The 277,511-nt window shown below is 33.0% G+C and overlaps 3 protein-coding genes across 6 annotated transcripts; 1 reads left to right on the top strand and 2 right to left on the bottom strand.

Annotated features, from left to right (window-relative positions):
- Positions 1 to 5,536: 5,536 nt before the first annotated feature.
- LOC140447056 (cytochrome P450 6k1-like) lies at positions 5,537 to 32,220 on the top strand. 2 transcript variants are annotated; one of them, XM_072539640.1, is made up of 7 exons: positions 5,542 to 5,774; positions 13,538 to 13,909; positions 17,081 to 17,276; positions 22,235 to 22,522; positions 28,241 to 28,450; positions 29,406 to 29,654; positions 31,488 to 32,220. In XM_072539640.1, the coding sequence occupies exons 2-7, from the start codon at positions 13,538 to 13,540 to the stop codon at positions 31,667 to 31,669; spliced, it is 1,497 nt and encodes a 498-aa protein (XP_072395741.1). In that variant the 5' UTR covers positions 5,542 to 5,774; the 3' UTR covers positions 31,670 to 32,220. The 2 variants fall into 2 exon arrangements, with proteins under 2 accessions (XP_072395743.1, XP_072395741.1); XM_072539642.1 differs by lacking the exon at positions 28,241 to 28,450 and having other exon boundaries at positions 5,537 to 5,774.
- A 2,903-nt stretch (positions 32,221 to 35,123) lies between these two features.
- On the bottom strand, positions 35,124 to 75,099 carry LOC140446082 (chitooligosaccharidolytic beta-N-acetylglucosaminidase-like). Of its 3 annotated transcripts, none has more exons than XM_072538607.1 (8): positions 74,949 to 75,099; positions 61,327 to 61,384; positions 50,732 to 51,014; positions 47,944 to 48,194; positions 42,208 to 42,650; positions 40,088 to 40,294; positions 38,807 to 39,088; positions 35,124 to 35,701 (listed from the first exon to the last, which is right to left on the bottom strand). In XM_072538607.1, the coding sequence occupies exons 2-8, from the start codon at positions 61,380 to 61,382 to the stop codon at positions 35,412 to 35,414; spliced, it is 1,812 nt and encodes a 603-aa protein (XP_072394708.1). In that variant the 5' UTR covers positions 61,383 to 61,384; positions 74,949 to 75,099; the 3' UTR covers positions 35,124 to 35,411. The 3 variants fall into 3 exon arrangements, with proteins under 3 accessions (XP_072394708.1, XP_072394709.1, XP_072394707.1); XM_072538608.1 differs by lacking the exon at positions 74,949 to 75,099 and adding an exon at positions 69,232 to 69,348; XM_072538606.1 differs by lacking the exon at positions 74,949 to 75,099 and adding an exon at positions 64,154 to 64,341.
- Positions 75,100 to 84,962: 9,863 nt separating this feature from the next.
- LOC140446083 (ATP-binding cassette subfamily G member 4-like) lies at positions 84,963 to 210,787 on the bottom strand. The gene is made up of 10 exons (XM_072538609.1): positions 210,493 to 210,787; positions 151,290 to 151,407; positions 136,270 to 136,459; positions 108,440 to 108,585; positions 106,191 to 106,429; positions 105,399 to 105,530; positions 100,804 to 101,166; positions 97,725 to 97,825; positions 96,094 to 96,249; positions 84,963 to 93,550 (listed from the first exon to the last, which is right to left on the bottom strand). Exons 1-10 carry the CDS (start codon positions 210,671 to 210,673, stop codon positions 93,197 to 93,199), a joined length of 1,980 nt encoding a protein of 659 aa, XP_072394710.1. The 5' UTR covers positions 210,674 to 210,787; the 3' UTR covers positions 84,963 to 93,196.
- Positions 210,788 to 277,511: the final 66,724 nt, after the last annotated feature.

A 277,511-nucleotide genomic window follows, 5' to 3' on the forward strand; every position in this document is an offset into this window, starting at 1 on the left:
GCGAAAAATCAATATTTTTACCGATAATCGCTATTTTTTAAGTTGTTCCACTTTAGAGTGGTAACTGTATAAAAAATAAACCACATTTAAACTTGAAACAGACTTATTTAACTATTTTGAGTTGTACTTATATTAGAACAAAAATAAAATAAGCACTCATTCAAACAGAACTATTCTAAATGAGAAATAAAACATAACTTAATAATGAAACATCAACATGAACCCTAAAATTAAACATCTTTTATAAGTATTTTTTAATTTTAATTTTTTAATAAGATTTTTATAAGAATTTTTTTAATGAACAAAAAAAAGAGACATTTGGCTTATATTATCAAAAATCGTTTAAATCATAGTAAATAGAAGATAAAACTTTAATGCAATGTGAGTCTAATAATAAATCAAACGATTTCTATCTAGCGAAACCGAATTCAAATTTTTACCACTGTGTTTCCTAAAATTTGCGAAACAAACAGCTGGATAAATTACTCGGCAAGGGAATCTAAAATTGCATTCCACATGCCGTTCATCCTGGTCAAAATTCGTAGTGAATTCAGTTTCTGGTACTCCAAACGAAGTAAGTAATAAAACATAATGACGGTATTAGATTTTTGTTTTGATACAGGGCAGCGACAACCGCTTATACGTATTTCGACCTCTTTAGGTCTCGTCAGAACGGTATAGCCACTGCTCTGAACCAAAACAAAAATCTCTCCCGTCCTAGACAATAGTTATCAAAATATCTATATACGGACGTAACTACGCCATCTAAAAACAAAAAGAGAAATCAAACGATTTCTACCTAGCGAAACCGAATTCAAATTTTTACCACTGTGTTTCCTAAAATTTGCAAAACAAACAGCTGGATAAATTACTAGGCAACGGAATCTAAAATTACATTCCACATGCCGTTCATCCTGGTCAAAATTCGTCAGTTTCTGATACTCCAAACGAAGTACTTCTTATGTAAATCATAAATTCTTGCGCAAACTTCTGACGGTACTTGTAGTCCTAATTTGGTATGGTAACTTTGAGATCAATAATTATTAAAAATGGGAGAATATCACTTTCCCACAAAAAAATATCCGTGTCTTATTATTAAACTAAACACCTGACAGGATATTAAAATATAAATAAACAAAAATTAAAATGTTACAAATTCGTGTAAAAGGCACATTAGTTTTTTAAATTATGTACAAACTTACCAAAGCTATCACATACTATTATTATCAAGTACATTTTTCTAATAAGAATCTATATAAAACTGTGGGATAGCGTGTTTTGTTACAAGCTCCTTAAGATCTTTTATCTTTGTCTCAGGGAGTGGTATTTTTTTGTTTAGGCTTGTGTAGGCCCCGTGAATACTATCTGATCATCTTTGGTCCGGCGTTTGAGTACAGACACAGTTTTATAATTTTCTTCTGAAAATGACGTTTTATAAAATAACACTCCTGGATTCTCCTTTTCCACTTTTAAGACTTTTATATCGTGCCATTTGACTTGGTTACGATCTTCATCTAATTTGAAGTTGGTTCCCGATTCCTCTTGCAAGAATTTAGTGTCCTAAAACTTTTCAAATGTCATCTTTTCCAGTTGGTAAAGATTGTCTGACTTTTTTGGCGTACGAATCAAAGTGCAATATTGTTACGGTGTGTATATCGGACCCGATTTAATGTGCCTTTTAATTTGTTTCTCAATTACGCTGTGAACATTGTCACCCTCATTTTGAGAATGACCACGTATAAGAAATAAGCATAAGTAAAAAGTAAATACTTCTTTTTCTATTGTCCACAGCAGTTGTCGAAAGAGAAAATAATATCGATATTATCTTTGTTTGGATGTTTTTGTAATAAAGTGTCAGTGTACTTCAGAACACATGAGCCTATTTCTACAGCGCCCCTTTTTCCTCGTCTCGTCCCAAAAATAACACATTACATCTTTTGCCTTCAGATCACTTATTGTAAAGTTAAAACAATTAATTCGAGATTTGTAAAAAAAAAACAGTGAAACTTGACCCTTTGGAACTTGCCTAAGTGCTTGTAAATCGTATACAGCTGTAATTACTCCCTCATTTCTGTTCTTATCTTTTTCTTTGTGATCCCTTGCTAATTTTTTTTCTAAAAGATGTTGTTCATAACTCTCTTGTATTTTCAATTTCTCTTCTTCATTGGAATTTTTAAAGCTTTCGCAAAGGTCGAAAAGATCTTTCTTTGGAATATAAAAAGAAATATTAAATTCCGTATTAAATATTCTGTTAAAGGTTGATTTCGTGGCGAAATGTAATTGTTTGTGTGCACGTGCTTCTTTGCAGTCTCGATATATATGTCGGCAAGAGATTTGTCACTGCAGATAAATTTATGTGATGTCTGTGCCCTCAGATAATGGGACTCAATCTTCGGGATATTATTAATAAATCATGAATGTGTTGCTTGTGTGAGTCCATTTCAAAAGGTAAAAGAAATAATAAATTAGACTTACTCACAATCAATTTAATTTAACTAACCAGACGACCGGTTTCGCTTTCTACAATATGCAAAGCATCTTCAGGTCACGATACAAAGTTAAATAAATGCTGAAAATAATAAACCCATATTAGGGTGTTGTCTAATAAAGATAAAACAAAGATAGATGATATAAATTATATAAATTACAGTAATTATGCCAATATTACATGTCTGTGGTTTTTCAAAATGAATAAGATGTTTAAGCAGACAAGGTAGGACCCACAAATTGGTAAAATAGTCTATTAAACTGTAATGAATTATTAAATAAACAAATAAATAAAACATTACTTACATGCCGGTACTCTATTAATTGATGGTTGAAAGAACATGGTTCAAACTATCTTGTATTGTTGATTGGAGAACTCAAGTCAACTATTGTAATTGTTGAACAGTAAACAGGGAAATTCTTGAGGAGACAGATTTTATCCAATGAAGTAGAGATAGGTGAAATGTAATTGTTTGTTTGATGAAAGTAATGTTCTATACCATTAAGTTCTTTAAAAGTTATTTATATTTATTCTGGAGATATATTTATGAAATGTGTGTTATTTATTGAGATTTTTATTTTTGTTTTGGAAGGTGACAGTTGTGAGACAATGAATAGGAATAGATGTACAAATTGTGTGGGTGTGTAATTATATTAGCTTGTAATTATCAAATTTCTTTGATAGAGTTATGTTGTAATATGTGGCAAATGGTTGTAAAGTTCACTATATAAAGTTAAAAATTAAAATTGAGACACTTTAAGACACACAGAAAACACACAGAAAACACTTAAAAAACGGGGGGACGAAACATACATTAAATTTAAAAAAAGGGGAGGATTTGGAAGAACTACATCTCTTACTTGGAGACAATGAGTTTTTTATGTTATATATCAGATTTTAGAGGTAAACTTGACAAATGTAGGTTAAAGTGTGACAGTTCTTCTTCTATTTTAAATGCTGTAAGTTAAGCTGTAAGTTAAGTTATCTAGTTTTTGAAATAAGCTGATATTAATAAATGACTAAAATTTTTTAATTTTAGATATCAAAGTTATTTGATATGTTAATATTGGCATACTTTAACAAACTTTAAATAATTAAATTTCAATGTAACAATATAAATAATTGTAATACATCTTCTATGATAACTAACTCAGCTTAGTCAGAGTTACAGAACAAACTTAAGTGATTATTTGGTAATAAATTAAATATAAATATAAATATGTACATTTGTAATCAAAATCTATAACAAAATTACAAACTTTCTTTGAAATAATTGTTGGTGTGAGTTATCTGTCATGGTGTGTATAAATATTTTCAAATATGCTTGGAGAGTGCAGTAGTTATGGCCGTATTACTTAAATCAAGTGTAGCCTTAAAAAAAGTCTTACATACCCTGCTGTTATTCCCAGCAACTTCAAAATAAAATGCCTAATTAAGAATTCTATAGTCTTGTGTGCTAGAATACCTGTATTTTGGGTTGATTTCGTTAGTATGCCTGACTACATACTCCCTCTGTCTCTGAAAATCGGCTAGGCCCCAATAAGCGTCATGTATATTTTGCCTTGTTTCTTCGTTAATTTTCATATTACAGCGTTATCTACATTTTTTGCCGCAAACTTGTTTTTCAAACTTTAAAAGCAAAAAATATATGAAAAATGATATTTTCAGGTCTCAAAGAAATAAATATAGGCGTAGTTTATATGAAAAACAAGATGTTGCAGTGTTATTCGTGGATTTTTACTGGCGTTGCTCAAAGAAGCTATAAACTTAAAACATGCAAAAAACTCGTTTTACGAATGTTTTTAGGGATTTTACTTAATGGAATATAGTCTCGTGTTATATGTAGAAAGGTAAAAACTGTTGGAAAATTCAACCCCCAAATAACCCTTGAAAACCTAGTTTTTTGCATAAACGATGGTTGTGTTTGCTTCTTTAAAGCCTAAAAGTTGTCATTTTCATATAGCCTTTGAATATAAATTGAATATGCACTAATTCAGGTTGTATCAATCTCAAAAAATATGATTAACCCCGCAAGAATTCGCAAAAATCTGTTAAAAGTTGTTTTGACCGATTTTTAAATGTCCTAAAGGATTCAGTGGCTTCAATTTATATAAGACCTATAAGAAAACCTTGATTTGACCTATTTAAAGTGTATAAAATGTAGAAAATACCTAAAAACCCATAAAAAACAGATTTTCGCGTTTTTGAAGGTGGCTTGAGAAAAAATCTAAACAAAATTAGAAATGCATTATTTGATAAAAAACAAAAAATGAAAAAATGCTATCTCCAAAAAAAGTTATAGGTTTTTTTAAAAATAAAATGTATCGATTTCAAAAAATATAATTGGTCTCGTAAAACCCCTCAAAAACCCTTAGAAACCCTGAAAAAATATGTTTTGTGGGGGTTTAAAGGTGGTTCGCTCAATTTTTGAATGTTCTGAAGACTCAGTTAATTTAAAATATAAATACCCAATAAAAAAACCTTAATTTAATCTATTTTGAAGTTTATAAAATGAAGAAAATCTCAAAAAAACCCAAAAAATCAGTTTTGAGGCGCACCTGACAAAAAATCTGGAAAAAATCAGAAATATCGTATTTTAATACATAAAAAAAATAAAAAAATAAAAAATACGGTTTAAAACGGTTTAATACGGTTTTACACTCAACATAAATAGAAAAGTCTTTATAAAAGAAGTTTTTAAATTTATGTGGGACGGGATAACGACTAAAATTATGTTGAGTCGTATTTTTTAATCACAAAGAATGTAAAAAAATGAAAAAAAAATCCGGAAGTGAGGGCATTTCGCCTATCTTAACGGTGGGTACCCCTTGTGATTATTAATTTGTCCAAATAATGTTTACTTACTTTATGTCTGTAATCTGATTGGTTTGTTTTTTTCGTATTTTAATTTTTTTTATTTTGAAGATTTGGTACTAATTGTTTAATCAATATTCTGACCAAATAGTGGTCGAGTCGATATTGGCTCTCAGACAAATAAAAAAAGATGAAGGTTAAAGTATAGGTTAAAATGTTTACATTTAAAAATTCGATTATTTTTAAGAGAATCAGTATTTAATATTTATGTTTACAAATAAGTATCCAGACATAGCGAACACATATATATTTCAAGTGCCTAAACAAAGTTATATAGTTAAATTTGTGATAGTTATTAAAGCAGTTATTGTAAATTAATAAAAATCCTTAAACCGGAAAAAAATCTATAATTCACCAAAGCAGAGATTTTTATTATTTATTATCATCAAAAGAAATTATCTTAAAAAAAAAGGTAAATATTTTAATATTATAAAATATAATAAATTAAAATATGCCACGATATTAACAGTTAAAAAAATGTATAGATTGGATTAAGTAGTTAGCTCGCCCAACATATTTTAGCTAATTTCGTTCTCTTCTTCTTCTTCTTAAAGTGCCCTCTCCTCAATGCAGGTTGGCTACTACAATTTTAAAATCTTCTCTATCTTCATCTGTTCTTATTAGCTGTTCAAAATTTAGCCCTGTCCATTGTCGGATGTTTCTGAGCCACGATAGTCTTTTCCTTCCTAGGCCTCTCTTTCCCTCAATTTTTCCTTTCACTATAAGTTGGGCATATTGGTACTTATTATTTCTCAGTATGTGGCCTAGGTATGATGTTTTTCTAAATTTTACTGTGTTAAAAAGTTCTGTTTCCTTGCCTATTCTATGCAGCACTTCTTCGTTTGAGGTATGCGATGTCCATGAAATTTTGAGCATTCTCCGATAGATCCACATTTCAAAGGCCTCCAATTTATTTACGGTTGATGTTTTTAGGGTCCACGTTTCAATTGCATATAGAAGAGTCGACCAGATGTAGCATTTTAATAAACGTAGTCGAATTTCGAGTTTTATTCGAGAATCACAAAGATTTTCTGGCCTGTTCTATTCTCGATCTTATTCCTAGATCAGGATTTAGGCTGCTATCGATCCAACATCCCAGGTACTTAAATCTATTGACCTGTTCTAAAATGTGCCCATTTATTGTGCAAGGTTGAGGTACGTTTTGGTTTTTTCGGATTGACATCACTTTGGTTTTTTTAATGTTTATTTTCATACCAAATTGCTCACAGGTCGAGTTAGTCTTGTCGATGAGTCGTTGTAGACCTACGTCGGAATCCGCAATTAACACTGTATCATCGGCGTATCTGATACTGTTGATATTTACGCCATTCACCTTGACTCCATCCTTGGAATCCTCCAATGCTTCTTTAAATAGAAACTCGGAGTAAAGATTAAACAGCAGAGGCGACAGAACACATTCTTATCTAACTCCCCTCCTAATTTCTACTTCTGCGGATGTGGAACCTTCGATCCTAACTCTGGCGTTTTGGTTCCAGTACAAGTTTTTTAAGAATTTGATGTCTTTTCCATCTAAACCGACTTCTTGCAAACGTTCTAATAGTAGGTCGTGTCTTACTCTATCAAATGCTTTTTCGAAGTCTATAAAGCATATAAATATATCTTTCTGTTGGTCGTAGCATTTTTGGGCGAGAACTAGTAAACTGAACAGGGCTTCTCTCGTTCCCATGCCGGCTCTGAATCCAAACTGATCGTCTTCGATGATTGTTTCGCACTTTCTATAGATACGATTATGTACGATTTTTAGTAGGACTTTTACTGCATGACTCATAAGACTTATCAGACGGAACTCATTGCAGTGTTGTGGGTTTGGCTTTTTTGGTAGTGGGATGAATATTGACTCCAGCCAATCTTGGGGTATTTTACCTGTATCATAAATGCGATTGAATAAAAGGACAAATATTTCGATATTTTCTTCGCTGATTAATTTTAACGTTTCTCGGTATATTCCGTCTGGACCTGGGCTTTTATTTGTTTTAAGATGATTAATTGCATTTATGATTTCAGATTTCAGAATTGTTGGTCCTTTGTTGTTATTTTCCAATCTTGGTTCTTCTCGTATGTCGTGAAAAAGAATTTTAATATTTTTTAATATTAAAATTTTATTAATTTTTAATAACTTTAATAATTTCGTTCTCAGTTTTCGTTTTATCTGGAAGCTAATAATTTACATTAGGTGCCAGAAGTAAAATATTACCTATAATCTAGATTTGTTTTTAAAATAAATATAACTGTATACATAGTTTATTAAATGCATTTTTTTAAATAAAAAATATACATTCCCACATAACTTTTATTGCTGAATCCGAACTGTCTTTAGTTTTTTGTCCACAAAAAACAAAACAATCAAAAAATGTTAATTATTTATTTTAATTTTGATTCTTTAATATCGAATGATAAATAAGTACCAAATTTAAAAAAAATTCAAAAATTTGTTTGCATTTTTTTATCGTTTTATTTTTTAATTTAACCTTGATCAACACATTTTTAAAAAGTATTTTATAGTATCATTTTCATTATCCTCTATAACAGTGTGGTTTTCAGCCATCTTTGCCCTAATTTCTTTCAGTATCGACACTGCATTGCTCTGCATCGCTCTGCATTTCTCTTAATGGACCGTGGAAGTGATGAAGTAGATTTTATTGACATCTGTCAGTTTTAATTTCCAAACAAACCTTGTTTAGTGTGGATAATTTGTATTTTTCGTTATTTTTTCATTTTTTTTACAGAATCTTTTAGCTTTTTGCGATATCTAAGTAATCTAATAGTTACTACAACAATTTTACAAGGTTTTGTAAATAATAAAGCATGTTGTTTTATAAAAATAGCAATAAAATGCATGTGTTAATAAAGTAAGGTTAGAATGTCTTTAATTTAAACTTTTAAACTATATTTCATAGAAATAGAGCACTGAATTATGATGGTATTATCGTAAAAACACTATACTTAAAAGAAAAAGCAGCAGAGGAAGCAAAATTATAACTTTATAGAAAATAAAAAGTCTTGAGATTGGGCATTTCAACTTTTGTTTGGAAAGTAATTGACAGTTGTGACGTCACACTCCCACTGTCCATTTATTCTCAAGGTCGTCAATATCTTTATCTACTTTTTCGGATCTTTTATCGAACTAGATAACCTGCAAATTTCTATTTCGTTTCTGCTTTATCTGTAAAGCCTCTCACTTTCTTCCCTCTTCTTAAACCATGTGTTACTTTTTCTATATTTTAATTTTATATGCAAACTTGTATCTTTATTGACGTTTTAATCATTTTTAATATATTTTTTTGTAAAGCTGACTTTTAAATCAAACTAGAGAGTGTATATATCAATTATTTTTCTACAATTCTAAATATACTTCATATTTTAAAAACATGTCTGTACTTTTAACTTAAACAACGACGTTTAATTTTGTTACGTAATGTACTACGTAGGGTCCTTTAGGAACTCCATCATTTTTTTATGGGAACGTATAATTTTTACTAAGTTACTGTATTTTTTTAAGAAGAAATAAATAAAAAACCTATTTACACATACCTGGGAACTTTATTAAAATAAAAAAAGTTTTTAATATAATTATATTTACTTACAGTCTACATCTACTTGTTTTGGACGTGAAAGAGAGACATCCAATGATGTCTCACCTTATTCTATTATGGTTTAGTTTTGAAGGTTTTGGGGCCAGGTTAGATCTAGTCTTCCTGTGGCTGGACCATTTTGAATAATTCCTTTATTAGCTTATTTTCATGGTGAATGGTAAGTTCATTTTGTAACTTCGTGCCTGGATGGATTTCTTCTCTGATGAAAGGAATCTTTAAGTTGTAGCAAAGTGTTCGATTACTTAGATACCATGGTGCATCTACTATCGATCTTAGCACTTTAGACTGGAATCTTTGAATGATATTCGGCGACGTGGCTTTGCATATCCCCATAGATATAGTCCGTCGAACCAGTATGTTTCTTCCAAATAAGACGTTGGTCAAGATTAAGGCCAAGGTATATAACGTCTGTTGCTGTTGGTATTCTTACATTTTCCGTTCTTATAGGTGGACATATGTTGTGGCAGTTGGTAGATGTTATTTAAGTTGATTTTGTTTTGTTTTTGTTGTTTACTTTTATTCTCCATTTTGTATACCAATTACTGAGTATGTTCAAATGATGTTGCAGGTTTTGTAAGGCTTGCATGAGATCTTTATTTACAGCTTGTATTGCTACGTCGTCATTAAAGGAAGCGGTTGTAGTAATATTAGTCTCTGATATATCGGCTGCGTAGAGTGAAAAAAAAAACAGCGGACCCTAAACACTATCCCACTGTACTCCGGAGTGAATAGGACAGAGGTTGTATTGTTGGTCATTGAATTTTACAGAAAAATATCTATTTGATATGTAGGATTTGAGTAGGAGGAAATAGTTACTGGACAGTGCTATTAGATCTATGTGCCAGACTTTGTCAAACGCTTTGGAGATATTTAGATTCTTTTCTTCAAGACTTTTTGATATTGCATTTATAATTCGATGGACTTGTTGGGTAGTGAAGTGATTTTTTCGAAAACCAAACTAATTTTTTTTTGGATAGTAATGTTAGGAATTTATGATCTGCGTATATCCTTTGTGGCAGGAATCTTTTAAAAACTCTGCTTACGGTTACGACTAGGCTGATGGGTCGATAAGATGTTTTTAAATTGTGCTCTTTTTCTGCCTAGAGGATCGTAATGATTTCAGCAAATTTCCATATTGTTAGAAAGTCTGATAAGCTTGGCGTGAGGTTAAATATAACTGTTAGCAAATTAATGGTTATGAGTTGAGTTTCTTTATTTCTTTCTTAACTACTATAGGAGTAAAACTTCTAATCGAAAGGGACATTTGACATGCTGCGCTAATTAGTTCTTCCACTTGTTTAGCTGGGTCTGCTGGCTTTGTTTTAAATATGTTTGTATTTCAAACAGAGATTGTAAGTTTGTACTTGCAGTTTGAAGAGTTTGTAAGATGTTCACCAAACACGTCCGCTTTTTTGCAGACGTGTTATTCTGCTTTCTTTGTTGAAACAGGCCCATTCGCTTTTTGGTTTACGGATGGGAGGGATAGTTGTGTATGGTTTCTTAAGCTTCTTATGCGGCTTCCATAACGTCTGGTCATTTGCTGTAAGGTTTGTAATGTAATGTTAGAAGGTTTCGTTGTTTGAAATGTGAAATGTGTCTATTGAATAAAAGTAGATCTATGTTGTTTCTAGATGTTTGCGGCCTGAGGTCTATTGAAAAGATACAGAAAACGTCCACTTTTTTGATTCCAAAAGCATTGATATTTAAATTTGAGGGCACATTCTTGGGATCGTTTTTGTTTGTTCTTTAGTAATTAAAAGTGAATCAAACAATATTTCCGCCACCAGAAGTACACTCGCTTTTCACCGCAGCGATCGTCTCTTTTATCGTCATTTCTCCAAGAAGAAGAAGTAGTAGTGTCGCTTTTTAGAGGTTCTTCGGCATTTACTCGAAAACGAGATGCTCTCCAAGGTTCATTTTTCGGTTCCTTAGCAGGTTTATCGTCCCTTCTCCAAGAAGAGGTATTCTGGGATCTTTCCTCCAAGAATCTTTTCCTTTATTGCCGCTTTCTTTTTCCATCGCTAATTGTTGTTTTTCTTCATTCCATATCCATTGTTTTCCATTCACGAATTAATTCTTATACCTTATGTTTGTCTGTTTTCCTTTAATTTTTTCTTCCTTTGCTATTTAAACTATTCCTTTCTGTATTTCTTTTTCTTTTGATGTCAGATTATTATTTATGTAAATGCGATCCATATAGTAGTTCAACTTACTTTTTGTATTTAGTATTTCTGTTTCTCCTATTGTTGTTGCGGTCCCCAGTTTTATTTGCGCCTGCAGTTCTTGTGATATAAATGTTTCCATGCTTTCTTTTAGTCTCTTATCATCATTTGTATCTATTTTTAAAAATCAGATATAATCAAACTTTTCTTTTTACTTGTTTTCTCCAGTTGTTCCACTCTCTCTTGTAAGTTTTTCACGTCGTTTTTAAATTTTCAGTAATCCTCTTTTATCTCTTGTAGTTGTATATTATTTTTCATTTGTTCTTTTCTTATTTGCTTTATTTCATTTATCATTTCTTCATTTTTTCACATTAGTTGTTGCATAATTTTATTCATGACATCCTCTTTCTCTTCCTTTCTTTTCGTGTCACTTTTAGAAGGTGTACGCTTTTTTATTTTACTTCTTCTGAAATATTCATTCTGATCTCTTCTCTTGCGTTTCGTTTCTTCATCTATATCTATTTCGCTTCCTGTTCCTTTGCCACTTCTATTCAATTTCCTATAATAATAAAACATTTTTATTACAACAATTATTATTTATTAAGAAATATTTTATATTATTATATATTAAGAAATAAATAGAAAGAAATAGAATGTACAGAAGCTGAGAGATGCAACTGTTGCAAAAGAGTACTGGGAAAAACCAATAGGTTAAGGAATCAAAGTCTAGGCGAAGAAGACTAGAGAGATATAGACTCATTCTGGAACAGGATAAGGGAAGATATTGAGTCAGCAGCACAAGATGAAATAGGAACAGAAACTTGTACCCGAAAAAATCACTGGTTTGACGATGAATGCAAAGACGCAACACAGAAAAAAAATTAAGCCTATGCAAAAATGCTTACCCGCCGAACTAGAACAAGTATAGAGAATTACCAGACAAAGAGAAGAGAAGAAAAGAAAATACACAGAATGAATAAACGAAACCACTTAAAAAAGGAACTTCAATATATAGAAAACCTCAACAGAGAGAAAGAATTCAGAACATTCTATAAGAAAGTTAACATCACCAGAAAAGAATTTAAGGCAAACACAAATCAATGTAGAAGTTTAAATGGCGATCTCTTAACAACAAGAACAGACGTACTAAACCGATGGACGGAATATTTTAACCAGATACTTAATATAGAGGAAGAAGAAAACCCGGAAGACGAAAGCTGCGAGGTAAGCAGAGCAGACGAGAGGGCGGAGGAACCACCAACGATCCTGGAAGTTAAAGACGCTGTAAACAAACTAGTCAGAAACAAATCCCCCGGAGTAGATAATCTCCCAGCGGAATTATATAAAGAAGGTGGCCACGATATCATAATAGCGCTACAGCAGCTTATAAAATAAATATGGATACAGAAGTCCCTTCCCAATGATTGGAATATTGGAATACTTTGCACCATACACAAAAAGGGAAATATCTTTGAATTCTCTAACCATCGAGGAATTACGCTCCTAAATGCAGCGTATAAAATATTCTCCAATATACTATGCCATCGTATGGCACCATATGCAGAGCGAATAATAGGACAATACCAGGCTGGTTTCAGAGGTGGTAAATCAACAATTCATCAGATTTCAACCCTAAGACAAATTCTAGAGAAAAAACTGGAATACGGTGTAGACACGCACCACATATTTATAGACTACAAGGCAGCCTACGACTCTGTAATAGATGCTATTTTGGGCTTAATCTCCTTTTTAAATCTACAGTTATATCAAGAAATTCAAAAGTAAAACAATAATACGCCCAGTCCTAACATATGGTTCAGAAACCTGGACTTTAACAAAAAGCAATGAAAACATGTTAGGATGTTTCGAAAGAAAAATACTAAGGCGCATCTATGGAGCGGTAAATGAAAATGGTGTCTGGAGAAGACGATACAACTTCGAACTCTATAGGATATACCAGGAACCAGATATCGTAAAACACATAAAGATAGGACGTTTGAGGTGGGTAGGCCATGTAATGCGGATGGAGCAAACCGACCCAGCTAGAAAAACGCTCCTTGATAGACCTATTGGTCAAAGAAGAAGAGGAAGACCCAGAACAAGATTCCTAGATAACATCGATGAAGACATGAGAAATATGGAAATACGTGCTTGGCGGAGGAAGGCGATGGATAGGGACGACTGGAGAAAAATTCTTGGGGAGGCTAGGACCCACACAGGGTTGTAAAGCCAAAATGATGATGATTATTATTTATTATTTTAATTTAATTCTAGTACATATACAATATATCAATGCTGCCAAAATTATAGCGAGTTTGAATGAAATGAAATATTTCTGGGAAACATATGTATACTACTTGACTATTACTGACTATTATTAATTTGTATTTTTCTTTTAGATGTGGGGTATTTTCCTTTTGGTTATCATAGGTTTGTTAGTACTAGGTGTATATCAAATAAAGATTTACCTCAGTCAAAAACAAAAGTATTGGCAAAAGCGAGGTGTTTTTTCTCCGGAAGTAACACCGATCATAGGCCATTTTCTAGACGTGTTTCTCTGCAGACAAAATATAGTGGAATGTATTAAGCAATACTACGACAAAATAGACAAACCATATTTTGGATTATATGTATTTGATGAACCGTTTTTTGTAGTGAAAGACGCAGTTTTGGCTAAACATATTTTGGTCAAGGACTTTAATCATTTTAGAGATAGAAATGTCGCATCACCAGATCATAATTTATTAATACAGAACTTTATGTTCAACCAAGTAAGTAAAACAATTTGTAAATTTACAATGATATATATATGATTTGCAATGGTTAGTAAATAGTCGATTTCTTGAGTAAAATATCCTGATATGCTTGCTATTAGAATAATAACCTAAAAAACTACTAACTTCCAATAGATAGACAATATAATATTATTATTTATTATTATTATATTTAAATTGCTATTATAAAATTTAAAAGTCATAATCGCCTCTCAATGTTATGATAATATAAAAACATTTAAAAATCGGTATTATACCAATAAGATATTTTGCAAATGACAGAAAACATATCAAGCTTATGCGACATTAAATCGTACAGGGCTACAGGGTATGTTACGTAGATTTTACATACTTATCTCTGAAAATAATCAGGACTTAACATGTAAAAACTTGTGGTTAGCTTATAAAAACATGTTAAAACTTGTAGCCTAGCAAAAGCTAGGCTACAACTAGCTTATTTTCAGCGAAACACCCTCTTAATATTACACTTTCCCTATATATGATAATATTGAGCTGAGTATGAGCCAATAAAAATCCCAATGTGTATCAATTTTATAGAATAACATTTTCGTAAATGTTTATTCACTTCTTCAGGGCTGTAAGAAAGAAAATATCAGTTAGCCATAATAAATATCCCATGTAAAATTTTGGTTCTATTATCAATACGTTAAATTGTATAGCTAAGGTCTTCTGTGAAAAAATTAAGAAAAAAGGGTAGGTATGCACAAAACCGAAGTGACCGAAGTATTCCAGCTTGCGTTTCTTTATTATATTGACCCAGCTTATTTTCAGTAGTCGTCTGTATACGCACATTAAAAGGCTGTCAAGCGTCTAAGGATAGCCTCAGTTAAAGTCCACTCTTCCACTCCATACAGCAGGACAGGAAAGATGTAGCAAGATGTCATTCGAACTCTAAGGTCAATGCTAAGATCGTGAATGCAAAGTACGTTTCTCATTTTTACAAAGGCAGCTCGGGCTTGTTCTATTCGGCTTTTAATTTCTGCGGTTGGATCCCAGCTCTCATTGATATTACTGACGAGATACACGAGTTTTACTCGTGTATTATAACTATCATATATTTAGTTTTCTTAACGTTGAGTTTTAATCCATACTGATCACAAGTCTGTTTTATGTTTTATTTTGTTCATTAGATTTTGAAGGTCTTCTCCGCAATTAGCAAGCACTAAGGTATCGTCGGCATATCTTATATTGTTGACGGTTACTCCATTCACAATAATACCTTCGGTTGTCTCCATTAAGGCTTCCTTAAATATTTCCTCCGAATATAAGTTAAAAAGTAAAGGCGACAATTACAGCCTTGTCTCACTCCTCTTTTTATATTTATTTCATCCGACAGTTCTTGATCAACCTTTATTCTTGCCACTTGATGCCAGTATAGATTTGTAATTATTCGTAGATCTTTATCGTCCAATCCAGCTGTTTCCAATTATTCTAGCATTTTGTTATGTCGGACTTTGTCAAAAGCCCTTTCAAAATCGATTGCACAAATGTACACATTTTGATTTACATATCTGCATCTCTGTACTAGCACCTGTATACTAAACAAGGCTTCTCTTGTACCCAAGCCACTCCTTAACCAAAATTGAGTATTGTTAATTCTGTCCTCTAACAGCGTGTAAATTCTGCTGTGTATTACTCGCAAGAAGATCTTCAAAACGTGACTCATCATACTTATTGTCCGATAATCACCGCATGTCTTTGGACGATGTGTCTTAGGTATTGTGACAAATGTCGACTTTAATAACCAATCAGTTGGTAATATCCCAGTGTCATAAATTCTGTTAAAGAAATTACACAGAGCTTTAATTTCATTTTCTCCCAAAAACTTTAGTATTTCAGCACCTACTTCATCGGGGCCAAGTGCTTTTCCATATTTTGCAAAATGGTTGAGAGACTTATAAAAGTCCGACTTTTGTCCTCTCTCGTTAAAAACAACATTTTATGACAAAGTCAGTTGGGCTTTTTATCTAATAAATGTCCCAGCGATGTTATGTTTTCTGTACTACGTGAGGTCTATCAAGCACTAAACAATAATCTTTATACTGCCACTACTTGTGACTATGTCAAAGCTTTTGATTGTGTAAATCAAGATATTTTGATAAAAAACCAAATTTCTACGGAATTCGAGGTATTTCTTTGAATTGGTTCCAACATTACGTTAGGAATAGCAAACAACTAGTTAGAGCAAATGATACTGACTCTAGTCATAAAAGCAATGTATGTGGAGTACCAAAAGGTTCAGTACTGGGTCCTCTTTTTTCCTTATCTTTATAAATGACATTACTAACTTAAAAATCGATGGAAAACTTTTTCTTCTGCTGATGATACCAGTATTACCGGGAGGAACTCTAATATTGCAACCCTTTACGCAATTATAACTTCTGATCTACTTAACATAAGAACCTGGTCTTAAGTTTACTCTCTTTTAACGTGGACAAGACAGTAGCATTATCCTATAAAGAAGCTCTTTAACCCCTGCTTCTTAATAACAACCAGATCAGTATCGTTGATTCTGTAAAATTTCTTAGTGTTTTTATGGACAGCTACCTTAAATGATCCCTTCATATCGAGTTTTTAGGTAAGAAATTAGCCTCAGCTTGCTATGCAATAAGATTTGTTTCGAAGGACATCAATTTAGCATCTTCCAAAATAACATATTTTTCTTTGTTTGAGTCTCATCTTCGATATGGCCTTCCTTTTTGGGGTTCTAGTACAGTTACTTACAGGTTACTTACTTACTGTAATCTACTTAAGCATGGAAGCGAACTTGTATAATTAAAAGGGTTTTGTGACCTCGGGAGCGAACTAGTGTACTCCGTTGCCGACACAGAGAATAAAAGGAAAGACTTTATGAAATTAAAGAAATTTAAATGAAAATGTTATTGGTCAAATATCAAAGTCCCTGATTCCAAATGTAAATTTTTATTTGTTTTAATTTCACCAAATTTCATTATAGTCAGATAAAATTTAATTTATAATCGGAAAAATACACATTTTCTGTTGTATTGGACCTTGCATATAAGCTTACCATATAAACATTCTATCCTATTTTATAAAAAATATTACCTTATAAATGCACCGATAATTTTGATAGATGGAAATTATTACAGATTTTTTTTTTGAATAAATGAATTTTTTATGTTTAAGAAAAATCCTACTTGGAAACGGGACAGATCTAACTTAACGCCAATTTTTTCACCGACAAAGTTAAAAGAAATGTTTCCGATTATTAAAACTTGTGGACTTAATTTTATGGATTATTTAAAAAGATACGAAGGAATTCTAGATGCCAAAGAGGCTGCTTCTAGATTCAGTACAGATGTAATTTCACAATGTGCATTCGGTAAGTAAAAGAATTTATCTAAAAATGATATTCAGTTTTATTAAATTATTAAATACTACACTAAATATATCTGTTTTTACTATTCTATTATTTTTTGTATAAAAAATAGCAATAATTCCTTAAAAATAGGTACATAGTTGTGTGGGCCATGATCTGGAATTATTTCTTCTTGAGGTTTGGTCCGCAACAGCGATATGATGATGCAACAGATAAGGTGGTGAAGCAACGGACGTACTTATCTATAGCTTACTGTTTTCTCAAATATTTGTATTACTCATAGCCTCAAAAATTTGTAGGTTGGGCCAAATCGGTACTGAAATTTAACGGCTGATCGGCGGATCTGTGTGACTCAAGGATACAAGGGAAAAGGAATCGATTCTAATTTATTTTTAGCCTCCTTAATAATAAAAAAATGTAATGTAACAGTGCGACTTTTTAACTTTACATTCAAATGTACCCTTCCTAAACATAAATTTAAATGTACAGGATGGTTCACATAAGTATAGCATAGTCCATAATATTTATTCTTAATAAAACACCCTGTATAGTTGTATGATTTTAAAAGCTCCTTTATTACCTAAACTTAATAAATTATATTACATAAAGTCTATTACGAATAATACACAAGTGCAATTTTCCCCTAGTTAAAGCAACGAAAAGTTTATGTCACTGCTCAGCAAACTCAACTAAAATCGTTGCGGCTAGAAAACTACTAGATCAGACAGCGTGTAACAGATCCAAATCATCAGAAGCATAAAACACCGATCCAGAATAACAAACGATGTCGAAAAACAAAATCCTAACCATATAGAAACCTACAAAAGCTTACCACTAGATAAACAAAATAAAACACATTAAAGTATAGTGTAAAAAGTAAAAACAAAGAGTTAATATTTAAAATAAACTACCTGACAATAGACCTGCCACAAAGAAAAATGCTCAGAAACCTGCTCAAACTAATACACAGCTAAAAACAATCGGCAAAAATAATAAACAGCCAACCAAAACTTTACAGTTACTATTTCCGACCAAAACGTAAAGAGGTCAACTTCTAACAAAATTCCAATAGATGCTATTTCTGACCAAAACAGAAATAAGGCAACTTCATCATCAAATCAAAATGCTGATCCCCTGAAAACATCCAGAATAATCTTAATAGCCAAATAAACTAAATAAACTTGTTTAAATTCGTAAACAAGCAAGAACTTCTAAAAGGCTGCACACTCGACTTCACTGTAATTCAAATAGCGAACTGGCAATCTTGAAGACCAGTTAGACCATTGGGATCGAATACATGACCAACAAGCTAAGGCAAATATCAGGGGACCAATTCATAAAAATAATCCTAAAGAATTTCAAAAAATCTAGCAAATTACCAACTACGTCTAAAGCTCCCTCCTCTCACCTTGTACTCACGAACATCGAGGTAAACATAGCAGTGGAAGAACTCACAGACAGACTAAAAGACCAAAATATACACGCCACCATTTAAAGAGCAATACACGCCTTATGCCTTGATCAATTGAAGTTTATGAACAAATCAAGCGTTGTGAATCTCCTCATTCCGCAAATTCGAAACCAGTCACCAAGGGTTGTAGCAGACGCTGCAAAAGTGGTCACGACATCTCAGAATGTCGGACCAGGCAAACAATATGTCCCAACTGTGGAAGTACAGAGCATAAATCCACAAACTTTTCAAGCAGAAAAAATCCAAAAGGTCCTCACTGTCAAGGTGAGCATCCGTCATGGTCATCAAGATTCCCCAGAAGACAGATATCTCTTTATAATCACCAGCAGGTGAAACCTATCTACCATGATAAAAACATACCACCAAAGGCACTTTCGAACTACCTAAAAACAATGATACAGTTCACAACTGTACTCCTTGCAAATATACTCCCTCATCTTCTTCTTCCTTTGCCCTATCCGTTTCGGACGTTGGCTATTAACAAGGCTATTTTGACTTTGTTTACGGCACCTCTGAACAGTTCGGTCGATGTTAGTCCGAACCATTGTCGCAGGTTATGCATCCATGAGTGTCGTCTTCTTCCCGGTCCACTCCTACTGTCGATTCTTCCTTGGACTATTAACTGTAGCAGCCGGTACTTAGTATGCCTCATGACATGTCCGAAGTACTCAAGCTTCCGTTTCTTTACGGTGAAGATTATTTCTTTGCTTTTGCCTATTCTCTGCATTACTTCCACGTTAGTGATGTGGTCTGTCCAGGATATCCGAAGAATACGGCGATATATCCACAGCTCAAAGGATTCTAGTATCTTCAGGGTGGCTTCCGTTGTGGTCCATGCCTCTGCTCAATAGAACAAGACCGGGAAGACATAACACTTGACCAGTCTTAATTTTAGTTCCATTGAGATTTTGTTCCCTGTTTAGTTCCCTCATCGCAGAGACCTAATCTGCAAATATGCTTCCAAACTGACATCACTAGCATGCTTCCACAATATCTCATAAGCATATAGGAACAATAAGATCGAATTGACCTTAAACCCATAATTCTAAACAAAACTGTCATGGATTCTATACTTGGGACTGTCAACTGCGGGGGTATTAGTAGGAAACGATAACTAATTAAACACCTATCAAAGATCTAAAAGCCAAGTTTTACACGAAAATGGCATCATTATTCACAAAGACATCAACCAACATTAGATAATCGCTCCACAATACCAAATCCCAGACATCGACTACCTGGCAGTAGACATACTCTTAAGAAACCATCACTGTAATCTCTTATTACAATATACTCATTTCGGTGAATCTTCTGCAATTGCAAGCGGCAGCTATAAGGCTAATCTTTACACAATTTAATTTCTTTGGTTTGTAACCAACTCATTGTCTCGTTGGTTTTACTTTTTTTCTGTTGGTGATTTGTTTTTCTAATTTTGCGGTACTCAAAAAACTTGTTATAATATTTACATTAATGGGTCGTAATTGTTTCCAAGTTTTCATTATATTGCTATATTCCCCAGGTGAAAATATATTGTTGCCTTTTAAGTACACATTCCACATCTCCAGAATAACTATCATTTGGAAGAAACGTATGACCTGGAACTAAAAATCTCAACCTGATAGTATTTAAATGCTGTGATTCCTCTAGAAGACATTTTAACAGAAGTATTATTTTAATGATCCTGTTTTAATCCCCGGCAAGAGTCTCTCCACAGAATAATGTGCTCAACTTTATCGCTAACATTACTGAAAATATATTTTCTTAGACAAGACCCCACTTCTTGAGCTTCACGGCCTGCCTGTCCCTCGAGCCATAAATGGAAAGTGGATTTATTTGGCTTACCTGCATAAATTCCGTAATTATATAGGCATAACTGTCGTTTTTAAAATGTAATATTTGATGATATGCGAGGTAAAGGCAGCGTTTTTTCTAAATCAAAGGTCAGAGTTTCTATTTGTTCATCTTCTATGGCTTTGGTTAAGTCAAAGTTCATTTGTTCTCTTCCTAATTCAGCTGGTTCCAAATGCAGTTCCTGCTCTCTAACAATATCCTCTTTTTCATCATCTTTAATACTCTGTATCTTAATTTTAAAGTATCACATTTATTGCAGGTGTCTTTTTTTGGCTTTTTTAGTCGCAAGTTAAAATCATTCAAAAAAACTTTTGAGTTGAGAAACTGGCAGGATTTTCACTGTTTGGTTTGTAAGGATTGTACATTATTGATAAAGTAGTTCCTTCTTGCAAAAATTCTTGGTCCATTTTACGTGCTCTGCAGTAATGAGATACATACCGTGGAAACTGGTTTATATGGTTAACTATAATATTTCTTTCATCTGCTGACATTTTGTTGTGCCCACCGCGGACTCCTCGCTTATCAAATGTAGTCAAAGTTCTTACTTTTTGAAGAGCAGTATTTATGCGTTTAGTTGACTTGCAATGTATTGGTACATATTTCTACAAACTACTACTTTATTTATAAAGTATTTTCTTGAGAATTGTCGTGCTGCAGGATTTGTGGCCTGCAAATTTTTTCTCTGTGCAGGATGTTCTTTAACGGATGTTGATATAAATGTAGTTTGTAGATTATAATCAGATAAGTGCCAATAGTGTTCGAAAAACTGTTGAAGGATTTGAACAGAAAATTTTTCATGGCATTTAGCGGCACATGAACACATGTATCTGATAAAATCTCTTGATTTTACTAGTTTTTACTAGAGTAATAATCCGTATTGCTGTTTGTTTTAATTTTTCTTTATTTTCTGTCTTGTTGTGCAAATTTTCTCTTTCTTCCTTTTCTTGGACGACCCGAGAAAGATATTTCTGCATTTAAAGTAGACTGTAGGTAGGTTCGAAATTTTTATCCTTAACAGAATCATCAGAATCTTCTTCATTACCCACATCGTTAGTAATCGATATATCATGTTCATTAAAATTACTGATTTCTAATTCTGCACATGAACTACTGCTATTACTTGGTCCCTGCTTTTCCTCGCTGTTAATTGGCTGGAACTAAAAAATAATTTTGCAATAAGAAACCAACTTACATATTACAAAAAAAAATCAAAGTGGAATTAAAAAAATGATGACATCAACGTTATATTTCTCATAATTTTTTTGGACTCTTCGCGATAGAAATTTATTTTGGTAAGGTAACATTTTCACAATATTATTGAGTGCCAATGTTAATCAGAAACCTAATGAAATAAATCTACAACATGGAACCAACTATCGGATGTTACAGATACCTGCAACAAGGAACCAAAGTTACTTGGTTCGAAATTGAAAACCTGTACCACCGAATTTATTATTCTGCAATATGGTTCTATCATCCACTAGACGGTGCTGACGTGCCAGAACATTTGGCTCGTTATTGCAGAACATGAATAATATTATTTACAGTCTATTCGAACCAAGAACTTCATTTTCGAAAAAATGTTAGTTGGTTCCTTGTTGCATAACGGGGACCAATTGATTTTTATTAATTTTTTTAGGTATTGACTCACACAACTATGAGAAAGATATATCTACTTTTCAAAAATATGGAAATAAGTGTTTTGATCTATCATTTCGCAATAGTTTTTGTCAAACAATATATGTTTTAAAACCGCAATGGGTGAATAAACTTAAGTTGGAGTTTTTACCAACTGATGCAAGTAACTATCTTTGTAATATAGTATTAAATACTATGAAGATTAGAAAAGACACCGAGAGACGTAATGATGTAATTGATGCTCTGAAAGACATGAAGGAAAATAATCAATTTGATGATAGAGATTCAGGTAACATACAGATTTACATATTTTGGCAGTTTATGCTAAAGTCAGTTCGCTATTCTCAGTCCGAACTGTCTAGAGAATTTAGTAATAATTTTTTAGCGAAGTTAGTTACTTTTTGACAGACTAAAAGTGGCTGGAAATTACTATACAACCAAGCACACGTACTCATAGCCAATATTAATAGTAAACAAACTAAATAGTAAATAAAATAGAACTTTATTTATCTGCACCATATAATAAATAGTTATATGTTAAATTATAACAACTGAAATATATTTTTTAAATATATACTACCCAAAATTTTATGGGTTTAGTATACACTTCCACTATTTATACCAATTCTTTTTTTTTAATGAAAGAAGTATGTAATAAAAGTTTATTTAAGCTGTTAATACTGTGAGCTAGGAACTTTTGTGTTGTAGATTTCCAGCTATGAATCTGTCAAAATATGCCCGATTTGAGCGAATAGACCTTAGTAGATATAATGCTGTCATTCTCGGTATTAGGGAATTTGCTTATTCGTGTTTTTTTATACAAATTTAAACTATAATGGTTGACATAACGGTTTGTATGAGTGTATTTCCGGTACACGGAATAGGAAAAACTGTGAGGAGTGTTTTTTTGAATGAGAATATCAAGGAATGGCAATGACGCGTTAGACTCAACTTCCATCGTAAATTGAATGCTGGGATATATTCCACTCAGGTGGGAGAGAAAGAGATCTAATGTGTCTTTACCAAGGGGCCAAATGACAAAGGTGCCATCAACGTATCGTAACTAGCAGGTAGGTTTGAGATTTGATGAGGACAGGGCTACTGTTTTGAAATGTTCCATGTAGATATCAGCTATTACGGGAGAGAGGGATTTCATTTGGGCACCTTTGATTGGACGATAGAAATGATTTTGGAAGTAAAAATATGTATTAGACATTTTCTTTTGCTTCTAATGGCGCTACAACCCTTTGTGAGTCTTGGCCTGTGCCAAGACTCACAAAAGGTTGTAGCGCCATAAGAAGGAGACACATCTTTTACGGAGCCTTCCTCCTGCTCTGTTTCCTTGGGGCTTCCATCTCTGGACTCCCTTTATAGCTCGATTATCTGGCATTCTTTTTAGGTGACCAAGCCAGTTTAGTCTTTGTGACTTTACAAATCTAACAATATCTGCGCTCTGCATTAGTTCATCCAGCTCGTGGTTCATTTTAATTCTCTACGAACCATAGCTTCATTGGGTTAGTCCAAATATCCTCATTAGTATTTTGCGCTCAAATATTCTCAGTTGATTTTCATCAGTGATTGAGAGGGTCCACGTTTTGTATTGCATTGTATTGTATTGTTTTATGTTTGATCTAATTTATTCATATATTTTTGGCTTAAGTACATCGCATCGTCCCTTTAAATTTTGAACATCAATTCTATAAGTTATGGTCGATGGCTGTGATTTATTTCTTATAATCTCCTTGCTTTAAATTTTTATAGAAAGCTGGTTTAACTTATTCAATCTGTAAAAATAATATAATTCAAAGTTTTTTCGAAAAATTCGTTTCGCATTAATAATTCTTTCTCTCGACATGTTCTTAATTTGCAAAAACTATAGCGATTAGTCCGATTAGACTTCATTTACATTTATAGATCTGACCTTTGTAGGTAAAATATAATATATTTTTAAATTCTTTTAATAATTGGAAAATTTAAGTATTAGATTTATGCCAAGGATTATTGCTTATGATGTCGTACACATGTAAAATTTTAATAGAGGTGTCTAAATGATTTAAAAAGTAACTGACCTTCTGCTCGCATTATAAAAACATACTAATAAATAACTAAAATAAAGTAAAAAATTTAAGACTTAAAATTAATGGGCAATATCAAATATACCGGATGCCCAATAAGTAAAAATACCGTAGACAAACAGATACACGTACATTGTACATTAACAAACAACATAATATGGAATTATCTCGAATTTACCTCATAAACGAATAAGCGGAATGAAAATTCTCACCATATCACCTTTGGTATTTTTTGTAGGAAACCTTATAATGCATTTTTGATATTATAACAGCCATATAAATAAACTAAATATCATTTGAATTTGGGCTAACACAAGTCTTCCTGATAAGACGTGAAACGTCGAAACACGTGTAGAAGAATCGTAGAGCTCGAATTGAAAGGAAATGCAATCGTCTGATTTCATATATACCGGTTGGAATAAGATACGGAACGAAGTAAATATCTTTGAAACGAGAAAGACCGTATTCATTAGACTTTTCATGAAAGTAAAATGATACATAGTACATGTGATGTCAAATTTTTTGTTACTATTCTAGTTCCGGTTTCTCAGAAAATACTTTTTTTTATTAAATGGGACAACCTGTATATTTTTTCAGATTTAAAAAAAAACTTCTTGTTTATAATTCATTTCAATAATCCTAACAACCTCTTATATATACCAGAAAATTGACCATAATATTAAAAAATGATTTTTTCCAAATTTTTTGAAGAGATACGGTGTTACGATTAACTTTTTTTATAATTTCTCAAACAGAATAATTAAAGAAATGAAACCCAGGTGAAAAATTCTCGGTGGCTTGGTGACCCTACCCAGGACCCGTGTATTCCCATTAGCATTAGTCTTAGTAAATAAATTTGCCCATACTTTAACTGTAAAGTGATTTTTTTGCGTTTTAACAATTTTTTTTTATCAAAGTTGTTTTAAAATATTTAGAAAATATACAGTGTGTCCCATTTAAATTTTGTAAGTTGATAGACGGACATAGACGAGGGAATACTTATAAATGGAGAATGATTGAACAACATAGGATACGCTGATGATACTGTTATTTTTGCAGACAGTCTTGAAGGTCTGCAGACACTTGTCTCCAGGGTGGCAGAAGTAAGTAGCACGTTTGGGCTTGATTTTAACATCAAAAATACCAAATACATCGTTATAAGCAAAAATAGGATACCACCTGGCCAATTACTAGTTAACCAACAACCTACAACACAAAACACCAACTAAAAAAAAAAAAACTTTAACAGCCACGATATAAAACATGAAATAAAAGTTCGTTTACTAAAATGCTACGTATTCCCCGTTCTTTTATATGGCGTAGAGTCATGGACCTTAACTGAAGCAGCACTAAAGAGACTTGAAGCATTTGAGATGTGATGCTATAGATGCATGTTGAGGATTTCCTGGATAGACATAGTTACCAACGAAGAAATACTACATAGAATGGGTAAAGAACGCGAACTAGTCGTAACCATAAAACGTCGCAAACTAGAATACCTGGGCCATATAATGCGCAATGAACAACGATATGACCTACTTCGGACCATACTTCAAGGTAAAGTGCATGGGAAAAGAGGTCCAGGACGAAAAAGAATATCCTGGCTGCAAAACCTGCGAAAATAGTTTAACTTAACCACTACCTGACTTTTCAGGGCAGCAGTCAACAAAGTCAGAATAGCTATTATGTTAGTGTCCAACATCCGTAACTGATAAGCACCAAAAGAAGAAGAAAGTTGATGAAACCACAAGAAGAGTATGAATAAAAAATATGACATCAGATGCGTTATGTGTCATTGTAACTGCATGCAAAGTTTCATGAATATCGTCTTTTCGTCTTTTCAGAGATAATTTACTTCCATACATTATCTATCTCTATATATATATATATATATATATATATATATATATATATATATATATATATATATATATATATATATTGTTGTGGTATTCAAAATTAAAGAGTAAAAATATTAAATGTACGATGAAATCAATATTTCAGAGATTATAGAAAGTAAAAATACTCCGAACTGCCTGGAATTAACCAAAGGTAATCTTAGTCATAAATAATCTTTTGTATAAATATAACAAGTGGATAGTACGGGTACAATGAATAGAAGTTACCGATGGTTTTTTCCCATAATCCCATAAGCCATAAAGTGTTCCGTAATCCGGGTTTGCGCCATAAACAGGAAAATAAAAATAGTTAATAAGTAAATGGTTTTTCGGAATCTGTAAATACTCAGTAGAAATTAAGTGGCCTTGTAGAAATAATATGAATTAGGAAAGTTTGTAGGTATTTCTGATTTTATGTGGGGAGTGGTATGCAAATTTCTGATTGGCCGAGAATTTGGACAGTGGTGAGATGGGTGTGTATAATGAGAGGCTGGATGGATAGATAGATGAGATGAGAGAGGTAGTTAGTTCCAGTTTCTTAAAGTGAATGGTTGGTTTTCGAGGTAGTCTCCAGGGGTAGTAAGTGATAAAGAATAAGTTGTGAGTTGGTGAAGTAAGTGTGTCCGACGGTAGTTGATCTGGTACAAATTTGTAAGTAAACTTTTCCTACTTATATTCTACTTATCGCTGTTTATTTCGGAACGAGAGATTAAGTTTGGCGAGAGGATAAGAGGCTGGCATCAATGAAAAGGTACGTGCATTCGAAAGAGAGCATTGAAGACACTAAATTGCAATATCTTGTTTAATATTGCCAATTACATAGGAGGCTGCTGAGAACTGATAGTTAATTTTGCATAGAACGAGGAATTGGACAACTCAAGGCAGAGGAAGCGTTTCAACGGGAGAAACATTCATAATATATTCAATTTGAGAAATTTGGGGTCAAATAATATTATATCATATTAGTAACGTGTGAATAAGTTGTCAATAGTCGAAGGAGATCAAATTTGTTCTGAGAGGGGACACGAAGCTGTGGAGAGAATTGGATAATTCATACAAATTTTTCTTGGTACAATCGATATACCAAAATTGCAATAGGAAGGACACTGAATATTACTCGATTTGTTTATGTAGAATAATAAGCTGGATTTTAGATTGTAATTGTATTATATTATCCATGCATTATCGAAGGTTCACGTACGTAGAACGAATTTTGTTTGATAAACATTGTATGCTAATAATTTTGGAGGTATTTTAATCAGTTTATTTTATTACATTATTTTCATATCATATTATGTTGTTTTATTCCGTTATTCTTTGGACCTAACTAATCAGCTGTAAAGTATAGATATTGAAGTACGAGTAAAACCTGAGATAACAAAATTGAAAGGTGTAATATAAATCATAAATCAAGAGTTTTTTGCTATAATTTGGATAAGTGTTTTATTATTTTTATGCTTAGTTTCCACCTGTTCATTGTTTGTTTTCTCGTTTGTTTGTAGTTTACTCTAATGATGTCAATAATCATTAACGAAAGCTTAGACTATTAATTAATTAATTAAAAAGCACATCTAACGAAGCACTCGAGTTTTATTTTGCTTCCCCAGGGATAAAAGGGTATCTCCCAGCATTATCTCCTTTTCACTGTATATATATATATATATATATATATATATATATATATATATATATATATATATATATATATATATATATATGTTAGTTTTGATATTTCCGCGGGAGCGTTATATCATTGATGTTATATCAATGGTATTCCGGGTTTGACTCCGCGTTAAATGTTGTTGGTGCACTTCCACTCGAACATCGACAAGAAGCAGACCATCCAGAGAGACTTGAAAATGGCAAGTGAGATCTTGCCGAAACGTCGTCAAAATGGTTTTTATCAAAACCAACAACATTTAACGCGGAGTCAAACCCGGAATACCATTGATATAATATATATATATATATATATATATATATATATATATATATATATATATATATATAAATAATTTAAAATACCTGTTTTAGATATTGTAATTTCTGGAATCGTATTTCAATTTTTCCTAGCTGGTTACGAATCAACGTCTACCACTATAGCATTTTTATTATATAATTTAGCCAAAAATATTTGCATCCAAGAAAAACTAAGGAACGAAATAAGATGTTCATTAAAAAAACATGGAAGTCTTACTTATGATGCCATCATGGATATACCATATTTAGATATGTGCGTTGATGGTAAGAAAATATTAATACAACATATACAATATATATATATATATATATATATATATATATATATATATATATATATATATATATATATTTACCTTTTAAGAAACTTTTTAACTCGCTATCCATCTTCTTTTATTTTGCCTTATCACTTTCTTGGCATTCTTTCTTAATGTTTAATATTCTTCTCTGTCTTTCTTTTTATCTGTGTTCGTAGCCATTTAACTCTGGCTTGCCCTTTTTTTCCTGTTATTTCTCTACATTTTTGGTTATACCATCCGTTTTTGGTTATATATATATATATATATATATATATATATATATATATATATATATATATATATATATTTATATATGAATGTATAAGCATATGTCAATGTATAAATGCATATACAATAACATATATGCATATAGATTTTCTAGTATGTAACGTATCAATTTATGACCAGTACAAAAGTAAATAAATCGCAAAAGATTTCATTTTAAACGAAAAAATTTAAATAGAAATAAGTACCAACCATTTTGGTACACCAAACTACAAAAGCTTTCTAATATATTTTATACCAAATATCTTTTTTGTTTTTATTTTTGTTTGAAATATACATTTTTTTAATATCTGCATAGGTCACACAAAAATTACTTCGCAATGAAGATTGTACCGAAAATGTATATAATCTTTATTTGTAATTTATAAGTTATATTCGTAACTTCTATATTAATTGATCAAACAATTAATTTCCTACATATTCAATAACAATAAATTTATAAATATTTATACTACTTTGCGTTGGTAAAAAATTAAAATTTCACAATACTTTAAATTGCAAAATTAATAAATTTATAAATTTACTTGTCATTTTTGCGTAAGTCGATTTTGCATTTACGATTTTTGTTTTCATTTTGATTCTAACAAACGCAGTATTTTTAAATACATATAAGTACAGACAATTCTTTATTTTAGAGAGTTTAAGAATGTACCCCGTGTTACCCTTTTATGAAAGAAAATGCAATGAAGATTATCATGTACCAAACTCTGAGGTGATTATTGAAAAAGGAAAAGCAGTCCTGATCTCTTCGTATGCATTCCATATGGATGAAAAGTATTTTCCAAATCCAAATATATTTGATCCCGAAAGGTTTCGTCATAAAATAGACCATACGAATGGAATTTTCTATATGCCGTTTGGAGAAGGCCCCAGGAAGTGTTTAGGTAATGTTATTAGGTTTTAAGCTTTTAAAGATTTGTTTTTTACTTGTCTGCATTTTTATGTTCAAAAAACGAATATTAATACATACTGTGACGGGTAACTATTTTAGACAGAAGACTCAGTAAAACACAGGTTTAAATTAAATAAAAATATATTCCAAATAAATAAATAACAAAATAAAATTAGATCTTAGGTAATAATACAATAAATAAAAATTAAATCGTCAATCCTGGCGACGATGGCATCCATGGCGGTATGACCCATTGTTTAATATCTGCGAAAAATAAAATACAATGGAGGGGTCCGGCAGTAAAAAATGGTAAAGGACAATAAAGAAGATTAAAGTTTTGAAGTATTGAAGTTTGAAAAAATCCGCATCTCTCGGGTAAAAGGGCATATCTATGCAAAATAAAATTGTTCAAAAGACGAAATTGAAAGTTCAACGTTTTTCTAAAATCAAATGTGTTATTTTAGCCATTGTTTGGCATATTATAATGAAAGAGAATCTAATAAACTAACTTTTGCTGCATATAAACAATTCATAACTTATTCTAATTTGAAGTTATTAGTAGTTTTCTTCATCAGGGTACTCAGATATATACTTTTACTCAAATGTAAATGCAATTATGTATAACATATACAATAGTTTATACTACCTTAATGCTGAAAGGCTGATATTAATAAAACGGCTTATTTACTATTAATGGTTTCTATTGTAATCAAGAATGGAAAAGAAGGTGAATATTGAAATTAAATTATTGTGCGCTGCAGAAAGGAGTCATTCATCACTTTCTTCTCCATCCAGAAAGACGTCTTCAACGTTTTCATCCGATGGAATAGACCTATAGTAGTCGTGGAAGATATCGGGTATAAGCGACAGCATGTCAATGAGGTGCTTCTTCTTATTCGCTGAGATTGCGAGAGGACCACCGTAGGACAGTTCAGGGTTCAGATGGCTGCAGAAACGGCCTCTACGGCGATAATTTATTGTCTTGAACGACGAATTAGGATCCAGTGTCTCCTTGTAGAGGACTTTTTCTGTCTCTTTGAAGCAACGGAGCCACTTTATGTTCCTCCATGTAACTTTTCCCCCATCTTCGTTTACTTTTTTTATGAATAGCAAAAAGTCTGACTGCTTCATTTCTGTCACAACACAAAATTTATCCAGGTACGCATATATCCTCCGATCACAACCCGGTTGTTTCACAACCCACAATGACGCTACGAATAATCTTTCGTAGGATTCGCGCCAATACTTACGCCAACCTCCATCCAAACTACGTCACTATCGACGGTATAAAGGATCCATCCGCTGTTCCTAGTAGCAGTAATGGATTGATTACTGATCAGTGTAGTAGTGCCTGGGATCTCGGTGACTGAGACCTTGGACGCCCTGAAGAAGATATCAGAGAGGATGTCGAAAGGTCGGCGCAGTAATAATCGAGGAAGCCTGTTGAGTTTAATAGTAATTCTTGTAATAGTAATAATCTTAGCTTTAAGTTTAATTGTATATATATATATATATATATATATATATACATATATATATATATATATATATATATATATATATATATATATATATATATATATATATATATATATATATATTATAAAAAAACAAAAAACAAAATAGATATATCGATGATTGGCAACTATAAACCGATCAATATAGTCATTTTGTGTTTTGTTTTTTTTTTCCTTTTTGCGAGATATGTCATTATATTTTACCTTTATTAATCAATATTATATATATGTATATATATATATATATATAAATATATATATATATATATATATATATATATATATATATATATAATTTATGTTTTTAGGTGGCAGACTTGGAAAACTAACGACCAAAATAGCAGTTCTACTTACTGTTATAAATTTTGAGATTACCCCCTGCGACAGAACGCCTGAACACATAGAATTTGAACCTAAAAGTTTAGTGTTGCAGTCAAAAGTTGGAGTTCCTCTAATGTTTAAACGTATAAATATAGAAGAATCCCTATAAATAAAAGTTCATTGATCTCTTTTTTTTTATTTTTTTTTGTAGATTTTTAGTAAATAATTTAAGCTAAATTTTTGTGTAGTTAATCTCCATATGCTACTGCTCGGACAAAGAGTGTTAAGTCGTCCTTTAAATATTATTATGACCAAGAACATGAAGAGTTCACACATATTAAGATTATATTTGAAATTTATTAATACTTTGCGTTATTTTGCGTTATTTATTAATAGTCTAGGCGGGATCTGTTTTGGATTGGACATTTTTCATAGGAAGCTATTTTTTTGCTGGAATCCCTTAAGGATGTGCCCAATATCGATAATCACGATATGCGCCTGTCGAAAACCCTGTGCTAAATTTTTTATATAACAAAATCTGAAAACAATTGAAAATTTCACATTTTTTTTTCCTATTTTCGTTTATAATTCGGAAAATATTTATCCTAGAGAAAAAATTATAAGTTATTCAATTATACACAATATTTCATTAGCTAGAAATTGAAAATTTAATGTCTATTGTTTTGCTTTAAATGTTTTCGACTTTCTAAACTTGACTTACAAGCTTCACATTCCGCCTAGAAAACCCTTTTAATATGTTTAAAACGTGTGCTAAATTTTGTTAAGATCGGTCAAATAGGTTTTGCATAATAATTTTGCAACCCAGCCTACTGGAAAAAAATCGCAAATTTTCAAATTTATAGTAGGCCCCAAATAAGGCCCTCAGATAGTTGCATATTTTTTTACATATAAAGGAAGGCTCAAACTTTCAAACGCTTTTTGTAAAATTCAAATCGGTTCACTAGGAGAGCCAAGAAAATTTTTTAAAGTTTTAAACATTTTTTATATATATTAGGCTTATAAACAAATTGAATAACTTTACGAGCTTTAAACATATCAATTTCAAAATTTATACACTTAAAGAACATTAAAAGACGCTTCTTTAAAAAAAAGATACATTCGGCTTACTGGTTGCCGAGATATTGAAGGTCAAAGTTGGCATACATTTGCCGTGTAACAATAAGTGATAGAGGGCTCGTTTTTAAACAAATACCTTCGTCTTGTCAAGAACTTTTTATATGAAAAGTTTTACGTAATGCGCTTCATGGTACATCCATAAAAAAGACAAATAAAAAACCGTTTTCCGATTAGTGAACCGATTTGAACTTTACAAAAAGCGTTTGAAAGTTTGAGCCTTCCTTTATATGTAAAAAAATATGCAACTAACTGAGAACCTTATTTAGGGCCTACTATAATTTTGAAAATTAGCGATTTTTTTCCAGTAAGCTGGATTGCAAAATTATTATGCAAAACCTATCCGACCGATCTTAACAAAATTTAGCACACGTTTTAAACATATTAAAAAGTTTTTCTAGGCGGAATATGGAGATTGTAAGTCAAGTTTAGAAAGTCGAAAACATTTAAAGGATTAACTTCATTTTTTTGTACTTTTTTTCCAATTATTGCTATTTTTTCAACAATAAACATTAAATTTTTAATTTCTAGCTAACGAAATATTGTGTAAAATTGAATAACGAAACTTTTAACTTCTTGTAATTTTTTCTCTAGGATCAATATTTTCCGAATTATAAACGAAAATAGGAGCAAAAAAATGAGAAATTTTCAATTGTTTTCAGATTTTGTTAAATAAAAAATTAATCACAGTGTTTGCGACTGGCGCATATCGTGATATGGGGCATATCCTAAAGGGATTCCAGCAAAAAAAAATAGCATCCTATGGAAAATGTCCATTATGGTCTGAATTTCTAGAGATCCCGCCTAGTCTATAAGTCTTAAACCCTTATGTGAGTAAATAATGTAGCGGTTATAATTGCCTTCCACATTGGGTATCACTTATAGGGGGTTGAAAACTGGGGACAAAAATTACTGAGCTGGAGATAGGGTAAGCAAATAAACCGGAACGTTTGCAAACGGCTACTCTTGGTTTGGTTGGAGAGCTGGGTCGTAAGTAAGTGAATAAAAAATATAATTTATAAAAAAAAAACTTAATATTTTAAAATTATTTTTATAATAAAATTTTAGATATTCACTCTCGCATATTGTTATATTTTAAAACTGTCTATAAACTCTTTAGTCTTATTACTTGATATTGGTAATCAAAAAGCTAAAGTTTTGGTCTATTAGCATAATATTACAGACTGGCTATGTGAACGCCAGCTATTCTTCAGATCTTATTCTTAATTATCGGAATATCTAAACCTCCATATCGTCGCCTCAAAGCGACAGTAGGATATGTCAAAAAATGTAGTTTCGAGAAAAACGCAATTGAAATTTTTACGAAACTTCATTACTTGAATAACTTTTTTATGTTTGAATGGATTTACATGAAATTTTGTTTGAGTTTATAACTTTACATGCCTTACATAAATATTTATAGTAATTCATAAAAAAGTGAAAAATAATTGGAAAAAAAGTTAGTTGTCCTACTGTTGCCCTCAAAGATAATCTGTTTTTTAACGTTATCCGTAAATTTCTGTTATATAAACTTATATTGCACTAAAGTTTTTTTTAAAATTGTACACATTTCAATACAAAAAACAAAACAATTTTGTTGTTCAAACATGTTATTACATAAATAATAACATGAACATACTTATTTTCCAAAATATAATAAACAAAATAAAATGAAAAAATCATCAAAATAAGTAATGGCAATAGCGGATACTGAAAGTTGTAAAAGTACAAATTTATTGCATTTTATTAAATCAGCCCAAAATTTTTAAAGGGGAATTTATCATGAATTTAACTTACCTTTTTCCTGTGCTTTATAAATTCCAGATAACAACTCAGAATCAGTGTTATTTTGTTCGTTAAATACACTAAATACTGACTTCTAGATACCCATAATTTGTACAATTTAAATTGGCAGAATTATTCATTTTTACTTTTTAACATACACCTTTTAACATCAATGTAATAGAACTATTGTTTAAGATTACTAAAGATAAAATTGTGACCACAAGCTGGATAGTATAAACAAAGACGTAATCGCAACTCAGCAATAAGTACATGGCAATAGTAGGATATGTGCGTAAGATAACTTAGTGTTGCATTAATATTGATGACCAAAATGGGTGAACGACAAAATATAATGGTATGATAGTATGTTGTCTTAGGGTTGCATTATAAAATTTGAGCTAAAAGGAATTAAGCTACACAAGGATATGTAATATTATGAAAAAAGTATATCACTTTTTATTTATCCTACTGTTCCACTCAACAGAAGGGTTTATTTCGAATCATTTGACATGAATATCACAAAAGTCATTTTTTTACATATCCTACTGTTGTTTTGAGGCGACGATATATATATCATCGTTACGGGGATATCACTTAACCATATTTTTTATGAAATCTTTAAATAACCTTAATATTTGAAGATTTAGTGCATCCCCGCAAGTAAACAGCACAAGTGAGATACCATAAAAAAACCATAAAAAAAATAATTTAAAAATCATGTCTTTATTTCACTTAATTTTTGTGATGTAATTAGAAATGAATTCTGATAGATGTCCTAATTATAACTAAATAGTTTTATTGTTAAAAGAAATTGATCAATTGGTTAACAAAAGGTATCCCTTCCAACAAACCACTTACTGACTGATCTCATATAATATTATTATAGCACTTTTTTGAGTAATCAAAAAAGTCTTTCTGAGATATGAGAAAGAAAATAATATTTAAGTAACAGTAATCTTTAACATATTTAAGTAATAATTCGTAACCACAAGTTAAAGTTCAACTTTTGGATTATTAAACGTGGCACCTATTCTACATTGTTCTTGGTTCTGAAGACACCATTCAGGTTCGATTGCATCAGAATTTATTCCAAGGGACACAAGTCTTTCTCTATGTACTAAAAATCGATGCTCAGCTTCTTTCCAACCGGTTGCAGGATTAGACCAGAGTACTTCAGCCATTGCTGCCGCTCTTGGCCATAACCTTGTATCTATCGATGCGGAGTCAGCTTGTTCTGTCCACAGAGCTGCTTCGGATCCAAGCACTTGAGTCACTTTATTACCTAAAACAAATTAATACACAAGTTAAGTTTAGGGTGTCTGAAATTTGCACTACAAAACGGGCAGAAATAATTAGAATAAATGGAAATGTATAGGAATCAAAATATACTTTTAATTTACATCAGTAAATGTTGTTGATTTCAAAGAGTATTGGTATTAAAGTGAGTAGTCATAAGTATAGGAAAATGTTCATTATAAGTTGGGACTCCACTTTTTTATATTAAGTGCTATTAAAGACACGCTTATTCTTCTTTATGTGCCGTCTTCTACCGAAGGTTGGCAACCATCAAACGATAGGTTTCTCTGTTTTGTGCCGCATATACTATGTTCGCAGCTTCTGGTATTTGAAACCATTCTCTCAAGTTTCTCAGCCAGGATTTCTTCTTTCTGTACAAACCTCTTCTACCTTCAATCTTGCCTTCCACGATAAGCTGTAGCAGACTGTACTTATCATTACGGAACACATGGCCCAGGTATGACGCTTTCCTCCTTTTAACAGTTGTTAACAATTCCACCTCTTTACCCATTCGTCTTAATACCTCTGTGTTGGTGACTCTGTCTGTCCAAGGTATTCTCAGTATGCGTCGATACAGCCACATTTCTAGAGCCGCTAACTTCTTTATAGTTGCTGCTGTTAACATCCACCCTTCAACTCGGTAAAGTAGCGTAGAGAGTACGTAGCATTTCGTGGCGCGCCATCGGAGGTTAACGCTTAGGTGGCGGTTACTGTCGATTTCCGATAGCAAATATTCAATTTTACCAAACGTGGATGTTTCTTTACCATCTTCTGGTTGAGCAGTGTTGAGAGTATTAATAGAATACTGAATATTGGAATGGGTATTTCTTCAGAATGCGGTACTTATATCTTTTGAACCTACAATATAAACATAACATTCATTTTGCGTGTTTTTTGGTTCCCTTCACATCATTGGTAGTCAAACGTTAGGTACTTTCTTTTTCCCATTGACCATTGCCGGAATTCTTCAACGCATGTTTTACATACCAATTGTGGCGCTGAAGAATTATCGTGATCTCCCATCTGGACGCCAAAATTGTGGGTCTATTTTGGTATTAATTTGCCTCATATAATAAGTCAGAAACAGGTTCTCTGTATTCTTTTCAAATTATGTTTACAACATCTATAACAAAACATGTCTGGTCGATTTAAGCCCCACATCTGCTTGTATATTTATGAGAATTGTAACGATGCTTTAATCGTTTAACAGTTCGAACCGTGGGAGTGTCAATATTTGCGCATCCACTTCTACAACCTGACGGTGAAGTGGGATTCAAACGGCTATTTAAGGCGTGTGAATAGCGGAATTAGACAGTCTTGCAGCTAGCGCTCTAGGCTCCCTGACTCGCCGGTGTACTGAACCAGCGAGACATTCTGGACAGAGATAGTTCCGTATTGAGGATCATACTCTGTCCCTAACCAAGCGGAACCCATCGGTATTGCGTATTGAGCATTACCGTGGATCTGCACAGAACCAACCGGGACAGAGATTTCCGTATTGAGGATCATACTCTGTCCTTAGCCAAGCGGAACCCGTCGGCATTGTGTATTGAACATTGCCGTGGGTCTGCACAGCTAAATATTTTGTTTGCGAGCATATACGGAGCTTTCTCTGAATTGAAGCGAAAGCGAGTATATTAGTAGTATTAATTAGTTTCTTTTCTTTTATAGACGTTTGCCGGGGAATATTCATTCATCGCGGGACCCAGACGGAAACGTAGAATTCATTTTATTTTTGTTTTATAAGTATACAACGTAGAATTCTTTTTTTTAGTTTTTATTTATTGTATATATATACTTAATAGATTTATTTTTATTTCAAACCTGTGTTTTACTGAGTCTGTCGCCCCGAAAGAGCTACCCATCACAAACTGGCGCCCGAGCAAAATTAATAACATGCCGACAGATAAAGACACAGACTCAGTAACAGGTACGTCGTGGATAAACCGACTTTGCAAAGAGGAATTGCAGAGCGAGGCCGAAAAATACGGCTTAGATCCCAAGGGAACCGTCGACGAATTGAGAACACGACTCAGAACCTATTTTAAAAATCGCGAGGAAGCGACAGGAACAATCCCAAAAAAAAAAATATCCAAGGGAACAGAATCCGACACACTGACCCAGGAAATTTTGGGCATTCGAAGACAATTACAGGAGTTAGCAATAACGAAACAAATGGGGCAACCAGAATTGCTAAATCAAGTACGAAAGTGGAACACACACTTCGACAAGAAACATTCTAATGCAATAGAATTCTTAGAGAGGATAGACGAATTAAGCTTGGCCTACGAGATCGATAAACAAGATCTGCTAAAAGCATTACCAGAATTATTAGGAGACCACGCTTTGTTATGGTACAGAAACAATAACAAAAATTGGAAGTCATGGACAGATTTCAGCGAAGATTTTAAAAAAGCTTTCTATCCCAGGGGATATTTGCTACAACTAGAAGAGCAAATCCGAAACAGAAAACAGAGACAAAACGAACCAGTAGATAGATATATCACGGAAATTCAAACATTAATCAGACGAGAAGGATCTTTTATATATTATATATATATATATATTATTATATATATTATTATTATTTTATTATTATTTTATTATTTATTTATTATTTTATTTATTATTTATTATATATATTATATATTATATTATATATATTATATTATATATTAATATATTAAAAGAATATAATATAGTATAGATACAGATCAACTATACAGACAAGGTAGTAAAAATCGGTCGTTTGGGTGTGACACGTAGAGAAAATTTGGGGTTTAAGACCATAGGGATTTTTAACTACCTAAAACCTTGTACCAGATTTTAATTTTACCTAAAAATTTTTATTTTTTCTTACAAAAATTTGTCGTTTTTTAGCTTTTTTAAAAACTATACAACCGATTTTAAAAATACTGGATTTAATGCGTTATTATTCCTTCAGTCCCAAAGTTTTTTTTTTTTTTTGGGCTGTGTAATAGTAATAGTAATTAGCACTGTGGTTACAGATTATTAATCATACATAACTCTCAAAGTTTGGATATCAAATAAATTATTAAAAAACTTTCCGCAACAATGAAATATTTATTACCTGCTATTATTTCTGGTTTATTTTCATATACTTTCTGCCAACCAATATAAGGAGAACACCAGTTTAGTCCATCTTGAACCCATCCAGCAAATCCACAATCGAAATACAAAGCATCGTAATTACTTAGAATTATATTGTAACCTTCGTCTAATAAATTTTTAATTTGGGTATCGTTGCCCAAAGTCCAAACTTGTATTATATATTTTTCTTTAGGTAGAAACCTTATTAAATTTTGAGGTTCTGTCAAATGACTCGTCCACATAATGGCTGGAATTTTTTTACCTAAAACGAAAACATTTATTTATATCAGCGAAATGAAAAAAATATAGGGAAGAAAAGTTCAACTTGGAATTTGGTAATAACTATTACAATTTCTTTTAAAATGAAGCGTAATAGTCTAAGATCCCACTGCAGGATCACTAAGTTCACAACGTAGTTAATGAAACTTACATTTTTACATACATTAGGCGAATACATTGATAATAATAGATTGCCAGTTAAAAAGTGGTCGCAAATATTTTTAATTCAATTAATAGTTCAATTCAATATTCAATAGTTCAAATCAATTCAATTGGTTTTTGAGCAAAAATTTTATTGAGATAGTTATTAAAAAGTAAATATTTATTAATTTCACTCTTACATGGGGTACCAACCATGTTCTCTTTTTTTTCAATAATATCTATTTTCTGTTTCTCTTTACCGACGTGAACCAGCGAAGAGCGCCTTTTCACGTTCTGTGAGATGCCGGCTTAAGCTAAATATTAAAACTGCCAGGAGCAAATGGAAAGTACCCTCCCAGATTAGCTGACTATATAAGCGGTCTAGGCCAATTGAGGTTGGAGGATGGTGTAGACAAGCATGTGGTAAGTATTTGTGCGGCAAATTGACAACAGTTAAAAATGAATAGGAACGACTGGCAAAATAGACTAAAAAAGGTTAAGACTTACCCTGTACTGTAGTTGTCATAATAATGCCATTGATCTGTTTTAATAACTATTATATATTTATATATAAAATCAATTCAAAAAAAGAAATATCCCGCAGTTTAAAAAAATTTGTTTAAGTAACATTTTTGCATTATTTTTTTAATATTGCTAAATAAACATACATTAAAAAACTTAATATTTATATCTGAAAAGGTATAAGAGAAACCAAGCCAATCAAGTACTGGTTTATTATTACTTTCCAGCTTAATTACAGAGGGTTTAAAATAAAAAAAAATTTGATTTAAAGGAAAAGTATTTTCTTTAAGTAAAATTTATAATATTTTTGGTAAATTACCTGCTTTTTTATAAAGTCTCTCCAATGCATTATTTTGAAAGTAGTCCCACAATTTTAAATAACCTTCATCCGTTGTGATGTCCCACCCTTTATTTTTAACAAAATCGACGATTTTTGGCGTATTTTTCCAACATTGAAAGGCAACCTCATCTCCGCCCATATGAAATAATTCTGGTTCAAATTGGGTGAGCATGTCACCGTAGAGATCTGAAATTTAAACTTATTTTAAGAAATTTAATCTTGTGTATATACCTACAAATATATATATATATATATATATATATATATATATATATATATATATATATATATATATATATATATATATATATATATATATATATATATATATATATGTTACACTTGAAATTTCCGCGGGACTTATATGAGCTTTCTGTAGTTTTCCGGGTTTGACTCCGCGTTGAATAAGTTTTTTTGGTTTTGATAACCAAAATTATTCAACGCGGCATTCTGATTGCTGCCCATGGATATGCATTCTATACGTAGGCGTTCCAATAAGTACTTAGCCTTACCGCCCGATGGCGCCATTGTCTCAAGAGAAATTTACTATCGTATAATACCTCCTCGTAGACGGCTAATGTCAAAACTTCAGCCGAATCGAAATGGGTGTGTCTGAGGATTTTAGATAAATTGAAAAGAAGCAATATCGCTTAGCAACCAAATTAAAGAGCGCTTAGATGCTGTGTACGGTGATTCTTCATCTTCGATGGCAACCGTCAAAAGTTGGTTTAACGAGTTTCAACGTGGTCGCACGTCGGTTTTTGATGAGCCGCGCCCAGGTGCCTCGAAATCGGTTACCACGAAGGATAACGTGACAAAAATCCACAATCTCATATTGACAGACCAGTGACTGAAGATATGCGACATAGCTGAGACAGCAGCCATCTCAAAAAACCGAGTATATCATATCCTGTGTGAAATTTTGTGCATGAGAAAGCTGTCGTTTGAAACTATTTAAGCGGAATTCGAAAAAGTTTCTACATCTTTTTGTAACCATTGACGAAACATGAATTCATTGCTACACACCAGGGATCAAGAAACAGTCGAGACAGTAGCGGCAACCGGCGAACGTGCTCTGAAGGAGGCGAAGACTGTCCTATCGGCCGGAAAGGTAATGGCCACCATTTTCTGGGATTCACAATGAGTGATCTACTTCGACTATATGGATAATGGCAAATCGGTCACAGGGCTCTACTATACCGAATTATTGGGTCGTAACTGTCCAGGCGTCAACTCCATATAAAAAGGCAGATAACACGTAGCATCTCAATGCGTTTGATTTCAAGACTGCGGTCCCATTGTTCACTTAGCTCAGATCCCAAGTAATTGTATCTTGGTACTTGCCCTAAAGCTTTTCTTTTAAGGAGGATTGTGTCGTCTTCAACCCTGTTTTTACTGACAATCATGATTTTTATTTTTTTTGTATTCATAGCCATTCCAAAGCTCTCGCAGCACTGCGTAGTGCATTCAAGCAAAATTTTCAGTCCTTCTCTGCTGTACGTAAGAATCAGGTGACCTAAACATGTAACATTAATAGGTTAATATCCGTGATTTTCTACTTCACGCCACATGTCGTAAAATTTGTTAGTTTTAACGATAAGTAACCTGCAAAAAACGCATAAGCAGGTCGTTATAAAAAAGTTTATCTTGGAAAAGTTGCGGAAAATTGGGAAAATTTAAATTTCAGAAAACGTATCTTGGTTTAACTCCAAATTGCCACTTTTTTCGCTTATCTTATATAACATTTTCAGTACACAACTTAGGGATAAAATCGTGGTTGTACTTAATATTGAAATCAGAATACTTCTTTTACAATAACTTAAAATTAAATTAAATCTTCACCCTTTGTCTCCACATCCCAGCACGTTTGACAATTGTTGCGTTAATATTTTTATTTCCTATTGTCTGTTATCAGGATGTGAACTTTCATGCAATTGATTTTATAAATTTATTTGATTTATTTTATAATTGTTTTAAATTCCTTGTGTGGGAATTAGTAAACTTCCAATATACATAAACATTTTATAGTAAATTGTATATTTTACCGGCAAAATTTAATTTAGCAAATATATTTTTTGATGTATTTTTTTACAGCTTACCTTCAATAACATCATACAATTTATCTTGTGTAGGATCGAATTGCCCACATGGTGGTTCTACGCAGTAATTTTGCCATGGCTGAGCATTTAGGCACACTACAAAACCACTGTCCTGCCATCCCTCCCCAACATGAGCTGGAGCATCAAATTCTGGAATGATTTTAACTCCCCTGATTTTTCCGTAGTCTACTATTTCTTTAATATTTTCAGCAGTGTATGTTTTTGAGGGACTATAAGCACCTAGCTGAGATAATTCTGGATGAGATCGTGATACATAGGGAAAGCTATGGGAATCAGTAATGTGCCAGTGGAATGTGTTCAGTTTTGAAGCTCCCATAGCTTTTATAGTTCTTTTAATTGTATCTACAGTAACAAAATTTCTGGAAGTATCTAGTAAAATTCCTCTATGCGGAAAATGTGGTTTGTCCGTTATAGTTGCACTCCTAGAATATAAAAAAATAATGTAAAATATACTACCAATAACATTCGTAATATTCATTTTCACTTTTTCATTGTTCAAAAAACTTATCCACCAAATATTTTAAATTTAAACAGATATATAAATACGAGGCGTGTTTTTTAAGTAAGTACCGTTTTGGAATTAAAAAAAGACGTGCAAAGATATGGCAATAATTTTATTTTTACATGAAAGCCTGTACCTAAATCTACTTTTCTACATAATTTCCGTGAATATTGAGGCACTTGTCATAACGTGGCACCAGTTTTTGAATACCCTCTTGATAAAATTCTGCCGCCTGACTTGTTAACCACTGCATCACAAATGTTTTGACTTCGTTATCGTCTTGAAGACGCTGACCGCCCAGGTGTTTCTTCAAGTGCTGGAACAAATGGTAGTCGCTGGGCGCCAGATCAGGGCTGTATGGAGGATGATCTAGAGTTTTCCATTTAAATGATTTGATGAGATCTTTGGTCTGATTAACCACATGTGGAAGGGCATTGTCATGCAGCAAAACGATACCCTTACTCAACTTGCCACGACTTTTGTTCTGGATTGCACGACGCATATTTTTCAATGTCTCACAATAAGACGCTGCATTGATTGTCTCATTACGAGGCAGAAACTCCACTAGCAATACTTCTTTTTTATCCCAAAAAACTGTGCACATGATTTTCCGGGCAGAAATTGTTTGCTTAAACTTTTGGGTGATGATGAATGTCGTCATTCCATGGATTGTTGTTTTGATTCTGGTGTGACGTAGGCCACCCACGTTTCGTCACCAGTAACAATTTGGTCTAAAAAAATCTTCACCTTCACTGTGGTATGCAGTCGGACAATGATGAAATTGTAAAGCGTCTGTTTTCTCTCAGCTTTTCGTCCACTTTCTGCACCAAATTTTCATTAACGACCGAAGGACGCCCACTCCGTTCTTCATCATGCACATTTGTGCGGCCATCTTTAAATGCTCTCACCCATTTCCTTACCATTCCATCACTCATAATGTTTTGTCCGTAAACTTCAACGATCTCACGATGAATATCGATCGGTTTTACGCCTTTAGCACTAAGAAATCGTATAACAGCCCGTACTTCACAATCAGCGTGACTCACGATTGTTGGAGGCATCTTAAACACTGGAGTAAACAAGTATACAATGAAGAATCAGACTGTAATGGCGTCAGTGCGTAGACAAGAGATGTACTTAAAAAACATGCCTTATATAGAGGTATAAAATTTGTTATAAATCATTTTTATAGTTAATATCTGAAAATGTTTCTTTTTTTGGCCAAATGAACGCATTATTTGTTTTTTATTTGGTATTTTAGTTCATAATAAATCTCAAGATTGTCTTTTAGATATTTCAATTATCGTTGTGGTGTTCCAAGCTATGCAATCTTAACGCGTGTTAAATTGAACTGTATGGTTGACCATCTTAAAAAGCCTCATGGGTACCAGTCTTGAATGTTAAAAGGATTAAGGCCTAAAAACGAAGATATTTTTTGGAGTAACAGCGTTATGTGATCGATTATTAAATATTGTTTTTCTAAATCCTGCTTCTTAATTTTAAATAAGTAAGAACATGCGTCATAATTACGTGGATCGTCAGTGGATAGAGAAAGAAGTCCAGTCTTTGCAGAAGACCCACATTAAAATAGTTACAGGTACATTGTTTACATTATCTAGAGTTTAATTTGTATTTTAATACCCATTTTTACACATAATACACATTTATATATAAACTATTGAATTTTAACAATAAGTCTAAAATTAACTGTACTTTAAATTACATTTATAATATTTCCAAGTGGAAACGGACCGGGATTTGACAACTATATAGTTAACCAACAAATACAAAATGTAAGCAGCTAGTCAATGCCAATTCAGTATCCACCAAACCAAATAAATTGTTACCAACTAATACAGATTCCAAACAACACACAGGATTAACCACAAATCAACAATATGAAGGGCTATCCACAAAACTTCTGATAAACACCAGGTATGTAAAATATGCAAATAAACCAACCCACAATATCTTTCACCAATATGATATTTCCCTCAAATCAAAAACAATTTATAAATCATAAATAAACAAAACGCGCAACACCAATATAAATAACATAAATAGCCAGCAATACTACAGACTATCGCCAACAACCAATGGCGAACCAGAAACTACGAATATGTCAACAAAAACTCATGGCAAGTAGTTAAAACTACTTGCCATGTACTACTGTAAAACTACTACTCATGTGGTAAGCAGAAAAATGCTGCTTCTGTTTTTTAATTTTTTATTTTCTTTGTTGAATCAATGAAATTAAAACTTTTCTCAGAATTATCCATACCCGAATTTACAAGAAGTGTGAATTCTAGATGAGTGACCCTCAATTTGGATTTCGAAACGGATTGAGAACACGAGAGGCTCTTTTTGCTTTAACTGTGTTAACGCAGAGACATGAATGTAGATGCAAATGCATGTTTTATTGACTATCGAAAAGCATTTGACTGCGTTAACTATCAAAAGATGATCGAAATTCTGAGAACAACTGGAGTTGATGAACAAGATTTGCGAATTATCTCAGAACTATACTGGCACCAAACGGCAACAATTGAAATAGAGCACACAACATCCAAAGATATACAAATTCGACGAGGAGTGAGACAGGGTTGCGTCTTATCACCACTACTGTTTAATTTGTATTTAGAGTCTATATTCAGAGAAGCATTAGACCAGGTCCAAGGCGGAATTAAGATTAACGGAATCAGCATACACATCAGATATGCTGATGATATGATGATATGATCGTCTTAATAGCAAGCAATGCACAAGAACTACAAAATATAATAAATGCGGTAGTTCACCACAGCGAAATGTTCGGTTTACATCTAAACGTTTCCATAACTAAAACTTTAGTCGTTTCAAAGACACCAATAAACGTACATGTGTATACCAAGGGTCAAATAATAGAACAGGTAAATTCCATAAAATATTTGGGAGCATATACCAATAGTCAGTGTAATCCAAAAAAAGAAATCCTATCAAGAATCGAACAAGCAAGGAAAGCATTCATGAGCATGAAACCATTTTTTACAAGATCAGACCTTAGTCTGCAGCTTAGAATCCGAATGAGTCTGGCATAAAGGTCTGATCTACAAAATGAGAAGATACGGCTACAGCGGAGCAATGACAAGACTAATCTCTTCGTACTTGAGCAATCGTAGTTTCAGAGTTCGAATAGAACAAGTCCTATTCGAATTCGAGAACCCGGAGGCTGGAGTGCCACAGGGAGCGGTACTGTCACCTCTACTGTACACGATATACACAACATTAATACCTAGAACACCAGGTACATTACTAAGCCTCTATGCCGACGACACAGCGATAGCGGCCAAACACAGAACTGTAGACATAGCAGTAAACAACTTGCAAACAGCGGTAGATGACATACACTATACTAACATGCACATAACAGCAGCCTAAGAGAAGCAGTCAACGTACCGAGATGCGTTGCAGAAAGGTTTCCTTCAGAGAATTACAACAAATTAGAGTGACTGATATAATGAAGGAAAAAGCAAGGACAAAGTTCGCGGTGATAGAGAACCATCCTAGTTACATATTGCGAGAGATCATGAGGTACAACGCTTTTCACAGATGAAAGCACAAGAGATCCAAACAACAAATAGTAAAATAAAACCAAACGTACTAGAGAGAAAATTAGTAAATACACCAGAGAGCAATACACTCAATACAGCGTGGACCCAGTTAATTTTAAGTAGATAATTATTATACTAATATGCACTAATTCTGATTTTATGTTTTAGGCATACTACAAAAAAAAATTTCAAAAACACACAAAAAACGGCTTCGTCCACAAAAAAAATCAAAAAACTACTAACAAAAACCAGCGCAAGCCACAAAAAAGATATAATAACAAAAACCATTAAAAACCCGGGCACATAGGTCCCAACCCCTTGAGCACCAAGTCGCCGAACTGAGCCTAGCTCAGAGCGGAGACTTGAAGCTTTAAGTAAGCAATTTTAGTTCGCGGATAAGCCACAGGAAGATAACAGGATTATAGCGACAATGCGCTGTCCTGAGTTTTGAATTCGGTTAGGAAACCATGTTGGAGTTCTATTACCCAGGACTCCCACATGAAGAGCATTTGGCTGATAGTTGTGCCACTATCGCGCATCAGAGTGCTATATGGGGGAAAGGGATGGTCTGGAGCATTGGAGCGCGGTGGAGTTACCCCTGTTTTTACTCGAGTTAATACACCTCGTTCCAATGAATTGTTACACCCGAACGTAATTCTTAGGGGTAAACATGTCTCACAGGCTGGGTTTAAATAAATTGCTTGCTTGCTTGTGTCATGGTTTACTTAATTCTTTGTGTACCGTGTCAAAAGAAAATGAGTATTCCAAAAAAGGACTGGTTGTATAGACTTTTTTAAGCTGTCCATTTAATTCGAGTTTAGTCGATCCTATTGACATGCAGTCACAAGCGGATGGTCACTAAAAAATAATTATTGTCTATTAAGACCATCTTAAAAAATTTGTCCATCTCAGAGCATTAAAAATCAAGCTTGCCAAAGACGTTGTGTAGGATTTGTTGGATGTGTTTACGATATTTGGAGCTGCATACATTTTACATAGTGATAATGTTCGAAAATTTGCAAAAAAGGTTATTGAAAAAGTCTGCAGTATGTAGGACGAACTGAAAATTTGCACGGAAAACCCAGACACAGCCAGTCACCCAACTAGTAGCTTCGTCTATTTTCAATAATTTTTTAACTGTTTGTCCTTGTGTCGTGTATCATTTAATGTTTATGACATTCTATTATATATATATATATATATATATATATATATATATATATATATATATATATATATATATATATATATAGTTGGATAGTCTAATCTGACGAAATGCCCCTGAGATGTTCTAGGAGCGAAAGTACTTGGGCAAGATTTTTCAAAAATAAGCATAGACTAAAAATGCGTTTTTATTACATTGTCAGTCAGGTACTAATATAACCGCTAGATCTAATTATAAAGGCATTATTAACCACATTGACCAACTGCTACGGTTACTATTAATATTTACTATAAAATATTATATTATAATATTAATACAGACCGGTCTTACCACATCAACCGTAACATATACATGCGAGTTCATACGTAAAGGCGTGTGTTTGTGGGAGTCTGATGGCGTGAGCATGTATTTGTGTGAGCATAAATTTTATTTTCTAGTAAAACAATATTTTTGCTTACGTTGGCATCTGCAACTCGTTTCTTAAGTCATCAAAGATGATTAATTGAGTTAAAGTTTGAAGACCATGACGCGCTCCAAAGAAATTGTTGGATATAATTAAAACCTCGATTAATCCATAGTTAGTTTCCGAAATATACAAAGAATAGCTTTCGTCCGTTTGTAGAGTCAGCTGATTAATAGATGAATTAGTTACACGGATAGATACCATTACAGATTTTCCTCCAGACTCTATAGGTGATTTAATGGATGCCTAAAATTAAAATTATTATTATAAATATTAAATTTATATACACTGAAGTTTCTTAAAATGAATACGTGATTTATAAAGACATTTTTTGACACAAAAATCATTCTGATATATGAGACTGTCCGCTTAAACCTCTCTTTAAGGGACACTATCAACAATGGATAGGCATAGTACGTATATAAAAAATAATCCTAACCTAACCTAACCTAAACTATATTTTATAAGAAACCAATGTTATTTTTGTACGCACATAAAATAAGCAGCAGATAGATAGGCAAATTATATGGATAGGTAATTTAAGTATTATAAAAGTACAAGACAAGAACTATCTTGGTATAACAGTGGCAAGAACAACAACTTATTGAGTGTAAGACTTCGAATACAAACATCTCTTCCTTGTCGGATCGGTACTCACTCGAGATGCAGCACTTATTGGGATAAAATAAGCGATTTTTTGTAAAGACCATAAAGCCAGTTTTACTTAGTAATAAGGCAATTACTAAAAAAGTAGACTTCAAATGAACACAAGTAGAATGACGCAAATTAGCTGGAATAAAATAACTCATAGGTTCAACCAATTGATCTCAAATAATCTCAAAAAACACACTCAATTTAGTCACAAATAAATGTGACCACAGTTTCCCAAGGCAATTTAAATATTTGAAGTGCCAGTTTCCGGCGTTAGTTTCGTCAGGATTTTGTAAGAGATAATCCAAAGGGAGAAAGTCTCTTAATGACTACTCAAGACATATTTAGGATACCAGCGGGGCAGTGCGTCTTTACCTCACTAAGGCAAAATATTTCTCGGAGTGCCTCACCACTGGCACGAATCATCTGACACCGTTTTCTGTCATCTGATTTAAACTTTATTTAATACAAAATTGCACTGCAAAATTGAGATATTCTTAAAAAAAATTCAGTATAACCTACTTTAGACAATATTTGGTTTTTTGAATAAAACCGTTCTCTTTTTCCATGAAAACTGTGTTTTGCGCTATTCTTTTTATTGATTTTTGTAATCGAGTGTCTCTTCGAGGTCCTGCAGTAATTAGTCATCATTCTTATATCCCATCTTCCTTGGTAACATCTCTTCATCTCCTTTATATCTCGATGGAACCTCTTTTCCTTTTCCTCTTTGACAGCTCCAATATTTTCAATAGTAATACCACTAGTGATTCAATTTTCGCGATAAATCTGTCGATTTACTTCTAAACGAAACTGAGTTGCTTGAAAACACCACGAGTCCGTAGGACGAGTGGTGTTTTCTTTAAGAAACTCAGTTGAGTTTAGAAATAAAAGACAGACTTATAAGCTAAATTAAATCACGAGTGGTATTTTATTAGACTATTTCATGAACAAAGTGATAGGTCAAAAATTCAGCAGAATGAGAGGAAGGAATTGAGTTAGTCTTTCGTTGTTATTTTCTGCATCTAATTTGTAGTTGCGATCCACACAGAACATCATAAATTGTCTCCATATATAAAATTTAGATTTTCTTGTGTTACTCGGTATATTTTCTTCAATGTTTTGGTTTATAACTTCGTTTGAAGTACCACCGAAACGACTCATTTTGACGGATATAGCTACAATAATTTTTTTGACAAACGTCAAACTTTGCTTTGCGATCGGTTACGTCGTTGAAAACACGAAGCTGAGAGACCAATCAGAATTGAAAGACAGTTGGTGTTTTCGCGATAACACAAGCTCTCTTTGGTTTGTGATTGGTCAGATTATGTGAAAATTTTAAGATGAGTGAAATAGTCGGGAAAATAGTCAACGTGAAAATCCAGAAAATGAAGTTTGACGCTTATATTGCTTCCCAGTTTTTTATAACCTTGTTGGCTACAATTTCTTTATAGTTTGAAGACTTTTTGTTTCCAAGAAAATCGTCTATGAATTCTACGAAAGAACACCATTCTTCAAATTCATCCTGGCCCATTGTATTTTGTAACAATCTGTCTGATTTTAAGGTTTAAAATTGAGGGTCTACAAAAATTCCTTCTTTAAGTTTAGCTTCAGAAAGCACCAAATTTGTCGCACAGATATTTAAAGCAGTCACCTTGTTTATCGATAGCTTTGACAAACGGCTTCATCAATCCTAACTTTATATGAAGAGAAGGCAAAAGTGTATCACGCTGAACATTTTTTTTTTGTCCCGGTACAAGTTTTTCTCTTACTCTTTCTTAATGTAATGTAAATTTCGTGCTCGACTGTCCCACTCGCACAAAAAACATGGATACTTTATGAATCCAGACTGCTGACCCAAAACAATGGATATTATTTTGAGATTTTCACAGAGTTGCCAAAAATATTTGCTATACCTTATTTTATTTAACAACAGCTCAAGATTCTCATATGTTTTTTTGAAATGCACGGAGTGAGCAACAGGCGCTAAGGCGTAAGTATTACCATTCTGCAACAAGACACCCTTCAGACTTCTCTAAGAAGAATCAATAAATAACATAAACAACAATCTAAACTAATATAATAATTTTTTGCGAAATATTTATATTTCTATATATAGTAATAAAAAAAATTACCTGAATATCAGACTTAAATTCTTTGATAGCGCCTTCTATTAAACTTGCACTGGCACTTCCAGAGGAATTTGAAATAACGTCTATGCTATAAGCATTGATTTTTGTTAGAAGACTAACCATGGAGAATTGTCCGGTAGGTTTTGGCCATATTCCTGCACTATCAGAGCAAAATAAACGACAAGCTGGAAGACTAAGTGCCGTTGAGTTTGTAGCGTCCGTGTTTCTCTTTTTTTGGCAGGAATTTTTTTCGCATTCCCATCTCCACGATGAGTTTAAGGCGGAGCTAAAAATAACAAAATTATTCTGTATATGTATTTGGCGATTAAATTAATTTGGATTCAAATGAAATTTGGTATTGTTTGATTGAAATTAAAAGATAGGATATTTTTTGTTACCTAAATAAGTTATCCTTTTTATTTTTTATTGTAAATTATTAGTTGTCATCTATTAAGATTTATAAGTTTTCAATGGATGGCGGTAATTGTTATAGAGTTTTACCTACTTACATTGAGATTTTAAAAGGAAAGTTAATGAGTTAATATATTCTCTTTCGATGGTAAATGTTATCGACTGTTTATCTTTTCTTTATCGTTTATACTATTTAGGAATGTGTCCAAAAACTAAGACTCATGCCACCATATAGAATACATCAACTACATATCTCCACAATTTTGTGAGTTTTAAATTTTATTTGGACAAAATATGTTTTTCGATATCTTCCATAAATATATTCGATATCTGATATCTTTTAAATCAATCGACACTATTGTTAATGAAGAAGATTATACCAGTGATACCACCACACAATCTTCAGTTGAAATTTGGTTCACCAATTATTCTGCTGTTAATCGTCTTGTTGCCACGTGTCCCAATGATACCCTCATATTAGAGGTGTGCTTATTATTTCTTTCAGACGAACTAGTTCAAGAGAACTATTTCACAAAACTGAACTAGTTTAGCGAACGAGTTCGCGAAAGAACTATTTGTAGGACCGAAATCGAAATCCAACCCTAACATAACTGGTTGCCAGATGTCTCGTCTCAATCATCACACAATCTCGGCGCCGGCCGTCCGTTTTCTTCGGTTTCGGTTTTTAGTTAGTCTTTCACTTTCACAAGTAGTTCGTGTTCGGAACCATTTCTTTCGATCGTATGTTTAGGTTTAAATGTTTTAAATTTTATGATTAGTTAGTTTTTCTTTATAATAATTTATTTTCTTAATCAATCCCAAAAGATGAGTAACAGACAAAATAGAAGCTTTTTATGGGATTATTTCGAGAAAAACGATAAAAATAAAAAATCTGCAAAATGTAATTACTGTTCATGTGATATTAGTATTGCAAGTGGTTCACTGGGCAATTTATCAAGACATTTAAGAATGAAACACTCTGCTATCAATCTTAAATATCTGAATGTTGAAAGATACATACAAAAAGGACCCGAAAAATCAGAAAATACATTTAAAGAACCTCAACCTTTAACGTCAAAATCAGTTTCGCTAGTTGGACAAGTAGGGGAAGATGAAGAGAAAGCAGTTATAATTCTTAAGAAAAAGCCTGCTCCTACCCCCCTTGCTTCTATCAGGGACTATGTAATTCGACCTGTTCCCAGTCAAAAAGCTACAAATTTGGATTTACAGTTAGTTAGGATGATTGTCAAAGAGTACCAGCCTATCTCTATAGTGGAGGATATTGAATTTAAAAAGTTTGTCAAAATGCTAAATCCTGGATATTCTTTGCCCACAAGGAAAACCATAGCAGAAAGTCTTATACCAAATCTATATCTTTCAGAACTAGAAAATTTAAAAAATCGTTTAAAAAGTGCCAGTGCTGTGAATTTAACAACAGACTTATGGACCTCTGTTAACAACGAGAGTTTTATTGCTGTTACCGTTCATTTTTTCAGTGAGGATTTTCAATTGTTTTCGGGTTTATTAGATTGTGTAAATTACAGTGAACGACATACTGCTGAAAATTTATCGAAATTTTTATTGGATGTAGTGAAAGAATTTGGTTTAGAAAATAAAATTACGGCTTGTACAACCGACAATGCGGCTAACATTGTAGCAGCAGTGCGGCGTTGCCAGTGGAGCCATTTATCGTGTTTTGCACATACCCTGAATTTAGCTGTTCAAGAGAGTATAAAAGAAATTGAGGAGACAATAAAAAAAAGTCAAATCAGTAGTCGAGTTTTTTAAAAGAAGCTCACAGGACCTTACCAAACTAAAGCAAACCCAAGAGCAGATGAATTTGCCAGCGTTAAAATTAAAACAAGATGTTGTTACTCGATGGAATTCCACATATGAAATGCTGTCACGTTTTTTGGAAATCAAAGAAGCCATAATTTCTACATTAGCCATTTTAGGAAATGATTTGGATGCGACTTTAGAAACTCATGACTGGAGAATTATTCAGTATGCTGATCTAATATTGAAATTGTTTCTAGATGTCACTAATGTCTAACTCTAGATGTTACATTAGCAAAAATCATTCCTTTGGTTAAAATCATAAGGAAAAAGATTTATTTGTCCGTCAATAAAATGGTGCAAAAATTAATCGAACAAATTGAAAAAAGATTTCAAATTTATGAAGCCAATGATTTAGCATGTCAAGCTACCATTTTAGATCCTCGATGCAAAAAGTATGGTTTTTTCGATGAAAATAAATTTAAAATAGCCTATGAACAATTAACAAGTGAAGTCGGTGCCATTAAGTTTAACTCAGATAATAGTCAAGAAGAAATATTCCTCCCTCAGGATGAACCCAAAAACAAGAAAATTAAGACAGATCTTTGGGATGACTTTGATCGGGAAGTAAAAGGCGTAAGTGCTTCTGATAATCTGCTTGCAGCCGGAATAATTGAACTGGACAAATATATGAATGAACCGCTATTAGCCAGGAATGAAAATCCGTTAAGTTGGTGGAAGGAACGATCAAAAGTCTATCCCAGGTTATTTGAATTAATTAAAAAACGTTTATGCTTAATAGCTACATCTGTCACCTCGGGGGAACAAATAAGGGTCTAACCACCTTCTGATATCCCCGGGTGCTCTGTAGAGGGCTTCGAATATACTGTCGAGAGCTCCTCTACCTAAGTCCATTTTCGGGTTATGGACTTGGAAAATATTTATCTTCGGTGTCTTGCCTTGAAAAAGGCAAGATATTTCTTACATGACAATTTCTTCGTCGAAATAAAAACACCAAGTTAAGTTGAAACAATTCTCAGCCACAGAGTATGGAAAATAAATACAGGAAGCAGAGCCCGGAGAGCACTAAGCTCTCGGAGAGCTCGTGAGGAACTGACCTGACTGACCTGAAAATCGCCAATATTTATATGCGCTGTTCGAGCGATAAATAGGGATTTCCAGGTCAAGAGACAATGGGAAAATTCGAGGCGGGGCGATGCGCATCGAAATGCGTACTAGTCCACAGACTATCGCATTCGATGACATCCCCCCTCCTCTGGAGACTCTGCGGCTGGGAAAAATATTTATTGAATAAAAAATACAATAAAAATACATGTGAAAATACACAAGAAAATATGCATAAAAATACAAGTAAAAATGTTCAAAATAATTCACACAACACTGCACTACTTACAGGGGGAGGTCGGTGGTGATGACGGCATCTCAAGCTCCTACAGGTCCAACCTCGGTCGGTGTGCCAACTCCTCCAACGGGTTCGTCTTCTTTTCGGTCGTCCGGATCCCATCTGCCATATCCAACGGGGTTTCGTAGGGTACCAGTGTGCCGAAGCCTACGTGGTCGTCCGACCACGTAGGTAGGGGGGCGATGACTGGGTCTACTCCGGGACTTCCATCGGCATCTGGGGCTTTTAACTTCGAAGAAGCATGGCTCGTCAAAGGTGTCTACACGTCGAAGGAATCAGGTCTGCAGAAGGCCTCGATGTCGGAGTGTTAGAGTATTGCTTTCTAACACTATGTGGTTCTCCCCATTATTCTCTTGACTTCAACCCATGTTGAAGTCAATGGTGTGTTGCCTTCTGTGAATTCGAGCTTGGTCGTGGGTTCGGATTTTAACCACGTTGTCGGGCGCCATGTCTCCTCGGGGGAACAAATAAGGGTCTAACCACCTTCTGATATCCCCGGGTGCTCTGTAGAGTGCTTCGAATATACTGTCGAGAGCTCCTCTACCTAAGTCCATTTTGGTTATGGACTTGGAAAATATTTATCTTCGGTGTCTTGCCTTGAAAAAGGCAAGATATTTCTTACATGACAATTTCTTCGTCGAAATAAAAACACCAAGTTAAGTTGAAACAATTCTCAGCCACAGAGTATGGAAAATAAATGCAAGAAGCAGAGCCCCGAGAGCACTAAGCTCTCGGAGAGCTCGTGAGGAACTGACCTGGCTGACCTGAAAATCGCCAATATTTATATGCGCTGTTCGAGCGATAAATAGGGATTTCCAGGTCAAGAGCCAAGGGGAAAATTCGAGGCGGGGCGATTCGCATCGAAATGCGTACTAGTCCACAGACTATCGCATTCGATGACACATCAGTACCGTATGAGCGTCATTTTTCCAAAGCTGGTCAAATCCTGACTGATAGAAGAAGTAGATTATAAACCGATAGAGTTCGAAAAATTATGTTTTTAAACGAAAATCTGTAGTTTTTTTAAGTATTTTAGATTGTTTTATGCTTCAGGTAGTTATGAAGTTTTAGTTTAGATGTATTTTTCAAATGGATCATCCAAAAATAACACTTTTTTTTATTTGCAAAAAATTATTAAGATTTGTTTTTTATTAACCATTTTAAATATAAATATGATTCACGTATGATTTATTTTTATATTTACGTATATTTAAACTCATAAGTATCTATAATTAGTGAATCTGTAATCTATAATCTATAATCAGTGAATTTTCTAGGAACATTAAATAACACATTTTCATTCTCACTCTTACATAAAATTATATGTATTTTATGTAAATGCATCAATCATTTTAACCACAACTAAAAATTTTTATTTCAAAATTACAATACAACAAACAACACAGCATGACAACGTTCAATCCAATACATGGGCATAAGATCCGAACCATTATGCCATTAAGATAAGACTGTTTATGTTATTGTCACATTCATAAGAAATATTATCTGTTATGTGAGGTTAATCGGCATTTGTTTTAAACTAGTCAGTCCATTCCATTAACAAAATAATAAATATAAGATCTCATTCATTCATTATTTTCTTCTTTAGAAGTTGAGACACAATTTATAATGCAAATCGTTCACAATGAACTAGTTCTATGAAAATTAATGAACTAGTTCAATTAGTTCAGTTGAAAGAATCGTTCATTTGAACTATTTCGATGGTGAGCTACACATCGCTACCTTATATACCACAATATACATAATTCAAAATGCTTCAAATCCTTGTTCTATTAGCATTCGCCCTGACCATTAACAAATTTCAAGGCCAAACAATGTTCGTTTGCGGTTTGGATTTAGAGAATTCGTGTTTCTCATAAGGTCCATAATATGTTGCATGCTCACGTCTTGGTAAAGAATTAAAGTTATTTATATTAGCAAAAAACAAATTAACGAAAAATATTAGGCGCTAATTAGCGGTTAATTGAATGTTAATAGATAAGTACAATTTAGATTAATATAATTATTTGGAGTAAAAATCAAACTTTTCATACCTCCTTTATGGAACTCAATTCATATAAAAGTTGGCAATAATAACTTTTATATAAAAACTTAAAAATCAAACTTATTTGGTGAATTATGTTTAATTGCTAATATCATAAATTTAATTTTTTGACGCTAACCTCTGACAGGTAACGAAACATAGACTCAACTGTATTATACATTTTAAAGTAGATAACTTCTAGTTCCTGAGACCTTCTCTACTTAAAGTACCTTCTCCTCAATGGCTGTTGCTTATTACAATTTCAAACTCGTCTTTGTCTTCAGCTGTTCTTATTAACTGTTCAAAATTTAACCCTGTGCATTGTCGGATGTTTCTTAACTACGATAGTCTTTTTCTTCCTAGGACCACTTTATTGTAAACTTAATAGTTCATTCGATTACATGAAATCAACTTTCACTTAAGAATACCCGTCAGATAAATTACATCATGATTTGTTTAAAAAAAAACCACATGCAATGTGACAGTAAAATTCTTCTGCTGTGAGCCAACAGTAAATAATAAGGAAAAAAAACGGAAAAAAAAACTAATGATGCTATCCCGATGTGGTAAGTTTTGGCCTTATATTTGTTTGCTCTCAATATTAATATCAAACTCTAATTCTATATGTATATTATTTTAAAACAAAAATGATATATCCTCGATATGTTCCTGACTTACTAATAGTGGTATTGTTCTTTCTATTAATTTCCTCTTTTAATTATGGTCACCACATCTTACTGCATGCTGCTGAGGAATTTGAGACGCGATATTATGAGCAGCTTCTTTGATTTTTATTTATTTTTTAACTACAGAAAAATATTTTTTTGGCATTGAAAATAGCTAATTTTAAAATTTTAACTAATAAATGCTTTAAAAAAATTGAAATATAAAAATAAACTTACAATTTAATCGAAAAATAATGTATAAGACTACTTAGATAAAAGAAAACTTTTATCAATAGCTCACTGAAGAACTATAAACAATTACCTCAATGCAGTTACTTAACCCTTTCAGTCCTGAATTTTTTTTTCAAAGGTAAAATTTTTCTGTTGATATTTTCTTTAATTGGACACTTAAATAATACTGAAAATATTTTTTATAAAATTTTTGACCTCCCACTTTTCATTTTACAAATTGGTGGCAACTGCCACCAAGAGGTTCATCATCATCATCATAAGTGGCTCGACAATCCGTTGTGGATCTTGGCCTGCTCACAAAGAAGTCACCACTCCTGTCGATTCCTGGCAACTTCCCTCCATCTTTTAACCCCTAGAATCTGTAGGTCTTCTTCCACATCATCAATCCATCTCATTCGTGGTCGTCCTATGCTTCTTGTGCCCTCTGGTTTTAAAAATGTTAATCTCTTCGTGTATTCGTGATTTGACATCCTAGCAATGTGTCCAGCCCATCTAAGTCTCTGCACTTTAACGAATTTCACCAAGAGGTTATTAAGGCATAAATAAACATAAAATTATACATAATATTTTATTGTTGACGTTTATATATGTTTATTGACGTCTTGTATGATAACTTTTGAAACAATTTCTGTCTTTTAACAAGCACAGAAAGATATTACACTTGTCACACATCGTGCGTGATCTTCAGCTGCATCCTTGAAAACCGCAACGCTGTTCGTGCCTTTTGTAGGAATTGGCCAGTGAGAAGTTTTATCATATCTCACTTCGCTGACAGGTTGTTGCTGTTTTATTCGTTTGGAAGGTTCATCTTTTACAACATAAAAGGAGAACTTCCAGGAGAATCTCTAGGAGAACTTCCAGGTGACTTATTTAAAGGACGTACCTCTTTTCGGTGTTTTTTAAGTGGAACTTTAGAGAAAGCTAAAGCTTTTGCAACGTAAAATGTGAATTCCAATAAATCTATTTTCTTATTTTTAGGTTTATTTTGATTGTCACAACGATACTCCAACCATGAGTTGCATACTGCACATTGAAATAGTGAAACATTATCCGAAGAGTCCACTTATTACTTCTAATAAACGTTCTATAAAGTGATAAAAGGAAATCATTTTTATCCACGCCGCCCATACTTTGATTGTAAAATTTAAATACTGCTGGATGTTCAACTTGTACATACGTTTTTGTTTTTTTTTATCGTAAGGTTTGATACTACCTGTAGGCTCTAAGCCTATACAGTTTGAGCCATATTTACCACCTTGTGATCGAACTATCTAACTGCAACAGTATTTTGATCGGAAGTAATTTTCGAGTATGAATAATAGTTTAATAGTTCCAGCAGCAAATATTCCTCTTGTGTAAAGTAATTTTAGTAATTCCATTGAATTGAAATAATTATCAAAGTAGAGCTTATATCCCGAATTCTCTGGCAATCTTTGTGACAAATACAGAACATGTGAAGTTGTAGCATTGTGGCTCATTTCTACAGAAATAGGTAAACATATGTAGTTGCGCCTTAATAAACTACCGATCGGTATATTATTCCTGATTGACCACAAAAATTAAAGACTTTAATGCTCCAAGGATTTGGTTTGCCTCTAACATACTGTTCTAGAGAAAATTGCCCCTTGAATGGTATAATTGTCTCATCTATGCAGTTATTTTCTACAAGTATTAATTCTCCTCAACGTTTTTCTAAAGTTTACCATTGGTATTCTTGTCGGTGTTGTCATCTGAAATATGTAAAAATGATCTGAAGGTAATCTTTCAAATCGGTTTCGGGACATAGCGATATCTTTAATCAAACGGAATTGTGTACGGGGAGCCCAATAAAGTCTTAGCCTCAGAAAATTAATAATTCCCATTACAATGTGCAGGGCAACTGGGTGGCGTATCTCAGTTTCGTCAGTACTGAGACTTTTACCATTCTTGTAAATAAAATAAGAATTTGTTTTTTCAGATGATTCCTTGAATAACGTATGGTCCTAAAGTTTTGGGAAAAATTTCACCTGGTCTGATTGAGAAGCAAAATGCATTTAACAAAGAAGGCCATGGAATTGAAATTTCATCAGTTATTAACATTTAATAAACAAAGCAGAATATTTTGGTTTGTGCTCTGCAAAATGTCTTATAAAATTGATATTCGTCGAGGTGTTTATAATATGGTTGGGCGAATGTCGAAACGAGATATTGTTAATATTTATCGAGATCAAAACATAAGCAAATCGACAATTTATCGCACAATCAGAGAATGTGGAGAAGGGATACCATGTGTTAACTTGCGTAAAAGTGGCCGACCGTGGATTTTGAACCATATAAGAGAGGCAAGACTGATTGAAGCAGCTAAGAACAAAATTGGGGTCTCACAGCGAAAACTGGCCAGAAGATTTCATGTTGGAAAGACTAAAGTATACAGGACCCTATCGAGTAACAATATTATCTACCGAAAAGGAAGGAAAGCTCCAAAATACACAGAGGATCAATTAGAGAGAATTCCGAGATGTTGCCGCGCGTTAAGGCGAGTGCATTTCGTCAACAAGTTGATCGTGATGGACGATGAAAAATATTTTACTTTGTCCAACTCTGAGATGAAGGCTCGTCCAATTGAAGAGTTCTGGGCAATATTAAGTCGGAAAGTCTATAATAACGGATGAAAAGCACAAAATCAGGAACAGTTAAGACGCCGCATATATACAAAAATTAGAGAAATTGACGCCGAGGTCGTCCAAAGGATGATGCAAGTGTCATGGGAAATATTAGGCAAATCGAAAATAATGGTCCCTTGTCCGTCATTTGAATTTTCATTTATAATAAGGATAGTTAAGTTAAATTGTTGAATAATTTAATAAAAATATAAGATTATTGTGGTCAGAGTTATTTATGCTTTTGAAATTTTTCCCAAAACTTTAGGACCGTACGTTATTTCGGGTGTAAAATAGCGCGAAAAATAATCAAATGGTAAATGGTCTTCTGAACTGTCACTTTCATTATAATTAAAATTACTTTCACTTGATCGATCGAAAATACCATTTGGAGGTACAACTTTTCCAGTCTTCAAGATACTTTTTTGTTTTACACTTTTTTAGTCTGTTGAGGAATTTCTTCTTTTTCTAATGCTACTTCATCCTCATCTGATCTTGACATATCAGCCTCTTCATAATCTGGATCTCCATCATCTTCTATATCAGAACAGTCATAATTCAGAGCAGCTAATGCTTCTTCTGCTTAGACAAGGGTCACATCAACTTCAGTTTTCCCTTTCCTGTAAAATACAATTGTAGGAACCTCATCTGAAAATAAACCATTGTTTAAAATTTTGTCATAAATTCTAATCTATTTAATCCATTTTTGTACCCGTTAACACCTACTGGTGGCATTTGGATACGCCTTTTATAGCAAATACCAAATATTAACAAATGCAGAAACAATTACAATTTATTCTTAAATGAACTTTTCATAATGTTAGTTAGTAAATGCCAACAGCTACATAAAGATTTGTTTAACACAATAGCAATATTAGAACAAAAAAACAAATACTTACCAAGTGAAAAAGAATCACATTCACCAGCCATTACTTCAAGTAGACCAATAAAACCTGTTTACATTCCAAATGACTGAAATACTTATAAATCATCTTATATAGGGACTCTAGCCGCCCTCTATTAGAATTATGTTGAAATAAAATAAGTCATATCACAGATATTTGTGCTGAATTATAGACTTCATAATTGCCACCGTCAGGGCCGAAAGGGTTAAAATTAAATTTTAGTGTTACAGAAAATATTTTGCGGCTATTGTTTCACTACTGCTAATATTTAATATGGATATAATTTACCATATCCTATTTAGAATTATCGTACAAAATGTGTACGATATACAAAAAACATGTACCTAGAGAATTAAATATAAAAATAATGAAAGAAAAGAAGAAATTGTTGATTTAAAAAAACATGAGTGTATACAATAAGTGGAGCATGACAAAAGGGGACAAACAATTAAATATTAGGTTTATGAACAATAGGAATCTTACCTAGAATAAATTAATAATCCAATCCAGATAAAATGTGCCAAATTCAAATATGCCATACCTATAAAATAACCAAAATATATAATTATATATATGATATACTATGTAAAATAAAAAAGTGTCAAAATAACTGTCAAAGTATAAATACACATTTCAAAAGTTATCCACAAATTTTTGTGATGGAAGTACAGTATATTTCATGAATTTGCGCCTATTTTGCGCCTATTTTGCGCCTACTTGTATTTTTATGCATATTTTCTTGTGTATTTTCACATGTACTTTTATTGTATTTTTTATTCAATAACTATTTTTCCCAGCCGCAGAGTCTCCAGAGGATGGGGGATGTCATCGAATGCGATACTACGCACTTCGATGCGCATCGCCCCGCCTCGAATTTTCCCATTGGCTCTTGACCTGGCTCTTCGACCTATATTTTTGTCATGTAAGAAATATCTTGTCTTTTTCAAGACAAGCCTTCAGAAGACCACGACCTGATGCTTTACTCGACTTGGTCATGTAAGTCACCTTTGTCATGTAAGAAATATCTTGTATTTTTCAAGACAAGCCATCAGAAGATAAATATTTACAAGTTCATACCCAGTAAATGGACTTGGGTAGAGGAGCTTCCGACTGCGATATTCGAAGCCCTCTACAGAGCACCCGGAGATAACAGAACGTGGTTAGACCCTTATTTGTTCCCCCGAGGTGACAGCGTAGCTGATGACAATTATTTAAAGACGTACTGTTAATTTTGCATTGTTTTTTTTATTCAACAATCGTAAAAAGTTACAAATAATATTTTTTGCCTAAAAGTGTTTCTTATACATCTTAGAGAAAAATGGATTGAGAATTTTAAAATTAAAATACATAAAGAATTAAGCGGGATAATTTCAAAAAACCCTTATTTTTAAAGTAATTTATACACGTTAATAACTTTATTTTTGGCGCAATGACATCTAATATAATTATTGAAAATTGTGGCATTCGATAAGTTATTAAAGTGTGCTAAGTTAATAAGTTATTGAATTTGTTCATCCCGAAAAGCGATTATTAAAGCAAGTATACTTGCCCAAACATTCACTCTGAAGCATGTTCTGTAAATTCTGTATATTGCAATTGATTCTTTGAGACTTTGGTTTTAAGATATATTAAAAAAAATTTCAAGATTTTATTAAATTTTTTATTAAAAAACAGTTTGAAAATAAATTACTGTTTAGCTTACAAACATTTGTAATATCTAACTTTGAAAGTTTTATTTACACACTTGTATTTAGCCTCAATAAGAAGCTGGTGAAAAAATACATCTTTAAAAAACCATAACCTTTTATGACCAATAGAAAACCATATAGTATTTTTTTTTTAATCATATTTCCATTGTTTATTAACATTAAGAACTGAAACTTGAAACAATTGTTAAAGCAGATCTAAATTGATCCAACTGAGAGATGGCATAAACAGGAAACAGATACATAAAGTTAAAGTTAAGTAAAAAGTTATAACTTATTAAAATGATGGTACTTGTCAAGTACCGAAACTGGAAAGTGGAGGGGCAAACTGCCCGAGGCAATATCTCAGCTTATTTCTTGTTATTGGTCGTAGAAGGTGCTGTTTTTGTTTTGGAAAATGTGCTTTTTCGCCAGCTTTTTATTGAGCGTACTTGCAACCGTGTGACATAAAAAAAATATCAAAGTTATTATAAATGTTTAGAAGCTAAAATGTCAGTCCTTTTTCAAACTGTTTTTTGTTATTATAAATGTTTAGAAGCTAAAAAGTCAGTCCTTTTTCAAACTGTTTTTTAATAACAAATTTATTTAAAGTTTTTTTAATAAACCTTATAAATAAAGCCTTAAAGAATCGATTGCGATTTATAAAATACCTCTATAGTGAATTTTTGGACAAGCACGGTTGTTTAAATAAAATCGCTCTCCGGTATAAACAAATTTAAAAATTATAAACTCTTTGGTCGATCTGTTTGACATTTGGGACACTTGAATAAATCATTAACTGCCATAATTTTAATAAGTTATATTACATGTCTTTATGCATAAAACAAAGTTATTAACATTTATAATTTAATACAAAAAGAAGTGTTTTTTATAATTATCTCCACCTATTGTTTATGTATTTTATTTTGGACACTCTTAAAATAAAAAACTTTTTATAATCTACAACTTTTATTTACAACATTCTTCTCTACAATTTATAATAGACAAAAACTATGTTTTTTACTTTTTAAGATTATTAAAAAAAAATAAAACAAAATCAGTTGTACGTATTCACGGATTTTTCATCAGCTACCCCTCATTTACCTTTAAGAACCTTCAAATATGAGAGAAAATAATAATTATTATATTATACGATTTTTTCAGCTTTTTCTTAATTGACTGGGGTAATTCATTGTAAATAAAATACGCAATAATCCAATATGCTAAAAACTAAGAAATGAAAGACGAGTAGCTATAGGTACAATACTAGACGAAAAAGCGATAATAGTGTGGTGTGTTGTGATTGATAATAAACTGCTGCTTCAAGTATCTAATGTAGTTAAGAAAATAGTGCAACTAGATTTAGAATAAACTGGTTACCTTTCGGAAAAATAAGAAAAACTTAATAATAATAAGATATATAATAAGATATTCTACTCAAAACCTAAAATGTGTTCTATAACCTACAAGATTTAGAATTGAAAAGCATAAAATAAAATACAAAAATATTTATGTTTAGTTTACTATTTTTAAATCGTATACAATTTGAATATGTACTTTACTATGTATTAACGATACACATTCAATTAGAAAACAAAGCATATATAAGCAATATGCATACTTACTGACTATTTTACCGTTGCACGACTAATAACTCTAAACACATTCAATCATTAAAAATCAGTGAAAGTCATATCGATATAAAGGTTGACCAAGACTGAATAAGTGAGTATTGTTTTCCGAGCAAGATTATTTATACTCTTGAAATTTATTTAACAATTGACATGCTTTCACGCATATATAAAAGAGTCTGTTGGTGTGAAAAATCAAGTAAAACCGGCTTTTGACTGGCGACAAACAAAAGGGGAATGACTTATTTAAAAATAATAACTGTTAATTGCTTTGAGAAAGACAAAATGGCGTAGGCGTACCTAACAGCATATTATTAATAAAACTTAATATAAAAATATTTTTTATTGGTTATAATTTTTATTTTTTGATTGGTAACCTAATAAAAATATTTCTTAAAATACTACTTGAAATAATGTCAACTTGAATAACCAATGACGCATTTCAATATCAACATCCAGTATCTAAGATATTTTATCTGTTTTATCTATAATGAAGACTTATAATATTTTGAATTGGTGCTAGCTTGGTAAACACATCTGTTTTAAAAATTAAAAAGACTATTGGAAAACATGAAAGCTCAGATATAATTTAACACCATTCGAAATTTTTATGAAGAGGTTAAAAAGAACAAGGTACTTAGTACGAAGAACGTACATTACGGCAAAACTAAAGAGAGAAAGTTGAATATATATATATATATATATATATATATATATATATATATATATATATATATATATATATATATATATATATATATATATATATATATATTGTTTTGGATAGGTTGGAGTCAATAAAAGGGCTATTGCTTAACTATTTTTTATCTCGAGCTTTCAATTGTGTTTACAATTATTATCAAGAGCTGCTAAAAAAGACAAAATATCTTACAAAGTTGAACTCGAAAGAAAAAACAATTTTTGTTAACTCACCAAATAAAATTAGTTTAGTAAATAAAAATTGCTGCTAATACATCTCAAAAATAATTAATATAAAAATGTCCTAATCTAATAAATGCTTCTCTGAAATTTTAGTATAATATTTTTATATAATCTTCTCTCTTAAAATATCAGAGAAGAATTTATTAGATTAGGACATTTTTATATTAATTATTTTTGAGATGTATTAGCAGCAATTTTTATTTACTAAACTAATTTTATTTGGTGAGTTAACAAAAATTGTTTTTTATTTCTAGTTCAACTTTGTAAGATATTTTGTCTTTTTTAGCAGCTCTTGATAATAATTCTAAACACAATTGAAAGCTCGAGATAAAAAATAGTTAACCAATAGCCCTCTATTTTCTATGCAAACACTCCTTCAACGATGTTGGGAGGTAAGAAAATCCGTATATATGTGCTTCATTGATTTTGAAAAGGCATTTGATCGCGTTCAGCATACCAGACTAATTACCGCCTTGCAGAGCATCCAACTAGATGAGAAAGACATCAAACTTATTGCCAAACTTTACTGATACCAAACAGCCATTATTAATACCAACAACAGAGAATCAAAGGCAATCAGTATTGAACGAGGCGTAAGACAAGGCTGTATACTATCTCCCACTCTCTTTAACGTGTATTCTGAGAATCTATTTAGGGAAGCTGAAAAAGATCAAAAAGGAATGATCATAGGAGGAGAAATAATTAACAATATACGGTACGCCGACGATACTGTGATTCTAGCTGAAAACATCGACGATCTGCAGGAGCTAATCAATAGAGTTAACATGGAATGCACAAATTGGGGACTGTCGATAAATATCGATAAAACTAAATACATGGTGACCAGTAAAGTGGATATCGGCGCAACCCAACTGATATTAAACCAACAACCGCTGCAGAGAGTTCAGAGATTCAAATACCTTGGATGTTGGATTACCCAAAATCTAGATCCATCCTTCGAAATTCGATGTAGAATTGAACAGGCAAGAAACTCATTTCAAAAATTCAAGCCTCTATTATCCAATAACTCATTAAATTTGGAAATCCGTGAAAAGTTTACAAGATATTACGTGTGGTCTGTACTTTTGTATGGATGTGAAACTTGGACTTTAAACGCCGATATCATGAATAAAATCAAGGCGTTTGAGATGTGGTTGTATTGAAGGATACTAAAAATTCCATGGACTAGCAGAACTAGAAACGAAGAAGTTCGTCGAAGAATGGGACATCAACGAACTCTATTAAATATTATTAAGAGGCGTAAACTAGAATATCTTGGACATATAATCAGAGGACCAAGATATGAGTTCCTTCGGCTAATTCTCAACGGTAAAATCGAAGGAAAGAAATGGATAGGATGGAAGAAACTCTCTTGGTTGAGGAATTTGCGGCAGTGGATAGGTTTGACAGCGGACCAATTGCTACACGTAGCGCAAGACCGAGATCAGTATAAAAATATTATAAGCATGGTAGTCGCCGACGTTTCGTAGGGATATGACACTCTAAGAAGAAGAATAGGAATGAATTATGTATTTGTAACCAAAGGGAAAGCCAGTTTTAAAGCAAAAATTTTAGTTTCTCTCTAAAACTCTAAACAGTAATGTGGTTTTTTCTTAATGATTGTAAACAAAATAAAGCTTTTTGATTGGACAGTTTTTTTTTAATGGGAGAATTGATAGTCGATGTATGAGAGAAAGTGGCAGTTGTCATTTTGGTCGCGTTTTGATAGAAAGTGTGTTCGTAAGTTTGAATACCGGCATTGTGAAAGGAAGTTAGCAGAATTGTGGAAGGAGATTACAAGTCGATGAAAAGATATCCTTGGATCTAAAGTGGGCAGTTTCTGGAATACGAAGTAAATAGTTTGGCGGCACAAAGTTTACAGAAAGAGGTCCTTGTATCATTGAGAAGTAGCTGAGTGTTTTGGAGAATTAAATTTCCAGTGTTAATTGTTGTAGAATTGAGTCAGGTGTTTCGTACAGTCGCTGCAGGACGATTGCAGCTACGAAAAGAAGAAAGCCGAGGCGAATAGTGGCAGATCACATTGCTGTGGAGCGTGGACGATTCTGGGTATGGTCCAAATACAATCTACGAAGGAAATGTCAGTGATTTTCTGTTCAGAATAGAACATTTTGTAACTGTGAATGAAGTTTGTTGACATCATTGTCGTTACCATTTTAACTCAAGAGTAGACTTCATTTGTAAAATGTTTTAAAGTTTGGTTTTTGCAATAAAGTAAATATTAGATTGTTGCTTAATTATTTTAGTAGATTTTTTAAAACATAATAGTACCTTTTGAAAAAATGTACAAAAAAACTTCACGTTATTCACGTTAGAATAGGATAATAAGAAAAATGCTTATTTTATCAGATTAAATTATTTAACGAATATACGTTTATGTTAAATTGTAAAATAGCTTCGCAAAGGTACTGTGATTTTAAGATTATTAATAATTAAAATAACTTAGACGTAATCTGTCAGATGTTAAGGTTTTTTATTCGCGATATTACCATTTTTTTTGTTAACGTTTTTCGGTCAGGTTAACGTTTATTTTAAATTGTTTAAACCAATTACTCGGTTAAATAGAGAGTTTACAAATTATCTAAATAAATATTTATAAACATCAAGGTTAGAACTGGAGATATTGCGACTTTTATAAATTTGAATTCATAAATTACTTACTCGAATTCTATTTTATTTTTTTTTAATTCCTGTGAAAATGCCAACATTTCCAATAAAAAAATTAACATCCTATGATGCGGCTGAGTTATTTACCTGTTATTAATGTTAATGAGTTATTAATGTTCATAATATTAAAATCACAGTAATTTTGTAAATCTATTTTACAATATTTAACAACAATTTTTTAATAGTTAAATTTAAAATTTAAATCGATTAAATTTAATAAAATGAGCTTTCTCTTCAATTTGATGCTTTCAGAATTCATGTAGACTAGTTTACGCATACTAATATTGTAGATAAAAGTTTTTTGGGAAAAAATCTCAATTTTGCAATAACTGTTAGTGAAACTTCTTAAAATTTTAATACCTCGATACATGTGATATTGTCCCTATTATCACGCGAAATTAAATTTTTTGTGCATTTAAGAAAAGTTATTAGTAATTTCTAAAAAATTGGCTTTTGAAGCTATTTTTGCAATAATTAAGCTACAAATAACTTTACAAACTCTTACTTTAAAGGACTTTCTATACTTTTATAGTAAAATTGTGTCACTTTTAGATTTAATTTACTGGTCTTCACCTTAAGTACTTAATATCGAAGAGCGATAATCCATTGTTTATATATTGTTTATAAGTAAAAAATGGCGTTTAATTGTTTGCATATTGTGTTTATGACATATTTTTTAATCACCAGATTCATAAAAATCAGTTATAATATAAATAATAAATAAATAAAATACTTGTATCAAAAAGTGTTACGAAAAAGGCTTTTTTATTTGTGATTGACTAAATCAGAAAACTGATAGAGAAAAACCTGGGGACCAAAAGATTTTCCCAAAAACAGTTCCCCAAAAGAAAAAACAAAACACAACAATTAAGATGGTTCTTAATTTGTTGTAAGTTGGTTTAAAAACTTGATTGTAATCAAATATTTAATTAAAATGAAATACGTCACATTTTGAGGTTATGTTGACTGATTTATTTTATTCAATTTTATTATTTTGCGTTTTAATTCAAAATAAACCATAAATAAACTCTTTCTGATATTAATTTCATGTTTTTATTTACAAATCAATAATATTAAATAATTTTTAATCATTTTGACAGCTGCTGTAACGTACTTGATTGTAATTAAATATTTGATTACAATCAAGTTTTGATTAGTGTTCGAACAATCGGCCCTTACTGTACTATTTATTTACACTCGCGGTAGGAGAGATTGCGGTTAATTAAGGAAGTTAAAGTTAAAAATAATACATTACGTTATTCTCTAGGATAAATAAGTAAACATTTTACCCATTCATATCAATATAATAGTATTTCATGCACGATTTTCTGTACCAGAAATACAACAAAATGAATAAATAATGTTACAAAAGTGGGACGGTCTATCCTTAAGGTAATCAAATTACATGCAATACGTGTTTTTATATGGTGTTCCAAAAAAATTACTTTTCTTAAATCGGAAATTTTATATTGTCAATTGATCACAATTACTCCAACGCACTTTAGCACTTATACACATGTAGATTAGGCTGATTTGCCACAAAGCTAATGCACATAAAAATACTAAATAAAATATTCACACCACATATATATCCACTATCTTGTAGCGATAGTGCACCGATATATAAACTCGATATAAGTAAACACTGAAACAATCGATAACTACATTAATACAGTATTGCACTTCACTCGTCGAAATATACCGAGAGTAATAATTAAACGCGATAATAACACACCTGGAAAGTATCTATGACCTAAATCTTCACGATTACAGGTCAAAATAATGACGATACAAAAGGAATTAAGTGAATGAAAATAATCGTAATATTGGTAATAAATGTGCAGTTCTTAAACATTACTTCAATTTGTATAAACATCATAACTTAAATCTGAAGGATTCACAAAGTTAGCATAGTTCAGAATCTTGATTTTTAGGGAAACACCCTGTACATTTCCATATTTTTTTAAGCACCATCACAAGCTGATCTATAAAACTTTTCCGCTGCTTCCGACATGGCTGTCTGTATAGTCTACCATTCTTCATAATATATATCCTGTTTGACTGGATTCTCTAGTTTTTTATCTACACTCGCGATCATAAAATCCGGATCACCTTGAAAATTTCAAGTTTCTTGAATATTTTTGCATCTGGTGCAGAATAACCTTTTTTTAAGCTAATATATTTTTTATTTGTCATCAATGTTTGTTTTGAAAGAAAAAAAACGGTTTTTTTATTGTTTTTATTGAAAAAGCAGAAAACAGACAAATTGTTCAAACAGACATACGAAAGAAAAAGTGAAAAATACAGAACTTGGTAAATTCCATCAGTGGAATTTCAATGACTAATATCGTGTATTGCCACCCCTTGCTCTAATAACCCCTTGCAGACGACGGGGCATATTCTCAATTTTTCTCCGGATTACATATTGTGGTATGTTTTTCCACTCTCTCACTAACAGATCCTTAAGCTCCTGTGCGTTGTTAGGAGGAGGTGTATGGGTTTGAATACGTTTTTCAAATCGTCCCAGAGATGTTTAATGGGATTCAGGTCCGGAGACCTAGCTGGCCAGGGTAACCTCGTAATTCTAACCTAGTCCAAGTATTGCATACTGAGCCTGGCAACGTGCGGTCGCACGTTGTCCTGCATAAAAACGGCGTCTTCTCCAAGCCCTGCCATGGTGGGCATAACATGTTCTTCCAAAATCTCCGTAATCTACCTTAGAGCAGTTAAGGACCCATTTTCGATGAAGGGTAATTCTGTGCGGAAGTCGGAAGATACACCTCCCCAAGCCATGACCGAGCCTCCACCAAATGGCATTATTGGAGCAATGCAAGCTTGTGAAAATCGTTCAACGGTTCTCCTCGAAACTCTTAAACGTCCATTGGATCCAGTTAGGCAGAAACGGGATTCATCTGAGAATAACTTTTTGCTCCAATCGTTAATTCTCAAATGCGCGTATTGTCGAGCAAAAGCTAGTCGTGCAACTCGATGCGCTCGGCCAAGTGGTGGTCCTGTAGCCATTACCCGAGAAGACAGTCCAGAAGAACGAAGTCTTCTCCTGACTGTTGCAACGCTAACATTGCAATTTCGTACTTCCTGTAGGCAATTTCGATGCATAACCGCAGTTGAGGTCCGGTTTCGTAAAGCTTGAACTACAAGAAAACGGTCATCTCGTGCCGTGGTCGTTCTTCTTCGTCCAGCCAGGTCGTCTGGTTAGCAAACTCGTCTTCCGAAAGCGTTGAAGCACTTGTTGAACCGTAGAAAGGCTTACGCCAACAGTTCTTGCGACTTGCCGTTGAGTGTGACCGTTTTCCACAAACGCAACAATGCGTGCGGTTTCAACAACAATCAAGGCATTTTTGCCAAAAAATAAACAATAATAAACACTAATAAAGGCACTAATAAGCACTAATGACGACAATAATAAACGTTTGTTTGTTGCGTTTGAACAGAAAGTCGAAGCACAAATGAGACATTTAAAACAAGCGGCAGTTACACGTACCGTTCATTTTGGGAAGTGTACAGTTTTCCGCGCAATCGGCATTATTGGAATTCTTTGTTACAAGGGAAACCGCTAAGCTGACAACAATTCTCAGAAACATGCATTAGTTTGTATTTGTGTTATTATTATTTACGATAAAGCTGGTTAAAAATGAAATAACGGCGATTTTCAAGGTGACCCGGATTTTATGATCGCGAGTGTATTTATTCCTCTAGTCTGTTTACAACCTGCTGCTCTCGAAGGCGCTCTAATTGGTAATTTAATGCTTTACTATATATATATATATATATATATATATATATATATATATATATATATATATATATATATATATATATACATAAATTTAAATACATTTGAACTCGTTCACTTCAATGTGATGATGATGACAAACACTACTTAAATAATAACAAAAAATAAAATACAAAATAATTACCGGATTTATTATTTACTGTTTGAATATTATTTATTTTCTGAACTAAAGCACACAAACATTGTTCAGGGCTCATTTTCTCAACAAGTTTTTTTTTATTCTATATATATAATTCTATGTTTATGAATTTACTAATGTTTGTATTTTGAGAACGATTTCCGAAGTGGAAATTGAAACGTCAATAAACGTATTTTAACCTTTAATTGTGGCTTATTCCCATTTAAATAGTAATTAATTTAAAATGCCACAAGAAAATAGCTTCAGAACAATAGTAAGAAACCGTTATGGGCCCAGCCGTATTATTTATCTTTCATCTAACCCAAGTTTATTAGTTATAATTTTTTAAAATGAGTACAGCAGACAGTAGCATAATCATCATCATTGGCTTTTACAACTCTTCGTGAGTTTTTGCCGCGTTTACTATTGCCTTCCATTGATTCCGATCCTGTGCTATTATTTCCCATGGCCTTACTTCCATCTTCTCCAGGTCTTCCCTGACTGCGTCTTTCCACCTTTTTCTAGGCCTTCCTGTCGATCTTCTACCATCTGGTCTTTCCCAAAATACATTGCTAATCAGTCTGTCGTCATCACTCCGTACCACGTAGCCTGCCCATCTTAATCTATTGGCTTTTATGTATCTTACGATGTTTCCTTTCCCGAAGAGAGTCTCTATTTCATTGTTGTATCTGCTCCTCCATTCATTTGTCACGCTGTCCCTGCAAGGACCATATATAATTCGCAGGATTTTGCGTTCCCATACTAATAGCTTATTGATTTCTTTCTTTCTCAATGTCCATGTTTCACTTTCATATGTCACTGCTGGTCGTATTATAGTTTTGTACATTTGGATTTTGGCACGCCTTGAGAGAAGCTTTGACCTCATTAGATGTTAAATGGCAAAGAATGATTTATTCCCCGCCAGTATTTGTATTTCAATCTCCCGTTCTCCTGTGTTTTCACTGGTAATTGTTGCTCCTAGGTATTTGAATTCTTTGACCACCTCAAAATTATGATCGTTTATGGTAATGTTTTGTCTTATTCGCTGTCGTTCCTTTTTTGATACGACCATGTATTTAGTTTTTTCTTCGTTTATTTTCAGGCCTACGCTTAGTGTTGCTTCTTCAAAGTTCGATACTATATCCTTAACTTCCAGTGTTGTCTGTGCTACTGCATCTACATCATCTGCAAATGCTAGAATAATCTTTGCTCATCTGGCAGTTATGTCTGGTTTGACTCTGGGATAGATTTTTCGCATTGCATATTCCAATGCTAGGTTAAATAGTAATGGGGACAGCGGGTCTCCCTGTTTGAGTCCGGTGCTTATGCCGAAAGCCTTTGAAGTTTTGCCTATTCTAATTTTTTGCAAAGGAATTGTTGACACACATTCGCGCAATCATGGTCAGCTTCTTTGGTACGCCTAACTCCATCATTGCACTCCACAGTTTTAAGCGATCTATGGAATCATATGCTTGTTTGAAATCTATGAAGATCTGGTGTACTTCTTTATTATATTCCCAATACTTTTCTTACAGTAGCATAATGCAACAATATAATTATTAATAATTTGAGATAATGATTGAGGTGACAAATTAAATAAAAGCTGAAGATCTTTAAGCCTGCTGGGATATGCGAGCCTTCTCATCACTCAAGTAATGTAGAATGCAAATGCATTTACCACTAACATAGTTTCTAGTATTGGTACGAATAAAATCTGTTAGGCGTAAAGCTCTTGCAAATGTAGGAATATCTTGTCTGCTAAACCTAAAATTTATTTTTACATCTGCTTGCAACATGTTTTCTAAATTAAATTCTTGATTTTGTGGATGTAATACATGTTCTCCCATAATGTTATTTAAAATGATGAACTCTACATCATCATTATGAGCATTTTCTAAAATAAGTGCTTCTAAATCATGATCCATTTTCAATATTTTGCGAAAAAAATGAAAAAAAAAACATAAACAACGTAAATAACGCAACAAAGTATGCATAAGCTCAAGCAATATCTCTATTTGTGATGTGTCAGCCGTATGTCAAAACTGTCGAAATAGCGCGGTGTAAATAGTGCAACGCAGGCACTGTTAACTTTGCAATAACTCTCTAATGACGTGCAACGCTAAGTAAATTAGATGGACTGTATGTGACACTCGGCTAAAGAGAAAGATGCGCACGAAGTGTACAGATTACTTGAAATGTCCGGTCCCGGTCGCCACGTCGCCATGTGTTTCAGTAGCAACTAAAATGTCGTGCAACGAGAACGCCAGGCCTTCGAGCAAAAGAATTAAAGTTAATAATAAGACTACAAATGATTATTCTTCGTATTGTGGATTAATTCAACAGGAAGTGGCTAATTTACTAAAAATAGTGGATACTCCTGAGTTTTCTGATAGTGAAGAGAAGCCATTTTCTGATAGTGGGAGAGAAAATTTTCCAACTGGAGAAAGTGATCAAGAAAGCAGTGCTGAAGAAGAAATTGATGAAGATGTAAGCTTAGAGAATTGTGACAACTTAGATCCAAACGATCAAAATAATATTGAAAAAGATTATATTGACATACAAATCCAGTGGGAAAAAAATTGATTCGTCCCCAAGTTACATAAATTTGATGAAGTTAGAGCGGAGTACAGAACATGATGAAATTTTTACCGAAGATATAGCCAAAAAATGATAAAAAATGGAAACATCTTTATTTAGATGAGTTCTTTACCTTTCTTGGATTGACTATGCTTTTGTCTAGCTTAAAGTAAAGGAGAATTGGTCAAAACATCCTCTTTTGTACTCCGCATTTTTTAGCAAACAAATATGTCAAGAAACAGATACTTGCAAATTAGGAAATATCTGCATTTCTCTAACATTGAACATGCAGAAGCTAAAGATCGCTTGTATAAAATAAAGGATGTTTTGACACAAAAAAAACAAAGATTTCTGTAACAATTATATCCCTTAGAAAACCTCGTTATTGATGAGAGTATGATATTATTTAAGCAAAGACTCCTTTTTAAACAATACCATAGTTGTCACTTCTTTAAACTTCTCTTATTACATGGTTTGACTAATGTTACAAACTAAAGTTGAACTATATTAATGAGATTATTAGTTAACCAAAAAATCGCCACTAAAAATTTTGATATTTCGGATTGAGTTAGATGTAATTATGTAATTTCCTTTTTATAATTTAGACATTCGCACACTTTGACAGGCTAATAAATTGTATATCTAATAAATACCTGGTCAGAAACTGGTGTTCCAATAAAAACTATAGTTACAGCGATTGCTCTAGGACTATGGAGTATTTCACAATAAATGTTTCACAGAAGTTATTAAACTAAATTATTTTGCAATAAACAAATATTTAAGTATGTTATAAACGGTTTTAATGTTTACGTTTAGTACTTATTTTTTTAGATTATCAATATAATTTGCTTATCTACATTTATTTTAAAACAGTTTGAACGGATTTAAAATTAGTTTGTTGTGGTTAGATATGTTGTGGTTAAATTAATGGAATGGTATGTTTATAATAGATTTCGAATTAGCTTAATTTAGCTGCACAAAAACTAAAGGTATCTTCAGTATCTAAAAACTCAGACCAAATTATTCAATCAATGTATACTTACTTACCGATGTCAAATATTGACATTCAAAAGAGCTAATTTAAACAGTTTACCGTGGATTATAGAGCAAAGAAAAGACAAATAATTAACATAATACTCTCAGATCGAAATATAAATATGAAAGAGAGAGAGGGAAAGAGAAAATTAAACAAGAATTACTTCAAGAACAAGATTTATATCAATAGATAGATACATAAAAAGGGTACCCTATTTAACAATTTAACATTAAAAAATTAGTCCACAGTCAAGATGAGGCTGCTAACCACAGGATGCTAAAACATATAAACCACTGTATACATAAACACGGTGTGGTACTTAAATTTTTTACCGTCCCTAAACGTTGACAAAATAAGTTTTTTGACAAAAATCTAAGTACCAGTCGATTTTTATATCGACGAGAACCAATTTTTATTCAAAAATAACAATATCGTTGCTCTGGTTTGCAGTCTATCACAAATTATTAAATAGGGTAAGGGATTAAGTAACTTATAGTTTCGAAGAGGTGTTTTTTACCTACAAGTCCGTATTTTATTTTTTTTAAAATCGATTGATTAGTTACCGAAAAATCGGCTTTTATAATTTTAAAGTTTATCAAAGTTTACTAAATGATCTCTGCTAACTATCGTTCAATAAGTTGATTCGAACCCAGATCTTACATTTCTTAAAACCTCCTAAAAATAAAAAAAAAGTCATTATCCGGCATTTAACAATAACTCTTTGTCGCAGTTTTTGCGTATTTTCGAATTGAGTGACTTAGACAGTTGCTTTCAGATGACCGTAAAGAAAAAAATCCGGGAAATTAAAACCTGGAAATCGACTTGGACACTCTATAGCACCTTTCCGACCAATTAACCATGCAAATATAGCTTATAGCAATTATAATAATAATAATAATAATAATAATAAGAATGTAATTATAAGAAATAATCTTATCCCAGAGGCTAGACGCGATACTATCAGAAGCGAAGTCGAACGGGAGATTCATAACCAAGAGCTAGTTGTGGATCAAGTCCATAATCAAATCCCTAATGAGCAGATTCCTGAGCCCATCATACAAGAAACTCAACCTGTTAATACGCAGCAGGACAACAACGAGTTGCACGATAGCCTGGTAAGAGAAATGGCACGTGCCGTACAAGAGTTTAATGGTACAAACCCACTTAGCAGACCACCGCTACCAAAAATAAACTCTTGTAAGAAACTAGGTGCGCTGTTACAAATTATGAACACTGAAGTCCTACCCAATTATATCGTGGAAGCCCATACATTAGAATATTTGCATATGCTGATTTATTGTGCAGCAACAGCAATTGCTAATGTTATGGGCATTAAGATCAGAACACGACGGGGAACTAATATCGGAAGGACTGAAAATAGAATTGCACCCTGGGAAAAAAGACTGCTGAGTAAAATTGAATTATTGCGCAGGGATATCGGACAAATTACAGAATACATCCGAGGAGTAAGAAGTCGAAAAGTAATTAAAAGAACTGAAGAAATAATTCTGAACACTCCAATGCACTCACAACATGATCCAGAAAACAACACAGCTCAACACTGCCTGGACACATTAAAACAAAAACTCTCCATTTATTCAGGTCGCCTAAGGAGATACAAAGTTAGTAACAACCGTAAATGCGACAATATACTTTTTGAGAATGCAGAGAAGGCTTTCTATAGAAAACTAAATTCCACCGTAGAAAATGTAAATAAGTCCTACCCAAGCCAAGAAGAAATTCATGAGTTTTGGGGAAACCAACTTTCGACGCCAGCTACTCATAACAACAATGCTGGATGGATTGAACAAACGACGAACAACTGTCAACACTACAGTAATATTCCTTATGAACCTTTCACCACTGAAGAAGTCTCAAACATTATCAAAGAGCTTCATAACTGGAAATCTCCTGGACCAGACGAAGTTCAAAACTTCTGGCTAAAGAAGTTTTGGAGTGTTCATGAGCTTTTAACAGCATTTATTAATAATATTATTTCTAATTCACAGGAAATACCATCATTTCTTACTCAGGGAACTACTTATCTAATACCGAAGGATCAAAGTAACACCCAAGATCCAGCAAAGTACCGCCCAATTACTTGTCTTCCAACTTTGTACAAATTGGTCACATCCTGTGTGGCCCGGCGTATCTACCAACATTGTGCTCTGAACAATATCATAGAGCCTCAACAGAAAGGATGCGCTAAGGGGTCCATGGGCTGCAAGGAACAACTTATTATCGACTCAGTCATTTCTAACCAGGCATACAACAAAAAAAGAAACCTTTTTACTGCCTTCATTGACTACAAGAAGGTTTTTGATTCAGTGCCGCATGAATGGCTTATAGATATATTGAAAATATATAAAGTCGATGATAATCTCGTGACCTTTTTGAAGCATATAATGGCAGAGTGGAAGACTAAAATTCACCTTCAAATACCGGGTGAAATTAATATCGAAACTGAAGATATCCCTATTAACCGGGGGCTTTTCCAGGGGGACTCGTTGAGTCCACTTTGGTTTTGCCTAGCAATGAACCCACTATCTCAGCTGCTGAACTCTACTGACTCAGGTTTTAGCATCAAAAATAACAACACTGTTGTAGCGAAGCTTAATCATCTGTTGTATATGGATAATTTAAAATTAATGGCTTCCACTCGAAACCACCTAGACGAGATGCTAAAAACTGTAGAAAATTTCTCAAATGATATCAGTATGAATTTTGGACTAGACAAGTGCCGTATACTAAACATAGTCAGAGGAAAGGTTCAGCCCGGAGGTTTCGATATGCAAGATGGCCAAAACATTGAGGCAATGGGTGAAAATGATATGTACAAATATCTCGGAGTAAAACAAGCGCGGAAAATTGACCATAAACAAATGAAAACTGAACTAACTTCAGAGTTCGTGCGAAGAGTAAGACAACTAAATCGGTCATATCTTAACAGTAAAAATTTGTTTAAGGCATTAAATACGTACGCCTGTTCCGCGCTGAGCTACTCATTTGGTATTATAAAGTGGTCAAAAACGGATATAGAGGGTCTTCAGCGGAAAGTAAGAACACTTCTCACAAAGGCGCAAAAACATCATCCACGTAGTGCAGTAGAGAGAACAACATTACCGCGGTATCAAGGGGGAAGAGGACTTATGGATATAGGTGAGCAATTGGATAAACAAATTGCTAATTTAAGAACTTATTTTCAGGTACAGGCTGAGACATCTACTTTACATCGAGCAATTTGCGCAGTAGATGATACGACGCCGCTTAAACTGAAGGAACAAGAAATGCGCATAAACCACCTGACTAAGCAAGACAAAATGCGCGCCTGGATGAGTAAACCTCTGCATGGGCGACATCTTAATGAGATCAGCCAAGAATGTGTCGACAATACAGCGTCGAACTATTGGTTGACATCAGGAAAGATGTTTCCCGAGACTGAGGGTTTCCTACTTGCCATTCAGGATCAGGTTATTCCAACTAAAAATTACCTGAAATATATTGTTAAAGATCCTCAAGTCCAAAATGACAAATGCCGATATGGATGCCAAGCCCAAGAAACCATCCAACATCTTACCGGTGGCTGCCAGGCATTTGTCGGTACTGATTATAAAGAACGTCATGACTCAGTAGGAAACATTATCCACCAAGAACTAGCTGACAAACTGGGACTTCTCCAAACCGACCATCTTCCTTATTATCAATACGTCCCTGATAGAATACTTGAAAATGACAACTACAAGCTATACTGGGACCGCACTGTGCTTACAGACCAACCAGTGGCCCATAATAGACCCGATCTCATACTAGTTAATAAAATTACTAGGCAAACAACACTTATTGATGTGGCGATACCCAACACCAATAATTTACGTGTTAAATACAACGAAAAGATCGCCAAGTACAGAGATCTAGAAATACAAATCAGGAGACAATGGAGAATGGAAAGTACCCAGACGATACCTATTATTCTTTCTACCACTGGAGTCATCCCGAAGAGCCTCCTAGAAAACATAAAAAAGCTGGGTCTAAATGGACATCTATATAAGATTATGCAGAAAGCTGTGTTACTTTCGACGTCTAGATGCGTACGAAAATTTTTGGGAGATACACCGACATACCAAGTCACCTAGGACTCGATAACATGGAAAGAGTCCCACCAGAGCTCAATCCTTTTGATACCGTAGGTATCTGGGATGAGTGAATTGTCCCCTTAGAGGGAGTGTGAGCCGTATGGCTAAATCTGGATAATAATAATACTTTATTTCCTTTTTGACAAATACAATTTGTATAGGATCAGTCACAGTTTAGAAAACAAAATAAGTAAATATAAATGTAAATCTAAAATTACGCTAAACCTAACATTACAACAAAATAATACACAGACAGTGCACAGAGGCAGCGCACTATCTTAATGAAACATGGTCTGATACTCTAACAGGTTATCGTCGTTTTCTAAAATGTTCGTACACATAAGATCAATCATATTCTCTAATAATGCCAGGTAACTTCATTAAATAATAAATAATTCCAGGTAATAAAATTGCTATCAATGAAAGGTAGTCCAAAATATGATCTCCCAAAATTAGGCCGATACATTGAGTTTTTGAGGTTTTTAAATGGAAACTCTTTTAATTATTTCTTCTTTGCTTTAAAACATTTTGGCAGTATTGGATACTTATCCAATTTAAAAAAATTTAGGGATTTGTAACTCCAGTATAGGACTAAAGTTGCAAGAACTTTTGTAAAAATTTGTCCTAGATATAAAAATCGGCTGGATTTTTTACTTTTGCAACAAAATTTATTGTGCCGAATTTTTGGAATTTGGTACAAATTATCGTTGAGATACTGTGTATATTATTTCTAATCTAGACTAATTATAAACAATACGTGTCCGTAGCACCTTAGTACTTAGTCAATGTTTTCGCATCTTGTCCATAATTGATGCAACTTCAATTATTTTCCTTATATCTTCAATACTGACATGGTCAAGGCGGGTATGCCTAACATCCATCGCTTCATCCTTATTTTCATGACATGTAGCTTGTTATTGTTTTGCTGTGGCTGGCCAACATTCTGTTCCATATAAGGCCACTGAAGAAACGGAAAAGACAGTGAAGAACGGTTTTGTATACTTTTGCCCTAAGTCAATCAGGAATTCGACGATCTCACAATACTCCAGTCTATTGGTGCCATTTGAACAATGTTGTGTTATTGCAAGATCATGTTCTTCCATGGCTACTGATTGCAGAACCCAGATACTTAAATTCAATGACATTCTTTAGGTCTTCTCCGTCGATGCTGATTGTGCTATTGGTTTGAGATTAACATTCCATGTACTCGGTCTTTTTGATATTTAGCTGTATGGCTTGACTTCTTTTATTGAGATAACTAAATAGCATATCAGATGCCCACTGAGATATACCAATATGTTTAAACATTGAAACCGATAGAGAATGGTTAAGCGTATCAAAAGCTTTAGAATAAACCAAAAGAATTAGCACTGTAATTAAGGCATGATTGCAGGCACCAAACATCTCATCAGTTATTTGTTAAAGAGCACTAGTACAGCTGTAATTTTTTTTGACACTAGACTGATTTTCTGGCAGAATTTTATGTTTATCTACGTGAATCAGTAGTTGCTAATTTAAAGTTTTTTATAGGATTTTTGAAAAAGTAGGGAGTCTACTAATTAATCGTATTTCAATAAATCCCGTCGGAATATTTGTTTTCGTAACGGTAAATTTAAGCAACTTTCCATATCAAAGGTAACTCTGCTCTTATAATACAACTATTGATAATATGTTATAGCACTTGTAAATTCTTTGAAGTATATATTGAAATGTATTGAAATCCTCTCGTATTTGCTAAAGCAATTGAAGAATATTTAATTTCCCATTCGTACGTATTAAAACAACGCATTCTTCCAATTCATCTTAGGGTAGCCGAGTAAAATAAACCATTTTTAGAGTTGTTTATATTTCCTTGGTATTTTCTTCTAGGAATAAATTTAAAAGATTATTAGATCACTCTCGCTGAGGCGTGGTCAAGAGCGGTTGAACGGTGGGCCTCAGCGTTATGTCCAAATTCTACGTCGAATTTGAAAGTTTTCTGTTTGGTTCCTTTTTATGGAAAATGTGTAGCAGTTTAATGGTTCAGTTGCAGTTTAAGTGAGGTTTCAGGTGAGGAACAAGAATCGTTGTTTCCATAAACGTTTTGTTTCTCCCTGGTTGTTATCTTAGGCTTTTTGACAGTTTGGAGATGAATTTGTTCGTGTTCAGAGATTTCCCATCCAGTTCTACCCCAAGAAATTTTAATAGATCCAGTTCCCGACCCCAGACATTATGCAGAGTGCAATTTAGTGAAATTTAAGGTAACTTTTTCTGTGTTTTAATTTTAAAGTAACGACAGACATTTTTTTAAATAGTAATTGCTTTCATGACAATATAAATTTTAATAATTATTATGTGGCTATGCTGTCATTTTAATTGTTCTCTGTTATAAAATTCAATGTTGACATATGACAGCTAGATTCATATTTTTGTGATATTAGCTTGTTTTAATATTAGAAAAGGTTATTCCTTATGAATAGTTTTATTAAAAAAGATAATTTTTTATTTGCCACAGTTCATAGCCCAGTAACATTTATAAGTTTTTGTAGCATCTCTCGACTTTGTAAAAGGATAATGACATGTAAGTTTTTTCGTTTTTTTGGTATAAATCTCTGTAACTATTCATATAGTATTTTTTTGGACCATCTGTATTTTTGTAACTGTTTGTGGTGAGACACAATAAATGTTTAATTTATTTGTCTGAACCATTTTGCCTTTTTATTTTAGAAAAATCTCCCAATCAATTTTGTATTTCTAATAATTATTTCAATAATTGCAACTAATTGTTGTAATCGTTATAATTTGACACCTCGAAGCGGCGGCCATTTTAAATTGCTAGAAGTCCTTCCTATTGTTTGTTTTGTTTGTCCATTTGTTCCATGAGATTCATGTCAATACCCCTTTGTTTCATTTTTTTGTAGTTGCCCCAATCCAACCCCCTTGCCATTCAACTTATCCACGACCCAGCTCTCCAAACAAACTCTTAGTGCCGTTCGCACAGTTTCGTTTATTTTGCTTGCCCTATCTCCACCCCCAGTTTTTAAACCCCTATAATTAAACCCTATGTGGTAGGCAAAATGTTCCGTTACAATGTGTCAAATAAGGTAATAAAAACGGAAGGCACATTTAATTGTTGCTATATTAATTTTCTCACATCCTGTAGCATTTCTATAAGGCCATGCAGAAAGCTGTACTCCTAGTGACGTCCAGATGTGTACGAAAATTTTTGGGAGATACTCCAGCATACCAAGTCACGTAGGACTCAATAACACGGAAAGAGTTCCACCAGAGCTCAATCCTTTTAACCCTGCTGTCCTGTTCGGGTCTATTTGACACAAAAAAAAATTATTTCTTATTTTACAAATTATTACGTGGCGTAACGTTTTGGTATTCCGTGACTTTATTACCTAATCTGAGGTCTTTCAATTGCATATGAGATAAAACTTCAACTTCCTAATTTTTTTGATAAAAATTAAATTGTTACCTATGATACGTTCGGGTCAATATGACCCACGTATTTAAACCGTTAAAAATTTCCTGTGTACGTATGTTTAGTTGGCAGTGTTTTATATTTTCTAACAGTATTTGACAGTCATGTAAGTTTATAAATAAAAACAAGTTTCTGCAAGCTAGAACTTGTAAAAAATTTGAAGTGTAGCTGGACGATGTCAGGTAGAAGGGCACGTCATGTATAAGGAAGTGGGGGTGATAGACAAGTGGTAGGACACTGATGATATGTCAAGCGCATTCATGCCATTCATATACATTTCAGTCTATTTTTGCATGTTGATAATGTCGCATCGAAGAACGCTAACCGAAAATGAGCTGCGCGAGCTCGCGAACGTGTCAGACAGTGATGAATACATATCAGAAACAGAAAACCACACAAGTAGTGAGAGTGAAGAAGAAAGTAGTGATGATTCTGTTATTCCATTCTACGTACCACATCCTGTAGAACCTTCTGTAACAGTTCCTTCGGAAGATGGTAATATTCAGTGGTCGCTTGATCCTCCTTATCAACGCGGTCGTTTTTCTACGGCACAGTTGCAAACCAAATTATTAATATGACAAACATGGAAGGCCAGCGTGTTTTTGGAACCAACTGGAAAGACTTGGATAAAATTGGTTTTCAAGCATACATTGGTCTTTTATTGTTAGCTGGAGTTTTTAAGCCCCATGGTGAATCAACTAAAAGTTTGTGGAATGAAGAAACTGGTCGTAGTATATTTCGAGCAACAATGTCCCTTGAAGTGTTTACAAAAATTTCGCAAGTGATACGTTTTAATAACAAGACTACTAGACAGGATAGGAGAAGATTAGATAAACTTGCTGCAATACGTGAAATTTGGGGAAAATGGGTGGAAAATCTACCAAAATTTTTTAACCCTGATGAAAATGTTACTATCGACGAGCAATTAGTAGCCTTTAGAGGTCGCTGTCCCTTCAAACAGTACATCCCAAGCAAGCCAGCGAAATATGGCATAAAAATGTGGGCTTTACGTGACACCAAAAGTTCTTATGCTCTAAAATTGCAGATCTATACAGGAAAAGAAGCAGGTGCCGCGCCAGAACGAAATCAGGGAATGCGTGTGGTGTGCGACTTGACTAATGATTTGAAAGGCCACAATATTACTTGCGATAACTTTTTTACATCGTACAATTTAGGCCAACTTCTTCTTAAAAGAAAAAAATACAATGCTGCAAGAAAAAATAAACCAGAGCTTCCAGCACAAATTGCGAATAAAGAAGTTCATAGTTCGTATTTTTACTTCACGCAAGATACCACTGTTGTTAACTATATTCCTAAAAATAATAAAAATGTTGTTCTTATGAGTACTTTGCATCATGAAAAGGTTATTAGTGACAGAAATGACAAAAAGCCTCAAATTATTTTAGATTATAATTCCAGTAAGGGAGCAGTGGATACTCTAGATCAGCTTGTTGGTACATATACATGTAAGAGAAAGACAAATCGCTGGCCCATGATTGTTTTTTATAATATGCTGGACATTTCTGCCTACAACGCGTTCGTTTTATGGACATCAATAAATCCCCAATGGAACACCAATAAACTTACAAAACGGCGAATTTTTCTTGAGGAATTGGGAAAAACACTGGTGAAACCACTTATCCTTTCCAGGAAAAATTTACCAAGAACCAAAAACCTTTTTGTTTTTGTTAATACGGTTTAATTTACGTTAACAACATCATTTTTGTTTAATTAACCATAATTTTTTGTTAGTAAAGTTTTGTTTAGCACTATTAGCTTATTTTATTTCGATTAAGGAGCGTAAGCCATAGTTGGGTCATATTGACCCGAACAGTACATTTGTGTAGTTGAGTCGAACGGGACAGCAGAGTTAATACCATAGGTATCTGGGAGGAATAAATGTTCCCCTTAGAGGTAGTGTGAGCCGCATGGCTAAGTCTGGATAATAAAAAATATGATTTTTATAAACATAACAACGGTATTTTCATGACAAAAACAAAAACCCAAGCCTTTCAAATAAAAACTAATATCGTTTTAACAAACTTATATTAAAATAAAATATAACTTCAAATATTCTAAACAAAATATTTTTATCAAAACCTAAGAAGAATGTATTTCTTGAGTCAGATGTTATTAGGCAATTGTAAATTTCTTGGAGTTAATTTTATTGAATTATTGTTCCCAAAACTGGAAAAGAATATAATAGACATCCTGTGTTGTTGTATACAATTGAATAAAACTGGACAAAATGAACTCAAGTTTATTAAAAAAATAGAATATAATCTTAAAATTAATAATAATTTTTATTAAGTAATTACCAAAACCCAATCAAAAAATAGGAAACATTAATACTCGGTATTTCCAGTTAATAATAAATAAAATAAATGTATAATATACTCAAAACTTATTCTAACTAAATTTTTAATTTTAATAATTAAACATAACCATTTCATAATTTTTACGGTTTCAAATTACCTAATATACATATGACCTTAGAAAATATTTATATTTCTTGAAACAGAAATTACTGATATGCCACATTTGAATACAAAATATACAAATATTCTAGTATAATTGTTAACAACATTGGAATATATAGGGCACACCAAAATTAAAGAATAATTTTAAAATTATTAAATTAAATTAGATTTTAGCCGATAAATCTTTATTATACACCGGCATATTGTAACAATTTATCGGTAGAACTTCAAAAAGGCCAGTTTTTATAATTTGTTTGCAAGTATTGAAAACATCATAGCATCATTCGTTTTAGTTCCAATTTATTTGGGTGTGAATACGTTTTTCTAAATCTTCAGAGGAGCTTTTCAAGTGTATTTCGTGTTTTTCCTTAAAGTCAACCACTCAAGTTAAACTGACTTAACTGGTTTAATGTCCCTCAGTCATCCATTGCAATCAGTTTAACACGTTTTGCTATCACTGCGAGTAACTCAAGAAGACCTGGCCCAGGCTGAAGAAGTATTACAACTCCTGATCAGGACCAATTATTGAGACTTCGTACACTGAGTCAAAGATTAGTTACCAGTACTTCTCTACAAAACGAAGTTTTGGATCGTTAACCCTTTGAGACCCTGTGTACATGTGTATGTACATAGCTTTTATTGTTTTGTTAAATACCAACTACTCGCTTATCTATACCGAAATAGCATTCAGTCACTCAAATATACATTTACGATCCACATTTTTAACTTCTGCTTCCATCTAGTGGTCAACAGGTAAAGTTGTCAGCGATTTTGTTGTAAAGTGTCAGCTGTTTAGTTGGTAACCGTTACTGCTAGTTTTATTTTACGAGAAACTGTTATCTTTTGTGAAACGAAATCGATCCAACTTTTTAAGTGTGATTTATAAGGTAAGTAGTTTTTTATAAAGTACAAAACATTGCCATAAAAACGATAGTTTTGAAATAAACAAACATTTTTTAGATGCACATGAGCATGTACAAGTGGTCTGAAAGCATATTTCTGATTGTACATCTGTATGTACATATGGTCTAAACTTGGGTTTTAACTTAGTATTGTTGATGGCAGATAACATGGATTACAAAAGAAAAAAATATGATTTCGACAGCCCAAAACATCTCCAAGAGTTAATTGACCTGATAGAGGACGGTAACGTATCAGAAATAGACAATTTGGAAGTTCCCGGAGGAGAAAGTTCTGACGAGGAGGATGGAATTCTGGATAACTGTGAGAATAAATCTATTATAAGACCAGGGGTTGATGCTTTGACCAGACGTGACACTGAGACACTGGAAGAAGGTGATGACAGCGAAAATGATAATGAGGAGTTAGGAAGAACTTATGATTCAGACGACAAATATATACCAGATGAAGTTGCAGGTTACTCGGGTACAAAAAAATTAGGAAGTAAAGTATGTTTCTCAGAAAAGTATTGTTCTAAAAAACCAAAACAAAGAGAAATTAAAACAAAAAAGAGAACCGTAGAGTGGACTAAGGCATCGATAGAGACTCCTACATTTACATGGCATCCTACTTCCCCAAATACAAGTCTTACAGAGCCACTGTACCCAATTCAGTATTTTTCGAAGTATATTTCAAATGATTTGTTTGAAAATATAGCAACATTTACAAATGTATATGCCTTACAGAACGGAAAAAATTTTAGACCAACTAATAAGAGAGAAATTAAAATTTTATTTGCACTTCATATAGTAGTAAATATATTTTTAGTGTTGAGTTTATATTTAAGACCATATGTACATACATATGTACAATAAAAATTTTTTTTAAAGCGTACATAAGTTTTTTTCGTTTTATCTTACTAACTGAAGACTTTTGAAATATAAAAACACATAAGATTTTTTTTTTTTTTAATAAAAAAGACAGGTCTCAAAGGGTTAATATTTTAGAATAAGCCAAAATACGTTTAGGGGAAGATTTGCCGAAAATGACTTGCACTCTGGAAGGACACCCACTGTCCCAGTACTAATCAGAGAGCATAGATGGCAAAGATAGCATTTTGCTCATGAAAATGTTACGAATAATGATGATTGGGGAAGAATATTATTTAACGATGAGTCCAGATCTTGTCTTTTTTCTGATAACAGGTGAAATAAAGTATACAGGAGATCTGGAGAACGCTACGCACAGTGTAACATTATAGGAACTGTACAGTATGGTGGCGACTCAGTAATGGTGTTGATGTGGTGTGGGATTAATTTGGAAGCTGTTACGATGATAATTTGAACGATGATAACGCCTTATAGCACAATGGTACATTTTAGAAGAAAATGTTTTGCCATTTATTGGGAAGAATTTCAGTGCTTATGCATGATAATGCCAGATCTTACATTTTAAGAATTAAGGAGCTATATCATCAGGAGGTTGAAATTTCTGCCATGGTTTGGCCTGCGAGAAATATTGATCTGAACCCATTAGAACATGTTTGCGATATCGTCGGAAGATGACTACGATAACTACATAACCCACCAAACACATTAAATTAACTGCTTTTGCGATTGGTTGACATTTATGATCAAATTGATCAATATAAAATAAGAACACGCCAAAGGATGCAATATTTAGTTTAATTTTTTGTATCTTTAACAATTTTCCATATCTTGGTCTTTTTGTTACGATGTCAGATTTCAATAAATTTCTCGTAAAAAATAATATATTTTATTTTGTTGTTCAAATAAAAATAAACTAAAAGAAAAATGCAAATTTATTTATTAGGTCTGAAATAAAAATTTTAAAATTATGTGTTAATTTTGGTGTGCAGTGTATTAATGCAGATATAAATTTAGTTATAGAGATCTCAAAATGTATTTAACGGTTCGCATACACCTCAAGAATAACAGTGCAAAACTGATAGGTCAAATTTATTGTACATTCAGTCAGGATTACCCGCTTATTACATTTTCATAGCATACTGGGGAATTAGTAAATTGTTTTAGTGACTGTAGTTGTGGCAGAATACATAGCATTATACATATACCTAATAACGCAAATTCAATATGAATATGAAATTTAAAAATTTGCACTTTGCACTATGATCATCATCCTGAAAATATTTACAGCTCTCTATTACTCCAGTTACACAGGAAGTTGGCGTCAATGTTGTCGTTTTTAATAAAACACAGTAAATACGATATTGAGATAAGTGGGCTTGGTGATATATTAAATTTGTATAGTCTTGACTAAACCCTAGTCTTCAAAAACCACGCTCTACATGAGATATCCATGATAATAATGAACATTGCGAATTTAGACCGGGAGGTTGGTAAACATTCCTGTAAAAGATAAACAACATTTCCAGTACGAAGTTGTGGCGTATAGAAATCGATCCTGGACCGGCGCAATATTGGATACTAAAAGGCAAAACTCAAGTAATTTGGTCTTATTCATTCCTGGCTTAGGGAAGCAGCTATCAGTAATCTTTAGAGACTCAAAAGATAGACTTTCGAATGACTTTAAAGTAAAAAACATCTCATTAAATATTTTTCCTAGTGCAAACTATTATAGCTGATACTAACATGACAGGTGTTAAATGACCAGAGGATGCCAGAATCAACAATCCGGCTCTAACAAAAAACAAATTCGCCTGATGAATCTCTAAATTAGTCAATGATCATTGTTGAAGATTTGACTCCATGGGAGAGTGTGTAGTTTGTAAGGGTCAAAAGTACATCAGTTTGCCGACTTTTTTTGGCTGTTTTAATCCTGATTATCTTTGTTCGTAGCTTGGGATTATGACATAGTTTCTAGCATAGCCCTTATTGATCCTTTAACATTCTTATGCCTTGCAAGTTATGAAGCTACCAATCCAAGATTAAATTTAGGACTGATGACATAGTTTTAAACAAAGCACTAGAAAGCTTTTTCACACCGCTGCCAATAAGAGTAACTGCAAATAATAGCGGCAACATTGATGGTTATGAAAATTCGATAACGACTTCGCAATAAAGGATGTTTTTAGTTTAAGAATTAATTATTTTTCGAATATTCTCTACTATACTACAAATCCCTTACTTAGTTGAATAAATGAAACTCATAGACCAGTTCTACATAATTTGAATCTGTCAGTAAGGGACACCACTGATGGAACTATTAGGGTGGTATATTCAAAACATAACAGAAGTTGTAGAAACTACCATTTTTCGTTTTTTTTTGTAAATTTTTAAATGATATAAATTTAAAAGAATTTTGTCCAAAATTTTTAATAAATAAATAAAAGAGGCGAAAGCATTGTCAAAGAAGAAAATGGTAATTAAATTAATTACATTAGAATTTTATATTTTTATAAAAGTAAATAAAAAAGCATATTATGTAACTGATCATTATCATTCTTTACAACACTGCTTGTGCTAGCCTCCTCAAGAATTTCTCTTCGGTCGTCCCTACCCATCTCCTTCCTCCGCCAAGCACGTATTGCAAGGCACCTTGCTCTGGGTTTTTCCCTTCTTCTTTGACCAATGGATCTATAAAGGAGCGCTTTCTAGTTGGGTAATTTTGTTCAATGCGCATTATATGCCCTAGCCACCTCAGAAGTTCTATCTTAACATGTTTTACGATATCTGGTTCCTCGTATATTATATAAAATTCGAAGTTGTATTGGCTTCTCTACATTTCATTGGCATTCACCGCTTCATAGATGTGCCTTAATACTTTCTTTCGAAACATCTTAAAATGTTTTCATTACTTTTTGTTAGAGTCCAGGTCTCTGAACCATGAATGTTAGGACTGGGCGTACTATTGTTTTGTAGAGTTTTACTTTTGTATTTCTCGGCATAATTAGGGATTTAAGAAGGAGATTAAGCCCAAAATCGCATCTGTTGGCCGTGCAAATTTTGCTGTTTTTCTCTGCGGTAGTATTATTTTTCGGTTCAAAGGAGTAGTGAGGCGCAATACAAGGTGTTGCTTCCAGATAACACCTCTAGCCTCTCCTACTCAATTCCTATCCTCACCTCCAAGAAGTGTGATCTTGATCACATGGGTGAACCCCGGTAAACCTGAGCAACCCTATTGGAGATTGGGTAACCAACCTTAATGGCAGGTAGGGTCAGGGCGGACGAGGAAGGGAGAAAGAATAGCAGCCCTGGCACTGAACTCGGGTGCAATAGGGCAGAAAAAAAAACAAAACAAAGATGAAGCAGTAATTCACCCCACAGCAGAACAACTAGTTGAGCAACCAACATTGAAAGAAACGATAAACGTCATAAAACATCTAAAAAATAACAAAGCACTTGGCACAGATGGAATAACTGCAGAACTGATAAAGAATGGTGGAAATGCGCTATGGAGGCGTATCCATAAACTAATCGACCGCATATGGACACTAGAAGCCATCTCAGAAGATTGTAATGTAGGAATCATACTTCCTATATACAAAGTGGGAGACAAACGACTCTGCAAACATTATAGGGGCATAACAGTTTTAAATGTCGTCTACAAGATATTATCAGGAATTATATACAGCCACCTGGAATCGTTTTCGGAGGAGATGACTGGTGAATACCAATGTGGCTTCAGACCAAAGAGGTCAACTATAGACCAAATACGTATGTTAAGAGGTATACATGAAAAATGTGTTGAATATAACATACCTATGTACAACTTGCATATCGATTTCAAACAGGTGTTTGATGGAGTAGATCGACAAAAGATGTTAAAGAAACTATCTATTATAGGGATATCCAATAAGTTGGTTAAACTTATACGAATAACTCTGGAGGGTTCCAAAGCGAAGGTGAGAATAGATGGAGATATAACGCAGGCCTTTGATATTGAAAATGGAGTTAGACAAGGTGATGCCTTATCAACACTTTTTGATCTAACTATATAAGCTGTTGTTAGAAAAGTGGATATAAACGGCTGTATTAATACAAGATCAATGTAAATATGCTCATATGTGGATTGCCATAATAAGCCGCAACAAAAGGGTATTAAGCGAAATAGTTATAGAACTGAAACGAGAAGCTGCTACGTTTGGTCTATATATAAATGAAAGCAAAACAAAATATATTGAGTGCGCAAAATCGAATCAACATGAGAATCTGAAGGTAGACAACCATACCTACAAATATGCCTCCACTTTTCCCTACCTAGGCTCAATAATAAATGACAACAACATCAGTCAAGAAATAAAAGCACGGATTTTTAGCAGTAATAAGACAAGTGCTTTTATGCATACAAAGACTTAATGAAAAGTAAGCTACTGAATCGTGAGTCTAAGCTTAGAATCTACATAACAGTAATTAGACCAGTGGTCACATATGAACGTGAAACGTGGACCGTCTCACCCACTGATGAAAATCAACTGAGCATATTTAATCGGAAAATACTAAGGAAGATATTTGGACCAACCCAATGCAGCGATGGTTCGTGTAAAATTAAAATAAACCACCAGCTGGATAAACTAATGCAGAGCGCAGATATTGTTAGATTGGTAAAGTCACAAAGACTAAACTGGCTTGGTGACCTAGAAAGAATGCCAGATAATTGAGCTGTAAGTCCCGAGATGGAAGCCCCAAAGAAACAGAACAAGAGGAATGCCCCGTAAAAGATGGATAGACGACGTAGAGAGGGATCTTAAAACCATGAACATCAGATAGTGGCGAAGGAAAGTATCCGATGGCGCAGAATGGAAGAACATGTTAAGCAGTCCAAGACTCACAAAAGGTTTTAGAGCCATTAGAAGAAGAAGAAGAAGTATTATTTTCAGTGCTAACGAGCGCTCTCAAATATACAAATTCGTTCACTGCTTCGATTAGGTCATTTTCTATTATATATGAGATTGACCAATATATTGACCAAAAGAACCACCAGAACAAATTGAAAGTATGTTGTTCAAGAAAAAGATCGATGGAAGGACTTGGGAGAGACCTATGTAAAGGCTAAAAAAAGAAAAAAGATTAGAGTGACCAAATTGCTTGCCTTTGTGTAAAGTATAATAATACCAGTTTCAGTTTAGGTAAGATATAATAGAAAATATCTTGGAAAATTTCATTACAAGCAGTTTATTATGCATATAAGAATTTAAATAAGCTTAATTATAAAATCTTTGGAAAAGGTAGGGCTCAATGAGCTACTTGTATTATAGGAAAATATGTTATTCTCTAATATGTTAAGCCATCTGATGAGAGGACAAAAGTACACATTCCTACAAAATATAATGCAAGGAAAAATCCAAGGACGCAGAAATCCAGGTCGTGGAAGGATGTCCTGGATAAGAAATTTAAGAGAGTGATTTGGCTGTACCACTAACGAATTATTCCAAACATCAGTAAATAAAATTAGAATCGCCCTAATGATATCCAATCTCCGATAGCAGCGGCACTCAAAGAAGAAGAAGAATATTATTCTGCTCGGTTGGAACTCTTTTATTTCATACACCGACACAAAAAATATAATTTGTTGAGCAAATATTCTGTAGGTAATAAACATTAGATTCAGTAAATATTTAATTCTAAGTTAGATATTAAAAATACCATCTTGTTTATGATACTATTAATTTATTTACACACTACTGATTTGTTTATTAACGCTTTTTACACTTTTGCACTGTTCACAAATTTATAACTTTTTGTCATCATTAAAAACTAAAAAAAAATTTACAAAAATATTTAATATATTTTTTAATTACAAAACTATAAAACCCACTTATAAATACAAATATCGAATGTTATTACCAATATTGGCATATGTCGACCATTACAATAATTATTGCTTTACAACGATCATCTTATGTACCTTTAAAAACCAATAAAATAACAATATTCTCTTACTACCGGCTTTGTCGGTGACTTTTCACCTTTAAATGCAGTGCAATAAATGCAGCTATCCTTAACGCAATAAATAAACTAATTAAAAATATCACAGCCAATGAATAGGTTGAGTTTTCCATATCCATATCTTTTAAGAAATGCTTTGGATACACATGATGACAATAATCTGCATCACATGGTAGCTTTCCTCTTTCATAGCCAAAAATTGATAGAACTAATCCCTCGAATCCGTATTTTAGAAATGATATGTGAAAGATCCATTGAAGCGCTGGGTGTGCCGCTGTCAGTTGAACGAAGAAGCCAGAAAATATTGTAAATGGTAGGAAGCAAAACGGACCAAAAATTACTCCATTCTGAAAAATTTACAAAAATTAAAAATTAAAACAAAATTATTAAGTATATAGTTCGAATGCACAATAAAAGCATGACATTTCGTCATTTTATTTTCCAATGTGTGCACTTTAAATAGCTTTTCAACTACAACGCTTTCATTCGTTTGTTGTATATGAAAAGACAAATAGCAAAATAGCTACATAGCATCTACCCACTTTTAAATACCATTGCTACTTAGGTACATAATATATATATAGATAACGACATTGTTTTGTTGACCATAGGAATTAAGATTTACTGCAATCCCATCTCTAGAGTATATTTATTATAATCATCATCATAATCATCAATGGCGCTATAACTCTTCGTGAGTCTTTGCCGCGTTTACTATTGCCTTCCATGTTTGTCGGTCCTGTGCCAGTAATTCCCATTGTCGCACTCCCATTTTCTCTAGATTTTCTTTGACTGCATCTTTCCACCTTTTTCTAGGCCGCCCTACAGACCTTCTTCCCTCTGACCTTTCCCAGAACACATTGTTAATAAGGCGATTGTCGTTACTGCGTATCACATGTCCTGCCCATCTATTGAGTCTATTGGCCTTTATATATTTGACCAGATTTTCTTTTCCGAATAGAGACTCTAGCTCGTTATTGTATCTGCCCCTCCATTCGTTTGCCACGCTGTCTCTGCAAGAGCCATATATCATTGGAAGAATTTTACGTATTTATTATAATGCTCTAAAACTAATTTTTTGATTATTTTTTAGCCTTAATAGCAATACAAATAAATAAGTAAGTAAATAAGTAATATGCTTTATTGTCACTGAAAATTGTACAAATTTTATGGACAAAGCTTATAACAATAAGACAAGAAAGAAAAATAAAAATCAGAATAAGAATCGTTTGTACTTTTAAATAAAAAAAAACAATAAAATTCTTCCAAACTTAAAAAACATAAAAAATACTACCTAATTAAGAACCTACAAACTTCGTAAAATATACCTAGCAAAAAATATAAATTAGGAAAGCAGATTAATGAATTAAGGGCTCAAATATTTTACCTCCTTGTGCCAAACAGTTAACCAAATCTATCATACAGATTTCTCAACATATTTCTAAGTAGGGCTGGTGTAATACTTGCAGAGAAATTAAGTATTTTTGCCCCTAATTCAACTAGGTTTGTGGCCCTTTCAAACTGATGCCTATAAATGTTTTCTTTGAGAATACTCCAAAAAAAGAAATTGTTAGGCGCTACGTCACAGGATCTAGCGGACCATTTAATTGTACCACGTGTACTTATCAATCCACCAGGACACGTTTGATTGAGGACGTCAATAGTTGCTCTAGAGTTGTGAGCCGAACATCCATCTTCTTGGAAATAAACCTCTACGTTTGCACTGCAACACTGAGGTGCTTATTTTTCCAAGAATCATACCTTGCAACGGATGGATTGTGCTTTTTATGTAATGAAAATTAAGATTCGTCAGAAAATAAAATATTTTTTAAAAAGTGTACATTTTCATTCTGTTTATCTAACATAAATTCACAAAACTCCATCCGCCTAAAGTTATCTTCCGGAAACAGTTGTGTTGGTTGTGTTAAAACAGTGATACCCATTTCTTTTGAGAACTCGCTAGACAGTTCGAGCATTCACGTTAACTTCCCTAGCAATTTGTACACTATTGCAGGATTCACTAGCTTCCACAAAATCTATCTTCCACTAATCGACAGGCCTAACACGTGGTTCAGTACCTTCATGGCACTCTTTACAACTGTAAATTTGTTTGGTTTTAATTTCAAACAAATTTGTAACAAAATATAAATATAAATTCCTAAATATAGTATGATAATTTTAGGAAGGAAACAGCAGGCTAAAAATGGATGAACACGGTCCAAACCGGAGACATAATATGTTGGAGATGGAAGAGGTGTATGTTTAAATATTTACTTAGGAAAATACTGAATAAAGAAGAATAATATAGCCTTTAATACTTATTAAACTATGTTAAAATCTGTATATATTCCGTTTGCTTAGATGGCAAACTTTTTGATAGATTTATTATCGGAAACATACAACACAAGCATTCCTAGCTCTCAGTATTAATTTCAAATTAAACTCAAATAAACTTACTGTAGCAGACTTCTTTCATTATAAAAATAAGGAGAATTATGAATAATGTGTGTGTGTATTTATTCATTTTTATAAAAAAAAACTGTCCATTTGTAATAGTCCAGTCGGGTAAGACAGAAAAAGGCCTAACCTTGCATGGCGAGCTACCCCAAATTGTATTAATCCAACCCTTAGGGTGGCGGGTCAATTGTAGTGTAAATTTAAAATAGAGACTGAATCTCACCGTTGTGGTAGCTACCATCTTGAATTTAAAGGAGAACCGTTTTTGCTCAATACCTCTTCCTTTCAATGGATTTATATCACTAATCCAGATAAACTAGTTGTTTAAATTACTACACTGAAACTACTATAGAAAGTAATAATTTACCTATAGTTTGTTTTTATTAAATTTGAGAATGCGATATTTTGGGCGATTTAACTAAAAGATACTTACATTTATACTCATGGTGGCGCTTATTAGGAGTCCAAAACTTTGTGATACAGCTGCTATAAGCAGACATATAAACAAAAATTGACCCACTCTAAATCCTTCTATGGGTTGTTGAGTCATGAAATAAGTAAGTAGTGCGTAGCAGGTAGATGCTGCCATCTAAAAAGTAATTACACGTTAATGTCTCCAGTTACTATAATAATTAATCACTAAGTTATTAGTTAACATTAAATCAAAACTAGTTTTCACAAGAATTGAGAGATTTTTTATGTATAAATTATCGTTAAGGATAAATTAGATCTGAAATATAATAATGATAGAATCTGAAATAGACTAGATTTGTATTTTATGTTTCCATTAAAGACATACTATTTAAGAGAAATCCAAAATTAATTAAAGAATATTCCTTCTCGAAATGTAGGAACCCTTTCAGATAAGTTCATTATTCTGCCCTGCTTATCAGAAATCTGCTACTGCTGAGATATCAGCCAATGGGTTTCGTAAAGCAGGAATTTTTCAATTCAATCGGAATACCTTTTCAGAAGCAGATTTTATTTTAGAAAAACAAAGAGAAAAAATTCTGCCTCGACAACATACGTCTGATAAGACTTTGCCATTGAAACCAAATCACACCAGTAGTTCAATTCAACTGTCTATTGAACCCCCCCCTCCCGAAACATAAAATGGGTAGCAGTGTGGAAATTAATCAGTTATCATCATCATCGTCAATGGCGCTACAACTCTTCTTGAGTCTTTGCCGCGTTTACTATTGCCTTCCATGTTTGTCGGTCCTGTGCCAGTAATTCTCAAGACTTTTCACCTTTACCATCCTGCAGTTCATCGACACCTACTTCAAATAGGGGATGTAAAACCGGTTCTGCGGCTTTAAATAAAAGTACGCCCTACAAAGTGATTAAGAAGCTAGCATTAAAGAAAAACAAAGAAAAGAATCACTTAAAAATAAAGAACATTTGCCAAAATTTAAGTTTTTAAAGTAAACTAAAAAGAAGACGATGGTCAAAAATAAAAAGATGAAGAAAGTAAAAGAAGAAAGTGAATCTTTAGATTCCTCAAATGTTCCTTATGATGATGATTCAGATATGGATACCGATCAAGAAACTGGCGCAGAGTGTGTTTTCTGCAATGAACATTATTCAAAGAACCAACATGGAGAATAGTGGGTACAGTGTTCAAGTTGTTTTAGATGGTCATATGAAGAGTGTACTGGTAGTGACAAAAAAAACAATTACGTGCGTGAATTTAGTATTTAAAAATAGGTTCCTAATTTTGGATAGGGTATCCAATTTTAGGAACCTTTTTTTTATTTGTAAAATGTGTGATTTTTACTTTTGCCTAATACTTTCATTGTTTAATGATGAAATAAATATTTTAGTATGCATAAATTGTTTTTATTGATGTTATGGGACATTTTAACTATAAAAAAATTATTCTAAAATTTTTTTTGGCCAAAAAAAATTCAATTAAAAAAAGTATTCAATATTAGGCGCCTTTCCTCTATAGTTCACATACAGTATCTATATTTTGCGCAGAATAGCTTATTTTGGGTAAACTTTCTATGTATAACATGCATGGCAGTTTTTCTCTTTTATTGGTAGTAAAAATGAGGGATTTACCTGAATTGGAATGTCTGCAATTGATATCGCCAAATAATATGACTTAAGTGAATACCATTTATTAAAATGTTCCCTGGTTAAAATCGGTAACTCGGACGGAACTAAAATTAAATAATTTAGTTAACAATTCATCTACCAATAGAGATTTTTAAGAGTTACTAAGCATTAGGTAAACATAAAAAGGTATAAAACACATAATAATGTCAATAAATTTCTTTTAACGTTCAATTGTGGCTTATTTCCATTAAAATAGTAATTACTTAGTTTAAAATGCCACAAGAAAATAAACTCAGAACAATACAAAAGTATTTAAAAATACTAAATACCAAATCAAAATTATATTTACATTTATATTTACAAAATTATATTTGTCTATTGCTGTGGTAATTGAAAGATTTTATTATCCATTATTTACGGTTGCAGTCAGAAAATTGGCCGGGATGTTAATGAAATACTCTTTTGACTTTTTATCTAGCTTTCGGAATGGTTTTATTCCTTTTTCAAGACACTGTAATACTACAGTAATATGATATAGCATATGGATGCTTTATAAGGGGAAGAAGAAAAACCCCAAGAAGACTGCACCAATAAAGTCTTATCTTGTGGACGCCATTCACAAGATTAAAAGAGGGAACAGCATGAGGCAGCTAGCAAACGCCCTGTGAAGAAATATGATAGAGCTCCTAACAAAAAATGCATTGTTTTTGTTTTAATTTGATATGTTGTATGGTATTATCAGAAGAAGAGAAAGTGGCTCTAGTAGAATAAATCCTGGCTGCAGGTAAAATGCGTCATGCTTTAACACTAGTTCAGGTCAGAATTCTAGCGTGGCAATATGCATATGCCCTTAAACGTAAAGTATGCAGTTCATGAAAAGTGATTCGAATAACAGAACAGACAAAGAACTTTCGCTAAGAAGGTCCTCAGAAGCTACAAGCCTGTTGAGGATTAAGCCTCAACAGGTTTAAGCTTTAACAAAACAAATGTTCATATGTATGATATGTTCCTAAATAACTTAAAAACAATATTTGAGAAGTATAATCTCACCCCAGATTTTATGTTTAATTATAACAAGAAAAAGTACAGTTAATAGTCCACCCAAGGTTTTGGTTAAGTGTGGTGAAAAGCAAGTAGAACAAGTGCCATCTTCTGAAAGGTATAAGCAAATCACTGGCCTTTTTATAGTGAGTGCAATAGGAAATTATTTGACACCTGTACTTGTGTTTCCCAGAATCAGATATAAAGAGTTTTTCTTGAACGATGAACCTCCAGGAAACATTACACTATCTACCAAGACAGGTTGTAGGTCAAATGATATTTTTAAACAGAGTCTAGAACACATAATTATTCACACAAAATACACTAAGGACCAACCAATATTGTTAATTCTACATAATGACGAGAGCCTTGTGGGCTTGGAAGTGAGAATGATAGTAAAAGAAAACTTAGTTACAATGTTAACGTTTCTACCACATTGTAGTCACACACTTTAGTTGTGACTACTTCAGTGTGATGTGACTATTTCTCACATAGTATATTGTAATGATTGGCTACCGAATCACCTACTCAAGACTATATCCATCTACTGCAAAGGTGATCTTGAGAGCCAAGCTTACTCTTTGGCTGTAACGCAGAAGAACATTATTTCTGGTTTTCTAGACTAGCATCTACCCTTTCAACAGTGAACCATTCATCGAAGCAGAATTCCCAATGTTCTCAGTAACTGACCAGCCTCCGCGATCTGCACAAGCTACTGGTACTTCATCAGTAGAACAACAATATCCTGAAATTGAGCTTTTCGCATTATTCCTCAAAATTCCGTTTACATCTTTTTAAAAACCATTAACTTCTTAAGAATCTAACGTCACTCAAGAACCTACAATGTCAATGAAAATCCTGAGCTTACACCTGAGCAAATCCTACCATTTTCTAACGATGCATAATGCAAAGACGCTCAAAGAGGAGGAAGAGAGGCACAAGCTGTATTTTAACTAGTAAAAGCAGAGAAATACAGAGAAAGCTAGAGAAAGCAGAGGCAGAAAGATTAGCTCTCGAGAGAGAAAGGAAAAAGTCTGGTAAATCAACTGAAATCTTCACAATCTTCAAAAATCTGTGAAGATTCTAAGTCTTTGTTCAAGGAAGTACAAATTCCATATCAAGATCCAGATGATGATCTAGAGATCTCCGAGTTCTGATCAGGATGAAATGGAAGACACATATCGGAATAACAGTTCTGTGAATCTTAAGACTAATGATTTTATGCTTCTTAAATTTTGTACTAAAAGCCTCGTATTTGTTATGTTGAGAAAAGGGTGAACTTTTTTGATTTGAAACAAGAATACCTTTTTTTGTCGAGAATTGAATGTTATTTCATGTTTTTTTCCTAGAATGTTTATATAGGGCGGACCAAAAAAATATGGCCACATTAATGAACCAATGTTATATTAGGTGGCGCCATCCAGTGTCAATGGTAAAATTAATATATCATTTTCATATATCCATTCTAGTTGTATCAATATATCAGTTTGTTGTACTACATATTTATAGAAATAAACGTCAATTTTGGGCTCAAAGTGTTGTTTTACCAAACATTTCGATGTTCATATACTTTTATAGTCTACACGGCATGTTTAAAATACGATGTTTAAGTTTTTCAACATTTTGCTACAACAATCAATACAAGATTAGTTTTTAAGTGATTGTCAAGTTACTACAAACGTACAAGGCAAACAAATCTTGTTAAACAAAATAATAAATGTAGAAAGTAGATACGTGAAGTGTGATTAGCAATAAATTTGATATTTTTCATTTGTACTAGTTCATTTTAAAACCTGTATCACTTTTTACCTATTTGCGAGTTATCTGACATAAATGTCCATTTTAATTGGCTTACATTCAGCTATTTATATACTTATTAATAGGAAATATAAATAATAATTGTTTACAAAAAAAATTATTTTTGATGTCCTTATCACTTTTTTGATCATCATATACCGCCGGACTTATTATTCTTAATTTTCGTCTGAAAAGTTTAACACAATGATTTAAATAAGATAATAAAAAGTTAATTCATACTTACAAGTTGTTAGAACTGAATTAAAGGCAGTCATCATAAGAAACATCTGAGAGAAGAAGATGTAATTAAAATTATTTAACATGTTTGACGCATCTATTCCTATTCCAAAATATAAAATTCCTATAAATAATCCTATAACTATATGTGTGAGAAACCTAGAAACTGTAAGGGTCTTGTTCCTCGTGATAACTAAAAAGGTTCTTCGTATGAGGACACTAAGTTGAGTAAAAAATGAGGCAGGATATGAACCTTTATATGAATGTAGATAGGAAATATCTATGTCTTTATCACAGCATATTGGAGATTTTGAAAAGTATATAGGTGGAGCATGAACGGGTGTCATCTTTCCAGATGTCATCATTCTTCCTAAAACATATTTAAAAATTACACACTATATAGCAGTTGATGGCAATTCAAAAATTAAAATTGACGTGTTGTAAGATTCTGTTCAACATATAACAAATCTGTGCAAATCCTAGCATATGCTTGTCGTCTCCGGTGTAATTAATAAACGTATGAAAATGTGTTAGCATCTTGGTGCAAGTTTCCATGTTTATTAATTGTTCTAACTATTGCGCAATATGGTGTAATATTGCGTAGTTAGCCGGTACGCTCTTATTGTAGCATTGTCTTGAAGAGACAATGCCTTTATGGTTTTATTGGTGGTGGAAATAAAATACAGTCTTTCTAAGAAGAAAAAAACTCAGCTTCAGAGTTTTAAAAAGTCTGCAGAGCCCTTCGAGCAAAGTGCTCTAGGGAGCTACCCTACACGGGTAAAACCATGCACTAGACACTACTGTACTATACTGGCTTGAGATCCGAAAATGTCCCATATTTAAAGATAAATTAACTTTTATATGAAACTTTTTCATTTCTCAACCAATTAAATCAATTTATAAGTTCCAGAAGGAAGGGCGATGCACGTCGAGGTGCGTGATTGGTGGCACCTGACGACATCCCCCCTGCTTTGGAGACTCTGAGGCTGATAAAAAAAGCTGATTTTATTAAAAAAACTTAAGAAAAACATTTTTTTTACAATTCACATATAGAAAAGGAAAAAATGCATAAAATATATTAAAAATGTATATGTCCATATTGTCAAATTAACTTACAGTTCTCTAACACACACTACACTCGTGTACACTCGCGTAGCACGCACTTGCACTGCACAAAAACACTCACAGGCAGTGGTCGGTGTTGTTGACAGCATCTGCAGGTCCATCCTCGGCGATGTGCTCGTTCTACGGCGGCTTCGTCCTCTCTAGCTGTACGTTTCCCATCTGCATGTCGCCGGTGAGTTTGCCTGAGCCTCCGTGGTGACTCTGGACCACATAATGGTAGGCAGGCAGTGACTGGCTACTGCGGAGACATCCATCGCATCAGGTACTTAGCATCAAGTAGGCTGGCTCGTCGGAGATATGGCACATCGACGGTTTCAGGGCTGCAGAAGGTGGATATCGGATGTTAGTTTCGTGTACTAACATCCGATGCTTCTCCCCGCTGTTTTATTGAGTGGTTTTGATGCAGGCGTCGTGTTGGACTTTTTGCGATTTTCGATCGCGGAGCATGAGAACTCTGACATCTCGGAGTCGTGGTAGAGTTCGTTGAAAGGTTGGGCGCCATGTCGTCTCCGGTGTAATTAATAAACGTATGAAAATGTGTTAGCATCTTGGTGCAAGTTTCCATGTTTATTAATTGTTCTAACTATTGCGCAATATGGTGTAATATTGCGTAGTTAGCAGGTACTCTCTTATTGTGGCATTGTCTTGAAGAGACAATGCCTTTATGGTTTTATTGGTGGTGGAAATAAAACACAGTCTTTCTAAGAAGAAAAAACTCAGCTTCAGAGTCTTAGAAAGTTTGCAGAGCCCTTCGAGCAAAGTGCTCTAGGGAGCTACCCTACACGGGTAAAACCATGCACTAGACACTACTGTACTATACTGACTTGAGTTCCGAAAATGTCCCATATTTAAAGATAAATTAACTTTTATATGAAACGTTTTCATTTCTCAACCAATTAAATTTAATTATAAGTTCCAGAAGGAAGGGCGATGCACGTCGAGGTGCGTGATTGGTGGCACCTGACGAGATGCTGATGATATCAATATTGTTGGAAGAATGGAAAACGCAGCACGAGAGGCGTAAGTAGCAATAAACGAAGCGGCTACAAAAATGGGTTTAATAATAAACACCAATAAAACGAAATACATAAAAATAGGCACGCAACCACAAATACTACGGCCACTTGTTATAGAAAACGACGTCATCGAAGCAGTTAACGAATTTGTATACCTGGGAACGCTCGTCAATACTGAAAATCACACTAACGCAGAGATAAATCGCAGAATTTGCACGGCTAATAGATGCTATTTTGGGCTTAATCTTCTTTTTAAATCTACAGTTATATCAAGAAAAACAAAAGTAAAACTCTACAAAACAATAATACGCCCAGTCCTAACATATGGTTCAGAAACCTGGACTTTAACAAAAAACAATGAAAACATGTTAGGATATTTGGAAAGAAAAATACTAAGGCGAATCTATGGAGCGGTAAATGAAAATGGTGTTTGGAGAAGACGATACAACTTCGAACTCTATAGAATATATCAGGAACCAGATATCGTAAAACACATTAAGATAGGTCGTCTGAGGTGGGTAGGCCATGTAATGCGGATGGAGCAAACCGACCCAGCTAGAAAAACGCTCCTTGACAGACCTATTGGTCAAAGAAGAAGAGGAAGACCCAGAACAAGGTTCCTAGATAACATAGATCAAGATATGAGAAATATGGAAATACGTGCTTAGCGGAGGAAGGCGATGGATAGGGACGACTGGAAAAAAATTCTTGGGAAGTCTAGGACCCAGACAGGGTTGTAAAGCCAAAATGATGAGATGATGTTTTAAGATTTTTTTAAAAGTTATCTGTTTCTGAAATAATGAATTTATTTCATACATTTGCATCATACTCTAAAGTAAATAATAAATAGTTATAAATAAAAATTGTTTTTTAATTATTGTTTACAGGTTAGATTCACGAATAAGTCACCAGAACATTTACATATATTTTTCTCTTTACTACCTACATTCACGGTTTTATCGATAACCACCCTTAAAACATTTTGGAGTAAAATTATCATGTTACATTATCAAAATTATTTAACAAAAATAAGAGAAATTTGCCGTAACAAAACTGTAGCTACTGTGTCAAAACAAATCTTATGCAAGTTTGTTATATCAACATTCTATATTATTTATAAAAACAAACCTTAAGCAAATCTGTCCCATTGTAACTAGATAGTATTATTTAAACTTGCTACAAGTGTGTATAGTTGACATGGCAAACTTGAAGCAAACCTTTTTTTTTTGGCATATCAAACTTCTTGCAAGTCTAAATAAAGTTTATATTGTTATCTGGGTAATTATAGAAAATATTTGGAAGATCTATATAAATCTAAGGTCCAACTCACTACAAAAAACTTAAACTTTTTTTCTAGGGATCCCGATTTTCATATCCAACCTTCAGATCAGAGTAGTTATCGATATTTTTTATCTCGATTACATAGTACCTACTTTAAAAACTGAAATAAAATTCGGTATAAAAAGTAAATAAGTGTAATGATTTACATAATATTGTGTTCGTGTTATAAGTATAAAATTATTATATTAACAGATATTCAATATATTAATCTCAGCTCGGTCAAAGTTCCAAGGCTGAAGCAGACAGCCGATATTATGAATTTTATTTAAAACCTTTTTGGCTCGCCGTTCTTTTTGTCTTTAATATTATATTAGTATATTAATAATAATAATATTATTATTAATATACAACTACAACTAGACTTTTTGTTTAAATCTTTTAAATATTAACGTTAAACTGCTTTTTTTAAATTAAATACAGAATAATAAATCTTCTTCAGTGCCTTATCCGGTCCGGATGTTGGCGATCATCAAGGCTATCATGGTTTTGTTGACTGCCCTGCGAAACAGCTCCGCTGAGGTCATCCCAAACCATTGTCGGAGATTTTTCAACCACGAGATACGACGGCGTCCCGGTCCTTTTCTGCCAAATACTTTACCCTGCATAAGGCTCAGTACTCAAGCTTACGTTGTTTAATTAAATTAAGCACTTCTTTTTCTTTCGTCATGCGCTGTAGGACCTCAACGTTGGTGACATGGTCCACATAAGATATTTTTAGCATCCTTCTGTATATCCACATCTCGAAGGCTTCGATTCGTTTTTCAGTGGTTTGCGTCAGTGTCCAGGCTTCAACTCCATATAGTAACACTGGAAGAACGTAGCACCTCACTATCCGCATCTTGGTTCACAAACTGAGATCACTGCAGCACAGCAAGGATCTCAACTTAATAAATGTAGACCGTGCCATTTCAATTCTGGATCTAATCTCTTGAGCGTAGTCCCATTGTACGTTGAGGGTGGTTCCGAGGTAAGTGAATCTGTCGACTATCTCGAATAATAAATACATAAATTATATATTATTAAATTAATTAATTACATTTTATTGAATTAATTTAACCAAGTTGTGTTTTGGACTTGTTCACCGAATAATTGTAGTTAAATAAATAATTGTTTTAGTTACCTATATGTTCTAACGATTCCAATTGTAGGGAATTTCTTTGTTGTTTTCTATATTCCATATTTAACCCATTTTCCGATTTTTCTGATAAGATTGTTGCATAATCACCGTATTCTCCACTTGCTACTTCTAGTACTAAAAACATTATTTGTATAATTAAAACACCCTTATAATATGCACAAATGGATAACTTGAGTATGCGCTTTCAACAGGAGGAAGGTTGACAGGTTGATAAATATACGAAAATCTTCGTATATTTATCGTCCTTACTCGACGTTATGAGTACAAGAATGATGGTAATTTATATGGGTAAATTGTTGATGCATAGTGGAATATAAATATTCCCAGCATCGCTCTTAATGACTTGATTAAGAGTGAGTATACAATTTTCTTTAATTGCTATCGACACATTTAATTTCATCATTGATATTTGTATTTTTATTTACATCATTTACATCTTTTATAGCCATCATTTTAATTAACGTATTTACATTTTTTAAATAAAATTAGGTTTCGCTTTGTGGGTATTTGTATTGCCCATAACGCGAAAAATAGTCGTGTGTGTCCGACAGTCTTCGTAGTTTCGCATTGTGGGTCTTCGCATTATATCCAAAACGCGTTTTGTGCACGGTAAAAATATCCGAAACGCGATGTGAGAAATAAACGAAATTCACAACGCGTTGCGGGTATAAATTTCGGTCAATGGCCAAATCTCGTATATCGGTGTATATGAAATATTTACTGTAATTATAAGTAGGTAATTAAAGAAGTTTTATTGTTATTAGGTATACTTACAAAAGTCGGCAGGATTATGATAAGTGGGGCATCTTAAATCTACTTCTTCCAAATATGGCAACAAACCTTTAACACTGCCTTGATATAAACATTTAGTGTCTGATATTACATATAGGTGATCGAATATTTCAAAAATTGGTGCAGCAGGTTGATGAATTGTGCAAATTACGGTCTTTCCCGATATTGCCATTTGTTTTAACAATAATACACATTGTTTAGAAGAAACACTATCTAAACCACTGCAAAAAAAACATGAAGTAAAAATAAGAGAGATACATTCCTATTTTATAACAAATAACAGACCAATACAAACGTAATTGATAATAATTGTTCTATAGTTTAATTTTTATTTAACTTCTTTTATCTGCAATATGTCAATATTAGCCATAAACGTTTTAGATGACAAAAATAGTACTTGTCCATTAAGCATTCTGATTTAAATATAGCTCCTGCTGACATAGTGCAATCATCTCGCCTATATAGATAAAATATGTACGTTGCCTTATTGCACGTGCAATTTCCTTTAACAAACATAATGTGAACAGAACTCTGTGACTAATCCAGGATTTGGAATATGGATGAAACAAAAACTGAAACTAACCAAGAACCTTCTCGTATTATTTCACAAAAAGGCCAAAAACAAGTAGCAGCTGCTGTAAGTGGTGAGAGAGGAACTCTGGTTACTACAGGTTTGTTTATAAATGCAGCTGGAAATACAATACTTCCTGCCTAGTATTTCCGAGAATGCACTTCAAAGTCACATGATAAATAGAGCACCAAACGGGACCTTGGGGTTGGCTCATTAGTCAGGTTGTATGACCACTTCCACTTTCGTTCATGTGATGCAGCACTTTATAAAATGTTCAGGTTTCTCTAAAAAGAGAATAATGCTTCTAATTTGCGACAATTATGAGAGCTACTTGTAAATTGAGGCAATAGAACTAGCAAGAGCTAATGGCGTGCACATGATGCAACCACTGGATGTGGGATTGATGAAACCTTTTAAATCATATTATAATAGTGCAATTGATTCATGGTTGAAGTCTAACCCAGACCAACGTTTTGGAATCTATCACGTGGCCGCATGTGTTGATACCACAGAGCAATATAAATTCTTTCAAAAAAACAGGAATATTTCCAGTTGACAGGCACATTTTCACCGACGATATGTTTGCTCCCAGATTGGTCAGTGAGAGACCTAATCCTCCTGATAAACCTCTAACATGCCAACTAGCTGCAAGTCTACCAACTTTAGAATCTGAAAAACCACCCCCATCTCCCCAAATTTCAAGCGAAAACTTTTAGCAATCAATAGACACTCCATCAACATCAAGATGCCAAAACTCTACGAGGATATCCAAAATCGAAACTCAATACTAGCTCCAAGAAACCAAGAGAAAAGGGAAAAAGCAGAATAATAACTGACATTTCAGAAAAGCTTCTTCTGGCAGAAAAACAGATCAATAAAAAAACAAAGAAAACCACCAACTCAAATGCTGAACGTACTAAATTTACGAAAAGAAAACTACTTTTTGAAAATGAGATGATACTCTGATGATAAAGTATTAGAAGAACCACAGCAAAATTTTGACAGGTGTAAATTGAAAATTAAAGATTTTGTGCTGGTTAAATTTGGGACTGTAAAACAAAAAGATGTGTACTATGTTGGGAGAATCATTGGTAAATGTGATGATGGGGATGTTGAAATTTCATTTTAGAGAATGTTATCTAAAGTAAATTATAAATTTTTCTACCCCATCGTACTAGATATCTCTAGTGCTTTTTTATCAGAAATTATAGCCCTTTTGCCAACTCCTTCTGAACAGGGTACAAAGACACAGAAATCATTATTGTCTTTTTCAGTTTCAATATGCATTAGGTGTTTGATTAAGTATCGTAATATAGTTTTAAATATTGTGATAAATAATTTCTAAAACATTTATGTGAGTTGTCATTTTTTCAATTGCGTCTGAAGCTGAGTGGGGCACCTTCAGATGTTTTTGAAAAAGTGGTTTGGATTTTTTTTACGTATAGGTATTTTTTTAAGTATAGGGTTTAATATTAAAAGCATATATACAGTGAAAGTTGGGTGAACAATGTATTTTATGAATATTTTCTTTTTTTATTTGGTGCGGTATTTAGAGTGATATGACAGTTCAAATTTTTATGTCTAAAGGCCACTCTCCCCAACTTTCATTAAAAAAAACAAGTTTTTCTGAATAAACTAACAATAATATTATAATAATTACCTTGTTGGTTCGTCGAAAAACATTACATCTGGATTTTTTAATAATTCTAAGGCTATGGAAAGTCTCTTTTTCTCTCCTCCTGACAAGGCACTTATACGAGTTTTTCCATGTTTGTAGAGGCCCATAGATTCTAAAATTTCTTTAATCTGTAACAATATATTACTTTATATTGTATTGTTTTAATTGATTTTAGAAATAAATGATATCTCAATTTATCTAATGAATTGTGAGTTTTCTTACACTCTATAAACATTATAGTTTTTCAAAAGATGGTTAAAAATTGTACAATAAGAGCAAAAATTAACAGATTAGAAGAAAATCCCAAAGTTACAACTTTAAACATTTAACGATAACCATATAACGAGTAGATTTGTAGCAATTTTGCAACTTAACATATCGGGTTATATATAATTACCTCAATAAATGCATAGTAGTTGCCACATTACGATTTAAATGCGAGAAGACCACCAATACGTTAAAGAAATAAGCAAGATTGGCCCTAGTAAAGCCTACTTTGATTGATGGTTGGTTTTTCTTGTCCAGATATGCGTATCTTTTATACCTCCATACACCTCCGTATATTCTTCTGAGTATCTTTTGCTCCCATCCATCTAGCGTCAGTTCTATTGTTTTGCTTAAGATCATGGTCTCGCCAGTATTAATCACCGTTGCGTTGGTCGGATAACTGTTGTATATATTCTTTTTGCTCCTCTAAATATTTTCCCAGCACTTTTACTACCTTCCTTGTTTCGATTGTCTAAGTCTCTTAGTTTCTATTTATTTAGGTTAATCCCAAAGAATCGAACTGTCGAACTATCTTAAAGTAATATTCCTTGTCTAGTGAAGATATTTACAACATTGTCCTAAATCTATGTTCAATATTTTTTTTTATCTCCATTACTTTGTTTTCTGTTCATTTACTTCCAGCCCATACTTCTTAGCTAGTCTTTCAAGTCTTTTAAAAATTTCTCTTATTTCTGGTCTTCTTGTTATATTATGCGTATGCTTCGTATTGATGTCTGTGGTGGTAGATTGAGTCGTAACTGCACACATTGCTTTTCCTTAAAATTCTTTTCAGTATTAGATTAAAAAATACAGTAGACAGGGGGTCACCTTGTCGTAGGCCTTTAGTGATTTTAAAGCTGCCCCTGAGACATGAAATTCTATCGTAACTTTAACTTTGGTTTCATTTAAGTTAAGTGTATTATTTTATCTAAAATATTTTATATGAAAAATCAAAATATTTTAATGTGTTGATTAGTTTATGTTGGTTTATTATGTCATATGCTCGTCCACAATCAATGTACCATATGTTTAGTGACATATTGAATTCATATGTACTAGATAGGATCTGTTTAATTGTAAAAGGCCCACTACTAGCCTAAAACCACCGGTTCTGGGAGGAACAGAGATTTCATTTGCCCAAGAAACAAAATACCTTGGGCTGTATATTGATCATAGGCTTACATGGAATACTCACATTTTGAAAACCACACAGAAAGCTACTATGTCCCTGGGCAGATGTAGAAGAATGTGCGGTAAGAATTGGGGACCCCAAAATGACCCTATGGTTATACACAAAAGTTATTATACCCATGATAACCTATGGCTCAGTGACGTGGTTAACAAAGACGTAGCAAGTGGTAGCACGAAGGCTGCTAGATAATACACAAAGGCTAGCATGCCATTATGGGGGCCATAGAAACAATTCCTACTGCATCGTTGTAAGTCCTGCTGAATCTACCACCACTTCATATCTTTATACAGGGTAAAGCCAGATCAGTAATGCACAGATTAATCCATAGTCAGCGACATATAAGCCAGATGCATGGTGCTGACAACAGAAAGATAATCGAGGAGCTAAAAGCCGATATTGTGATGGGTTAAACTGTCGATGCAACAGCTACGATATATAGCTTTAACAATAAGTTCACAATTAAGATATGGGCAGGAAAGACTGGAATAAAGATGTAAACATACAAGCTACCTGGTACACTGAGGGCTCAAAAACATCGGAGGGTGTGCATAGTAGGGACAAATCAAGGGATACATTTTCCGGTAAGTCTATGTAAGGATTTGACAGTTTTCCAGGCGGAACTAATGGCAATCCATCACTGCTTGGAAGAACCAGAAAGACAGGAAAGAACGTTCTGTTTAGTTGCCATCTTCACAGATAATCAGTGAGCGCTTAAGGCACTCAATTCTGTAGAGGTCAATTCTAAGCTAGTATGGGATTGTGTTTGCCGTAAATAAACCAGGAGACCGCAGCAAGGTTACGGTAGCCTGGGTACCGGCGCACGAGGATCATAAGGGCAATGAAAAAGCAGATGAAATTGCCAAACAAGCTCATCAATGTCATTTATTGGAGCGGAACCTTTCTGCGGCGTTGCAAAGTCAGTAACAAGAACGGCTACAAGGAAGTGGGTAGCTCACAAATCTCTCGAATGGTGGAGAAAGTCACCAGGACAAAGACAGGCAAAACAGTTCATTACAGAACATTCGCCAAAATTTACGGCAGACCTAATATGCAAAGACTGGAAAACAGTCAAAGCCATAGTAGGTCATCTAACAGGACACTGTAAGCTGAATAGGCACTTGAAGCTGATGGGATTATTAGATGATGACCTGTTTCTTCTGTCACCTCGAAGAAGAAACAACAGAGCACATTTTATGTCTGTCAAATGTGCGGTTCTTTGCATTAAGAGAAGAAAATCCACCGCCAAATAGCTACATGGAAGGTACAGTCTCGAAGCTATTAGACTTTATAAAAAGGGTCAGGATAGAGAATGTTATCTATGATTAGAGGACCACAATAAATCTAAACAGGTTGCAGTAAAATAGGCCAAAAGGCCACCTCTCTAAATCTATCTATCTATCTATCTATCTATCTATCTATCTAGCGTTAATCAATGATATGACACGAAGACTGGTCTGTGTATGCCTGTATGAATAAATGTAGAAATCCATCTCTATTGTATTTGAACCTTTTACAGGATAAGGTAGGCAAATAAATAAAGCTTTTGTCGAATTGGAATCTAAATGGTTATAAAAACTTCTATTAACATATTGTTCACGTTGTAAATGTTTTGAATACATAATTGGAGTATTATTTTCATTCAAACCAAATAAACAGTATACCTAAGTTAGAAATAATGTAGCTATGAAATTTATTATAGAGCAAAGGTAACAAAAATAGAAATAAAAAAATAAATAACATAGTAATCAGGAAAATGTTTTAAAAATGTTAATTTGTTCTATTAGTTGGTCAATACCAATAAATTTTTTATTAATTATGACAGATTTTCTGTATCACTAAAAGTAAATTATCACATTTTATTGGAAATAAAAACGTTATAATTGATCTATTAAATGAATAATTGGTCAGGTCATTTTCATCGAGAAAATAAATAATTAATTTTTAATAACCGCAGCACGCATACGCAGGGTTCCGAAAAATACTATCAGGCTAGCATGTGTATATAATATTTATAGTTATAATTCTGCACTAGGAATTTAATAAAAATAATAATACATACAATATGAACAAACACAACTTGTAAATTTTAGGATTGATTGAAACACGTTAGAACAGCAGAGGGAAAGTTTTAGTAGGAAACCAACAGCCAAAGCATATTATGAGAGATATACTCTGGCAACACCAACGAAAATGATAAAAATAAGGAAGGAGTTGCAATAAAAATGACTACTACTACTACTATCGGTTTACAGCGTTCTCCGACGCCTTTCGGCCTTCCCCTTTTCCTTCTCCCTTGTGGTGTCCACGTCAAAACCTGTTTTGCAATCCTGTCATCTGGCATTCTCTGTACATGGCCGTACCATATTAACTGTTTTGTTTTTGTGTCATCAACTATTGTATGCTTGACTCCCATCATTTCTTGTATTCTCTCATTTGGTATTCGATCTCTTCTTGATTTTCCTGCTGCTCTTCTCCAGAAGTCCATTTCTGTTGCTAGTAACAGTTTCTCTGTTCTTTGTTTCATTTGCCAAACTTCGCTGCCATATGTGATTACACTTTTAAGTATGGTGTTGTATATGAGTTGTTTGTTCGCTTTAGATATTGTTTGGTCCCACAGAATTCCGTTCATCATGGATATGGCTCTTCTACCCTGTATGTTTCTGTCTTTTATAGCAGCATCGAGTGTTCCATCTTCAGTTATCTTCATACTCAGGTACTTGTATTCATCACAGTTTCCAATTTCTACCCCATCGTCTAATATAATGGACTGTTTTGTCCCTCCAATACACATGGCTTCAGTTTTCTTAATGTTGACTTCGAGACCCCATTTGTTATATTCTTCTATTAGCTTCCGAGTCATGTAACTCAAGTCGTCATGATCCTGAGCAATCAGTATTTGGTCATCAGCGAAACATAAGGTGTACAGTGTAGTCTCGTCATTGAGAGGAATTCCCATGCCATTACATTTTCTTTTCCACAGCTTGAGTGCTTGTTCCAGATAAATTTTGAAAAGGGTAGGCAAAATACAGCAACCCTGCTTTAGTCCTTTCGTGACCTTAAATTCTTCAGATATCCTTGATCCAGTTTTAATTTTTGCAGTCATTCCATTATACAGACTTTAGACTGCTTTGATGAGACCATGCTTAATGTTGGTTTGCTGTAGGGTTGACCATAGTTTACTTAGGGGTACACTGTCATATGTTTTTTGTAAGTCTACGTACATCAGGTGAACTTCTTTATTGACGGCTGATTTTTTTTTTCAATAACTTGCGTAATAGAGTACAGGTGGTCTACTGTGGATCGCCCAGCTCTAAAACCAGCTTGTTCCTCTGCTTCGTAATCTCTATAGTCATTTTCTATTTTGTTCTTAATAAGTTTCCCATACATCCTACTTATTGTGCTGTTTACCGCAATTCCTCTGTAATTTTCACACTGATCCTTGCTGCCCTTTTTGTGGATAGTTGACATGATAGATAATTTCCACTCTTTTGGTAATTCGGCTCCATTCAAGCAGTCTTGAAAGAGTTTTCTTAACTGTTCCTGGAGTTTGTCTGTACCGGCTTTCACTAATTCTGCAGGGATGTCACCAGGACCAGGGGATTTTCCATTTTTCAGGGATTTGGTTATTTCTTCCATCTCTGATTTACTTATTTGTAATGGTGATGAATTTATACGTATACGTATCGTGTTGTCTTCCATGTTAGCAAATTCTGGTCTTTGTTCTGTTAGTAATTTTTTGAAATATTCTTCCCATTTTTCTGTTGTTATTGTTGATATAACGTCTTTTTTCTTATTATTTCTCATACTTTTAATCAATCTCCAACTCTCTGTGCTTCTTCTACCTCCTATGTAGGTGTTGATCTTTTGGCAGTTCTGTTCCCATGATTCGTTCTTTTTTTGAGTGATCTTTTTTCTTACTTTGGCTTGTGCTTCTTTGTAAATTGTTTTATCGTTTTCTGTTTTTGTTGTTAAGAATGTTTGGTATTTCCGACGTTTATCTTTAATTTCCTTCTCTATTTCTGCATCCCACCAGTATGGTTTTATTCCTTTATGATTTTCGTCACATTTCCCCAGTGCTTCTTCTGCTGCTAAATGAATCGCCCTTTTGATGTGTTCGTAGTGTTCTTCGGTATTTTAGAAATTACCCATTTCTAATTTCTGGTCTAATCGTTTTTTATACAGTAGCTTTACACTCTCATGGTTTAAACTGTCTAGGTTGTAGCGTACTTGTTTTATTAACTGATTTGACTTGATGTGCTCTTTTTCTTTTTCGCACCTGTTTGGAAGTATCGTTTTAACTTTTACCAAATGATGATCGGTGCCACATGATGGCCCTCTGGCTTCTCGAACATCTTGTATTTTAATTTTAGTTCTCTGTCTTACAATGCTATAATCTATTATAGATTTCAGATTTCTGGTCTGTTGTATCCACGTGTATTTGTGTATATCGCGATGTGGATAAAATCTATTTAATATTTTTAAGTTATTTTGGGTGCATGTTGTTATTAATCTGGTTCCATTATCATTTCTGGTATTTTCACCGTGTGTTCCTACCACTTTGTTGTTCAATTTCCATCCAACTCTGCTGTTGAAGTCTCCTAGAAGTATGATCTCCCTAGATGTTCCTACTTTTATAATTTCATCGTTCAGTTGTTCGAAAAATGTATCTTTACTGTTGACCAATGCGTCCTCATTAATTCCATATACACCTAGTATGGCTATTCTGCTTCCTTTTATCGTGATGTTCATTTTTATCAATCACTGATTTGCAATAAAAATGACAACAAAGAGAAATTCATTAATTTAAGATTTTACAAAAAGAAAGATTGAAAAGAAATAACAGCGAAATAAACTTTCCAAAATCAATGTATGAATTAGAAACAGTAATGAAAAACTGCAAGAACTCATGCCCTGGGCCAGATAATATACCCACTATTTTTCTAAAAAACCTCACTTAACCATCTAAAGAATACTTACTCAGCATGTACAACCTAATCTTTTCGAAAAATGTATTTCCAGTATCCTGGAGAAATTCAATAATAATTCCTATTCCTAAACAAAGTAAATCAAAATCAGATCCCGAAACACATATCTCTTACTTGTAGTATGGGCAAAATACTAGAGGAAATAATAAATAACAGACTCATGTGGTATCTGGAATTAAAGAAACTAATTAAACCAGAACAAAGTGGCTTCCGAAAGCGTCGTTTTACTGTAGACAACCTTGTTGATGAAGAATCGGAAATACATGAGGCTTTCCCAATTAAACAACTCTATATTGGAATATTTTTCGACATTAGTAAAGCCTACAATTCAGTATGGAAATATTCAATTTTAAAAACGCTCAGCGATGGGAAAATAAGAGATAATATACTCAAATACATATCAAACTTATTAAAAAATAGACAATTTCAAGTCAGAGTAGACAGCGTATATTCCTCAACAAAAATCAAGAAAATGTTATACCACACGGCTCGAACCTTAGCACTACTCTGTTTCCTGTAGCCATGAATTCTATTACCGCAAAAATTAAACATCCTGTAAAAGCTAGGCTATATGCAGATGATTTAGTTATACTTTGTAGAGAAAAGAACCTAATAACCATCCATAACAATGTCCAAAAAGCCATAAATCATATTGAAGAATGGTCATTCACAAGTGGTCTTCAGTTCAATACCCTTAAAACCAAAGCAATATGTTTTACGAAAAGTCACCAAATACAACCGAAGAACTTATATTTAAATGAAGGACAGCTTAAATATGTAGACGAAGTTAGATTCCTTGGTAGTGACTTTGACCAAAAACTAACTTGGAAGATACATTTAGAATATTCAAAAAGGACATGTCAGCCTAGAATAAATTGATTACGACCACTCGTAAACAAAAAATGGGGCGCCGACTCTTCTATATTAATATATATTTACAAGGCCCTAGTACGTTCCAAACTGGACTACGGCTCAATTGTTTACAATTTCTCCAAAAAAACGTAAAAAAAAAAACACTTTCTATGCTTATCAATTAGAAATCTATGCCGGTACACAACCACCAGGTCCATATTCTATCAGTTCTGCAGCTTACGATGTGGTTGAGCGGCTTGGCAAACCAATCTCCAAATCCAACCGGAATGTCACAATGGACAATTGGTTTACATCAATTGAAGTCGCACAAAATTTACTGACTAATCATAGTCTAAGAATTGTAGGCACCCTGCGGAAAAACAAAAGGCATATCCCAATCGAATTTTTATTGAACAATACATCGCCAAAATCAACTATGTTTGGATTTACCAAAGATATAACGCTATTGTCCTATATACCAAAAACATGTTGTTTTTTTATTAACCCTAGACGGTGATGACCAAATCGACCCGACAACGGGTGACGAAAGTAAACCTGAAGTAATAACGTTCTATAACCCTACGAAAAGTGGTGTGGACACGGTTGAAAAACTTCGAGGTTTCGGTACTGTCGCAAGAAATACAAAACGTTGGCCCATGGTCATCTTTTATGGATTGCTTGATGTTGCTGCAATAAATGCATTTGTGATACAGAGAACTAACAAACTGGATCTAAAAACAAGCAAAAGAAGATTTTTTTTAAAGAACTAGGTCTTTAGTTAGAAATGGACAATATAAAAGAAAGAGCTCAATCTCCTCATTTGGCACGAGATATAAGAGAGCTTGCTACTAAACTCAGTGGTGTTGGACCAGTACAAGCACCTGCGGAATTGCAAAATAAAAGGGAGAGTTGTGCTTTTTGTAGAGATCGTAAAACTCGATACATGTGTCACTATTGTAAAAAATTTATTTGATTGGAACATACCGTACCTGTTTGTCGCATATGCATTGATAAAATGACTGAATAAGTAATATACAAGGTGTTTTTTAAATATCGGCCATATTGTAGTACGTAATTTCTTTTATATTTTTAGTTTTAGTATTATAAGAGAAGTTCATTTTCTTTTAATGTATGTAAGTTGTCTTTAGTAGTAGTTCTAGTATATGCAGCGCAAACCTTCTTCTTCACGTGCCATCTCCGCGACGGAGGTTGGCAATCATCATGGCTATTCTGATCTTAGATGCTGCTGCTCTGAATAGTTCAATTGATGTGCATCCGTATCATTCCCTTAATTTACGCAACCATAAGATTCTTCTTCTTCCTACACTTCTCTTGCCCTGGACTTCCCTTGTATAATCAATTGAAGTAGTTTGTATCTCTCATTACGCATAACATGCCCCAGGTATTGCAGCTTTCGTGTCTTGATGGTTTCCAATACTTCCATTCTTTTGTTGATTCTTCTCAAGACTTCGTTGTTTGTTACATGCTCGGTCCATGATATCTTCAGGATTCTTCTATACACCCAAGCGCAAACCTGTTGTTACAAAATTAAACATAAAAAATTCCTAGTTTACTTTTTGGGCTTCTCAGACCCAACCCGTTCTTACTTGTATCAAAGTATCACCCGTGTACCGAAGTGTTATTGCAAGTATAACACAAACCAATGTAAAGACCTAATTATACACGTTATTTTCAGATCAAAATAAAGTCAGCCGACCCAGTAAATACTTTTATGTATTCATAAAAATTATCAGTATATCTTTATGACAGGTATTTGAAATGTATGCACTTTTGTTCCTAAATTGTAAATAAAATGTAAACAATGTTTGTCATAATAATGTTTTTCTGCGATTTAATAATGATAAGAAGTAATTGAACAACTGTTATAAGGCCAACCTGTCGGTTGATATGACTCAGGCTGGGGTTGTGCAAGTAGATGTGGTTAAACATTTTAATGCATCGCAAAGTTAGTCTCTCGCTAATTAATCGTAAAAACAACACCTAAAATATTTCGTCGAATAATTTCTAAGGTTAATTTGCAGTAAAGATAGTTCCGTTTAGAACAGATAATAAACGAAAAAAAAAAATGGTTTAGGCACTAGAACACCGGAATTGACAGGAAGGATGGAATTCTGTACACTTCAACTAACAGTTTACTTTTGGACCGTATTTTGATATTCCATTTGCACGTCTTAAAATGAATCAGTTGTTGTTTAGAAATTGTCAACCTATTCTAGAAATTTATCCATTTCGAGAGGGTTTTGTTATTTTGTGGAATTAGTTGTATTATATAAACTCACAAACTCTCTGAAAAGTGTTTATGCGATAATATTTGCCAGTGTGATGTTAATTACATCCTGTTGGGATGTATTAAAAATAAAGCACTCTCATCTACATTTTATGAAAACCTGGCTAAAAGTAATGTGCAACTTCCAGTAAACCTACTAGCACTGAATCAGAAATCAATATGACAATGAACTCATATGACAATGTAATCACTTATGCATCCGGATATATAATATAAATTTGGTACAATTAAGTTTTAATTCATAAACCTTACATAAATCATTCAAAATCTGTGGCTAAAGGACTAGTTTCCATGCCAAAAACACTATCATCATCATCACAAACTTACTGGTTTTGAAAAGATATAGAATCAATATTGTCTATACCTTCTTCTCCTCTACAAAAATGCAAGTCGATGTTCTTAAAGCTCAATAGTAAATATCTATTGCTTATTTGTCATTATCTTCGAGGTATTATAGCCACAATTGCATCAAGCATACATGATATCTAATACAAAGTATACTAGACATATATGTACACTAACCACATTCTGAAACTCTTTAATATTTAAGATAATAATATAATATATTTCAATATAAGTTGTTATCAGGCAACTCTTAAAGCTCATTGTGGACAAACTTTCTATTAAAAAATATTCAAGGAATTAATTTAGAGTGCACTAGTCTTTTACTAACTAAAATATTGTGTATTAACCACCAATATACGAATGGATACATTTATCATCTCGTCTAACTATCAAGCTATATCTGATGATGTTAAAACAATGAAATACGTATAGTACAGTGGCAGGTAGAGTATGTCTAAGGGAGCAAAGAAACTATCGCCTTTTGGTTATGGTGTAATCATAGTCAAATCGGATATGGTTCGACCATAATGGTGGACCTACATCGAGCAAGCTGTACGAGGAAAGACTAGGGTGGTATTTGAATTTCACTCGATGAGGGTCTAGCTGATTGATCACGACAAAACGATATCTACAGGATAAATTAAGTTGCAACAGGAATTTGCAATTATGATAATTTTTGTTATCAAATAAAGGCATAGTCTGGGATCCCAGGCCCATTTCCACCCTTTAGTTTTTATTAACAAGCTAATTTTTTGCGAGTAGTTCCATTTTGACAAAACGTCCAACTTTTGCCCTTACAACAATTTGCGTTTGTGGTAGCTAGAAGGGGTTGATTTGACGATTCCCTATAATTTATTTCTAACGCAAGGTTTTATCTAAGAGTCCTTCCTTTCAAATATGTATCATTAACGAGGTCATAAAAAATAATTACTAACCACCGGATTTTTTTTCTGTTGGTTAGTTAATATTTATATAATTTACCACCCACGTTCTCCTACATTTTTTTTGTTAACTTTTAAGGAATTATCTAAATTAACGGAAAACATTTTTGTTCTACAAAATGCAAGGTTTTATTAAAGCATGTATCTTTAACGAGGTCGTGACAAATAATTAATAACCAGCTGGTGGACGTGGTAGAACTGCCCTTTCTAAAGAAAATAAAGACATTTTGGCTTTTCAAATAAAAACTATGTGTAAATGGGGGTTTGGACTATCTCGCAAAGAAATAGTCAACACTGTACAGTTATATGTTCAGCAAAATAATCTGCAAACACCCTTTGGAAAGGGGAAGCCCGGTTAAGATTGGTTTCTGAATTTTTCAAAACGCAACCGACTTTCTATTAAGAAACCCAAGATAATTGAAGCATCACGTGTAAGACAACAAATTGACGCATTTGTTGTTTACGATTTTTGTGATCAACTGGAAACTATTATGAATAATTTACAACTTCATCAATACCCTGCTAGGATATGGAATGCAGATGAAACGGCTTTTAATTATGACCCCAGCCGTACTAAGGTTGTAACTGGAATCGGAGAAATAGCACAAAGGTAAACTGCAAGCTCAGGACGTAAAACAACAACAGTTCTGGCATGTGCTAATGCCGACGGATCCATATTGCCATCTATGATCCTCGTTGCCTATCATGCGTTGTCTATGACAGAATATGTGACTATTCTTAAATTATCACCACATACTTTTGCAAAATTGCAGCCTTTGGATGTGTCTTTCTTCAAGGGACTCAAGTCTTTATGAAATGCTTTGTTAACACGTTGGCAGCGCAAAAATTTAGCAAAACAGCTAACAAAATGCGAATTTTTCAACCTTTTGGAAAACGTTTAGTGCAGTATTCGAAAACCTGTTGTGGTGAATGGCTTTAAAAAAAACAGGTATTTTTTATCTAAATCGACATTCCATTTACAAAGAAAAGTTTAATTTCGAAAAGTTAAAACGATATTATGAACAGAAAAACGTTTCTGACACTATCACTGACGAGCAAAGTTCTACGGGTAAAAAAAATACGATCTCATGTACATTTGCTTGCAGCTCTACCACAGAAAGCCAGAATTGCATTCCATCAACTTCCATTGCATCCTGGGAGAACGTTCTACTAGTAGCAGTAAAACCTTCTCCGAAGCTAGAGCAAAGGAAGAGGAAAAGAATAGATGTTGCTAAGGTGATCACAACTAAAACCTATTTAAAACACCTACAGTTATCAAAAACTGAGACAAAAGCTTCGAAGAATACATTCAAGAAACTATTAAAATTAAGTAGTGACAATGACAATTATTCCGAAGAAGTCGTTCATGCAGAGAGTGATGACTCATATAAAGCTCCAAATGACAATATGGAAGAAGGTGCGGAACCTCGAGTTCAAAAACCCATTGACGATAATATAATACCAGGAAAATACATCGTGGTACAAATAAACAAACGAGCAGTTACTCATTCGGTTGGACTAATATGTCAAATTAAGGCAGTGAAATGAGTCGTAATAATCCAATGTTTGAAACGATGCGTGGGAAATACGTTAAATTTCGTGAGAAAACGAGCCTCTGTTGTTCGCTTATGATAAGATATTATGAATACTGAACGACCCAAAATCAGAAGATGAAAACATCGTTACGTGTTGTGAGGATTAAAGGAGATTCAAAAATATTGCCTAGCTGTTTGTTGTTTCATGATTTTTAATATAAATTTTCGTTTCTGCATTTTTAATGTTGCTTTAATTTTAAACCACAATAACAACTTTCATTATAATAACTACAAAGTGAACTTCACCAAGCAAACCACAGTCTCCCCGTCAGGGTCCACAGTTACCCTAAAGTAACGGGTAACTGTGGACCCTTACATGTGAAAGAAGAATGTCAATACTATTCTCTCTCAATTCATTTTTCAATTTCTATTGAAGAGAACATACTAAATAAAACTCTTTATATTCAAAAGCTCAAAATAAAACTTTTTATATTCCGTCCACAAATACCACACTTCACTCTCTCTCTCTCTCTCTCTCTCTCTCTCTCTCTCTCTCTCTCTCTCTCTCTCTCTCTCTCTCTCTCTCTCTCTCTCTCTCTATATATATATATATATATATATATATATATATATATATATATATATATATATATATATATATATATATATATATATATTACTCCAGTGACAAAAAATATCGTATTTAGCACAATTTTTCAATTAATCAATACTTTTCATTTAAATACTATACTTTGTTCTGTAACGATAAAAGTCATTATTTTTCAAAATACTTAATGTTAAACATAAAACTGCATAATTATTTTTCTAAAATATATTTATCATGTCGATCTCAAGTAATAGCATATACTCGTATTATAGGAAAATGTTATAATTATTTTTTTATAGTTTATATTTAAATGTAACACAAACAACACAAAACAGTTACATATTAATTTGGGGTAAAGGAAGAGGATATGGACCACCTTTTAGAAAACTGAAGCCTGTTTCTTTATTAAATAAACATCAGAATAGAAAAAAAAATATAACATAACTTAACGTTGGTATTTGTTTTGGTATAAGAAAAAACTAGAAATTATAATTGTTACACCTAAAAAAAAAAGGTGTGGCAGTCCAGTGGGACTGTCGGTGGAAGTTACACTTCTATACACGCATTCGCCGTTACAAATTTATTTGGGAGCCAATCTGCACAATCATTACATATGTAATTCTATAGGTAAGACATAGCAGAAAGAGAAACAAAATTAATTTTGGAACCTAATCCTATCCTAATCTTGGAACCCTGTGGCATATCATAATGCCACTCCTCGACCTAAGGTTAAACTTAATTTGGAATACGCGATTATTAACGTTGAATTTTATAGCGAGGTAGTAATTGTTAAAAATTTAAACGAACACGTACGAATGATTTTTATACGTCCGAAAATGCTGTACTGCAAACTTTATTGTCTTCTAAACTTTTTATTAGTTAACGATTTTATGACACTGTTTTATAGTAAAATGCTTGTGTTTTCAAAAAAATTAATGTTAATTTTACTTTCAAGTCTTTTTAAAAATAGATTTCAAAAATTTTGACAAATAGTGGTAAAATACCTTGGGAGTACTTACTTCTTTGTCATCCTATTTTATTTATAGATTGTATCATAGATATGTAGATTGTCAACTATTTTTCAAATTTCATTATAGCTCTAAATTGGAGCTGTATTTCATTTTCCTTGCTGTATTTATTTTTAAAGTTCAATGTCAGCTAAGACACCTAAGACAGACACGGTGCCCAGAAATCTGTTAAAATTGAAAATGTTTATCATTAGTATTTGTTATATTATTATGTTCTATGGGGCTGGATATTTCCTTCAGATAATCAGACGACAAATGACTTGGCTGCGCAACATCAAAGATTGGACAGGATTAGACTTTCAAAGTTTAATAAGGAAAGCCAAAATAGGGAAGACTTTGCAGAGGTCATCGCCAATCTTCGCTAAGAAGCCTAAAGAAGAAGAATCATCCAATGTCTGCTCCATTTTTTGATAAGATCTTGCCCAACTGTCGCTGTTGGTTTTAAGTGGAGATACATAATTTGTTGGTCTCTTTTAATTTTTTTCGTTGCCTTCCATATCAAGTGATCTTCTTTTGAAACGTTCGTTTTATAATTTTTTAATGTAGGATTTTTAAAGTCTTCTAATGTACTTTTAAGTTCTCTGGGTAATATATTGTATATATTTGTATCGTTAGGACATTGTGTTCTTTGTCACTTCCTGCTTGTTAGTCTTATTTAAAATCTGATCATATTTCTAATTTCTGCTATGACAAAATAAATATTTCTATTACTACTGAGATAAATTACTTGTAATAAGGCACTGTTTCTCAAAAATGGTAAAAATTTTAATAATCTTTATGTTGCTATCAATAGTCCCCTGCGTTAGTAGTTAGGAGACATTAGATTATATAAATTTACTGACTGTTATCTAAAAATATTAATAATTAAAAAAAAAGTGTTTACCGTTTTAAAATACCACATACAGTTGTACAATTATTTGAATAATTGAATTCAATTGGGGGAATATTAAACTTCGGTTGATACAAGAGCGTGTCGACCATGTCGTGATTAGGTAAACAAATATCTTAAAAACATGTATTATTTAGAAGGTCGAATTATGTATCTTTTTCTACACAATTATTAAGACTTACCAGGTTAACTAAACAAGTTGTAAATTAATAATTCACAAAATAGCTGTAGCTTACTTTTCTGTTCAACATTGCGTATTTGCGAATTAGTCCCAATTAGAGTTTATTTTTAAAAATAGTCGTAACCCAGGTTTTAGGTCCATATCTAAGAAAATTGCTATTTAATGAAAATTTTTTTTAAAGCCCTTCTCTCTATTCGAATTGCCGAATATGTCACCTCGGGGGAACAAATAAGGGTCTAACCACCTTCTGTTGTCTCCGGGTGCTCTGTAGAGGGTTTCGAATATACTGTCGAGAGCTCCTCTACTTAAGTCCATTTTCGGGTTATGGACTTGGAAAATATTTATCTTCGGTGTCTTGCCTTGAAAAAGGCAAGATATTTCTTACATGACAATTTCTTCGTCGAAATAAAACACCAAGTTAAGTTGAAACAATTCTCAGCCACAGAGTATGGAAAATAAATGCAGGAAGCAGAGCCCCGAGAGCACTAAGCTCTCGGAGAGCCCGTGAGGGACTGACGTGGCTGACCTAAGAATCGCCAATATTTATATGCGCTGTTCGAGCGATAAATAGGGATTTCCAGGTCAAGAGCCAATGGGAAAATTCGAGGCGGGGCGATGCGCATCGAAATGCGTACTCCACAGATTATGGCATTCGATGACATCCCCCTCCTCTGGAGACTCTGCGGCTGGGAAAAATATTTATTAATTAAAAAATACAAATGTGAAAATACACAAGAAAATAAGCATAAAAATACAAGTAAAATGTTCAAAAAGAAATTCACACAACACTGCACTACTTACAGGGGGAGATCAGTGGTGATGACGGCATCTCAAGCTCCTACAGGTCCATCCTCGGTCGGCGTGCCAACGCCTCCAACGGATTCGTCTTCTTCTCGGTCGTCCGGATCCCATCTGCCATATCCAACGGGGTTTCGTAGGGTACCAGTGTGCCGAAGCCTACGTGGTCGTCTAACCACGTAGGTAGGGGGCGATGACTGGGTCTACTCCGGGACTTCCATCGGCATCTGGGGCTTCTAACTTCGAATAAGCCTGGTTCGTAAAAGGTGTCTGCACGTCGAAGGCATCAGGTCTGCAGAAGGCCTCGATGTCGGAGTGTTAGAGTATTGCTTTCTAACACTACGTGGTTCTCCCCATTCTTCTCTTGACTTCAACTCATGTTGAAGTCAATGGCGTGTTGCCTTCTGTGAATTCGAGCTGGGTCGTGGGTTCGGATTTTAACCACGTTGTCGGGCGCCATGTCACCTCGGGGGAACAAATAAGGGTCTAACCACCTTCTGTTGTCTCCTGGTGCTCTGTAGAGGGCTTCGAATATACTGTCGAAAGCTCCTCTACTTAAGTCCATTTTCGGGTTATGGACTTGGAAAATATTTATCTTCGGTGTCTTGCCTTGAAAAAGGCAAGATATTTCTTACATGACAATTTCTTCGTCGAAATAAAACACCAAGTTAAGTTGAAACAATTCTCAGCCACAGAGTATGGAAAATAAATGCAGGAAGCAGAGCCCCGAAAGCACTAAGCTCTCGGAGAGCCCGTGAGGGACTGACTTGGCTGACCTGAGAATCGCCAATATTTATATGCGCTGTTCGAGCGATAAATAGGGATTTCCAGGTCAAGAGCCAATGGGAAAATTCGAGGCGGGGCGATGCGCATCGAAATGCGTACTCCACAGACTATGGCATTCGATGACAAATATAGGCCTCTCCTAATTCTCGTCATTCATTTCGGTTGTTTGTAAGACGCTTCCACGTTGTTCCTGCAGTTCTTTTAATATCGTCGCTCCAGCGCATTTATGGTCTTCCTCGTGGTCTTTTGCCTTCATATGGCAGCCAATTCCCGATTTCTTTATTCCATCGGCCATCCTTAAGACGTGCATTATGTCCAGCCCATTTCCATTTCAGTTTAGCTGCCTGTGCTACAGCAGCATAATACATCGTTGCAAAGGCGATAAGGGCACCTTTCAAATGAGGTGTTCCGTAATATCGGTTAGAATTTAAAAAAAACTTCGGCTACGTCTTTACACCAACACTGATGACGTAATGTATATATATATATATATATATATATATATATATATATATATATATATATATATATATATATATATAAGCGGGGATCTTACAGCTTCTGCCGCTTCCCGCATTTCGATCGCCATCTTTTTCTATCTCTCCAGGTGTCTTCATCAATGGCTCTATCTTTCATGGTTTCCATAACACCTTGTATCCAAGACTTGGCTGGTCTTCCTCGTTTCCTTCTATTACTTGGATGTATTCCATAGCTCTTTTTGGCCATCTGTTGTCGTCCATCCTCTGTACGTGTCCATACCATATTAACTGTCTAGTTTCTATTCTTTCAGAAGTTGTATGTACTCTATCTGTTTTTCTTCTAATTTCAGAATTAGGTATACGTTCTACTCTTGATATACGGCAAGCTCTTCTTAGGTAGTCCATTTCAACCGTGTCAACTTTTTTCTTTCCTTTTACTGTCATTTGCCAACATTCTGCTCCATATGTAAGAATGGGCTCTACAATTACTTTGTAGATAGTCATTTTAGTTCTCATAGTAGCTTTGTTGGACCAAAGTAACGAATTCAGAATTTGAACACTCTTCCTGCCTTGTTGCACTCTATAGTCTATATCTCGTTCCGTTGTTCCTTTACTGCAGATAATACTTCCCAAATATTTGTATTCGTAGCACCTTTTCATTTGTCTAATTTCCAAATCCAGGTCTTCGTCTTCATTGCCTATTCGCATATATTCTGTTTTAGACATATTCATACTCATCCCCCATTTTTCGTATTCATCTTTGAGCTTTCTAAGCATATAATCTGCATCTTCTTCACAGCTTGCAATTAGTACTTGCTCATCTGCAAAGAACAGCGTTGTCAGATAATGGTTGTTAAGCTTCAACCCCATTCCCGCACATTTTTGTCTCCACTGGTGCAGTGCTTCTTGGATATATATTTTGAATAGGGTGGGGGAAAGACAACATCCTTGTCTCAAGCCTTTCGTTACTGTAAATACCCTTGAGAAAGTATTTCCTGTTTTTACAGTGTTTTGAGGACATTTATAGATGTTCAATATTGCTTTTAGATATGTTTTACTAAGGTCCGTTTTCGTCAAGACACTAAATAAGAGTTTTAAAGGAACTGTATCATAAGCCTTCTCCAGATCTATAAATACCAGATGTGTAGGGACGTTTCGAGCTGTTCGTTTTTCAATTACTTGTTGAAGGGTAAATGTGTTGTCCACGCACGATCTTCCTGCTCTGAAGCCGCTTTGTTCTTCAATTTCTTTATACTCCTCTTCTATTCTTCTTTTCAATATACGACCATATAACCTTCCCAGCGAGCTAGTTACGCTAATGCCTCTATAATTTCCGCATTCTTTTCTGTCTCCCTTTTTATAAATGGGGCTAATGTGGGCCAAATTCCAATCGTCTGGAATCGTTTGGCCTTCAATTAAGCATTTATTAAAAATATTCACTATGCTTTCCAAAAGAGCATCCGGTCCATGTTTCACCAACTCGATGGGAATGTCTCCAGGCCCGGGTGCTTTTCCATTTTTCATTTGTTTCAATTATTTTTTCAGTTCTTCTTTGTTTATCTTATGCACCTCTGAGTTTTCTGTCATTGAGATATGGTGAGGTCTTTCCATAAATTCGTGCCTACTTTCTGTTAATAGCGTTTCGTAATATTTTTCCCACTTTTTATTTTGAATCAGGTTTATATTTCCCTCATCTTTTCTTTCTTTTCTAATACTTTTCATGAATTTCCAAGCTTGTGTCACTTTGGTTCCTCCTAAGCATCGGTCCATCTCTTCGCATTTCTCTTCCCACATTTCGTTTTTTCTTTTAGTGACTTCCTTCTTTGCTTCCCTGTTGAGTCTGCTGTAAATTCTGCGGTCTTCTGAGTCTTTCGTGGATAGCCATGTTTGATAAGCTTTTTTTTGTCTTTGATTAATTTTCCTACTTCTTCGTTCCACCACTCAGGATTTTTTCTTTTGTCAGCTTCTTCGTACCCCAATGCCTCTTTGGCCGCCTGATGAATGCAATTTTTTATATCTTGATATTCTTTTTCGGCTGTTTCTCTTCGAGTTAAGTGAGTTAGTTTTGAGGCTAGTCTAAGTTTGTAGAGGAATTGTACTGATTCTTGTTTGAGGCTATCAATATTATATCTTATCTTTGTGGAAGCTGCTACCTTCTCCTGTTCAATTTTGTTCTTGTTTACTTTCCTGTAGTGTATGGTTATTTTTGCGACCACCATATAGTGGTCAGATCCGCATTCGGCACCACGATACACCCTTACGTCATTTGTTTGACGTAATGTCTAACATATAATATAGCATTCAGAAATTGAAATTAATGTGTTGTAAGATTTTTAAGTTGTCCGTTTCTGAAATAATGAATTTGTTCCATACGTTTGCATCACACTGTATAATAACGCGTGACTTTATTCAGTTTTTAATATCATTTTGCTTAACAATAAAATGATAATTCAAATATATATGAAATATTTAAATCTATTGTAACACGTTTTAAAAATAAGGTAAAAAACAATCACAAAGTGCAAGGTTATTTGTTTACTTCAGACAATACAATTAAAAAAATTAAAACCAATTTTTCTACACGTTTTTCCATTTTTATTACCAACCTAAACTTTAAAAAATCACGTCTTAGTATAATAATTCTAAAACAAATAGCCAAAAATTAGCTATGGAAACTATTATAATGGTTAAAAAGCGACTTTAAATATATGATAACAACAAATAAGAAAAATTAGAAGCTAATTAAAAGTTAATTACTATTTAAATGAGAATAAGCCACAATTAAAGGTTAAAATACGTTTATTGACGTTTCAATTTCCACTTTGGAAATCGTTCTCAAAATACAAACATTAGTAAATTAAACAAATTTTGTTTTTTGTTACTTAGTGAAAAATTCTTCTAATAATTTAATTTTATCTGACTCATCTATATTGACAATTCAGACATACATTATACATTTTAAAGTAGACGACTTTAAAATGATATTGCCAATATTGTTGAGTTGCGTTCCTGGGACGACTTTACTTATAAGATAGTTCATTCGATTATATGAAATCAACTTTAACTTGAGAATATCCGTCAGAAAAGATCATAACATGTAATTCGTCTTTAAAAAGACAAATACATGCCATGATGACAGTAAAATTCTCCTGTTAGTGATTCCATAGTAAATTATGAGGGAAAACCAGGAAAAAAAACCTCATAATACGAGTACTATCACGACATGGTAAGTATTTGATCGTGCATTTAGTTTACCTTCAATAAACACCAAATTCCGATTTTATATGTTTGTTATTTAAAAAACATAAATAATGTATTCTCTATATGTTACTGACTTACCAATACTGATATTTTCCCTTTAATAACTTCCTCTTTCAATATGGGTACCCAGATCCTACTACATTCTGCCAAGGAATTCGCGACACAATTGGCCTCATTTAGCATAATTAGAGCTGCTTCTTTGATTTTGCTCTTTTTACCATCCGTTTCTTTTAGGACTATATATAAATTAAAGAACCAGATTTGTACAGATTCTAAGGGTCAGAAGATCAAGGGAAGTTGCCAGGAATCGATATGAGTGGCGACTTCTTTGTGAGCAGGACAAGATTCACAACGGATTGTTGAGTCACTTATGATGATGATTTACAAAATAGTCCATTTGTTTATTAGATAAGTAGAAAAAAAATGCGTTTATTGGATAGTCAAAATGAAAATATTATATTTTTCGTTAGACTTTTATTTACTAGAGGATAAATCAGTCTTAAGGTTTGGTGTTTTTTATAGGCGAGCGGTTTACCCCTCAAAAGACGCTTAGAAACAGAATATACCGACTAAAATTCTTTTTAAATTTCTAATACACCAAACCTTTTTTATTCGATTCTATATATTTTTCCAAGATGAAATGTATTTTTTTTTTATTTTTACAAGTGGGCCGGCAATTGTTATTAACAAATAACTTATACAAAAAAGCAATTTCACCGAATTACTTCGGAATCAGTTTTTTTAGGTGTATCTCATCAAAATAAACACTTTTTTTTTAATTTTTCGAAAAATGCTTCCTTTTCGAGTTATTTGCATTTTTTTTTTTGAAAAAATGCCTTAATTAGTGATTTTTGGGATTTTTTTTTCTAAAAAACTACTAAATGAATTGCAATTCTACAAATAGCTTAGTCGAGTACAAGTTAGAATATTTTGACAAGGATAATTTTTTTCTATCTTGCTAAAAACGTGGACCCAAATATTTCGAATATGCCTTTCGAGCAGTCTACCGCTAAGTGTGTACAGCGGTTGCGGCGATACAGGCGTGTAGACATATTTGTTTAAATTTAAAAAATTAATTCAATACAAATATTACGTACAATTTATTAAAAAAATAGATATTTCTAATTATTTTTATATAGACATATTATAATTAAAACAATTAAAATTAATTTTTTACAATGCTATAATAATATAATTTTTCTTTTAATATACGTGGTGACTATATTATTGAATGTTTTATTACAGTGAAATACATTAAGCAATATATAATTAATTTTCATTAAAAAATATAATAAAATTAAAATATAATATTAATTATACATTTTCATTGTCAATAATTTGAAAATTTTTGTCAACAGCAACAGGATTTCCATCTTATAAACTGATTTCATTGTCTTCAATAGAGTCGTCTTTAACATTTTTACAATTCTCTGGTGTACATGCACATACTGCGCAGAATTCTAAATTATAGGAAATACAATTTCAATTTTTCGTAGAACATTTTCCGGTACATGAGCAGAAATACTTTTGTAACATATCTAAACTAGTTTCGCCTTCAAAATAATTAAAATCAAAACAATTATTTTCCATTGTCCAACCATGGGTTAATGGATCAAGAGATGAAATAATATTGTTTTTTGCTTGAATCCATTCATTTATTTACCACTTTGCTCTTAAGTAATGTTGTAATAATGCTGGTTTCGAAGGTGGTAATTTTTCATTAGATGCATTTTTTTTAATGCAATATTATATCTTAATGTATTTATGGATTCATGATATTGTTTAAACTTATTTTGAGGCTCATACAGTTTAGATAAAAATAGAGTCAAAACTGTAAGTCCTTCATCTAAAGGTAAAGTAGGCAAATTTCTTAATTTTTCCAATTGACTATCAGTTAATTTCTGCAAAGCTTTATAAGCCTTCTTTTTTCCCATATCATAAAATGAACTTGTGGTATCACAACCTGTTATAGAATGAATTATTAGGATACTGTTGCATATTATTTTTCCAATTTCTTTTGCAATTTGATGTACAGGTACATATTGAGAACGATCCACATTTTTTACAATATTTCCTGTGTGAAACCATAAAAGTAGTTCACTTGTAAAATCATGATAATGAGATAAAAGTAAAATAAATATATCTGTGTCTGGAGATTTAATAATAATTAGAATTTTTTTATCCAAATGCTGCTGTTGTAATTTAAAAGCGTGAAAAATAACCCTAGTATCTGCTTCTAAGCGATTACATTCTAAATTTGAATCATAATACTGATTATTTTCTATCACATATGCTTTACTTCGAGGTTCGAAAGGACCAGAAATAATCAACTTTTTATTGCTTTCTATTGGTAAATGAATATTTTTTTTAATATAATTTCCAATGAATTCAACTAAATTCATATTCAAATCAATATTTGGGTCCACGTTTTTAGCGAGATAGAAACCATATCCTTGTCAAAATATTCTAACTTGTTCTCGACGGTTTAAAGATTATAAAGCTATCTGTAAAATTGCAATTCATTTAGTAGTTTTTTAGAAAAAAAAATCCCAAAAATCACTAATTAAGGCATTTTTTCAACAAAAAAATGCAAATAACTCGAAAAGGAAGCATTTTTTGAAAAATTATTAGGAGAGAAAAAGTGTTTATTTTGATGAGATACACCTAAAAAAATTGATTCCGAAACAATTCGGTGAAATTGCTTTTTTGTATAAGTTATTTGTTAATAACAATTGCCGGCCCACTTGTAAAAATTAAAAAAAATACATTTCATCTTGGAAAAATATATAGAATCGAATAAAAAAGGTTTGGTGCATTAGAAATGCAAAAAGAATTTTAGTCAGTTGATGCTCTGCTTTAGGGGTAAACCGCTCGCCTATTAGTCACTAAAAATACTTGCCTGTTTCGATGCTAGTGAAGAATATCTCTGTAAAAATTTTAAGTGATTTTGAGTTGTAGAACTCTTGTTTGATTTCATGCTAGTTTAATTTCGATAAACACTATATAAAAAAAAAATTGAAGTTCCCAAAAAAAAAAATTTAATCCGGCACTGCACACCGGTCAACACAGGTATTTGTGACTTTGATAAAACTGGTTATTTTACTGATAAAGCTGTATTTGTTTATTGACAACAATAACAAATATTGCAATCTAGTTGACATTATAATGTATAAGAGCAAGTAGATATTATTAAAGAATTTGTGCACTTACAGTTTATAAAAAATAATATCAGTTAAATTGACAATTTATGACTTATGTATATTAAATTCGTTATTATTAAAAATCAATTATGATTCAATTGATTTAGTTGTTAAATTATATTTTTAGGTTTAAAAATGTGTGTGTAAAAGAAATATACAGTTTTGAGATGTGGTGCTACTTCCTGTAGAGTATTTAGGCGAGGAAATAAAGCACTAAAAAGAACTAAACTTACCAATTTTTCGCAGCCAGATGAATCGCTGTGAAACTTTTTGCATTCGATTCGGAAAAGTTTCACGGAAGTTTGTGAATAAATTTTATGGTAGTAAAATAAAAATTCCATTTTCTGCATGAGGAAAATGCATTTCCAAAGTACATAGAAAATGAAAAATTTGCAATTTACAAAAAGGATATCGATAGGAATGAGTTTAATTTTGTTACTTGGGGTGTAAAGCCAGTTTGCGTTTGTAGTAGAACACTACACACGCACCCTGGGTAATGCTAAATGAACTGGCGCAATAGGCAGCCAGACAATCTAGAATCTCTAGATCTCCTGGCAAGAACACATCATGAATATAAGATATGCCTTAAACCAACAATTTAAATTTACCTTCTCAGGACCAAGTGACAAAATGACTCGGACCAAGCATCCGAATCTGCCATTTAAATATAGAAGGTATTAGTTAGTAGTAGTAAATGTGAGTAACGATGAAGAAACCCTGTAACGATGTTCTGATCGTTTACTCGTTCAATATTTGCGGATCCACTTCTACAACGAGACGACGAAGTGGGATTCGGAACAGCTATTTAAGGCGTGTGAGTAGCGGAATTAGACAGTCTTGTAGCTAGCGCTCTAGGCTCCCTGACTCGCCGGTGTAGTGAACCTGCGAGCCAACCCGGACAGAGAGATTTCCGTACTGAGGATCGTACTCTGTCATTAACCAAGCGGAACCCATCGGTATTGTGTATTGAACATTACCGTGGGTCTGCACAGCGGAATATTTTATTTGCGAGTGCGTTCGGAGCTTCCGCTGAATTGAAGCGGAAGCGAGCATAAGTCTGCATATGATCGACTTCGCCCATTTCATTTCTTTATTAGTAATAATTAATTTCTTTTCTTTTATAGACGTTCGCCGGGGAGTTCATTCATCGCGGGACCCAGACGGAGACGTAGAATTCACTTCATTTTTATTTATTGTATATACGGCGTAGAATTCATTTTATTTTATTTATTGTATATATGCTAAATTAATAGATTTATTTTTTATTTCAACCTGTGTTTTACTGAGTCTGTCGCCCCGAAAGAGCTACCCATCGCAACCCATGTAGAAAACGAAGAACAAATTCGCGCTAAAAGAAGAATTCATGGCTATGATTTATTGGGTGCAACTTACCATCAGTAAAAACAGCATATAAAACCATCTATATATAAATAATACCAAACTTAAGCAAGTTGATAAAATCGTTTATCTTGGACAGCAACTAAATTGTAACGCAGAAAGTCACGGCGAAATTAGATCTAGGATAGAGCAGGCTAGAGCGGCTTTTAGAAGGATGTCCAAGGTGTTATGTAACGGAGACCTAAAACTGGCATTGAGGGTCCGCCTACTTCGCTGCTACGTGTTCTCGGTCTTACTTTATGGTGTCGAGTCCTGGACTGTGAATAAAATCGATCTAAATCGCCTCAAGGCTTTCGAAATGTCGAAATTCGAAACTCCACAATACTAGAACGTCTCAGCAAGACTACTAAGATCATTAAAAGCATCAAGCAGAGAAAACTGGAGTATTTCGGACATGTAATGAGAGGTCCCAAATATAGGTTGCTACAAAATATCATGCAAGGAAAAATAGCAGGCAAACGAAATCCAGGACGAAGAAGAACCTCATGGTTGAAGTACTTGCGAGATTGGTATGGTGTTGATACAGGCATGCTATTTAGGGTGGCAGTGAATACAATTAAGATAGCTATGATAGTAACCAACGTTCTGAAAGGACATGGTACATGAATAAGAAGAAGAACTTACCATCCAGCTTATGGAGTGGCAACCTATGTTTGAAACAACATAGAAAATGCACACATTTGTTCTACATCAGACGTAAATAACATTCATATGGTTACTATACAAATTAGCGAAATGACTTTCAGCAATATTTTTAAATCCCCGGCAGTCCTGTAGCCTCCGCATGTTATTCACGCCCACCCACACCCCTTAGTTAATGCTGGAGACTTCAACAGTCATCACGAACTCTGAAACTATAGGCACAATGATCAAAACGGCGAGGCTCAGATAAACTGGAGCGAAAAGGCATTTGTTTAGTCCTTGACGATAAAGTTCGGGGAACTTTTCGATCTGCAGCCTGGAGGCGAGAATACAACCCAGACCTATGTTTTGTTTCCACAAATGAAAACAATCAATCACTGACAAGTTCACGTACAGTACTTTTAGATTTTCCACAAAGCCAACATAGACCAGTTATAATAGAAGTTGGCATCAAAATACCATTAATATTATCTTTTCCTCGACCTAGGTGGAACTTTCAAAAAGCAGACTAGGCGGCTTTTACTAAAAGATTGGACAAATATTTGGGATGGATACCCCCAACACGTGCAATCTACATGATATTTGTTGGCACGGTTATCTCTACAGCGAATAAAACTACACCCAGAGGATATCGTAAAGAGTACGTCCCAGGATGAGATGAAAAATGTGAGAAGTGGTATCAAGAATACAACGACAGGCAAGACCGAGGAATTGCGGACAAACTACTGCACAGTTTGGATGCAGCCAGGCGGCAAAAATGGATGGAAACTGGGACAAAATTAGACTTTAGTAAATCAAGCAGAAAAGCATGGTCTTTACTTAGAAAACTTGGTAGTAGCAGATTCCCAACTAGAGACAAAGTACCAACAGCTCCCAACAGAGTAGCCTCCCACATTGTAGCAATTACGAAGTGAAGCATATTATAGTCTCCCCCGTGGTTGCTCCTGCCTTTGACTTTCATATGTGCTTTTATACTTATCCTATCACAAGTACTAGTACACAAATATATTCCAAGTTACATAATTAAAGTGAGTTTTTTTCTCCTAGTTTTTTTTTTTAAATTATTACATATATAAATCAATGTTTTTATATAAAAATGTGGATTAGAAAGAATAGCTTGGTTTGCAATTTGGCTCGTAAGAATTGTGGAATATGAAGAACTACGAAGAAAATAGTATTCTGATAAAGAAGAAGATTTGTTAATAAGTAAAAAAAAATTTTTAACGTTAAAACCCCCCGAGTAATGACTTTTGGTTGGTTTCAAATAAAAATAACATCAAACTCTAGGAGACGAGGTCTACACTGGGCTCCAGATAGCTCTAGGATCATCGCCGTCATAATATTCGTGTTCAGAGACCTCAAAAACCTAAAGAATGACTTTCGACTCATTTCAAATAATCCAGGAGACGAGATCTACCTTGCGAAAGGACCAGCTCGAGGACCATCGTTGTTATCATAATCGTGTTCAACAATCTCAGAAACCCCCGAGTAACTAAATTAAACCCATTCTTGTAGATATTTTCTAAGTTGCAATTTTTTTATTTTCTATGCACTTTGAAAATGCATTTTTCTTATGCACAAAATGAAATATTTATTAAACGACCATGACCCCCATTTTATTTACAAACATTTGGTAAGTATAGTTTTTTTAATGCTTCAAAATCACATTAGGAAATAGCATCACATCTCAAAACTGTATATTTCTTTTATACTCGCATTTTCAACCTAAAAATATAATTTAACAACTGTATCAATTAAATCATAATTAAGTTTAGGGGTTCGTTTCCTCGCCTAATTATAACGAAGCGACAAAAATACGCACTTCTACCAAATGCATTACAAGGAAAATTGAAAAATTGAGATATTCTGGCCTTAAAAGCACGTCCTGGATAAGAATAATAAGAAAGAGGGTTAGCTTCACTACAAAAGTATCGCTCAGAAAAGCTGTAAGATGTAATGTAAAATTTAAATAGAATTTATGATATTATTCAATTTCCGATAGGAGAAATTTCAAGAAGACAAGAAATATTTTTACATAATAATAACTTTGACATAATTTTATTTAGCAAATTATTCGGATTATATTATGATTTTCCTAAATTGAAATAATAAACATACCCTATTTTTCTTTTCTTTCCTTGTATATTTAGATGACATCTTAAGACTGGCTGCTATTGTCATTGACTCAGATACTGTAAGTAAAGGTTGGAGATCATCGTCTTGCATTATATAACAAGATTTTCTTTGGAATGCTAGTTCGTTTCTTGGTTTATCGTTTACTAATTTTTCACCTAAAACGCCCTTGGATCTGAAATTAAACAGTTTTATTTTAGATATTACATGAACCACATATCAAAGAACATAATATTAACAGAAAAATTTTTTGAAACTATTTTCTCATAATCTCTCCCTATATATATATATATATATATATATATATATATATATATATATACATTTACATTTACATATACGAGGAGGTAACATGCAAACAGCCTTAAGTCACCCATAAATCAAAATTAAGTTTGGTAAAACATGATATTTCATCAATTTCACAAAAAATAATATTTCCAATAGTAACACCATATTAAAAACCACCTTTACATGCAAAACAACTTATTTCCACTGCACTGATCCATGCAAACAGGCTTATTTCCAATCAACCAATAGAAGCGCTACAACTACTACTAAGCTGATCCAGAGTCTTGAAAATTTGAGGTTATGTAAGGGTTTTGTATTATAAGTTTTTGTGAATACTCTTTAGATTGTCAACGTATTGAGAAACAATTAGTAATTACGTTATTATTTAAAGGAGAATGGAGGGTGCAGATAGAAGTGTAAGTTTTGGTGAACGAAATAAACTAGACAGAGAAGAGTTACAGGAAAAAAAAGGTAAAGTTAACAAATTATGTATGTAACTCCTAAAAGAGCCCTAGTTTTTGTACCGTGTAAACACAACAATAAAAGTTTCACGTGCGTAAAAATAAGGCATATTTACATCAAAGCTTTCAAAGAGTTTTATAAAGTTCCAGACAAGAAAAGACAAGACAATATAATTGCCAGTCTGATTCATACAACACAAATCAAAAGACATAGACCTAGGCCGGTAAACAAAAACAAAAAAAAAACCTGGACCTGAGCAAATGTACTACATACAGTAATTCTTTACAACTGTCTCTGGTGCTAAAACTTCTATACGTTTAAAATTTGTTCGCACTGTTTTTGGTGTTGAAATAACTAGAATAAAAAAAAATAGCCAAAAAAGTACATTTTGGTTTTGCTGTTGAAGAGAAAAGAAGAGGTGACACTACAAAAAATAAGAACTATCTGAAAAAGGAAAATATTAGAGAGTACATAAAAAGCTCAGAGGAACTGAATCACACATTAAAGCAGAAGGTAGTCCAAAAGATTGTATCTGAGTAGTGAGTTAAGTATTATGTAACAATAAAACACTGAAAACTTTGTTTTCAAACTTCCACAAAATTTATTTTAAATTCTTATCACTACAGCTGTTTCGGCTGATTGCCTTTCTCAAGTGATCTGTTTTTAATATGGGTATACACTTTATAGTCTCTAATGAAATACGTTGAGGAGGGGAGAACTGTTTGTCTCAAGCTGGTCATTCAGAATTATATCTGTGTTTTTTAATTTGTTGATTTCCCTAGATTCCAACAAAGATAGCTTAAGGCCTTTATTTTGAATGTGGAGAATTTTAAATTCGTCATTAAAAGAATGATTATGATCTAGAAGGTGAAGTTTCTGTGGGAGGGATACTAGGAAAAAGAACTTTTATTCTAGTAAAAAACCTTTTAGACCAAAATACTACAAATCCAATCATTACATCTGCAATGTTACATCTTCTTGAAGTTTGCATAAACCAGGACTACTTTGAATTTAATAATGAATTATATACAAATAACAGTGCAGGACTTATAATGGGCAATCCTCTAAGCCCATTGCTATCAGATATTTTTATGGATCATCTAGAGACAAAGATTTTAAAACATCCCATATTTAAACAGTTTTTATATTGGTGGAGATACGTAGACGATGTACTGGTATGTTTCACAGGAACTAACAGGCAACTCGACCAATTTTTATCGTATATTAATTCTCTTCATAGTCATATTGAATTTACAATAGAAACAGAACAAAATCAATCCATAAATTTTTTAGATTTAAAAATTACCAGACTTAAAAACAAACATGACTTCTCCATGTTTCATAAACCTACCCATACTGACACGACTATTCACAATTCATCATCCCATCCCACACAACATAAACTGGCAGCCTATCATAGTATGTTACATAGATTAACAGCAATTCCTATGTCAAAATACAATTTTGAGACAGAATTAAATATCATTAAGCAAATAGCAGTAAACAATGGATACAACGAACAAACAATTAATAAAATGTTAAATCAAAAACTACACAAGAAAGCCCTGAACTTAGTATTTCCACCACCAGAGAAAAAACCCAGTACCTTCTGCTCGATTACATATACAGGCAAAATATCAACAAAAATAGCCAAACACATAAAAAAGAAAGGAATAACACCAGCTTTCAGAACAAATAACAACCTAGGCAAATATATTAAAAACAACAAGAGCCAACATAAAAACACTTACACAGTGGTGTGTACAAACTTAAATGTGGCGACTGTCCAAAAACTTACATTGGTCAAACAGGTAGAAATTTTAATAAACGAATAGCAGAACATAAAAGGGCTTTTAATAATAGAAAAACAGATTCTACATACGCACTTCACCTTCTAGATCATAATCATTCTTTTAATGACGAATTTAAAATTCTCCACATTCAAAATAAAGGCCTTAAGCTATCTTTGTTAGAATCTATGGAAATCAACAAATTAAAAAACACAGATATAATTCTGAATGACCAGCTTGAGACAAACAGTTCTCCCCTCCTCAACGTATTTCATTAGAGACTATAAAGTGTAAACCCAGATCAAAAACAGATCACTTGAGAAAGGCAATCAGCCGAAACAGCTGTAGTGATAAGAATTTAAAATAAATTTTGTGGAAGTTTGAAAACAAAGTTTTCAGTGTTTTATTGTTACATAAAATGAATTTCCATCAAGTAACGGTCGAATCCATCAATTAGTTAAGTATTAGTAAATTAAGTAAAATGTATAATGATCAGAGTAAAGAGGAGCTAAAAGTGAAATTTAGCATGTTTAGGAGGATTTTTATAAACGAGTTTGATATAGGTTTTAAGTCACCTGCCCCCGGTACTTGCAGTACGTGCTGCCTTCTCAAAGAACAAATTAAAAGTGCATCAGGAGAGTCTGCTGAAAAGGCGCAGATAATGATTGAAAATTGGGTTCATTCAAGAAGAGGCGTTTTATGTGTACATGAAAATGGATGATCCTTATTCTGTTAGCCTTTGCTTTGATCTTCAACAAATTCCCCCCCCTACCAAAAAGTCCAATTATTCAAGAAGCTTATTACGCGAGCCTAGTTGGGTTTTATAACTTTTGTATTACTGATCTAAAAACTAAAAACCCCATCTTCTATACTTGAAAAGAGGAGCAAGCAAAAAAAAGCAGTGTGGAAATATCATCGGTTCTCTTTAACTATTTGACACAAGCTGATTTTCAAGGCTGTTCTATACTAAGGTTGTTTAGCGATGGCTGAGAACACTGATTTATTTTTTGAAAAAACACAGAAAACATTAATCCAAAATATTTTAGCACTCTGGTACGCGAAAGGGGCGCAAGTATCAGCCAAATGCTCTTCATGAGAGAGTCGTGGGTAATAGAACTCCAACATAGTTCTCTAACCGATTCAAATTCAGGCTAGCGTTAAGGGCTTTATTCCTATTATCCTTTTGTGACTTATCCGCTTTTGGTTTTGTTAGTTTTTTTTGTTGGATTGCACTGGTTTTTGTTAGTATTTCTTGATTTTTTTTTGTAACCGAAGCCGTTTTTTATATAAGTTTTTTTGTATGATGTCCTAAAAATACAATCTTAATTAATGGAGCCTACACAGTTTTCATTGCGCTTGCCTGTGTGGATAGAGCTACGAACTATCCTCTGATTTTAATTTATACTTTCTCTGCGGGGTAGATTTTATTTTAATCCAGTATTTTATCCACTGTTTCAGACGTTTGTGCTTCTATCGATGAAAGGCATTATATCTCATTATCTTTCACAATATGGGACTTAGGTAGTTCTCCAATTTCACAAATTTTGTTCTGACTTTTTGAGTCATCATATCTGTCACCCTAAATTGTTGTAGTTCTCTAAATAGGAATCATTCGGTAACATATTTTGGTACGTTGACTGTTTCTCTTAGGCTGCTGTTATGAGCCTCTTGTAGCCTCTTCCTTTGTTTTGTTACAGATTTGTCCCCATGCGAGATATGCATATGTTAGTATCGGTAATATCTTCTTCTTCTTCCTATGCCGTCCCCATTAACGGAGGTTGGCGACCACATTTTTAAAAGCTTCTCTGTCTTTTGCAACGTGGAATAATTCGTCTACAGTCATGTTTGTCCAGTCTCGAATATTTCGCAGCCATGACTTCCTCTTTCTACCTATTCCCTTTTTGCCATCGACTCTACCCTGCATGATGACCTGCAGAAGACTATATTTATTATTTCTTAGTATGTGTCCAAGGTATGCAGTCTTGCGTATTTTTATCGTTCTCAACAATTTTTTGTCTCGACCTATCCTTCTCAGCACTTCCTCATTGGTGAATCGGTAATATGATGATGTTTATGTTTGCTTTTTGTACTGTGGTGTGCTTTTTGGATATTAATCCTTTATCCATTATTACTTTCACGTATTTTGCCTCGTTTTTTCATTCGATGGAATTGTTTTGAACTGTCAATTGTTCCTCTGGTTGTTGGTGTCTAAATTTAAAGAGCACCGCTTGCGTCTTTTCAGAGTTTATAACATTTTTCAACTATATACTCCATTCTTCGATATTTTTCACCGCTATTTGTAGGTTAGTTACTGCTATATCTACATTTCTATGTTTAGCCGCTATTGATGTATCGTCAGTATACAGACTGAGTAAAGTTATTGGTATTCTCGGAATATCGGCGGTATATGTAGTGGTGACAGGACCGCTCCCTGTAGAACTACAGCCTCCGGGATTCCAAGGTCGGACAGGACTTGTCCTATCCGAACTCTGAAGCTTCGGTTGCCAAATACGAAGAGATTAGTCTTGTCATTGCTCTACTGTATCCATATCCTCTCATGCTTTGAAGAGAGAAGAAGCTTTGCTTACGTCCAGGAAGGCTGCTACTGTGTATTGTTTGTTGTTAAATCCAGCTGCTATGTACTGTTAGCCTGACTACTTTTAGCTCACTAAAGTGTTCTGATCGAAATCCATTGTGGTATTATTCCTAGCCTGTCAATTTCTGCTTGGAGTCTGCTGCGTGTTGCGAAACGTGTTGTCCTTTCCTAGTTTTGATATCATCATGACATGGGCCTCCTTTCATCTTTTTGGGAAGAGCATATATCTTAGCATCACATTGATTATGTTTGTTAGAAATACTATGGCTCTCGCCGGTAAGTATTCAAGAGCCCCATTTGTGATCTGGTCTGGTGCAGGTCCTTTCCTTGGTAAACTATTTTTGATTAGTTCGTTCATCTCCTCTGTTGATATTGGAGGGATGATTTCGTTAGGTTCCTTTTTCTTTTCTCGTTGTTCTTTGAGTTTTTCTATGAAGTCTATATCTTCATCTGGGTATATTCCAAAGCAAGGTAAGCAAAATGGTTATTACAACACTTGCAACAAATAAATATTCTTAGAGCTTCCGAAAACTGGACTCACAGTAACTGACATAATTAATCACACATTTTCTGACTGAACACTGCTCATAACAATATATGGCGTAGTTTCTTCACATAAACAATAGATATTTTTTGAATTTGTTATTGAAAATATTTACATATTTAGCCTATGTACGATATAATTTAAAACAGCCTTTAGTATACAATGAATTTGTTATTATATTCTCCTAACATTAGCACTTATTTACTCAATATCATATTTTTGGATCTAGTTGTTTGCAAAGTAATTTAAAAACCTGATATTTTTCAGGCAAGTATTTTTCAAATATCTCTTTATCTTGAATACTTTGTGTATACTTAAGTAATTTTTGTTTTTGTCTTGTATATAGCTTCTTGTAATCTCGATGATGAATAATTCATTAATGACGCCAATAACCTTACAGATGCAACTTTATATGGTCTCTTTTAAAGTAATTATTTTTATTATTTCTACAAAATTAGATGCCAAAGCCATTTACGAGCTATGACAAGGTTAATAAACGATAAGGAATAAGATTTCTTTGTATAAAATGACGTCTTGTTTTCACGGCTCAAATTTGGTTAAAATTGTTTTTAATCTTTTTAAAGATTGTATCGAGAATTTACCTACAGTATAATTATTTAATTAGACATATATGTAAATAAACTACGTATTGTAGTGTATAGAGATATAATTACATTACAATTAAAAAGTAAGCTTTATCCCTTTTATGACTAACAGTGTTAGTCAGTTAATGTTCTTGATATTTTTTTATATTTGTAGTAAAAATGTTCTTGATATTTTATTGGCACATGAAGCTAGTTATTTAGTTTAAAATTTGTCTAGATCTTTTAGATTCGGATTTCTCTGAATCAATTCGTTAGTCACTTTTGGATGCTTTTGTTGGTGCTTGTTTAAATGATAAATAAATGTCATTAAAATGATGTGTTGAACCTGTATCAAAATAAACAAAAAATAAATACGTCTTTTCTTTTCCACGTTTCTTTTTGGGCACCTTTTTCAATGCACCATAAATATTTTTTATTAATATAATTAAAAATATATCATTATCTTTGGACAGAGATCATTTTGTGTAGTTAACATCAAATCATCAAGGTAAACAGGTAATGTTAAAGTTAAAAAAACAACAAATCTGTAATCTCATTCTAACGTATTTTTAAATACACAGACATAATCAGGAAATGATTAAACAATAAATAAATTAAGGTGATTTCTGTGTTCTTTCTAAATTGGTGTGATTTTAGTCATTAGTTAATTACTAAAAACTTTTTGAATAGTTATTAAATTAGTAATATTTTAAAAATTAAAAAAATACAAATGAAAACAACCAGAAAACGATCGAATAACGGTAGTTAGGAAGAATAATTAAAAACACTATGCATTGTTAATGAGTAATAAAATCAGTAATCGATTATATTGTAACAAAAACCCAACAAGATGTAAGAGTTCAGAGAAGCGCAACATGCGGTAGCGATCACTATTTATTACGTTCAAAAATACACTTCCCAATCCGAGGACAACAGAGAGAAACACATATAGACATAAACAAGACAGAAAAGATACAGGAACGAAGTTACAACATCAGAAGCTTAGATGAAGAAAGTACCCAAGACTTATTCAAAAATAGATTGGATGAGAAGCTACAAATTCCCGCCCCTAAGGATATCGACCAGCTATATGAACATATAGACTAGGCGGGATCTGTAGAAATTCAGACCATAATGGACATTTTCCATACGAAGCTATTTTATTGCTGAAATCCCTTCAGGATGTCCCCAATATCGATAATCACGATATGCGCCAGTTGCAAACCCTGTGCTAAATTTTTTATTTAACAAAATCTGAAAACAATTGAAAATTTCTCATTTTTTTGCTCCTATTTTCGTTTATAATTCGAAAAATATTGATCCTAGAGAAAAAATTATGAGAAGATAAAAGTTTCGTTATTCAATTTTACACAATATTTCGTTAGCTAGAAATTTAAAATTTAATGTTTATTGTTGAAAAAATAGCAATAATTGGAAAAAAAAGTACAAAAAAATTAATTAAAAAAAGTTAATCCTTTAAATGTTTTCGACTTTCTAAACTTGACTTACAAGCTCCATATTTCGCCTAGAAAAACTTTTTAATATGTTTAAAACGTGTGCTAAATTTTGTTAAGATCGGTCGGATAGGTTTTGCATAATAATTGTGCAATCCAACCCACTGGAAAAAATCGCAAATTTTCAAATTTATAGTAGGCCCTAAATAAGACCCTCAGATAGTTGCAATTTTTTTTACATATAAAAGAAGGCTCAAACTTTGAAACGCTTTTTGTAAAATTCAAATCGGTTCAGTAAGAGAGTATAGAAAATTTTTTTAAATTTTAAACATTTTTTAGGCTTATAAACAAATTGAATAACTTTACGAGCTTTAAACATATCAATTTTAAAATTTATTCACTTAAAGAACATTAAAAGACGCTTCTTTAAAAAAAAAAACGATACATTCGGCTTACCGGTTGCCGAGATATTGAAGGTCAAGGTCAGACCTGAAGATTCTTGTCCTTCCAAAAAAAGAAAAAGATTTTAAAAAAAAATTGAAGATTGAGTCAAAATAATGTTTATTTATGAAAAATTTTTTTTTCGTTCGTCTTTGTTTTAACAATTTAAATTATTTATTAACAATTTATAAATACATATTTGTTTACTAAAAGTAACAATTTACTTCAATTTATAAATTGCAAGCTCAAAAAAAAATGCATGAAAAAAAAATGCAATTACTTGTTTAACATACAATTGTTTATTGCAAATTTCCCAATTTTGCGATTAAAAATGGTATTTAAAAATATGATATTTGAAATCCTTGTCGTCCGAGACATCGACTCAAAAAAGTTAACAAGAAGCCGAGGTAATGCAATTTTTAGCTCGCGCTATGATTTTGAACTCGCCGATCCATATTTTCGAGTGAATGTCCCCCACCACCACCACTCATGCATTCCGAGCAACATTTTATGCGAAAACGGTTTTTTATTTGTCTTTTTTATGGATTTTGCCATAAAGCGCATTACGTAAAACTTTTCATTTAAAAAGTACTTGACAAGACGAGGGTATTTGTTCAAAAACGAGCCCTCTATCACTTATGGTTACACGGCAAATTTATGCCAACTTTGACATTTAATATCTCGGCAACCAGTAAGCCGAATGTATCTTTTTTTTTTAAAGAAGCGTCTTTTAATGTTCTTTAAGTGTATAAATTTTGAAATTGATATGTTTAAAGTTCGTAAAGTTATTTAATTTGTTTATAAGCCTAAAAATGCTTAAAACTTTAAAAAAATTTTAAAACTTTAAAAAAATTTCTAGGCTCTCCTAGTGAACCGACTTAAATTAAATTTTACAAAAAGCGTTTGAAAGTTTGCGCCTTCTTTTATGTGTAAAAAAATTTGCAACTATCTGAGGGCCTACTATAAATTTGAAAATTTGCGATTTTTTTACAGTAGGCTGGGTTGCAAAATTATTATGCAAAACCTATCCGACCGATCTTAACATGATTTAGCACACGTTTTAAACACATTAAAAGGTTTTTCTAGGCGCAATATGCAGCTTGTATGTTAAGTTTAGAAAGTCGAAAACATTTAAAGGATTAACTTCATTTTTTGTATTTTTTTTTCAATTATTGCTATTTTTCCAACAATAAACATTAAATTTTCAATTTCTAGCTAACGAAATATTGTGTAAAATTTAATAACGAAACTTTTAACTTGTTATAATTTTTTCTCTAGGATCAACAGTTTCCGAATTATAAACGAAAATAGGAGCAAAAAAATGAGAAATTTTCAATTTTTTTCAGATTTTGTTAAATAAAAAATTTAGCACAGGGTTTGCGACTGGCGCATATTATGATTATCGATGTTGGGCACATCCTGAAGTGATTTCAGCAAAAAAATAGCTTCCTATGGAAAATGTCCAATCCAAAACAGATCCCGCCTAGACTAATATAAAAAACTGTTTACACGAAGCAGCATTTGAAGCAATGGGATACTACATAAAACCCAAGATAAACAAACCATATTGGTAGGTACGAAATAGAGCAAGAAATAAAATTTAAAAGACAACTATACCAATAATATTTAAGCTCCAAATCATTACAAGACAAGAGAAAATATAAAGAAAAACAAGCAGAAGTACGAAGCGAAATCTCTAAAAAGAAGAACGAGTCTTGGGAAAGGAACTGTCAACGAAACTGATAAAAAAATTGAGAAAAGAAAAGAATAAATAAGTAATACAGAGCATAAAACCGGAAGACCGGGAAGAATATTTCAAAGAACTTTTTGGTAGAGAATAGAGTCGAATTTCAAGAACATAGAAATCAAAACCAAGATAGAATTTCAATAGTTGGCTCGCCAATAAGATTAACAACAGAGGAAATTAAAAATTTATGTAAACAGCTGAAGATGAACAAAGCACCCGGACCAGGAGATATACCCGCAGAATTGTTTAAGTACGAAACGAAAAAATTGTACGAATGTCTTCGACAACTATTTCAAGAATGCATAAACACAAGCGAAATCCCTACCCAATGGAATATATCATAACTCAGTGCTATACATAAAAAGGGTGATAAAAATAATTGTGAAAATTACCGAGGAATGGCTGTAACCGGATCTATGAGTCGAATTTATGAAAAGGTTTTAAAGAACCGAATCGAGAGAGAATACTTAGATTATAAAGCAGAAGAACAAGTAGGATTTTATACGGGTCGATCCACTATTGACCACATTTTCTCCTTAACCCAGATAGAAAAAAAGATGGCTCGGAATCAAGAGATTCATATGTTGTTCGTTGACCTACGGAAAGCCTACGACAGCGTTCCACTGAAGAAGCTGTGGCAATCAATGGAAAGCACGAATATTAATATATAATTAATAAAAGCCGTCAAAGTGCTATACAACTAACCAATAACTGAAATAAGAGCAGGGACACAAATAACAACAGGATTTATAACATCAAAAGGATTAAAGCATGTTGTCTGTCCCCCACTTTATTTAAAATATACCTCGAAAGTGTTTTAAAAAGATGATGGAAACAAAAATACAGGACAATGGAGATACAACTCACCAACACTATGGTATATAAGCTCAACTTTGCAGACGATCAAGTAATAATGGCTCAAGATTATGACGATTTAAACTATATGGCACCAAAATTAATTGAAGAGTATGATATATGGGGTCTAGAAGTAAATAAAAAGAAAACCGAATACCTGTGCATTGGAGTAGAACAAAAAGATCTCATATTAGACGATAACACCACGATAAAGCACTGCTGTGACTACAAATATCTAGGTATCACTATTTCATAAGATGGAACATTAGACAAAGACATAAGAGAGAGAAATACGTCGGGGAGAAAAGCCATTACAATGTTAAACAGCATTTTATGGGAACAATCCATCAGCAAAGAAAATAAAAAGAGGATATGAGACTATAGTAAAAAAGTATCACTTGGTAGAGCTGTGAGGTATGGCCACTGAAAGAAAGAACACTGGCAATGCTGAAAGGGACGGAAATGGATTTTTGGAGAAGAGCCGCATTAAGATCTAGAAGAGAAAGGGTTACCAACGAACGCATTAGAGAAATAATGGGAATTAAACGAACAATCACAGATGACCTAACAACAAAACAACTTATCTGGTTCGGACACATACAAAGAATGGATGAACAACGAATACCAAAAGAGATATTAAAATGGCAAAAATTTGGAGTTAAAGAATAAATAAAGAACTGAGACAGAGGGCCATAGAAGAAGACCTATGGAACAACCGGACTTAGTGGCGATTGGAAGTCGTCAAACGGCGGAGAACGTTATAAATCGACAAGTAGTAGTTGTAGTAGTAGTCATAGAGACTTATGCTAGATATTCTCTAGCAAAGAATTTGAAACAGTCAACCATATCTTGCAGAACTGCGAGTCTTCATTAGATCGCAGACGACAAAAACTTTTTGGAGACTACCAAGTGGTAACATGGTGGTGATCAAAATCAAAAAGCTTTCTATTCTACAATAAGTCTTTTATTTTAGATAGTTAATGACATCATATATACGTAAATAGTTTGAACATAATGTTCAAAGAGAGAGTATAGCAAAATTTAAAACAAGCGCGTAGCAACTGAAGCGCCTCGGTGTCAGAGCTCACGAATCACACCAATAACTACATCGATTACGCTGAAATATTGTTTACAAAATATATACATATATTTTGTACATATACATATTCTTCTTCTTCTGGTTCCTATCCGTTTCGGATGTTGGAAATCATATTGGCAATCATGACCTTGCTCGCTGCGGCTCGAAACAGCTCCGTTGAGGTTTTCTCAAACCATGTTCTTAAATTCCGCAGCCATGATATTCTCCTTCTACCGGGTCCTCGCTTACCTTTGACTTTACCTTGCAATATAGACTGCAGCAGGGAGAAACGGTGCTGATTTATCATAACGTGTCCCAGATATAGCAATTTTATGCGTTTGATCGTAAACACAATCTCTGGTTCCTTCTTCATTTTTTCTAGAACTTCCTTGTTCGTGATCCTTGCTGTCCATGATATTCTCAGCATTCTTTTATAAAGCCACATCTCAAATGCTTCAATTTTTTTAATAGTGGTGTCTGTAAGCGTCCGTACAACAACACAGAGAAAACATAGCATCTCAAATGTCTCATTTTTGTATCTAGGGATATGTTGTGACTTTTGAAGATGGCGCTCATTTTGTTAAAGACCGTTCTTGCCTTTCCTATGCGGCACTTTATTTCCTGTACATTGCTCCACTGTTCGTTTATAATTCGCTCTATTCGCTCTATCTGGGTCCCATTAATGTATAGATGAGCCCCATTTATATTCTCCTTGCTGATAATCATTTGTTTCGTTTTGTGGGTATTAATGTTTAGTCCGTACTGTTGACTGTACTCGTTTATTCTGTCCATTAGCCTCTGAAGTCCCTCTAAACTATCTGCTATCACCATGGTGTCGTCGGCATATCTAACATTGTTTACTCTTTCACCATTTAGAAGGATGCCTTCGGCTATTCCGTAAAGAGCCTCGTTAAAAATTTTCTCTGAGTACATATTAAATATCAACGGCGATCGGATACATCCCTGTCTAACTCCACGTAGTGTTTTTATGTGATATGTTTCTTCTCCGTTAATTTTCATGTATGCGGTCTGATTCCAGTATAGTTCTGAAGTTATTCTGAGGTCTTTGTCATCCAGGTCTGCTTCTTTTAAAATGTTTACATATACATATATTGTATACCAATAAATGTATTCAATTCACATAGTATTTGATTCATGCGGTCCTCTAGATTTGAAGTATAGCAACACCATATAGTTTCCTTCATGCAGTACCTTTCCTAAACTATTAATTAAATCGAATTTAAAACTACTAAAAGTACACTACGTTGCACCTACCGCATTTACAACAAAACAGATTATTTATGGTTTATTTAATTAAAGTGCAATGAAGTATAATAAAGATAGATATAATAACTGCTTTTTTGTGTGTGTTATAATTGCTTATTTATTGTAGTATTGATTTTGTACAGACCTGCGGTTTTATGGGTAAATAAATTGTTTGGTAATAGTTAAGATAATTTTATAACTTTTGTATTTTAATTAAATCTTATCGGTGCTATTAGAATTTTCAGATATTTAATACTTATTTTTTAAAACTATATCTTTGCTTTTCTTTTGTTTGAAGGCAATTTTTTTATAAAAATTTGGGTGTTTCTATTTTGTTTCTCTTTATTTTTCTATTACAGTACAATTTTTTTATAAACTTATTATCTCCTTTCTTTGTATTTGTAATGTACTTTTTACCATAATTTTGATAAATTTTCTGTATTTTTCCATAACTGTTTTAAATTTTTTTATAATTTAATTTTTCTATGAGTTAATAAATTAAAGCCATTGCAACAGTACGATCAAGTGGAGCAATGTAGTAGACGTAACTATTGAACGTAAATATTAAAAAAAAAGACCAATGAAGGCTGTAAATCAGAAAACGGTAGTTTTAGGTTTGACATGACGATTGTATATCAATAATATATTTTATATAAAATATCAATGGCTACTTTCGGGCTTTTTGAGACCTTAAATTAAAATATTTAAACTTTTTATGAACAAAAATATTTCTTGCTGAAGCAACGGTCGCCATGTTGCCGACAGTCGTTTAGCGTCATCGCGCGTGTTTAAACTGTTTTTCAATTTCGATGGCTTCACGAATGATTCTCGATTTTAAGGAGCATATGGGAGCGATGGTTTTTGCTTTTTCGAAATCTATTTTGTGGCCTGTCTAAATATAATGTTGGCTAGGGCTGAAGTGGTATCGGAATGTTTGACTGATAGAGAATGTACGTAAATACGGTTATGAATTCGCCGGTTTGTCTGTCCTATGTATGTACGTGGACAACCGAAACAAGGCATCTCGTAGACACCATGGTCTTCATTGGGAATTTGGTCTTTTACAGATCTGACGAGATTGGACAACTTTTTGGGTCGATCCGGCGGTAAGGTTTCTTTTTTGGATGGAATAGGGTTTAGATGTTTGTGAATGCTCCTATTTATTTGAGTATTGTGATAGTCGTTTTGTAAGAGTGTTTGTCTCATTTGAATTGATTTCTGATGACCTGTGATTGTTGTCGCTAAGCCTTATGGGACGGGAAATAAGAGTGTTCATGGCTGAATTGAGTTGGGCGGTGTGATAAGGTGACTGGGACTAGAGATTTTAACCCTTTTATATTTTTTAGCAAAGAAAATTCTTTCTTTCCATCCAGCAGGAAGATTCTTGTTAACGGCGTCTTTTTTAGATAGTCTTGAAACGTTCTTGTGTTGTGTGGCCCAGGAAATCTATATAAGTACTTTTTGATTTCTCTTTTTGTAGTTACTCCTTTCCAGTTCCTTTTATTTTCTTACTTACGACCCAGCTCTCCAACCAAACCAAGAGTAGCCGTTCGCAAACGTTCCGGTTTGTTTTGCTTACCCTATCTCCAGCCCAGTAATTTTTGTCCCCAGTTTCAACCCCTTATAAGTGATATCCAAATTGGATGTGGTAGGCAAATATAACCGCTACAAGTTCATTCGATTACATGAAATCATCTGTAACTTGAGAATACCCGTCAGAAAATATCTATTTATATCAAGAAATTGTGTGTTTTTTAGCTTAATGGTGCAATACATAGGATAAGTATATACTAAAATATTTTATGGTAATAAAGAATACAATTGAATAACAGCTTCGAATACTTAATTTCGAAATTTATTTAAGTTGAAATATCGAAGGTAGGTACAAAAATTGTCTTACGTGTATCCGGCTAGAATGTTTAAAAGCATAGTTTTCCCTGCACCAGATGGTCCCATTATAGCTGTTAGTTCTCCTCCGGAAAAGTCACCATTTATGCTGTCTAAAATTACCCGAGATCCTGTAATAGAAAGAAAAGGTAATTTAACCGTAATTCATGTAATAATAAAATGAAACAAGGTGCGCGTCTATAGAAAATGTCACACCGAGAGTGCAGTACGGCTAATATAGGAATGCACAATTGCCGGATTTCACGCCTTGTGCTTGGCGATACAAACAGGTCCAAGTGGTAGTCACAGAACCGTACCCAGATCTCTACGCCGGGCTCTGTTATTTATTATAAAATAATATATTGATAAAATAATTGCCTTCAAGTAGCCAAATAAGAGGCATGAATTTGAATAAAAAGACCTTAAGTTTTTAGCGAGAATTTTATTATAAAACTGTATACTTTATTAAACTAACAAATGTATTTTAAATTACATTTCTTGATAGCTATAAATATACCGAGTGGAACCTCCGGTAACTCGATTTCCGTGCACCCAGCCCAATATCCAAGAAAAACTTTTTCTTTTGTAAATATGTGAAAAATTATCAGGAACGGGAATATCAAAAAAGCTTTGCACATTTTTTAATCCCGGCGATGTTATTGAAAAAACAAGTTGCGCACTTGAATCACTGCGAAATTTTAACACCTACTATGAATTTTTTTTTTGTAGAAATGTGAAGTGCAGTTTTTGTCCTTGATAAAACATAATGCAGTCTTCTCATTTTTACACACAACATAAGTTTACCTAGTTCCTTAGCATAGCAACCTGGTAGTTTTCAGCGAAACCTTGTGTTATTCCATATGGGATAATGGTTTTCCTTGCCCACACTTGACCAGATGAGCAGGTATAAGGTTTATAGTGTAAGGTATTTACCATTATATTATATTTATACTTTATTAAACTAACAAATATATTTTAAATTACATTTCTTGATAGCTATAAATATACAGGGTGGAACCTCCGGGAACTCGATTTCCGTGCACCCAGCCCAATATCCGAAAAGCCCATACTCTGATTGGACTGGTAAATGCATTTTATTGGTTATACAGTGTAAAATAATCGAGGTTACTCACAGATATTCAATTAATTATACTAAAGTCGTCCTCTACATCCGAGATGTCGGATTCGCTTTCGCTACTCTCCCCTGTGTTCGCGTGTATTATCAATTAGTCTACGTTATCTTGCAGGTTGTCCGCAGTCTACATCTCAGTTTCCGTTTTCTAAACAACATGAGTGACATAATTGCGCCAATTTTGCTCTGTGACGCGTGCGAAACCGTCGTCGATGAATTGGCGTACCTCGTCGTTTTTAAAAGTGGTATTATGGGTACCTACATATCGCTTAACTTAACACCATTTCTATAGGATTCAATTCGCAGTGATATGGAGGAAGCCTTAAAATATAAACATTATGTTGTGAAGCGGCAAATTTTTCATGAAAATTTCACAATGAACAATTCTCCGTAGAATACTTCTTACACCCTCGTCATATGTGAATATTCTAGAATTTGATTGACACACTCGTTTTCTGCGTTTTTTTGGCGATTTCAACGTTCCACTCTGTTCTTTTTCTTTTTTGAAATTGTAAATGCTTCTTTCGCTAACACCAGTCATCAACGAAGTACGTCTTACAGCAGCGCTTACATTAAGTTGTTCCGTATTTTGTAAAAAACACAACACATTTAACACTACGAGTTTAGCGCAACCGTTAAATAATTCACCGGATTTAAACTTATGGGACTCCATGCTCTCAGTTGAAACTAGGACTAAATTTTGAAGTGTAGTTTCGTTTCCCAAAAGCACTTTTACCCCCTACCCATCCTTAGGATGGGTAGGGGATGGAATAGGGAGAGCTTGGAGTTTATCAAATACTAATTATGACAAACAAGTTTATGGCCATATTTAGGTGATTATGTTAATGATGGTAATTTGTAGCAGAAGTTTTACAAAAGAAATGAAGACCTATTTATAGAAACAACATAACTGTATTTTTAATATTTTACATACAATAGAAAAAATCTAATTTCTATGAACGAATTGGAAATTTGAATATTAGGTATATATAATATCTATAAATAATATCATTTCCAAGTTTCCAAATTCTTTCCTAGAAATTATGTAGGTTTTTTCTATTTTATGTAAAACATTAAAACTACAGTTATTGTATGTTATTCTTGTAAAGAGGTGTTCAAATGTTACTCTTATGAATATGATTCAATTGTATATCTCATGTTGACGTTTTATATGCAAAATTTATAGTTTTCGTTGTCAATAACTCATCAATGCCTTTTTATTCTACTGTATACGTATACATGATATAAAATATTTTACTCGTACTGCCGGCAGATGCATTTTATCCAAGCCGGTCCTGTGAGACAATGAGCAATTAACAGCTGGAGAAAACCGACAACCCTGCGCGTTTATTCTCCATAAGAAAAGCATTGCCGTATCTTACCCGTACTGCACTCTCAGTGTGACATTTTCTATAGTTTCAAACCTTTCTGCATGTTTCAAACCCCTTCCTCACGATTACCTTAACCATAATCACAGAAATAAGGCACCTGTATATTTGCTTATGATGTTTTATTATTAGCTTATTTGAAAGCTGTTATATCATTCATGCGTTCCTAGATTTTTGTGTGATTAGTTCTCGCTGTTTCAAAGAGGCGACCACTCAACGTTTATTGGCAACTGCGTAATCAAAAGATGTGGACTAGCGTTAATAAATTAATATGTACATTAAAAAATTTCTACGCCAGATGGATAACGGACGAGTACCGGGGAAAACCCGTAATATTTTGGTAGTCGTCGACTTTATGATATACTAATTAACCTGTTTGTTTATTGACATATGTCAAAAATATGATAGAATCGACATTTTTCTTAAATAACAGTGTGTGACATGTGATACGCGATTTGGAAGTCTTTCTGTCACTAAGTTCCTAGATTAGTGTGTGATTAATGTGTAAAGTGACCTACTTGAAATTATAACTCGTCTTTGTTTCTGGAATCGACACAACGGCTTTAAAATTTTGTTTTAGATTAACTATGAGATAATATTTTTATTTAAGGAAAATATAGAATATTGATATCTTATTTTTGATGTGACAATGAATAAATAAATGGATTTTATTATTATGTGAAAAACTGAAAAAATAATTTAAATAATTCGAGCGTTTTCGATAAAAGCTAAATAATACCAAATTATTCTTGAACGGAACTATTTTTTCAGACCCTGTTAATTTCGTTAGACGACCTGCTCAATGCGGTAACTTGAATATCAATTACGCTGTTGTTTGTGTTACCCATTTATGCTTGGTCAATATATTTGAATCGTATGGTTTCACAATGCACGTTAATTCTCCTACAAGAATTAGTAACACAACATCTACCATAATGATTATATTGTCTCAGATTTTTTACCCCTTGGTGTAAGCTCTACAATTATAAATGTAGGACTATCTGATCATGAAGCAGTATACACCAAGTTTAACACTCTTAACAAAAAATCCTCGTAAATCCAACGTTTAGGTAGGATTTTTTCCGCTCAGAACTTCCCTAAATTCTAAAATTTGTGCTTGACTTCTAGGGGGCACTTTCCGTCTGTGGACGTGGACTATAGTTTCAGTCTTTCAAGAAATTCAGAGTATTGTTAAAGTTACAGTCTGCACCTAGAGCTTCTATAAGTGTTCCTGGTATCTTGTTATTGCTTCGTTGTTGATTGTAGAGGGGACATTCACATAGTAGGTGCATTATTGTTAGTGTCGTATTACACATTTCACATCGCGGCGATTCGCACTTTTTAATTAAGTAATCATGCGTTAACCTAGTATGTCCGAGTCTGAGGCGCGTTACTATTATTTCTTGGCTTCTTGACTTAGGTAACACATTCCATGCCTCTATGCTGGGTTTCACTTGTTTTAATTTTGAATTCGACACATTCCATTTATTTTTCCACGCACTTAAGATTGATTTTTTTATATAAGCTTTTATACCCGTTGATACTGATGTGTTTACGATCTCGGAAACGTCACTCACTATCGCGTCTTTCGCACTATGGTCAGCAGTTTCGTTGCCTTTTATTCCTATATGGGATGGGATCCAGATGAAATTTATCTCATTATGATTGATATAAGCCTGAAGAAGGACTGTTTTAATTTTTTTTAAAAGCGGGTTTTTTGGATACAGTTGTCGGATGCTTTGTATGGCACTAAGTGAGTCTGTTAAGATAATATATTTTATGAGTGAGTGAGTCTGTTAAGATAATATATGTACAACCATCAGTGTACAACTGGGTATGATTTTTATAACGACTAATGATTTTTCTAAAATGGATAATAATTAGATCAGGATTAGTGGAGTTTTTATCAAATGACGTAAGTTCAAAGTTATATGATGGTATGTTTTGAATCCAAGGTGGATTATGATCATATGTGTATGGAAGACATTCAGGTATGACAATATCAAACAGATACATATGGTCTTTTATTCTTTTATAGAAAGGTTTATTAGAACGGTGATTTGCATTAAGGTTTGGGTAATTATCAGTAAAAGTATTTCTATAGACAGGATTTTTTGCATTATCTATAATTTTTGTTGCATATGTTAGACTAAGGTAAGCTCTTCTATCATTTAACGACAATTCATTTGCTTCGCAAAGTAAACTTTCAATCGGTGTTGTATACCAACGTCTTTGTCACTAAATATATCTCCAAGTATAGAGGAACCTATCTAAAATTTATTGACACCATATATTGACAAAAAAAGACACCATATCGTCGAAATTGTTCACTACGCTTTTGGAATATATATGTAAAAGGGCAAAACTGAACGACAAGGGCATAAACATAAACGGAGAAAAGCTTAGCCATCTAAGGTTTGCAGATGATATTGTACTAATAGCTAATAGAATGGATGAGGCCAAAGAACTTTTAAATCAGCTCTACCTTTCCTCGCTAGAAGGGGCATTGAAAATAAATATATCTAAAACCCAGATGATGACAAATCTTGTAGTCAGCGAAGATATATGCATAGGAACAAGATCCATAGACCAGGTAATGGCCTATAAATACCTAGGTCATGAGATTCGCATAGGAAAGATAACCAAACCGTTGAGCTTCTCCGTCGTATAAGACTGACTTGGGCAGCCTTCGGCAAGCTGAACCATATTTTTAAATCATCTGATATACCAACGTTGACCATGACAAGGAGAACAGTTCAAAAGATCCGTGTGTGTCAAAGGGCGATGGAGCGTGCTATGTTAGGCGTTTAACTGCGAGACAAGATCCCAAATCGCCAGCTACGACAAAGAACAGGAGTGGCTGATGCAGTAGAGAGAGTAGCAACACTAAAATGGAACTGGGCAGGTCACGTGGCTCGAATGACAGACAATAGATGGACAAAGCGGATACTGAAATGGAGACCAAGAGATGATGCCTACCGAAACAGAGGTCGTCCACCAACACGTTGGACTGACGATCTGAAACGTCATAGGAATTGGATGCAAGAATCACAAGATCGAAATAGATAAAAAATTATGAGGGAGATCTATGTCCAGCAGTGGATAAGCGAAGATTGAATGATGATGATGATTATAAGATGCGCAAAAACCGAAAAACGAACAAATTTGTACAAGATGTTTTAACCAAAACGTTGATAAAAAAACTAAGCAACCCAATTGTATCGATCGATATTTAATCGTTTATTATTTTAAATATCTTACTAACACAGATTGAACATTTTCTCGTATTGTGACTGCAGCAGCCAGGATCCTAAACCGTTTTTATTTTTCATTTTATTCTTTTTTTTTCTACCAAGATTGCTTCAATGCATCATAATGGTTGTCTATAAAAGACATGAATGTTAATGTTCCCGATTTTTCAGTAATAAAAATTTTATTGGCATGCCTTAGCTTTAATTGTATCTTAATTGTCCCGTTATCTATAGCCGCATTTATGCAAATATTTTTTAATTCGTTAAATGTAAACTGACAGTCATCGCCATTTTCAATGTATATAAATATTTCATTCATTGTAAGATTGGTAGTTTCATCTTGAGGATGACCGACTTTTTATCCACTGGTCGGTCTCAAGATGTAATTATATCGTTAATATACTTCTTTATACCTATTATTCTTTTAATACCATGTCCTTTCAGAACATTGATTACAAAAGCTATTTTAATTTTATTCACTGCCACTTTACGCAAAAGTTCAGCGATTCTGCAAAAGCGACTTTTTTCATTTTGTTTACCTCCTAGCTTTCACTAGCTTCATGGGCGCCCATAGGGGGGGGGAAGAGGGGGCAGTTGCCCCCCCCCCCTATCATTTTTTGGGTTTCGTACCATTAAATGAATTAAATGCTAAATCAATAGCACTTGAAATTTTAACATTTCTTTCAAAAATTGATTTAAATGTGGAAAACTTGGTGGGGTTGAGATTTGATGGATGCGCGACTATGGCTGGTCAAGAGGGTGGTGTTCAAAAAATAATTAGAGAAAAACATCCCAAAGCATTATTTTTTCATTGTGCCTCACACAAATTAAATCTGGTTGTTAATGATTTAAATACAGTTAGAGAAATTCAGAATTGTGTGGGAATTATTAAAGATGTCATCAAATTTTTTCGTGGTAGTACTAAGAGACGTCGATTAGCACCAAACATGCCTTTGTTATCCGAAACTCGCTGGTCATCAAAATACAAATCTATTCAAATATTTTCAGAAAATTTTATTGAAATCAAAAATGTTTTAGAAACAATAATAGCAGATAACAAATTTAATTGCTCAACAAGATCAAGAGCACAGCAGCTTTCATGTGCCACATCTGATTCCACTTTTATAATTTCCCTAAATTTGATTTCCAAATATTCTTCTTTCTTAGAACCCATAGTAAACATTTTACAAACTAAATCAATAGATATGCTGGCAGTTAAAAATCATATACAGTTATTTCTTGATATGATAACAAAGCACAGACAAGAAGCGGAAACAACTTTTAAAATAATTTTTGAAAAGAGTACAAAATGATGCCGAATCTCTAAGTATTACCCTTGAAAAACCACGAATCGCTCCTAGAAAGCAAACACAACGGTCAAACCATGCGGTTAATTCCGCTGAAGACTTTTTTAGAGTGTCATTATTTATTCCGTAACTAGATTCTTTAATTAGTTCTGTTGGTGTCAGATTTTCAGAAGACAATAATCCTGGTATGTTATTGTATAACTTGCATCCCAAAAACATAATAAAATTAACTCAAGAAGACCTCGCCAAAATAATAGAAATCATAGATAATTTATACAAAATTACTAATCTAAAAGAACAGGCATCATTGTGGCTCTATTATTGGAAAAATCAAACCAATTTAGATGTAGAAGATATTTCAATGATAGAGCTACTAGACCATTGCTTATTTTACCCAGCTATAGCCCAAGCTATAGAAATTTCTCTGTGCCTTCCTCCCACTACATGCACGATTGAAAGATCATTTTCAACTCTTCGAAGGGTTAAAACCTGGATTAGGTCCACTATAAGTGAACAAAGATTAGATGGACTATGTATAATGAGCGTTCATAGAAATAAAATAGAAAATAATCGAAATAATTTTATTAAAAAAGTAATAGATGAGTTTGAACAAAAGCCCAAAAACCTTCAGTTTTTATTTTCACAAGATACAGAGCACTAGCCTTCAATATCAAGTTTACTTTTTAGGTTTTGTTGGTTTAACATTTTACCATTTTAGATTCTATTGGGAAATTATTCGTTTCAATAAATTATAATACATACAATACTAACTGAAAAAAAAAAAATGTTAATTTTTTTATAATAAATTATAACAAATAAATTTTTAATTAAATTTCTTCAATTGTTTACAACATAGTACAAATTTTTAATGTCAAATATAAATAAGTTGGCACCCAGCGAAGTATTTGAAGATTGCACACATTTGACTATTTATGCAATTTCGGCTAAGCATGGTAGTAGAAGGGTGTACACCCTACCCTAACCCTTTTAACGTAGTACAGTTTTGAATATTTGTTTTAATTTCCTAGTAAAAGAAATTTTTCAATTCAGATATTATGTTACTTACATATTATTTAAACTACACTATTGCTTGTGTTGCATTTCGTATCTCAGAGTACCTGCTTTTTTTTATTACTATTTTTTAACATCCTTGCTTAAAATTGATTTTTTTATTCCTACATAAAAAAATTTGTATAATAAAATTTGTATGTATAAAGTCATACCATAAAATATGTTGTTAATAATTTTTTGTTTAAGATTACTTTTACTTTTCTGATATTTCTTTACTGTTTGTAAATCATGTTTATATTTTTGCATTTTTGCAATCGGCTATTTTAGTTTTTATTAAGTTGTATGGATCAAAATAAAAATTTGAGTTGACTTGCCCCCCCCCCCCCTGGATTTTGATATATGGGCGCCCATGACTAGCTTCAAAAAAATCACTTGTATTATATAACAGTCAAATTTATAAATATTTAATATTGTGTATTATGTTAAATGTAAAACTGTAGGTATTTGTAAGACCCTTATATTGTACTATACTGTCATTATGTCAACGACCTCGTCGTCGAGACACGTTAATTCGAATAAAAAAAATTTGAATTAAATTTAAATACGCGTACTACATTATAGAAACTAATAATTAGCAATCAGCGGTTTGACAATATTCTCCAGTAAATATTTCAATTAAATAGTAGAATATTTAGACAGGATTTACATAAAGGATATACGAGTATTTAATAGAAGTGAAATAGAGCACAATGTTTTACATATCAAATTAACGAAGCAAGCCGGCGATATACTATTTTGGGTATTTTAAATATGATGTCATCAAATGTATTAGGCCAGCAACGAATATAATAGTTTTAAATGTTCAATGCTACTAAATATCGTACATACTCACCAATTTATTTAAACAAAAACAAACTGTTAAATATAACTGAGTCTATAATTATTCTAAAATCAATTTAAAATTATAAATTTTCTATAACGTACAAATTAAAAGAATTAAATACTGTCAGAAAGATTTAACAAAATATTTCTCAGGAATATTTTTACGCATGACTAAAATAAAAACAAATGAAAGGTAATTTGGACATTTGGCTCTCCAATTGTGGTAACTGGCTGAAGAGTGTGCAACTCAAGTCATCTAAATCTCCTGTAAGCGACCTTCAGTTTTATTTAGAGCACTTTTTAGAGCGCGTACTCTGATTTGGCGAATAGTGATTGCTGATTGTACCGATTTATGGTGTGCGCCATATTCAAGCTCTGGCCATTCCCTGTGGGATCCTTGACTCCGCGCACCATTGCAGTTACTATCCAGTCGGGTTTTTTAACTCTTTTAAGGCTGTACACCCTTCCAGATTTCTGGAAGCCTAGTTTTTAGAATAGCGTAGATCCCAAATTATCTAAGTGGTGGGTAAGTTATTTTTTCCTACTCATCCAGCTATTCTACTAACCATCGAACGAGATGGTCATCAAAAGAATCATCAAGCACAACTTGATTCAAGGTACTAAAGATCGGATGCAATGAAATTATTTACGAAAGGTATATGTTCAGAGGTGGATTCAAAACGGCTTATCAAGATGCTAATGAGGCTATACCCGGTTCACAATTTGGTGATAGCTCACTACAAATTTAACCCTAATTAGAAAACTGAAATACAGAGAAGATAGGTAATACGATATAATAGTAAAAACCAACCTAAAACTGACGGTTTAAGACGTTTTCAACTAACCCACCTTATATCTGAAGGAATACAATACCTTATAATCCTATTACGGGGGTATTTTGAATGGTTAGAGATGAACGACCAGTGTCGTAGAGTATATGATTGAAACATTTATTTGAACTAAATAAATATATTTTTTAAATTGTACTTATGTAAATTGTATTTTTTAATAAAACTTATTTATTTTATTCAAAAATAAAAAGTTTCCTGCCATTTGTAAAAGATACATTTATTTAATTAAGGAAAAAGGCGCCAAATGTCGCCTGGCAAAATTTCCAATGTGTTTTAAATGTATCCATTATTTTCGAATCCGGAGAAAACTAATAGATATTTTTGAAATCTTTAAACGCAGTATGAAAGATTACATTATTACTCAGGGCAGAAAGTCTCTGAAAACTTCTACAGTGTTTATTTTAATATGTTATGTAACAGGGGTGAAAATAAAAGAGAAAATATAGTATAATTTTTAATTGAACATATTGCATGCAAAAGAAACTTTTTATTTATTCTAAAAAATATTTCATTCTGCTTTTAAATTTTTCAAAAATGCTTTTTAGTTTTCTCAGGATTTGAAAAAAAAATGGATACATTTAAAACACATTGAACATTTTGACAGGCGACATTTTGCGCCTTTGCTCTTTAATACCTTACGATTACAACTACTATTACTTACCTTATATAATTACGATTAGAAAACTATTCAAATTCAAAATAAATAGGATCAACTTCGGAATCCGAGTCGTCTTGAGGGTTAATAATTAGGTTAATAATCTCTACGGTCGCATCAATTATGTTATCAAGATCCCACATTTTTTGTTCTTCTTCTATTACATGTCTTACTGCATCTTTCCAGTTTTGTTTTGTAATATGTTATAAAGACTCGTATAACAATTCACGTACAACTTGTATTTTATATGACGTATTTTTTCTAGCCACATAACTTTTCATTTGTGCTCAAATGAGTTCAATTGGATTTATTTCGCAGTGGTAGAGTGGAAGTCTAAAGACTGTGATGTTTCATCTTTCCGCCATTTTGCCAACTACGTATTTCTTGAACTTAGATTTGTGTTGCCGGGCAATTTTTAAAAGTTCTGCTTTTACCATTCCATCTTCGTAAGGCAGATACTTATTCCGCAGCCAGTCAAGAATATCCTGTTTCTTCCACGCATTCGTTAGAAGTCTTTTTACTAGTCGTGAATGATAAGGTGCATTATCCAATACTATAATTGAATTTGGTGGTATGTGTTCAATCATTTGCTCAAAATACTCTTCGAAAACATCAGCTGTCATCTCATCGTGATAGTCTTTTGTGCTTTTGGAATGAAATTCCAACAAACCATGCTTAACAAATTCTTTTTCACTGCCAATGTGAGAAATTATTAATCTACTGCCTTTACCAGAAGGTGGGGAGATACCAGTAGACCAACCTTCCATAAAGGCTTGCCTGGAGCTTAATATATTTTTATCTGACCAAATTTTTTTTAGAGTATGACCTGAGTTTACCCACGTTTCATCCTGGTAGAAGATGAGCCTTTCTTCAGCCCGAAATTTTCGTATGAATCTTAGATAATTTCTTCTCCAACATCATCTTCTCCTCCCGGTCAATCAAAAGTGATTTTCGGTCTGATTTCTCCCACCGGAAATTTAATTCTTTTAAAACTTGCCACAATTTAGTTCGTCCTATATGATGCAAATCCGGTTCGTCTCTAACTTCTTGTAAAATATTGTTTAGGTTTGGTATTTCTTTTTTGAAAAAAAAATCCATGAATTTTCCTTCGAATACCATTTTTGGCAAATCCATCAATTTCAATAGGCTTTTTCTCTCTCTTTAAGTGTTCGTTTGTGTTTGGATTAGCTATACCGTGTTTTTTTCTTTCTGATAGGAACCTATATAAAGTTGACTCTCCTATGCCAGTCATGTTGGCACAACTTTCGACTATGATGCGAACAGTGTTTGTGGGATTCTGAGAAACCAGAGCATCGTGAACATTCAGGACAATAGTCTTCTCTCTTGGTGAATAGACAGACTTACTGACTGTATGCAACAGTACCGGTGTAAAACTTGATGATGAAGCCATCACAAACAATCCAACAAAACGAGCACGAGCGAAAGGTACGTATATGTTCGTAGGTATATGGAATAAAAAATCACTCACGCACTGCATATAATTCGCAAAAGAAATATTCGAGACACTAATTACTGCCGTAGACGCGGAAACACCGACGAGCCGTAAATTACATGCGATCAAAAACGTACTAAACAAAAAATTGTTTTCGTTCGTAATAACTTCACCCTTTCAAGTTAAGTTTCGAATATAATTATAGTATTAAAAATCTGGGGAATTCCATCTTAATTATCTTGCAACGAATAGTACCTTCGGATATGAATTCCAGGTTTTCTAGTAAAGTGATTAAACGCGAAGATTAGTATTGAAATATCCAAAGAGATAAGGTATTCTTATTTACAAAATTGTTAATGGTTAAATTCTTATTTTTATTAATATAATATAATAATCAACATTATATATTATAACCAATATTATCAATATTATATATAACAGTATTAAATCATTATATTATTATTTAATGAATAAACAGCTTAGGAACGCCTATGATTTACGACCGTTTTATGAGTTTGAGGCATATTTCGTGCTCTCAACAATTTGTGAACGAAGAATTTCTATTTTTTTTAATAGAATACAATATCTTTTTGGCTATTTTGGAGTTCTTAAAAGCGGTATAAAATACTTCAGGTACCACGGGCCAATGGAGTTTATATTCATAATCTTTTCATGGTTCATTAAGAACGTTACTAGAACTGATAAAATTTTTTATAATAATAGGTACTTGTAAATGACAATTTCTAATTGATAATTATTGTTTACAAGTTTAGTTTTGTTTGTACTATCGTTGGTACAAGATAGGTAAAGTGATTTTAATTAAAACGAAATGTTGTGTATGTTGCTTCAAATTCAGTACTTGCTTAATAACTAACTAAAGAATGTTTATTTTCTATTAGTTAGTTTGATTAATAATGATTGTAATAATAATTATTTTTTTATGTTTTACCAACTCAATTTTTTTATGTTCTACAGTTGTAATATAGATTCACAATTACAAAAATATATGTTCCGTTAGTTTTCCTACTTTTGGCTCACAAAACATATGAAATTTACAAAAAAAAGTATAGTAATTGCCACTAAAGAATCTATCATTTCATATTGCACTCTGTAAAATTTATAGCAAATAAAATTATTGTGGATTTTGAACTAACGGTACACAAAATCATTTTTCTTTATTATAAAAAACGACCAAGATATGTATTAACATTATAATCTGATCAAAATTATTCAATTATAAATTTTTCTGTTGCCTATAGTTTATTTTTATGAACGAGAGAGTAATTAGCATAATTTTAACTGGTACCTCCGACCACTCCATGGGCGTGCTCAAGATTAATTGAAAAATTACTTTGAATAATTGTAAAAAATAAATGAATTATTTCAGTGTTATAAAGTGTTATGTGTATGTAAACAAAAGTGACCTCTTTTATCACACACTATATTAGAACTGACTGGCCTACATTAAAAAGGGTTTTAAAAAATTCACATTTTTTTTAATTTTTAAAAATTACAAAAGAGAAAAAGAGTTTTTAAAACCGTCTAAGGTATGTTAAATAGATGAATAAAAATATTAATATAAAACTTACAGCTACTTGTTACAAATCCAAATCAGATTCAGAAGATGAACTTTCAGAACCAAGATTTATAATAACTGGCTCGATCATTTTATCAGTAATATTGTCCAGCTTCCACATTTTTTCCTCTTCTTTAATAGTGTGATTTACTGCCTTTTTCCAGTTTTCAGGTTTTACATTATTTACGGCCTCCAAAAACAACTGTTTAACATCATGAATTTTAAAAGTGGTATTTTTTTTTCTTGAAACTTCACTCTTTATCTGTGCCATACCAGTTCAATCGGGTTTAATTCACAATGATATGGTGGGGATCTAAGTACTGTCATTCCACGATTTTTGGCAATTTCATCAATTTCGTATTTTTTAAATTTTTATTTATGAAGGGCACACAACGAATAAAGTTCCTTTCTTATAGATCCGGGATGGTACGTAATATTTTTTGAACTCAGCCAATTCTGCAAGTCTTTTTTTAACCACTTGGTTGTGGGCAGTCCTTCTATATGTCCGGAGTGATAACTTGCATTATCCATTACTATTACACAGTTCTTAGGAAGAAGATCTATCATTTGTTCGAACCATTCTTGAAAGACATCAGCGTTCATGTCTTCATGGTAGTCACCGGTACGAGTTGATTCAAAAGTTAATAAACCACCTTCAACAAAACCGTCTGAACTGCCAATGTGTACTATTATCAGCCTGCGTCCCTTTCCTGATGGTGGGTTTAAACCAGTAGATAAGTTATTTACAAAAGCGTGCCTTTGACTTGTAACAGTTTCATCCTGCCAAAATTTATTTGGTGTATGACCCTCGTTGATCCATGTTTCATCAAGATAAAATATTTTTCTTTTTTGGTTTCTCATTTCCTTTATGGTTCTTAGAAAATGTCTTCTCCATATGACAATATCGCTTCTTTCTAATAAAATTGACTTTCTGGGATTCTTTTTCCAGCGGAAGCCTATTTCTTTTAAAAGTTTCCATAACGTACTTCGACTCATTTCTGGGTAATCCTTATCATCTCGAACTGAGACAAGAACTTTATCCAATGTTGGAAATTCTTGTCTAAAGAAGAATTCATGCACTTTCCGTCGAAGTCCTTCTTTAAAATGATATTCTATTTGAAATTTTGGTTTCCCTGGAGCATTACGTGGCATTTGAAAACTACCACATTTCTCTTCTTTAATAACTCTGTAAATCGTAGATTTCATAACACCAAGTGTACTGCTAACTAACTCAACGGTCTCATCAACACTTTCACATAAACGTTTGTCTGTAAATGATTTAAAACAATTAAATATTAATGTTTTTTCATTAACTGTTAAAGGACCAATTTTTCGGCGTTTACACGGCACTTCCAAATTTTCCATAACACTAGTATACACAATAAACTGCACCTTGCAACTGAAGTACCTACTTTTAGTGAACTGTTAAGAATTTTGAATACGCCACTTGGACCTTCCTACAAAATGGAAAAACCCACTATCACATTTTCTGTGGAATAAGTTTAGAAGGTAATTATCTAGTCAATTACTGTCGTAGATTCCTGGAATTAAAGAATTAAATGTTTGATTGTTGAAACCCTTACTTCGTGGAATGCACTCATTTCAGATAAAATAAAACGATTTATTTTATCTAAAGAATTAAACTTTATTTTGCAAATAGGTAGGTACTTATTAAACTTTTATTGGTTATATATAACCAATAAAATAAACATCTTACATTTCTTGCAAATTCATTAGTACATGTTAACCTCCATCACTCCGACACTGGCAACCTTATTTAGGGATTAGTAACCCTCAAAACTATTGTATTCTATTCTGCTCCAACCTTTATACCTGGTGGTCATAGTCAATTTAAAATTGTTTTCCTATATACTTCTGTAAACTTGTTGACAAATATCTGTTTTTCATTGAGTCACCCGTATCAACAGTTTAGGGATTTGCATACATAATTTATTGTTTTATTACTCTCTCATACATAAAAATACACTATAAATTCCTACTAAATTACGTAAAATTAAGCACATACTCACTATAGTATAGTTTAAAAATGGTAGGCACTAAATTCCAAGAAATAATGTTAATTAGCGATTACCGTTATTCTTTCATCTTTCTTTCAGTGGCGTAAGAGTCGGAGATAACGCTGCTTGTATTGAATAATTTTTACAAATTATATGTACTACAATTCTCCTCCTCGCGCTAAGAAATTTCTAAACAATTATGTGGAATTGGTCATACGGTAACTGCATGATTTATACATCGGACTATATGGATTAACAAAAACACAAAATATCTATATTATCATACAAAATTAAATAAAATAATCAAATTTAACTTCCTACGACTTATAATGGAAGGGAAAGTGGAAGGAAGAAGAGGTCCAGGAAGAAGAAAATGCTCCTGGTTGAAGAATGTAAGAGACTGGACAGGCATGGACACACATTCGATACTAAGAACAGCTCAAGATAGAGAGCAATTTGCTGTAGTTATAGCCAACCTTCAGTAATGGAGAAGGCACCTTAAGAAAAATCAAATTTATTAGATGTGTAAGAGGGGAAATTATTGCAGTAATCTGATAAATCCTGGAATGTCGTCTGATCCACAAGAGCTGGTATTTTTTAGTTTTTAATGTAAGTCATATAATGGCCTAGGTAAACAGATGTAAAACCATTTTGGTGTTGAGTTTTCGTTAACAACATAGAGAATATCATCGATTAGTACATAAAATTGAGGTATTGGCACTCTAGTTGTAATTATTATTGGTTTTATATGAAGAAATGGCTGCCAACAATTTGAAGGTTAGTTTTATTTTACCTTGTACCAAATTTTGTCGTCTTTACGATCAATATATCAAGCATTGGAGCTGCCACCAACCACTACGTAGCGGAAAGCTGACATAATGACCTGGTTCTGTAAAATAAATGTCATTCGATGACAATATTTTGAAAGTAAAAATGTTTCATCCTGCAAGGGCAGGAAAGTAACGTTTCGTTACATTCCTAAATTAAAAAAAAAAAATGTTGGTTGCCATAAGAATGCCCAATAAAAATTCGTACTCTCTATTTGTGTAATAACTAACAGGTAAGCAATCCGTATTACATACCAAATAGGTGGATGTAAAGTCCGTAGTGTTGGAGTCTTGTCAAGAAATTCGTCTTCGTTTCGAAAGGACCTGTGATTTTTGACTTGCAGCGGTGTTAAGACTAACCTCACTTTAGTCTAAGAATTCAAACTTATCTGTGGTGGGCAATAAAACCATGTGGTTGTAGTTTTTTTTTTAAGAATATGCATTCATTTTATGAAAAGTTGTTTAATTTGCAAAAGGAAGTTATGTTGTTCATTTAAAAGAGGAGAGAATTATTATTTTAGTTTGTTTCATTGATGCTTGACACATGATTGCCCGTTAACTCGAAATTTTTATTCATTAACCAGCTACTTTGTAAAATTCCTTTTTAAAATTTATACACCAGCCAAAAATGAAATGGATTTTATCATATTTTCTTCTGTTTCGCTGATAACATATTATCATTTTCTATTCATTATTCATATATTTGATTCCAAAAACCTATAATTATTCTAAATTATTTAAGGTCATATCATATTTTAGCATTCATTAAAAATCAAATCAGAAGAAATCATTAGAAACCAAATCTTAACTGTTTTTTTTTTAATTTCGATATACTATTTATGAGTACGAGAAACCAATTCGCCAAGAATTTTTGCTTAGTTGAGGAGATATGTTGTGGAATGCAATTTTAGATTCCCCATTTTCTCTAATTACACCTTTATCAAAGTCTGTTTGCCTTGCACTTCTTAGAAGGCATAGATTAAAGCAAAAATCTGGATTTTGGTTTTTTCAATTAGAAATCTTCGGATTTATAGTTCGTGATTTAATATCAGATGTCGCTATTGCGACAACGACAGCACGACGACCGTAATTTGCATAAAAAGCTTAAGAAGACTGCTGGAATATACAGAAAACAAAGACCAACTAACATAGTTAATCAGGATAACCAGATAGTGCTGGGTGAAAAGGAGAAAATTGATATATGAGAAAATTATATCCAGGAGCTCTTCCATGACGAAAGATCCATGAGTGAAGTTTATACAGACGACCAGCTGACTGGCCCTTTAATCACCAAAGAGGAGATAGAAAAGGCAATATTAAATTCAAAAAACAATAAGGCACCTAGACCAGATAAAATCCCGTCAAAAATACTCAAATTAATGGATGAAAGGGGAATTTCAGCACTACACAAAATATTTAACTTAATTTATGAAACTGGCTGCTATCCTCAACAGTGGTTACGCTCTACCTTTATTCCCCTGCCCAAGAAAGTTAATGCAAAAAGATGTGAGGATCACAGACTCATTAGCCTGATGAGTCACACTTAAAGATATTCTTAAAAATACTACATCAAAGATTATACAAAAAATGTAAATGGGACATCAGTGACTCCCAGTTCGGGTTTAGGCAAGGTTTAGGAACACGAGAAGCAATAGTAGCAACACAGGTGCTGGTCCAAAATTGTTACGATCAGAAGAAGGATATGTTCCTATGCTTTTTAGATTACAAAAAAGCGTTTGATCGTGTCTAACACCACAAGTTAATGCAGATTCTCAAGAAAGTTGATATAGACCAAAAAGACATAAGATGCATTGAAAACTTGTACTGACATCAAACGGCACAGTTAAAAATAGACAATTCTATATCCAAACCCATACATATAAGAAGGGGCGTTCGACAGGGATGTGTGCTTTCCCCTCTTTTATTTAATATTTATTCGGAAGCCATATTTCAAGAGTCTTTGGAGGATGCAAAGATGGGAATCAAAGTGAATGGAGTATTGACCAACAACATACGATATGCTGATGATGGTGTCTTAATTTGTGACAACATAGTCAATCTTCAACAACTTGTCACTATAATCGGAGAATACAGTAAGCGAATGGGATTAAAGATTAATACCAAAAAAAAAAAATTTATGATCATCTCCAGAAACTTGGATGCACTTGAAAACTCCACCATAACACTGAATACTAAGTCCATTGAAATAGTGAGTAAATTTAAATACCTGGGATCGTGGCTTTTTGAAGACTGGGCATCGGACAGGGAAGTAAAATGTCGCATTGAGCAAGCTCGACAAGCTTTCGTAAAATTCAAGAAGGTACTGACTTGTTCAGAGTTCGATCTTCAACTGAGACTAAGGTTTTAGGACTAGAAGCTTTCGAAATGTGGCTCTATCGCCGTATCCTAAAAATACCACGGACAGCGAAAATCACAAATATAGATGTCCTTAAAAGAATAAACTAAGAACGCCAACTTTTCGAAACCATCAAGAAAAGGAAAACGGCGTATCTAGGTCACATCATGCGAAATGAAAAATACCAGTTGCTCCAACTTATAATCGAGGGTAAAATTGAAGGCAAGAGAGGAATGGGACGCAAGAAAATGTCCTGGCTCCGAAACATAAGGCAATGGACAGGGATTAACGACATACAATCTCTGATACATATTGCAAGAAATAGAGAATTAATGGAAAATGTGCTCGCTAACATCCATTAGTGGATTTGCATCTGAAGAAGAAGAAGTCGCTATTGCGTCCATAGTGTAGCCATTTTATCGTTGCTTCCTTTTCGACAGAAAAAATTGTTTTTACGTTCAGAGCTTCTGTGAATTGTCACTCTGAAGATTCCGAGGCGAATATACAGAGGCACTATACGTGAAATCAAATCTTTACTGTTTTTCTTTTTTTTGTTGCTTTTTTCCTATATAACGAAGACGGAAAATAATGGAATTTATCCGTAAAGTAGGACTTTAGTGAGACCGACACTAGTCTTAGAAAAAAGACTATCAGAAGTCACAGAAAATAATTTAATTTATTGTTTGGTTTTCTTTTCCTTTGTCACCAAGAATTTTGGTTTGCACTGCCGTTGCAAATTTAATTTTTCAATATAGTTAAAATTTAATATTAGGTAGGTATACATAATTAATGGGAAGTTTTTTACACATATTTTAATTTCGTGTATATTTAGGAAATATAGAAAATATAATATATGTTTTATTAGTGCTTCATTTTTTTACAGCTTCAGAAATTACTTAAGACAACTCTTAAAGCACTGTAAGATACTTTGGGATGTAAGTTTGATACTTTCCTGGCTCCCACAATATCTTTTAGTAAGTTCCTTATTTCAGTATTCTCTTCTCTTTTATTTATTCGTGTGTCTATCAGTTTGTCATATTCATTTCTAGTTAACTATGTTTTACGGGCATGCAAAATTTGCCGAATCCTTTCTTATGTGTCCATTGGCCATTCTCGCATTTTACATACTTCTTCTCTAATTATCAACAATCACAACATGGTAACAGTGTTGTAATTAAAAATTAATTATTATTTTCAAAATTTAGTGCCTACAATTTTAAAACTTTACTGTGGTAGCCATTAGACTCTAACAATTTATTACACAAATATTAACGTTTACGATCACTCTATCACACTTCTTAGTTTACCGCACGAGTTTATTTTTGTTTAACCACAAAAACTCAATTTGGAATGTTTGGTTCTAACAATAGGGTAAATGATACAGTCGTTGGCCATGCTATAGTGATTGGCCATGTTAACATAAATTTATAAATATTAAGAATCTCTGCTGTTACTGAAATAAATCAAATCTACAGAATAATTTTGACAACGTCGGTTAATGTTCACCTAAAGTTTCGTCTGGCTACAGTCACAATAAAGTGTTTAAAGGGTGTGATTACTTCTTGCTGTCGCCAGTTTAGTTGTTCACAGGTAAAATCTTACGAATTTCTTAAGGATTGTACACTTGTTTTTGATCCATTATAAAGTTATAGATATAGATATAATTTAACATGATATATTAAACTAAGGTTGTAACTGATTAAATTTTAGGCCCCAAACATTTTCAGATAATAAAAAACGCGCGAATTTATTATGCCAATAACTATATCAATAATTTAGATATATAAACAGTTATTGGCTGGCCGGCCAATTACTGTGATAAATTTCTAAAATAAATTTTCAGATAGAATTTGTTTTCCATAAAAACGGGCACTCTAAATTACATTATTCTTATTGTTACCTTTAAATATTCTAAGAGTAAACAGTCGTTGGCCGTAGGCTAATTACTATAGTTTAATGTGGCCAATCACTATCGCAATGCTTTTTTTTTCAGTTATAACATGCCAAAGGTCTGTGAAGGTGTTTCTTACCGAAAAAAATATAAAGAAAAAGATATAATTAAGGCTTTAGAGTCTATTGAAAATGGTATGAGTCAAAGAGAAGCTTCCAAGTTATATCAGATTCCTCGAGCAACACTTCAGTTCCGGTCAAGTGTCAGATTTAATAATAAAGTTTCTCTTGGACCTCGCCCAGTATTAACTTCAGAAGAAGAAGCAGTTCTAAAAAGATGGATTTTGACCTCATACAAGAAAGGATTTCCTCGTAGAATGGAAGACATTCAAGCTTCTGTGAAATATTTCCTTGACGCAGCCCCTAGAGAAAATCCGTTTAAAGATAACCATCCAGGAAGAGGATGGTATCACTCCTTCCTAAAACGTCGCCCAAATATAACTCTAAGAACCGCAGAAGGAATAACATTGAAAATATTCCTATTCTAATCGAAGAAAATACTAGCTTCGACAACCAAATGCCTAGCACTTCATCGCTCGCCTCTGAACACGTCTTATTAAGTAAGTCATCTTCATCAATCAGCGATTATGTTATTTGGCCGAAAACTCCTGAAAGGAAAGGAAAAAGTGAGACGGAGAAAGTACCATTTGTTCTGACTTCTTCCGTTAGGAAAAAGGCAATTAAAGAAAAAATAGCTATAAAAAAAGAACTGGAGATGAAAAAGGAGAAACGTAAGACTGAAAGGTTAAACAAAATAGAATTAAAAGGAAAACAAATAAATAAAAAAAAGCAGCAACAAAAAGAAAGCCTAAACATAATTATACAGAAAGATCACCAAACAACACTAACGTTAAACTTGTTTTTAAAAATAATACAGATCCAGAAGCCGTAACAAGCACAGCAGGTGATATAGAAAACAATGATCCCAATATGAAATATTCTCCAAATGTAAGTGTTAATAGCTGTGCAACCAAGGAAGTATCTAAAATAGTACACGCAGACGATGGTGATGCTTTACTCAACGTAACGGAAACCTTGCCAAAAATGGACTTCCATGATAGCCCTGAAAACATCAAAAGTTATCTTACTCTTGAGCCAGAAAAAACAAAAAGAAAACTGTTTAGTGACAACAGTCAAGATGGAATCATTAACACGAATATGGTTATTATTACACCATCTGCTCCTAATCCATTTAAGAACAAAACTATATACACTGGGCTGTGCTATACGTGTGTTAATAATATAACACGTAGTCAATATGGAGCAAAATGTTCAAATTGTTCCAGAACATACCATATAAAATGTATTTTCAAAAATTAGATGAAATCCTCCGAAATGGAGAACTTTTTGTGTAACGTTTGTTTTGACAAGATAACATTGTAATTGGTTTGTAATTTCTTGCATTTCGTCTTTGATCACTAAAATTATATATAATTTTTAATGATTTTTTAGTTTTTTAACCAAAATTAAAATAACGCAGGTAGGATACATAAATAAAAAAAATATGTACCTAGGATAACTTAGCCTTTTACTGGTGGCCAATTACTATCTACTTACTATGCCAATTATTATCAAAATTAGGCCAATCACTATAAAATCTGCTTTTGCAAGAATAAAACTTTTTTTATAAATATTAAACATTTTTAAACAATAAATGACATACGGAGTCATAAAGAGGATACTTTAGTCTAATATTTAGTATATTATTTAAATATATGGTTTTTAATACAGATTAATGCCTTACACATTTATCAAACTCCAATGCTTAAGTGGCCAATCACTGTAAACTTTACCCTATTTTAAGATGTTGCCATACTCTATCAAACGGTCAAGCCACACTAAGGAAGACAGCCGCGTACAGTATCTTTTCCTCTAATATTTACTGTGATATTGCCATTACTCTATGGACTTGATGTCTCGTTGAATGACATTCTTTAAATCCAAATTGGTGTAATGAAGTTAGGTCTTTCAGTTCTATAAGACATTTTATAATTTTTAATAATAGCTTCTCCTACAGCTTCTGTATTACAGGGAGTAAAGAAATAGGCCAGTATGATGGTACTTAACCAGGCATTGATAAAATATGTGAATTAAACTATGATACTTATAGGAAGTGGTTTTAGAATTTCTTCGGTGATTAAATCAATCCCAGGGCTTTCTTTGAATTGATGTTTTTGTTAGTTTTATTGGCCACTTATTTTGGAGTAACTAATTTAATTACACCTCATTTTAAGCGAGGTTTTCCCAGTCAAGTATGTTGTCAACATGGATACACTAAAATGTTTGAAATGGTAGAGAAAATAATAAGTTTTGCTATCATTTGTTATTTCATGCTACCGCAAAAATTTCAAAAAAGTCCTCCGTCTATGGACGGAGCGATACCTGAATAAGTTCGTAAATGACGTACTGTAGTGCAGTTATATACCAATATAAAATAAGTTATCCCCATTTTATAGCACATCATTCAATCCTATGTTAAACATCATATTAACTATCAATCGTAGATCTTAGTACTTTATAATTATCTTAAATATACGATGAAAACTTAATTATGCAGCTTTAAAAATGTATTAAAACGCCAGACAATAGTAGATTATTGCTTAAGTAATTTGATAAACGCAGATGATTTTAAATTTTTGTCGTACTGCTCTCCTCAGATCTAGAGTAGTCAGAATGAAAATTAGTGAATGTTAAATTACGAGATAGTTAACACGACATTAGCTTAACCATAATCAAACTTCATTTTTATGGGTGAAGAACTTTGGTTTAAATCAGACGTTACATTTAAAAACTTGAAAATTGAAATGAGTACAGATTACTAAAAATAGATCAAACGGCATATGGCTATGATTATTACACCTACTTTAAACGACAATTAAATAAAGGTCAGACGTATTCTTGAACTCGGAGTCTATTAATCAACTTGCTCAAATAGTTTAAACATCTGCTCTAATTTATGTTGTATTTAGTTATCAAGAAGATTCATTAAATTTATCCGATACACCAATTATAGGTCACATCAATAATTAACATAGCGGTTCATTAAAACTAATATAATATTTAATCAACAAAAAGATTATTTGATTTAACTTCTAGTCAATTCTTTTTCATATCAAACTGCTAATATAACTTGTATGTTATATTTAGAGGATATGTGCATTGGAGTAGAACAAAAATATCTCATATTAGACGATAACACCACGATAAAGCACTGCTGTGATTACAAATATCTAGGTATCACTATTTTACAAGATGGAACATTAGACAAAGCCATAAGAGAGAGAAATACGTCAGGGAGAAAAGCCATCACAATGTTAAACAGCATTTTATGGGACCAATCCATCAGCAAAGAACATAAAAAGAGGATATAAGAGACTATAGTAAAAAGTATCACTTTGTACAGCTGTGAGGAATGGCCACTGAAAGAAATAACACTGGCAACGCTGAAAGCTACGGAAATGGATTTTTGGAGAAGAGCTGCAGGAAGTTCTAGAAGAGAAAGAATTACCAACGAACGCATTAGAGAAATAATGGGAATCAAACCAACAATCATAGATGACCTAACAACAAAACAACTTATCTGGTTCGGACACATACACAGAATGGATGAACAACGAATACCCAAAGAAATATTAAAATGGCAACCAGAAGAAAAAAAACGAGGTAGACCGAGAAAAAGTTGGAGCGAAGGAATAAATAAAGAACTGAGAGAGAGAGAGCCATAGAAGACCTATGGAACAACCGGACTAAGTGGCGATTGGAAGTCGGAAAACGGCAGAGAACGTTATAAACCGACAAGTAGTAGTAGTATTTAGAGGAACTTACCCAAACCCGGGCCCTCTTCCTAAAGTGGGTCCCTAGGTTGATATATGTACGGTACAGTTGCAAAGCGGCAACAGTGTTAAACATAAAATTCTGCTAAAAAAAATAATATGCCAAGATTAACTCTGTAACGATTGGTCAAAGAAAAATATGGAAATCCTTAGACGCATCTCTTACAAAAGTTAGGCCACCGGTTATTTGCAAACAACTTGAGAAATAACTAGTTAATTATTGTTTAGCAATGGAGCAACATGCTTTGGCCTTACACGAACATATTTACGAAGAATGGTTGTACAATTAGCTGAAAGGAATGACGTTCAGCAACCTTTCAAATATAAAATGGCTGGGCAAAAATGGGCAAGTCTTTTTTTAAAATGCCACAAAAAGAAGTTATCAGAATGAAAACCAACTGGCACGTACTTTGCAAGAGCTTTAAGATTGAGTAAAGAAAATACCGATAGATTTTTTAATCTTCTAGAAGAGGTTTATGACGAAGAAAAATTTACCCCTAGAATTTTCAATATAGATGAAAGTGGTATATCTATAGTACAGTCAAAAGTGGCTAAAGTAATTGATTTGCGTGGAAAAAGGCAAGTTGCTGCACTGCCATCTGCTGAGCGTAGATCTCTCATTACAATCATTGCCTGTATGAATGCAACTGGAATCTTTGTTCCCCCTTTAGTCATTTTTCCACGCAAGAATTTGAGCGATCAACTGAAAAAAGGTGCTCCACCATTTACGGCACATCCCTCAGGATGGATACAAGCAAATCTGTTTACAATGTGGTTCCAACACTTTATAGCATTTGTAAAACCTACGAAAGAGAATCCTTATTTCAGTCACACCCAAAATATTGACTTAATCGATTTAGCCAGACAAAACTATGTTTCAATTGTATCACTCTCACCACATCCATCACACAAAATACAACCACTTGATGGGACATTAATGGTACTTCTAAAATCTATGTACAGCGAGAAATTCCACAATGGTTACGACATAGAAATCGGACTGTTAGTGCTTATGAGCCTACATTAATTTCAGAAGGCTGAGATAGCTATCAACGGCTTCAGAGAAAGCCATTGATAGAAAGAAAAAAGTTTTAATAAAAATATGTGGCTCAAAACGCACTACCAATTTACACGAAGTGAACTTCGTGTAAATGCATCGACATCTTCGATGCTTCGATCAGAGCTGAAAGTATCTTTAGTAAAAAGATAAAAAAAGTATCTAAGATACTAAAAGTACTTTATACTTTTTGGTTCATTTAAAAGTTACTTTTACTTTAGATACTTCTTAAAAGTATCTAGTATCTTTCATCTTTAAAAGTATCTTTAGATACTAAAAGTATCTTAGATACAAAAAAGTATCTTAGATACAAAAAAGTATCTAAGATACTTACTCAGAACCTGAGAAATAGATACTTTTCATGATCCGACAAGCTTCGACCTGTCGCGCCGGCCGTAGCGGGAGAAGAAGACTTCTTCAGTTTATTGTAGATACCATGTCACCTTTGTCGTTGTTACAAAATCGTAGCTTTTTACATTTATTTAAGGGAATTACTCCTTTAAAAATCATATCCAGGCCTACAGCTGTAAAAAAAAATTTCCTCTATGGTGTCTGAGAACAAAGGAAACTTAAAATGAACATTACATGATATCCGTTACGTCTGCACGACGGCTGACATTTGGTCATACAAAACCCGAAGTTTTCTTGGTGTTACATGTCATTGGATTGACGACAAACTTCTACGAAAGTCAGCACCGCTAGCATGTAGAAGATTTTCTGGAGCCCATACACATGACCGTAGAGCTGAACTATTAGAAGACATACATACTGCTTATAATCTACATCCAAATAAAGTGTTAGCAGCAATTACTGACAACGGCTCAAATTTTGTCAAAGCATTTGGTGTTTTTGGTATCAATAATGTTTTACACTACACTGGTGACGACGGTGAACATCAACAACAAGTGCCAAAAGATGATATCGACATCATTGAGGAAGATCAGGAAGATATTTTGGAGGATGAAGAGGATATTCCTGACATATTTGAAAACGAAAATTATCTCCTTCCAAATAATTTAAGTGACAATAATTTGATCCTACCTACTTTATCTGAACACAAACGTTGTGCAAGTCATACACTTGCCCTAATAACAACTACTGATATTATGAAAATAATTAATTCAACCAGTTCTCTTAGGTCAAAACATGAACAAGCAATAGCTAGGTGTAATCATATATGGAAAAAAGCAGGTCGTCCTAATCAGTGATAAAAAAAATATTAGGACATACTTTAAGTTACCCGGGTGTGACTCGTTGGAATTCCATGTTCGATGCTCTGAACCAGATTCTTAAGTCTAAAGAAAAACTGGAATCTCTATACGAAAAATTAAATTTTGCAAAACAAGATCGGCTCAGAGATACTGATCTAAATTATTTAGCAGAATTATGCCAAATACTAAAACCGTTTGCTTTGGCACTTGACATTCTTCAAGGCGAACAAAATATGTACTACGGTTTCCTTCTACCATCAATCGTAAGCTTGTTTGTTAAAATTGAAAAGCTTAAAACCAATAAGTTTAAATATGTGGAACCTATTTTAAACGCTCTGACAGTATCTTTAAACTCCAGATTTGAAAAACTTCTTATGTTGACTAACCAATCTGCAATAATTGCTGCAGTTACTAATCCTTTATTTAAAACACGTTGGCTTACTGCATTTCCAGGAATCAGAAATATCGAAAATGACCTTAGTGAAATTAAGGATTTGGTAATCACAGAAGCTATAAAAATTATGAAGGAAAATGAGGAACAATTAAAACAATTTGATGTAAGTACAAATAACATTAGTACTGTAATGAAAAGTAACAAAATGCAAAACGACTTCTTTGAATTTGATATTAACTCCGAATACTCCGATCTTCAAACGCAAAACGAAAACACTGGCTATACTGATTTAGATTATAAACGACAAGCCGAGCTGCAACTATTACAATATTTGGCCGATTCTGAAACCAACATACAAATGTTAAAAAAATATAATATTATAGAACAATTATTTAAAAAGTTCAATACGCCATTACCTTCTTCTGCAGCTGTTGAAATAATGTTTTCTTTTGCAACTTTTATTAATTCACCCCGACGTCATGCCTTGTCTGATCATACTTTTGAAAATTTAGTTTTACTAAAAGCTAGTGGTTATACTAACTAGTTATTAGCTACCAAAGTGTTGCTATTTTTTATATCCTATCCTATTGTGTTTAAAAATTTAATTATGTTGACTGTTCTGTTTTTAATGCATAATGCATCTTATGCTGTTTTTAAAACACGAATTTATGTTTATTTTATATTGTTTTGAAAATTTAATGTTGGATTTTTGTTTTCAATACATAGTTATTAGTTTGTAATAACTTAACGTCTTTTATTTCTTATCTACCCCAAAGCCCAAAGTATACCATTTCAAAGTACCTGCTGGCTTAAACTAAAATTGTATGATAATTTAAAGGGTTAAAATGATGTTTTTAAAACAAAAGTATCGACAATCTACTGTAGAGTAGTAGAGTACCGAGCACCTTTATATTATACCCTAAAAGTATCTTAGTTACTACAAAAGTATCTAAGTATCTTAGATACTAGAAAAACATCTAAGTATCTTTGATACATAAAAGTATCTTACATACTTAAAAGTATCTTAGATACTTAAAAGTATCTTAGATACTCAAAAGTATCTTAGATACTTGAAAGTATCTAAGATATTTTTACTCTAAATACTTTTCCGGTATTTTGTATCTTTAGATACTTTCACAAAAAAGTATCTTAGATACTTAGTATCTTAAGATACTTTTTGCCTCGAGTATCTTAAAAGTATCTAGATACTTTTAAAAAGTATCTTTTACAGCTCTGGCTTCGATGTAGGTGCATCGACATCTAGTGAAATTATCCAACAATTCAATAAACCAGAACACTCTATAGCAGATCCATTAAAGCTGTTATTCAACAAATGCAGGTTTTCTCATCAAGTGACGAAGAAGAGGACCAACAAGTTACTAATGCTACATATGTCTGGAAACCAGTCAGTGGCAATTACCTGAAGAAATTTGATTTTGCGGCAAACGAAAATAGTACTGGATTTCGAGCGGAATTGTATGAAACTATGTACAATAAAACTTCATACGATTTTTACAAATTTTTTGTAAATGAGAATATCATAAACTTAATGGTAATCGGCAAAAATAATTTTTTTTTTGGATTTTTTAATTATTTTTCTACTTTTAGTTGACTGAAACTAATCGCTATGCTGACCAGAGACAAAATATATATAGTAATTATATCTGCAAAGTTATGCCTCGCAACAGGTTTCAACTCACTTACTCAAGATGCTCCATTTCAGGAATAATGCAATTTTGTCAGACGATAGGTTGCAAAAACTGACGCCCTTATTAGAAAAATTGAGAATTACATTCCAGAGCTCGATTGTATCTTCAGAAAATATATGTATCGATGAAACGTTAGTTCCGTTTAGAGGACGGCTAAAGTTTTTACAGTATACAAAAAACAAATGCCATAAGTTTGGCATTAAGTGGTTCAAGTTATGCCTTGAAAAGTTATACCTATAACTTTAGTATATATTGTGATAAATCCAAAAACGAGCAAATGTCAGTTCCATCCAAAATTGTCATGGATCTAATGAACAATCTCTTAGACAAAGGACGCTCACTTTACACGAATAATTGGTATACCTCTTGCATCTAAGCAACTAAATTATTAAAGCTAAATACCCATCTTGTATAGGAACATTACGTGTAATACAAAAATTCAACCCAAAAGATGTTATACAAAAAAAAACTTAAAAAGGATAAAACGGTTGCTGCTGAATGTAAGGAAGGAATTGTGGTATAAAAATGGCGCGATAAACGCGATGTTCTGCGTCTAAGTACTAAGCACACGGCTTTCCAGTGAAGAAAAGAGGACAAGAAATTTTGAAGCCAAAAATAGTTATAAATTATAATAAATGTAAGCCATCTATTGATCTATCCGATCAAGTGAAAGTCTATAATATTTCCTTAAGGCGAAGCTTAAAATGGCACATAAAGCTGGCGTTGGAACTCCTAACGGGAACGTGTCTAGTAAATGCTTATATTGCTCATCAAGAAATAGCCAATGTCAATATGTCAATTACTAAATTTAGAGAGGAAGTTGTAAAGGGACTATTGCGAGAAGGTAAAGATCTAACGCCAAATAATGAAGAGTCCGAGGAAGCCTCACATATACTGGAAGATATTGGCCGAGCTAATAGAAGACGTTGCGTTATTTGTTATGCGAAGATCTCTGAACAATCGGGCTCCAAGGAGGCCTCAAGAAAAATCCCACAAAGTTTACTAAAGTGCTCTAATTTTAAAAAACATTACTGTATATCTTGTTTTTTTGTAGCGCATAACGCAAAGAAAATATAAAGTACCAAAGCCCTTGTTCCCTTGTTAAGTTTTCATGTAGAGTAAAGTTTTATTTTTATGTGCTTGTACTTCTTTGTAAGTAAATAAATAAATTTAAATTATAGCAACCTTTAAAAATTACGATTTTTATTTAAAACAAAAAAAAGTCATATTGCTGTAGGGTGCCACAACGGTCTCGTATGTAAAGACCAAATATAGCAACTGGACCGTCAGGCCATACTTTTCAAGATCCCATTGATTTAAATGAATACGACGAGACCAACACTGCTTCATATAACGAAATGTTTCGACGCTGCATATGAGTCCACATTGTTATCACACAGCAATTACGTCCCAGAAATGGACGAGACCACGTTGGTCTCATCTGGCACTCAACGTGTTAATAAAAACTTGTTGACTAGACCAGGCGTCAAAAATTAAACGTGCCATTTAGCCTTGCGTTCCCCTAGTGTTGATTTGAATTCGACATTATAAAATGAATATGTTAACTTTGCAGACAAGCAAATGTAATCACGACCATTCGTTGTTTGACATGATTGTTTTATTGGTAATTGGATCAATAATTTAACCGCTTATCCTCTATTACAGGTATATCTGATCCCTTAGACTTTAGTAAATACTCTTCTGGAAAGAAGGTATCAACTAACCTAACAATTCATTTCTTGTGCTATCAGGTTATTTTGTTAAACAATCTCGAGATTAATAGACTGGCAATTAAGCTAACTACTTTTATATCCACAATATCTTTTTAAAACTCATTAACTTTTTGTAAATAAAAAATATGTTCTAATAAAAAAATCTATATCCTTTTCCGCCTACATCCTTTTATATTATATTTTTTTTCGCTGTGAACCTGAGGGCGGTTCTTGTGAATCGCCATTGGAATCACTTATTTTAAACTAACACTTACCCTACCTTTACTGCACTTATCCTAATTAGATACAGTATTGTGCACCAATATAACCTTAAATGACCTTGTTAAATGTCAATTAGGAACTAAATACTCTACTGCTAATTATGTTTATATCAATCTAGTAAACAGGTCACTAAACATGAACATAAAGGACACTAAACAAAGGAAAAACTAAAATAACTTTAACAGTTATTTTTTTTGAGCGCCAGGGTTATTAGTGCATTATCAACAAATTAATTTCGTTTTAAAGATTAAAAATTCTGGAAAAACTTAATTTTTTTATTACTTAGTAAATTCCTATCATTCAGTTTTATGAATTCGTTTTCTTAACGATTAAATTCACACATTCATACCGTCTTACGACGGGCTTAGTCCTATAGGAAATCTTCCAATAAGTTGCGATAGAGTGGATAAAATAAATCAAATATTTAATAAATCAAAATTGCTTTAAAAAAATAATGTACAAGAAACAAAAAAGAATGAGCAATTCAAATCAATTAGACATTTTCAATTTTTCCAGAAATAGATTTTTTATTGATTTATTATTTTTTTTTTATTAAGACGTTAGTTTACGTGACTATATGTTAATGTATTTATAATGTTAACATATGAGTCCTTCAAAAAGACACGGTCTAAATCCGGAACAGAGTAAGATAGAAACATAGAATTGATAGATCTAAGTTATGCAATGCACATAACACAAAATAGATGGTTTTGCATGAACCATCTATTCCAAGCGAAAAATTAAGAAAGTTGTTACACATTTTCATAGAAAAAACAATTCAGTTTCGTTGCCAAATTTTTAATAAACGGTTTTCTTATTTCGTTACCTTTATTCAAAAACTTTGCTAACAATCAAATATTAACAAGGTAGAAAACAAAGATATAGGAGGAGCAATATTCATGTATTGAAAAAAATTATATGAAATGTCGTTGTTAAAATTTCGTATAAGGATGGGAACAAACTAAATATACTCCAATTATTTTGATATTGGTATCAACGACGGTATCATTGACATATACCCAAAGCTAAGATTATTACTATTACAAGAATTAATATTAAAATGCGGGTTGAATGGCATCGGTTATCACTGCGCCAAGCTTTCGACATCCTCTTTGATGTCTTCTTCAGGTCTTAGTCTCCCAAGCTCCTATTCACTACTGCACTGTTTTATAAATTTTACTGTTGTTGTAAAATTGTAGATAACCAGTACTCATTTTTCAATTTAAAATAAAGTTAAGTTCCAAATGTAGCTACGTGAATTTTATTACGAAAAACCCTCCCCAGACGAATAATTTAAATAACCATTTATTATTCTTATATCTAAAGTGTTTGTCAGTATTACTATCTAATATTTTATAGAGAAACAATAATTCGATTTGAAAGACCTGATGTGATCGACATGGACAACGTTTAATCGAAAAGGAGGATTTTGTAGTTACCCACTTTTGGAACCAGCCCATCGATATGTTCTCTATTTAAGATTACTAGATGATCGCGGAAATGTTTAGAGAAGGCAACAAGAACGATTTAACTAATATAATATTCCATATAAGTAAGTTTAAAATAACAGTAACTTTGCAAAACGATTTTTAGTTACAAAATTATTTTTTTTACTTCTGTGATATACGTTAAAAGTTGAAATCATCACCTTTCATACGGTACTACAAGGTACTCCTTTAAGAATAATCCCAAAAGTTATAAAAAATTAACCATTTACCAGAAGAGCCAAAATAAAAAACACTTATACAGTGGTGTGTACAAACTTAAATGTGGCGACTGCCCAAAAACTTACATCGGTCAAACTGGTAGAAATTTTAATAAACTAATAGCAGAACATAAAAGGGCTTTCAATAATAGAAAAACAGATTCTACATACGCACTTCACCTTCTAGATCATAATCATTCTTTTAATGGCGTATTTCAAATTCTTCACATTCAAAATAAAGGCTATCTTTGTTAGAATCTATGGAAATCAACAAATTAAAAAACACAGATATAATTCTGAATGACCAACTTGAGACAAACAGTTCTCCCCTTCTCAACCTATTTCATTAGAGACTATAAAGTGTAAACGCATGCCAAAAATAGATCACTTGAATTCACACTCAGCCGAAACAGCTGTAGTGAAAAGAATTTAAAATAAATTTTGGGGAAGTTTTGAAAACAAAGTTTTCAGTGTTTTATTGTTACATAACCATTTTCCCATATTTTACCCTTTTAGCAAGAACTTAATTTGAAAACTATTTCTTAACAGATAAAATGTTCATATTTAAGAATAAATAAACATTTTTTTTAGATAAATATAGATTTTTCGCACCAAATTGTTAACAATTAAAAACCACGCCAAAATTCCTGCAGACAACGTATACGTTTACTATGAACTATACCTCAAATAATAAAATTAATGGCCTTTAACAGAAAAATTATGTGAAGCCAACCCTGTGGAACATGTTGCAAGGCTCCTTAACTCTTCTTAGATAATATGTAAATAAACTTACATTAAACCTTAATAGCTGTGATTATTCTAGCGCCAATAAACAGTGACCAGCTGATTCATATTACGTAGTTCTAATACATAAACTAAAGAGCTGCTTTATAAAAGTGCGTGCGTTAGGTCAATGCCAGCTAGCTATGAGCTGATGATGTTTGACAGGAAATAGGAAAACGAAATTGACTTGACCGCATATATCGAAGGACTTAGAAAGTAAGGGAATGTAAATATACGTTGTTAAAAAATCTAGCCAAATTAAAGGAAAATATAAAACGATATTTATATAAGCTAAAAGTTAAGTTACGATAGCAATTTCGAATACAAACATAAAAGTCAGTGAATACAAATTGTTAAATAATTGTTTTGAATGTTTGTATACTCGAAATTCAGTAAAATTGCCAATGATCCACTAAGTTAGAAAAACTTGGTAGAGAGCGGCTACATATCGATTTATTGATTATCTCAATTAAAACTTTTTTCGCTAACATCTATTATAGACAAAATGGATTAGCCGTGTTGTGAAATTTACTACTTACTACATCATTCATCTCAAATATCAAGCGTTTATCAATATCAGCACACTTAAGACGTATCTGCCTGACTGACATGGTATGAAAAGCGAGATCATTATGATTTTTATAGTGGTAAAATGCTTGGAGTAACTGTACAATCTTAAATGAAAACAAACAAGGAAATCGTGTAGTCGCTAGTATTTTATTTAGGACGTACAAAATTGTATTTTACAGTATTACAGTCTTTTTTCACATGATCAATCCATCTTCTACGTGGTCGTCCTCTGCTTATTTCTTCTATGTTTGAGAATGTCAATATTTTCGTGTACTCATTATTAAAGCTCGGATTTATAGGCAACAAAAATTGAAGAAATAGGCGCCTATATAGGCCAAGATTTTTATTAAAAAAGGCAGGAATATTAACATTTAGGCAAAATATAGGCAATAAAGGAATATAACTTATTATTTATTGTACAAAGTGAATTAACGTAATATTAACTTAAGGCAGGTATATTTATACATCTTAATCATAACATTAGTATAAATAAACTAGTAACTAAATAACTGTAAATTAATAATTAAACATTGTAACCACTTTTTATCATTAATAGAAACAACTAAATGTTTTTCAATATTTTCGGTCTCAAAACTATGTCTTCGATCAGTCAAAATTAATTTGTACATTGAAAACGAACGTTCGACATCAACAGATGTAATTGGAGCATATTTCAGAGCAGATAATAAATCTGGCATAATTTGAAATTCCTCGGAAAATGTCCCATTTAAAACTTTAGCAACATTAGATAAAAACGAAAAACCTTCATTCTTGTCGAAAACATATTTCATTTTTTTTTAAATTAATTGACCGTTACTTCCAGGTGCCGATTTAATTTTCGTCTTTAAATTATCTATTAATTTTACTGACTCACATAAATTTATCTCTTGTTTTTCTAATAAGGTAATTGTGGTAACTATTAATTTATAATTGTCATTGATATAAGCGAGTTCCTGTTTCAATTTGGGATTTTTTAATATTTTTTTTGTTTCCCACTGGCTTCGGAAATATCATCATCAAATTCTGATATAACTTATTTTATTTCATTACAGTGTTCAAAGTAAAAAAAACTGCTTCGAGCCAGGTTCCCCACCTTGTAATTACTGGTTTAGGTGCAAAGGGACACTGGGAAGTCTTTCTTTATATATTTGGACCCTCAACGGAGCCTTTACAAAAACTTTTTTTATAAAATTTATAAAATTATTTACCAACGGACACAGATTTCTTATTTCTTCAGCAATTTTATTTACCCGTGGGGTACACAAGTGCAATGAATTAAATTAGGATAAAAAATCTTTGAATTAACAGCAGCTTTTAACATAACATTATGCCGCAGCATCTGAAAGCATTAAAACTATTTTATTCACTGGTATAGCGTTGGGTAAAAAGAGGGTTGTTAAACTATCTTGATAAATCGACTTATTGTTAAATTGTTTGTTTTTTTTTTCAATTCTTTAACGGCAACTAAATAAGGTTTTCTCGCAAAGTTTTCGTTCAAAATTTCAATCATTAGATTAGCTATATACCTGCCGCATACATCTGTCGTTTTATCCACGATAATATACAAAAAATTGCCCTCTAATTCCCGCTTAATTTTTGAAATACATTCCACATAACATTTTTCCACAGTATGTTTTCTCAATGTACTCACGTCCGGTAAGGATTTATTAAGATATTTTTCGAAAAAGCATTTAAAACTAGGGTTATTAACTTTATATAGAGGAATGTTGGATGCAATCATCATCTGGCATAAATCAAATTTAAATGCGTCTTCCTCCTTTTTTTTTGAACTGCTTAAACTATCCCGCAGAGATATTTGGGCTAACTTGGAGGAATTTAATTTTTCCAAATTACGTTTATAAAGTGGGGTTCCACAATGCTGGTCAATAAAGTACTTTTTTCTACTTGAAATCTGAGAATAAAAAAAATAATTAGAATTCTAAAACCGCTTTAGAATTTAGTTATGTTGTGGGACGAGAAAAAAAGAGAAAAAATAAAACTTACCGATTTGCCGCATGGTTTACAAAATGCTCCATCTCCTTCTAGAGAAAGTTCCGAATAAGGTGCGATCCATAGCCTTAATTTAGATGTCATCTTTTCACACAAATGCCTAAAACGTTTTAAAACGTGTTCTTTGCTTTTCGGTATACTCAACAAAACTAAACTATAATTTGTGACTAAACTCTGATACAGTAACCGACTGTACAACTGATAATAAACTAATAAAGCTTAGGGATTTCCAAATAGTTAACCCTCAAGTCTCGATCTGGTACATTTTCCTAGAAATCTGTTATATAAACAAACCATTGATATTTTATTATTGACCCAAAATTTTATTATAAAATGGTTTAGTAATAGAATAATATCATGGGTAGTACCATAAAATTTAAAAAAAAGGCACAAATAGGCGGAATTTACGAAAAAAGGTAAAAAGTGCAAAAAACAATTATAATAGGCAAAAAAGGCATTTTGCCTATAATCCGAGCTTTACTCATTATCTGACACCCTAGCAATATGTCTGGCCGACCTTAGTTTCTACACCTTAAGAAATTTCCATAACTCTTTCGAAGAATTTTTCTCCCAGTCTCTCGTCGTTATGGAATAAATTCCATGTTTCAGTCCCATATATCAAAACAAGTCTTAGACCATCATGATCATAAAATATTCAATAAAAATCTAAAAAAAAACGGTTCCAACTGAATTGAAACTTCACTTTATAATGTTAGAGAGACGTGAGTAACGGAAGTTTAATTTGATTAAAACAGTATATCATCCATCGTATTAATTCATTAGTTATATCCCACATACCAGAAGTTAAATCTAGCTTGAACAATATCATTACATAAAATCGTGTTTATGGCAGTTAAGGTTACTGCCATGTAGATCAATATCCATTAAGAAATTAACTAAAGGGGCATTTTTGTACTTTTCACGAAATATACAGAATTTTATTACAACGGTTAAGTTTGAAAGATACGTTAAAAAAAGATGGTACAGTAGGCGGTACACTACAGTGAAACATAATCCGTATATAGAAGTACTGAGAACAAAGAATATCGACACACGGGATATAAAAATAATAAATAATCTGTATTATGAATAAGAAGCTGTCGTAAGAATAAATAATTTAAAAACTAATAAAATAAAAATCAAAAGAGGTGTTCGACAGGGCTGTGTCTGGTCGCCATCACTGTTTAATGCATTTTCAGAAAAATAGAAGATGAAGTGGCAGGCATAAAAATAAATGGCCTACCCATACGGGAAATTAGATATGCTGATGATACAATACTAATAGCAAAAAATATTACAGATCTGCAAAGAATTTTAGATAAGGTTGTTGCAGCGAGTGAAGAATTTGGTCTGTCACTAAATATAAAGAAAACAAAATTCATGGTTATATCAAAGAAAAATATTAGATACATCAATCTTCACGTAAATAATAAGATGATAGAACGAGTTCAGAATTATAACTATTTAGGAGCAAACATTGATGAAACAAACGATTACACCAAATAAATTAGAGTTAGAATAGAAAAGGCTAGAAGTGCATTCAATAATATGAAACAAATATTATCTTGTAGAGACGTTAGCCTAAATCTTAGAAAACTAGTACTAAAGTGTTATGTATTTTCTGTTGGTATATATGGTGTGGAGACATGGACTTTAAATAAACAATGTCTCAATAAATTGGAAGCATTTGAAATGTGGACATATCGAAGAATGCTGAGAATTTCCTGGACAGACAGAATAACCAATGAAGAAGTACTAAGAAGAATAGAGAACAGCAGGGAGATACTAGATTACATCAAAATAAGAAATCTACATCATCTGGGTCTTATATCACGTGGAGACAGATATGAATTCCTAAAACTAATAATGCAGGGAAAGATTCAAGGAAAGCGCAACATAGGTAGAACACGAATGTCCTGGCTGAGAAACCTCAGAGAATGATTTGGATGCAGCTCAACTGAACTCTTTCGAGCTGTAGTGTCAAAAGTTAGAATAGCTGTGATGATTCCCAACCTTCGTCGCGGAGATGGCACGTAAAGAAAAAGATTAAATTTAAAAAAAAATATTTTATTATTTATTTATCATTTATAGTTTAAACCACCATTAAATCTTTTATTGACGGATACTCTTTTAATGTTTTACTTCTTATTTAATGTATATATTTTGTTAATTATTTTTTATGCAGTTTTTAACGCGGCGCCAGTGTGGTAGGGTATGACATACCCAAGTGAATTTAAAATTAGCGCCAATATTTTTATCGGTACATTAGCGCGACAGGCATTTCAGTACCTTTGGTTAGAACCTTGAAAGAGGTCTCGCAGTTGTTGATTTACTTTAGAAGTGAACGCACGCATCGCTGTTTTGATCCAAACGTAGCGTCGTTGGGGTATCATATACCCCACAACACGGGTAAGTTAATATATTTATGGTAGTATTGTTTGAGTTGGGCATTCACATTTTTATATAATTTCCGTTGAAATTTCTTATTTTTAATGAAAATGTGAAGTATTATACATAAATTATTTATGTTTTTGTTCTAGATTATGGCTTATCGATATGAACGGAACAGGCGAGGCTTTAAGCTTTATGGGACGATTCTCAAGATGATGATGTAATAATTGGATTTGCAAGTGAGAACGAATCCTACAATGAAGACAACAGTAGCAACAACTATGACAGCGAGGAAGATGCTATTGATTTAGAACAGTCGGTGGCTGATATAGAAATCGAAAATGAAGAGGAGAGTCAAAAGAAACATTAAGTAGGTAAGGACGGCACTAACTGGTCTTCAACATGCTTTCCTATAAATTTAAGAACACGCTCAGTAAATGTCATTACGCATTTACTAGGTGTAAAACGAAATGCAAAAATGGCGAAAACTTCCGTGGAATGTTTCAATTTACTTTTTACACCTAGTATGATGGATGATGTCGTAACTTGGACTAATATTAAAATAAGAAGGAAGTCCACTTGCTACGATGAAAACCATCAGTATGCTGTTCGTGAAACCAATGCAACTGAAATAAGAGCATTGTTTGGACTATTGTACTTGGCTGGGGTGTTTCAGTCTGCTCGGCTTAATTTAGAAGATCTTTGGTCTACCGATGGAACCGTAATAAGCTTATTTAGAGATAACGATTTATTTTTTTACAGTCTTGTCTACGTTTTGACAATATAGAAAATCGAGAAGAAAGAAAAAAACTCGATAAAATGACTGCAATTAGAGCAATTTTCGAAAAATTTGTGCAAAATATCCAAGACGTCTATATGCCAAGCGAATACCTTACTATTGATGAAAAGCTGGAGGCATTTATAGGCCGCTGTGGTTTTCGCCAGTATATGCCGAAAAAGCCTGACCGATACGGATTAAAGATATTCGCTCTCGTTGATGCAAAATCATATTATGTTTTGAATTTAGAACTATACATGGCATTGCAGCCAGAGGGACCCTTCCAATTGAGCAATAAACCTAGCGACGTAGTTCTCCGACTTGTAACTCCGATATCTGGAACCAAACGAAATGTAACATTCGATAATTGGTTCACAAGTTATTAGCTGATGCTGAAGCTTTTAAAAGATCATCAACTGACGTCTACTGCAACTGTAAGAAAAAACAAAAGGCAAATACCTGAAAGTTTTATACCATCTAGAAACAGGCCAGTATATTCCTCAAAATTCGGATTTCAAGAGAGTATAACGTTAGTTTCACATGTACCAAAAAAAGGAAAAGTAGTTCTTCTAATGTCAACTTTACACCACACTCCTGATATTGACGATAATACTGGCGAAAGTAAGAAACCAGAAATAATTTCTTTTTATAACGCTACAAAATGTGGGGTAGATGTGGCAGATGAATTGTCGGCTTCGTACGATGTTTCACGTAATAGCAAAAGGTGGCCCATTACTATTTTTTATACGATACTCAACTGTGCAGGTATAAATGCTAGAGTAATTTATCAACAAAATACTGGCGATTTCCAGTCAAAACGAAGGGAATTTTTGAAATTATTAGCAATACAGTTAATAACAGAATACAAACAAATTCGGTCTACCAATTTAGGGCTTTCGCGAAATTTAGAAGTACATCCTAAAGGAACTGTAACAAATGATGAAGTGCAATCAGATAAACGAATAAAAGTAGCCAAAAAATGTAATGTTTGCCCGAGAAAAAATGACAGAAAGACCTTTTATAATTGTGTGATTTGTAAAAAAACTATATGTTTTGAGCATTCAGTGGTACATTGTGATTCTTGCTATTTAGCTAAAAACAATTAAAATGTATTCTGTATGTTATGGTTTTTCCAAACATTTATTTATTTTTACTAGTTTTCTGATCTTTTTTTTTCAAATCGAGAAAAAATGAGTGTGACGTTTTTTTATGCTGTAAAATTAGACTTTTTTGGAATATTCAAGTATTTAGTTTGCAATTTGTTTCTTAACACTAGTTCCTTTTGATTTAAGTTTGTTATATGTTCAAATATAAATTTTTTAAAAATGTGTTATTTTCATTTCAATTTTTTTTTAAATTTGGGGTATCTGATACCCCACCACACAGGTTTTTACATTATAGTCTACCACACTGGCGCCGAGTTAATTTAAACTTACTTAAAATTCATATATGATGACTAGAAAAAAAATAATCGAGAGCACTGAATCGATGTGAAGAATCGCTATTTCGTGACGCTGCCCGTGATGCCTTCTCGTGACGCTAGTTTTGTGACGCTTGCCTCAGTGTTTTACTATAGAGAAAAAGTAATACAACAACAGTATCAAAGCTTCCCTACAAACGCTGTTTAAATTTATTTTAGTTTATGTTTCACGCCTTCTATACTAAACGGTAGGGTAAACCGTACCAAAACTTTCTCATAAACCAGACATAACCTATCTATTTATCGTAACCCCCATCTATGTCTTGATATCTGCGAAAAATTCTGCCATGGAATCGATGATTTTTGCATAACCAGACTTCGCTAATATATTTATATAGATTGGGTTTTATAAGCGTATTATCCTTCCTTCGTTTTTAAATATTAGGAGTCATTAAATAAAACTTAAACCTTCTCCGTATTTTATTTAAAAAACTGATAAATAAATTTCATCAGAATTAATTGCACCAACTGTTTTTTTAATCGTAATAATTAAAGATTTTTAGCAGGTTTACCTTGACTGTTAGTCTTCTCATATAGCCAATTATTATGTACAATGTAAGTAGTTAAATATAAAGTGGATTTTTTTCCTGAAATAAAGATCGGGTTTGTGTAATAAGATACAAGATATTTTGTTTACACAATTAGCAGACATAAATCATGATTACCTAAAATATTCTCCAATTATAAATCTTTTCACGTATTAACTATTTTTTTTTGTCAATTTGGTTGATATTTATTAACCCAAGTTTATAGCATACATAAACAATTTGTTTGAAACGCATTCGATTAATTATGTTTGAACTAAATAGTTTCTTTTTTGTTCTTGGGGATTTGCTCTAAAAGTAAATTATTGCAAATCTGTTAACAGCAAATTAATTTAATTTCTTATATAGTGTTGGCCTGTGGGGTTCAGATCAACATTTTCACCAAAAATTAAGACAGATATTTACCTACTTTTCACTTTAATACAAACATTCAACGTGTTTACAATTGGGATAGGTCGCTATTGCGACTTCACATAACGACCGTTAGCAGAATGTTATGAATAAATCCTTGATTGGAAATAGAACGCTTTTAAATAAGCGGCATCCAAGGCCTGCTTAAGATAACTGAAGGTCATTCAAAAGAGTTCACCCTGATATTTGTTAATATTTATTGGATTTTGTTAAAATTCTAAAACAGGTTCATTTTTATTTTAAAGGGGTCATCCCTTAACGATATAGATATGCATCTCTTCTAGTACCACAAACCTTATAGTTTAAATAGGGAATATATCATGTGTGATACAACATTAAACAGGTATTTCGTTAGGGAATTCAGGTATCCATAATTTTTATTCTTATATTAACTCTGTTCTTGTCAAATATTATCAATGTATTAAAAATGTTACACCTCTTATAAACCAGACGTAACGCCTGTGTGCTGCTATAGAAATGACATTTTTTCCGTTAGGTCAAAAACTACATTGAAAGAAATTTGCAAAAAGTTTAGTTATTTTAACTGTTATTGGTAGTATTTAATAGCGATATTAAAATATTTTTTTAAATTCCTTCGAAATATATATAGTGTAATGCGACCGGTTTCGATATTTATCAGTTTTACTCATCATCAGGTCAAACAAATTTGAAACAAGCTAGAATAAAACAAACAAATAGATATAAAAAGATTGTTCAGTCAAATACTATCATAGAAGCACTTTGTTTTATTTGTGGTGATTAGTAAACAAAGGCAAAACCTATTTTACTTTGTCAATTGACAAAGTTATCATAAAAGTATAGAACAAAAATCAAAGATAGACAACTAATAAGAGCAAGAGAAAGCAAAAGTCTTGACTTTATGTCAACAAACAGGTAAACCAACCTATGGGCCAAGTGACAAAACTAAAACGGTGTTCTCGAATTAAGGACTGCTACCTGAACCGCCAAAATAAATGCACCGAACTTATTTATAATGCATATAACTTATTATTTTAGATTTAGTTTATTTTAAGCTGTCTTGAAAGGTAGTCAAAATGAGTGAAATTAAAATGATTTTAAGTGAAAAGTGAAACTCGTTACTTGTGTTGGATTATTATAAGTATCGTGAAAAAAAAGTGCTTGAAAGTGGTGAAAAGTTTTGGACATGTACGGTAAATAAATTTAACGCAAAATTATTGTTTACGCTGGGTTAGGTTAGGTTAGGTTAGGAATAAGGGAAAACAGTGATGCTATAAATTCTTTGACAAGAAAAGACATTACCTACGTAAGAAGTAATATGTATTGCAAGAGGCGTCAAGTCCAACCACGTTTACCAACCTGTATTTCCGATGCGATAGTATAAATATTAAATGTAAATATGTGTACCTCTTTTATTTTTATAAATTTTAAATGTGGATATTTGTATTTAAACGCTTTTGTGTTTAAAATATTGTATCCTAAATAGGCAATTTAGGATTATTGGGATTCGTACTTTTAATAATATTTTATACCTTCTTGAAGTCTTGGTCCTCAATTCGTGCAAATTTTTCAGGTATAAAAGTAAACCCTTACTTAAAATTTTATTTTGGTCCTCAATTCGTGTCTGCCCAACTAAAATCCCTGATCTTGTTGACTTTGGAATTTACAAGGGAATTCCCAAAAATTACCTGTTGGCAAACTCTTGTTTTGAATAATTGTCTTCTGATCGAACAATATTTTCGTATAGTTTAAATAACTGGTAGAGCAGAGATGTTGGTTGATAATTGTTTGGTGTTTCTGCGAAATTAGAATATGATTTAAAATTTATGAAATCAGAAAATCTTTTTGTTTTCTACATTTATTCATTAAATAACAGTGCGAGACAGATAATTATCTTAATACCAAGTGCGGGTTGGTTTAATTTTTATAATACAGAATTCTTGAAACCTTTTTGTATTCTTTAGGATTTAAATTTAATCATTTTGCTATTTGCTATAATTGTTATACATTTTTAACCCGTTATCTCGAGAGATGCCCATAAACAGCAAAGAGAGATTTATATCAGCTTTAGTTGAATACTATTAAACATTATCAGGCTCTCTTCGCTGATAATTTAAACTGTGCATGATTTTATTATATTATTGTATTTGTAAAGGTATTTCCCAATTATAATACTGTGTATTGTTATATGTATACCACCATTTGATAATTGATGGAGCATTTTTTTTACATATGTGTACATTCAGCTGCCTATATCATAGTGGTGTTAAGTATATTGTTTGTTTTATCAATAAATTTTATTTCTCGACTCCTAACAAGTTTCCTGATATAACAATACTTTTGTTTATTATATTAAATAATTATTATACCTTCGACCAGAAGAAAGATCAGGCTGATTAAGTTTCGTAAGTAAGTAGGTGAACGGAGTCCACCTAATATATGTATTATTTGTTTATGTAGTGTGTTGACTAAATTTATTTAATAATTGACTGTTGATATCTTTCCTTGAATTTGGTCTTAGAACCTAAATATCTGTCCTTATCTCTATTTAGTTTCTAAGATTCCTTAATTTTTCTCCTTGAACCCAAAAAGTTAAGTGGCGCCCTGTTTCTATCTTATCTTATTTTTGGTAATTTTACCCGTCTATTATTTTGTTTATTTCTATATCTTTTCTATTATCTCTTATCCTGTTCCACCTTTACTTATTTCGTCCGTTGGGCCCATTCCCGGTTCCAAAAGCTAGTTTAAAAACCCACGACTCGCTCTCCACCAACTATCTGGCTGCCGTCCGCAGTGTCTTCATTGGCGACCTTTCTAGCACCATCCAAAAAAGGTTTCCGAGGTTACAGAGTTTCTTGTGTGATTTAATCCTTGTCTGCAATTTTCACATGTGGACAATTCTTGTCGGCCTATGTGACTTGCGCTTTTTTCTGTGCATTTCTCTATTTTACATTTTTTTATTTGAGTTTTTTTTTCAGATACTCAGTTTAATATACTACGATAAAAATTAGATTATTGCTAAGACGATGTCTATTAACATTAAACTACATCTTCTAATCCTAATCAATACTTTGTAGTATTGAAACCTACAATACTTTTTAAAATATTGTGAAAATAAAAACAAATAATGTTTTAACCATATTATTTGCAGTTGAACTTTTATAGATCTATTTCTTTCATGCTGCTATCTAAAGACTGAGATAATCATTGGAAAATAGTGCTTTTTTATTGACTGAACCAATAAATAATAAAATTACATAAATGCTCATAACTATAATAGTACTCGTGGAGAAAATATCTAACCTAATACATTAATCTGCATGTTTTATTGACGCCAAGGCCAGAAATGGGCAGAAATAGCTTTATCCAAATCAGGCTGATTTCTATCGCATTTATATTTAGCTTTAAATGTACAGTATTTTCTAATTTAAAGGTACATATCAAATTAAATCTTTAAATAAAAAAAATATACCCTTAAGCTTAAAAATTTACTAATAGGGGAAATAAAAGGATAATACTAATTATCCTTTAATTAGTATTATATATATATATATATATATATATATATATATATATATATATATAATTAAATTAATTACATTACATCCATAAACGCAAAGAAATTTTGGCTCCAATATAGTTTTGGAAATCCAGCAAGCAAGAGGTTTTACTCTGAATGTTCTCTTAGCAAATGCAGTCATCATTTTTTACTTACTTTGTGGACATGAAAACAACGTTTTTTATCCCAAAAAAGATCTTTGTGACCAATGCGAATCTTTTAAAAATGCCGGAGCAGACGAAAAAGAAAATATGCAAACAACCATTGAAAATCACTTAGAGGAAAAGGATCTAAGTCAAAACAAAAAATTCTGAAAACTATATACTTCTGGCTACTTATGATTTACAAGCAGTGTTACCTGTACCAATAGGACAAAGTTCAGTACTTTTTTACAAATCTCGCTTAAACTGTTATAACTTTACAGTAGTAAAAGTAAAGGCGAAAAAAAGTCAAGTCTCCGAAGCAGATAGTACTTGTGAAATTGGTGAAGCTAGCTGTTACTTTTGGAATGAAGTGATGGGGAATAGAGAGGCAATAGAAATCGGATCTTGCGTTTATTACGATCTAAAAGAATTTAACCAGCCCGCAAGTTGATGTGATTTTTTATTCCGATAACTGTGGAGGCCAAGAAAAAAATAAATTTCTAACAGCCATGTACCTGTTTGCTGTGAATACTTTGGACATCAATTCTATTACTCACAAGTACCTTGTTTGCGGTCAAACCCAAAATGAAGGTGATTCAGTCCACAGCATAATAGAAAAAACAGTGAAGAGGGCAACCAAATCAGGGCCCATATACATTCCCTAGCAATACGTTGAAATAATTAGGAATGCTTAAAAAACAGGAGCTCCTTTAAACGTTAAAAAAGGTGATTTCACTGAGTTTTACGATGTAAAAGCACTACATATACAATTAAAGGGGACTAGATTTCACCAAAGGCGAGGAAGGCCGTGACTTCAAAATAACAGAAGAAATGTTACTTCAAAGCTTAAAAGGGAAAGAGTACTTCCTGTATAAAAAAAGTTATAAACAAACAACGTGGACGAAAGTTGATGTTTGCCAAAAAAGAAGGGATCGGAGTTCATCCGAATTGTTTTCACCGAAATGCCAGCTGCGTAGGCCTTACTCTTCAAAAATTCCATAAGGTGATAACAAACTAAAAGATTTGAAACAGTTACTTTCAAAATATATAATTCCTGGATTTTGTAAAACCTTTTACGATTAAATTTTTCGTTGATACTTTTTTTGCAATTTCAATTTTATTTTTAAGTTCCTTTTTATTAAAAATGTTTGCTTTTACTACAATTTTTAATTTGTTTAATAAACTTTTTCAATGACTTTTTGTGCTTATTTCGATTCCACCTTTCAAAACTAGCTAGGTAACCAAAAATTTTACAAAATGAGTATGTCTGTGGAAATTTTATCTTTAAAACTAAATTTTTCTTTCTAAAACTAAATTGTAAATTCTTAATTTTTCATCCCTAAATTTGATCCCCAATTGCAATTACGTCATTGTTGCCTCAGTTATTTTGTGGAGAGAAGAGAAGAAAAATTAAGAATTCATTTCGAATGTGTAGTAGAGTTACATCTACATTACATATTACGGTGCATAAGGTATAAAGTAAAATAATTTTGTATTTTTGGCTCTTTTATTTTTTTTTTCTGAACCATGGTGTATTGTTGTTGTTTCTTTTGTTCAGTATGACTGCGTTTTCCTAGAGCTTCTGTTGCTGCTTCTTCAATGTTGTTTTTAATTTTCTCCCAGCTCGCGTTTATATCTTCGATGTCGTCTATTTGTTTAATCTGTATCTTCTGTGCTAGCCTCCTTTGGTACATTTCTCTTGTAGAGTCGTTCCACAGTGATTCTACATTAAAGTTTTCCTCGGTGATTTCCTGTAGAAAATGTTTTGGTATTATTTTCATTCTTATCTTTGTTAGTACTAGTTTGTGTCACTATCTGCGTCTGCTGAGTTTAAAGTTCGGATATCTAGAATTTGCTTTGGGTGGATTTTTCTGTTAGTGACTATTAAATCAATCATATATTTATGCCACCTGGAGTTTTCAAATGTATATGTATACTGGAGCTTATGGTCGAAAAATGGATGTATTATTGGTTCTCAGTTCGTTAAAAGCAAAAGAATTAGCCATGAGTTCAGCCAGTTCAGTAGCCATTTGCGTTGACATGGTTTTCATTAAATCTTTGTATTACTCCTAGAACTTTTTCATTTCCGATTCGTGCATTAAAGTCACCCATAAGAATTAAGGGCTCTTCATGAGGTATTTCATCCAGGATGGTTTGCAATTGTTCGTAGAATGCCTCTTGTTCCTCCTTAGGTTTGCAGTCCTCGGAGCTATGGATATATATGACATTTAATTTTTAGTAATTCATTGTGATGTTGTAACGATAATATTTTGCCTACCATAGGGGTATTACTATTAGGGGTAGAAGATGGAGGATAGAAATTCTTGGGGCGAAGATAGGGTAAGCAAAATAAACGCTACTTGTGCGAACGGCACTCAGGGGTTAGTTGGAGAGCTGGGGTCGTAGATAAGTAAAAGACAAGGGGGTTTGGATTGGGGCAACTACAGAAAAATGAAATAAAGGGTCATACATCTCTTGGGACAAACAGAATGAAAATAAACCGGAAACACCTCAAGAAATTTAATATAGGGCGCCACTTGAGGTGCCTAATTACACCTATTACAACCAGCTAGTTGTAACTGCAGATATAATTAAAACATAAAAAACATATCTTTTCCAAATGGAAACTCAAAAAAAGGGTTTGTAAAAAAAAACAATAAACAAAATGTTAACAAACAAAATTTAACATTTATTTTTGTGACACAACAAACAGTTACAAAATTAAGACAATACAAAAATACAAAAAAAACTTACATGTGTCATCTGTTTACAATTTCCAGGAGTTGGAGATACAACAAAAACTTACAAAATTTAAATGTAAGCTAACCTTTCTTTTAAAGAAAACAAAACAAATCAATATCAAAAATAATAAAGCTAGCTGTCATATGTTAACATTAAATTTAAAACAAAATTGAACAAATAAAATGACAGCTAAAAACAAACCATAAAATTTACTACTTTAAATATTACAAATACTTTTAAATTTTAATGAAAGCAATTATTAAAAAAAATGTCTGTCTTTACTTTAAATTGGACACAAAAAAAAGTTACCTGGATTTCACAAAAACACTTTAAGTTCCTGAGGTTGTAAACTGGTACTTCCAAATATAAAACTGCTCCAGGAACAAAACGATGTTGAAGGGGGCATTTATGCAAATCTTGAAAACTGGAACCATCTTATTTACTTTTCAGATGTTAACACAAATCTTTCAGAACATCGAAACAAGTGGTTACTCTTCTAAATTCGACATATTACATAAGAGTAAAATTCCACTTATTTTAAACAAATTATATCATCTCATAACAACGAACTGTCCCCTTTGATCGACTCTTCAAACCTAACCTCTGTAACTACACATTGAACTGCTACATACTAAAAAACTTCACTAATTCCGATAAAAAAAACAATAAGGAAACACCATTACGAACTAGATGAAAATTCGGACCAACACCGAAACCACTGCCTCTAACAGCGGCTCCACTGAGAGTAACGAAATTATCTTCAAAAATTGCTCGCATAAGTTAGAACAAACAAAGCACTTAGGGTATAAACTAAACACAACGGAAATTAAGACGTAAATTAATTTGAAAACGCAATATCGGGCGGTTTGAACAAAGAAATATCGAAGAATTTGCGCCTGTGACATAGACAAACAATAAAATGTGTTATTATCGACGGCGGCGACCTAAAAAGAACGAAAGATTATAAATTGAAGGATACGAACTTAGAAACATTGAAAAAATTCTTCGTTATTATAATGCATATATAAGGGGATTTCAATTAACACATATACGAGGGTACTTCAAAATAAAATGCTACAATGTTTATATAATATTATTCTTTCGGAGATATAACGGCAGTTATTTAGTATTAAGTATACCTACGCCAGCTCGTGCTCGTTCTTCTTTCTTCACTCCACAGTATATTGAAAAATATTGGTTATAGTCTCTTTGGGCTTTCCCTTTCTTCTTGGTTTCTTGGGTTGCATAAATGTCTATGTTTTCATTTATCAGTTCTTCTATTATCTCTTGGTCTTTGTTGTTGAAAGAAGTACTGTTGCATGTTGCTAATCTGATTGTGAGCTTATCTTTCCTTCTCGTTTTCCTTTTCTTTGCGTGGTTCGTCATCTTAGGTTCCGTTTGGTTCCGAGGCTTTATATCGGTTCTTTGAGCCTTGTTTTCTTTTACAATGGGTAGGATGCTAACCTGGCCCATCAACTCTCCTCTTTTATCCGGGCTTGGGACCGAAATTTAATCAAACATTCAATATTAATCAAAAATATTATTGACAATTTTTACAATAAATTACAATATACAGTTGACGAACCAAAAAACGAAGACGTGGGTAAATTAAGACATTGATAGTTATAGTAAATTTACTGAAAATTTTTATGATTCGGTTGTATACATTAATTATATGTTCTAATCAGAACTGATGATGGTCTCTTTAAATCCCCTATCTCCTTACACAACCATAATATAATTAATAATAAGTTAAGAAGTTAATAATTATCCTAATAATGTTAGTAATAAATTTTAATATATGTTTACAATGTTAATAATGTTTATAATGTTTAGCAAGAATAAAAATTAATCGTACTAAATTTTTTATATGAATTGAGTAATTTATCTCATTTACAACTAATAGTTTAATTTAGCTTTTAAATTAAAAATGTTGGTATTTTAAATTAATAGCATTTACGTATATGTAGAGTATTTTAAAATATTATTGACTTATATAATGCAATACACAGGGTGGAAACCATTTATGGAATAAAATTATTTCTGTTTTTGTTTTAAAAATTATAATCCTTCGACTCCTATGCACTTTTTAAACATAAATTTAAATGTATAGTGTACGTCAGACATGGCTAGCATGGTCGATAATTTTTATTTTTAATAGTACACCCTGTATATTTGTATATTTTTAAAAGCTTCTTAACAAATTAATCTAAACGGGCTATATCATTAGGGTCTATTATGAATATTACAGATACCGATCGTCTTATTGTGCAAAGAGCGAGTGAAGGTGTATGCAAGAAGGTTGGATGGAAATATAGATAAGGAAGACAGATAAACAGAATGATAGAGAAGTGGCAGAGAAAATGGGTGAATTATAACGGAGGGGCAACGTGGGCGAAGGAGCTTATTCCCGATCTGAGGCCGTGGTGGGAATGTAAGTTCAGGAAACTACACATGGTAGTTTTGGCACCTTCACAATTAGAATAGGCAAATCTGCCTCGGCAAATTGTACTGCTTGTGAGGCACATTTTTAACTGCCAGAGGTGAACAAATGAGAGGGGAGACTTCGACAGGTGAATGAGTTTTAAGTGATATAATATAATATGAATTTTAATCAAATAAAAATATATATATTGTTGGAGAGTCTAATTTGACGAAATGCTCTTGAAGATGCTCTAGGAGCGAAAGTACTTGGGCAAGATTTAATAAAAACTGTGCTCGATATCTGCCTTTTATTTGATTAGAATGAGTTTTAGGCTGGATGAACGAAACACGGTAAATATAATGATAAGAGGAGATAAAGGGCAGAGAGAAGTACACTGTCTGATTTATGGGGTGATGAAGAGGAAGGAGCAAGAGGACATCAACACACTGTTAATATTATTGTATATTTAATTACATTTTTTTGTAAATTTTGTCACCTACGGCTAAATTTCTATTTTTTTTTATTTTAGAAAAAGTCGGTTTGTTAGATCGATGTTATCAAAAATTTAAAACTTTTTCACGTTATCTGCAGAAGGTTAACATTGGTATGATGTAAGCTAAAAACTCAAAAAGAAATATAATTAGCGAAGCTAACACCGCAAGAGCTCTTGTTAACGACAACGGTCAACGGGTCGATTTTGAAACCGTTCCGTTGGCCGTTGCTCAGTGTTTCAAGTTCGTATGAATGTTTGTCGCTCGTCGCTCTTAAATATCTTGCTCATTCTGAGAAAGGCTGTATTGCTCATTCTGAGAAAGGTTGACCTGGCTTTTTCAATTCTTTGTTTTATCTCAACTGAGTGGTCCCATTGGTCGTTTATGGTGGTTCCTAAATAGTAGTAACGGGGCACTTGGAGTATTTGTTGCTGATCTACCAGTAATTGACTAGGTGGAATATGCTTCTTACTGATGACCATGTACTTTGTTTTCTTGATGTTAAAATCAAGCCCGTATTCTTGAACGATTCTCCACAATTTCATTACTAGTGTCTGTAAACCTTCTAAACTGTCTGCAAAGAGGATGGTGTCGTCTGCATATCTGATGTTATTCAGGCGCTCAATATTTATGAGAATACCCTCTTCGATATGCTCTAAGGCCTAGCTCATGACGTGTTCCGAATAGACGTTAAATAACAGGTGAGAGAGTATGCAGCCCTGTCGTACTCCTCTCTTTATTGCAACTTCTTCTGTTAGTTGGTCTTTCACCCAAATGGTTGCTAATTGGTTGTAGTATATGTTCTTGATTACTCGAAGGTCTTTGTTATCCAGATCAGTTACCTTTAGTATATCTATGAGCTTATCGTGCTTGATTCTGTCGAAAGCTTTCTGGTAGATATAAAGCATACATAAATATCGCAGTTATTTACGTCTCTGCACCTTTGAAATAGTACCTGAACTGCGGACAAGGCTTCTCTTGTACCTAACGCATCCGTGAATCCAAACTGCGTTCGTGAGGTCTGTGACTTACATTTCTGATAAATTCTTCTGTGTATTATATTTAAGAAGTTCTTAAGATTGATAATACGATGCTCTTCGCATTTTTTTTGCATTAGGTTTTTTAGGTATAGCAATAAATGTAGATTATTAACAGATCTCTAGGATTTTTTCCGAGTCATAGATTTTATTGAACGTTATCGTAAGCCATTTTATTCCTTTGTCTCCCATGATTTTTAGAAATATTCACAAATAATACGCTAGTATAATTTTTTGGTTTCACGACAACATGATATAACATGTATTGCGTGCACTTGTTACTTTAAAACTGACGATATATCGGAGATTTCCTACTGTCAACGGGCGCATATCCCTTGAAATTTATGAACCGTCGACACGGGTACCCGTTTAGCATCGGTCTGTTCTTCTTCTTCCTATGCCGTCCCCATTAACGGAGGTTGGCGACCACATTTTTAAAAGCTTCTCTGTCTTTTGCAACGTGGAATAATTCGTCTACAGTCATGTTTGTCCAGTCTCGAATATTTCGCAGCCATGACTTCCTCTTTCTACCTATTCCCTTTCTGCCATCGACTGTACCCTGCATGATGACCTGCAGAAGGCTATATTTATTATTTCTTAGTATTTGTCCAAGGTATGCAGTCTTGCGTACTTTTATCGTTCTCACCAATTTTTTGTCTCGACCTATCCTTCTCAGCACTTCCTCATTGGTGACCCTGGCAGTCCATGGGATTCTCAACATTCTCCGGTATATTCAAAGTTCAAAGGCTTCAATCTTTTTAACTATTTGCGCTTTTAGTGTCCATGTTTCTACCCCGTACAATAGTTGCGACCAGACGTAACATTCAACAAACCTCAGTCTCAGCTCAATATTCAGATTTTTGTCACAGAACATCGGCCTGTTTCCCGTTGAAAAAAACGTTCGTTAAAAAGAGCCGTAAATAAATAAATAAATAAATAAATAATAGCTTTAATACCCAACAGTTTCCCATTTCTAGGGTAAAAATTTAAGATACATTTTTAATTAGTATACAATCATTAGTAGGTGATACAAAAATATCAAGTAAAAAATAAGTGCAAAAAATAAGTAGGCGAAAAACAAAATAAAGAGTGAGAACAATATAATTAAACAAATCACTACGTATATAAGAAATAAAAAAAAATACACAAAAAAACAAAATTAACAATCTAATGTACTCCATAAACCAGTGCGGTATCAACCAGATGATTAATTGAGCATGAGAAAATATCAGAATGGTTGCATATTTTGTTATAATTATCGCACATAATATAAATGGGTGACTTCAGTAACATATTAGTTCTCACACGTGGACAAGTAAACACTATAGTCGACCTGGAAGTAATTCTTGGCACATTAAATCTAATTTGACCTAATATATCACTGCAGTCAATACAGTTGTGTAACAACTTATATAAAAATAAAACCGAAAATATAATTCTTCTTAACTCTAAACTTACAATATTAAACCTGTTACATAACAAATCGTAATCATAACCATGGACAGGATATACTCCATCAACCTTAAAAGCTAAATATTTTAAAAGTTTCCGTTGAACCTTTTCAATCTGTAGCATATAACATTTATAAATGGGATACCAAATTAAGCTACAATATTCTAGTTTTGTTCGCACCAGCGATAGATACAGCAGTTTAATCGGTCTTATATCGCTAAAATTTCTACAGTTTCTGATGATAAAACCGTACATTTTCATAGCATCGGATACATTCTGCTCAATATGGTTGTTAAAGGTTAATTTTGAATCAAATATAACTCCTAAATCTTTAATGCTATTACATTTTTCAAGATCTGACCCCTGAATTACATAATTAAAATCAACCTTATTTTCCCTTCTAGAGTAACTTACTACTTTACATTTATTGACATTAAGAAAAGTTTGTTTTTTACACAGCAAGTATCTATATAATTTAGATCGTTCTGTAAATCTATACAGTTAGCAATTGTTTTAATTTCACAGTATATTTTGCTAAAGGAATAAAGGCAAGCATTCTGCTTGCCTTTATCTATGATGATCATGAATGAATATTAATCGAGTAATTCACATTTATATAGTGTTATGTTATGTACCCATTTTTAAATACATTTTTTTAATATTTAAAAATCTAAATTATTATCGATTTTAAATATTTTAATTTTATCGCTGCTATTAGCGATAAGATAAAAAATATATTGATATCTGTATTTGGGTTTTTTTGCTGAATTTAAATAAACCAATTGACCAGTAAAAGGCTTCAGATTTCTACCGGTATCTTTAATTTTACCTGTGAGGCTTTTATTTTATTCAGATTGACAATTTACGATTGCTTTGGAGTTTTTATAATATATACAAAATTTTGATCATTGGAGATGGAACCAAAAGCGAATTTTTTAATCCATAAAAACAATGGATTTATTACTTATATATGCTAAATATATTTAACGTACTTGTGAAACAACAATACGGGTTTAACCAACGTTTATTGAATATGTAGGTGTACAATGCGATAAAGTGTATATTTAATAAAAAAATTTGCCAACGATATAATTTGTTGAATTCGATTATTATTTGATTTGAGAAAAGCTGACAGAATAATCAACGAATTTTTTTTTTTTTATGGCATAGACATTAGTCATTCAGCCAGTTGCAATAGATTCTCCAATCAGACAAATACACAACTCTATCCCTAATAGAAAACTAACGCATAATTAATAGAAGAATATACGACAAGGAAACGTACAGGGTCACTTGCTTCTCGTCTAGGGGCCCATCAAGACATTCTTAGTAGACAAACAAAACTGGACCACGGATAAGGTGTTATAACATTTAGGGTAAACAAAGGATACAAATCTAAATTTCCACACGATCATGAAAAATTTCATTCTCGCGTACAAATTCTATAGAAGTGTGCATGTGTCTGACAAGAAATCTATAATGATATAATATATTTGTTGTGAGCCTATAGCCAGTAGCGACTGGGTATTGAATGGTGCATACATATTAAATTCAATTAATTTTTTGTAGAGAGAGTTTGAATGCTGTTGAAACTTAGGACATTCAAAAAAGATGTGATCAAGATGTGATCAAGGTGTTTAGTTTTTAGCAATGTATATTTATGACTAATTCTATACAAACTATGTTTGTCAGAAAGAAAATAAAGAATTTAATTATAATTTTTTTAATTTAAGATCACCTAGTTTTCCGCAATGTTTGCAATTATCATCTTCAATCACATTTATTTTATATAAATGACTTGGATAACACGCGTAGTCTATTTATGGTAGTTATATATTTACGTGGAGATTTAAAATTCTTAAACCAAGTAGTTTGTGGAATAACTGGTTGTAAAGTGGTGTATCTTGTTGGGTTTGTAAAGCAGTAAAGATTCCATTGATCTTTCCATGTCGATAGCTGATTTTTTTTAAAAATCGTAATGGCATCTGATACACATAAAGAATATGACAATAAAGTGCCTGATATTATACTGGTTTTAGCTAAGTAATCTACATATTCATTATCTTTGAGTCCAATATGTGCCTTAACCCAAATAAATTTTATATTAAAGCCAGAGTCTGCTAAGTGCTTTAATTGATCCTTTATTAAAAAAAATATAAGGATTACTAAATGTTTTGGGCAAACAAGTATTTTTCATGTTCTAATCAACGAAATTAACCATTAAAAAAAAGCAACAATTCTCTACCATTTCTAGATGTGTTATTCAGAAAGGGAGATATAAAAAGTCTACAAAATACTAACAGAGACAAACAGATATTTCAATTATCATTCAAATCACAATAAAAATATCAAAAAGAGAATCAATAAATCACTTTATGTTAGAGCTCAAAACAAGCGTTCCAGCGAAAATGCATTTAAGGAAGAAAAAAACTTGCTAACAGCGATTAAAAAAATATATTATCCATTGTAATTTATAAACAAGGAATTTCACAATTATATGTGTTTATTAATGCCAAATAAAGTATTGTCGTGTTTGGGCATTACAGCACTCAATCGCCATCTGCGTAATGTAATAATTTAACCACGAGTTACAAAGAGTTCGACTTTGAAGCATTGTCCGAAATAGTTCGTGCAGATGTTAAATATTGAAATTAAAAACAAAGGGCTATGTATAATACTTTGATATATTCTAAGTAATAACATTGAAACTGCTGAAATTTAGTTCATTGATGCTCCGAAATGGATGGGAAAAACATTTCTAATTTCATTTTTATTGGCAAGGATCAGATCGCAAAATCAAGTAGCCGCTTCGATGACTTCATCTCGAATAGCTGAAACTTTATTACAGGGTGGACAAACTGTACATTCTGCCTTGAAATTAACATTAAATATGCAAGTCAATAAAACACCAGCTTACAATATCGCCAAAAACAGCGCAATGGCGAATATTTTACAGGAATGTAAATTAATCTTTTGTGACAGATCTACGATGACACACAAGATACACTGGACAAAACTTTGAAAGATATTTTTGTGGCAACCAAAACATTTTTTTGGTGTAGTCACGATTCTATTGTCAGGTAATTGTTGTGCACATCAAACAATACAGAAGACAGCAAGAACACTCTAACATTAAAATGTAAATATTTTCGTAAAATTATGCAGATAAAAGAGAGATCCGGTTCAGAGTGACCCTCGAAGTAAACAAAGATTTTTTTATTGTTCCAGAATATACCTCCACAGCTCATTATGTAATACAAGATCTCAACATATAAACGGAATCTCGTCAGTATTTAGGAAAAGGTTCGATTGGATAAGTTGAAAAATGTACTGCGTTTAGAAGATGGTCATCTACCGTTGTTATACCTAGTGACCAAGAGATGCTCTACCGAAAAAACAAGCTACCAGAACATATTGTGCATGTTAACCGGTATAGGACAAATTGTGTGCCAATATAACTTATCTTGTGACTTCTCGAGAGACTGGCATAAAAAATACTGTGTCTTGCTTTAATCACAAGCGATTCTGCTTTCGTGGGCACATCAAATCTTCGAGGACTTTAAACAAGCTTACGATTCTGTTAGCAGAGAGGCATTGTGGGAGACCATGGTAGAAATTGGAGTACCTGGAAAGCCGGTACGATAAGCACAGAGAACGCTTCCGCACGGATCAGAACTGGCAGCACCACGTCGGAGGAATTCCTCATTGACACCGGGCTTAGACATAGAGATCTTCTCGTTCCCTGCTATTTAATTTTTTACTGGAACATGCGGTAAGGAAAGCTCAACCACAACTGACAAACGGATTTGCCGCCAAAGAATCAAAAATACTATTGGCGTTTGCGGATGAAGTGGACACAATTGCACAATCCGCCGGAGATGCAAAAGAAGTTTTCACCCTATTCGAAAACGGAACCAAGGAAGTTGGTCTGAAGGTCAACGAGGATAAGACCAAGTACATGGTGGTTACGAAGAATCCAAGACTAAGGATTAGAAAAAACGTAACAATCATAATATCTGAAAATAAATATGAAACAGGGCATATTACTCATTAATTACCCTACTTAAATTAAAAATACTCTCAATACGAGCAAAAATAAGACTGTACAAGACAATAATTCATCCCACAATAACGTATGGAAGCTAGACAGGAACTCTAAACCAGCGGGAAATGACAAAATTACTGGTACTGGAAAGAAAGATTCTGCGGACTATCTATGGGCGTTGCAGAGAAGAGACAACAGGAGAATAGAGAAGAAGACACAATGATGAACTCCAGACAGTATATGGAGATGAAAACATAGTGCGCTACATTAAAGCAAACCGAATAAGATGGGCCGTACTAAGATCGAGTGACGAAAGACTCCTGAATGCCACATTCTGGGAAAGGCCCGATGGCAGAAGGTCAGTTGGTGGCCCAAGAAAGAGATGGAAGGACGTAGTAGCCAGTGATCTACGCAAAATGGAAATACAGCAATGGGAAATAGCTGCTCAGGACCGACAACAATGGAGGGCTAGACAAAAAGACCATGCCACAACACTAGACTTACAAAGGTAGAAGACCACAGATGAGATGGTTAGACCAGATAAAAAAATAGTCGGAACAAATTGGAATTATGTTGCTTAGGATAAAGATTAATGAAAGTATTTAGGATAGACCTATGTTCAAAAATGGACGATAGAAGGCTAAGAAGAAAAAGATGATGTTTCACAACGTTATGAGGAGTCACCACTTGTTTAAACGCTCTATGGAATCTTAATATCATTGTTATCAATATCACCAGATGAGAGAAAACCTTGAAATATTGGAACTGAAGTTTGTTTAGAGTGAAGAATCGCGCTAATAACGACCAGAATATTCGGGTAACATAGACCTACTCTACCTTTTTTCTTACCTATATACCCTTCGTATTAACCACTACATGAAGAGTAGGTTCTCGCCAGACATATGAACTTTGAATGGCAATTTGTTTTCCTTTAGTCCAGTCATGAATAACCACGATTTTAGTATACACTGTGGGGAACCCATTTCTGATCTTGATCATTCAGTTAAATTTCAAAACATGTCTTATATGCACATCTAACAAACTGTACAATATTTTGCGAATTAGTCTGTAACCTATTATGTTAGCTCTAACATAGCCCATGAGTATGGGCATTCTTAACACTAAAGAGGTCGCTCCCATCGAAAATATTTTAATATTTTTGTACAAAAGTATATAAGTACATCAAATATCAAATTGCGAAAGGAAAACAACTAAATTTTTCAGGAAAATTTGAATTTGAGATTTGAATTCAAAAGAAAGAAATAGAAAATTTCATGCAACAGAATAATTTTTTTTATTTACGACTATTATTTATACATCTCAGCAATAAGAGAATAGTAATGAAAATAAAAAAAATATATTTTGATAACTTTATTCCTATAATCTACAATGTTAACAACCTAACTAAAATGTGGTCTAATGACTCAAACAATTTCATAAGTACCGATAAGGAAAAATCTCTAAACTAACAGGAAACATCATAGTGGTTGGACTAAAAATAAGAGTTTGCGATACGCTACCGATAAACACAAAGAACATAGACTTGTAAATTGTTGTTTTTAGAATATTGACAAGGTAAACAAAGAACTCATAGTGTATTCGGAATAATCCAGCTTTATACATGAATGTTAAATGTAAATATGTATGTAGTTAATAAATGTTAAAAGAAGAAGGACATACAGAATTGCAGGATCCTGAATAAATAACATATTAAACAGAAGACATAGTATTATGATAAATAACAAACAAATGTAATTAACTTCAGAGGCATTATATGGATAGATATTCAGTGCAACGAAAATTGGCAGAACTTACGAGTTTTAAATATTCCTTCTTTAATGGTATAACTAATATTTCTGAAACCCACATTAACTACACGGTTGTCAAACTGATTCACATAAGTATTCTCGGGTATAGTCAAAAGTTCGAGTTTTAGTGAGTCGGGCCGTTTGTTAATTTTAAGTTTAGCAAAACTCGGAAGTTCTTTCTGCTCCATTGTGTTTGTTCCCACTGTTTTTGTTGTCACAACATACGCGCGTGCTTGCACTCTGTCCGCTAGAGCGTGTACATCGACCTACTCACGACAAAGGCTGGTTAGGAACTACCGATACTGATAGTGAAAGTGAACGCTATAAAGGAAGATACACAGTTGGAATTAATGCACCTACAGATGGAAATCGTGAAGTAGAATAATTACAAAAGTAAACATTCATAATCATGTATGTTGTATTCCTTGATTTTGTGTGGCAGATTTGAGAGATTTTAGTTTTTAATTTAAAATCAAGTTTAAATCAGGTTTTCAACTTAACAATTGCATTAAAAAAATAAGAATTATATTCTTGTTTTTAAAATTTAAATATTGAAAATTAGAAATAAAGCATTAAAACAATTTTTAAGCAGAACAATAAAAATATTAATTATTTTTAAATAAATTTGTAGATAAAAGTTAATTAAGTATATGCTGATTAATGAGACATATATATTTCCTAAATGATTTAGAATTTCTAATTCAATTTTAATTTCTTAAAAATTGGAAGCAAAACGTTTTCCTCTTTACGAATCATATTTATAAAATAAGGTTTCAATCAAAACCAATATAAGTACTTCATTCCCGATATAACAATATTTTATTAAGTGTAGGTACTATCAGTGGCGCACCCTGAGAAGGGGTTTTAAAATTTATGTATGCTACCTCCATTTTGAGTCCCTAAACGACTATAAGGACAAAAGATGAACTGAGAAAATGATCATTAGATCGAAGAAAAGAACTTTCTATCAACCGCAACTACGAGATATCGGAGAAATGAATCAAAGTAGGAAATTCTATAGAAACGACAATCACATAAAAAAATACCAACACAGAACAACACAATGTTAAAACAAAAATGGCGATCTCATCACAAACAAAGAAGAACTATTAATTCGATAGGGAGAATACTCGAGTGTGATCTTCTTTACTCAGAAAGTGAAGAAGAATACGGGGAAGAATGGATACACGTAGACTCACACACTGAAATAGAACTCGAAAACGAGAAACGGTTACCACCATTACCAGCCGATGTAAATGGAGAAAGGACGAAAAACCACTGTAGATGTCAGAGAAGGCCTTTCCCAACGAATGGAATACCGGCAGACTTTGTAAAATACACAAGAAAGGTGACATCCTCGAATGATCCAACTATAGAGGGACTACTTAATTAAAAATCGTTTATAAAATATTCTCCACACTTGTTTGTACCTAGTCACCTAAAACCATATGCAAAAAGGTTAGTTGAAAAATACGAAAATGGTTTTATGGCTGATGAACTTGCTACTTAACAGATTTCCATATTGATGCAAATACTGGAAAAAATAAGGGAGCTTAACCCATTAGTTTCTAGCGTTACGAGTATGTAACGGCAAAGTGGTGCCATCTAAATAGATCCTCTGTCGCCTACGTCGCAAATTTTCAGTTGAAGATAGGTCAGTTCTTGTCAGAAGGTGCTAGTGTTTACATCGTTGTAAATATGTGATTTTATTAGAACTTTGTTTTGAATCTGTCTGGATAAAATATAACGAAAGAAATAAAGCTTCAAATAATGGACTTCGTTGATAAAGAGTAAGTATATAAATCTTATTTTGTGTAATAAGGTTAATATTAGAAAACAAATAGTATAAGAAAATATAAATACATATGTTTTGTGTAAAAAAGCTTTAATATTTTTTCAAATAAAAAGTTGTTCGGTTAGGAAATTGACTGTTGCATATTTGTAACGCTAGGATGTAATGTACGAATTAAATGAGATGGTTAGATGACTTGAAGAAACAACGCAGGCCCAAAGTGGATACAAATTGCCTAAAATAGAGATGCGTGGAAGAAGGAAAAGGACTATGTCCAAAATTGAACAGCAAGGACTGTATAGATAGATAAAAAGGATGTAATGCAAGCATATTCTCCAGTTATTTTGTACCAATTTATCATATCTTTAGTTTTCATTGTATGGTATTTTTAGTAACATTTTTCGAAGAATTAATATACAGAGTGTTTATGGAACTTTAAAATTTAAAAAGTTAAAATTTAAAAATGTAGTATGTACCTACTAAGTTGTTTTTTTATTTCAGAGGCCTTGCTGTAGTTCTTTAAAGAGGCCTGACTGTTCAAGAAGCCGTTGACGTAGCCTTTGGAGAATACGACGAGATAGATGACTAGAGGTAATTTATATAGCGGCACCGCATCCGGCTACTCTGACGGATGAGGATGAGGAGATAAGGACGAGGGTAGAGATTTCGACAATTTGAGCAAACGTCAGCTACTTGCCGATGCAGAAGTTAGAACTGCTGATGGAATTATACTAGGAGAAGAAATTGATATCGATATTAGACCTGCTCATATGGTATATCCAAAAGTTTCTGAATCCCGGGATTGGGTTTCGGGAGATTTCACATATAACGAGAAAGAATTTCCTCAGTCAGATTATTCACTGTTCGAAAACAAATCAGTTGTTGATATATTCGAAATGTTCATAGATGAAGAAATAATTTTATTCCTGGTACAGAAAACAAACCAATATGCTACTTTCAAGAACCTACCCGACCCAGGAGTCTCGCCAGAAGAAATGAAATGTTTCATTGCTATATTGATTCTTAGTGGTTATACTAATCTTCCCAGCAAGCGTATGCATTAGGAGAAAATTCTTAACACGAGAAACGAACTTGTATATAATGCTATAAGGCATATAATATTCACAAATATTGATAAATATTGATGAGGGTGATAAGTTCTGGAAAATACGGCCATTTATAAATAAAGTCAGGGACAGATTCAGAAAGTATTTTGTACCTGAAAAAGATCTGGCTTTTAACGAAAGTTGGTAAAATACTACGGTAATCTTACCTGCAAACAATTTTTAAGAGAGAAACCCATACGATTTGGTTATAAAGTCTGGCGCCTAAATACAGTGATGGGCTATTTCTTAAAACGATAGGAAATAAATTCAACATTTCAACAACATTCAAAACAACAAACACATTGGGATATATTTTGTCTAAAACCAAACCTAACAATGAACAAGAAAGGACAAAGAATTGCATTTATAAAATACCTTGTGAATGCGATCAGTTTTATTTAGGTGAAACATCAAGGCCATTAAATATTAGAATAAGTGAACATCAATCTTATATTAAAAATAGAGAATTTGATAGATCTCAAATATGTAAACACGCATGGGATAATGAACATAGGGTTCAATGGAATGATTCAAATATAGTCCTAAAAGAAACGGATGGTAAAAAGAGAAAAATTAAAGAAGCGGCTCTAATTATGCTAAATGAGACCAATTGTATCGCAAATTCCTCGGCAGAATGTAGTAGGATCTAGTTACCCATATTAAAAGAGGAAGCTATTAAAAGGAAAATACCAGTATTAGTAAGTCGGTAACATACAGAGGATACATCATTTATGTTTTTTATATAACAAACATATAAAATCAGAATTTGGTGTTTATTAAAAGTAAACTAAATGCACGATCCAATACTTACCATGTCGGGATAGTATTATGAGGTTTTTTTCCTGGTTTTTCTCTCATAATTTACTATAGAATCACTAACAGGAGATTTTTACAGTCATCATGGCACGTGTTTGTCTTTTTAAAGACGAATTACATGCTATGATTTTTTCTGATGGATATTCTCAAGTTAAAGTTGATTTCATGTAATCGAATGAACTATCTTACAAGTAAAGTCGTTCCAGGAACGCAACTCAACAATATTGGCAATATCATTTTAAAGTCGTCTGCTTTAAAATGTATAATGTATGTGTGAATTATCAATATAAATAGGTCAGATAAAATTAAATTATTAGAAGAATTTTTCACCAAGTAACAAAAAAACAAAATTTGTTTAATTTACTAATGTTTGTATTTTGAGAACGATTTCCGAAGTGGAAATTGAAAAGAATTCTGAGCAGGAGAGCGTCATATCCTGGACTATTTACAGTCAATATCAATAGAATAATAATAGTAGGTATCTTCAAAAAACAGGTGTAGCGCTCAATTAACTTCTTATTGAAAAGGGTACACGAAATACAAGATCTTTATAATTTTATTCAATATAGTTTATGAATCGATCTAGAATCGGGTTCTCAGGCTCAAATTAACTCTTTGACTTATCTCGACCTTACTGTAGGCGTATCTGTAATCACCGTGGATACAAATAATGTGAATTGCACAGTCAATTTTAAACTATCTAGTTGGTACATGAGTAAATAACCGTCAAGATAATAAAATATTTCGTTTATTTGCAAGAAGATGTAGTATATACTTTTATTAACAATTATTTAATTATAACTTTTAAGAATATATATATATATACATACATATATATATATATATATATATATATATATATATATATATATATATATATATATATATATATATATATATATATATATATATATATATATATATTGTTATGAAATTAAAGTTCCTAAACAGTTTTTTTTTTATATGAATAGTATGAACATAAAACAAAATGACAATATTGAATATACCACATATATATTTAACTCAAACAATTGTATTATTGTTGTTAATTTAATAGTTGAAACTAGATCCAACAATAAGAAAGAAACTAAAAGCAAAAATAAGCAGAATTCACAGACATGTAACAAACCAATAACGACTATATTGTATCATCAGATTTAATTAATGTTTTCAAAATAATTTTATTATTATTATAATTAAAACCAGTTGGTTTATTATAAACAAATTAAGCAGAATAGAAATAAGATTCTTTTAATACGTGAGTTATTATAGCCACTGAGTTATAGTTGGTTGATAAACACTTTTCAATTAAAAAAAAATATATATATAAAAAATTAAACCAAAAACAATTGTTGATCATGAAATTGATTATGATTTAAACTTAAGTTATTGTTCGTTATATATATTATATTATTTATGTAAGAGATACTTACAGAATAAGCCAATATAGCCACAACATAAAGATACAAAAAGCAAATATCAAACCACTTCGGATCGAGTGGAAATAAAAACCATAAATTTGTATTTATTGATTAATTTCATTTTTTATTATAATCCAAATTCTAATATATACAAGTCAATAGAATCTTCAACAGTCCTAAAACAGATAAAATATTTAAGTCATTTATTCACAAAGTAAGAAGTTTCAATTTGTTAGTAAACATACAGTTAACATGGATAGAGCTCGGAAAATAAAACGTGTTAGGAGGTGAAATAGGATATAGCTCATAAATAAGAGTTCAGAATGATATAATCTTTAATGGACAGGTAATCTGAAGACAATTCTCAGTGATTCAATATCAAAAGTGCTTTCAGATAGCTTTAAAATTAAATAAAAGCAAAATAAAAGCAACTAATTCATGTTAAAATTGGTGTATGTCAAATTTGTTAGTAAAAATTTTAATATTTAAATTATCATTTGTTGTAGAAATTATATGTCAAAAGAAAGCTTAAATTCTCTAGTATTTGTTTCAATTCATTTCAAAAGTCAATATAGTTCTCAAGATTTAACAATTTATTAAAATTTAAAATATCTTTTATTTTAATCATAAATGTCAAAAATATACAAAAATCCTGTCAGATCTTTAAAAACATTGTCAAAATGCTTGGAGATCTGGTAAGCAATAAAAAATAAGAAGATAGAAAATCAAATAGTTACGAAGAGGTCCAGAAAATTTTTGATTTTTCAGCAGTCACAATTTTTCAAAAGTATTTTAAAAACCTTGAAAAAGTCCTGAATTATAACAAAGTATATTCAAATTACCTTGCCGATAAGAAAACCATCGTTTCTGATCAAATTTCAGCAGAGCCTGCAGATTAACAGTACATTTTCCGATAAGGGAATTGTTAGCAGCCATCATAAAGAGGTCAACAGTTACCAGAAAGGTGAGTTTTTCCACTCATTTGAATTCTCGCTGAATAAAGAGACCGTTTGGTGTTTATTTTTGACTGAAGATCATTTAAAATTCATTTTGGGTACTTATAAATATTTCTCAACCATTGGAGAGATAATTCTGATAGTTTGCACAGAGAACATTATTTTGTATCACAATTTTGCGGCCCTAATCCATTAGAAGACGTCACTGAAAGATGCAATCTTTGTTATTGAAGATTTCCATAAAATTTTCAGAGAAGGGATTATCTGAAAGACGAAAGTGAACTTTAATAAAGTTAAACGCAAGTTTTGAAATTTCTTTAGAAATAATCTTACCTTTTTAAAACAGCCTATATCATTCTAAATCATCTTTGTGTTAAAAAGAAAATTAATTTGAAGTCAAGTTCACAAAAATTTTATTATCGCTTTTGTAATATTAACCAAATATAATTCGCCGTTTCTTTTGCTTCCTAAAATCATTAAACAAAACAGTTAATCGATATTAAACTAAAAATTGAAGGATTATAAACCTTTGTTTTCGCTCTAAAAAGATAGTGAGTGAGGTTATAAATACTTTTACAAACAAACACGTATTAGAACAAGTATTTCTTGTTGCAACTTCACAAAGCACTAATTGCATATACTTACTTCAATATTGTATTACGTCATAAATCTAAATCCATTCATATTAGTATTAAACGGTTAAGTATTGGCTTATTTATTGGAAGAATCTTAAATAATTTTTTATATATTATACAAGATATCGTATAATAATTGCACAGTGTCCCCACTCGACACTGGGGAGTAGGCAGATTGAGACCTCAGTGCCGAGAGACAGTTCTTGCAATATAGAACACGATACTGGCACGTCTCGAGTGAGGGGAGTAGGCAGATTGAGACCCCGAACTCGAACCGAACCGTATCCCTCTTGATAATGGCTCCAAAATGGGTGCCGAAACGTCGAGTTTTAAATTCTCAACGCGGTTCTTCCCGAGAACTCAGTAATTTTCATATATATATATATATATATATATATATATATATATATATATATATATATATCTTATATAACAAGAAAAAGGTTAATGCGAGTTAATAGCAAAATAAACTTAAAAGATATAGGCATAGCTCGCAACAAAGAAGAAAAATATAATAAAATATGTGCATAAGATGGAAGGCAACCGTATATACGTATTTCTGACTATTGGTCGTCTTCAGTACGGTGAAGCCAAGTTAGAAAAGGAGCATATTAACTTGTGAAAGGATCACTACAGGAGCAATGCGACCAATTTGTGGCAATAATGTTAGAAATAATAATAATGTTGCTCTGGAAACCTCAGACTCTTCTGATGTACATATTTATATACATTAATTTTCACATGTTGGGTTAAAAAATATTACCATTTTTATATATTTTAGCATATTTGATATATATTTTATACTCAGATATTTTTACCTGTTTTTTTATGACGGTAGGTACTTTTATACTGATAAGTGGTCTGTTTTTTTTTACTTAACCAGTTTTTGTGGATAGCGTACTTTAATTACTTTCTTAATTGTTTTAAATTATTTCTTTAAGATGCTACCTAAACATCTAAAGACAGATGTATTATCATATGAAATTCTTATGAGGAATGTCTCTGTCCCAAATACAGTAGACGAAAAACGAAAAATTCTTGCTGGACTTCTTTCTCAGGAAGCCAGTAACCGTAGTTTTTCGGTTATGTTCGGTTAATTTATCTTTTGATGTTAATTACCAACAAGCTTTAGCTTCCTATTCTAATGTGTTAGGTCTTATATCTGATTATTTAGGTACAAAATCTGATAGTAGATTCAAAGCTTTCAGTTCTCGTTTAACTCATTTGTTTGGTAGAATCTCCCGTCTATAGACAACTTCTGTAGATGAAGAAAAATTGAAAAAAGCTATCCGCTATAATTTGTTGAAATTAGAGGGTACTTTGTCTGATATTGTAGACCAACCTGATATTGTAGATCAACCTGTTGCTTTGAACGGTGATTGACAGAAAATAGGAAGAGACTGCTTGAAGTTAGCACAGATTTCATAGGATGTTCCCATACGATGGAATTAGCTTGTCTGTCAACACAGAACAGAAGATTTGGTCTGTCGGACAGAAAATAGAGAATGCGAACATTTATTCTACGGGACAGAAAGAGAGAGAAAAGAAAGACAGAGGACGAAAAGAAAAACAGAGGGCGCCAACTATTTTATAAATAAAAAATAATAAAAAGAGAAACTGAAATTAAAGGAATTAATAAATTAATAAAGAAATTAAAATAAAATAATTATTTAAATATAAATTAATAAAGATGTGACGATTATAACCTTTAGTTTAGTTAAAATTTATTGACCACATTTGAGTTTATTGGCTGAACTAATTGGTAATATAAAAATCTATTGACCATTGGAGGACCTAACCATTTAATTGGGAGTCACCCACATGTTACAACTGCAGCTCTCCAGAGGACATAACATTTAATTGGGAGGACACACAAGCATCCCATCGAAGCCATAAGTATCGTCCTCACTAGTTTATTGTTAAGCTTTGGCAGGGTTAATTATTGTTTTTTATTCTTTTTAATAAATATGTTTGGTTAAAATTTGTTTTATTTGCTATCAGCTAAGAGCTTAAGACAAGATGAACTCACACTTGAGATACTAAGCTAGGCAAGGCATAGACGATAAGCTCCCATGGTTAATTGAGGTACTATTTTTACAATAGTATTTTAATTCTCTTTGGTAGTCTTATCGTTACACTCTTATGTCCTTGCTTGCGTAATAAAACAATGACTGTATTATTTCATTGAGAAGGACTGTATTATTTCTTGGTATATTCATTCGGTGAAAAGCTTGGAAAAGGCCTGGATAATTTTATTTCCACCCAGTTTGATAACCTCGATAACTACCCCTTCATCATCAAGTGATTTGTTTTTTTTAAGGAAAACTAATATCAAAGAATTGAGAGATATATTACAACAATTAATTAAAGTATCCAGAACGATATGTCTAAAAATAAATTATAACAAAACAAAAATACTGAACGAAGAAAAGATAAATATAACAATACAAAATTATACGTAGAAAACGCCGAGGACTACATATACTTATATCATGTTATCGAAATGTGAAAACCAAATCAGGATACTATGCTAAACTAAAAAGAAGAAAGTAATTACCACTTATCAATAAAAATGCATTTCAGGAAGAAAAAACATGCTAACAGAGGTTTTAACAAAAAATCTATATTCACTGAAATGTTAAAAAAGGAAACAACATAACACCATAAGCAGTTTAGAAATACTCTCAAGAAGATATTTGAAGATGACAACAATATTTAAAGGACTCATCAAAAAAGTTAACAGGTATCAAAAATAAATACATTACAATAACATTTTAAACAATCAATACACTGAAACTTATTCTGCCAAAAACCACCATACAACATACAGGAGAGATATGCATCTATAAAATAACTTGTGAATACAACAATTTTTTTAAGGGAGAAATGATAAGACCACTAAGTGTCAAGATAAACGAGCATAAATCATATTTATGTCATAAAAGAAACAGACAGCACAAAAAGAGAAATGAAAGAAGCACTAAATAAGCATAGGTAGGTAATACAAAAAGACTGACCTGCGACCTACTGTCGTACAAAAATATTGGTAACAGTAGCAGGGAAAATATTTTATTTTCAGAAAACTTTTTTTCCAGTTTCATCAATTTGACACAGTACGGTGACAAATCTAAGGTGCAATCCTTAATTTGAACTTTGAACTCTTATACTTTGAGTACCGATAAAAGAATTGGCGGCAAAGTTTAAAAAGTTATTATTACGTATTGTAGTATTAATTTATATGTGATTCATGTTGGGTCAAATTACCCCCTATAAATGTCACATGGGCTTGTAATCTATTTGTTATTTTCGTATTTTATAGACCAGATCTGCCTCTTATTATTTTTAACCTTATCTTGAATTTCATATACAGTTTCACTTTTCTTTTTCGATAAATGTACATTATATTTTGAGTTTAATTTATTACAATATAATATAGATACATAATATTATTTTTGTCCTAAAATTACACAAATATTTTTAAAATACTTCCTAAAACGACTCCCCCTATTATTAGAAAATAAAATAATCTTAATTTATTGATGTCTATGTTTGAATAAAACCACAGATATTGCAGGAATCACCAATTTTACTTTGTACTACACCTAACGATTTCACAACCAGATGGCGGAAGATGTATCGATTGCTGCGTACATGTTGTATTATCAACTTAAAGGTGTAATTTGTAAACTACCGCCACCTATCAGAAACATAACGATAGTTTTTGTAAGTATTTACAGGTTTCTTTACACATTAACTTTCGTAATAGCAAGTAAATTTTAAAACACCTTCTTAGTAACAGGTAGTGCGAATTTTATTATCTTCCAGTGTGTTTTTTGTATATTTTTTATACAAAAATATTGTTAAATCATATAAAAGCGATAGATGTTATAAATTTAAAGGCATGTTTATTAATAACTACAATGCTATTACTAGAAATATTTTAAACATTAAGAAACATAATTTTTTTCAAATGAATCGGTTATTTCGAAAAGGCCACAACTCCAGAAATGTTAATTTTACAGGAAACGAAAAAAACGTTTCATTTTGGTATTAATGAAGATATCTTTCTCTTTTCGGAGTAAAGTCCCAAAATGTGATACATGTCTATGCTTCATTAACAAATCCAACATAAAAAAGACATAGGTACACTGTAAAAAATAATTTAGGTTTTGGAGTTGTGGCCTTTTCCAAACAAACACTGATGATTTTATGATTAATAATAGAAAACTCCAATATTATTAAGGAAAAATTTTATTAGATGGCAAAAAAACATGTTGAAGGTTAAGAAATAGTCTTCTAGTAATCTTCCTCTGGTGGTTCATCATTATTAGTGGTAGGCCATAAAATCAGCTCATTTTAAAAAAACATTTTGTCTTCTGGCACATATTGTACAAGTTTCTTGATGTTGTCCATTTTTTTCGAATAAATAGGGATTTTTTCTGAGTAAGCAGACTATGTTGGCAAACTAGGACAAACTCCAACTGGTTTTCCCAAGGAAAATTCATGAAACATAAGCCCATCGATAAATGGACGTAGTTTAACAATTCCCGGTTTTTTGTTGTCATATTCGAACTCATTATATTGAGAAATTTTAAAAGTTGTTTTCTCATGTTTGGTTTTTTCCCATAGGAGTCAATGGAAAGTACGGTTTTCTTATAATGCATGAGACACCATTTTTTGAATTCCAAAATTGTTTCATTTTTTACCAGTTCTATAGAAAAAAGAGATTTTCTTGACGATTTTTTTATCGATTCGTAATATTCTTCAGGAAGAAAAATTCGGTCATGCTTGCGGATGAGTCTTTTTGCTACCACGAAGTCTCTATCACACGGGAGGAATGAGTGGCCTCTGATTGGAAAATAATGAAAAATGTTATTGAATTTTCCTGACGATGCAAGAGCTAGAAGGAATCTTAATACCGTGTGGTTCTTATTTTAGCCTGTACAACCATGGAAGGTGCACACTTCATTGGGTCTTTTGTGGCCCTCGCCTCGTGATAGGAAAAAAATTAGCTTCTCCTGTTTTTAAGTTGTGTATACTGAATTCAAAAACCCATAACTGCCGACTTGTACAGGTATGTCAGGTATCGGCAAATTTTGCATATAATCCATGGAGATTCCTAGTATTTCGTCCGTATCTGAAGAAAGTTTTTTAATCTGCTCTAGTTCTTTATAAAATTTCTTAGCCCTATTTTTGTGAACTAATAGTTCTGCAACAGCAACTCCTTTTGCAATGTCGTTGAGAGTGGGACTTTTAACTTTCTGGACAAGGTCTTCACAAGCAGAACATACATCAACTTGAGGACGACCAAAAGAGTAAAATTTTCATGAAAATACTTCAAATCTATCTATCTATATAAGGATATATAAGGCCTTCGCCGCCTTCCTTCTTTCACCCAACGTCTCCAGTCCTTTCTGTTCTGCCATTCACCATCTCTAAGGTCTCGTCTTTCCATGGCCTCGTCCACTTCATCCCTCCATGATCTTCGGGGCTACCTCTTTTCCTCCTTCCTATTGGGCTCCAATCCGAAATCTTTGCTATCCACCTTGTATGATCTGTCCTTCTCACATGTCCATACCAAATTAAACGTTTTTCTTCGATGTAGCTGAGTATGTCTTGTTCTACTGCCATTCTTCGTTTTATCTCCTTATTTCTGAGGCGATCCATTTTTGTCACTCTGCAGCTTCTTCTCATGAACTCCATTTCAGTTGCTGTGATTTTGGACCTGTTTCGTTTATTTATTACCCAATTCTATAGGTCATTATACTGCCTACCAAGGTGTTATAAATTCTCTTCGCAAATATAAACGCTATAAACCTGAACGAAATACCATAAGAATGGTCCAAAGCATTTATAACCTCGATACATAAAAAGGGAGATAAGAAGAAATGCGGGAACTACCGAGGCATCAGTGTGATAGCATGTATGGGCAGGTTATATGGAAAAATAGTGAAAGAAAAACTGGAAAAATCTATCTCAAATAAAATCGGAGAAGATCAGGCGGGGTTCACGGCAGGAAGATCTTGCATAGATCCCATTTATACACTCCAACAATTAATTGAAAAAATAATGGCAAAAAATAGACCAGTACACATGGCATTTATAGATTTAAAAAAGACATATGACACGGTCCCCAGAAAACAACTATGGAACACGATGAAGGAAATCGGAATAACTTAGAGGTTAATAGAAGCCGTAAAAAACCTTTACAACAACAACAAGGTAAGAGTTAAAACCGGCAATAAATACTCCAACGAATTTAAGACCACAAAAGGCTTATTGCAGGGATGCTCTACATCTCCGACACTGTTCAAGATATTCCTCGAACAAATATTAAAACCATGGAAAAGGAAATGTGAAGGGATGGGAATACCAATCCAGGACAACTTCTTGTACACATTAAGCTTTGCAGATGACCAAGTGGTAACGGCTCAAGATGAAGAAGATCTGTGCTATATGCTCCGAAAATTAGAAAAGGAATACACAAAAAATGGACTGGAAATAAATCTAGAAAAGAGCGAATATTTAACAACAGAGCAAGAACCAGTGAGAAACTTGGAAATGGACGATAATAGGGAAAGTAACGGCACTGACAAATTCAAATATATAGGATTCATACTCTCAAAAAATGGAACCACCGAGCAAGAGATAACCAGCAGATTAGCACAGACAAGAACATGTATTAAAGAAATGAACGGGGTACTGTGGGATAGACAGATTACCATATATATATATATATATATATATATATATATATATATATATATATATATATATATATATATATATATAGGTGCTTAATGTTTAAGTTAAAAGTTAATAGTTGCAATATTTTTATACCTAACATATATTAAACAATATATCCCTTAACAAAGTAAAAATGTAAACGTGTCAAAGCTAAACATTACCAATAACCTGTTGGCATGACAACGGTAGTGACGTCATTGCCCAGTCACTCACAGGGAGGGTTATATAGGTCAGCTATTTGCAGCTCTACGTTCCAAATTCCAGAAAATCTTCAATGAATATAAGTTAAGTCTATTTAAGGGATTAATCCCGTGTTGAGTTTTTTCTCAATAGCTACATTTAGAAATATTTTTATTAAATTCGGGATTTCCTTGGAAGCAACACAGAAACTGTATAGTTTATACTTGTTATAATTATTTAAAAAAACTATTTAATTTAAAAACAAAGGTCACACAAAAAATTAATAGATATTGTAAATACATTTTTTCTTAATATTTTCGGAATACTTCGGAAAAAAATTCGTTTGATAGCGCAGTCATGTTTCAAGTTTTTGGCCAATTTTGTGAATTTTATTACAGAAAACGTTTTTACAAACGGAAATCACAAATTGTGCTAAAAAATCAACAAATTTCTTGTCTAAACATAGTTTATTTAAAAACTATTACTAATATTATACATGCAAGCGCTCCCTGATACAAATTACCAGATACATTGTTTTTCAACAATATCTTAAACGCTAAGCCCTTTTCTTGTCCACCACTTTACTCAAAAACCATATTAGATAATTAAAATATTTTTTCGGAATAATATTAGTATTACGTATGAGATTGTAAGATATACGTTTGGTACAAAAATTCATTTCCGGTTTTGAGATGACCGGAAGTTAAAATTTACTTTAAGTTTTAGACCCCACAATGTATATATGGATCGAAAGGTCTCGTCGAGACGAATCTAAATATGTACTTCCGGTTGCGAGCCGACACCGGAAGTGACCCAAAACGCGCATAAAACGTCAAGCTAGAGCAAATCTGACACCGGATTCGTGATCAGCATGCAAAATTAACTGCTAAATGATAACATTGTAACAAAAAACATTGTTTTCGACGAAATATTTCGTGATATTTAATACACTTTTTACTTGCATTATTATTGATGAATGTTATATATATTCTTGCTTATATTGTTTGTATTGATCTCTTAATTTTTCTCGCAAAATAAAAATTTCATTTAAAAAACTCGATGTCGAGTTGGTCCGCTAGTTGACAACTATTGATGTTAAAAATCTGTTAGAATTTGTAAACAGCTTCTTTTATTTTCGTCTTTCATTTGTTAAAATTTAATTTCATGAGATTTTAATTAAAAGGTTTGGAAACTGTTGTCTTGTGGCATTTTTAAGTTAAATATTGTATTTACATGGGAATAACCACAATTGATTGCAATGAAAATTATTTATTTTAACCTTTCAATTTCCAATCCGGAAATCTTTAAATAAGAAATTGCTAACCTGAATTTTTTAACAATTAGAACGTCAAAACGAATGTAAGATGTAATTTTCATTACAATCAATAATTGTGGTTCCTCCTCCTCCTAAGTGCCTTGTCTGTTGAGGTTGGCGATCAATATTACAAATTTCTCTTTGTTCTGGGCTTGATGAATTAATTCATTTCCTCTTGTGTGGGTCCAATCAATGTTGTTTCGTACCCAAGATTTTTTCTTTCGTCCTATGTCCTTTTACCTTCAATCTTGCCTTCTAATATTACCTGGAGCTGCTCAAATTCCCTATGGTGCATTATGTGTCCTAGATATGACGTCTTTCTAATTTTGATATTATTGACCAGATGAGGGCGCGTGTTCATTGCTCTCAGTACTTCTTCATTCGTAGTTCTGCTGGTCCAGATTATTCTTTGCATTCGGCGGTACATCCACATTTCAAATGAATTTAATTTGTTGACGTCATACTGTTTTAATGTCCAGGTCTCACAGCCATATAGTAATAGAGAAGACACAGAACACTTTAGTGTTCTCAATCTTATTGAGACTGATAGCTTGGGGTTACAGAGCATTTTACGCATACTCATGAAACCAGATCTTGCTATTTCAATGCGTCTTCTAATTTCTTTTGAGTGGTCTAGTTGACTATTTAGTTCTCTGCCCAGGTATATAAAGCTTTGGAAACTCTGAAGGGTGATACCATTTATTTGTATGTTAGGTGTAACTTGTTCATGGGGGTTTTTGTGGAATACCAGAATTTTGGTTTTGGAAAAATTAATGTCCAAGCCCAGCCTGTGACTTTCTTCTGATAATATGTTGATCAATATTTTTAGTTGGTCCTCTGTTTCTGCTAATACTACGGTGTCATCGGCATATCTTATATTGTTAATGATACCCTCTGGCCCTTCAGGGCCATCTTCAAGAAAAGCTCTAGTTATATGTTCGGCATATACATTAAATAATAGGGGAGATAATCTGGTTAATGTGGTTAATCTCATATAAATACAATATTTAACTTGATTTTCAGGATGTACCTTTCAGGATTAAAATGTCAATCATATACATAACTTAATGCTCTAAATTTAAATGTTAATTAAAACCTTATTATATTTATAATATTATTACTTGAATATATTCACAGTAGTGAATATATTCACTAAACACAGTTTCAAATAATATTATTACTCGAAACTGTGTTTTTAATTAGCTGGTTTTGTTTGTTTTGGGATACTAATTGAGTATTACTATTAGCTAAGCCTAAATTATGAAAGTTTGTTATCATTTTTACGATATATAAAGATGTTTTAACAAATTCTGTATTTATTTATCTCAATTGTCTTGTGGGAGTGTATGGACACCTGTCCAAACCCTTCCACAAGTGTCCAAACCCTCCCAAATTTATAAAATTGTTACAGAAAATATGCTGTATAAATATAAGCGACTAACCGAAGAACGATTTCCCGAAGAAGCCATGTGAAGTGCAACAGCTGATGTTTTATCTGGAAAGTTTTCTATCAAAAAAAGCGCTCAACAGCATGAAGTTAAAAAATCAACACTACCTTTATAATTATATAAAGAAAGCTAGCGAAGTAGGAATTCTTCTTCTTCTTGATGTGCCTATCCGTTACGAATGTTGCATCTTTAACCAAGATGTTCTTCTTCTTCTTGGACCTCATTTTCCAAATATTTTTCCTTGCAGGATGGCTTGAAGGAGAGCATATCTGGATTCAGTTTGCATAATATGTCCGAAGAACTGTAACTTTCGGGATTTGATGGTGGTCAGTACCTCTCGGTTCTTATTCATTCTTCTGAGGACCTTCTCATTTGTGACTCGGTCAGTCCACGGGATCTTAGGCATTCTCCGATGTAGCCACATCTCAAATGCTTCCAGTTTTCTGCACATATCTTTGTTCAAGGTCCACGATTCAACACCATAAAAAAGGACAGAGAAGATGTAACATCGCAGCATTTTTACTTTTGTATCAAGAGAGAGGTTGTGACTCTTGAAGAAGTCCCCCATCCGATTGAAGGTGGATCTAGCTTTTCCAATGCGTGCTCTAATCTCCTGGTTGTTGATCCATTCTTCATTTATTATGGTGCCGAGGTAGTTGTAGTGCGTCATTCTTTCTACAGGGGATTGGTTGACGTAGAGTTGACCTTCTTCTTATTCTTTTCTTGCTAATTATTATAAGCTTTGTCTCCTTAACGTTTATATTGAATCCATATTGTTGACTGTAATACGTGATTTTGTTCATAAGAACTTGTAGGTTTTCTAAGGTGTCCGCAAATACTATGGTGTCATCTGCATATCTGATGTTGTTTAGCCGGTAACCATTTAGTAGAATACCTTTTTCAGTTTCGTGCAAAGCTTCAATAAATATTCTTTCACAGTACAGATTGAAGATTAGAGAAGACAAAATACAGCCTTGCCTCATTCCACGCATGATTTTCACATAGTCAGTGTGTTCACCTTCAACTCCGAGATTTGCTGTCTGATACCAGCAGGAATTGACAATACAATATTCTTTTCACATTTTGTTACATGCCAAGTATTTTCTAATGAAATGGAAGCCTCCCTTGCGTTGTACCTTAATAGATGTTCTAATATGTACCATGGTTTAACTACGAAGTCAAATTTCCAGAGCCTTGGAAAGTAAACAAATCAGCTGAGATCGACTGGTTTACAGGATTTTTAAGTCAACAATCTAAATTATCCTTACAAACCCCGGAGAATACAAACTTAGCAAGAATTTCCAGTTTCAATAAATCTACACTCGGTAAATTTCAAGGTAAGTTAGAGGAGATTCTAAAAAGGCACAGCTTAACTGGATCAGACATATTTTGGACAAAACGGGCGTAACTACACTCTGATGAGCCAGATGTCATAACGTTCATTGAAACACAGCGACTTAGATGGGCTGGACACATAATACGAATGCCAGAAAATACGATTGCTAAAAAGCTAACCACAGGAACACCTGTAGGAAGAAAAAGCAAATGCCGACCGCGAATTAGGTGGTTAGATGGAGTTGAAACCGACTTACGGATATTAAAAATCAGAAGATGGCAACATGTTGCCAGAAACCGAACAGAATGGCGACGAATCTTAGAGCAGGCCAAGATCCACAGAGGATTGTCGAGCCAAAGATGATGATGGGCGTAACCACAGTTCAAAAAACTCAAAAAGTAGTTGCTACTAAAGGTCAGCATCAAGTCTGTAAAGTAGTGTCGCATGAGACATAGAATTCTAAATGGTATTTCAGAAGAATATGGTACAACCGGTATAGTAACCAGTCTAGATGGATGACCAGTGATAATTTTTAAAAGTTTTAGAGCATTTTGTAATTCATGTTCGGTGTTCTAAAGAACCCCAAGTTATTTTGTTAATGGATAATCATAAATCCCATTTATCTATTTCTGCTATTGATTACTGCAAAGATAATGGAATTACAGCTCTAACTTTTCCACCTCACACATCTAACAAATTGCAACTATAAGATAGGACTGTTTTTGGACCATTTAAAAAGTGTTTCAATCAAGGAGCAGATGACTGGATCTTCTCTCATCCAGGAAAGGCAATATTAATTTATAAACTTGCACCAAGATGTATGAAAGCTTGGGATTGATCTGCAACTCCTTTCGACATAAAATCTGGATTTCGTTGAACTGGAATTTAGCCATTAGATAAAAAATTTTTTGGCGAAAAAGACTTTCTATCCTCGTTTGTAACAGTCAGAACTGTTCCTTTAACATCAAAAGACCCCAATGTTTTTTCATCAAGTGGATTTTCAAATGAAAATGTGGAGGTGTCATCGCAATTCAGCCTCTCTGCATTCAGAGCCCGACACCATAGTTCAAAGCGAGCACAAGAAAGATTACTTATGTCCATCCCAAATAAAACCATATCCAAAAGCTCCAGAAAGAAAATTAACTAGAAAAGGTCCAGTAAAAAGAACAACCACGAAACGTAACGGAATGCAATTGCAGAATCTTCTTCTTAGAGTGCTATATCCCTACGTAACGTCGGCGACTACCATGCTTATAATATTTTTATACTGATCTCGGTCTTGCGCTACGTGTAGCAATTGGTCCGCTGTCAAACCTGTCCACTGCCGCAAATTCCTCAACCAAGAGAGTTTCTTCCGTCCTATCCATTTCTTTCCTTCGATTTTACCGTTGAGAATTAGCCGAAGGAACTCATATCTTAGTCCTCTAATTATATGTCCAAGATATTCTAGTTTACGCCTCTTAATAATATTTAATAGAGTTCGTTGATGTCCCATTCTTCGAAGAACTTCTTCGTTTCTAGTTCTGCTAGTCCATGGAATTTTTAGTATCCTTCCACACAACCACATCTCAAACGCCTCGATTTTATTCATGATATCGGCGTTTAAAGTCCAAGTTTCACATCCATATAAAAGTACAGAAATTGCAGAATAGAGATTGGAAAAAGAGACAACACAAATTAATAAAAAAAAAATAGAGATGGTAAAGAGGAAAGTAACGAGCGAGTCGTGGAAAATGATAAAGATCAGGATGAGGACCTTACTAGACTTTGAATTGATAGTTTCGTGGTTTGTAAGGTGTTTGGAAAAAAATCGATTAGACATTATGCCGCCAAAATTAAAGAACTTGTTGTAGATGGGTAAAACGTGAAATTTTATAAAAAAGCAGGTTGCTTCCAACCGGTTTATAGTAAGTGAAAAGCCTCCAGCATTTGTAACATACGAAGAAGTGATTGTAAGCTTACCCAAATCCTTTGACAGATCAAAGTGTCAGATATAAAAACCCACAAGGAGTCTACGTTCCTGTATTTAGCTGTAGACCATATATTAAAAAATTAATTAAAATCAAAATCCACAAGGAAAATAATTCCTGTAGCTGGCTGTATACCACGTATAACAAAAGAGGTTAGTCTTTGTATGTGGGTATATTTTATTTTATAAAAACCCTTAAAAGGGCAACATTACAAGCACGAACGTTTTCGGAACAACTGTTCCATCATCAGGTTAAAATGCAGGTTAACATGCCTGAGCCACCAAAATATTTGGGTAAAAACCCTTTAAATTGAAAAATGTTACCGAAGAATGTACATGATGTTTATAATATTATATGATGTTTAATATTTTAATTAGATTTTACTTCAGGTAACATACACCCATGCTTAAGTGAGTTCCAGTGTCCGGAGAGTAAACCTCTTCAAACGGACTACGGTTGGCAACTGTATGTATGTTTTTATAAAATAAAATATACCCACATACAAAGACTAACCTCTTTTTTTAATTAAAATCCTTTGTAAAAGGTATATATTTAAAAACCCAAACGGGCTGTGTTAGACAAAACGTTTTCGGAATCCATTATTCCATCATCGGTGTCTAGGAGTACATGAATGTAGCCACTAAATATATGGGTAAAAACCCGTTAACAAATAATTAGTTACATTTGTTTGACATTATATCTTATAAATTATTAGGATGTTAAAGTTACCGTTGGATTAGGTAACATGGCGACATATGACTCCACGTTGAAGTTGCATAAAGTTGCATAAAGTGCATGAGTTGCTTTCATGAAGTCCTCGTAGACACTCCGTCTCAGGACTTGCAACTTCAAATGTCAATTTTTTCGTTAATTGGGAAAAATACCTTAAAAAGAATAATTGATATCTCCCAACGTTGTTGTGAATTTGTTTTCTTATGATATTTTAATATCTTTACTATTTTTAATGGAAATTAACCACAATTTTAGTTGAAAATACACTTATTTCGGCGTTTCGATTGTCACTTCGAAAATTCGGAAGAAGAACGGTTTTCGAAGTGGAAATAGAAACGTCCAAATAAAGATATTATCAATTAATATTTATTATCTGCTTTCCTGCATAAATTCAGGAATTTAAACTTTAAATTTAGACCAGAAATTTAACTCATTTGGCACCATATTGCTAGCATTGATTCTAAACCCTATAAAATTTATGACGTGCTGGGGGATATGTTTTAACCCAAGTTAGTGTGGAGTATGGTTTTTCGTACAAACTAATAGCAAATGCAATATGCATAAAACTCTCCCCTGTCAAGAAAAATCATCTAATATAGTGAATTTTGGATAATCACAGTGTTTATAAACAATCTTTTGTAGCATTGTTAATAATATGTTTAAAGCCTTAAAGCCACTCTTTCTTATCTTAGCCAGGGAAAATGAAATCTAATTCTTTACACAAAACATAGAAACAGCTAGTTTTTTTCTTCTTCACGTGCCATCTCCGCGACGGAGGTTGGCAATCATCATGGCTATTCTGATCTTAGATGCTGCTGCTCTGAATAGTTCAATTGATGTGCATCCGTACCATTCCCTCAAGTTACGCAACCATGAGATTCTTCTTCTTCCTACACTTCTCTTGCCCTGGATTTTCCCTTGTATAATCAATTGAAGTAGGTTGTATCTCTCATTACGCATAACATGCCCCAGGTATTGCAGCTTTCGTGTCTTGATGGTTTCCAATACTTCCATTCTTCTGTTGACTCTTCCCATGACTTCGTTGTTTGTTACATGCTCGGTCCATGATATCTTCAGGATTCTTCTATACACCCACATTTCAAATGCTTCCAACTTTTTAGCAGTCGACGCGTTAAGTGTCCATGCTTCTATCCCATAAAGCAGAGTCGAGAAAATATAGCACCTTGCCAGCCTAACTCTCAAGTCCAATTTTAGTTCTCTTGCAGAAAGTACCTTTCTCATTTTATTGAAGTTTGTACGTGCTTTCGCAATTCGAACTTTGATTTCTTTGGAGTAATCGTTTGTGTGATTAATTATTGTGCCAAGATAGTGGTAGTTTTCAACTTGTTCTAAAGCACTACCGTTAATTGTCAGGCTTTCACCATTATTTTGGGTTTTTGATATCCTCATAAATTTGGTTTTCTTGGTGTTTATTGATAATCCATATTCCTCTCCATACTCAACTATCTTGTTCATTAGCTTTTGGAGGTCTCGGAGGTTGTCTGTTATTATAATAGTATCGTCCGCATATCTAATGTTGTTAATTGGTGTTCCATTGACCTTGATTCCTGCTGTTTCTTCCTCAAGAGCTCTTTTCATAATTTCTTCAGAGTATGCATTGAATAGTAGTGGTGACAATACACACCCCTGTCGCACTCCTCTTTTAACTTCGAACTCTTCTGATGTGTGTTCATTAATGCGTACGTGTGCCTGCTGTTTATAATATAGATTTGTTATAATTCGAAGGTCATTGTGTTGTATTTGTTTTGCTTTGAGGATGTCCATTAGCTCTTTGTGGCGGACTTTGTCGAAAGCTTTGTTGTAGTCTATGAAACAGACGTATATATCTTGGTTCACATCCAAGCATCTCTGAGATTAGTACGTTGAATGCAAATAGAGCTTCACGGGTACCTACGCCATTACGGAATCCAAATTGAGTTTCTTCAATATCCATATCAAGTGTTTTGTAAATGCGTTTATGAATGATCTTTAAAAACAATTTTAGTGTGTGAGACATCAGGCTTATGGTACGGTGGTCAGTGCATTCTCTAGCATTTTTCTTTTTTGGGAGACAAATGAATGTTGAGGTCAACCATTCGTTGGGTATGTCATCCGATTGATAAATTTTATTAAAAAGCTTTAAGAGGACATCAATGTACTCATTTTCTATTATTTTAAGGATATCAATAGGCAGTTGATCTGGCCCCGGGCTTTTTCCGTTTCTGGTGTTCTTTAGTGCATACATTATTTCTTCCTTTGTAATTTCTGCACTTGTTTCTCTGTCCTCAAAAGACAAGTCTTGTGGGTTTCCTCTTTCGTCGTCGAAGAGCTCTTCCATATACTCTTCCCATCGTTTTAGTTTTTCGTCAGTCGTTATCATAGTATTTCCATGTTTATCTAAAAAAGTTGTATTGTGGTTTCTTTTTTGCAGTCCTGCCATTTCTTTAACCTTTTTATGTATGTTGAATAGGTCGTATTTGTTCTGAAGATCCTCTATCTCTTTACATTTTTCCTCATAGTAAGTTTGTTTTGTCTCTCTTATCTTTTTTCTGATTTCGTTGTTAATGATTTTGTAATTGTGACTGTCTTTGTTCTTGGCTTGTCTTCGTTGTTCCATCATGCCGAGTATCTCGTCGGTCATCCAATTGTCTTTCTTTCGTGTCGGTTCTTTTAATATCTCTTTGCATGGAGCGAGGAGGCAGTTTTTTAGTGTTTCCCATTGTTCGTTTATCTCGTAAGGGTTAATATCTAATTTATCAATGTTTTCGTATATTTTCTGTTGAAGTTTGATTTTTATATCAACTTCTTTCAGTTTTCTAACATCTAATTTTGGAGTTCTTTGTGGTTTTCTTATACGCTTAAGCTTAAGCGTGACATTAGCGATTAGTGAGTTTTAAGTTTTTAAGTATTTAGCTAGTTTTAATTCACACCAATTTTTTATAACCATCTGTTTATCCTTATGTTCCCAATTAATTATATTGTTATCTTTACGGATATTGCAAACTATTGCTGATTTTTTAGATAATGTACAATATTTGCATACAAATCGGAACAAGTTTCGTAAAATTCTAAAGTTTAAAACCAATCCACAGCTTTTTAAATAACAATTCTAACTAAAACAAAATCCCCTATTGTTCAGACACCTTTAAAATTAAACAAATCTACAGGATACTCAACGTAATAAGCTCTATGCAGAGAGAGGCTCTACCCGATATATTCCAGAATGAAATTGTCCTACATTCGAATGACGTCAGCGTGATGTCATTGATGAAAATCGAGGAATTAGGTCAAACTGGGTGCGATGCCCCGGTTACCAGGTTCGAGGCCGTTGCACAGCTTCATTCTAGCTTTTTAGCGAATGGCGAAATAGCTCATTGGTAGAGAGAGGTATGGATATAAAGGGTCTTTTATCTTTTATTTATAAAAAATATACTTGGTATATCATAAATATGACTTTTTTTTTATATTTCAAAATTCCCTGTTCTGTTTTTATATGGATAAATACTGGATTAGTAGATTAGTAGCTATGTAAGCACCATCACGACAAGGCGATAATATTTATAAGATTTGGTATTAGTTTTAAGTCAAAAAGTATAAAAACTGGTCAATGGATAATACAATATTTTTTAAAACAACATTCGCTATTAGTATGGTAGTGAATAGCCAACAAGTCTTCCTCTCCTTGTGCCTCTCCTATCAGAGATTGGAAATCATTAAGTCTATCCTGACCTTGTTTACAGCTGACCTAAAGAGTTTATTAGTGGTACATCCAAACCAATCTCCCAAATTACGCAACCATGACATTCTTCTACGGCCTGGATTCCGTTTTCCTTCTATTTTTCCTTACATTATATTTTAAAGTAACGCGTATTTATGGCCTCTCATCAGGTGACCCAAATATTAGAGTTTTTTATGTTTGATCCTTGACAAAATTTCTGGGTCTTTTCCTATCCTTCGCATTACTTCAAACTTTGTGACTCTTTCAACCCAACTTATCTTCAGTATTGACGGTAGCACCACATCTCGAAACTTTCAATATTTTTTATGTTGTTCTGTTTGAGAGTCCAGGCCTCTACACCATATAATAGCGTGTTAAATACGTAGCCCCTTAGCATTCTTAATCGTAGAGGGATGCTTATATCTCTGTTGCAGAAGAATTTCCTTGTCATTATAAAGGTGGCCCTGGCAATTTCGATATGTCTTTTTATTTCATTGTTTTGGTCTCCAGTTTCGTTTATTGAAGTACCCAAGTATTTGTAACTTGATACTTTTTCAATTTAAATGCCGTTTATACTAATATGTGCTGGTTGTGTCATGTTCTTACTGAAGACCATATACTTGGTTTTTTTGATATTGATACTTATGCCATAATTGTTGCAGGTAATATTTATATTTGTAAGTAATCGTTTTAATTCTTCCACTGTTCTTGCAACTAGTACAGTGCCGTCTGCGTATCGAATATTATTTACAACCTCTCCATTGATTACGATTCCTTCGTTTGCTTGCAAAAGGGTGTCCTGGCAGATGCTTTCACTATAAATATTAAATAGCAGCGGTGACAAAATGCATCCCTGTCGTACTCCTCTACGTATTTCTATTGCTTGTAATATCTCATTTTCTATTTTGATGTTAGCTTTCTGATTCCAACATAGATTGAGAATTATTCGCAGATCTTTATTATATATGTCCTTTCTTTCAAGAATGTCTCTTAGCTTATCATGTCGTACTCAAACCGAACAGAGCTTCTCGAGTACCTAGTCCCTTTCTGAACCCCATCTGTGTATCATTAATATCTGAATCCAACTTTTGATAAACTCGGTTGTGAATGACTTTTAGAAATATCTTTAGCGGAGGGCTCATTAAAGATATTGTTCGATGTTCTGAACATTCTTTTGCATTGGATTTCTTTGGCAGTGTAACAAATGTAGACAACAGCCACTCTTGAGGTATAATACCAGTTTTGTATATTGTGTTAAATAAGTGCAATATTATACCTATTGAGTCATCATTCAAGAGCTTTAGCAATTCAGTAGAAACCTTATTAGGTCCATTTGCCTTTCCAGTTTTGGAATTTCTAAATGCCACTTCTACTTCACATTTTAGGATTTCAGGTACCGTTTCACCATTTACCTGAACAGTGCTGTTTCTCTTGTCCTCAAACAATTTTCTTATGTATTCACTCCATTTATTAATTTTCTCTGTTAAATCTATAATAATCTGTCCATCTTTGTTCTTAAGCAAACTTATTTGATGTTTTCTTTGAGTTCCTGTAATTTCTTTTACTCTTTTATGTACATTGCATGTATCATATTTTCTTTCATAGTTTTCCATTTCTACACATTGTGCTTCAATCCATAATTCTTTGGCCTTCCTTATTCTTTGCTTTATGTTCTTATTAACCTCTCTGTATTTTTGTGCATTATTCTTCATTTTACGTCTTTCATCCATTAGTTCTAGTATGTCTGGTGTCATCCATACCTTGTGTTTCTTTGCAGATCTGGTTAGGTGTTTCTTTCCCGTAGTTCTTATTGCAGTGTTTATATAATTAAGTTTTTCATCTATGTTGTCTGTTCTGCGGATTTGACTTTCTGCCATTCTTAAGCTAGTGTTTATTTCTTTTTGCACTGTTACGGTATCTTTTTGTTACCATTATGTAATCTATTTGGTTTCTGATTACTTTTTCTTGAGTATGTTGAGGTGACGTCCACGTATACAGTCGCCTTGGGTGTAATTTAAAGAATGTATTAATTATTATTAAATTTTCACTTCAACAAAACTGAAATAAACGGTCATTCTTTTCATTTCTGTTACCTAAGTCATATTCACCGATATTTTCTTCAACTTCACCCTGACCTACCTTGGCGTTCAGATCGCCCATTACTATGTTAATGTATAGTCTCTTTGTTGTTTTCATCACCTCGTTTAAAGTATTATCGAATTGTTCTATTTCCTCTTCGTCTTTGTCTTCTGTAGGAGCGTACACTTGTATGATGTGTATTATGTTCTTCTTATCTGTATTAACATCACAAGTTCTGAGAATGAAGTAAAGTTTACTACAGCATCTTTCCATTTTTTTGAGATGATGACTCCAACTCCGTATCGATGGATTGTGGTGTCACTTTAGGCATAATAAAACATTCGATGATTATTTGTGGGACATTTGCTATTTCTTGACCATTGTGTATCACTCGTGCCTAATAGGTCTATAAGCCAACAAGTAGACCGGGCCTAATACTACAAACAGCTAGGTTGTCAGCTTAACAAAAACTGGAATAATATGGAAGAGGTTCGTGCAATAATTGAACAGGCATTATTTGAGGCCATTATTTGCAAAACTAGCTAATCGACAAAAGAAAATAATTTATTTTGATATGTTTATTTCAATTTTAAATAGGAATCGAATGATATAATCAGAATTTCCCAAAACTCGTTCTTTAGCATACAAATGCTGTCGAGAAAATTACAGTTATTTGCAAAGCTGGCTGTTTGCAATAGACATTTTTTTTTTCGTAAAATCTGTAAATATTTTAGGTTGAAAACTTCTAATTTATATTACTTAATACTCTAAGCAACATTAAAAAAATTCTTTACTTTGTGAGCTCAACACTTCTCGGTCGTAAATCTTTTTTTTTTTCGATTACCCAAAAAATAACTTTCAAGCAAAGAGCAAGTTTTGCAAATAATGGACTCAAATAGAAAACGCCATATCCAAACTATAACGGATATGTACTGGACTACTAGATTAGTATCTAAGTAAGCACGATCACGACAAGATGAAAGTATTTATAAGATTTTGGTATTAGTTTTTAAGTCAAAATATAAAAACTGGAAAAAATTGGATTGGATAAAAAACATAAAGTTTTATTTACTGTACAAGAACTCCTAAAATTAATAAAAATAGAAAAAAATCGAAGGAAAGAGAGCTCCAGGTCGTAAGGGTGCACTCACTTTAGAGAATCTGTTGACAAAGTAGAGATTGCACTGATGATAGCCAACGTTCTTCGTAAATATAGTACTTGAATAAAAAGTAATTAATTATTACTGTATTATTGATTTATACCTGAACTTACAAAAAATCAAGGCGAGTTCATATTAAATGCATCAGTAAGCATTTACCAAAATTATATAATATAACTTAAAGTAAATTTGGTCTGAAATCTTGTACATTATTTAGGAGTTTGATGATCTTTTAGCATGTATAAATTCCTTATAATCATCGAAAATTCAATGTATTTCTAAGGTTAAAAACTTTTAAAGGACATTTAGTGAAAACCAGGTACCTGTTTTTGTTACGATTTTTAAAGTAAAAATAGACATTTTCCATCAATAATTGCTTTCATGACAAGTTGAGAAATTATAATAAGTAAAATTATAAATGTTAGGGAGCGGCTAATTGTCATATAAATTATTCTCAAAGTTTTAAAATTTAATATTGACATATGACAGCTAGCTTTATTTTCTTGACATTTGTTACATACCTAGCAATAAATTTAAAATTCGTTTTGTTTTGTTTTTAAAAAGGTTAACCTCTATGCATAGTTTCACTTAAAAAGATATTTTTCATTTGTAATAATTTATTTCCGCTACAAAATGTCGCCCATTAATAATTTATATTATATAACTCCTTATAGTGTCCCCAACAACATCTAAATTTGTAAACCGATAGCAACATTGTAAGTGGTTTTTTGTATTTTATTATTATTCTTTATATTTTTGTAACTGTTTTTGGTGAGATAGCAATAAATATGTAGCTTTTTCCCTTAAGCCAATTTATTATTTCCTTGTAAAAAGATTCGAACCCCTTTTTGTATTTTTTAGGAAAGAAAAGCTTACCTTTCCACCCAGCAGGAAGATTCTTGTAAGCGGCATCCATTTTAAATAGCTTAGGTTACATAACCTCCTTGTGTTGTGTTTGCCCAGGAGATGCATGTAAGTACCCCTTTTGATTCATTTTTTGTAGTTATCCCATTCCAGTCCACATGTTTTATTCACTTTCTCACGACCCACCTCATCAAACAAACCCAGAGTAACCGTTTGCAAACGTTTCGGTTTGTTTTGCTTACCCTATCTCTAGCCTAGCAATTTCTGTCCTCCATTTTCAACCCCCTATAGTAATACCCTATGTGGTAGGCAAAATAACCGTCACAATCTCCAGGTTGGTGTTCCACAAAATATTTGTTTTTAATAAGAATTCCAAATGTACACCAGCCAAATTTTGTATATTCTAAACTTATATTTGGCGGATAGGTATTCTTGCAAGTTTATCGTAGCTATCTTTTTCTTGTAGTGGCATAAATCATGGCATTTGAACAGATTGAACATTTTTGCTTTCTTGATCTTGTTTTCTCTATCCTACATTTTATTTCTAGGGAATGGTCCCAATTTTCATTGATGTTCGTACCAAGATAGGTGTATGTTTTTACTTTTGTTGTAATTTTTGATGTTATTGATACATTTTCCGTTAATTCGAGTTCCGGCTTTAACATCCTCTGCTGCTTCTTGAAAGATTTCCTCAGAGTATATGTTAAACAGCAAAGGTGATAGTATACATCCCTGTTGGACTCCACGTTTGATTTTGATATCATCAGATCCTCTTACCTCTATATGCATAGACGATGTTTGATTCCAGTAAAGATTGCTAATAATTCTTAGATCACAGGTGTTTATTCCAATATTTGGTAATATCTCCACCAGCTTGGCGTCTTTTACTGTATCGCTTTATGATAATCAATGAAGAATGGATAAATATCGCAATTCACATCTTTACATGGTTGAAATATCACTTTTATGCTCAAGAGAGCCACTCTCTACATATTTTGATAATCAACTCTGAAGCTTTTAGAGCATTCTGCACGCAATCTAGCCTTTCTTCAATAATTTCAAAGTGTTTGTTTGTCCTTTTGTAGTGTAGTGGGATGTACAATTATATGTTTATGACATTTTGTTCTTGTCGGATAGGCCGCAATTGACGAAATGCCCCTGAAGATGATCTAGGGATCGGAAGTAGGTACTTGGGCAAGATTAAATTAAACTGTGCTCGATATATGCCTTTTATTTGATCAAAGTTCATAATAATAATTAATGATTACGTTATAAATTTAGGTCTCAAAAAGATTTTTGTAGCATTTGCACGTGTAGCAAGCTCACAATTAGAAGAAGGGCTAGGTAGATTAACTAGATACTTGCAGAGGAAAGTGGTGGCTCGTCTTTTTTCTGTTTCACTATTTCGTAGGCAGCAGTTGCGTGTTTTCTTGATAGTTTAAGCATTAATTCACCCCTTGAGATCATTGATATGGTTATAGTCTTATACTAATGCATCTTTAACAAATAGGAATTGATCTTTTAGGCTACTTCAAGCACCAAGTCGATGACAAAGACACACAATCTGAAATAAACAATAAAATAATTCTATGTCAATGTAGAATGAGTAATAATAGTCTGTTGAGGCAGTTATTATCAAATTAATTACCAAAATTGATCATAAATAATGTCACAACACAACTGTTAACACTATTGTGGCAACCTTGCTACATAGAATCCAGTCACATCAGTCTACAACACTGCCATATCATAAAATATTATACTGTTTAAAAAAACTTGCCATTTTTTGCAATAATTAGGACCACAACAGTACCTTAACAAACTTAAGGCAATATTAATGTTCCATTTTGTGTATTTTTATTGATACTAACACCATATCAATAACGCATCATTACATAATAAGGCAATATTTATGAACGAAAACAGCTTACCATTGACGGACAGCAGGGTTATGGCACTATTTCACTCTCCGTGTGCATCCTCACTTTTGTCGGTGGTCACGGGCAAAGACAAACTAGCTTGTGGCAGTTTAGCAGACTGGGTTTTAACAGAAAATACTGGAATTCATAACGACACAATGCGCTCCAGGTGGTTATTTGTGACACTACAGTGACAACGTTAATGCTGTTCGAAGATACCGATTTTAAGGTCATTTGCGATAAAAACGTCATTTTCAATTGTTTTTGTGTTATGGCACTTTTTAAGTCGATAAACGATATACATCTGAAGATCCCTCGTAAATTCGAAATTTCAAAATTAGACCATTTGGTTATGTAAGCATGTATAATTTAATGCCATACTTATGGCGCTTGTTTTGAATATACTGCTTGAATTGTAGACGGCCCCTTCACAGCACCATAGCTTCATCCAACGATAGCTCTCTTCCAGGGTAATAAATCTCATTCATTTTTTATTGAAAAAATCTACTACAGATCATCTTTCCAAGACGATCAGTTGCAGGTGTTTCTGGAGTCGTAAATTGCAAAAACCTCAATGTTAACAGGAATCTATTTCGTGCCATATATTTTCTAAAAACTGGTACGTCAAATAAAAAGTCAGTTTTCCAGTAGTCGTTTAGACGACTCAAATGAATTGTTCCCGTATATTTTCCAGTAGTTGTTTAGACGACTCAAATGAATTGTTCCCATGTGGAGCAACAGACCCAAAAATATGTTTAATTAGTTCACAGTTAACTGTTTCCAAGCTGTAATTCGAGATTTGGCAGATGTTTCTGGACGTAAAAATACCTCAACTGCATAAGAATTTGTATTATCTACCACAGCTCGCAGGAATGTGTCGTCAAAGATCATTTGAAAAAAATCGAGTGGTGTACCATCTCCTGGTACTGGCAGTAGTAAATTTTGAGTTTCCGTAAACACAAGTTGCTTTAGCTTACCCGTATTACTCCATTGTTTAATATTAAAACTTGATACTTCTTGATTAGTAATATTATTAGAAATATTGCTATTTTCCTCGTCAGTCTCGGAGCTTGAACTGGACTTACCGTCATCTATATTTGGATTAAATTCATCACTACTGTCGTCATTTTCCGAATACCATAATATTTCTTCTTCACATTGCTTTTGTTTTTTGTTAATGTTTTTTTTGTATTTTAGTCTTTTATTATTAACACCACAAGGTCCATCTTTCATCATCATTAGTGGAATTACAGCTCGTTATGAGCCAAAGCCTTCTTCAGAAGAATCTTCCATTCGCCCCTGTATCTGGCAACTCTTTTCCATGCTTTAACTCCGATGGATTTTAGAACATCCTCTATTTTATCTTGATACCTAAGTTTTGGTCTAGCTCTGGCTCGTTTCCCACTGGTCCTCTTCGGTCGAAAATTTTTCTGATCATTGCATCTTCATCTCGCCTAATTACATGTCCTATCCATCGAAGGCGTGCTAATTTAATACATTTTACAACGTCAGGTTTACCAAAACTTCTATATAACTCAAAGTTGTAGCGCCTACGCCACAAACCCTGTTCTTGGATTCCTCCATATATTTTCCTTAGAATTTTTTTGTCGAAACGTTTAAGTAATTCTTGGTCGTTCTGTGTAGGTAACCACGTTTCAAACCCGTATGTTAACACTGGCCTTATTAGTGTTTTATATATGGTAACTTTAATGTTTCTGGGTAGTTTTGGGGCCATATGTTTCCTTAAGCCATAATAGCACTTATTGGCAAGCACTATTCTTCTTTTAATTTATTCGCTGACATTGTTGTCTTTGGTCAGCAGCGAGCCCAGGTAGACGAAGGTGTCCACACCTTCCAGTTCCAGATCATCAATTAATAGTCTAGGTATCTGGTTGCCTGATCTAGTACAATACATATACTTGGTTTTCTGTGCGTTTATTTTTAATCCCATTCTAAGTGCAGACGCCCTTAGTGATCGAAATGCTTCGATCAGAGATTCTGTGGACCTAGCAATAATGTCTATGTCATCTGCATATCCGACCACTTGTACCGATTCATTAAAGATGGTGCCATTCTTATTAATATGGCACTCTCGAATTACTTTTTCTAGTGCAAGGTTAAATAAGAGACACGACAGTCCATCTCCCTGTCTCAGTTTATTTTTACAATGGAAGGGTCTGGAAAAGTAGTTTTGGAGTCTGACTACACTCTCTACGCCTGTGAGTTTAAGTTCCGTTAGTTGAACAAGATGAAGCGGTCCATCTTTACTGTTTAGTTTTAACCGCTGTACAAATTATCACCGAACCACAAACGAAACTGCGAAACCAACAAATGCACGTGTAAAAACAAAGTCTTATCTCGGACGCCTGGGACTGGAATAAACGAACGCCAATGAAATAATAAAGTGTACTGTCAAGAGATACCATTCACTCCGATCGGAGTGGTCGGCGTCATCGAAGCTGGCCGATGCACTCCGATCGGCGTGATTGGCAATTAACCTGTTAAAAAACTTTCATATCAAAATTGTTTTTTTTCTTATAGTTACTTCTTCTTTTTTAGGTGCCGTCTTCTTAGCGAAGGTTGGCGATGACCTCTGCAAACTCTTCCCTATTTTGGGCTTTCCTTATTAAACTTTGAAGGTCTAATTCTGTCCAATCTTTGATGTTGCGCAGCCAGGTCATTTGTCGTCTACCCAGGCCGCGTCTGCCTTCTATTTTCCCTTCTATAATAACTATGTAGTTACTTATATACATATTATACACCAGGATCATCAGACGTATCAGACTAATTAAAAAGATAGGAAAAGAGTACTAATCGCCTAAACTTGGTAATTAAGAAATTATATTATGAGAAATATTTCTTCATTCATAAATGTGGTTATATTAAATGTTTTATTTCGTTATTATTTTCATTCTTTTTTTAAAGAAACGTAAGTAATTTAAATAACCTTATCAAGAATAATTTAATACCTTTTTAACTGTAATCTTTTATAACATTTTATTATATCAAGTTGCATTTAGACTATTTGTTTACGTTTTAGCATAATTTGCCTGCGCCTATGAATCAGCTATTTCATCGTTCTCTTACTCTCTCTTCAAGCGAATGCCCTCCTCGATTCTGTGCCCCACTTCCTCCGTCAAATCCCCCTCAACGAGATCCTTTTCCAGGTTAGGAATCCCTCATCTCCCCAAAAATTGCTTTTCATGACGTCAGCACGGAAATATGTACTAAATATTGTATTTGTTTAATAAAACTACATTTAAAACGTAAAACTGTAATATTAAAAAGAATGTTTATAAATTGTTTAAATTGCATGACATATTTAAACATTAAAAAAACGGAATAAATATTTTGATAGAAACAGTTGTAATTAGTACAAATTAATTTTCGTTTGAATTATTTTCGTTAGAGAAAATTGGGTAGATTATTATTTTCAAGAAATGAAAGTTTTAAATAAAGACTAACAAAACTTTTTAATTTAAATAAACATATTTTTTTATAAGCGCGAAGGTTACTTTAGTAGAGATCTACAACAAAATTTATTCGACCCATAAATTTCCATCTCTCTGGCGCGAAGCAATTATAATACCATTTTTAAAAGACAATAAACCAAAAAACTTATCTTCTTCGTATCGACCAATATCTCTTACCTGTAGCATCTGTAAAATAATGGAAAAAATTCTAAGCAAAAGATTAAAATGGTACTTAGAAAAGAAAAATCTCCTTACATCCATCCAAAGTGGGTATCGATCAGAACGGTCTACAATAGATAACATTATAGCATTAGAATCTGAAATACACGAAGCTTTTATACATAAACAAAAATTAATAGCAATTTTCTTTGACATCACAAAAGCATTTGACACCACGTGGACATATCACATCTTAAAAACAATGAAGAGTTGGAAAATAGATGGTAAATTCCTAGCCTTCGCTAAAAACTTCCTGGAGAACAGAAGTATAAAAGTTAAAACAAACGGTGTCATGTCAACTAAGAAATTACTGGAAAATGGTATCCCTCAAGGATCTGTATTAAGCCCCCTGCTATTCTTAATAGCAATCAACAACGTATCTAACCATTTTATGCTTCCAGTAAAAGCAAACCTTTACGCCGATGATCTTGTAATATATATGAGAAGTAAAAACCTAAAATCAGCTGCATCAATATTACAAAATACACTAAATAAATTAGAAGGGTGGTCTTTAGATATAGGCTTGAGATTTTCAACCGAAAAAACTAAAGTAATAATATTTGACAAAAGAAAAACACAACACCACTTAAATTTAAAACTTAACGGAAATACTCTTATAACAATCAACGAAATCAAATTTTTGGGAATGACATTCGACTCTCAACTAAAATGGACATCGCACATAAATGAACTAATTAAATCATGCCAACAGAGAATAAATCTTCTAAAAGTTCTTTCCAATCACAAATGGGGCGCAGACACAACTATTCTTCTGCGATTATATCAAGCTCTAATTAGAAGCAAACTAGATTATGGATGTATATGCTACGAAACTGCTACTAAAACTCAAATGAACAAACTGGACATCATCCAATCCACAGCATTACGCATAGTTTTCGGAGCTTTCAGAACCACGCCAATTAGCAGCCTTCAAGTACTAGCAGGAGAACCGCCATTAACTCTCAGAAGACAATATTTTTCAATGTGTTGTGCTACTAAATATCTCAGTGCAAAGGAAAACCCGTTTATAACAAGCCTAATAAGGAGCAACCCTTCAAATCTGTACTCAAATTATTGCCCTAGAAACTTACCTTTCAATGAACGAATAAATCGATTTGAATTCGATATACATCAATTGAGAGCCACTTCTACAAACAGATGCCAGTCTCCTCCCTGGAAAGTTCAAATACCAAAAGTAGATTTTACCTTACTTAACTATCCCAAACATTCACACAATCCTTCTGAAATACAACAACAATTCCGGTCTACCATCTCCAGATACCCTGATTTCAAACTAATTTTTACTGATGCCTCTAAAAGCAGTAATGGTGTAGCTGCTGCAGCTATTTTTGAAGACAACACCTCTGTCACCCGTCTAGCCAAGGAGTGTAGCATATATACTGGAGAACTGCAGGCAATCTTCAACGCACTGAACCAATGTACCAGCATTGATACAAACTTTCTTATTATATCAGATTCTCTAAGTGCCTTAAATGGTGTCAAGCAGATGTATCCTACTCATGCCAATTTAGCATTAATAAAAGACATGCTATACAATGCCCAAACATGTGGTAAAAACATAACATTTTTATGGGTACCATCCCATGTTGGGATAAAGGGTAATGAAGCAGCTGATAAAGCAGCAACAGAAACTATCAATAACATGACAATTCCTATTATGCAAAACATACCAATTTCAGACCAAAAAACATTAATAAAAACTTACATGAACAAAATCTGGCAAGTAAAATGGAACCAAACAGAAGCAAAATTAAAAAGTATCAAACCAGATGTTACTTCTGCTTTACTACCGCTCCCAGCTAAAAGACATGACCAAGTAGTTATTAACAGACTGCGGCTAGGTCATACAAAATTTACACATGGATACATCATCTCCAAGGACCCTCAGCCCATTTGCCACATCTGTCAAATACCATTTTCAGTGCAACATATAATGATAGACTGTCCAGTGTACTCAACAGCAAGATCGACAGCAAAACTAAAACACAATTTGAAAGAAACTCTAAAAGAAGACATCAGCAATACAATAAATTTTATCAAAAATTGTAAACTGTATAACAAACTGTAACATAACATAAAATGTTTGTATTTTACAAAACTGTTATGTAAATTTTAATAATATACTAAATGTAACTTTTCTAAAATAAAGATATACCACCCGCTAATAACCCTAGGGGTTGATGCGGTACAAAAAAAAAAAAAAAAAAAAAAAAAACATATTTTTTTGGTTTTTTTTCTTTATTTTAATTTTATACAGCTTTTATATACCAATATATTTTTAGTAATACCACCGTTTTATATATTGAACATATTTCTGATATTTTTATTGAACATAAACTATGTGTTTGATGTTTTTTTTATTATTAAGTGCCGTATTGCCAGATTCCAGTAAGAGCCTAAGAAGGTATCCATTGAATTCTGACAGGCAACGGTGGGGGAAATCTTTTTTGGACATCTACGTCACGGAACAAGACACTCTGGCATCTTTCGGCCGAGTAGGATACTAGGTCAGAAGACCCCAGAGTAGTGCCGGATTAACCGTGTTCCGGTTTAATTTCCTCCTCTGTTCTCCTGCTCTTTTTTCTTCATTACCCCAGAAATCAGACAGTGTACTTCTCTCCATTCTTTCTCTCCTCTCAACATTATGTTTAGAATGTTTTTTTCATCCAGCCCGAAACCAATTCGCCTCTCGAAATCTCACCTCTCATTTGCCCATCTCTGGCAGTTAAAAATGTGACCGGGAGCATCCGGTACCCCACAAACAGTACAGTCTGCCGAGGCAGATTTGCCTATTCTTTTTGTGAAGGTGCCAAAACTACCACGTCCTGTCAGAAACTGGGTCAGGAAGTAGTCTAGTTTTCTGAACTTATATTCTCACCACGGTCTCAGATCGGGAATAAGCTCCTTCGTCCACCTTGCCTTTCCGCTATCATTCGTCTATTCTCCCTGCCCCTCTACTATAGTTCTTTCTCTCTCATTCTCATCTATATTTACATCCATCCTCCTCGCATACACCCTCGCTCGCTCTTTGCACAACAAAACGATCGGTATCACCTCTCCAATGACATATAGAGCCTCATTTGAAACTGTCCTATATAAGCTACATACTCTGAGGAGCATTTGCCTTTATGAAGTCTTCATCAGCCTAGCGTATTTCGCGGTGTTTAGTACGCTACACCTCACGGGGGCAGCGTAGGTTACCACCGTCTGGAAAACTACATTAAGCTTCTTTCTTTTGGTGCTACCTGGGCCTCCAATGTTTGGCATCAGCCGTATCAATGCCTTCAGATTTTGGTTTGCCTTCAATACCGTCTTTTGGATGTGTAATCCGAACCTTAGTCCTTCCGACAACCAGACTCCCAGTTACTTAATCGAATTAACCGGTGCAAAAAAACTAACATCCACCAAACATGTTAATCAAACGATGCGCAAGGTCAAGATCCTTAAGAGTCAACTCTTGCCATTCATTGGACGAGAAGCAAAATAAGAATAATAATAATTATAAACTAAAATCATAATGGCAAATGCTATAATTCTGCCAACCCTTACACATGCCTCTGTGGCATGAAGTTAAACTGGAAGAAAATTTAGACCGTGCAAAACTTTATGATCAGAAAACACACACATATTTCGGATAGAGAGACATCAACTAAGGTTGAGGGTTGATACTTGTAATAGAACCAGTCAGCTGACAAAGAAGTTGGATTTATGACAATATCGGATATTCTAATTCGTATATCCTTATCACTCTTTTTCAATTAATATTTTGAATCCATTTTTTGGAAGGCCTTAGAAGATGTAGAAACAGGAATAAAGGTTGGACAAAAACTCAGTTGTAACATCCAATATGTTGACTGACGACATGGTCCCACTTGCCAATTATGAAAAAGAATTACAGTTCCTAATAAATAACGGTAATAGCATAAGTTAAACTATGATATTAACATAAATATACACAAAACAAAACGAACAAGACTTAGGATTACATATGCTATTTATCGATTTTAAACAAGCATATGACTCCCTAAATCGAACGATGCTATATGAGGCCATGAGTGACTCCACCGCTTTCACGTGAACACCAAATTGCCCGATTGAATTTTGCACTAAAACACTTGCTTGAAAAATACAAGATTGGAGTCCTTTATTACAGGCTTAGACAAACATGTAAGAGCGTGGATACGTCCAGGAGAGAGATATGCTTAAACATGTCTTGCCTAGAGACGTCCATTTGGTGGATGATCAGTTATGACATGCGAAGGCATATCATTTGAAGCTCGCACGGAGTTAGTCTTTATCAAGTGTGGGACATTGACTGCATAAGATCATGTTTATTGTTTATGTTTATTCTTGGAAGCGACGCAATGCACAGCCTCCCGCTACTGGGATAGTTACTGCGTGTCTTGGCGAGGTCTAAATCACACGATTCGTTAGACATGTTTGCTGTCCAGATAAGATATCAATCTGATAGAACATGTTATAAAATGAAGAGACGTTTACAAAGTCATGTGCCTTCCCGCAGAAATTCAAGAGAGCTTCGAGAGATATTGGCGTAGGAGTGAATCTTCCACAGAATGTGATACAAAATCTGGCCCAAGACATGTCTCGTCCTTTGTACGCTGTTATCACTACCAGAGGAGAAAATACTCGTAACTGAAGTACATAAAATTTCTTTTCTTTTAAGACACCCATAAATTACCAGCACTATGTAACCACACGGAATAATGTTAACTCGCAAATAAAAAATCTAAAGAGGAAATACTGATCGAAACTCACAAAAGAAATGGAACATGCTTTATACGGTGCGCAAAGAAAGTGTGGAAGAAGGTGAGGTAAGAAAAAAGTTATAACGAGTATAACAACATAAACAGTATACAAGGAGGACGATGGGGAATAGTATATACAACAGATTTATAAGGACGAAGATATAAAGATCGATAAGGAAGATGGAGAGGCAGAAGACGAGCTGGTAACAATAACGGAAGAAGAGGTGATAAAGAATAAAGAAGGATTAAAAAACCGAAAAGCCCCAGGCGCGGATACCACTACAAAATATGGAGAAAGAGCATTAACAGAAAATATTGCGAAACTATTCCAAAAGATCCTTGAGATGAAATGCATACAAACGGATTGGAAATGAAGTATAAGGATCCCTATATACAAAAAAGGGGACAAAAATGACCCATCTAATTACCGATCTATTACGTTGCTTGACACCAGTTTGAAATTATTGACTAAGATACTTGCGGAGAAAATAATTGGAAAGTATCAAATATGAGAACAACAAGGGTTTTAGTGTAACAGATCAACTGTCGATGCCATATTCATAATAAGATAAATATGAAAGAGAGCAATATAATTTAATATACCTGTATTCATGTGTTCAACTTACCTCACGACTTCATTAAGCCTTCGATTGTATTAGACTACAAGATGTGATTGAACTTTTACACAAAGAGACTATAATAGGCACTATAACACAGACAATAAAGAATATTAACTCTGATCACAAAACAAGAATAAAAATAGGAACCGAACTAACGAAAGAAGTCAACATTGAATCAGGTATAAGACAGGGAGCTTGAGCCCGTTATTGTTTAAGTTGGTAATGGACAAACTAATGGAAGAATTAAAAAAGTCAGAAACAGGGTACACAATGAGCAACAGAGCAATAAAGATTCTATGATACGCAGATGACCTAGTAATAATATCAAATAATGAAGAATGACCTACAACGAATGGTCCACGCTTTTGAAGTAAACGCAGAAAAGATTAACCTGAAAATATCAGCACTAAAAGCAAAGTTTCTCGGTATTGCTAGGGAGCAAGTGAGATACAAAATTGTAATAAACGATCGAAATTCAACTATTTGGAAACGTATTATGGAAACATCTACAACGGAACCATCATACCAGCTAATAAAGCAGCGTACGTGTCAGGATGCCTACGAGACATAATATGGAGAAATAAGAACATGAGGATAGAAGGAAAAACACGCATATATAAGACTTGCGTATGGCCGATATTAACCTATGCTATAGAAACAAGAGCAAAAACAACAATTACAAAGAACAATTACTTAAGAACAACAGAGTTGAAAACACTGAGGGCGAGAGCAGCTAAAACTTTAAGAGACAGAATCCCTAATATACAAATCGGAGGTATGTGTAAAGTACATGATATCGTCAGATGGGGACGCCAAAGAAGACGAGAATGGAACCAACATATTACCAGAATGGGAAGAGAGAGCCTTCTCCGAATAGTAAGAGATAAAAAACAGAAGGTAAAATACCACAAGTAATCAATCATGCTTGCAATCAACATTACAAATTCTGCTAAGTCAGACCGGAAACAACAGGCATTAAGGCCTAACATACGAAGAAGATGAGGAAGAAGAAGGCACTTTTTTTAAATTTAAAGTAACTATAAATTTTTCATTGTTTACTTTTGATTACATTTTAATTAAATTATTTAAAAATATATACAAAATAAAAAGATTATTAAAAAAACGTTTTATCTTTCATAACTGCAGTGGCGCATGTCAATGAATATTTTGCCCTAATTCAACTCTCTTCGTTGGCTGCTCACGCTCTGTCACCTTCTACGCGTTTTATGAATCAAATGTCTATTTATAGATGCCTGGAAATTCAGCAAAATAAAAAATTATAGGGAAATTTAGAACTTTAAAATATTATACAAAAAATATTGGGGAATTTGTTTTGGAAAAAAATATGTATGAGTATAATTACTAAAAATATTTTGTCAGAATAATAAATATTAAACTCTTAATGTCGCTGTACAACCTTAAATAAATGAGTATATATTAAGAACATAATAAAATGAACCATGAGAAATTCTTTCTGGCCAAGAATTCTTAAAACTAAATTCTCGTATATACACTCAGGTGCAAAAAATTTGATCCACGCCTATATTGTATACAAGAAAATACATTTTTGAAGATGCCACTTATATAGATTGGGCACATATTTAAGGGGTAACATTAAATGTTACTAATAAGAGGAGAAAAACTCATGGAATTTCTGGAACAAGAAAACATGTATGTTATGAATACCTTCTACAAAAAGAAACCTAACAGAAAGTGGACATGGATCGCACCTAACGGAACTACCAAAAATGAAATAGACTATTTTCTCTCAAACAACAAAGGAATATTTGAAGACGTCACAATAATAAACAACGTAACAACGGGTAGTGACCATCGTATAGTTAGAGCAAAAATAAATATTTACATGAAAGAAAAGAGAAAAAGGATTTTTAAAAAAACAACGAGGATAGATGCCTTTAAACTAAGAACAAATAAAGAGCAATTCCGAGAGGTCTTAGCGGATAAATTCGAATCTGATCCTTCACATAATTAAGATCAAATTGACGAGATTAATAAAAACCTAAATAAAAACCTTCTCGCAGCAGGACTACAGGTCGCAAAGAAAACAAGGACTAAAGAAGACAAAATAAGCAATGAAACTAAACAGCTAATGACGGAAAGAAGACCACTACTAGCGCAAAACAAACGCCATACTCAAGAATACAGAGAACTTAATAAAACAATTAGAAAAGAACCAAAACGCGACATACAAAAATGGAACGAGAACTTAATAAAGTGAGTCATTGAAAACAACAGAGGCTTAAAATGTCTAAGACCCGCACTGGGAGTTCAAAAAATCATCAAAATTAAAGACGCCAACAATAAAGTAGAGAAGGACAAATATAAAATAACAAATATTGTCGAAGACTTCTACACATCCTTGTACAGCTCACAAGGCCAGCCTAATGAAACAACAAAGGAGAACGTCAAAAGAAAAATAAAAAACGTGGGATCAGAAGTACTACCAAATATAAAGGGATTCGAAATAGAAAGAGCTTTAAAAGAGCTAAAAAATAATAAAGCTCCAGGACACGACGGTATAATTACCGAGCTCTTGAAAACAAGCAAGACATTAACAATCCCTGTACTAACAGAGCTATTTAATAGATGTCTCCATAATAGCAAGATCCCTAAAGAGAGTCTAGTAATACTCTTACACAAAAAAGGAGACAAATGTGATCTACAGAATTATAGACCTATATCGTTGCTCAGTCAAGTATACAAACTATTTATGAGAATTATTAACAACCAGTTAACCTACAAAATGGACAATTACCAACCGGTTGAATAGGCTGGCTTCCGCAAAGGATATAGTACATCAGACCATCTGCTGACAATGAGAACATTGATAGAGAAGGCAAATGAATACCAACTACCCGTATTTCTTGCCTTCGTCGACTATGAAAAGGCGTTTGATAGTATCGAGATGTGGGTCATAGAACAAGAATTAATAATTGTAGAATAGATTCGAGATATAGGCAACTAATGCATAATATATATGAAAATGCAACTATGATCGTACAACTAGACGAAAATACAAATCCCATCCCCATTAAGAGAGGAGTGAGACAAGGAGACGTAATAGCGCCAAAGCTTTTCAACCTAGCCCTAGAAGACGTCTTCAAAACTACAAATTGGTCAACCTATGGCATTAACGTTAATGGCAACAAGTTAAACCACCTCAGATTCGCTGAAGACGTAGTGATTATAGCGAGCAAATTCGAGGAACTGCAAATTCGATATATGCGAATATATCTACCTAGGCCAAATCCTGAGACTTGACAAAGAGAACCAAAGCGCGGAAATTACTAGAAGAGCAAGATTAGCATGGGCAGGATTTGGAAAACTTAGTTGGATACTTAAGAACCGCAAAATACCCCAATACTTGAGGAGCAAAGTATTCAACCAATGCATCCTTCCTATCATGACATATGGATGTCAAACCTAGACCCTAATCAAGGCAAACATGAATAAACTAGCCACAACAGAAAGAACAATGGAAAGAGCAATGTTAGGTATGCGTCTGTCAGATAAAAAGAGGAACGACTGGGTAAGATCCAAAACAAAAGTCGAGGACATAGCAACAAAAATTTCCAAACTTAAATGGAGCTTCGCGGGCCACACTGCTAGACAAAAAGACCAACGTTGGAATACTACAATACAACATTGGAGACCTTACGAAAGTAAACGACCAAGAGGAAGACCACAGATGAGATGGGTTAATGATATTAAAAGAATAGCCGGAACAAATTGGAAATATGTTGCTCAGGATAGAGACCGATGGAAGGAGTTGGGAGAGGCCTAAGTCCAAACATGGACGACAGAAGGCTAAGAAGAAGAAAAAGAAGAACATTAAATGTAAATAAGAAACACAATTAATGCGAAAGAATTATCGATTTATAACAACATATGGCATTACTCGAAAATTGAGAAAATGAAAAATAGGTTTGTTGATAACAAACAGTTATAACAAAATAATGTTTATGCCATTTGTTATTATTATCTAATATTTTGTACTGGAGCCCTTATAATAGCCTGTATACGTGGTATTGTGGTAATTAAATTTTGAACATTAAGTTGGTCCAAGTAGTCCTATTGTGCCTGAAAAGCCGCAATAAGCTCATGTAAGTTGTTTATGCGGGGTAGACGAAATTGAATTAATTTTCCCAGTATGTCCCATAGATGGTTGATTACGCGCGCTATCGTCCATAAAAATAAAATTATAAAATTAGATCCTATGAACGACACAAAAGGTATCACATGCTAATCTAAAGTGGTTTTTATATCCCTAGCTCCTGTCATAGAACCTTCATATATAAGAACCAAGTCAGGACGGGCATCGGAACTTATACCAGACCAAACCATAACTGAGTCTTCTCGATGGGTTATTCTATCGGCAATGTTAAATTGGGCAAATCGGTCTCCTTGTCTTCTCCAGATTCATTTGCGACTCTCTGGTGACCTCAAGAAAAATCGGGACTCATCCGAGAACAAAACATTACTCCCATCTGCGTTATTTCAATTTTCGTGTTTCCTGGTCTGCGGTGTTCCAACGGATAGCTGTGGACATAGGACTGGTCTTCTGGATAATAAATTCAATGAAGTCCTCGATAAACTGTTTTTCTATTTATATCCACATTTCGTACTTTGTTCAGGCAGTTTGCTAGCTCAATTGAAGTTAGATGTCTATTAGACCTTCTAGTGTAGTTGTCATTTTGATTGAACCGCTCAATGGCTCTTTGAACAGCACAACGAGTTACATTTAGCACCTGGATGATGATATAATATTGGCTACGACCATCTTGCACTAAAGGAAAGGCTGTTGCAGCATCCATTGGTGTTAATGTCAGTTTAATACAATTAAAAATTCTGAACTCAAAACATTTGAATACCAAACTGGTTTCGTTTTTAAAATCACTACAATAACAAATTAATTTCTTGCAGCTTATCGAATTTAAATTTTTGACAAAAGCATAAATTTCTATTGTTTATAATAATTGCCATAAAAAATTTAAAAAGAATGTATAGTAATTAATAATTGTACTGATAGGAAAAACTCGCAATACATGGGAAATATCTCATGGATCGAATTTTTTGCACCTGAGTGTATATTTAAATAAAACTATTGTTCTATCTATAAAGAGCAATTACAAAGAGACAATAGCTCAAATACAGATGCGTCTAAATCTCCAGATGCAATCGCATGCGTTTTTTTATACCATCGGGACATATAGAAAAGAAACTCCAACTGAACCCGGAGACTTCGATTTATACAGCAGAAGCTATTGCAATATAAAGCTTTAGTATATGTAGCTGAAGTTGATTTTGCTCATATTATAATGTTGTGTAACTCGTTAGCAGTGTTAAAATCTATTGGTAAATATGGACCACCAAGCTTACAAGACTGCCAATACATTTTATAGAATTAAACATATTAATTAAACTCTTTTAACCAAAGGAAGCAATGTACATTTTCTCTGGATTGATTAAAGCACATGCAGGATTTGAACATAATAAATATGTCGACTTATTAGCCAAAGAATTCATTTCAACCGATACTGGTATTCTACATAAAGTAACGCTTTCTGATAGTATTATTTCTTGCAAGTCAACATTGCTTCGAGAGTGGATCTACCAGTGGAAGGAATACTCTTTTGTGAATCAAAATAGATATCCGTTAATTCAGCCAGATATTCCCAAATTTCCTTGGTACAAGTCTTGTAGAGCTTCCAGGAGGCACATAATTTCCATTATTAGAATACGATTCGGACACGCATGTTATCCAAAACACTTATTTAAAATACAGGTTTTGGATGATGACAAATGTGAGCATTGTGGAGAGGAAAGTGATTTAGATCATTTAATTTTTGGTTGTTCTAAAAATACAGTCTACTCATCCAAACTTATAAATGATTTATTAAAATATAAAATAGCAGCTCCTTGGAACATACTATATTTATTATCACTTGGCTTTGTAGACGTTTACAATTCTTTGATTAAATTTTTAAAAGACAGCAAATTATCATTATAATTCTCTACAAATTATTTAGTTAATCTTGTTACCTTTGTTTTAAACCATTTGTATAACTTTCTCCTCTCCGTAATCTAGTGTTGTTGTGTCTTATATAAATCAATGCCTTGATAGGTCCCTAGGCGAGAAAAGTGTGTCCCTGTTCTCCCAATATCGATGTAATCTTTTATTTTAGATTAATTATGGATACTGTCTTATTCCTTTTGTATCTGGCTGTATGATGATACGTCTAAGCCAAAAAAATTCTCTTATATCTCGTTATATCGTTTTTATCTTTTGTAACGAGAGCATAATATAGAGGCTACAGCTATTTCATTACTATAGATTTGTTTATATAACATTACCCTCACTTACACACACACACACACACCACACACACACACACACACACATACACACACATACCTATACACACAAACTAACACTTATACCGTGATCAGTGAGCAGATAACAGACAGCGCCGCCATAACTATCTTACCATACAATGAGATTTGTGCTACGACTTTTGCATCACCTGATCCCGAAGTATAATATCAAGCAGACGAATTCTGAGTATTATAATGGTAATAATGCATTGCAGTGCCTAAAAGCACTCGTTTCAACTCGTGGGAAAAAAACATGAATCAAAAGTCAATCAATCAATCAGTTTACAACTTTCTACGCCGTCTTCTGAATTCCAGTCTCCATCTATCTCGGTGGTTCCAAAGGTTTTGGAACTTAAGTCCTTTTCCTTAAGTCTTTATCGATTCCTTTTCTCCAACTTAACCTCGGTCTACCTTGCTTTCTTCTTTTATGCAGTGTCCAGTTCATCACCTTCTTTGGTATTCTGTGTTCATAATTTCTCGTATTCTTTCGTTTCTAACTCTGTCTAATCTTTATTTCCAGCCGCTCTTCTCCAGAAGTCCATTTCTGTTGCTTCTAATGCTTTTTTCCTTTCAGTGGCCATACCTTACTTCCATATATAATAATGCTTTTTATAATGCTGTTATGGATATTGTGTTTGTTTTTTTTTTGGAGATTGTTTTGTTTAATTGCCTAATGACTTGTCTTCCCTGGTTATTTCTATGTTTAATTTCTTCGTCTAATTTGCCATCGCTGGTTATTTGCATGCCTAAATATTTGTATTTTTGACAATGATTTGTTTCACGCTGTATTTCTCTCAAGATTAGATTTTGTTGAATTCCCCCAATACACATGTATTCAGTTTTCTTAATATTTACTTCTAGACCCCACAGATCGTATTCTTCGATAAGTTTACGGGTTATATATTCGAGGTCTTCATAGTCTTGGGCCATTACTATCTGGTCGTCTGTAAAACTCAATAGGTACAATATTGCGTCGTTTAGATAATTCCCATGTATCTGCATTCTCTTTATCTTAAACAAAGTAGCATACAACACGCAGCATCCTTGTTTGAGTCCTTTGCTGATAGTAGAACCCTTGGATACCTCCTGACTTTTCTTTATTTTACTTGTGTTGTTTTTGTAGAGGTCTTGATTAAGGTTAAAACTAAAATTTGTTTTCTCGAGAGCTTCCTAGATTTTTTGTGACACACTATCATAAGCTTTTTTAAGGTCCACGTAGAGGAGCTGTATTTTTATCTATTTATATATGCTACTTTTTTTTCGTTTAGCTGGGTAACAGTAAACAGATGGTCAATAGTTTATCTACCTGCTCTAAAGCCGGCCTAGTTTTCGGCCTCCATATCACAGAAGTAATCTTTCATTCCCTTTTTGAAAAGTTTTCCGTAATCTCTCGAGATGGTGCTAAAGACGGCGATTCCTAGATAATTGTCACATACATCTTTACTTCCCCTCTTATGTATTGTCGTGATAAACAATGTCCTCCACTCCTTCGGTATACTCTCTCCGTTAATACATTTTTGGTAAATGCTGGCTAGCTGCTTATATAATTTGCTTGTACCGTTTTTAAGTTGCTCAGGTGGGATATTGCCAGGGCCTGGTGATTTTCTATTCTTTAATGCTTGGCATACTCGTGCTACTTCTTTGTCGTCAATCCTAATTGGGAAAGCTATTGTATGTACTTGCACCTCAGATTGTGTTAGAAAATATTTTTTCGCCAGCATTTTTCCATTTATCTAGACCCATCGGTGAAATGATGTCTTAAGTCTTTTCGAATAAATCGAAGTATTTTCCAGCTTTCAGTGCTTCTGCTAGCCCCCAAGTACGTATTTATTCTTGAGCAGTTTCTTTCCCAGCTTTCGTTTTTCTTCTTAGTTATCGCACCTCGTATGTTTCTTTGGGCTGTTCGATATTCGTTTTTACTTTGATCAGTATTTATATTTAAGTATTTGTGGTATTTGTCTTGTTTAATCTTTATTTTTTCTTCAATTTGTTCATCCCACCAATATGGCTTAAATCGTTCGGTTTTTTCATATTTACCCAGGGCTTCTTCTGCTGCACTTTTAAGATATTGTTTTATGTGATTGTAATGATGCTCAACACTATCAAAGTTTTTTTGTAAGAGCTTTTCATCGAGTCGCTTTTTTTACAGTGCCTTTGTGCTTTCATGCTGAAGGCTATCCAAGTTGTATTTGGTTTCTATTGTTTTTTGCTCTTGTTCCTGTTATGTTCTTCTTTCTTAGTTAGTCGTATGGGCATTATTTTAGCCTTTACTAGGTAGTGGTCTCTTCCACATGCACTTCCTCCAAACGCTCTTACGTCTTGTATATTGAGTTGCGTATTTTGTCGGGCGATCACATAGTTTATAATAGATTTCAAATTTCTTGAATGTTGGACCCAAGTGAATTTATCTATTTTTCAGTGCTGGAAAATGCCGTTAAGTATTCCCAGGTTGTTTTTTTCACATATGTTGATAAGCCCATCTCCATTATTTCTATTATCTAATATCTTCTTCCAATTCACAAACTATTTTATCTTCAAATTCTATTCTTCAAAATAATACTATGATTACCCAAACTTTATTACATTCTACTTAGTAAAATAATAGTAAAGGGCTCCTTTGTTTTCTATTTTAAATAATAAGCTTTGCAATTTTTGCATAAGGACTCTTTATGCAGATACTACTATTTTTTCTGAGAGAAATTTATAAAATGCTTAATATAATACAACAATCCAAGTTTAGGTTAAACCACTAAGTAATTTTTTTATATAAAAATTCATTTTAAAATTTGAATATACAATGTATATGCAATGTTTTCCAAAATATCAAACAACTTAGATGTCGAGAATTTTCAAACAATTCAATGACGGTAGGTCCAACATACTCGTACTAAGCAAAACAATATTTATCAGGTACGACGAAGAGATAAAGAAATCACAACTGAAACTATCTTTTTTAAGACAGAGAAAATAGCTTTTCTTGTCCGCCATAAAACATTTAATCTAATTAAACCAATAAGCCACACATTTATTTATACTAAATAAAGCGATTAAAATGTTTATTTTGTATAATATTGCAGAAATTAATTGCTCTTACACATATTTTTAAATAGGTAAATTGATAAAAATTATGGTGCAGGAATACCTACCTATCTGCTGAACCTACAGGTCATAGACCTACAGCATCCCGTCCCTCATTCGATGACCTATTTCCCTACTTTGACACAGTTTGCAACAAGTATTGACGCACTACCCCCACCTTCTCTGGATCGTATGACGTCATTGTGCCTGAAAAAGGGGTAAAACACCTGTTTAAAGTTTATTCATATTCATAGCACTTTGATTTAATTGAATATTTTCTGTATATTGGGTGATTTAAAAAAAATGTATGTAAATAATTAAAATGTAGCAATGCGTTATAATATATTGTTGTGTTTTATTTTATCAATCAAAGAGAGAATAAAAATTTTATTTTGTTATAGAACGCGGGCACATAAGTTTGCAATGCCTTGTACATCGATTTGTAAATATTTTTTATTTTATAAGTTAGTTTTAAGCAGTGGGTTTATCCATAATGAGTTTTACCCTGAAGGACTGAAAAACATTAGTAAATACTTAAATGTGAATAGACAAGTATTTGTAGATTTTATATTTTAAAAGCCTTTGGTTTTGTTTCGCTGAAAAGGCCAAAGCCACCAGGTAGTTATTGTATTTAGAAAGTACAAGATAAAACCGTTATCATTTTCAAAGAAGGTTGTTTAGAAGCGATGCTTGGGTTTTTCTAATGTAAAGTAAGAGGAGGGATATAGAAATTTTCCGATTGGTTAGCAAGTTTGGAATGGGGATGAACGAGAGTGAATGTTTGAAAGTTTGGAGTAGAAAAGATTATTATGTGATCGTCATCCGAAAAAAGCAGTTGACGTTTTGTGTAGTCAGTTAAGAAGCAGGTGCCAGTGGTGTTAATAGTTAGAAGTGGGTGGCTGAAAGGTGGAATGAGAGATAGGTCAAAGTTGAGAAGTTGAATACCTCCTTGATTCTATAAAGTTTAAGTGAGTAAGTCACAACAACTATAACTATTAAAAATATTTGCGACACCAAGTAAAAAAATACTTTGGTCTCGGGAGATTGTTAGTATATGAAAGATAAGAGAGAATTTTGGAGTTTGTTGAACGAGTACTGGTAAAAGAGACCTGCTTGTGTTTTGGAGAAAGAGTTGCTGGTATGCTGATAGGTTGATACTTAGAACGGAGAAGGCTTTGATTGGTAGCCTAACATAATCAACAAGGGGAGCTGTTTTGGTCGAAAGGAGAAATCGCCGTGTGTGAATTAAAAGGTCAGGCAATAATTTTTTTTGTGATCTTTTATCTTTACATAGACTTCTCTGAGGTTTATACACTTTTTATCTTTTTTAGGTATTTGTAAGACCCTCTAATTTTGTTGTTTTTGAGATTTTCTTCAATTTTTTTTATTTCTCCATTTTCATAGGCTCTTTTTTTATTTCTGCATATCTTGTCTGCTTTCCGTCTTGCGACTTCAAATGATGTTCGTCTTTCTCGTGTTCTTCTTGTTATATACATTTTGTGTGCTTCATTTCTTTCCTCTATTGCTTGTCTGCACTCGTCATCGAACCATGCTCCTCTTCTCGCATTTTTTCTTGTTTCCCTGGGTGTACGCTGCCGCTGTCAGTACTGCTGATTTGATTCCATTTGCACTCTATGAAGTGCAGTTCTAGTGTTCTTAACTTATTTGAAACTTCTTCAAACTTCTCTTTACATTGCTGAATCTTTAATTTTTCCAGGTCCAGTTTGTTTGTTCTTTGTTGCATTTTGTTTCTTTCTTTGTTAACTCTGCATCTAAATTTGGTTTGGAGTAAAAGATGGTCTAATCCACAGCATGCTCCTAGTCGTGTTCTTACATCTGAGATACTACTGGCTGCTCTTTTCTCTATCAGCACATGCTCGATTTGATTGGTTTTGATTCCATCTGATGACATCCACGTCATTTTGTGTATGTCCTTATGTGGGAAGCATATGGAACTTATAACCATGTTTTTACTGGTGGCAAAATTTATCAAAAACTGCCCATTCTCGCTTGTTTTATTGTGCAGTAGGTGTTTTCTTGTTGTGCCATAGAACTGCTGCCCCTTGCCTATTTTAGCATTTACATCACCCATGATAATCTCGATGTCATTTTTGGGCACATGGTCATATACTATCTCCAGCTGTTGGTAAAAGCTTTCCTTTGTATGTTGATTTTGTTCTTCTGTTGGGCAGTGAATGTTTATTATTGTTAGGTTAAAGAAGTGGGTGCAAATTCTTAACTTGCACTTTCACTGATTGCCTGGAAGTCTATGCTTTTTGACTTAAAATCATTATCCACCACAAATATAACTCCACATTCTTTGTTTCCTTTTTCCTTCCCACTATATAGAATTTTGTGCGTTTTAGTGTCCCTGACACCTTTCTCCAGCCATCTTGTCTCCTGAAGAGCAGTAATCATGAGCTTATATCTTTTTAGTTCTTTCATAAGTGCGGTTTGAGGTCCGGGTTTATTTTGTGTCCTCACATTAAAGTTTCCAAATATATATTCTGTATTCCGAGGCAAATGTTCAATTTTCGTAACAGTGTGTTTTTCCGGGAGTGTGTTGTCAGCCCACTGCCCAACTTTCCTTCTTTACCCGGGCTTAGGACCGGCAGTGGTGACTCCTAAACTACTCGATCCACCCATTTGTCTGTTATTATGTTATGTTTTGTATGTATATTATATACATAATATATACTGATAATGTAAAATACTTACACAATAAAAAAGTATATCGTTTTTGAAAGCATTATTGATATATTTTTATTGATTTTTTCTAAATTCGTTTTCTATCCATGTATTCCAATTTTTTTTTTTAATTTAATAGTTTATTTTGTTTGTGTTATATGTATTGCATAATTCTAGGATCTGTTTTATTCGTATGGTACATCAATTTATTTATTTAGCTGTATACGTTTTAAAGTATTATATTTTAAAATGTATCATCATTATAATTTACTCAACAAGTCCTTATAGATCTTGGGCTGCTCGCAGAGAAGTATCCATTCCCGTCTATTCCTAGAAATTTTCTTCATCTTCTGATTCTTAGAATCTTAAAATTTTCTTCTTCACCATAATCCATTTTCTACGCCGTCGTCGTCTACTTCTTCTGTGCTCTGCGTTTAAGAATGTGTACTCGTAAGGATATCAGGTAATGTGTACACTTCGTGTACTCATTACCTGATATCCTACCAATGTGTCCATCCTATTGTAGTCTCTGAACTTTAATAAATCTTACCATATCTGTATCTATCATCGATATCTTCTAAGAAGATTAAAAACCGGACATCTTGAACGTCATTAAGCTACATCTTGCTTTTCGACATGACCAACCTGCTTCAGTATGTTACGATGGATTTACCAACACAAGCATTAAACTCTTTTTGGCTTCCGAAAGACTTTTCACTTCACAGACTGATGATCTACGAAAAGTTGCGTATGCAATTGGTCCAACTGAGGTGAAAACTGATCTTGATGCTTGTAGGTTCTTTCTCACTTAGGTCAAAATTATTCACCTACAAAATTCAAGGGAATGTCACCGAAATAACTATTCCGTTGTCTCTCCAAAATGAAATTTTTAAACAATATGACGTGTTCTGTGGTGCTAGAAACCTCCAATTATTTTAGTGGTGATAACTTCAGCAATGGTTCTGATTAATATTCAATGTATTATATATAAAACAGATGAATTATTTTTGTTTCTATAGGAATTAGGATTTCCTCTGATAGTGGAAGTTAGAGAGTACTAGCTTGAAGTTCACGAGCCTGTTTTTTTTGTAGAAAAATGTACCACAATTGCTAGGTACGATCGTCCAACATCAGCTCATTGAGGCATCCTTGTTGACTGGCAAATTTTTAAATCATTGTATCCTTATTTCACTCGCAAGTTGCTAGGTTAAACACTCCGATTGTTTTCTTTGTAGCTTTCACAGAATAAGTTTTATACAGGGTTGGATAGTTAGTCAAATGCCAAACCACATTTTCAGAAGACCATTTTACCCGCTCTCGTCAGTTCCCAGCAAACTTTCCCGCCATGTATACCAGATCGCCAGTTGAGTTACTCAGAAGTGGATTAAAGTAAAAGGGGCAATATGTCAATCGGAAAGACGTGCCGGCCTGCAGCTAGTCAGATTTTTATTCTAACTTTTCTAACTTCTTGCACATATCCTTGAGGAACATACGGGAACATACTTTTTGTTCAATCTACAAGGAAAATAAAATTCGTGTAGTTGGGTGTATACCATAAAGCACAAAAGTTTTATTTAAAAATCCTTTATAAAAGCTATATAATTAAAAAGAACCCTTTGGACTAAATCATAACAGAACATTTTCGGATTTACTAGTCCATCATCAGTGCATTTTACCAAGTATACATGCACAAAGTGTACAAAGCCTCTAAATATGTGGGTAAAAATTAAAATGGTACAAAATTTGTTATTTGATACATCTTTGTTAAAAATATGGTGTGATGTTAAAGTTATTAAAATATCCCTGCATTGCAACGTAAGACAACCAATGGAGTTGAAACATATATCAAAAACGGAGACATCGGCAAATTAACAGACGAAGACTAATAATCAATAATCATGAAAGAAACATAATATGAAAAAGAGAAAAATAAGAAAGTAGCTCTCATCCTAGTTAATGAAGGAAAATTGTGGCAAACCCATCAGCTTAATACAGCTGGTTTTGGTTGCCAATAATAATGGAACAAGTCACCAACAAGATTATACGATATTAGCAGATTAAGAGAAAAAACACACACACACACACATACACATGTGATCAACCCTGCCCCCAAGAAACATGTGTATACCATTGTAAAGTGGGATCCACATGTCCGAAGATCAAACCGATCACACTTCGTTATTGAAGTGGTACCTATATGAGCCCTAGACTTTGCCTCCATCTCTCCTGAGCGTGTGACTTACTTGAGGAGGCTTATGATCTGAAAATTACTTTGGGTGCCCTGGGTAATGGGACACCCTCTGTTTTTATTTACTATGGTTAAGCCACCTAACTATAGGGGTAGCACACATATCGGCTTTTCTTCCTATTTACTTTACTGACTCTATAAAATTTACTCTATTTGGACATCGGGACTGGTGTCCCTAAAAGAAAAAGTGTGTGTTGCGAACAGAGGGCCACCAGCCTGGGCTGATGACTCTCTGTCCGAAGAGTGTGTGCTCGTACACTCAGCCGCCGATTTGGCAAAATAAATTTTGTTCTCCTCGCCGGCCGAGCATCCAAGTAGGGTCCGGCCACCTAGCCCATGTATACCGCACATGACCTCGGTGACCGGAATTCGCGTTTAGATCAGCATACAATCTGCCCGAGGGGCCTATGCCTGACGGCTGGTATAAAAGGCCTGACGGGCCTTTTATACATTTTAATTTGGGCTTATTAAGTTTTTGGACAATCAGCATATGACTTTCGATGTTTTGCAGAAGACATGGTTTTGTTTAGACAGCGAGCGATTTTTTTTTACTCTAACTACTACTACTAATCTATCTTAACTATAAAGTGTGCATTTCCAAGTGTATACTTTTCTCACACACTCCGTGTATATGTTTTTTGGGTTTTATATTTTTACTACATCTAAATTACTACTATGTGTGCGTGTGTTGGGGTGTGCATTCCCAGGTGTATATGGTTCTTACATACTATCGTTTTAGTCTCGCTAGACTGAAACTGAGTTGCCAACAAGCCATCTCTTGATTGGCTGCAGCAACTCCGCCTCATTTTTTTTGGTGCTCACTGTCTAAAAATTTGTTGCTGTGTGGCTATTCTTAGTTTGCTCTGAATCCAGCTATTTGTTGTTTAGGTCGTCTGTGTATCGTTCTTACATTTTCGTCGTAGTATATTAGCTCTTTAGCAGTCTGCTTGGGTGGTTTCAAGCTTGGTAGCCCGTAAAATATTTTGTAGGCTCTTTCATCCATTTTCCTTAATATTCTTTCCTACCCGGAATCTCTATATAGATTTCTTAGGGGCACATACCTTTCTAGATCTATTGCTTCCCTAATCATTTGGTTTTGTATCGTTTAAATTATTTTCCTGTTGCTTTTGCAGATTTGTCAAGCAGCGGAGACGTATGTGAGCGTTGGTATTATTACGCTGTTTACTATTCTCATTTTTGTTTTGAAATTTAATTTGCTTCTTCTGCCTATTAGTGTGGAGAGCTGTTATTTTAGTGCTTTGGCTTTGTTTACTGTTTGCTTGACATGTTCGGTGAATGTTAGTTTTTTGTCATTTCGAGATATTTTGCCTCGTTTGCGCATGCAATGGGGGTATCATCTATCATTATTTTATTTTCTGGTATACTTCTGCGATGTCTATACACGACGACCTGTGTCTTATCTGTGTTTAGGGCGATGTTCCACATTATACACCAGCTTTGAAATCTATCTAGTACTCTCTGCAGATAGGTAGCTGCAGTGTTCGAGTTTCTTTTTTTGACCGCTATGGCCGTGTCGTCTGCATAGAGGCTTAGCAGGGTTCCTTGTTCTTTCGTGTGTCGTCCGTGTATATTGTGTACAGGTACGACGACAACACATCCTCCTGAGGCACCCCCGCCTTCAGGATTCCGACTTCGGACAGGGTTGCCCCTATCCGAACTCTGAACCTTCTGTTGGCTAGGTATGACGCAAGGAGACATGTCATTGCCTTGTTCCCTTGTTCGTGCATTTTATATAGCAGTCCCTGGTGCCATACTCTGTCGAAGGCTTTACTGACTTCGCGAAAGGCGGCCGTTGTATACATTTTATCGTTGAAGCCTTTTGTATATTCAGTTAATCTGAGCACTTGTAACTCGCAGAAGTGTTCGCTTTTGAACCTGAATTGAGCTACTGGTAGGTATTATTCCTAAGTTTTGAGTTTTTTCACTTAATCTTTTTAGTATTACCCTTTCTGCTATTTTGTTCACCGAGGAGAGCAGGCTGATTGGTCTGTAATTTTGTGGGAACCAGCCATTTTTTCCTGGCTTGGCTATCATTATGACATCTTTTTTCATCTGTCTGGGAAGTATCTCAGCCGAAGTATGCTGTTTATAATGTTTGTTATGTGGACTATCGCTTTAGCCGGTATATTTTTCAGAGCTCTGTTGGTTATGTTGTCAGGTCCTGGAGCTTTCTTTGCATTTGTCATTTTTATTATTTCTTTAATTTCGTCGGAGGAGGTGTAATTTATGCCTTATATTTATATATAGAGACATATTATCTTCAATTATATATATGATACACAGTCAACACAAAATACATAAACATATAATACTTCAACACATAATACACAAAGGTATAATACACAAACAAATATTACAAAAACATACAAAATAATAAGAATTTGATATCATCCTGAGGACATAAAAACAGAATTTTTTTCTACTAAAATCATAGCTATTTACCTACAAGATCCAGGCCGAGTAAGTCAAGAGATTTCCAGAGAGAATATCAAAACGTGAAAAATAATTATAAAATGTAATTCTTATTTTAATAAATTGTAGCTTAAACCCATATCAACATAATATGTAATTTAAGATCCTTTTTGTTTTTGACATATATGTATATACATATATACCGATCATTATTTTTTGTTTTCTTATTTGAGTCTAATATTTATATCGTATTTTTCATGCCCTTTCCCTTTTATTTTCACTTCCAAATGAATAACTTTTTTTCTGCTTTTAAATTTGTAGTCAGTATTTGAATTTAATTACTTTTAGCAAATTTATTTATATTTGTTTTGTCTAACTGGATAATTTATATAAAAATGGAGCATACAATTTTTTGGAGAGGGTCATAAATAAAGAATACATCTTTCTACTCGATAACAAAAATATACCCATCTAATCAGTTATAACATCCAATATAAGGTAGCTAAAGAAAACTCATAATAATAAGAAAACAAACACATATTTGGTATTCATAACTCTTGAGAAAGCTTAATATAGATCAGCTCAAAAGGTTATGTGGCAGAAATTTATTAGGAACGCAATTATTGGTGATTAAGTGGCGATAATAACATAATATGTGTATATTAGTCTGATACGTGAAGATAGTGAGATATCTGTATGATGGAATAACAGTAAGGATAGGTGTAGGAGGACCAGATCAATTTTCTGAAAAAATAGGGCTACATCGGTTAGCAGTGCAAAGTCCTTATTTATTGTCATTTGTGTTGGATCAGATAAAAGGGATATTTTAAAGTGACATTTATTCATTCTTAATGTTTTCTAATAATATGGTAATATTAGTGGGGAATACTGAAAGGAAATTATGATAAAAATTGGAACAATCAAGACAAGCTAGTAAAAAAAATTGTTGAAAGCTAATAAATGGAGTCAAATGGTTGGTATTTGATCTCTAAAGTGGTAAAGGTTGATAAAGCCTTAACTGCGTTATAATTTGGAGAAATTTTCACAGTTCGACATAACTTACTGACAAGTCTTACTTCCATGTCCTCGTCATGACTCTTGAGAAATGCAATGGCGTAGAATGGATGTACGTTATGCAGCAAATGAAAAAGCGCAAATAGCGCGTTTCAGGCGCCAAAAAACTGGAAGGACTATGCTGTAGGAGAAAACCCTGACAGAAAATACTGGTCCTCTAAATTGAGGGGCTGACTCCTTGTATTTCGGAAATATTCTTATATGGTTAAAAACTTCAATCCAAAGCCTCAAAATAAGGACCGATTAAAAGAAAAACGAAATTGGCGAAGAAAACAGAAATGAATATTGTTACCTAGAATATTAAAGTTATTGGCATTAAAAGAGGTATTAGAAATAAAAGTTGACATCCCAGTATTTGTTGAAATAAAGACCAAAGGTATAAAAAGTGAAATAATTGGCGACAATATGCAATTTTCCATTACTATACAAAAAGAACTTTAAGCTTTGAAATAAGATATGCGAAACAAGACATGTGAATGAACAATATTGTTAAACATTAAGAAAAATGACAGAGAAGTTATTATTACTAACTTCTTCTGACATCGTATAAGGATGACGCAGATCTGGTAAATGCCAAATGTACATTTCATAAAGCAAACAACATAACAAAGATAGCCAACATCAAGAAGAAGTAAAGCTCATAAAACCCAAATAGAATTTGCAAAGTCTAAGGCACGAATCAGTAGAATTTCTTCACAAATGGAGACTGGCTGCAAAAGTTATTAACATTTAGGGATTAAAAAAAGTAAAATCAATTAAAGAAGAGAAAAACGAAAAACGACCACAATGGTGGTCAAAAGATTAAGCTGTGATAGAACACAAAGAAAGTTTACCAGATGGAAGAATGGTAATCGAAAAAATTGCAATTAGTTTCAATACTCTCTTATGAAAGAAGAGAACATCTAAAAAGATTGGCAGATATCAGTTTAGTTTATAAAAATGTACTTATAAAAAAGCTTGCAAAAATTAAAGAGGTATTAGAGTAACCAGTTCCATAGGTAGGTTATATGGTAGAGCTTTAAAAATATTTCACAGGCATCGAAGGAAGAGCAAAGTGGTTTTCGCACTGGTAGATTCTGTTTTGAAAAATAGATTCGTACTACAATTACTGATAGAAAAAAACGTAAAAATTTACTTAATACATCTGGAGAAAGCGTACGATAGTAGGCTTAACAAGTTATTTGAGTTACTTTAGAAATCTGTTTTCAATAATTTATATGTAAAAAGCACTAAACAGGATATATAACAAACCAATCATCAGTATCTTTTTCTTCTTCTTATGTAGGCATGACTCTGTCTGTTTTTCAATGAGCCTTCAGTAAGTTGTCGTTGTAACTTTAGTGGTCTTCCTACTGACCCTTTTTCTATTGAGCAACCGACTCTTGCCATCTTTATTATTCTTTGTTGCCAAGTGTTTATATCTTTGCTGTTTTTAACATCCTTTTTGTCCTGTCTGTATCAAGTCGTGTTTCTGCCGCGTATATCATTATTGGTCTGATGACTGTTTTGTAAATTCTGCCTTTTATTTCTTTGTTGATATTTTTATTTCTTCATATTGTTTTATTTAGGCAACCTGCGGCTCTGTTTGCGCTATTTACTTGATCTTCCACTTCTGTTTCGATCTTTTCGTATCTAGATAACTTTATCCTAGATATTTAAACTTTATCATTTGTTCTATTATCTGACCTTTCAGCTCCAGTTTAAATCTTAGTAAATATGCTGTTATAACCATGCATTTTGACTTTTTTGGGAAAATTAACGTGTTAAATTTTCTGGTGGTTATAGTAAATTGGTGCAGCAGATGTTGTAAATTATCTTTACTTTAAGAGAGTCGTATTGCGTAGTCTGCATAGCAGATTTTTTAAGTTGTTTTTCTCCCATTTGGTATCATATAATTAGGTTGAGCAATAGTACTCAGGCAATCTCCCTGTCTTATCCTATTACCAGATTCAATAGGGTCGGTTAGTTCTTCTTTTACTTTTACTTTTACTTTTATTGTGTAGTTTTGGTAGATATTTTCAATCGTTTTGATTACTTCTAGAGGTATCCCTCTTGCATACAATAAGTGGATAACGTCCTCTACTTTGACCCAATCAAATGCGTCTTCTTAAGTCCACGAAACATAGATTTGCCGGTTTGTTTGATTCTAATAATTTCTCTTGTACTTTATAATTGTATTATAAATATAGCGTCGAGCGTGGTCTTCCCAACCTTCTTGTTGTTCGGCTTGAGGAATATTATCACTTTGGTTGTTAATTTTAGTGTTGTGTTTAATAAATTAATTCCTCTGTAATTTTCCTGGTCCGATTTGTCTCCCTTTTTGAAGAGAGGTATTAGGATGTTTGATCTTTATTCTCGAGAAATTCTGTTTTGTTATATTATCTTTTGGACCAGTTTTGATATTTGTTTGATCAGATCTGGTCCTCCGTACTTTAGGAGTTCGCTCGGTATTCTGTCCTCTCCTAGTGATTTTCTATTTTTTAATTTCGTTAATGCTTCCCCCACTTCTTTTTCCTCAATTCTTATTTCATCGTTTATAATTGAGCAGTATCAAAAAAGGATGTTGCCCTGTTTAAAATTTACACCCAAAGAGCTGTGAAAAGCATCTCTAAAATCGAAGAAGACTGTCTGTATATCTAACTGTTTGCAGATGACCAGGTAGTAGTAGCGAATGATGAATATGAAAGATTATTCCAGACCAGAAAGCTAATCAAAAAGTTTACACAATAAGGGTGGAAGATAAGCATACAAAAAACAGAACATCGTGTAGTCGGTGGACAGTTATGAGAAATTGTACTTGGAAATAGGATTATCAACGGTTATAATGCGTATAGTTATCTGGGAAGTTATATAACCGAAGAATATAGCAGTGATTATAAGTTAGAGAATTATTCAAAACTAAGCAGTCATACAACAGGTAAACTCTCTATTATGGTTCAAAAAGATAACGATATCAACAAAACTAGACCTATATCGAAGCATAGTAGACGTCATTACAACATAATGGAACATAATGTTGGCAAATAACACAAAGGAATAAGGATAGATTTAAAGTGCTAAAAATAGATTATGCAAAAAAGGTTTTGCAGAATTTCTTGATTGAACCGTATCCAAAACGAAGAAATTATGAAACGCTTGAAAGTAAAATATACCATTGATGACAGAATAGCATCCCGGCAATAAATTTGGTATGGACACGTAAAATGTTGGCTAAAAAAGACCGTGTATTTTATCAAATAGATGGAAACAAAGTAGGAAAACCTCCAATACCAAACACTATTTGGGTTTTGTCCCACTAACCGTTAATTGTTCATCCTAACATACATAGGTGCCTTATTTCAGTGTTGTTCTAGATTTGCTCATATCCAGCAATTAAATAAAAATAAAAAACATTTTAGTTTTACTATAAAATATAAAATATCTGTTATCAAAACAGTTGTTTCACAATAACATAATTTTTCACTTTCCAGAAATTATATTACTATGCTAAAATAACCACCATTATCTATAAATATAATTTTTCATTCCCTGCTATACTAAAAATACCCACTGCAGTTCGAAGGCCCTAAAAACAATGAATAAACCTGTGCGGTAGTCCAGAATAGGGGAATACGTTCCCTATTTTCCCGCAGGCACGTGCTATTTGACAATCAATGTAATGACGTCAGGAGGAAGGCAACCAATGAGAAAAGAGGTTCATTCACTGTTAGCAGATTCATCTCGGGCTGAAGGAAACCTTCATTCCGTCTTTCAGTGTTCTTCGGGAAGCTGATGGCACTACCAGTGCTCTCTGGTAGCTCCCGAGGATCTCCACGCGCATGAGTTTTGAATATTTATAATTTTTGAGTACGTGCTTAGTGGACTTTTATTTAAACCTTTTTTTTTCGCGAATTTTTGCTGGCAGTTTATGTAAGTTTTTACAAAACTATTTTATTAGCTCTGTCAAAAATTTTATTAAAATATTTTGCTAGCGAGTAAACGTTTAAATATCACATGTCACATTGTTTAACATGTAATTTATCATTGAATAACAAAACCCATGCTATAGAGTTTTATAAACATATATTATGGATACCTTTGTTAGGGAATACGAAATTTAATTTATTTGCTTTGTAACGGAGACTGACTTCAATGTCTCATGTCTCTGGTAATTTTATCTAACTAATATTTATTTCTCAAAATTGTTCAAAAACATAAATACTGCATACTGCATATACTGCACATACTGCAACAACAATTACCAGATCATAAATAAATAAAAATATTAACTTGTATAATTAGTTTTTTACAATCAAATAAATAATGCGATGACGAGCGTACATTTTTTGCGAAATTCCTTTGTTGTGTTAACAAAACTGTTTTGGTTTTATGATTCGACAGCCTTAATCACACTAAGATCTCTTCTTTTTTTTAAATTGCATTTTAACTTTTTTTATTTATTAGATGTACTTTTAATTTGTTATTAGAACGAAACCGCTAACTCCTTATACAGTGTGTCTGTAAAGTATGGAATAAATTCGATATTTCCTAAATGAAAAGCCTTTCTTAAAAACATCTCAAACACTTCGATTTTTAAATTCAATGTTCTACATTTTACAATAAAATTTCGTTATACAAGGTGATACACATTACAATGATGACGTCATCGGCTCTTTTTTTAAATGTAACACCCTGTATTTTAGGACATTTTTAGATCGATAAAAATGAGCTGATTTTAAAAAAGTATAATACTGAGTGTCTCACGGATATAATTTGAAAGATATGCGCTTAAAAAATTAATTTTTATTGATTTATAATATTAATAAATTATAAACAAATTATAATAAATAACTTGAAAGTAATCCAGTAATTAATACATGACTTAATCTTAAATGTTCGAATTGTAGCCCTTGTTGTATTTAACAATAACCCAAACGTTGTACAAATTCTTGTAGAACCTTGTTTATGCTTTCTTGAGAAATATTGTTTATTTCTTTACGAATTCTTGTTTTTAAGTCTCCAATATTTGCAGGTTTCGTTTTATAAACAATATTCTTTAAATGACCCGACATGAAATTATCCAAAGGATTGAGGTCTGGCGACCTCGCTGGTCATTCAATATATCCACGTCTTCCAATCTACCTGTTTGGAAAAATTTCATTTAGGTACATCTAAACATCTAAAGCATAATGCAGAAGCTCACCATCCTATTAAAACCATAAACTTTTCTATCAAAACCTCCAAGATTAATTGTACTGAAGAATAAAATAACTAAAGTAGGTACGAGATACCCACTTAAAAATTGAAGGTATGCTGACCTGTTTAAATTACCTTCGAAATAGTAGGTTCCACTGATTTTATTTCTTACAATGCCATCCCATACGTTTACCTTTTGCGGGTATTATGTACGATGTTCCCGCATTCAGTTGGAGTTTTCTTTGGCCCAGTATCTATAGTTATGACGGTTGACCTTGCCATTTAATTTGAATGTAGCCTCATCAGAAAAAATAATATTTTGAACCAAGAGATGGTTTCGGTGGTTGTTATCCATCATGACTTCGCAAAATTATATCCTTATTTCTGGATCATCCTCGTTTAATTCCTGTACAACTGTGCATTATACCTATTTAACTTACTTTAGTAGTAAGTAGAACATCTAATGTTGTAACATAATTTTCAACAGTACCAGTTTCTCGAATTTTTTTTTCAATCTTACTTACTGTTATTGTTCTGAAGCTATTTTCTTGTGGAATTTTAAATTACTTACTATTTAAATGGGAATAAGCCACAACTAAAGGTTAAAATACTTTATTAAATATTACCACAATTAAAAACCCTCAGTATGGTGGAGGTATGTAGATGATGTATTCTCAATATGGCCTCATGGATCAGAGTTGTTGGACACATTCCTAAATGATATAAACGATAAAGAAGAGACAATAACATTTACCATGGAAAAGGAATATAATAACACATTACCTTTTCTGGATGTTTTAATTTCTAAGAACGATACTGGATACGAAACTCAGGTGTATAGAAAACAAACACACACCAACAGATATTTAAATTTCAAATCAAATCACAATATTAATATTAAAAAGGGAATCATTAAATCCTTATATGATAGAGCCAAAATTACTTGTTCTAACGAAAATTCGTTCTTGGAGGAAAAACATTTGTTAACATCTGTTTTATTAAAAAATGATTATCCTTTATCGTTTATAAATAAGGAACTTTCAACAATCGATCGAATAGAACAAAACAACTTAGAACGAGATCCTACAGCATATACAAGGAATAATACGAGGAAAATAACAATACATAAAAGGATTATCGGAAAAGCTTAAAAGGATAGGAAATAAATTCAACATTTCAACAACATTCAAAACAACAAACACGTTGAGATCTATTTTGTCCAAAACCAAACCTAACAATGAACAAGAAAGGACAAGGAATTGCATTTATAAAATACCTTGTGAATGCGATCAGTTTTATTTAGGTGAAACATCAAGGCCATTAAATGTTAGAATAAGTGAACATCAATCCTATATTAAAAATAGAGAATTTGATAGATCTCAAATATGTAAACACGCATGGGATAATGAACATAGGGTTCAATGGAATGATTCAAATATAGTCCTAAAAGAAACGGATGGTAAAAAGAGAAAAATCAAAGAAGCGGCTCTAATTATGCTAAATGAGACCAATTATGTCGCGAATTCCTCGGCAGAATGTAGTAGGATCTGGGTACCCATATTGAAAGAGGAAGTTATTAAAAGGAAAATACCAGTATTGGTAAGTCAGTAACATATAGAGAATACATCATTTATGTTTTGTAAATAACAAACATATAAAATCGGAATTTGGTGTTTATTGAAGGTAAACTAAATGCACGATCAAATACTTACCATGTCGGGATAGTATTATGAGGTTTTTTTTCCTGGTTTTTCCCTCATAATTTACTATGGAATCACTAACAGGAGAATTTTACTGTCATCGTGGCATGTATTTGTCTTTTTAAAGACGAGTTACATGTTATGATCTTTTCTGACGGATATTCTCAAGTTAAAGTGGATTTCATGTAATCGAATGAACTATCTTATAAGTAAAGTCGTCCCAGGAACGCAACTCAACAATATTGGTAATATCATTTTAAAGTCGTCTACTTTAAAATGTATAATGTATGTCTGAATTGTCAATATAGATGAGTCAGATAAAGTTAAATTATTAGAAGAATTTTTCACTAAGTAACAAAAAACAAAATTTGTTTAAGTTACTAATGTTTGTATTTTGAGAACGATTTCCGAAGTGGAAATTGAAACGTCAATAAACGTATTTTAACCTTTAATTGTGGCTTATTCCCATTTAAATAGTAATTAACTTACTTACTGTTGACAGCGTGATGGGTATTTCTGGATATTTATCATTAAATAAATTACACACTTACATCTGAGTTCGTAATTTGTCTCCATACCCAATCATCATGAGTATTTCAATTTTTTGCTTTACACTCAATTTCATTTCTACTTAAAATTAATTATAAGCATAATACAGAACATTTACTAGTTAATACAATTATTGTACTACTTAATTGTTATTGAACGTTACTAAAAATAATTACAGTTTACCAAAAAATAGCAATAGGCTACTTTTTTGCAATTGATAATAAATAATTTATTTTCTAAGCGCATATCTTTCAAATTATATCCATTAGACCCGAGTATTATACTTTCTTGAAATCAGCTCATTTTTATTGATCTAAAACTGTCCTAAAATACAGGGTGTTACATTTAAAAATAGAGCCGAATGTGTATCACCTTGTATAATGATATTTTATTGTAAAATGTAGAAGATTAAATTTAAAAATCGACGTGTTTTAGATTTTTTTAAAAAGGCTTTTCATTTAGGAAATATTGAATTTATTCCATACTTTACGGACACACTGTATGTACTATGGTAGTATTAAAAGATTTTTGGTAATAATAAGTTCTTCTGTACATACTTGTATAATATGGTCTACTAGTGATGACTTTTAAAGAAAAATTTTTGCTAAACTGGTAATTTTATCTAATTAATATTTATTTTTCAAAATTGTCCAAAAACGGAAATTTAGCTTTCTTACATTTGAATCGTTAACTGCAAAAAGACAATAAGTCCAGTTTTGCCAATTTTTCAGGAGAGACAAAAACCGTGGTAAACTCAAACACACTACTGGTATTAATTTTTTTGCATTTACGGTTTATGTGATTGGGCATTCTGGACTACTACATACTTATAAAATATTTAAATATTTTAAGAGGAGAGGGTAGAGAATTTTTTGTGTTAAGGATATGTTTCCTTTCTGCCGTAAACAATAAACTTTAAGAAGTTCTAAGGAAAACAATTAATATACAAACAGAATATTTTATGAGAATTAATTTTAATGAAATAAAACAATGTCCTATACATGAAAAAAAGCAATTAAAATAAATTAAAACTTTGAAGTAAATTTCAATTCAAGTTTTTAGTTTTCTTCTGTAAATGCCGGTGTAATTGGCCACGACAAAAATGATTCCAAAAATTCATTTTTTCTTCCGGGATGTATACCAATGTTTTTTTCGTGTCTTCCATTTTCTTGTTATTAATTGGAAGTACAGTTGAATACGATCTTCTAGTAGGAGCATTGAATTGGCTGTTCTGCATTCCGTAGTTTGAATTCATCTATGATGAAGCCGCCGATGTTTATCTTACATTGAACCGTGTTAGGATTCTTTGATGAAAAAGTCATTTCTGTGTATTGTGATATGGCAAAAACCCTTTTTTGCTTTCTTGTAACATTTTTGCCATACGAATTATCACTAAGGCAAGTTTTTTTTTATAAAACTGGGGCAATCATGAACTGAAGTCAATGAAATCATCAGCAGTCATTTTAATAACAGAAAATTTGCCATCAATTTTTGATGATTTCATTATAAGCTCTTCAACCTCATTAATAGTATAATATCGTTCTTCTGGCTTTAATTTTCTTTTGATGATGCCAAAATTTCTGTCATTTGACATACAAGGGTGGCCCCTAACAGGAAAGGTTAGTTTGACTTCATTAAACTTTTTTATCTCACACAAGTACATCATCGTGCGAATCACAGTATTATTTTCATTTTGCCCTGCACAGTTGTCCCCAAAGAGATGAAGGTTTTTTACACCACTGCCAATTTTGTTTTTTATGTACCAATCTAACATAGTACAAATGTCTTTTGAGCCTTTACTCCCTTCATCTTCATGATAGATAAAAATTGTACATTCCCTTGTCGCGGGATTATCCACACCAAAGACGTTTACAGTGAGCTGTCTAAAGTAATAGGTATCTTGGACAGGAATACAAGGTAGAGATATGTTGGCCATAAAATCTATGCAGATGCCACCCTTTTCTTCAGGCTTGCTGACACACTGCTTGGTCACTTCTTTCAGTGATGCATAGAACTTTTTAGATTTACGCTTGTGTACTGTTAGCTCAGCGACAGCTGTTCGCTTTGCATTCTCATTCAAAACAGGACTTTTTATTTTTAAATTTAGTTCCTCTCATGCAACACATGCATCTTTAACTGGTTGGTCAACGCCAATAGAAGGGCATTTTTTCTTGAAATATGTCCAAAAAAACTTGTAAGAGGGCCTTTTCTCAGTTACTAATGTTAAAATAAGGAAACTATGTTCTTTTTTAATGAACATGTCGTACATGATTTTTAAATTCATATTAATACTGAAAAATACTTTCTTTCTTTTCCTGTATAGTGATATAGTACTTTGGTGGGGAATGATTTTACATGGATCTTTAATTTAGACAGTACGGACCCAGGTATT

The sequence above is a fragment of the Diabrotica undecimpunctata genome, chromosome 7 (assembly GCF_040954645.1).
Source record: "Diabrotica undecimpunctata isolate CICGRU chromosome 7, icDiaUnde3, whole genome shotgun sequence".
Taxonomy (NCBI): domain Eukaryota; kingdom Metazoa; phylum Arthropoda; class Insecta; order Coleoptera; family Chrysomelidae; genus Diabrotica; species Diabrotica undecimpunctata.

Excerpts from the sequence above, each read along its gene's own strand:
- LOC140446083 (XM_072538609.1), bottom strand. The coding sequence starts at position 210,673 with ATGGAGCAGAAAGAACTTCCGAGTTTTGCTAAACTTAAAATTAACAAA. Across the intron at positions 151,408-210,492 it reads AGAAGGAATATTTAAAACTC|GATCTCGGGTAATTTTAGAC; the intron begins GTAAGTTCTGCC and ends TTTCTATTACAG. Across the intron at positions 93,551-96,093 it reads GCGCCACCATGAGTATAAAT|AATGGAGTAATTTTTGGTCC; the intron begins GTAAGTATCTTT and ends TAAATTTTTCAG.
- LOC140446082 (XM_072538607.1), bottom strand. The coding sequence starts at position 61,382 with ATGGCATATTTGAATTTGGCACATTTTATCTGGATTGGATTATTAATT. Across the intron at positions 48,195-50,731 it reads AATTTAAGTCTGATATTCAG|GCATCCATTAAATCACCTAT; the intron begins GTAATTTTTTTT and ends TTTTAATTTTAG. Across the intron at positions 39,089-40,087 it reads GAGACTTTATAAAAAAGCAG|GTAAAAAAATTCCAGCCATT; the intron begins GTAATTTACCAA and ends TTTTCGTTTTAG.
- LOC140447056 (XM_072539640.1), top strand. The coding sequence starts at position 13,538 with ATGTGGGGTATTTTCCTTTTGGTTATCATAGGTTTGTTAGTACTAGGT. Across the intron at positions 13,910-17,080 it reads AGAACTTTATGTTCAACCAA|AAAAATCCTACTTGGAAACG; the intron begins GTAAGTAAAACA and ends TTTATGTTTAAG. Across the intron at positions 22,523-28,240 it reads ATTTGATGATAGAGATTCAG|ATATTGTAATTTCTGGAATC; the intron begins GTAACATACAGA and ends TACCTGTTTTAG.